This window comes from Aplidium turbinatum, chromosome 14 (assembly GCF_918807975.1).
Source record: "Aplidium turbinatum chromosome 14, kaAplTurb1.1, whole genome shotgun sequence".
Lineage (NCBI taxonomy): Eukaryota > Metazoa > Chordata > Ascidiacea > Aplousobranchia > Polyclinidae > Aplidium > Aplidium turbinatum.
The window spans coordinates 16,035,031-16,285,490 of NC_137485.1; the positions used below are offsets into that span (position 1 = coordinate 16,035,031).

The 250,460-nt window shown below is 37.4% G+C and overlaps 8 protein-coding genes across 13 annotated transcripts; 2 read left to right on the top strand and 6 right to left on the bottom strand.

The window, feature by feature from the left end:
• Nucleotides 1-350: 350 nt before the first annotated feature.
• LOC145782813 (mitochondrial glutamate carrier 1-like) lies at nucleotides 351-28,955 on the bottom strand. 4 transcript variants are annotated; one of them, XM_082594578.1, is made up of 9 exons: nucleotides 28,837-28,955; nucleotides 21,060-21,188; nucleotides 18,241-18,296; nucleotides 11,373-11,521; nucleotides 6,461-6,533; nucleotides 5,429-5,525; nucleotides 4,679-4,833; nucleotides 3,459-3,528; nucleotides 351-2,207 (listed from the first exon to the last, which is right to left on the bottom strand). In XM_082594578.1, the coding sequence occupies exons 1-9, from the start codon at nucleotides 28,929-28,931 to the stop codon at nucleotides 2,054-2,056; spliced, it is 978 nt and encodes a 325-aa protein (XP_082450704.1). In that variant the 5' UTR covers nucleotides 28,932-28,955; the 3' UTR covers nucleotides 351-2,053. The 4 variants fall into 4 exon arrangements, with proteins under 4 accessions (XP_082450704.1, XP_082450706.1, XP_082450705.1 ...); XM_082594580.1 differs by lacking the exon at nucleotides 28,837-28,955 and adding an exon at nucleotides 21,630-21,767; XM_082594579.1 differs by lacking the exons at nucleotides 21,060-21,188; nucleotides 28,837-28,955 and adding an exon at nucleotides 18,727-20,020.
• Nucleotides 28,956-39,573: 10,618 nt separating this feature from the next.
• LOC145782942 (uncharacterized) lies at nucleotides 39,574-48,473 on the top strand. Its single transcript, XM_082594702.1, has 8 exons — nucleotides 39,574-39,675; nucleotides 40,213-41,702; nucleotides 42,061-42,216; nucleotides 42,513-42,653; nucleotides 43,617-43,760; nucleotides 44,334-44,433; nucleotides 45,502-45,646; nucleotides 46,001-48,473. The coding sequence occupies exons 1-8, from the start codon at nucleotides 39,574-39,576 to the stop codon at nucleotides 46,381-46,383; spliced, it is 2,661 nt and encodes an 886-aa protein (XP_082450828.1). The 3' UTR covers nucleotides 46,384-48,473.
• A 7,760-nt stretch (nucleotides 48,474-56,233) lies between these two features.
• Nucleotides 56,234-62,814, bottom strand: LOC145783147 (kynurenine/alpha-aminoadipate aminotransferase, mitochondrial-like). The gene is made up of 11 exons (XM_082594938.1): nucleotides 62,637-62,814; nucleotides 62,476-62,520; nucleotides 61,047-61,220; nucleotides 60,321-60,528; nucleotides 59,422-59,631; nucleotides 59,175-59,237; nucleotides 58,669-58,737; nucleotides 58,019-58,129; nucleotides 57,804-57,930; nucleotides 57,429-57,637; nucleotides 56,234-56,911 (listed from the first exon to the last, which is right to left on the bottom strand). Exons 1-11 carry the CDS (start codon nucleotides 62,657-62,659, stop codon nucleotides 56,861-56,863), a joined length of 1,290 nt encoding a protein of 429 aa, XP_082451064.1. The 5' UTR covers nucleotides 62,660-62,814; the 3' UTR covers nucleotides 56,234-56,860.
• Nucleotides 62,815-82,076: 19,262 nt separating this feature from the next.
• Nucleotides 82,077-91,843, top strand: LOC145783663 (uncharacterized). Of its 2 annotated transcripts, none has more exons than XM_082595549.1 (7): nucleotides 82,077-82,253; nucleotides 82,707-82,774; nucleotides 84,037-84,118; nucleotides 85,363-85,606; nucleotides 87,489-87,555; nucleotides 90,193-90,308; nucleotides 91,361-91,843. In XM_082595549.1, exons 1-7 carry the CDS (start codon nucleotides 82,128-82,130, stop codon nucleotides 91,516-91,518), a joined length of 861 nt encoding a protein of 286 aa, XP_082451675.1. In that variant the 5' UTR covers nucleotides 82,077-82,127; the 3' UTR covers nucleotides 91,519-91,843. The 2 variants fall into 2 exon arrangements, with proteins under 2 accessions (XP_082451675.1, XP_082451676.1); XM_082595550.1 differs by having other exon boundaries at nucleotides 90,196-90,308.
• An 893-nt stretch (nucleotides 91,844-92,736) lies between these two features.
• On the bottom strand, nucleotides 92,737-105,766 carry LOC145783240 (sodium-coupled monocarboxylate transporter 2-like). The gene is made up of 13 exons (XM_082595053.1): nucleotides 105,633-105,766; nucleotides 104,705-104,808; nucleotides 101,698-101,886; nucleotides 100,745-100,810; nucleotides 100,475-100,594; nucleotides 98,627-98,781; nucleotides 98,044-98,184; nucleotides 97,644-97,862; nucleotides 96,368-96,480; nucleotides 95,936-96,093; nucleotides 95,498-95,706; nucleotides 94,173-94,273; nucleotides 92,737-93,729 (listed from the first exon to the last, which is right to left on the bottom strand). Exons 1-13 carry the CDS (start codon nucleotides 105,688-105,690, stop codon nucleotides 93,536-93,538), a joined length of 1,827 nt encoding a protein of 608 aa, XP_082451179.1. The 5' UTR covers nucleotides 105,691-105,766; the 3' UTR covers nucleotides 92,737-93,535.
• Nucleotides 105,767-111,569: 5,803 nt separating this feature from the next.
• On the bottom strand, nucleotides 111,570-124,462 carry LOC145783211 (sodium-coupled monocarboxylate transporter 2-like). The gene is made up of 14 exons (XM_082595014.1): nucleotides 124,439-124,462; nucleotides 123,575-123,663; nucleotides 121,874-121,977; nucleotides 121,239-121,427; nucleotides 120,459-120,524; nucleotides 120,133-120,252; nucleotides 119,731-119,885; nucleotides 118,538-118,678; nucleotides 117,575-117,793; nucleotides 117,042-117,154; nucleotides 114,946-115,103; nucleotides 113,846-114,045; nucleotides 113,241-113,341; nucleotides 111,570-112,472 (listed from the first exon to the last, which is right to left on the bottom strand). The coding sequence occupies exons 2-14, from the start codon at nucleotides 123,627-123,629 to the stop codon at nucleotides 112,276-112,278; spliced, it is 1,818 nt and encodes a 605-aa protein (XP_082451140.1). The 5' UTR covers nucleotides 123,630-123,663; nucleotides 124,439-124,462; the 3' UTR covers nucleotides 111,570-112,275.
• A 1,990-nt stretch (nucleotides 124,463-126,452) lies between these two features.
• On the bottom strand, nucleotides 126,453-198,476 carry LOC145782717 (diacylglycerol kinase zeta-like). The gene is made up of 35 exons (XM_082594471.1): nucleotides 198,304-198,476; nucleotides 195,968-196,214; nucleotides 190,914-190,958; nucleotides 188,442-188,561; nucleotides 175,596-175,689; nucleotides 157,714-157,825; nucleotides 157,307-157,390; nucleotides 155,745-155,819; nucleotides 154,464-154,520; nucleotides 153,977-154,045; nucleotides 147,684-147,722; nucleotides 146,733-146,870; nucleotides 145,731-145,919; nucleotides 144,799-144,881; nucleotides 143,079-143,253; nucleotides 142,487-142,618; nucleotides 142,124-142,247; nucleotides 141,692-141,810; nucleotides 140,320-140,502; nucleotides 139,748-139,854; nucleotides 139,138-139,224; nucleotides 138,482-138,582; nucleotides 137,618-137,697; nucleotides 136,943-136,994; nucleotides 136,278-136,408; nucleotides 135,910-135,995; nucleotides 135,252-135,282; nucleotides 134,807-135,025; nucleotides 134,437-134,603; nucleotides 132,780-132,863; nucleotides 132,387-132,456; nucleotides 131,952-132,202; nucleotides 131,567-131,733; nucleotides 130,718-130,857; nucleotides 126,453-130,385 (listed from the first exon to the last, which is right to left on the bottom strand). The coding sequence occupies exons 2-35, from the start codon at nucleotides 196,191-196,193 to the stop codon at nucleotides 130,284-130,286; spliced, it is 3,939 nt and encodes a 1,312-aa protein (XP_082450597.1). The 5' UTR covers nucleotides 196,194-196,214; nucleotides 198,304-198,476; the 3' UTR covers nucleotides 126,453-130,283.
• An 8,147-nt stretch (nucleotides 198,477-206,623) lies between these two features.
• On the bottom strand, nucleotides 206,624-217,829 carry LOC145783231 (uncharacterized). Of its 2 annotated transcripts, XM_082595039.1 has the most exons (11): nucleotides 217,697-217,829; nucleotides 215,640-215,731; nucleotides 214,930-214,974; nucleotides 213,441-213,916; nucleotides 213,137-213,242; nucleotides 212,665-212,770; nucleotides 211,303-211,471; nucleotides 209,801-209,919; nucleotides 208,761-208,822; nucleotides 208,163-208,238; nucleotides 206,624-207,763 (listed from the first exon to the last, which is right to left on the bottom strand). In XM_082595039.1, the coding sequence occupies exons 2-11, from the start codon at nucleotides 215,693-215,695 to the stop codon at nucleotides 207,752-207,754; spliced, it is 1,227 nt and encodes a 408-aa protein (XP_082451165.1). In that variant the 5' UTR covers nucleotides 215,696-215,731; nucleotides 217,697-217,829; the 3' UTR covers nucleotides 206,624-207,751. The 2 variants fall into 2 exon arrangements, with proteins under 2 accessions (XP_082451165.1, XP_082451166.1); XM_082595040.1 differs by lacking the exon at nucleotides 214,930-214,974.
• Nucleotides 217,830-250,460: the final 32,631 nt, after the last annotated feature.

A 250,460-nucleotide genomic window follows, 5' to 3' on the forward strand; every position in this document is an offset into this window, starting at 1 on the left:
AAACATTCTTGTCTGATGCAAATAAATAACAAACGATATTTTAAACTTTTTGCAAGTGTGGCACTGAGGAATTGACCGCATGATCAATGACTGTAGTGCATCTTGCGAACCAGATGGTTGCGTATCGTGTCACAGATGAAGACCTGCCAAGTGCCCACTCTTTGCCTTCACAGTTCTAAAACACCCTTGAACTCTCAAAAAAGCAAAAACAACTAAGTAGGCCCACCCGTTTGCATTAAAACCTCAGTAGCTGATCGAGCAATAGCCTTCATAAACGTTTAAAACAATAAGAAACCGATTTTTCAAACCTAACAGTGCCGGTGCCATAGGCTACTAAAAATACACACATGTCCAGAAAAGCCAGTTTATTCGCAGAAAAACAAAAGCGCCACCTTTGAGCAACAACTAAAACCTAGCAAAGGGACAGATTAAAAGATCGACAAATAAACAAGATTGCACAATCTAAGTCTAAAACGTTAAATTATTCGAATGAAGTTTTGAAACCAAATTTTGTTTGACAGCAAACGATGTTAGTACCAAAAAAAAAACAAAGAATGCAAAGCACTATAGAATTTTGACACCGAATAGCACACTAAATTCGTTTCTTTAATTATTATGAACTCTGTAAAAAGCGTTGAAACGATTGAAGACAAAGACGTAGATACACTGTGCGTTGTCAACAATCATGCTTGAATGGAAGCTATTTCCAAGATGCTGCAAATCCCAACAAGAAAACCTCGATGCGGTATATTGCGGCTACCATACTTACAGAGCATACAGTCGTCGCAACAGATTTATCCAGTTGATAGCGTTTAGCACACGCATGAATTGAAGTAGCAATATCGACATTTGCGAAAGAAAACCGCAAAATATAATTTTAGCACAGTAATTTGTTGCCTTGTAGGCTTCATGGTTGACTACTTGTGTATAACGAAGCGAAAAAATACTAAAATATACGTGAGAAAAAGGAAATAACAAGTGAAGAATTTATTTTGAAATATAGGTTGAAACTTAAAATATTGGTAAGTTGCGCTTTTTAGATAAATAAACCAATTTTACGACACAACAACTGACAAGTAGGTTACTGGTAACTCAAATTTGAATAATAAAAAAAAACATATAAATCTTGATGTAATTGCGTATTGCCAAAAAAATAAATTCTTGTGTTTTTATTACTTGATTCGTTTAACAAGCTTTCGGTATTGCGTAAATAAGATAGATAGCATAACTAGTTAAAGTTGTGTTTCAGTAGACCTAACATTAATCCAAATGATTAAATTGGTCCATAGATTACGTTAGCTCAGAATTTATCGCAACACATTTTTTTCTGATGAAAACAGATATGGTGCAATTCTTTTCTGTGTAACAAGCATTTTAAGCAAGCCCATTTATTGTAAACAGCATGCGTTTCCATCTTTTCGCCACTGCCAAGCAACAGCATAAAGCGTGAAAAATGCAAAAGCAGAATTCGCATCGATAACTGTAGCAAGAGAACAGAACATGTAATCATGAAAAAAAATCAGAAAATGACACGGTGGTAATAAATAGCACAGAACCGAATAAAATAGTTTCTAGTATCAGCAACGATTTAATATCTCGCGCGATCATGACAAATTAGCTTTTCGCGAAAGCATTTCCGAATGGGCACCAGCAATCATGCAATATCAAAGCAAATTTGGTTTTTAGATACCCAAGAACAATGACAACAGAACATACAGTTAAAAACAGGGCTGTGGAGATAGAAACTAGCATAGAACGATTGTGACCGTTAGGTAAAATCGGTCAGTATACAGAAGATACGAAATTAGCTGATGTCACAGATAGATATTTAACGTTCCGCTCAAACTAGCCTTTTAGTTCAACAACAACTAAGTTGTCTGGCATCTGATTACAAAATTACGCTTGACCTTGAGATGTAACATTGGACCAAACAATGCTGAATGAGTAGCTTATAGCTGCTTCTGCTCAGGTGAAGCAAAATTTTGAAGTAGTGAATAGTGGGAGCAAGTTTACATCAGTCTCACAGCCCTGTGTCAAAGTGAAGCATTTTTTTTCAAACGGGGCGTATTCGTGGTATTCCCAAAACCGTTTCTCCGAGGCCCAAGTAAAACACAGTTTGGGCGATACCAAACAAAGGGCCTATTGCACAAGCCCTCGGCACAGCTCCACGCATGAAGGATTTTACACCCTCATCTTTGTAAATACGCCTGAAAAACAAAAAAAAGATATGCGTTTTAAGAATACAAAATAAAACAGAAAAGATTTCATCTGCTTGGTAGATTTTGTGCTATTTTTGAATGTTATACTTTGAAAGCTTTGTTTTAATTTTTATAATATCTTTCCATGTTATCGGAGGATGCATCTCGTTGACTGCAGCCCAAACAAATATTACTCAGTATTTTTTCACAACCACTCAACGTCGGTAAAAAAAACTTGCTTGCTGGCGTGGAAATAAATGTTACTTGAAGTGCGAGATGAGCAGTTTCATTAAACTTTTTAAAATACAAAAGTTTAATCAAAATGGTATAGATCCTTTATCCGACTACCTTAGAAGCACATGGTCCTCTTTTACAAAATATATCATAGCCTACTAGATTTCAGTGATTTGAGCATGAAAATGAGTTGCTTTCATTGCTAATTGCCTGCTGCCATTACCAGCCAGCAGCAGCAAAGAGCACAAGTTATTTGATAACCATAGTAACCTCAAAGAGAGCAACTTTTGAATCGTTACATCCAGGGGTGGACCAAGAACGTAGCCTTAGGGGGGGGGGGGAATTTCAACAAAACACAATGATGTGGAGGTCTACATTAACTCCACCTTGCAAATACACCTTGACTGAAGTTACTTTTTTGTTTTAGGGGGCGCTCGCCCTCCCTGGATCCGCTACTGGTTGCAAAGCGCTGATTTACCGCTTATTTACCTACAAAGCGCTGATTTACATTGTTTCCGGTTCTTACTGAAAACACAGAACTTCCGCAAAAGTTTTAGGAAATATTATCGACTTTAACTTAAGTGTAGTCTCTTTAAACGAGGTCTGGTGAGATGATAATGAAATGCACCTTTGTGTTGGGCACATTTCTAAAGGTACTACTGTATATCTAATAAAAAAATAAAAGAGTCCAAAATGTAGATACTATACTCTACTCATGTTTAGCAAACGTTTCAAAAATTCTACTGTTTTTCAATAGCACTAAAAAAAACAGTTGTGGAAAGGCTTGCTGAACATGAATTTGGTATCTACTGTATATTAAGGGCTTTTTAATTTTTGATCAGATTGACATGCGTTCCAGTCCTTCTAGTACAGCCTTATTTCATAAAATTAAACTGCATATCACACTATGCAACAAAAATACGGATGCACTTCGATTTGATTTAAAAAAAGGCTTTCGTACAGCAAGAAAAAAAAGTTTACGAGATTAGGTTCAGATTGGGTGATTCAATTAGTTGGAGACATTACCGAAAGCAGTCTACTACTCCACTGTAGTTGTGTGTGGTATGGTGGATCGACTGAAGTCTGGTCTTCACAACTGAAACAAAACAAAATATTTACAAAACATAAAAAGGAAGTTATGCATTTAAAATTTTAAAGACCTACACCCAGTCACCCACTTCACAGAATCCAAGCAACTCTGTTGTGCTGTGGTGGCATTATGGTTGCCAGTTGCCACCCTACTGCTGCCGTTAGAAAAAAAAACAAACAATTGGAATGGTAACCTCAAAGACAGTCTATTTCATAGAAAAATCATTTGCTCAAGCCTTCGGTATAGCTTCCACTTGTCTCGGAATGGTATGAAATTTCAAAGCGAATTTTCAGCCATTCCCTGATGAAAAAGCTACAGTATATCACGTTTTTCAGACAAGTACCATCGTTTTATCCTTCAAAATTTAGCTAATGCAATAAACTTTTTTAATGGGTAGAAACCACACAACAAAGTCTAGAACAATAGTCCTGAAACAATAATCTTGATCATTGAAACAGCAGCGTAAAATTTGTACTGTTTCAATTATTTTTGTGAAATCTCTGAAGAACGTGTTAAGGGAATGGTTAAAAACTGTAATAGATCGTTAAGGAAATCCTTTCAACTATTTAATGCACATTGAAATAACAGCTGCTTGGGGTATGTGGCGTACGCTTGATCATGAATATGCGTCGTTAAAGTAGGAGCAAAATGAGCATTCACCAAGCACGACTTCGCAGAAACGGATACCGAATCACAGCAAGCAAAAATGACGCTTTTAAGTCGATCACTCATGGCTCTTTTTTCTTTAGTTAGGTTTAGACATGACAGTTGAGGACTTAAATGAAGGCTTGAAGCAAACCAATCTTGGTTTCCACCTTCAAGCATATAATTGCAAATGCCTTGCAAAGATACCGTCGCGCGCTGAAGATGGCCCAGCCGAAGTTCTTTCTGGTCTTGTTCAGACGTGCTCGCCACTTGGATACACAGTTGCTATTCTTTGATACAACACACGCTGTGTTTTGCCTAGGCGTAACTAATATCGCTATAACAGTCCAAGAAACATACTAAAGTTAAAAAGCTAACTAAACTTTAAACGCCATGCTTCTCACAGTCTAACACATAATAATAATATGAAGATTCAAAAGCTTTCAGACAATTTTTTTTAAGCTGCATTGTGCACGTAGACCTGTTACACCACAGCAGTTGAGGCACTCACCGTCTAAAGGATTTACAATCATAGCGGATGAGCAGCCAGCTACCACGCCGGATGCGAGAGTGTGGAAGAATGGTGAAGATGTAGAATCCTCATCCATTCCAAGTTTGTTTAAATAAGAAAAGAGAGGGAAATAGATCATTGAAAAAGGAATATCTCTGTCAACAAAAGCACTGTTAGTCTCAACCAACTCAAAGCTCGATGGCCATGAAGTGCCATCATGAGATGCACTTGACATGTCACAAAAATGCCGTGCTGTTAATCTTAGTTTGGTGTTGGCTGGCGTTGTAGGAAAGTTGTAAAAAGCAAAATTTTGTAGTTGCCAATAGGAAAGATCAAGGTTTTGAGTTTAAATGAACGTCGGTGAAAAAAGTAACACAGTCAACAATCCTTCTTCTCCACTTTAACATAAAAGTAGTCACAGAAATGGTATCAAGTAAATACACATGAACAGTGAACACATACACAATACACATAAACGACCATGTGCATCCCCTTTGTTCCTTATAAAGTTTCTGGTGCTACTAGTACTATAGCGTGAGGTAAAGGGGTTTATACCACATGTCGCCTGACGGCCTGTCCATATAAAACAAACTAAACAAAGGGTCAAGGTAAGTTTAACATGCTAAGTCATAAAAGAATGGGGGGTGGAAAATCCAGCGGTAGACCTTACTGTATAGTTGTGTATCAATTATTCTCTTATCATAACGACAGCACGGCTGCTGATAAAACAAACTTGAATTGAGCATTCACCTCAATAGAGTGGCACCGGCACCTTTATATAAACCAAATATCCCTCGAGTTCTCAAGACGTATCGTACCGGTGATTTGTGGGGAGTGATAGATTTGCCTGGAATGCAATTGTACATTCGATATACAAAACTAAATCTCATTGTTTTTCATAAGCTAAAATAATTCACAAAAACTGTTTCTAGAAACAATGTTGTAACTGGAACGATGTTTCAAAGGTCAAATTGGTACTACAGAAAGAAGCCATTAAGTTTTAATGAAGAACCGTGCGTAAATCCAGATTTACGTAGCAATACGTCAACAAGTTAAATAAAGTAACCACAATAGTAGACATCGTGGACAAAAATCAATATATCTGATCAATACATCGTCAACGCGTCACAAACGACAAGGCTTTAAATTTATATCAAAATTTGTTTTTTCACATTCACAAATATTTAAAGTTCTGATAAGGACTGCAATTAAATTTTCATCAGCTTTCTTCAATCAGTCTGCTTATCACTTGTTTTGATTTTATCACGATTTTAAATTTCATAGACATCAACAGGTTTGCTATTTATATGTCTGCAAACGTTGAATCGTAGGAAAAAAGACCCATTTGTTAACTGGAATTGGACTCATCCAAATAGAGGACAAGCAATGCTATTCTCTTCAGTCACAATCTCATAATTAAAATTCATGGACTCAAGGCAATTGAACAGAAGAAAATTTATGAAAGTTTATGTCACTCATCACTAATATGTACGCCATTAAGATAAGTGCTTTTGGATTGGCACGTGATAAACACGAGATAATCCGGGATCAAATCTTTCGTTGCTGTCTGCGTGATTGCAGACACAAATATCCCAGTTGGCAAAATCCGTCCTTTTTACATTGACTCAACGTCTGGAGACATTAAATTTTTGCAAAAGGACGGATTTTGATGGCTGTGAAGGTGAACGTGATAAAAACATGTTGTTATCGAGCGGAACATTGAAAACCTTTTTAAAAACACATTTGATGAATTGCAATATATCAACATGTGCACATTGCTACCTGACAAAGCGTTGATACGGCCAGCGTCTTGACCATAAATTTTGAGCATTTCCATGGGAGCGGTGACAATGACCTGGAAAAGAATACAGTTCTCAGGTACATGTTTTTACAGAAACAAGGTGTTGAATGAATCCTTTAGCTATGAATGATAAATATAAGCCATCGTTGTCATGAGTCAAGTTGTGGCACTGTGAAAAACTGGGCGTTTATGGTATTGGCTTGGTAATCTTTCATTTGGGCAATAGCAATCTCTGCGATAAGAAAATAATCTTAAACTGATAAGAGATTGTGTCCTGTCACGTGAAACAAGCATATGCCTCTAGTCAAATTAAACACGCAAAAATCGATTAAAAAGTGACATACCATGAAACAGCGTTTTGTACAATACTTAGGCCATTGCTCATGCAATTTCTTACTGTCTCCAATGTGCAACCGAATGCACAAAAATACAGAAATTGGACAAATGTCGGGGGATCACTTGTCACTGTCACTTATAGTCTTTGATTCTTGTCAGCAGACGAATATTTGTCAATTTCGGTTATTCTCAAGCGCATACAGCACGAAGTCGCGTGTTTTAAAATATAAATTGTGAAGCGTTGCTTCCAATTTGGACTCGTCCGCTACACCAGGAGAGTCTTTTCTGATTTACAAAATGAGTTACATTTTCGGCATTGGTGAAGCAAAGTTGGCCAGTTTCTTTCTCTGGGCCGCCTTTCCTTTAGCACCTACGCCCGGGTCCACGTCTTTTAGATGCTGATAATTAGGTGCCGGTCAAGTAGGTGCGCCCACTGTGGCGTCAGGATATTTAGATGCGGCGCCCGGTCACTAGTACTTAGGTGCTATCTCCCAGTAAAGTCTATTTCGTTAAGTGCTTGATGGTAATACTGCAGATTATATCAGCTTGGCAGGTAGGGCAATGCTTTTCACACAAATGTTATATTGAGCAGAAAAATATATAGTTTTGTTTATGCGCGTATCCGGCATTTATTTGTTGTTAGTCCAGGTTTGGGTCGGCGAAAGCTTTATCAACAAATTTGATGTTCCGAACATGACTGAATTCACTTTTAGTTAAGTCAAATAATAACTAAGTAGTAGTAAAAGAAGTAATCCCAAATAGAAGTAATTATTAAAGATAATAGACTGCACAAAGCTGCGCCTTTAAACTGGCAACTTCTACTCCAGTCTCCAGCAGTACATGTCCTGTGGAAATCAGGTAGCCTACTGCTCTAATTGCCCCACCTACCGAGCTGATATAAATCTGCATATTTTATTGGGAATAGCACCTAAATGACCTGGCGCCACAGTGCTTCTCATCTAGATATTCTGACGCCACAGTGTGCGCACCTATTTGACCGACACCTATAAGACGTGCTTCCCCTACGCCCATCCAATTTGTTACACTTTAGGCAGAGGTGAATAAAATTTTTAACAACCAGCTAAGCTGGGAGAAAAAATATTGTATAATTGGAATACGAACGCTCAAGACTATCTAAAGAAGGTTTAGGAACGCCGCATCCGCTTCACCATTCCCACAGTGTACAAAAAAATGTAATAAAAATAGTCTGACTGAACAAAAAGTAAATAAATACAATCAAGTTTGGTTTTATTTAGAAAGCTCGTACAATGCATAGATCCTTATAAAATTTGTGATCTGGAAATCTCCAGTCAGCGAGAAGTCAGAACGGGGATTAAGAGACGTCAGAGTATATTAGGCTAGTCTAGTACATTAAAGTATATTAGTTTATTAGGCTACTCATTAAAACAGTGACTACTGGTAACAGCTAAATTGAGTAGAAATTAAAATCGTGTCGTTTGAAGACATTAGATCAGCAATCAGGACATAGTAATGTGACATTACTATGTCCTGATTGCTGAGCATGTCTTCCTGACGGAGTCCCATGGGACTTATATCACCGTCACAGCTGTTCGTGTTCAAACTAGGGGTTGGCAAACTGCAGCACATGCATTCATGCAACCTGCAATAAGAGACTCCACGCAGCAAATCATGTTACTTTTCAAATAAGGAATTTTCGCGTGGAATTTCTGTTGTTGATGTAATTTGAATAAACTTAACATATCAAATTAATTACAAAGTTTGTCAAGAATAACTTTTATTTTTAGTATTAAAACCATAGCCTATATTTTGGTGCCCGTATTGCAATATATCATATGTATATATATTGTATACGGTATCATGACGGTATATATTTTAAGTACCGGTATTCTGAATCTGGATTGATAGTTTAGCACGCTATGCTGCCTGGTAATACAGTATGTCATTTTCTGAATAGGACATTTACACTAAAAGGTGTGTCTGTCCCTTGTGTAGCCAGACAAATAAACATATTATTATTATAAATATATATATAATATATTTATAATATATAATATATTATAAACATATTATTATAAGCATATTAGCGAAACAAGGTAAATGCATTAAGTTCATTATGGTAGCTTGAGTTGGAAACGATTGGAAACTTAAAAACAGTGATATCTTTCGTCTCGAAACTGTTTGGAAGTCTCTAGGGGCTCTTCAGGAATAATATAAAGTCTTTGAAACTAAAGTCTTTAGAAGTGACGCATAACTTCATATACATTGGAGAAGTACGTCATATTACGAGTGTGGGGTGAAGAACAAAGAGAATGAAGTCAAAAAACAAAATCCAAGTATACAGTGTGATGGCCTAAAAAACATTAAAAAAATGGATGCAGGAATGAAATAGTTACTCTGGGATTGCGCGCCGTACGATCTCATAATGAAACAATTCTATTTTCCACAGTGAAGTACTTGTTGAGTGGCACACTGGCACAGTAATGCTTCACAGCTGGGTTTTTTTTTTTCAGTCATTGACCGATTTTTTAGCAAAATGTCCGAAAAAAATATAGTCAATTCGGTCAAAATGTCCGAAAACAATAACGTTTCTCAGCGAAACTTAATGTTGTAGCTAGTCAGGAAGTGCAAATTTTGGTTTGTATCAGCTACTTGAAAGGAAATATTTTCATCAGAAAAAATGACCGAAATAAATAAAAAATAACCGAATTTTTTCTAGTCATTTCGGACAAATGACCGAAAAGTCTCAGCGAAAAAAAACAGCTTCACAGTTTAAACTACAGTAGTTATAAATGCATCAGTAATGTAAAGGTTTCTGAGATGGTTTCTATCAGAAAAACAACCTCGAAATAACTCAAAACGAAGAACATATTGGCTTTGATTGGTTCCAAACATTTTTCGATAAGTTTTGGCACTGCAACGTTTCCAAACAACATTTAAACGCCGTAAGTACGATTTCTGGCCACTGTTCGAACACTAGTAAATAGAAATCAAAACAAAGCTTCCAAACATTATCAAACATCGTTTGTGGTTCAACAAAGACGCCTTACAATACAAAGGCTTTTTGATACTACACTACTACACAAGACAAACAAAATGTCCAATGCCATACGAGTATTTTTGAAAATAATGAAAATATATTTTACTCAGATCAAGAAAGAATTATTACGGTATTTATCCTATGAGAAGAATCGTTTGTTGACATTGTACATTCTCAACACGGCGGATCGATAAAATCTATAAATATGATCATACGGTAGAAAAAAAAAAAAAAAACGATGAAGAAATATATTAAAAATCTGGATCATGCAAAATCGCTAATTTGTATACAAATGAACCACTAGACTACTTGGCGTTTTTTCCTTGTTGACAAGGTTTGGGTTATTTATTGTTAGGTGTTTTCTTATTATTCTAGTTGATGAGATTATACAATATTTTGTTAAATCTGGTTGATTTCCTCGGCTTCGTATACATATGGTGCAAGACAAACTCTCTACAGAAGCTCTATATTATGATACGTCATTGGCAAAGGGCGGGTGTTTTACTGGTCAATAAATGAAATTTTGTACAGACAACTGGCACAACAAATTGGGCTTGACCCGGCTTGACCTTAATCAATAAATTCCGTTGGTAAGCCTACACAGCCATGGTGGACCACTAGACCAACTACAAGTGCTCTTGAACTTATTTACAGCACCTCCGAATATGCTTCCCATGCTTGGTGCAGCAGCGTGCCGTACACACTTGCAAAATTGGTACTGCCCTTCGTAAGAATCATCATGAGAATAATCACCGGTTGCCTGCTTCCAACTCCCTCTGACTTTCTGCCGGTGCTGTCAGGCATTGCCCCAGCTAGACTCCGTAGGAAAAAATATGTACATAGGCTGGTTTTACAAGCTATGTCAAGAGATGACCACTTCCTCAACCAGATGGTTCTAAACGCACACCTCGAAAAGCCCCAGCGCTTGAAATCTGGACGCCTTTTTCACACCATGCTGCAGCTATCTGCAACTCCAACTTCCACATTTCCGAAGTTTGGAATAGTAAATGGAAAGAAGTCGGGAGACCAGTTCAATTCACGGTCCTTCCCAATATCGTTCCACCAGGAGCAAAAATAACTGGGAAGGAATGAGTGAAGCAATCGCTTGCGAATCGGAGTGGGGCGTTTCAATAGCAACATGTTTTTAATGGGGCCTCGCCGACTTATCATCTTGTGTATGTGGCTCACATTTTTGAGACCGCATACCACATTCTCTACCAATGTCCTGAAACTGACTCAAGGATAGACAATATAGACATGTAGATCTAACAATGCTCATTGAACACACAATTCATTGGCTGCTGCGCCTGGATATAACAACGCGACCTGCGGCGGCCTCAAACACAAGAAGATGACCAACTATTTCTAACTTTTACGTATAAATTGAAGGTGCTACCATAACGATGCCTTGAGGCAATGACGTAAAAAAAAACTGTGATGCCATAAGAACAAAGACTCTTTTAGTTAAACTCCATGGTTTGGGTTGTAGGAAAAGATTACTCGAGTATATGTACTAAGAAACAAATTGAAAAACATACTTGACATAAGCCTGCTCCAGAAGCAGCTAGCAATTCATTTTTCATGGTAATGTGTTTTCCGTCGGTGCTTAAGTGACGGCGAAGGATATCATTGACAGTTAGCTTGATGGACTTTTCGGGAATAATACCGACAAGATTTGGAAGACATCCTAAAATAAATAGTCTTGTCAAGTGAGAGCATTCTATTGCGAGTCTACACATTTTCTAGCAGGGTATCAGATTAACCACAACTAGAGCTCGACCGATATATCGGTCAGCCGATATATATCGGCCGATATCAGGTGTAGCCGATATATTGTATCGGCTATTTTTCGCCGATAAACATCGCCCAGCAAAAGCAAACTCAAAACCAGCCATACATGCCTTTAGTAGAAGAAACACAAGTTGCTCACACGTGCTTGCATAGCACGAACAATATTGTTGCGAGAATATGATTTCCCGCCCTTAGCTTCCATTCCAGCAGTAAAACTTTCGAGTTTTACGTTGCTTCAACGATTGATGACATTGAATCAGTGTAACAAAGGTGAATTTTTCGCTAAGAATCGATGGGAGTACCGGTGTACTTCTACACTAACCGCGCGCAACTTATTTCAAGTCTTACGTCACAATGTCTAGCTTTGATCTCCGAGTGATATTGATAAGGCAAGATTCGTTACAAAATTAGATCATACGAGTACAGTAGGCTATCACAGCAAGATGCAGCAAAATTTGTCAAGTTTTGGTATTACAGTAAGAAAGAAAAGGCCCAGGGAAAATTAACTTTCGCTCACATGACATGCAAAAATAAACCCAAAGAAAAAATCGTAGTGAAACTTGGCACAGAAGAAAATGGTAGCGTCATTGTAGAAGTTGCAAGAATAAACCCCAAAAAAAAGCCTAGTGAAACTTTGCACAGAAGAAAATAGTAGCGTCATTGTAGAAGTTTTCCGACCTGTGCCCAGAGCATTGTGACGCAAGAAGCCACACGACCTCGTTCGGTGGAAGTTAATCAGATATGCGGCGTATTGCAGCTACACGGCGCTTTGACTCTCCAAGCGCACCTCGTTGGTCTGATAAAAGCCTTCGCTGAAATTTTAAAAAGCCTAACAAACCGTAGCCATAGCTCTTAAATGGCGAAGAATTCAGACCGGACACGTTTGTCCGCCGTCAGCAAAAACGAATTTCGAGGCCTGGGTTGTTTCTTTTTTTTTTTTTGTGATTAGTGTTAAGAATGATTTTTCCATTACAGCAACTAATGCATAAACTTTCTTGGATTGGTTTGTTGCTTAATAACTTTGTTGGTAACAAACTTTTCGTAGCTGATATATATCGGTATCGGCCTAAAAATTTCATAAATATCGGTATCGGCCTGAAAAAGTGATATCGGTCGAGCTCTAACCACAACATATCCATGAGCAGTCATTGAAGAAATACAAATCGGCTGCCGAGAAACAAATCGATAAAATTTAATTTTTTTCTAAAATTAATTATTTCCATATTTCAATGTATTGTACTTGTGCCCTTCAACAAAGCTCCACATCGCTTTATCCTAACAAGCCTAAGTCATTAAATGGCCTCCTAAAGAACTGCCCAAGTAGGCCATTTTTGGTCGCCGGCTTCCACAAGCCAACATTTTTCTAATCCGTTGCTATTTCAGTTTTTTCCACTTGCATTCGTACATGAAACTTTTTTCTCTCAGCCGCATTCGCAACCTATTTTTCACAAACAAGGCAAAGTTTCTAAAACGCCGACGAGAAATGCAGTAGTAGCCTACTGCTGGGTCTGCTACTATTCGGCTAGTCCGATTGGGCTGATCCGATTCGGCTAGTCCGATTCGGCTATTACCCTTTTCGGCTACAGCCCGATTCGGCTAGTCCGATTTGGCTGATCCGATTCGGCTAGTTCCCTATTGGGCTACAGTCTTTAGCGGTTAGTTCCTTATTCGGCATTTTTTTTGAAAATCCAACGATAATCCTTCTGTAATCCAACATCGTTTCTTTTGCATTCCGACAAAGAAAAACAAATTGAAATGAAATTTAGCGAAAAATGTTTGAACTATTAAATTTAACTGTTTGCTCACATAAAATGGACAACGACGTCTTCTGTTTATTTAGAGAATGTTGTAATATCGCTTCTTTTATAGTTGAAATCATCGAAGCTTTAGATGAGTGGGGTTTAGACCTAACCATTGAGATCTTAAAACTAAAAAACGAATTAAATTTATTTTTGAACTATCAATGTTTGCTCAGATAAAATTTACGTGTATCATGCATCGCCGTCTGCATGCAAACTTAGAATATATTAGAATCCTCAACTATTACAAAATTCTAAATCCAACGACGCCTTCTGTTTATTTGCAGTAGAGAATTTTGTATTTTATTTCACAATAGTTGATCTCGAAGCTTTAGATGAGTGGAGTCAAGACCTAACCACTGAGATCATAAATCATATTTATGACACCGGTTACATCCCTAGTGATATGGTACGTTCCATATTCATAACTTTACCAAAAAAAAACGGAGCAACAGAATGGTCACTCCACAGAACAATTAGCCTTGTGAATTACGTAACAAACAGCTCACTCCGAATCATGTTGATGAGATTGAGACCAAAACTACAATCGGAAATTTCAACAGCACAGTTTTTATTTGTTTCAGACAAAGGGACCACAAAAGGAATTTTTGCATTAAAAATGATAACAGAGAAATGTATGTCCGGTTCTTCTGTTTATTTAGAGGATTTTGTATTTTAATTCGACAATATGGTATCTTTTGCATTCTTGCATTTTATCTAGTGTTTACCTTTGAGTGCTTTCCCAGACGGCAAAATCCGTCATTTTTACATTCATTCAACGTCTGTGAATCAATGTAAAAATGACGAGTTTTGATGTCTGGGTTCGTTCAAAGTATGTGTTTTACATGAAAATAACAGTTTTCATGATTACCAATAGGGGTTAATGAGATGAAGTCTCAGCCAAAACGTGTCAACGAAAAAAAGACAGTTGCCAAATAGCGTTTGCCGTAAAAGATGAAGTTAAAACCTAAGTGGCAGTTTAGAGTAAACCTGGGTTTCGGCGTTACATGACCTGAAATTCCTTTGGTTAGTTCCTTCGTTAGACTCTCAGTTGATGTTACTTGATCATGGCAGAGGAATCGATTAGTACGCAGCGCAAAGGTAAGGTTTTTCTACATGATGGCTACATGTTTCAACTAGCTCAATATAGTCCAGACGGGCTTAAGAAATACTGGCGTTGTTCCCGACGTGATGAGAAATGCAAGGCTCGCATCCACACTTGTGTGGCAACAAATCAGGTAATACTGTGTGTTATGATGACTATATTTTGATCATTTGAGAAAATGTGCCAAGAAATGTCAAGTACTTGAATTGTAATAATCGCAACCATTGTTCACCTGCATTGACGTTGGACCTGGGAATGCACCACGGACTGGCCTACCCTAATAATTACAACTGCTTTGATAGTGACGTTGTGCTATTACTTATTACTAGGGCCATTTTTTTTACCTAAAAAATTGAAAAATATGACTTTATTTTTTGAAATATATGATAATATATGACTTTGTTTTAAAGCATCAAATTTATGCTAATCTCTAATTAATAACTCGTATGTAAGTTTTTACATGTATTTTGAACAATAACACACTCAAACAACTAACAAAACACTTCTGTTTCGCTTGAAAATCATTACAAAAATGCAAATGTCTAATGCATTCACTGGCGCCGACTTACGGGGTGGCCAGCCACGCCACCCCATAACCTCTATGGCATGATGGCAGCCACCCCGTTTAGGTTACATTACTTATTGCAAATAAATGTAATTTGAACGGACGTTTAAATCTTTTTTTGATCATTGGTTTTCGCTTCAAGTCAACGTAAAGCAAGAGGTGAACCAATACAGTATTGCGAAGAAAATGATTGTTTTTGTCACAAGCATGATACTCGCGGAACATCAAGCAAGCTACGTGAAGATTATGCAACACGTGGCTACGAGTTTTTTCCTTGTTGTTGTTGCGATCGTTTTATTTGTTACTTTTCATAAGTCATTGTTACAATTGTTAGGTTTACAATGGGATTTATTGATCAATAAAATACGATCTTTCCATTGCCTCCCTCAAAAATCTTTTTTGAAAAATTTTAAACTGCTCATAATATCGCTATAAATTATGCCAGCTATAAAATACTTGGAAATAAAATTATCTCGATGATTTATAGCTCCACCTCCTAAATGAATATCTATTTTCAAATTTTATTAAAAAAAATGCAATTTTCGAAACTTTTTGAGTTTTTATTTAAAAAGTGCACCTAGTAAAGTAGCAGTTTTAACGTTCTGCAAATTTACACGTTTACATGATTCTATTCGAGGAAAGCTACACCCCCTGCCAATTTCCAATAATGAAAGCAACCTTTTTCAATTAGTCAAGATTTTGCATTTTGAATTATTTTCCGATTTCGATTGGAGTGTACTGTCATCTACTTCTTGCTTTAATTTCTACTTTGTTATCTACTTCATGCAGTAATAATGTAATATTGCGTGTCAATGCGTGACAAATTGTGAGGCGGGAATTTATTGGTCTTACATAGGAGTTGCTTGTTACATCATAGAAAAAATTACGAAAAGTTGTCCTGTAAAAGTTTGAGGAGGGAATTTCTTGGTCTGACATAAGTTAGGAGTTGCTTGTTACATCATAGAAAAATTTACAAAAAGTCGTCCAGTAAAAGTTTTCCCCGACATTCCAGTTTTATTCAGCTTAAAGATGCCACCGAAAAAGCGTTCAACTGTCGCAACTGTTTGATCTATTTGCAAGCAATGAAACAAGATCATTAATGCTTCCAAACGTGGTCTGCATTGTGAAAATATACTTATCGTTGCCTTCCACCACCTGCGAGGCGGAGCGATCGTTTAGTAGTGCACTCAGGCGCATAAAAACCTACTTGTGATCTACCATGACGCAACAGCGATAGAACCACATTCTAATTTTAAATGTTTATCAAGCTGAAGCTTAACTGTTACAACTTGACCAGTTGATTAACAGTTGGATTGACAGAGCTGCCGTTCGCAAAAATACTTTTGCCAAATGTTAAATGTCGGAGCGACAACGTAACAATAAAATTCACGACATACTTCCTGTAGTTTGTTGTAAAGTTGTTTTGTAAATAATCGAGCTACAAATCAGGTGTGAAAAGACAATTGCATCTACGAAACACGCTTAGTAAAAAACAAAAACATGCAGTTTGAAAGTTTTTAGGTTGCCATATTGTGCTATCCGCCACCCCGTGCAAAATTAAAAGTCGGCGCCTATGCCGGTGTCATAAATATGATTTATGATCTCAGTGGTTAGGTCTAAACCCCACTCATCTAAAGCTTCGAGATCAAAATACAAAATTCTCTACTGTAAATAAACAGAAGGCGTCGTTGGATTTAGAATTTTGTAATAGTTGAGGATTCTAATATATTCTAAGTTTGCATGCAGACGGCGACGCATGATACATGTCAATTTCATCTGAGCAAACATTAATAGTTCAAAAATAAATTTAATTCGCTTTTTAGTTTTAAGATCTCAATGGTTAGGTCAAAACCCCACTCATCTAAAGCTTCGATAATTTCAACTATAAAAGAAATTTAATAATTCAAACATTTTTCGCTAAATTTGTCGGAATGCAAAAGAAACGATGTTGGATTTTGTTGGATTACAGAAGGATTATCGTTAGATTTTCAAAAAATTGCCGAATAGGGAACTAACCGCTAAAGACTGTAGCCCAATAGGGAACTAGCCGAATCGGATCAGCCAAATCGGACTAGCCGAATCGGGCTGTAGCCGAAAAGGGTAATAGCCGAATCGGACTAGCCGAATCGGATCAGCCCAATCGGACTAGCCGAAACGGGCCATTCCGCCTACTGCTGATAAAAGTTTTGTAAAAAGTCTGAGCGTCGACTTATACAAACCCGAAGGCTAGCTCTACATCTTCTTAGAAGCAGTGTATTAAAGTACAACCGCAAATATGGTTCACCGCCTTGTTTGTGTTGTTCTTGCCTGAGTGAACCCAAAAACATGATATCAACTAACGGATTTAAAAAAATATATATATATTGTGATGGACTTTTTATTTTGGCAGCCGGGCGCAAGAATTTGGCCGTCGGGAAGAAGCTCTGGTAGGCCATGCTTAGTCGCCGGAGAAATAAGGGAGCTTAGAGACCTGTGTCAATGTGCAAATTTGTAACAAAATGAAGTAATACGCAGGCTGACAGTCAAGTGATCATATGAATAAGTTAAAGCTGCAGCCTGTATGACTTGACTCCTCAGACTTGTACTGATAGCTCGGTAGAACTTCAAATGTTAATAATAAAATAAACAAAAAACAATCTTCGCAGCAGCCACCAAGCATGTCTTTGTAAGACACAGCCGCATCCTTCCAACAACTATCAAACCAGCAACTTCTGGAATGTTGGTGAGGGAGTTTAAAGATTTAGCCGTCAAACACACAAGCTACGATGATGATAAAGGTCACTGAGAAATTTTTTTTGTTCAAGAACATTATTTAGTGGGCAAAGTAGTGGTAGTCCAGTTTTAATCCGATGATGTCCCCGTTACCGAGGGTGGCCGGATTCACCTCCAAGTGCCGCAATCGCCTTCACACCCTGCCTCCACATCGATCTGATCTCACCAAGAAAAAATGTAAAACCTGACTGACTTGTTGGCAGGGTATTTACTCTTTAAGTTTAAACACTTGACAGCTGATGAAATGAAAAGTGACTCATGTTTCGATCAATGATCATAGGTCCCTTATAACAAACATAATATAATTAACAACAAAGAAAACAATCTAGTTTAGCTCAAGACTCATGAGCCATCAACATCGTTTAAGTAATTACCTCGGTAGAGACCACGAAAGCCTTCCATTCTGAATACTTTCACCAAGCAATCGAGTCTATAAAAACAAAGCATATTACAGATGTACGACATGTTGGCAGAATACACGTTAAATAAATATATACGCACAACAAATAAAACAGAAATGAAAAACAACATTAACTCATATTTACGCAAATTTCTTCACTTAAAACTGAAATCATAATGCACAAATTTTAATTAGCCTACATAACTTAAGAGTAATTTTTCAAATGAAAAATCTAATTAAATATTAACTCAATTTTACAACCCGCAATTTTAAAATTAAATTTATTAAAGACTTGAGTAAACCAAGTATTGAGCGGTGTTGAGATTTTGCTATGCGTACCGTTGACTAAAAACACATTCTATGTTGAAAAACGCATCTGACTGCACTCGATGTATAGAACAAGGCAAGGTATCGTGTTTATGACACAACAGTACATCAATCACAATAACAAAAGAAATACAATTGTGTCCGGCGAGGAACGAACCAGTTGCATAATTCTGAACCTGACTGGTTCAAACCACATGGCGTCTTCAACGATTCTTCTGCAAAAGTAAATCGTGAGTAGAACTCTAAGCCTACTGCTAACGGCAACAGTGAAAAGACTGATTGATTTTCATACTTTAAATAGCACAGTTTCAAAAGGTTAAGCATTATTTTTTAAAGTTCAGTTGAAACACAATGATTTTCTGCTTTTACATGCTCGAATTTACAAATGGAATATTGCTAACTAACAGCTTTCTACAAGTTATCACTGTTGCAATCCAACATTCCATTATTTTTAAAAATGAAAGGAACTGATAATCAAATATAAACAGTGAACTGCAGCAATAAAGAATAGATAAGAAAAAGAATAGACATATATACATACTGTATAATTAATTTCAACCAAATTTTGAATACAATAGCAATCATTTCAATGCAAAGGTAATGCCAACAAATGTGTTTTCGCTAGAATTTCGAGCATGTAAAAGTAGTTATTGATCGAGATAACAAACAGTATACAATGATTGAAAAACAAACGTGTTATAGAAATGTATGCTCAAATGATATTATTAAGTTGACCACCATTATCTAATGTTTATCTTGCAAACAAGCGAATACAGCGTTGATGATCAAACTTGTTCCATTCGATATAAACATGCAGATGTACAAATGAACATAATGCACCTGGGGTTGCTTCAATTTAATTGATACCTAATCTAACTATCATGATTATCAAACCAAGCAAATTATAATTATTTGACATTGTGCATCAGTTTAAAATACAGAATCAACCATGAGCTATGGGGGCCGACCTAAATCCTTGTCCCATGAAGCCATCTCATATCATCAACATTCTTATCAATCATAATGACATGGAGATCCTCCATGGGACAATAAAAGTCAAGTCGAGGACTGAATGTTGGCAGTCAAAGTGAACTCAATGACCAACGTTTATTTATAGCCTATATATATAATATAAAAGTAAAAAATCTTATAACATTATATAAAAAGTTAAACAAAATGTACTATCGCATTTACTTCACAGTTTATATATATATTTTTTTTAACTGTCATATCAACTTTAATTGTTGAAACTTTCAAAGTTGTTACACAAATACACAGTTTCAGTCATTCCCTCAACAAGAAACTGTCAAATAACAGCAGGCATGCAATTAAATGAACATGAGTCATAGTTGATTTTATAAATGCTGGTCTTGTTTAATCTTAACAAAGCACAACCAACAAGCATTGACACTTATATATATCTGATAAGTGAAATGCGCAAAAAATGAACTCAACAGTTGCAACACAGCAAATGTCTCCTTCTCCTTGTTTGAAAATCTCAGCTACAGCCCTGCTATGGTACCAGTATCATAACTAAATACATTCTTACAGATTTCTTAGCTTTGAAGCCTAGGTAATGACCTAAATTGATGTTATGCGATGAGCAATTACCTTATAATTGATTTTTAAACCATGCAATATTATATACTGTTATTATGAAAAATAAGATTAGTTCGAGTTGATGCCATGCAAAAAACAGATGAAGAAATGAAAGATGCCATTGGGGTAAATAAAACCATAAGTAAAACTAATTTTTTAATGCTAAAAGATACATTTTTGGCTGCAAACACTGTTGAAACAGCATCTTGAGAATTGAGATAATAGGTTAAGCAAAAATTTTCATTAAAATATTTTTAATTTTAATAAGCTGCCTTGAAATGCTAATAAGTAATTATTATTCAAAGAACATGTTGTATATTGCATTGCACAAGTCAACTCAGAAACCTTTTTCTATTTCAAACCTAACTCTCCCAAATCGTCATCAATACAGCCCAGGTGAAGAATTATGGAGTTTTGATGCAGTGCATTGCAATAAATCCATGCTTTCTATGCACATACTGTATTATAGTTTGTTGCTAAAAATACAGTACAACCTTAACCTTAATTTGGTATTCCTTTGCTTAACCAAAACAATACAAATAAAAATTTTAGCTTTCTGGATTTTGTTTAACAACTCTTTTATGCAGCTGAATCGGCAACTATTCGAAATTGCCCACACTGTAAATGATGCAGTGAAAGTTAATAAGTCTCCACTAATCATTGCTTAACAACAAATGCAATACTGAACAAAACAGGTATGAACAATGTAACAATAATCTTATGACAACAACATTAACCTTAGAAACAACCTCAAGCAAATAGTAACCAACTTTAAAAAATTCGCATTACTTTATATGAGTTAACAGATGCATCAAACGTTATTAATATGCCCTTCTACACATTGCAAGCCAATTAGTGGAAACTTACACTGAATTATACATTCGCTTCCCATCCACCAATGGTTGATTCTGAAGTCTTGTTTTGGTAAGATCCAATGGAAATGTGACAGAAACACCAGCCAGTCCAGCGAAACCTCCATTTATTACAGCAGCTTGTCTGAAAAATACTTAATAATTAAAAAAAGGAAAGCAATCAAATAACGTTAACAAAACGTCAAACAGATTAGGCTATTATCAACAATCAATGTATATAAACATTTTCACAGCAACAAAACTGAGCTTATTTGATGACTGAAAAATTACAACTAATCACAATAAAAACTCAATTAGAAATTATGTCATAGATACAGTATATTGTATATATGATATATAAAATATTAATCACACTTAAAATCAGAAATTTGAGCAACCAACAACTTTACAAGATTATTATATATAAAAAGAGTGTCTATTGTTACCACAAAATACCAACTCAAACACATGGTTTTGCCATAATAGAGTTCTTGCATGTTCGATAATTGTGGATTCAGAACTATGCACATTTCATGGTAACTACAGTAATTGCCAAAAAATATAATAAACAAAAATGTGTATTAACTGTCGCAAGTGATCAAATGTAGTGTTAAGTTCCAATGCCATATGCTTTTAGATGTTAAGAAGATTGTATTGACGTCAGGTTTTATTTAAATAATATTCAGGCAAAACACAATGTAACTCTATGTTTAACCAATAAATCTGAAATCATAGATAAAAAGATGCAAATCATTTAATTGCACAACATAGGCCTATCAAGTTCCGGAATGGCCCGTTTCGGCGAGTCCGATCCCTTAATGGGGGATTTTTTCAATTTTTTTTTGAATTATTGGGTACCGTAGCCTAATTATCATTGCCGTTTTAGGGTTAGGGGTTTGGGTTAGGGGTTAGAGGTTAGGAACTCACCGAATCGGATTCACCGAATAGTAGCAGACCCATCAAGTTCAAGCCAATATCTGTTATAGAATAAAATAATACTAGAAGTAAACTATGCAAGCCTTATTGATATTGCTGACAGCTCAACAATTAAATAGGCAAGTGGTTTATTTGTGTGGAGTGCTTTTAGCATTATAATCTGTACCCTATCATTTCTTTTAAAAAAATGCAAAGCGCATATTAGTTCAGCGAATTGCAGTGTTTGCGGGTCCCACGAATTACCCATAAGCCCCATAAGTACCCATAAGTACCCATAAGCACCCATAAGTCGCGTCGAATTACCCATACGCCCCATAAGTCGCGTCGAATTACCCATAAGCCCCATAAGTCGCATCGAATTACCCATAAGCCCCATAAGTAGCGTCGAATTACCCATAAGCCCCATAAGTTGCGTCGAATTACCCATAAGCCCCATAAGTCGCGTCGAATTACCCATAAGCCCCGTAAGTCGTGTCGAATTACCCATAAGCCCCATAAGTCGCGTCGAATTACCCATAGGCACCATAAGTAGCATTGAATTACATAGAAGTAACGTCGAATTACCCATAAGCCTGTATAGTGTAGAGTGTAGTCTATAGCCGTCTAGAAGCCTAGTAGTCGGCTGCATAGCCGAGTGGTGAGGAGCACGGGCTGGACGTTCCAAAATATAGTTCGACACCGCTCAAGAGCAGGACACTTGAAGGCATGCCTAAAGGTGGACACAAAGATTGGCTTCGTTGCCTTCCCGTCCGCTTATGTGTAATCTGCAGTTTGCTGCAGCAGATGGAGTGTTTTGTCTGATAAAACACCTTAACATTGGAAAATTTTCCCTATGAACCAGGTGACTGCAGCATAGCAATCGTTCTCGCACTCAGCTAGAGACTTAATTCTTGCTTTGAACTTGATAATAAAGAAAAAAAAGAATAATGGCAAGGGTGGGAATCAAACCCGTGTCACCAAATTCAATAACCTTTGCCTTAACCACTCAGCCACGCAAGAGCTCGTGAAATCTTCGCTTAATTTGTTTATATGGGTAATGTTTCGAGAACGCTCACAATATTATCAGTTTAGTTTGTTTTTATTTCTGACCATCACAACGAAAAAACAATACACGACAAACTTAGCACAGATCTATAAAAGGTAGAAGCGACAAAACGCGGACGTTATAACGTGCACAATACCAAAGCCTGCAGATTACATATACGCTGACATGAGGCGTAAGTAATTCCACGTTGCTTATGGGTAATTCGACGCGACTTATGGGTAGGGTTGCCAGATGTTCACTATTTTAGTGAACAAATCACTATTTTAAGAAAATGTTCACTGCAAACTATTTTGCTAATAGTGATAGTGAACATGTTCACTATTTTGACAATTAATTTTTGTCTACAATTCTGTCAATATATTTTAGCCAATAGCCATGGATTAACCAGTGACTATACACTTCTGCTGCTTAGAAAGTAAAAGCACATGAGTCTGGTGCTTTGAGGAAAAACCCCTAATATGCTACCCCAGTGTAATTTCGCCAAAGCCAGGCTTGGCCAGCACAAAGTCCAACAGTGGAGTGTACACTGTACAGCCTAGGTAGCTGACAAACTGAAAGCCACTAGCCTGAGCAACTAACAGCCTAGAAGTTTGGCCATTTAACTGTTTGTTTATAGAGTGTGTAGGCCAGCTACTCAATCATGTGTGATGTGGCTAATAAGTTAAGAATTAAGATCATCGCTGGAAAAGTGGACTAACTTCTTTCAGAAAGAAACTGTACCTAAATTGTTAAAATTTGTCCAGTATACAATGTCTATCCCTGTATTTAATGCCAATGTTGAGAGAATTTTCAGTGTTATGGGTAACATATGGACAGATGAGCGCAGTGGCGTAGCCAAGGGGGAGTGTTTTGGGGGTTACTACCCCCCCCCCCTTTGTCACGCGTGTGACATATTGAGAATGATGCTTTCAGTCTCTATGCCTCAAAACAAAGTTTGCCTAATTTTAAACGAAACTGCATTAAAAGAGCGAGTTTTGCCAATACCAAACATTTAAATATCTCAGCTGGGAATTAGCAACAAGAAAACATAGAGACATAGCTCTATTACCGAAAAATGCCCAAGAAATAATGATCATATCCTTTTGCTATGCCACCAGACAGCACCATTTTACAGGAATATTTATACCCACATTTTGGTTGAAAATGCTCTCAGAATGCACCAAATTCAAAGTCATTTTTCAAAATTTTCTGGGGGAGGCCCCCCAGACCCCCCGCCACTGGGTGTCGCCTTTGGCGAAGACGCCGTCGGGCCTCGCCCGCCGGCCGTCAACCCCTCCCCCTTTCACAATTCCTGGCTACGCCACTGCTTTGAGAACATTGAGGATGCGGTCACGCGCTTTCAAAATGTTCACTATTTTGAGGAAAAATATCTGGCAACCCTACTTATGGGGTATTTGGGTAATTCGACGCAACTTATGGAGCTTATGGGTAATTCGATTCGCGTCGAATTACCCATAAGTCGCGTCGAATTACCCATAAGCAACGTAGAATTACTTACGCTTTCATGTCAGCGTATATGTAATCTGCAAGTCGCTGTTGCGACTTGCGATCGTGTCACTTGTTTGTTTGTTTGTCTTAAACTGATTGTCCTGCTTTGGTATCATGCACGTTATAACGTCCGCGTTTTGTCGCTTCTACCTTTTATAGACCTATGAACCAGGTGACTGCAGCATAGCAATCGTTCTCGCACTCAGCTAGAGACTTAATTCTTGCTTTGAACTTGATAATTAAAGAAAAAAAGAATAATGGCAAGGGTGGGAATCAAACCCGTGTCACCAAATTCAATAGCCTTTGCCTTGACCACTCAGCCACGCAAGAGCTCGTGAAATCTTCGCTTAATTTGGTTTATATGGGTAATGTTTCGAGAACGTTCACAATATTATCAGTTTAGTTTGTTTTTATTTCTGACCATCACAACGAAAAAACAATATACGACAAACTTAGCAGAAGTCTATAAAAGGTAGAAGCGATAAAACGCGGACGTTATAACGTGCATGATACCAAAGCAGGACAATCAGTTTAAGTGACACGATCGCAAGTCGCAAAAGCGACTTGCAGATTGCATATACGCTGACATGAAGGCGTAAGTAATTCCACGTTGCTTATGGGTAATTCGACGCGACTTATGGGTAATTCGACGCGAGTCGAATTACCCATAAGCCCCATAAGTCGCGTCGAATTACCCATAAGCCCCGTAAGTCGCGTCGAATTACCCAAATGCCCCATAAGTCGCGTCGAATTACCCATAAGCAACGTGGAATTACTTACGCCTCATGTCAGCGTATATGTAATCTGCAGGCTTTGGTATTGTGCACGTTATAACGTCCGCGTTTTGTCGCTTCTACCTTTTATAGATCTGTGCTAAGTTTGTCGTGTATTGTTTTTTCGTTGTGATGGTCAGAAATAAAAACAAACTAAACTGATAATATTGTGAGCGTTCTCGAAACATTACCCATATAAACAAATTAAGCGAAGATTTCACGAGCTCTTGCGTGGCTGAGTGGTTAAGGCAAAGGTTATTGAATTTGGTGACACGGGTTTGATTCCCACCCTTGCCATTATTCTTTTTTTTTCTTTAATTATCAAGTTTAAAGCAAGAATTAAGTCTTTGGCTGAGTGCGAGAACGATTGCCATGCTGCAGTCACCTGGTTCATAGGGAAAATTGTCCAATGTTAAGGTGTTTTATCGGACAAAACACTCCATCTGCTGCAGCAAACTGCAGATTACACATAAGCGGACGGGAAGGCAACGAAGCCAATCTTTGTGTCCACCTTTAGGCATGCCTTCAAGTGTCCTGCTCTTGAGCGGTGTAGAACTATATTTTGGAACGCCCAGCCCGTGCTCCTCACCACTCGGCTATGCAACCGACTACTAGGCTTCTAGACGGCTATAGACTACACTCTACACCAGTGGTTCCCAACCGGGGTGCCGCGGCACCCTGGGGTGCCAATTATAATGCTCAAGGGTGCCGCGAGATATTGCAATACTGCGGCCCATTCTTTATTTTAACTTTAACCAGTTAAGTGCGGAATTTATTTATTTATTTTAACTCTAATCCAGGGTAAGCCTTTGTTTTCTCGCCTAGGAAAAACAGGGTAAAAATGATTTTGACTCGTTGCTGCTCTTTCCATAAAAACATTTGAAACGCATCATTATTGCCAGGTTTCATGATATTATTTTGCGTTTCACGGCGCACAAAGTCAAATTGCAGCGATGGATTATTGAATTGTGTGACCCAGCACGACTATAAAATTGCACGATTGTTTGCGAATCATTATAATAGATATAACCAATATAACCATTATGTATCTATTTCATTTCTGTATTAATTTTGAATTATGCAATTCAATGTTATTAAGTTGTTATCGATTGTCTGTCTATGGTTTTTAAAAAGTACCTCTCTACCAAAGCTATATTATAAAATTGGAAACTTTTGTTGGATAAAAATTCAAAATGAATTGAATATCCTTGCGTTGGAAAGAAAGCTATTATGCTTTTGCTGCAGTTTTCCACGTCATACCTATGTGAGAGTGGATTTTCCGTATAAACGAACAAAAAACTAAAAAACGAGAACCACTGCTTATAGTCGAGGAAGAAATGCGGGTGGCTTTATCGAATAGTGCCCACAAATATGAAGGGACTTTCTGCAAGAAGTCAAGCCCAAACTTCACACTGACTTTTGAATAAATACATTTATTTACGCTCGCTATACTGTAGAACTGATTCTGTGTTATTTTATACAGATATTTGAAATACAGAAACCTCATAAAATTGATCCAGTTTTGCCAGGGTGCCGCAAACTATTTATCTCTTTGATAGGGTGCCGCAAGGTCAAAAAGGTTGGGAACCACTGCTCTACACTATACAGGCTTATGGGTAATTCGACGTTACTTCTAGGTAATTCAATGCTACTTATGGTGCCTATGGGTAATTCGACGCGACTTATGGGGCTTATGGGGCGTATGGGTAATTCGACGCGACTTATGGGTACTTATGGGTAATTCGACGCGACTTATGGGTACTTATGGTGCTTATGGGTAATTCGTGGGACCGGTGTTTGCAAAGCGGTATTGAGCAACCACTTGAGATTTAATCAAAATAAATTGATAAACTGCAATTAATTTATATTCACAAAGTTCACACAAGATGTAACTAAGCAACTCTAATAATGACTGCTTACAGTGCCCAGTACTTGAAAATAAAAGACTATACTCAATAGCACCATACATACACTGTATATATATAGCTGTTTGATACAAAATATATATCTATGATGCTTTTATGTACTTGTGCAAAATAGTGCATAATCACAATGATGATATTTGCTTTCAAGTTAACATAATAACTGTCACTTTTCAGTGTTCACACTGTCTAGCAATTAAAAAAATTAAGCAGTGTCTACAAGTAAACACATTCACTCCTTCATTTTCTATTTAAAACTAAATTTTTCAAAATCTGTTAAAAAGCACAGCCTAGTTTATCTCATCTTTTTCTTTCTTACAGTTGAGGCCATCATAGATCATGTTGTTTGATCTAGGCACAGTAGCTAGTGGATTGTGTGGTCATTGAGTGTTGTTATGTCCATTGTCCACATATCCATTATGTGACCAGTATAATTTACAATGGATAATGGGATGTGCAGTCTGCAAGTCTGAGCCACATACACAAGATAGTGAGGCTCTAGTCCAGTGGTTCCTAACCTGGGGGTCGCGACCCCCAAGTGGGTCGTAGAGCATTTTATAGGGGGTCACAAAGCTGTTGCTTATGCAACAACAAAAGTGAATGTAAGTAGGACGAGGTACCGGTCCGCTAGTAGTATGTGCCAGGATACGTTTATAACTTTATATGACGCTTCATTGCGCCCGAAATGAAAATTTTCCGTTTTGGTTAGTCTGCCAGACTCATAGTCTGTTTGCATGCGATGACCATAATGAGATTCGTGGCAGTCTGGATGTCATGTCAGTAGTTTCAACAGAAATGAAACCGAAATGAAGCGGATGCGAGTGATGTAAACACACCGCAATGAGATCGTAGCAACGAGATTAGCCCCAGTGCTAATAGTTTGTGGTCTGTTTAAGTATTTATTTGTAGTGTAGGAGGAAGAGAGAACTTGAACATTACATCAGTGCAATAGCTTTGTGTTTTTGAAATCATAATTATAGATATTTTCAACTGGGACTGGAATGCTGGTTGTTTAATTTAAGTGAGCAATTAGCAATTGCAAACCAGCAATACAAAGTCACTCAATACAAATTTTGGATTTTGATTGTAATCTGATAAAAAACGCATTTCATTTTCACATGCTTTTTCTTGAAGGGGCGGCAAATTCTGAATCCACCCCGGGCGGCACATTCCTGAGCTACGCCACTGCTGGACCTGTCTAGCATGCAACCTCGAATTTCACGGTTAGCTGCAGACCTACAAGGTCAACCATCGCATTGATTTGTCAATAAATGCAAGAAAAACATTTTTAGTGCTGCCTTTTGTTGTATTATTTGTTAATAGTATACTTGCATTTAGGAAAGAATGTAAGTGGGGGTCGCGGTATCTACAAAAATTTTTAAAGGGGGTTACCAAGACAAAAAGGTTGGGAACCACTGCTCTAGTCTATTGGAACATGTTTGCTTCTTTTATGAGGTTTATACACTAGTTAGACAGTTATAATCACGCACAACAATACAAAAAAAATTTTCCACTGATAAATACCTTAAATACTCAATGATTCATCAAAAAAACTTTGCATAAATCAATTCATACCGTAAACTATAACTAAACTTTCACTGAGCTAGCCCATCAGCTTTACTTTCCTACCTAAGTTGCCATTCTGTTTTTGAACTCGACTCCTCACTCATCTCCTTCATAACTGCTTCATCCACACAAATCACTGCTTCATTTACACAAATCATTGATATGCATTTACATGGACTATACTTTCTAAATACACAAATTCTAAATAAATTGCATTAACACCAACAACAGCCATAAAACGTTAACTGTATAGCTGACTTGTGAGAGCCCTGGTATGATACTCAAAAAAAGAATCTGATCTATGCCACTTTGGATGGTGATAGCAACAGTATAACACTCAAAACTGTGCTGGTTTAACAGCACCCAAGAGTATGCTGCTGCATCTTCAGCACAACACTCAATAATGACAAGTAGTCAGGGCACAGTAGATTGACTTCTCGTTAACTAAAGCTGAATCTTCAAACTACTAAGCATAAGTTATTGCATATGAGATCTATTCTCTGGCACCTGTGATACTGCAACTACAAGAGTTTTCAACAAAGCTTGCTGTCAAGCATGAAGTGTTTTGTTGAATTAATGTTTTGTCTAAATCTTCATCAGTTCCATGGTAGCTGATTGATTCTTAAAATAATTTGAGAATTTTTAACAGAATATTAGACTAAATTGGACTGTAGGAAGTGAGAAGACAGTGCAGGCTATCAGTACCTTTGGATAAAGAGAATAATTGACAAAAAGTGGAGCGCACTGCGATTACAAAACAAAACACCAATGGCTACAGAGATGCAACAATCGTGAATTCTCATTCCTTTATCCTGCAGAGTTGCCAGATTCAAGTTTGTAAAAACGCCAAACGTATCTTTAAAAACCATAGACAAACAATCGATGACAACTTAATAACATTGAATTGCATAATTCAAAATTAATACAGAAATGAAATAGATACATAATTTCAAACGTTTTCGGTTTCCCTCTTCAGGAAAATATTTTAATTCATCTAAACAAAACAAAATTATTCGTGAAATGTTAATAATAAATGACTGAAATTCAATAAAACTGCACTGACCTGCGTACAAGCAACAACTGACGAACAAACACAAAAAGTGGTAGCAATCTGTCATAATTATGCGGGAGTGTGGTCATGAGACAAAATAGTGAGCGGACAACATAACATAAAATAAACGTAAGCTAATACAAATTCAACAAAAAAGATGTCCCTTTAGCAAATAATTGTTGGTTGAGTCTGGGGTTGTGCTGCTTTATTTGGAGTGCCTCATGAATTTTAGTTTCAAACTCTGATTGACAGTTGCGAATTGCCTTGAATGAATCTAATGTAAATTTGATATTGGAACAAATATTGCAGTCATAAATGTGGTCTTTGATTGCACTGTGTTTATTGATGTCTGTTAAATTTAGGTGTTCCGTTGCTCTTGTTACCAAGTGTTTTGTGGACATACCTATGTATGTCATGTTCGTGTCGCACGAACAAGTGAATTTGTAGACAATGCTGGAACGAAGAGACTGCGGAACGGGAGATTTCAGCAAAAAATATCTACTGATTTTAAAGGTTTTGTACAGCGGAACAATGTCGATATCAAATTTACACTTAAAGAGTTTAGATAGTTTTTTAGCGTATACGAGAGATTCCTTTCCTAGGAAAGGTATGGATATAGAGTTCTGAAAATTTATGACGTCAGTATTCGGTGAAGATACTGAATTGAAACGTTGTAAAACCTTATCAAAAAACTGCCCGGGATAATCAGGAAAAATGACAAATCCATTTTAAGAATCTGTCAACAACAAAAATTGTCTTCATCAGATAATATTGTTAGAAGCTTTTTTTTTCTATAAAATAACACAAAAGGAATGGTTTACTTGGCATCAGCACCATCCTGAGCAGGGCCGGATTTAGGTGATGGGGGGGCCGGGCACTTTTAAATCGGAGGGCCAAATGCAAAAAAAATTTCGCGCCTGCGGTGCGGCATTAATCCAGCACTGCACAGCATTTTGCAGAAACTTCAAAGGCTGAAAGAAAAAAACAACACAAAATCACATTTTTCCACGTAGGGGGGCCCTTTAAAAGTCGGGAGGCCCGGGGCACCTGCATTTTGAAGAGTTAATTTAAAAAAAGCATAATTTGAAGAATTTGGCCAATCTGGCAACTTTGCGACTGAGGAATATAGATTACCGGTATATAAAAGAAACGTAAATCGCGCAAGCCTTGCGCTGCTATTTTTCCTTTCTCTTTTACTTGTTTCTCCTTATAGCAAAAACGAGAGCAAAGGCATGCGATACGAATTTTTGCTTCCGTAAGCTTCCAAATTTTTTAAAACTAAAACCGAGCTGAAATCATACGGGGAGTCGGGGACATGAGTTAGAAACTGTTCTAATTCGTATTCAGGAAAATAAAATACGAAATCGTTTGACTGAAAAATATCATCTTCTCTTTTTTCAATTTTGACTGGGGAAGCAATGCTTCCCTTGCTTCCATTGAAGATAGCCCCTGTTTCATACATCAATAGCTCAATTGGTTAGCGCATAACTTTTGGAACGAAGAAGCTTCAAGATCAAGCGGATCTGGCTCGACTCTCGGGGTGTGCGCTTGAGCAACGCACGTTAAGCAGAGTTGCATTCCTGGGGGGGCTCGGGGGGCTCAGCCCCCGAAAAACGAAAAGGCTTGATGTAGGGGGGCTCGTTCAAGCTTCCATTTTTCAGCTTTTCTGGCTGAACAACAACTTCTCGCCTGAACAAGTAACACTTTAACAGCTTTCTCACAACAGAACTGCAAAAAAACACGAACATAAGTTGATAGCAATCGCCAATTATCACTTTTGTCAGAAACTCTCCAGACTGGGAATATCAACTTCGTAGTAGCTAATCGTCATGTCAAATGGACTGTTAATTCTCTACTTCAAATAAAAAAAAGCTATTCAAGAAGGAAAGTATTCGTTTAATGAAGTTGTTAACTTGAGTCCCGGAAGTACAAAAAACTACTCCTTTAAAGGCACAACATTGGACCAGTTCAAAGCTCGACGTAGAGACTAGCCTACCCTTCTTTTGATCGTAATCAGTTCATTCAAGCTTTGGTTGAGAACATTGGAAGCAGGATGGTGGACACCAACAATGAAAATTCTGTGAAGAGCTTGGAAATTATTGTACCAGAGTTATGGCCTGCTGCAGTCGAAGTTCCATGGCAAGAAGGGGAGCAGAGATTACGAAAAATAGAGGAGAGATTTCATGTCATCACTCCTATTTCCGATTTTCGATTGTATGTTGACAATCCTTGTCATATACCAGATACGATAAAGTTGCTCAAGAACGTAGTACTAAACATGATTGCTATAAGTTCTGCTGAAGCCGAACGTGGATTTTCACAAATGAACTTGGTCATCACACAGCTACGATCACGGCTGACCATATCACTTGTTTCAGCATTGTTGTTCATCAGCATCAATGGACCACCTCCTCATTTATGGAATGGCACTGCGGCAACTCAGAAGTGGTTGCAGACTCATCGGTCGGCTGTGGATGTTCAATTTAAGCATTCTAAGCTGCCCACATTGAATGAGCTCAGATCTCCGCAAAAACTGTTTGCTGGCTAAAATCAAGGACTGTCGTGGTGCTTTAAACTTAGCCCATAAAACCAAAGACCTGGCAGACAGGCAATTTGTTTTGTGTAATCTCGTTTGCACCAACTTGGAATATGCTTTTGCTGTGATTGGAGTTTTTTAAACTGTTTGTTAATAACTAAATGAGATTTTAGTGTAACTGTCACATTGGCAGCTTATTGGTTCTTATATAGCAAATCTGCAACCACAAGCGCTCATTTCAAGAATTGCATTTCCTTACTTTCCTATTGCAGTCAATGTTTTTGCAAGTGTGCTTAGGATTGGCTCATACAAATACGGTAAGTTTACAATTGAGTTAAGAGATTGGAATTAGCTCATGTAAATCGAGTTTCAAGTGTAAGCCTACGCAGTAAAAAAAAAGCAAAGGAGGTTGCAGTGTAGCAACCAAGCCTAATTTCAAACTTATAATTTTATATCGAATTCAACCACGCTTTCACGTTTTGTTGCTTCTACCTTTTTCTGTACTTCAAGCTATGTTTTAGCATGGGTTGTTTTTCGACATGATGTTCAGAAGTAAAAATATACTGAAAAGTGTTTCCTTTTAAAAAAAGTAAACATTGTTGGCTAACCTACACCGATTACTTATGCATACTTTGTCTATAACAACACAGCTAAGTGTTAGAGCCCCCCCAAAAGAATTTTTAGGAATGCACCCCTGACGTTAAGGACTGCTCTCCATTCAGCGGCATCTAATGTAGGCTATGGAATAGTTCCCCAGGCAACAAGACTTCAACAATCGGAAACTTCACTCTGTCAATCTCGGTGACCGAGCCTGCGTCAGTGATTTAAAGCCTCTACAAGTAGGCTATGTGCAGTGTTGGGCGCGATAACTCATTTTTCAGTTAAGCGATAACGATAATCGATAAACGAAAAATGCCTAAAGCGATAACGATAAACGATAAATTCAAAAAAAGTTAAGCGATAATGATAAACGATAAAATTATCGCCGATAATGTCCGATAACGATTTTTTTTTTTCTTGATTAGCGCTGCCCCATCCCATGCAGCACGAACTGTTTTCATCAACATGACGAAAAATCGAACATAATATACTGTAAAGGGACAAAAATTTTTGTAAGTTATGCATGAATAGAATCGCAACAGCGGCAGTGGGTATCGAATCTTCAAACTCTTGACCTAGAATCAAACCACTGAGGTAACCGCCATGCTTATAATTATACCTTGAAATACCAGTTGGATGCTTTTATCAATTGAGTTACACTGCCGCTTACGTGCAGTAGGCAAAATAATTAAATCAAATAAAAATACCATAAAAAATTCCAAACTTTATATTTTGTTTGTTGCTTAAAGGGTTGTTTACAGCAAAGTCAGCAATAATTGAAAAAATTCCAAAAAACGCAAATTGCTTGAAAATTTATCTGTAATCTTAAGCGTTATTGGTAGTAAAAATGTGCATACTTTGAAATCCATCAACAAGCTTGTCAAATTAGACGTGTTTGTTTTAGAACAATAACATAATCATCGTAATTTACTGATAATTTCTGAAATTTTTTTTGTTTTCTTTGTGAACATTATCATTACAGCAATGGCAAAACGCTGAGTTGTTGAGATAAGAGTTACAATATAGGCAATGTATTAGTGGGAATAAAAATATTTGATTGAGGTATGCTATGTTGCATAGGTAAATGAGAAAGGTTATAGGCTACTGTATTTAGTGTAATTTTACCACGCAACTCGATCCGCCTATTGTCATGCAAAAACTACTACAAGATGCACAAAATGTGATGTCTGTCTGCATGTCAAATGCTTCAAGCAATATCATATTCCGCAATGACTTGTTTCAGTGATGTTGTGTTACTTTAAATTGTTGCATGCATTTCATTGCATTGCAATTTGCAACTCTAAAAATTATTGTGTTGTCAGGGCCGTCGCTGCAGGGGGGCGTGCCCCCTTCTCTGACCACGACCATATGCACACGCACTTCAGGCACTGAAGAAGAACTGGTTTCAATTTTAGTTTCATTAACTAGGTGGCAAGTAAAAATATTACTTTTCATGGTCTGTCACCTTGTGTGTTGATCCGAAATAAAATTTATCGGCGATTATCGGCGATAATCAAATATTGCCTTTGGCGATAACGATAAATGAAAAAATAATTGAGCGATAACGATAAGCGATAAAAATTTATCGCCGATAATTATCGCCGGTAAATTTTCGCCGATAATGCCCATATCACTGAGTATGTGAAACTGCCAGGATTAAGCTCTGCAAGAAGCTTTCCCAGTCCGAGGATAAAGATTCAATCAATCAATAAGTTTTGATTCCGAGTTTTGATGTGAGTGTTTTTTTATATTATTATGTAAAATCAAGTTTCATATATATTTTTAGTTGATACAAACAGTAGGCCTATGTGGTAACATTTATTTTAGGTCTATTGTTTGTTTAAGGTCTAATGTTTGTTTATATTTGAATTAATATAAAGGCTGTCTAACCACAGTCTCAGAGACTGTGGTCTAACCACAGTCTCTATATTAATATAGAGACTGTGGTCTAACTGCTCGATGAAAGTTCTATCTATCTAGTTATCAGAAGGTCTTCATATGATATTGTAGGTCTCTAACACAAATTGAATTGATACATTACAGAATAGTGAAATTGCAGAACAGGAAAACATTATTACGAATTATTACATTTTTAACTAAACAATCAATTTAATGTTTTCTGAGAGCTGAACTAGTCCAACTGAGCTCTCGCCTAATGCGAACAAATCATTTTATTTTCTGTTCCCTTTTTTTCTATTTACTTCGGGAGCAGTTTACATGGAAAATTACAGAAACACTAGCAAATAAATTTAAGTTAAACTAGTTCACTATAGTAAAAGAAAGGGAAACTATTATATGAAAAAATAATGGATCGCTACAAGTAGGCCTAATTTATTTTGTTAATGCAGTTGTGGTAATGTGATCATCCTACTGATGTATCCTATAGCCTAAATAAAATGACCAACCCATTAGTCATAGATATCCCTGGGGCCCGGCAACACAAACAAACCACCGCTTTTCTTTGGATTCAGTTCATTTTTCTCATAAATGTCCCCATTTAAGGCCCAAGGATCTCATTAGTACCACTACCACGTCCAAAGTGTCCTTTCAACGGCCCTGAGTGAGCTAACAGGGCGGACAGAGACCATCCATAAATATTGGAAAAAAAAGCTCAAAATCAGGAAAATATCTTTTTTTACACAGAGGTCATTTTTACTTGATGCTTGATGGTAAAATTCTGTTTTGAAAAAGTGCACGGCTGCAGTGAGAAAATTTATTTTGTAGCGTCTGGCAACACTGGTTTAATTTTCCTTGTTTTTTCCACTTTTGTTATACTTGTTGACTGTTGAGTGAGGTTACAATAGAGTGTTTCACCTAAAGGAGGGTCATCAGAGGTCCTTATTCAAATAGATTCTGAATAAGGACCTTCTGATGATCCTCCTTTAGGTGAAACAGGCTGTCAAGGGTTTAGATCAGTGGTTCCCAACCTTTTTTGGTGTCGGGGCCGAATTTCAAACTTCAGAGTACGTATGGAGCCGCATAAAAACACTCAAGTAATTAACGTGTGCTTTAGCGGATAGCCTATGTGTGCTTTAAGCGTGCTTTGTGCTAATTGGTATTGGTTGCAAATTATTGGCCTTGTCTTTGTGTTGATTTGCCTGTTTTGGGCTTGTTTCTTAGATTCACTTGTTTTCAAAAAAACAACCTGACATCACTGTGTAAGATGTAAAATGAAAATTTCACTGACAACGCAACCTCTACGACACAACGACAATACAGTTTGTAAACAATTTTGACTTCGCAAACAATTTTGACAAGTCATGAAATAATCGCCCTAGTTATTATAATATAAATAGATTTTTTTATATTTTTTTGTGGGATTTTCAGGGGTCAACGAGAGCCGCAAGAAGGCTAGCTTGGAGCCGCATGCGGCTCTAAGAGCCGCGGTTGGGAATCACTGGTTTAGATAGTAATAACTAGGGCCATTTTTATATGACCTTAAAAAATCAATAATATGACTTTATTTTTTGGAAAATATGACTTTATATGACTTTATGTGAAAATCGTTTATTTTTACATACGATCAACGTCACTCACGGAACTAAAGAGTAAAATATACGCAACATAACAGTAATACACATTCATTTTTATTTTAAACCACTGACATTGTAAAATGTTAGAGCCTTACGAAGTTACGATTTGGACGTAAAAACGACTTTAGTAAGGAAAATGAGCGCTCCACAGACGCTGATGTGGGTTGACACTTCTGCAGTTTTGCATAAAGCGCTGGTGAAATGTCTTCTCATTGTAGCTCCATAATTTGTTTCACATCATTTTTGTCCAATCGCTTGTTAATGTAATTTTTGAGCTCAAGCGGATCTTTTCCGAAATCAAGGGCATTTAGATCAGCATGGGCCTCTTTGATGGTGTACGTACAACTTTCCATTTTGAGTATTAAGCTGACCTCAATGTGTGACCTCATAAAATATAGGTCTGTGACTGTAAGTGTTATGTAGGCTAATCCTACAGTTTGCCTTCCTTCAATCAGAAATTGCCTTACTTTTTTAGTGCTTAATTGCTTCACCGCTTAAATTGGTATTTTTTATTTAAAGTATACAACGGTATGACTTTATAACTCAAAAATATGACTATATAACTTAAAAAGCTGATTTATGACCTAACCAGGAAAATATGACTTTATAACTTTCTTAATATACCTCATAGGAATGGGGTTTTTGCGTTAAAATTGATTTCACGACTTACTGATGCATAGAAAAAAATATGACTTTAATGACTTTAAATGGCCCTAGTAATAACTACATACACTGGCGCCGACTTACGGGGTTATGGGGTGGCGTGGCCACCCCGTAACCGCTGTGGCGGGGTGGCAGCCACCCCGTTTAGGTCACATTACTTACTACAAATAAATGTAATTTGAACGGACGTTTAAATCTTTTTTTGATCATTGGTTTTCGCTTCAAGTCAACGTAAAGCAAGAGGTGAACCAATACAGGATTGCGAAGAAAATAATTGTTTTTGTCACAAGCATGATACTCGCGTAACATCAAGCAAGCTACGCGAAGATTACGCAACACGTGGCTACGAGTTTTTTCCTTGTAGTTGCGATCGTTTTATTTGTTACTTGTCATAAGTCATTGTTACATTTGTTAGGTTTACAATGGGATTTATTAATCAATAAAATACCATCTTTCCATTGCCTCCCTCAAAAATCTTTGTTGAAAATTTTTAAACTGCTCGTAATATCGCTATAAATTATGACAGCTATAAAATACTTGGAAATAAAATTATCTCGATGATTGATAGCTCCACCCTCTAAATGAATATCTATTTTCAAATTTCATTAAAAAAATACAATTTTGGAAACTTTTTGAGTTTTATTTAAAAAGTGCACTTAGTAAAGTAGCAGTTTTAACGTTCTGCAAATTTACATGTTTACATGATTCTATTCGAGGAAAGCTACACCTCTGCCTATTCCCAATAATAAAAGCAACTTTTTTCAATTACTCAAGATTTTGCATTTTGAATTATTTTCCGATTTCAATTGGAGTGTACTGTCATCTACTCCATGCTTTAATTTCTACTTTGTTATCTACTTCATGCAGTAATATTGCGTGTCAATGCGTGACAAACTGTGAGGCGGAATTTATTGGTCTGACATAGGAGTTGCTTGTTACATCATAGAAAAAAATACGAAAAGTCGTCCTGTAAAAGTCTGAGGCGGGAATTTCTTGGTCTGACATAGGAGTTGCTTGTTACATCATAGAAAAAATTACGAAAAGTCGTCCAGTAAAAGTTTTTCACCAACATTCCAGTTTTATTCAGCTTAAAGATGCCACCGAAAAAGCGCTCAAAATTGCAGCCCTCCATTGAGTCATTTTTTGTTGCGTCTAGTCCGGATTCAGCCAGCATGAAAGTGACCAAACGCCTGAACGAAACGAAAGTGTACCACTGCCAAAAGGCGTTAGCACGATCAGGGAGGTGGAAGAACCGAGCACGAGCAGGATAATCGCTGTTGAAGGGAGAAGCTATCAAAAATCGTGGGAGAGCGAATTCCCGTGGCTAGAACACGATAGATGCAAAGATAGAGCATTCTGTCCGATTTGCAAACGGGCAATTTCGCACAACAAAATAAATGTGGCGTCGTTAACTCCATTAATTCAGAACTCTGTAAAAGTTTGGACAGAAACCGGGTATGGTAACTGGAAGAAAGGAAAACAAGGTATCAAAAAACATAGGGATAGTGGTATTCACAAGTGGTATTCAAAAATACTTTTGCCAAATGTTAAGTGTCAGAGCAGCAACGGAACAATAAAATTCACGACATACCTCCTGTGCTTTGTTTTAAAGTTGCTTTGTAAATTATCGAGCCACAAATCAGGTGTGAAAAGACAATTGCATCTACGAAACACGCTTAGTAAAAATCAAACAAAAACATGCAGTTTGAAAGTTTTTAGGTTGCCATGTTGTGCTATCCACCACCCCGTGCAAAAATAAAAGTTGGCGCCTATGACTACATATATGCTATAAATATAACTGACCTCCAGTGTTTTCCATAAAGTAACAAGAAACGCTAAGTAATTAGTTAATTGAAGTAAAAGATAAGCTTCATGTTCAAGTGACGCAAAGACCATAGCCCCAGAGGCTGTAGTTACCATATATGACAGGGGTGGCCAACATATCGATGGCAATTGACTGGTCGATCGCCAAGTCTCGACTGGTCAATTGCGTTGGATTTTGTGTTGACTTGACAAAATTCTTAAAAGGTTGTTTTACAATTGATATTTCTGTGAGAACAATCGTCAATCAACCCAGACAATTTACGTGGTTGGATAAATTTAATCTGGGATTTATTAGGTATAAAAACAGAATACCTCTCTTACTCATATATAATATGGAACCATATTATGGTTTAACCAGTACGAACAATTGAACATCCAAGTTTAAAGTTGATTGCAGTCTAATCCTAGTCTAGTCTTATTTATACTACTAAATTAACTTCTTGTTTGTATGAGCTTCTGGAATGTATCCCTTTACTTCCAAACTATCACAGTGTTTCCAGACCATCTGAAAGCTACTAGACAGCAGCCAATCTTTGATTTCATCATCTAAGATGTGCATACCGGTACCTTCCACTCCATCAGTTGGCTTGAAGATGGTACAACCCTTGATGATGTGGTCTATTCCTCAGCATTTACAAGAAGAGGAAGAGACCATTGGTGCAGAATTGAGCAGAAAAGTCCAGCGCTCATGCGAAGTTGTTCAAGGCACATCCACGATTCCACGCCTATCTTTATTCCCTAATAAAAAAATTATTTGTGACTTCATCACCGACTGGTAATTAAGAAATTTTCTAGTTGATTGCAATCGATGAGAAATTGGCCACCCCTGACATGATAATAAGGGTCACTGTGTATTTTCGCATGTGATGGTTATGAATTGATATATATAGTTTATGTGATAATTATTCTCTCAGTGAAATAATAAAAAAATATTTGTTTATGGACAGGTTTTTGTAATCTTGAAGCAATATTTGCACACTTGGTAATTTGTTGTTAATGTTATATCATCTGTGAAAGGACTCTTTGCCTTTTCTACCACCTAGGAAAAGGAGACAAGGAATCTTATGTTTGATTTAGAGTGCTGCATGGTTTAGTGCTGGGGAACTATGGTTTCTATGAATTATATCATCTGTAAGACAAACACAATTGCTCGGAATATTTAAGCTCTTCCTGATTATGTATTTGTTTTTTTCTTTTGCTTGATGCAGTCATCTCCTTTCATGGTCTTGTAGGTGAATGTCATCATGTTGGCTTCTGTTTCGAAGATATTGCATCAGACTCTCTTCATATTTACCATTGCCTCAATCAGTGGAAAAACAGAATTTGTGTGCCTGAACACTTGTAAATGTAGGCCTTTTAGAGGCAATGCAAATGATATTAGATGTACTTTACAAACAAGGCTTATAGATGCTTTTAAGTCCTCAAAGACACAACAGGAGTGTTACAAAATTGTGGAAATAGATCGCATATATTTTTCAGCTTCAAGTATCACTACGCATTGCTACAGCCATTCTTTCAGTCGGCAAGTTCTTCAAAAGTTTACAAATTTGACACACTTATCAATTATTGAATCAAACTTGACAACTATTCCGTTGAACCTGAATGTTTCTGTTGAAAATTTAAGATATTACAACATATCTAGAAACAAAATTGCTGAAGTTTATTTTCCTGTCTATGCTGATGTTTTAGAATTAAAAGTGTTAGATTTGTCAAGAAATATCATTTCTGAAATATTCTTTGAACAACATAGTGTTCCACAGCTCACACATCTTTATCTTCAAAAAAATCAAATTGCAAATTTAGCTGAAATAGGTGATGTTGGTACACTTCAGTTATTGGACATTTCTTTTAATCCTTTATCTTTAAAACAGTCAAGCATTTATTTGCTGACTAACTTAAGTACATTGATTTTACGCTCAATTCCATCACTTTCCAAACAAGCAGCTGAGCTTTGTCCGAGAGTCTCTTTATGCAAAGTTTTGCCATCAAATCTAAAAATTTTAGATTTGAGCTATAACTCTTTGTTAGATGTCCCATCGTGCAATGGACTTTTAGCTGGTTTGCAGAAGTTACAGCGACTGGATTTAAGCAACAATGCAATTGCAAGTATTAATGATGAAACATTTCAATCATATTGCTTTCTTGAATTAAAGTATCTGTCTTTAAAAAGTAACCGTTTGGTACAGATTTCTGAAAACTTTTTGAAGCCTTTGCATTTTTTACAAACACTCAGTTTAAGCAACAACAACCTTCAGCATGTGTCACTAAAGATTGTGAGCCGATTTTATGCTACAAGTTTTGTTGCTGATGAAGATCAGAGTGGTCTAACGTTTGATAATAATCCTTGGTCTTGTGATTGTTTGCAAACAGAGCTGTTAAAATGGTTAGTTCGCAACAATATTTCAAATTCTATTTCTTGCAAAAAACCCCAATCTCTCATTGGTAAGATGTTGAACAGTCTCAGCGACAATCAGCTTTTGTGCACCAAGCCATCAATTTCATCATCTTACAATGTGTCAGTTCAAGAATATGATGATGCCGAACTTAAGTGTCAAACTAGTGGCATTCCAAAACGCTTAATCACTTGGTATTCTCCTGAAGGTGAATTGATTTCAATCAACTCTATTGTGGATGCAAAGCAAAGAGACTTGTATGAATTATCACTATATGGAGAGTTTCTAACCGTAAAAAGTGTGCGACTGCATAAAACTGGAACTTTCAGGTATATATATATAATTTAGCTAAACTACAATACGTGCAAAGTCAGGACCTTCATCTGGAAATGTAAAGTATATATATAAGTGACAAATGCTTTTTTTGTAATGTATCATATGTGCTACAACATGGCAACTTCACATCAGATAATGGTATGGCAAAAGTATTCTGTTTTACAGGATAATTTATCAACTCAATCATATGACTTTAAAAAAGTTACATAAATATGAATTAATGTTTGTATCTTATTTTAAGTTAACATATGAAAATATTAACCAAGTTTTTGATAAAAAAATCTTATTCCAGTGTTTGTTAACCTTGTAATTATATAATTCTGTATCAAACAATTTCTTAAAATCACATAGATGCGTGGCAGAAGATCCTGTTGGGAGCTACAATGTAACAGAATCGATTGTTACCCTGAGAGTTGTTCTGAGCCATACAAGTACAATTGCGTACATAGTGATTGCTTGTGTTGCATTCCTGGTTGCAATTGTACTAAACTCAGTGAACATGTGCATGTAAGATATTGTATCTTTTTAACTGTTTACATCATCCTGTGGTGGTTTACTGCAAAGTATATATTGAATTCTTTTTACCTATAAAAGCTTATTGAAGCATCAAAAAAACAATTCAGTTGATTTGAAATGGATCGTATTTTTAAAATGTTGATTTTTGTATCACTGACAGCTGTGAACTATATTTTCCTTTTAACTTTTATAAATCTATGCATGGTGCTGTCTTTCTAACATATATACAATACATATCGTTTTTGAATAAGTACTTTTAATAAATATCCTTTCAACCTATTTATTAGGTATATCTATGAACACATTAAAGCAAAGAGACAGTATCAGAAAGCCTTGCAGGAACAAGACAAAGCAGAGAAACAAAATCCTCCCATTCGTTCTCGATCAAGAAGCTTAGACGAATCTATGGCTTCTCTCAATGCTGACAGGTTAAATGTTATTATTATTATAATTCATTATTTTATGTCATTATAATTCAATGCTGACAGGTTAATAGTCCGCCCTGATAGCTCAACTGGTTAGCGCATAACTTTTGGAACAAAGAAGCTTCAAGATCAAGCACTGGCCGCTGATTCGACTCTCAGGGTGTGCGCTTGAGCAACGCACATTACGGACTGCTCTCCATTCAGCGGCATCTAATGGATGGAATAAATCCCCGGCAACAAAACTTCAACAATCGGAAAACTTCACTCTGTCAATCTCGGTGACCAGGCCTGCGTCAGTGATTCAAAGCCTCTACCTACAAGTATGCGAAACTGCCAGGATTAAGCTCTATAAGACGGAATGGCCCGTTTCAGTGAGTCCGATTCGGTGAGTCCGATCCCTTAACGGGGGATTTTTTCAATTTTTTTTTTTAATTATTGGGTACCGTAGCCTAATTATCATTGCCGTTTTAGGGGTTTGGGGTTAGAGGTTACGAACTCACCGAATCGAACTCACCGAATAGTAGCAGACCCCTACAAGAAGCTTTCCCAGTCCGAGGATAAAGGTTCAATCAATCAACTATTCATTAATAAATACTTGCTCTGTCAATTTGTCCATCGTCCATGGCCTTGTTGTGACCATGAGTTCAATATTTATATGAAATTTAGCATCATGCATTCAAAAGCAATGGTTTGGTTTTCTAATTTGTACTGTGGTTCAAACTTAAACGAATTTCACTGCAATTGTATTAAAAGTCACATGATTACTGTACAATAACAGTAATATCACTAATTTATTATTTTTACATGTTTTTGAGAACCTTCTGGTGATCCCAATAAGGGTGAAACAGCCTGTGAAGCTTTTAATGAATAGCAACTGTATTTGACTGATTATTGGTAAATGGTAACAGTAGTAGATAATGTGGTGTCTTGTGCTACTTTGCAATACACTCCGACTGTGTATTTCAGGCATTATGGGAAATATGATTTCACGTGTCAACAAATGTTTCTGGATACCGTCATTAAAGGAGCCCATTCTGTCAAAAAGACTTTTTATGATGCCAGGCATTCCGAATTCTCCGCAAATATGTGGGAATATGCTGCTAATTTAAGGTAACGGGCATTCTCTTTTAATATCATTATAACAATATCTGAGGATTAATTCATGGCCTCTACAATCAAAATTGGTTGAAGGTGGTGATAATAAAGCTCTATCAAATATAGTAAATTGTTTGTTGGATTGTGTGTGCCACAAATAATGATTAACTTTTGTTTTATAGATGTCTGTTAGGCATTGCTGTTATCCAACAACCAGTTTACTACACTAAACTGCGATGCCCATGTGTTTGTTTTACCAGTTAGCAGTTAGACTAAAAAGACCTTTGTACTTTTCGTTTGCAAAACATGTTCGAGCTCAGAACTGCAAATTTCATTGTTATTCAAGACCGTCTGGCACGAATAAGCAAGTAAAACCCGGTGCTGGGATATTTGCTTTCCTGTTCAGTAAACTTAATGGAAACCTCATTTAAATAAATAGCTTGACTTACTTGTTTTTCCGGCCTTCAAGTATAACGAAAGCTAACCAGTAGCAATGTGATTTATGTTGATCTAATGTTTTATTAAAAAAATAACTTGGCGTTTTAATAATTTCTCACCAAACAAAATGTATTGCTTCTGTATTTTTAGAGGTCGTTTACACATTGAAATGCCGAGCCAACTTCCCACAATTTCGATGCCAAGTATTTCCATGCCTACAATATCGATGCCGAGCATACCAACAATGCAAGTAAGAAAGCATTTTTGAAAACTTTGCAACGGCTGAAGCAATAGTTGTACCGTTTATGCATACCTATCAGCTGCTATGTTTTCCGTCCTCATTTGTTGGATCGCTTGTCCTAACCCTGACCACAAAATTCGTCATTTTTACATGGATTCAACGTCTGCAAACGTTGAATCGATGTAAAAAATAATGGATTTTTGCTGCCTGGGAAGTTTATGTTTGTTTCATTATAACATTTCAATGTTTCATTTTCATCATAGTGTTGAATATAAGAATGCAGTTGTTTAGGTATTTTGCTGTTGAGCCATCTCTTAATCAGAGAGTCGTCGTAGGTGTGTGTGTAATGTGTATCTATTTGCGCATGAGTGTGAGTCTATGGACCCCAGATAGCGTGTGCAATTGTGCATGTTGATTGACGAGTAATTGTTACATCAGGTGTTCGATATTTCTTTTTTTGGCTTACTGGATGTTTATGTGAGTTTTAAATATAACAGTCTTTTGCTCCTTAGTGATGCTGTGCTTGTTATGTTTTGGGAAAAAGGCCAATATGCGTGACTCTTAATCACAACGACCTATATGCAAATCTTTAGGTCTTCATGGTCGTAACAATTTAGAGTGCTGTTGTTTTATTGTGACTCTATGCTGTTGTTGGGGATGTTGTTGCAATTAGTTGAGGCCCGGATGTAAAGGGTAGTTGTATTAGAATTGACACAAATGGATACGTCATTTATGTTTACCTAGTCAATGACTGTGTTTTCGTGTATGGTGTGCACGTTGATGCTAGATCTGGCTTTTTTGGCGTTCCCTAATTTTTCTTTTTGAGCGGCCTCATATCACCTTTTACTTTGAAATAGAACCCTGAATGACAGACCGGCACAAAACTAGCCACTCAAGTGATTAAAATCGCAATATTGGACGATTGAAACCTCGCAACCTCTTTATGGTTTTCGTGAATCATTGTGTGTAAACAATCATGCTGTTTAGTGTTTACCTGTGGGCAGCTGTAAAACTCTAAGTTTTCAGCTTCAAATCGCCTTCTTTCTACTTCGCTTGACCTCACAAACAATCTTTCAGGACATCAACACTAACATTGAGCGACTTGGGACGAGCGTCATGACCAGAAGTCACAACCTGGCTACTTCTGTTGGTTCTGTTTTTACTTTGAAGCGTTGGGTGCAGCAAAGTCACAACTCAAGTGATGGAGAAAGTAGAGACTCAGGTGCAGTATGCAATCATAAGATAGTTGTGACTCTGTGACTAGTTGTTGTCAACAACAGTTGAAAGTTTTACTTTGATCACACTATCTTATCCGGAAGCTGCGTATTATTTATAGTCACTTGTATCGAATGTTGGTTTGCATCTTATCATCTACTTCACTTTCTTATACAGCAGTGAGCAGTCCCTGTAAGCTACTTTACCTACATTTTCCTCATCAAAACCATAGTTTTGGGGAAATGGTGACAATCAAACGGTTCCATACTTGCATTTAAAAATTGCATAGCATTTACGTTTGCTTTCTTGTAAGGAACGATTTTACACATCATATAATTTATAATGCAATGTTGTTTTGCAGACGATAATCTCAATGGTGGGGTGACCCGTGTTAAAGCCGACGTCCACAAAACCGATGCTGAAAGTACAGAGACAGACAGCGCGAACAGCGGCAGTGCTGAGTTTAACGATCTCTTCACTAACCGGAGAGATCATGACGAAACCCGTGAACCCCGTTGCTCAAAATCGCTGCCAGACTACAGGCTCAACATGTCTGGCCTGGTTGACGCGGTTCGATTTTCAAAAAAGTTTCCCAAACGTGAATCAAAGGTCAAGTCCAATCAACGTGATATTCCGACAGAGGCCAAACCTGTTTGCCAAGTAATTGTCACCGAAAGCCCGAGTCTGAACACGATTAGTGGAACTGTGGACAAATCGTGGCATTCGTATGAGACTTCCGTCTGACACGATTTGCACGGCAAACCAAAATGAGTGCTTAGCATAAAAACAATTACAGCTTTGAAAGGTGCAAGATCGAGGGGCACAGCCTAACTCGATAAAAATTCAGGCCTTTGACACTATAACTTTTGTCTATAGTTGCTAGCATCATTACACTTCGTTCCCCCACGAGAGAAAAATAGTTCTACTTCACTGACAACTTTGCATGTTTATTTTGATTTAATGTTGTTTCAGATGAATGGACATTTTGAGCAACGTCCAAAAAATATTTTGCGTAGTTCTACCAGTATTTTCACAATTTTAAACTAAGCAATTACACTGAAAACATCACTACCTCCTCAATGCGACGCAAAATCGCCTGCGGGTTGTTCAGTGAAGGAAACCACGCTAGGTTTCTTGATCAAAACAAACTTTTGGAAACATCGTGTTGTAACAGGAACAACTTAACGTCCGTTTTTTATTCTTTTTGAACTTTTTTTTGCAGTCCTAATCTTTTCATGTCTATTTTCTTGGCAATACTGAACTTTCATTGTTTCTCTGCTTAATTGCTTGAAAGGCCGCCCAGAGTCAAGTAGTTTTCAAAATTTAGTTTGTGCGACCCATCAGGAAAGCTTTACCAAACATGCATCGCATCAGCAAATCAATACAGACACAAGTTATAGACTGTATTGAATGGTGCCGGTACTAATTTTGTTTAGCTACTCTGATAAGATTAGACCGATTTCTTTTCTGTAATTGAATTTCATACGACGCCTTTGAAAAAGTAAGAGCGACGCACAGTTTTGAAAATCGCCGACCTCTGCTATCACCAAATTGGTGTAAAGTGTGATACGGTATCGACTTGAAATTTGGTCTGCAAATCATGATTCTAAATGAACGTTTTCCCAAGAACTTTTTTGTATTCACTTTCAAACATAACCGATTTGATGACCATTGAAAGTGAATACGAAAAGTTGTTGAGAAATGTTTGCATATTTGATGACATTTAGCATTTTCATCGCTCTGCACCTACTATTCTACTAATCAATTCCGCCATGCATTTTGGGGATGCTCATTGTTCAATATGGCATTCCTAAAATGTCGTCTCTGGCCGCTGTTGTGTTAGGCTGCAGTATCATTTTGCTTGTTTTGGGAATTACGTTCCCAAAACAGTTATCCATCCATTATAAGATCGATATTTACGATCTCACCGTAAGCTGTTGTGCGAAGAGGATCATTCGCGAACACGAGGGATAGACATTACAAGATTTATATTATTTTTCGACTAAACCGATCAAAGCAACACTTAGGCTGAGTTAGCGAGAGACGTCATATGATAGTTGAACAGCCCTCTGGCAAAGTTTGTTGGTCTGTGTGGATGGTGGAGCAACAACGTAAATGGTGAGGATTTATTTTGCGTTTATAAATTGACTTTTTGTGTTCAATACACTTCCAAGACTTATTATTTCACTGAAAGTATTTAATTTTTGCGGCCGTTGCGCGATCTGAAGTAGGTGTGATGAAAATTGACAACTTTACATCAGAAGTTGCACTTGTCTGATAGAACAGAACATACTGTAGTGTCCGGTATTAAATTGATCCTCAAACTCTACAAATAACTCAATAGCAAACCAAGACATTGCATGGGTGGTGCAGCATTATCAATGCAATCTTTTTCAAGGATTAAAGGATTTAGTTTCTAAGTAAACGATCCTTAATGCAAGCGTGACGCGTATTTTGATGTGATGTGGAACGATTGCAGCGTGTATTTGTGCAACGATTCAATGAGAGTGTCTATGAAAGTATACAGAGTTTATACAATTAAGTTGATAGTTTTATTTTGCTGATGTAGACAGAGCTTGTGGATGTTTAATCAATTTCTCTTCGTGATACAATATCCAGCTCATATTTTATATGGCAGATGTGTCAACTTTCTTGAAATAATATTTTAAGTTGTCATGCTGCAAACGATGAAGAACATTCTATGACTTTATATTTTGTCAAACGTTGTGAAAATCATTGTCCTGCTTTTCTCTGTAGACAAATAATCTCCAGCTTTGAATGTGTGCAATATTAACACGATCACGTTTTTATGTGGATAAACGAGTTTGCTTGTATCTTTTCCTGTGGTTGAACAATTAACAGCCAGCCGAATCCAAACCAGCCAAAGTTGGCGCTGGGTACGTTTAGTTCAGCTATGTCCAACCCCCGGGTCGCATGTGGCCTAGTATTTAGGCTTGTGCCGCTTTGTTAGTGATGCAGCCTTTGTAGTGTTAAATTTCATGTTAACTAAAAAAAATTCAACACTTTTTTTAACATTAAAACCTTCCCAAAGCAAATTTGGCAAACTGTTGACGCGATACAAAATAACATCTTCAGAAAGTGGAATCTTGAACACGGTGATATTCTATATTTTTCGGAGATTTGCTTATATTGACAACAAAGCACACAGTCGATGAAAATACAAATTTGAAGAGTTGTAATTGTGAAACCAAATCAGGCCACTTCATGTAAACGTACAGGTAGCTCACGAAATTGTTGGCGCATGGGGGATTTCTGTACAAGCTTGTAGGGAAGGGGTTCGTTCCAAGCACATACAGGTTCGTTCCAAACACATACAGGTTCGTTCCAAGCACATACAAAGTCCTTGAATGAGGAGGTATCACAACTGTCTTGCATCATAGCAGGTGAAGAAATCATAAATATGGCATCATGTGATCTTTGAACATCTCCAAATGTGAATTCTCATGTTTAAGTTGCAACCATGTCAACTGTTTTATTGAGTAGGAAATAGAACATTGGATATTGATAGTTTATGCATCAGAAAGTGCAATAAGTTTGAAATAGAATGGACAGAGGTACCATAATACTTGAATATGAGTTCAGGAAGACAAAAAAAACTATACTGTCACTTGCAACCAGAGTCGGATCAATTACATAGTTTCAGGTTCAATTATTACAATTACACAATCAACATTTTTAAATGACATTGTTCTGAACTTTCAAAATTACATTTATTTCAAAATGTAATTAAGTACGTACACATTTCAATTACTGTACCTAAATTAAATGTTTCAATATTTATGTTCAATCGTTCATCAATGATTTTTTATACAGTTTAACTATATGAGAAAGAATTGCAGTTGATAAAGATTGAATCGCAAAAATTGTCTAAACCCAGTGAGTTCCTTATTGTGATATAAAAGTTGCCAGCTATTAAAAAAAATCTTTTTGTTGGAGCTGCTGTTGCAGTTAGCCCTAAATCGAATTGTAATTTGTACCAAAAATTTTTTGAATTACATTACACAACAAAAAGTTTAATTTATATACAAGGAAATGTTTAATCAATCACATTCGGTTACAACTGTACTAACAACTCTGCTTGTCATCACCTATTTTTTCACAAAACACCACCAAAAATACGCTATCAGTAACATAAATTGAGTGACCTAAAGGTAGAGTGGCCCAAGTCAACTTGGACCGAAAATGAGATTTTGCTTCCATAGAAACAACAGAAGATGCGAAATTTTTTTGGGAAAATTGGGAACTTCTATCGTTAGAAAAAAATATGACCCAAGTAAACTTGGTTCATCACTGAAAAAAATTACAAATCCAACAGCGGCCCAAGTCTACTTGGTTTGTATTTTTTATCAAAATTAACCAATAGTATAGTGGACCACGTTTACTTGGTTTGCAATACGTGAGGAAAATTACAAAAGCAATAACAGCTCAACATCTGTAATAGCAGCATACTCTTCCACAACTTAGCAAATTGAGTTGGCAAGGTAATAATGACACTTGTCGGAAATCTAGCGTTGCAGTACTGTTCCGCAATAAGTCAATGGGGATTTATCTCTGCATTGTTGTGTCATAGTGCATACGAACGAGCAAGTGTGTTCGCGACGCTGAAATTCCACGTGCAATTGCAAAGAACAAACGCTAGGATTAGGAATACTAAGGGTCCTTGCGCATCAAGATTATGCTGTTATATTAAAGGCATACTGTAGACAGTGTCTGCTAATTAGAACCTAAGCATAGTTGTACTGCATATGGAAGGGAAAGCTCTCAACTACTGAGTGTTATTAAAGACCACAAACTTAGCCCAGAACCAAGGTAGGCTACTTGGCTTGCTAAGTATTTTTGGTTTTCAGATGCACTGAGGTTCGCTGATGGGGCCTAATTGGCTGAAACAGCCGTCCGCACCGTGTGCTGAGCAGTTGTAGAGCGGCATAGCTGTCTATCATTTAAGTGTATCTTTGCTTACTTTCAGAACTATCGTAGCTTGGAGCTTTGTTCAAAAGACTAGCTAGTTTCACCAAGCTTATTCTCAAGTTATGGCAAGTTTGCCTGGCAACCGAGTTTCAGTGCCAGATGCTAATAAGTCGTGCATTTAATGTTAAAATCAATAAGTGCTACAATTGGCTTTATTTTCAAGGTAAGCGATTCTGACCTCGCAAGGAAGCATCTATTAGCGCACCGTTGTGGTTTCCCATTTCATGTATCGGAATCGCCTTAAATACGTTAAATTCGTCATGTTTGCCGTCATACTGTGGGGTGTAGCTTGTATTCACATTATTCAGTTTTACTTTACTCGTTTATGGTGAGAGGAAGGATTGGAGGAGGCTGTTATACAGCTCCTCCGAACAACGGAAGGACAGTTCCAAAGCGAGGTTCGAAGTAAACTTAAAAGCTGTAAAGACGATTATACTTTAATAAGACATTTGGTATCGTAACCATTTACCAGAAAGGCAGAAGCCTACCCTATAGACTACGTAAAATTTGCTGCTTATCGTTGGCACGCCATCTTCTACAGCAATTTTTCATACCTGTACTTTGACAGTGGAGCCAATAAATTGAGTTTTGGTGTTTTAATCAAGATATTTTATCGTTTTAGATAATACTGTAGCCTACATGTAAGATGCCTAAGCTAAAGAAATTGTTACTGCCTATGCTGCATGCTGCAGACAATTTAACTGATAGCGAGAATGAGAACTGCGAGACTGCCGAGACATCTGTTCCTGAAACGAAGCTGGCATTGAAGCGAAGCAGTTTGGTAAATGTTTTTGACGGAAGAAGGCAGACTCACTACAAAGCTCGCATATTAAAAGTGCGTAATAATGTAGTGAAAGTTCACTACATACAGTATAACAAAAGGTACGACGAGTGGGTCAGCATTAATTGCGTTAAGCAATTTGACGATTACCAAACAGCTATTACATCACAAAAAAAGAAAGCAGGATATGATGAGGCATCGCAAAGTGATCAAGACTATTCACCAGAAGACAATACTGAAAATGTTAGTGACGCAGAATCGACCTTTTCTTTATCTGATACAGCCCAAAGTAAAAGTATCAGCAACGTGATTTCTGCGAACGATGTAGGAGTGTCTGCAATTACCACGGCAGTGCAACTGCCTGGTATCATCAATGTGCCAAATACTACTAATATCGAGGGTCAGGTAATACAACCGTCCAATATCAATGCGTCTCCTAGTGGTTTGGTTTGGTTTGGTTTTGAATCTTTATCCTCGGACTGACAAAGCCTTGATAGGTTATTCCTGGTACTTGTTCGCATACTTGTAGAGGCTCTTGACGCAGGGCCGGTTACCGAGATTGGCAGAGTGAAGTTTTCCGATTGTTGAAGTCTTGTTGCCGAGAAATTATTCCATTCACTAGGTGCCGCTGAATGGCGAGCAGTCCTGAAATGCGTTGCTCAAACGCACACCCCGAGAGTCGAACCAGCGCCGTGTGATCTTGAGCCCGGCGCGTAACCACTGAGCTATCGGGGCGGACCGACAGGCGACGGAACAACCTGGCACATCATCTAATGTTGCAGGAATTATATACAACGTTCATGATGAATCCGGAAATTGCTTAGGTAATTGCATATGCTAATAATAGGCTATGTAACATTAAGTTTGCACCTACAGTAACATCCATAGCTTTTCGGTATTTTACATTTGCCATCTCTTATGTTGAATTCATGCCAAATTTATTTCTTCTGTATCGTGTTAACTATTGTCACAGGGCCTGTTGAGTGTTTAACTAGCCTACTTTTTTAAAACCGTCGGCTTTAAAGCTAAACTGATCTAAGAATATTATGCCAGGCATAACCTACAGCACGACGAGTTTTCTTATTCGTTCAGGTCAAGCTCACATTACTTCTCAAGCCTTTTGTCATGGATCCGAAGTTCAAAGTGATGAAGTGCGCATTTTAATTACGAGTCTATGTGCAAGTTCTACTGAACTTCCAGATGAGTTCTTGCCAGGAGCTTACTTACGTTGGAAGCGTTCACTACTGAAAGGTTTAGCAGAAAGCCTGTTAGATAATTCTAGATCAATATTAACATAGCCTACGTTCTATATTGGAGTTGTCATTGTATTGACGCCAGATGTGCGGAATAATAGACAATCAACAAGCGTATGTTTAAACGATCAAGAGTTTAATTTCTTAATTTTATTTCCTGACTTGTGTCAGTGCAAAAAATGTATTGTGCAGGTACCAAGAGAAAAGAATTTAGCGCTAGCTCCGATTCTGAAACATTTGATGCTAAAAGGAAGCGAAGGAGAAATGCTGGTCTAAGTTATAACACAAGAACGGATCATAGTATAAAGGCTATGCCAGAAAAGACCTTTATTGGTAAGGAAGCACATAGTGCCAAAGAGTAACATTATCATTATAATGAAAGCGTTAAAAAGTTGATTAATTGGCTCTTTGTTTCAACAGATTTTGAGTGCCAGTGTCGATACAAGAAATGTCGAGAGGTAACCACAGAGCAGCGAAGAGAGTTATTTGATGAGTTTTGGAGTCTTGGAGATTATGATGCTCAAAATTACAACCTACTCCAACACATCAAGGTTGTGCAGAAAAAAACTGAAAAAGTAAGAGTAGAAAATGATAATTCAAAAAGCAAACCAAAGAATGTTACAAGGCAGTACTTCTTGAAAGACAAACTAGTATGTAAGGAGGTATTTCAGAAGACGTTTTGTGTAAATTCTGGTCGCATCACAAGATTGTTAAAAAAGAAAACAGAAAATGTAATGACACCCACAGATGGTCGGGGACGGCATGGACAGCAACATACAGTTAGCCTCGAATTGCAACAAAGCTTGAAGGATTTTGTTGATCGCATCCCAAAGTATAGGTCGCACTATTGTGATTCTGCTGATTCTCGATTTTTGGCTCCCGGATTAAACAAAATTGATGTATACGATCTTTGGGCTAAGCACTGCAAGGGTAAAAATTTAACCTCCGTTCCAACTTACGAATGGTTTTTGCAGTTCTGGAAGAACTTCAAATTAAAAATTCACAAACCTTCCACTGATTGCTGCTCCACGTGTGATGAGTTTAGCAACAGCAATGAAACAGAAAAATTGGAAGCTCATCACAAAGAAGCTAGGAAAGCCAGGGAGGTGTTCAATTTGGACTCGGCAAAACCCCACACTATAACTTTTGATATGCAGAAGACCCAGCCGCTGCCTCACTTGCAAACAAGTAAGGTATTTTACCTGCGACAGTTGTGGCTGTACAACTTGGGAATACACCATACTCAATCAAAGCAAGGCAACATGTACCTTTGGACAGAAGGAACAGCGAAACGTGGAAGCAACGAAGTAGGAAATTGCTTAAAACACTTCATCTTCAACAACTGCTCGGATTGGGAAGAAATAATACTATGGTCAGATAGTTGCGGTGGCCAGAACCGCAACATCAATATCGTGTCATTGCTCATCTCTCTGGTAAATGATGACCAGCTTAACTTAAACAAAATAACTCACAGGTTTATGTGGAGTGGACACTCCTATTTGCCAAATGATGCTGACTTTAGCCACATCGAAAAGAAAAAAAAAGGTTCCATTAGTATCACAAGTGCCGATGATTATGTGCAGCTGATTCAAACTGCAAGAAAGACTAAGAAATTCAAAGTTCAACAAATGAAGAAAGATGATTTTTTTGATATTTCAAAATTATCAGGAAATTTCTCGAAGAAAACGTGCGACGCTGACGGTGATTCCATTAAATTTATTCAAATCCACGAGATGGTATATCAAAAAGGCTTCATCGGTTACTACTTCAAACATTCGTTTAATGATGAGCTCTCACGAAAGGTGGAAATGCAAAAAAACGTGCGATCGCCTCTCCGTTGGAAATTGCATTCACTTCCGCTGCTGTATCCTACAGGTGTACCAATAAGTCTCAACAAATACAAGGATCTACAGGAATTGCTGAAATATATTCCACCAGCAGACCATGAATTTTACAAAATTTTGAGGCATGAGGGCTCAACTTCAGATGTTGACTTTCTGGATGATGTGATAGACCAGGATAGTGTTTAAACAATGCCAGGAAAGGTTGGATTATTATATATACTACTTTGTATCACTGGTAAATACTGAATGCTGCATTGGGCTTAGAAAGGGTAGTTGTGGGTATGTTATGAATCGCCTGAACAAACTCCATCCCAGTAAAATCGAAGCAAAAATATAATTTCTGTGGCTCGCGGCTGGGCCTCAAATAACCGTGGGGGGTGAGAAATAGGTTTTTTTAGACAAGCTTGTGGCATTTATGATGTGTTCAATTTTGCATCCATACAATACGAATGAATATACTGTGGACCTACACCGACATGGAATTTAAAGGCCTCTGAAGTTTATCGTACTCCACTTGGTAGGGATTATAAACATGTGTTCTGTCTTCATGACTTGCAGCATAGCGTACAAATCACTACTGACTAGCCAAGCGCTTGCAGTTACTCACTTACCTTTGAGCAGAAACATTTCTTTATTGTAGCGTGTGAAGTTCTTTTCATTTTTATGTTCTGCCGTACATTTTCATAGGTATGTCGTGCAGTGGCGGAAAAAAAGGGGAAGAGTGGTTGTTACTTCAAAGTTTAGCAACGTGAACAACATTGTGGCCTTTCTTACCCCTTTCCCTTATCCGCTCCTTGCACCATAGCATTAAGTGTCACTGCCAGAAAAAGCTTTCCATACTTTTGCCAAGTCAGTCTATTAATTAGATCATGTACTCAAATTCAGCAGTTGACGCACAGCTAACATCGACGATTTTTCTTTTATGTGCTATGTTGTGATTTTATTTTGCTGATGTGCTAAGAAAACTTTTGCACAATGAGTATCTGGAACAAGTATTTGTGATTCGAGAATGTAACTAGAGACTTATCTATAGTGAAAGTTTTCCAATTTAGCGCAGGATTCGTGTTGAACTTTGAACAAGTTAAGGCAGTGCATGTCGTAGCATACATAACGCAATATGATTGACAAAATATCATCATTAGTCAACATGCATAACATAAAATGTTATGAGTGTATAAATTCCATAACATTAACAAAATAAAACTTCTCATCTCTCTGTTGGTGTATACGCGATTGCAATGAAAGTTATAGCATTTTGTTTATGGTCTGTGGTTGCTAATCATTGAGTTTTGATGATGTCATGAGTTGGATCAGAATGCTGAAGTTTGAATTTGAAGTAAAAACGTTTTACGGAAATTTTTGGTACCGGTTGCTTTAACAAACGATTCATTATATTAGGCGTAAGTCAAATTTATCCTTCCTCAATCCAAAAATATGCGTTGCAATTATCCACTGGATAAAATTTTACTAAAACATGCATTCATTTTTTTTTTATTCGATTTTTTTTTAGATGGGCCAGTTTACTGTTGGGAAATTATGAATTTTTGCAAAACCAAGTAAACTTGGGTCACTTTTTTCGCTAAAAAAGCAAACAGTAGAGTGACCCAAGTATAAAAAAAGCTAATAAAAAAAAAACGTGACGTCATATGACCACACAATTTTCCGAAAAAATTTTTGTAGTCATATGAATTATTCCCTGTACTTCACTAGATAGATTCAACTTCACCTTCATACTAAAAAAAGTGCCTAACTTTGAAGTCGATTTACTCAAAATGAAGATTTTCGACTTGGGCCACTCTACCTTTAGGTCACTCAATTGATCTTATACAACGAAATAATGACCTAATCAAATAACCTTGATGTCTGAAGTGACATTAATAGTTTTCACTGTATTCCAAATAAAGTACATATGAAATGGGGAAGCGATATATAAAATTATATTATACTTCTGAGAACTATTTTGAATTTTTGTCATTATACCACTATGTAAAAACACACAAAAACGGTGGATGAATAAATTGCATAGATGTCTTTACTACTTCAATATCGTAAAATACAATATCTCCGATGGAAGATGACTCCAGACCCGACGTGTGATTGCGGCCTAGACAATCAGACGATGAAGCACATCCTCACCAACTGCCCCCTTAGCCCTTCATGTGATGACAACGACCTCAAACACATCACAAACAATGCTCTTACCTGGCTCCGACACTGGCGTGACAAGCTATGAATGAATCGTAAAACACAGTCTATTAACACAAGAAAATACATGACAAGTAGGCGACAACGCACAAGTATCCAATGGTTGTCTAACATTTCAATTGCTTTCGGATGACAAAGCTTCAGTGCGATTAACCCGTTTTCAATTCGTCTTCAATGAGATCAGCGAGCCGTTTGAATGCCTGTGGGTGGATGAGAAATGAGAGGGGGCAATGTTGCACATTTAAAAAAGAGTGACAAAACATTAAAGTAACGTATTTTACACGTTTAAGAAACCCACGTGGAAGCCAACTGTGCAAATGACAGAAACTTTGGCTTTACGGCGATAAACAGCTGCCTTGGACAACCTCGTCAGCATACCAACGTCTTCGACTGCCACTAATTAGAATCGATTGTATTCTCACATTTGCAACCAACCATGACAACGATGCAAAAAGGAGGGTTTCACTTTGCCATAACCACAACGCTAAGCAGTGAAATCGTAAGTAAGAAGAGTGAATTCTTGCAGAATCGATTGTCGAATCCGTTACTGACTAAAAGTTTCGCTGAAAAGCTGCACCAATAACGATTAGGGAAACGCAAATGCTCACTTTTCCAAGGAGTGCTCTACCTTGTGGTAAAAGCTAGGTATAGAAAGTCATTCACTCGGTGACACAACTTTAAGTCAGGTCTTTTGCTGAAAACTAGAAGACACCTTACCTGGTCCATATCTTCTTCCTTGGCAAAGGAATAGGCTGCTCTACAAAACGGCGACTTTTTCCCTTCTTCAACTTCAAACACTGAACCAGGCAGCAGAAGAACCTTCTTTTTCAAAGCTCTTTGTTCAATGAGTGATTGCGTGTCTTCGATCCCTTTCAATTTCAACCAAACAAACATCCCACCTTGTGGCACATTCCACTCTGCCAAACCTAAGCGCAGTGTGGTAGTTTAAGATAAAATCTAGAGCTTATTGTACTGGGACATGCCCTGCCTTGTGTCGATAGTGTAGGTTTCCTTTCTGTTTTTAAAGTTTTGCTGAACCACTGATTAAATTCGATTGTACCAAACATAATAATGAGACGAAACCTGTTTTACCTTTTAGTCGTTTATCGAGGCATCTTATAATAGCATCTCTTTGATTTCGATAAAAATTCTGGACGTTTTTTAGATGTTTCTCAAATCCATCTAAGCCCCACTCGTCCAGCAACGATGCGACCATAGTCTGGTAACAGAAAAGAGATGCTTAGTAAAACAAATCAAAGATGCACGTTTTGCTTTTTTCATCACCATGACAACACACAAAGCATCACCTGGCCAAATGTACTGGAATGAACCACAGTGGTTTCCTGGTGCAAAATAAGCCGCTTGATGAAGGGTTGCGCTCCACTAATCCAGCCAAGACGTAACCCGGAAGACATGACCTAAGACATTGGAGGGCATGAGACTGCAGCCATTCACAATGCGCTTGTGCACGCAACTGTATGCCTTTGAAATACAGTCACTCACAATATTATCGTTTTTTTTTATTTTTTTTTTATTTTTTACAATTTTGGTAAAGAGGTGACTTTCTTCAACCATAAACAGATGAAACCAAGCAACCACACGGCATTTAACATCATACAGTATATTAAACTGAACATAAACTATAAACTACGAAGGTTTTCGGCCATACACATGTCAGCCCTTTTCAAGTAACGAAAAAATAACTGATTTTTACATCTACATTGAAATAAATAACTGATCTACACAATACATTGTAAACGAATTCTTATTTTTTGTTTACATAAGAAAAACTGCTGTCCAAGTCGATAGCGTATCCTGGTTGCCAGTACCCAGACAGCAGATCGGTCGCTTTTTACATTGATTTGCTGTGTAGGTAATTAACCGAACGATAAGGAGTAGCAAGCACTATTGAGAATATGAAGAACATCACACCATATCAAAATCAAACCACACATACTTTTGACATGGAATCGCTCCTTAGAACCCTTCCATCTTCATCAATGGATTGGTAACTAGGCACCAGATCCTAAACAAACAAAAAAACTAAACAAACACTGTTACAGTCATAAATCTGGAGATGCAGCCTGATTTGTCACATTTTGTTTTGACTTTCGTAGACAGCTGCTAACAAGTTTTCAAACTCATAGGATCGAATCCACCAACAACGAATCTTTTAATCGGTCGATTATAGCTAATTGTCTGATTAGTTAAAAGAGGATCAGGTTGCAAATAATTCAATTGTGAATCAGTAATCAGCGGATTAACGTTGGTGGCAATTTATCAAAGGAAAAATGTATGTACGATCATGGTTACCTACATAGCATATTCTATTGTTAGGGCAACTGTAGCTACTTGACGTCCAATCTTACCAACAAAACCTTTAAAATGGTTGAAGCAGAGTTTAAGTTATGGGTAACTACTCAAAATTTGTTTTGCAAACGAATGTTCGAAAGAAATACTCACACCAAACTGTAAATAGAAATACGGATCGTCTTCAACAATTAAGATGTCATACTTTCTTGCGATCTGTAACACATTCACATATATAATCCCAGCATTTAAATTAATGAATACCGTATATAGACAATAGACTTCTGTTGATCTGCGCTATATTTTCCATATGTAATTCAACTGACAGACGAAGTTCCCTAAAAATAACAGCTAAGCTGTTGTGAGATGTTAATTGCTAGCTTATACCATCAGAACTCACTTCATAGATGCGCTGCTTTCTTTCCAGAAGGGCTGTGACTCCAGTTGGATTACCGCAACTGGGCACAGTGTAAAGAACTTTCGGGATGTCAGATTCTGGGTCAAGTGCATGCTCAGGTCGCCATTGTTGCATAACATTAAGAAAAGATTCAGGTTTCAATCCATGCTCATCCATTTCCACAGGAAGAAGATTATATCCATACGGTCTCAACTGTAAAGCAAAATTACAAACTTAATATTTTACAACTGAGGTTGGTGCAATGCATCATGGTATACATGTAATTAGCTACAGGTACTGATTGTCAGATAGAGGAATGCAGAATGCTGCAATTATAGAGGAATGCTGCAATTGGTATGAATGTATAAAAATATTTAACTGCAGACAGGACGCCACTGTTTCATCCTGAAGGTCTCCTCAGTGCAGTAAATTGTATGCTAACACAGGAATGCCTTATTACTATATAAGTAATGCAACATGGTGATTTTTTATTTGTGGTACGCAAGGAACCACACTTGGGTACTTTGACCCATCTTGCCAAAGAAATCAAATGGCTGAAGCGGTGAGCTATGAGCAATGCAACAAACAGATTTATGTGTACAACTGTACCGTATCAGGTTGAACAGTAAATATGTGAAAAGATTTAGCAAAAAAGTGCCGGGTACTTTAACTCCACACCACCCATGCCAACATAAGATTTATTGATGTCATCTCGGAATATTACTGAAAAAGTTGTGCTTTGAAGATGAGAGTGTATCACAGCAGGAGTGTAAACGAGAAAACACTGGGAGGCTTGTAGAGACTATAGTACAACAAATAGAGTTTAAATCTAATCCCTCCATTTAAAAGTGGCACATAATATTAACCTACAACAGTGTAGAAAAGTGTTCTTATTAACTGACCATAGCAAGTGTACCAGCATAGCAAGGATTCTCCATCAAAATATTGTCTCCTGGAGCAGCAACCATTGCAAAAATTTTACTTAATCCATCTTGACTACCGCTTGTAATAACAGCACTAAATTCATCGTTATTTGCGTCTTGTGACATTAGTGGAGGATTATGGTATTTTTTTTGCAATTTATACACCCATTTTAGAAGATCTTTGATTCTAGAAAGAGCAAATGCATATGTAATTTATTGTGCAAAAAACTTGAAAAGACTTTCAAATAAGTTGAGTAGCCTAACTAAGTTTTTTGCACAAAAAATACATTTGGTGGACAAGAACTTGTGTAACATTTAAGTTTGTAACACAATTTAAATTATCAAAAGCAAAGCAAAATAACTGTGGATGATCTGGTTTAAAATGGATAGTGTAAGCATTGTACCCTCATTTACAATCAGCAGTGGGTGAAATTACAAGTCTTGCACTGGATAAATTAGTACATAGCTTTATGATGATGCTAACAAGTCTGTTAAAAGTCAAACAGTTTAAGTTAAACAATTATATAAATGCTATATGCATAGTTTGATGTACATAATTCAAGGGAAACAACAATATAGCTCTACCTCTTGATGGTGGTCCATTGACATATATACTGTATAAAATCATTAATTAGTTAATCATATAATAAACAAAAATAAAATGTGTAAATAAAAACTTTATAATATAAGTTGTAAGTACTGTACCCAACAGATGCTGAATACTGTAGAGCAGATTTCATTTCATTTCCTGCAACAGAAATCTTTGTGCCATCATGAGTAGTAAATTCAGCTGACTTGAAAGGAAACATTGCTGGATTAGGCCAGCCGGCAGCTAAGGACAAAATATCTGGATTGCTCAAAGCAATTGCAGTGCATTTTCTAAACAGAGTGATGGTGCTAATTTCATTTCTGTTAATGCCTCAAAACAATTACGTAAGAGTACTGTATTATATATTATGATCCAGTATGCAGGTTTTTCTATAACCTGTGCCTTTTTCGCACAACCGCATCAAATGACATACAAATTGTTTGACATTTTTTACTAAGTTAAATTAGATTAAAAAATACTTTACAAAAATCTAGTAAATGGCTAAGATATATTCAAAAAAAATAGTGATACAATATTGGCATACATTGCAGGCCTTAAAACTCGTGTTTTTTTACGGCAGCCTTCGTGGCCTACCGAGAGCTCCTTCTCGGCGACCAAATCTGTGTGCTTGGAGGCCAAAATACAAATAACAGTAGCACAAGTAAATAGAATTAAACTTGCAACAATGCTAAAATGATCACTTAGCGTTGGGGAAGTATGGGCGATGTTCTGCTATAGAATCGTTGTACCACGCAATAGCTGCTTTATCAGGATTTTATCTGGTACTGGGGGACCATCTAATGACACTAAATTGTTTCAACTGTTCAACTGCATACCGCCTTTCATAAAACCAGACCATTTATACCGTTATGATGTCACCATTGAGGGTGTGAACTGCAAAGTAACTAACTCACAGCGGAAACATTTCTCAACTATGAAAGACACGTGTTTTCCCCTCGGATGTCAACTAACCTAGTTCTCCTTTTTAACAACAATTCAATGTCTGACAACATTAAAACGACATTATTGCCAGCCGATGTAAATTAGCACTTCGGGTTAACACTTTGTTAAAATAAACGTCGGGAATTACAAACAAGACTTACAGCGCTGGTGATCGCAGCTGGATATTTTCCATACAATAGCAAATGTTCCCGCACAATACAACAGTGGTGATTATGTCGCGCTGACCTAATTCTGTGTCACTCTTTAATACGGTACTAGATATTTTCGACAGTTAATCCACGACTATTCAGTTGCGAAATTAAATAATTAGCTAGAAGAAACTGGTGGCCAAACTTGGCCGACTGAGGAGGTAGCACCGGCGGTCATTCAAGCACTACTTAGCGGCCATGGCCGCCGGCTGCTTTAAGGCTTGCATTGATCATAACTTAAGTAATAATAAAAATATTATTAACTATATATATATTTAGAAGTAGAATAGGTATAAAATTCACATATTTTCCAAGTCAAACTGTATTTGCAACATGTAATCCATGCAACAGTTATAGTAGCCTATTGAGTATTTCCTTGAAAAAAACCTTGCACCTGATAGGTGAATCCTTTCGTGCAGCACTGATGTGAGATATAAATCTATAAATACAATATAAAAAGTTAATGATGCATCCAACATTGAAGTTAACACTACAGAAACACATTAACTTCTACTAACACTTTTGTATGGACACAAAATCATTTTTTCAACCAACCTGTTGTAGTTCATTCTTTTCATTGTTCCTTTGGTAGGTTTATTGCTTAAGAAAAACAAGTGTTTGGACTCATGAGACAGGAATAACAGCTCATGTAATCAATAAATTTTATTTAATCAGCTGGTTTAGTACTGGAACTAGTTAGGAAGTACCATCAGCAAGGCCTAAAGTAAGAAACGTATTCCATTACATCCCAAAAGTGATCCACAAAAAGGTCAGATTTGGGCAGCAAGACCTGCCAATGCATACAATAAGCTACCGGTACAGTACATAATTAGTTCAATCTCTTCAGAGGATAAGTTATTCTCTTTCCTGTAAAATGGGAATTAATATGCTAATGCAGTATAAGAAGATGGTAGAATACAATAAGACAATCTTTCTTTAATGCTTCTAATTTGATTAATTTAGCGTCTTTTATTTTGAACTATATTATACAGAGTATTTATATAGGTGATGAGCTTAATTTCCATGCCACTTAATTATCTTTTATTGTGGGTATACAGAACTAGCAACCATTAAAAATAAAATGAGCTGAAGCTGCTAAATGAGAGTAAGTACTGTAGTACCGTAGGCTACCAAATTACAATTTTTTTTTTAATCAACCGGGCTTACGCTAGTGCTAACATATAAATTTTATTTTTTAATAATTTGTAAGCGTTTGCTGCAAAAAATACTCCAACAAAAAAACAAGAATTTAATGAAGTCTCCTTGAAAAACAGCATACAAGCCAAAATGACAAAGTAGGCAATACCCGACACTGCGGGTGTCATTGACTACCTTGTACACCCCGATAGCTCAGTTGGTTAGCGCCTGACTTTGTAAACGAAGAAGCTTTAAGATCAAGCAGCGCTGGTTTGACTCTTGAGCAATGTCATTCTAAGAACTGCTCTCCATTCAGCGGCACCTAATGGATGGAATAATTTCCTGGCAACAATACTTCAACAATAGAAAAACTTCACTCTGTCAATTTAGATAACCGACCATGTGTCAAATGCCTCTACGAGTGTGCAAAACTACCAGGAATAACCTATCAAGGCTTTGTCAGTCTGAAGATAAAGACTCAAAAATTTACACAATGGTTACAGAAAGTGGAGAAAAGGTTGTTTTAAACAGTGTGAGTGAGGAAATCGACCTCAGCATGATATTTGATAACAACCAAAGAAGCAATTCAACGAAGAGCTACAAAACTTGTACATGGATTTCCAGAGTTAACCTATCCAGAAAGGCTGCAAAAACTTGGTCTGCCCACCATTGAAGCCTTGTATGACGTGGATGTCAAGAACTTATTCTCACTGGACCCGAAAAATACTACTACAAGAGGACAGAGCCTTAAGTTGGAAAAGCCAAGGCCCAAGTCCAGATAATTTGGTAATTTTTTTACTTGCCGCGTAATTAATAGGCAGTGGCTATTTGACCGGCTCCGGTCTTTGAATCTGAAACACTATTTGACCGGTCATGACGTCACTTCATAAGCACTTTTTTCTTTTTCTCTTTCAAAGCAAAAGACGATAAGCTAAGGCGCTTATTGTCTTTTGTTTTGAAAGCTTTAAATTATTAAAAAATACCTTAAGCTTTAAATTCAACACGTTTTTTTCAACTGAATCCGTGGCGCATACGTAACGTCTCGGGGTGCCATTCTAGAGGGAATGAGTTCGATTCTATTCGGAAGCGTTTTTTTTTTTTAACTAAATTTTTAAAAGTGGAAAGTTGTCTTGAAGGGTTGGTTGAGATGATGATTTGAAACTTGACTGATTGTTGTGCGACAATGAGACTGGATATAATTTTTAACTTCGGACTTCAGCGAAACGTAATCTTACAGCCTATTAGAAGGTGTGATTTTTCAGAGAATTTGTGCTAAGAAATGAAAGGAATTTGTTAAAAATAAAAACTAGAAAAAACTTTTTTAATTCGTTTTGAAGCTTTTTTATTCACTTGTTGATTCATTCATATCAGTTTGTATCCTTTTGTAGTTAAAAAAAAAGAAAAAAAAAAGAACGCTTCCGGATAGTATCGAACTCATTCCCTCTAAAATGGCAGCCCGAGACGTTACGTGGGCGCCACGGACTCAGTTGAAGTAAACGTGTTGAATTTAAAACTTAACGCGCTTATCGTCTTTTGCTTTGAAAGAAAAAAGTGCTTATGTAGTGACGTCATGACCGGTCAAATAGTGTTTCAGATTCAAAGACCGGAGCCGGTCAAATAGCCACTGCCTAATTAATAAATGGAACCATGTCCATCTCCCTGAGTGCGTGATTGCTTCACCGAGAGAAAATTCATTTAAAGCTTTGTTAGATAAATTTTTCCAAAACCGAGAGATTGTGTACATCCACAATGTTTTTAATTTTCATGTTGAGTTTAAATGAGTTGTAATATGTGTGCATGTATCAAACATAGCCTACCGTATGTTATTGTTAGCTGTCGGCCTCAAACCGATCGGTAGACTAGAGTGATAAAGGTTTCCGTTTGCCGATGACTGCTACAGTCAACATCAACAAATCAAGTCAACCAAATTTGTTTGATGTGCAGTCTAACCATAGAAAGAGCTCAACACCTGCTCTCCTGGGCCACATTGAAACGAGCTTTTGCCTGAGGATGGGTTTCTTTTATGTCCGGTTTTCTTTCTCCATCCTATTATTATTATTATGACTGCTCATCCACATCAATATTGGAACTGGCAAATTCAATCCACAACACTTTTCATTAGCTTACTACATGTGTGCTTCTCTCTGTTTTTGTTTTATTTTTTGCCATTTGTTTTTTTGGGTTTTGTGGTCGTGCTAACTACTGATATATAGCCTTTCTCCATATTGTTGATTAACATATTGTTGATTGGATGGTCTAAATGGCTAGCGTGGAAGCTACACCGTTATGGTTAGCGAATCGCAACTGCTCGCTGTACTAGTGAGTGCTCAGCCTTGTGCTGATAGCCGGGAAGAACGCCCCTTTCTTCACAATGTCCTCTGCCCTGGCGCCTGTGGTTTTGTTGGCTCTTTTCTTTCCACAAAGATAAGAGTTAAACTGACTGGTAAAGCGGTGGTCGAATAAATTTGTGGCTAGAATACGGTGCGATACTGATGAGCCCAGCCTCATGGGCAAAACACGTGTCTATCGCTGTCAATTCTTGCTACAAATCGGCTGCCGAGAAACATTTCTCCATCCTATTATTATTATTATGACTGCTCATCCACATCAATATTGGAACTGGCAAATTCAATCCACAACACTTTTCATTAGGCTGTCATTCATTACTACATGTGTGCTTCTCTCTGTTTTTGTTTTATTTTTTGCTATTTGTTTTTTTTTGGGTTTTGTGGCCATGCTAACTACTGATATATATCCTACTACATAATTTTTCATTCAGGCACGTTTTAAACCTTTCAAGGTTTTGCCACCTTTTCCCGTTCGTTAACGTGCTGGTAGGTTTATATCGATTTTTGTAGTTAGTATCTTTTTCGTCCCGGACGCGTTAATGACGAAAAATAAAATGATTGATACATAATTTTTCATTCAGGCACGTTTTAAACCTTTCAAGGTTTTGCCACCTTTTCCCGTTCGTTAACGTGCTGGTAGGTTTATATTGATTTTTGTAGTTAGTATCTTTTTCGTCCCGGACGCGTTAATGACAAAAAATAAAATGATTGATTGATTGACTGTTTGTTTTGATTTTAGATTTCGCAGTGCTGCCAGATTGTAATTATTTGCGTAAAGAAAAAATAACTTGTATGTGTTACAATGAGCAAGGGTTGTGTCATTCCCAAACCAGAGTTACCAGTTCGGCAGTTTTCGTGCCAAATTTGAGAAATCTGATTTTTTTGCCTGTTTGGCAGTGAAACTGTTGGCAAATTAGGCTAATGTAGGCTAACGCTAAAAAGAAATAACATGTGTAAGTAGGCTATGCGCAGATTACACAGAATAACATAAAATTGTGGCTTTACACGTGTATTCCAAACTGGTTGTTTTTAAAGTGCCTCTGACAGGTAAATAAATTCGCTAAATTTACCTAAGATACCAAAAAGATGACACTAACAAACTTCCCTGACCAGCAAATCGTAAAAAATATCAACAGGCTACTAAGTTACACGCTTGCAAACTTTCGTTGACATCGGCGAATCTGGCACTCATTCATTTGCGAAAATAAAAATGGCAACACCGCTGTGACGTCACAGTAAGCTGGACGGATCATTCATTCTCTGTGATGACTTGGTAAAGTATGGTACGGCTACTGCAAAACGTGAATGTGTAGGGCTCTGTTGGTCTAAAGCATGTGCAAATTAAGAATTACCGAAATGAAAAAGTGAACTTATTATTACTATCAGGTTTCGATCAAATAGGTTGAGTTTACTTTTATCAAACAGCAACTCAATTCAATTGAAATTGCAGTTTTATAGGGCTACAATTTTCATACTTTTTTATTTGTCTTAATCTGGCTACAGCCATTTGCAGTGTAACAACAGTATCTCTTAAACAGTATATACCTTTAATTTATGGTTGAGGCAATGCCTACGAATTGCTGTTTATGTGACATTGTCAGTGACAAAGACCGTGTGCTTTCTTTTCCACTTTCCCACAAAACAAGGAAGGTTACTGAGAAGAAAATGGTCAAAGTTTTCTTCAAGTGTTCGAAAGTGGGATGGGCCATACAAAACTAGTCGTATATGTTCACTTCACTGAAGATGATTTTGTTAACACCACTCAAGTCAAAATGCCTACAGGCATGTGTTGGAGTGTATACTACAAGGTGATGCTCTCGGAAGCAACAATCGGATTGTGATGCCGTCATGCATTGTTTGGCGAATCCGAAACAATTTTCCAGATTCAGATGGCCGTTACAGAGGATTTCAATGGCCAACTGAAAGCACATTATGAGAGAGAGAGAGAACTTTTATTTATTTTTGAATAGTGATGATGAATTAAATATGAATGATGATTCGTACGATTTCTTCATTTTTCACTTCAAGTATATTTTAGGCAGTGACGTTCGGTGGCTTAAACCGTTGGGAAAGCAACTTGTAAATATGCTGCAGCAAGGTAGTAGGCCTAGGCACGAAGGGCGTAACCGTCGGGCGAAGCCCGAAGGCGTGTTGCCGAAGGCAACACCTCCAGCGGGGGGTCTGGGGGGCCTCCCCCAGAAATTTTTGAAAAACACTTCCAATTTGGTGCGCTCTGAGAGCATTTTCAAAACAAATCAAACATAAAAATCTGTCAAATTGTGCTTCGCCTATGTCGTGATCATACATCCATTTAATGTTTAGAAGTCATGAACAATCTTAATTTTAAGATTGCAGGACCAAAATCCAGTGTTAAACATGGAATAATAGTTGTCTAAATATTTAATTCGTCATGAATGTTCATTCATTCTCAGATATTCAGTTAGGCCTACACTACAAAAACTAACACTTAGGCCTAAACATTACAACCGCAAGCAATTTGTACAAAAAGCTGGATAAGTTTGCCTCCTGAGTATAGAAGCTTAACAAACTAAATATTGCAGCCGCACCTGAACGTTCATTGGCGAAGTAACGTTATATCAACGCTGTAAAAAGGGCAAAGGCATGACTATGAAAGTTAGTAGGCTAAAGTACAGTACATGGCGAGGAGACATCAAAAAACAGCAACAATTATTTCGGCATTATGATGCTTGTGCTGTGTACCGTGACGAGCACCATTCTGACGAGTTAGTCTAGCCGCTCTAGCGAATGTATGCATTGACGTCACTGGGAAAGCAAGACTCACCTGGTCTCACCATAACACATCTGATTGGCTAAGCAGCTGGTGACGTTTTGCAAAACGAGTGATGATTGGATAAAACGAAGGCGTTTTTTGACATTTTTGAATCTGGGTAAGCAAGTTTGATAGTTGCTTACCTAGAGCCTCAGTGATTGTTTCTGACAGAAGCGTTTGCGTTAATTGGCATTTATAGGCAAGACATGCGGTTTGGTGAGGATTTAGACTACTCACAAGCGTTACGAGTAATTCTAGTCACGAATACAGTAATTTTCAAGTTAAAATAGACATGATAAAAATAATAAGAAGTTAAACCTAGAATTCAATCATTATAACCTACTTTGCATAGTTTTCTCTCAGGTAAGCACTGCTTTCCTTGCTTTCCCTCACCGATCGTCACTGATTTTAGGTTTTGTAGGAACGTATCCAGTACAGTTTTATTAAACTGCAAAAAACAATAAATCTTCGAAAAAAGCAACCGCTTGTACCAACTCCGACCAAGCTGTGATCCACCAATTACATCTAGGAAGCGTTGGTTTCATCCGTTGCTAACGACGTCCACTTAGGATGACGTAATACCACCAAAGTCGTCCCAGAGCAGTGAAATATGGAGTTTCGCCTGTGATGGCGCTGCGGAGCAGTCGTTTGATTAAATTACGCCCTAACCAATCGAGCTACGAGGTTAAGATTAAAAAAGTTCGCTAAGTATAATTCTTCGCTAGGAAATGCTTTAAAAAGTTACTATACTTGGATCCAACCTGTCAGGGGCACTTTAAGATATTTTTATTGACACGTGATTTTGATTTCAGACTCACAAATTTTCAATTTAATACTTTCAATATTTAACTTGCAAGCAAGCGAATGGCCTTTGTTTCAACTGGGACCTAGTCCAAACAAAGTCCATTGGCGATCTTATCACGGGTAATGGATGCAGGCTTGGTAGAGTTGGAAGCCTTCAGCTTGGTTTCACACATTGGCGCCGGATCTATGATGATCGTCTTCCACTGAACTGCGATGACATATAGGGTTCCGCTAGCAAGATCCGTGTCTGGGTTGGCCTATCTAGGAAACTTCACATGGAGAAACCCTTAGAAAACGTGGGGTAAACATCGGGCACCGCAATTTTCATCTGGCCATCTTGCCAGGGCTGGCGGTCGTGGCGGATCACCCACTTAACGGTCGACCAAAAGAAAAGAGAGATTTATCATCCAAAGCTAAATCCAACCAAAGCTCGGACACGAACTGAAGCCCACGACGACCTAACTTGAATGATTAATGCGATGGTTGCGCCTGCGTGGTAGGCTATAGGCTACTGTCCAGTGTCCACAAGTTTTTGAAGCCGAGGCGTGACTTTACGTTTAAGCATAACTGCATGTCATGCTCCACCTCCAATCAATTATGATGTTTCGCTTTTAATGTAGGCTAGTCATTGCGCTGAATCTTGTTACACAACGCCATGTGTTTGAAAACGAAATGAGTAGCCTACTAGTAATTGCGAGTAACAAAATTAAAAATAGTCGGCAGGCCTAGGCCTACTAGGCGGGTCAATATAAGGTTTGACCCCAAAAAAATTTATACAAAAGGTTTTTTTGTTCCAAGTGTATGATTAGGTTGTAGGCTACTATACCCCAGAAAAAAGTCTACAAAAATCTGACCCCGGGAAAGTGGTCAATTTACATAATTTGAAAATGGTGACCCCTCAAATTTTTCAATGTACACAAAAATTTTTTTAGTTCAATTAACACACTATAAATGTATTAAACACATATAAACATGGTATCTATGCACCAAATGAGCATATCAGAAACCGTCTGTGATGTCATTATGATCTCATGGAAGACATAGGCGTCGATTTTTTAACATTTAAGAAAAAATCTGAGGGGGCAAGATGATAAAAAGTGTGAAATATGTACCCAAATTTGAACAGTTCCATAAAATTACACTGTCAAAGCTACAAAAAAGAACAGAAAAGCAGGGTGGCTGCCCCCCAAACAATTTCTACTGGGGGGCACGCCCCCTGCCTCCCGGGAATCGACGCCTATGATGGAAGAGTATATGCACTAAACGTCAAAGAATGTCAGAGATGAAGTACCATTTTTCAAGTTATGATTGTTACATACTAGTAGTCGTCACAATTATCATCGGTACTGTCTGTGTCGTCTTGATCCAATGGAAGGACATTGTTTGGGTTTTCACAGGACACAAGTTGGCATTGTCCACAAGCAGAAGTACACGGAAATCCGTACCTCCTACATGTACATCGCCGTGTTGTGCAAGCGATCGTGCAATTACAATGCACAATCTTTAACAGATTGTCCGGTGCAGGGTTTTTCAGAGTCATTACTGGTGCGAATTGTTTGTCCTCAATCTTCCAACCCCAGCCAGTAGGGTCCAAATTGCTTTCTAGTCCTATCCATATCATTATTTGATAGTAAGCACGCAGGAAATGGAATATTGTAGAAGATGCAGTTGGTGGGAGTCGGGCTGGCGCAACGAAGGATGACACTGAAACTACTTTCTTTTTCAACGCAGAATGTCGCAAAGATGCCAGCGAATCGCTTTGCTTTCCAGCATAGCCTACAGTAGAACCATTGACTGTTTGCCATACTCTTCAATTGCATCCCCCCTCTGGCCAGGTTTTGTAAATGCAAGTGCCAAGGATTCTAGCTCATTGTCGCCTTTGGTGGCTTTCTGAAAGAGTGTTCTCTTTCCTATTCCGAAGATTCGTGAGGTGGTATCGCATCCTGTAAATGCATGGATGAAGAGTAACTGAGAACATAGCTGTTGTCCGAGACATTCCTTTAGGATATTAATATTGTACACCCTCTGATCTTTTGACCTTTTGTCCGAACGAAAATACATTGTCTTCTTCCGACTGTCCATATGATAGAGGAGAAGGATCAAGAGATCTGTGTCTTTTCCAACCAGGGTTGTAGTGTGGTATTCAGAAGCTGCAATAGCTGCCTGAACAATATCATAGTCGGCATCTCCTTTAGCGTTTATAACTGTGGGGCCTTTCTCTTGCAGTTTGTTGCTTATCATATTGATCAGCCCTTGCTTATTGCAGCCCTGTGACAGAAATTCATCCTTGTTTCCAGTGAAGACTGTTGCTGGAGTGAAGCTCACTTTAGGATGATTTTTCTGCTGACGGCGTTGGTGGGTGCAGTCCTTCACTGATGGTTGATCACGATAACCGTCGAAAACCACTGTCGCCATCTCGTAATTGCGTAGGGTAAAGTCGACATAGCCATCCGCAATGGCACCGTATGTGCTTCCCTGCGTCCATTGTACGCGATGCATGAGGAAACCACCATCAAGGACATACTTCTCGGTCTGTGGTACTTCGTTGGTAACAGCCTCATCAGATAGGCTGCTTGCGTACTCATCGATTGCTTTAGCAAGCTTTGTTTTCTCTGGCTTCCTCATAATGTTGCTTGTCTCAAACAGGGCAGGTGGGAATGGACTCAGTTCGTATTCTAGAACCTCCTCTAGAGAAAAGTCACCTGCATTCGATATGACCAAAAGTCTCTGAAAAAGTAGGGCGGGATCAATGGATCTATCTTGGGAAACTTTGATGCAACATGAATCACGTAAAGTTTTCACTTTGTCCTTCCGTTTACTTGCATATGTAAAAACTGGCTGACCCTCCATTTTTTCTAAGATTTTCCTTCCGACTGTTCGATAGTCATCAACATTTACGCCATCTTTCGCAATCACTCCAGTGATGATGTTCCTCAGCGTTGGATACGCACAAAATGGACTGAATGATTGGAGTTTTTCTTTGATTTTTGCGAGGTCGGCCTGATCTCTCTTCATCCTTGCCCCACTCATTTCCTTATGCTGTGCACTCGTTGTAAATGCATGCTTGTTGAAGTCCTCCATCGCATGATTGTAGGCTACTCTGAACAAGCTGGTGAGGATAACACCCACAAGGCTCGCTGCTCCTCGCTCATTCCACTACCCCTTGTCAAGACACCGGTTGTCTTTAGCGATCTCATCAATGTCTGTTCAATTGCATGGTCCGAACCAAGGCCAGCCCAGACTTTGTCGGTTCGCCTGATGACATGTAATCCATCCTGAAATTTCTTGAAGACAGCAGGGTCCTTCATTTTGAGGTTTTGCATGTTTTGCAAGTACAAGTATGCTGATTTTAAGTAGTTGTGGTGCCCTGCAGCAGCAAATATTTGTAAGCACTCGGCAACAGCACTAAGATGTCTATCCCAGGAACCAATTCTATCTGCCATCAGCAGCATTCGTGTACATTTGACCATGTTCATGTAAGAAATCCAAAGCTTACTTGTCCTGGATTTACCAGACAAGCCAAGTTTCTTCTTGTCAAGTGCTTGCTGAAGTTTAGCATTTGTCTCCGAAGTAGCTACTGTTTCCAATGTGGTCTTTCCTTCTATCAACAAGGTGTACATGTCCTCACACGACTTTACTGAACCAGCTAACTCGGGATCACTATCCATCATTTCAGAGACCAGCATCCCATTCAAGCATTTTTCTATCAAGAGGTGGTCCCGCAAAGCTCTCTGCACAGCTTTGCCACCCATCATATGCTTTACTGCATTGTCCCCATAAACAGTTTCGAGAATGTCCATCAGACCTGACCCTTGTGGACAATGCCAACTTGTGTCCTGTGAAAACCCAAACAATGTCCTTCTATTGGATCAAGACGACACAGACAGTACCGATGATAATTGTGACGACTACTAGTATGTAACAATCATAACTTGAAAAATGGTACTTCATCTCTGACATTCTCTGACGTTTAGTGCATATACTCTTCCATCATAGGCGTCGATTCCCGGGAGGCAGGGGGCGTGCCCCCCAGTAGAAATTGTTTGGGGTGCAGCCACCCTGCTTTTCTGTTCTTTTTTGTAGCTTTGACAGTGTAATTTTATGGAAGTGTTCAAATTTGGGTACATATGTCACACTTTTTATCATCTTGCCCCCTCAGATTTTTTCTTAAATGTTAAAAAATCGACGCCTATGTCTTCCATGACATCATAGTGACATCACAGACGGTTTCTGATATGTTCATTTGGTGCATAGATACCATGTTTATATGTGTTTAATACATTTACAGTGTGTTAATTGAACTAAAAAAAATTTGTGTACATTGAAAAATTTGAGGGGTCATCATTTTCAAATTATGTAAATTGACCACTTTCCCGGGGTCAGATTTTTGTAGACTTTTTTTCTGGGGTATATTACAACCTAATCATACACTTGGAACAAAAAAACCTTTTGTATAAATTTTTTTGGGGTTGCCCCCATATTTTTCATATATTGACCCGCCTATACGGTAGCCTACGTATGAGTTCATTCACGTCCAAAAGTATATATTTGCTGAGACCTTTGGATTTGGTTTGGTTTTGAATCTTTATCCTCGGACTGACAAAGCCTTGATAGGTTATTCCTGGTAGTTTTGCATAGGCCTACTTTGTAGAGGCTTTTGACGCAGGGCCGGTTACCGAGATTGACAAAGTGAAGTTTTCTGATTGTTAAAGTTTTGTTTCCGGGGAATTATTCCATTCACTAGGTGCCGCTAAATGGAGAGCAGTCCTGAAATGCGTTGCTCAAGCGCACACTCCCGAGAGCGCATATACCTCCAACGGGCGGACGTGCAGTTGTAGGCTACAAGAGATCGTTATCGAGACTACCAAATCGTTTGTGTCTGTAACAGGATGGCGAGTCGTGAAGTGTTTCTGGCAAATTACAACTCAGCATTGCTTTGAGGTGCATGAAAAGCAACAGTGCATAAAAGCTTCACAGGATTTGTAGAAATAGATTTCGTTTTAGCAAAATCAATTTCATTAAGTATTTTAGCCCATTTCTTTACGATAAGAGTGGATTTCCAAAAACTTGTCAGGCATGGGCACAGGGTTAGCCTATAGGCAGTGCCGGTCTTAGGGTATTTCGGGCCCTGTGCAGAATATGCTTTGCGAGCCCCAATGACAATGATCCAGTTCAGTAGCGTACCGGTAGCTAGGTATTTTGAAAGGGGAGGGGGTTTTTGATGGCCGATGGGCGAAGCCTGACGGCGTGTTCACCGAAGGTGGAGGGTCTGGGGGGCCCTCCCAGAAATATTTGAAAAATTACTTTAAATTTGGTGCTTTCTGAGAGCATGTTCAGCAAAAATTTGGTTATGAATATTACTGTAAAATGGTACTGTCCGGTGGCATAGCAAAAGGATAAGATTATGTTTTCTTTGGCACTTGGTGAAATGTTGTGGGTGGCCTAAAAGCATGTAAGCTTTTAAAGGTGGCTCGACGCGACAATCTCAGCATTTGTCTCACCCTGAAGCTGCAACTGACTTCAAGGATACCACTACTTGCTTGTGAATCGAATTGAATGTTTTTCCATTGGAAATGACAAAAATTACTGCATTTTCTGAGTAAATTGCGGGCCCTGTGCGATCGCACGGTTTGCTCACTCCAAAGACCGGCACTTTGGCTATAGGTTATGGTAGCCAACATCAATAATGGCAGGTCACTGGAGTAGTGAACAAACACGCATTCGCAATCTATGTCATCGTGGCGTTACCAGCAGCAACTGTTGAGGCTAAAAGGCGTTTTTAGTGCAGGATAAGAAACGAGTCAAGACACGCTAAGCGATGCCTTGTAATGTCCTCTCAGACTAGTAGGTTATGTGCTTCATTGCCATCGTAAAAGATCAGTGAGAAGATAAATCGAGTTGTCAAGCAATTGGCCTTCTTGGCGGAAGCGACGAATGGACTTTTAATTGTGGTGGTATTTGCTGATAATGTTGCAAATATTTATTCTGTTTTAGCTATAAAAAAGATTTGGAAAAGTGAATTTTATATTGATAAAGCTAGCTACTTATCTCTTAAATGATAAATTAGTTTGCCAATTCAGCATTTTTCGTTGAAACAGGCAAAATATTTAGTCAAAAATTTTGGCCCCCTTATAATTTTGGACTAGCTACGCCACTGCTTTGGGTTTTTTCACTTTAAACGATTTAAAAGAAAAGGGGCTTGCTGCATCAGCTCTCACTTCTGTAAATTCGCCGCGGAGGGGCAGTTTTGGTAAACCTTTGACAGCAATAGTTTGATTGACTGGCAATGCCGTTAGCTCAATTAAAGCATAGACTGAACATCTCTGTGAAAGTTTAAGTATCGAATGCAATTCATCATGGCACTTTAAACAAAAACTACCTCACTCCTAACAATCAACATTTATCATGAAAGATTGACATTGACCATCGTACAACATGTTTTTGATGATATCTCAATTTCCAGAAAATATGACTTCTTCTTCTTCTTGCGTTTGAGGCGCCGCAGCTCACGTTGTTACATCCAGGCGCAGCAGCCAATGGAATTTGTGTTCATCGAGCGTTGTGAGGTCCACATATCTGTCCTTGGGTCGATATACAGGGCAATGGTAGATAATGTGGTGTGCAGTCTGAGAATCTGAGCCACATGCACAAGATGGTGAGTCAGCGAGGCCCCATTGGAACATATTGCTGTTGAAATGGCTCACCCCAGTCCGCAGGCGATTGAGCTTCACCCATTTCTTCCGAGGTAGTTTTGCTCCGTATGGAGTAAAAAAATGAGACTCATGTTGCCAACCTCCTCGTGGTGAATCCTGGTAATTCAAATTTATGTAGCGAATGGCAACAATCAGAGACCGAAACTCACAGGGCACCCGGGGTGGCAAAAAGATAAACCCTCGGCCCCGGTGTCCAACGAGAAATAATATGACTGAAGTAGTTTTACCACTCAGGACTTCAATTGCATCACTCTTGAAATACAAAAACTAAAAACAGGGGAAAAATGACGTAACGTGTGTCTTAAAAAAATAAAACCTGGTTTGAATGAAAAATGTTTCAAGATAGCTCCAAAAAACTTGGCGTTGTGGACTTTCCTTCTGAGTGCAAGACCAACGCATTCCAAGGATTGCTCCTTATTCAGCGGCACGCAGTGGTAGGTAGGTAGCGTTGACAGGAAAAAGATGATGAAATCGCCACGTATTGTTTAGATATTGTGTCTTTGTTTAGAAGTGTCTTGATTTGGGGCCTGAGGATATCTGGCCCAAATTAACCTCTCAACTGTCCTGTCTTAGTGTCCAGTGGAGAAAATAATACACAAAAGGCACACAGAAATAACAACACTTCAACAGTTGGAACCTTCACTTAGTCCTGATTCTGTCTGAGGCCCTAGAAAGTCTGCCAGGGCACGCCTCTCAAGAAAACAAACAGCTTGGCAAAGACCTTGTTTGTTTTTTGTTTGTTTGTTTGTTTGTTTATCTTTATCCTGCATTGCGGGAAAGCGGACTTGAGCGCTATGCATCGGTGTACGCCTTCCGACGTACACCTGACCTACGCTGCAGCCGACGGCAATGTCTGTTTCCGGTTGTCTACTCTACTTATGACTTAAATTTGGTACTAGGCTACCCATTACTCGAAATCGATCACTGGGTAGAGGCAATTAGCGTAAAGTTTCTTGCCCAGAGAAACAACAGCAAGTGCGGGTGGCTGGAGTCGAACATGCAGGCTCTCGACTGCGAGCCCAACGCGCTAACCACTCGGCCACGGCTGCCGACCTTCGTATTTTTCTTTCTTGATGATGAATTCGATAGATTGGAGTTGTTGTGTTTTAGGCAGTGTTTTTTTTAAGGTGTTTTGGGGGACCGAAACGGTCCCCCAAATTTCTCCAGCGGTTTCCCAAAATTTGGACTTGCAACTACAGTAGAAAAGTAATGGTTGTTTCTCGCTATGTCTTGTCGACAATACGAATATAGCCTACGATCAATAGTTCACGTCCGGAAAAAAAGAATAAGTGGAGGTACAGCTAACAGCTGAATCAAAGGGTTATTCACAAATGAAGTGCACCTTCGATACTCGTCAATGTTTATTGCTGATTTATGGCGCATAATGATCAGTTTTTACGTGTGGAAACATAACAAGCAGAAGCCAACAAGCACACTTTGTTTGATTGTGCAGCAAACTTGTTTGGCGGCCGTGTTGGGCAGGCTGTTTGGTCGCTGTCACAATCATTTAAGCTGTGCCTTGTCGAATAATTAATTTTATGTTGCGTTGATTGTATGTAGTTATGGCTATTTTTTGTTATTTAAATGAAAAACTTGCGGTCACCCAAACCAAACCTTTTGTTCATTTGTTCCTTGTATTGTTCTTACAATGGAATGGATCAATTTTATTGATAACTTATTGAATGAGCAATGAGCATTGCACTTATTTCGGCATATTGCTTTATTTATGGTTTTAGTTTTCGAGAAGAACATAAAAAGCTTTTTGCATGTCAAATTTGCTGGTCGCCGTCTTCGTGTGAGCCTCTGGGTCCGAGGGTCTATCCTTTTACCACCCCAGATTCACGATGTTCCCGGACTACACTGGAAGACTACTAGAGAGCAGCCAGTCTTTGGTTTCATCATCCATGACACGCAGACCTTCCACTTCGTTAGGTGGCTGAACATTTTCTGGTGAAAACATATGTGCCTCATACAACCGTTAAAGCTAATTGGTTGATTGAATCTTTATCCTCGGACTGGGAAAGCTTCTTGCAAAGCTTAATCCTGGCAGTTTCGCATACTTGTAGAGTAGGCTGGCGCAAAATCTCGAAAAAAAAATTTTTTTCTTTTAAACTTTTCGTCAGTTTGGAATATTGTTTCTTTTGGTAAATGTATCTCCTACACCAAATTTCACAAAAAAATATTAACGTTTGACCCTGGTTCACCTGGTTTGAATTTTTTCAAAATATCGAATTTTTGCTTATCCCCGAAACTGCTCACCAGCTATCTTCTAATGCACTCTAGCATCTTAATGGACACAATAAGAGGCAGTAACACAAACTTGTAGCAAGCAAAGTGGTTTAATTAGCAACTCCATGAACACTGACACCTGTATTACTCTCAAAATATCGAATTCTACCACATTTCAGACATGATTTTCTTTGTGCACCCTTCACCGTAGTAATATATACTGCTTTCAGTTTCTTGAATCATTTGACGATGTTTATCGATTTTCACAAGCCAACAAAACTTTTTTTTATATAAAGGCAGTCATTTTAAGGTCATTTTAAGGTATTTCGAGGCCCCTTATTCTGAAAATGCACTAAGTTTTCTCGAATTGGCTCTAGTTTTTGAGTTACAGCAAAAATATTTTTTTCGTGATTTTGAGGCCCTATAGATTTAACGTCGTGTGGTTTATTACATAGACAAAACTGGAAGTAATCCCAGGCACATTTCTGAGTTGTATAAGTGCTATTTGGAACCAATCACGTTGATTACAACCCAAACAAACAGCTATTTAACGTTTACTGGCCTAGTAACAATCAAAATATGATGTGAAGTAAGCCTGAGGATACAAGATGTAGAATATATTACTTTCGTTTTGCATTAATATATTTGTTGACTTCAACAGTATCAGACTTACTAAGTATAAGCTACTAAGTACAAACAAAATGCATACATTGTTTTGCTAACAAACTAGACAAATAAGCAAAACAACGCTATCGATAAACAAACGCAACTCTTTATTATGATTGGCCTACTGACCAACACCCGTCAAGGTATGAAGGCCATTTATATAATTACAGAATACAAAGTTATGTTATTCAGTAAAGTAGCTGCTTAGAATTTTATCCTTGCTGCGGAAGAACGTAATCTTGGCCTTGGAGTCAAGAATGCCATGTTGATCGAGATGAGGAGCCAAGATTCCAGCTACCACTTTTGATAACTAAATCTTTAACTACTACAGTAGGTGGTAGAAATGGTTTTGAGAAAAAAACTTGACCTTGCTCCAAAACACTACTGAAGGTATTGAGGTTACTCTCAGTCATGCCCGTTTTCCTATTGTTTCAAGCAAATCACCACTTGAAACTAGAGAGGGCAAACAAAAAACAGTAATAGCAGCGTCCATGCAATGACTGCCTTGCACACTCCATGTAAACATAATGTTCCAACTTCTTTCGAACATCCTCACCGTGCAGAAGTATCAATTTTCATGGTGATGCCACGGCTTTCTTCTGAACTTCTTAGCCTTGAGCCCAGAAACGGGTTTGCGTGCAATGTTTGCATACTTTATAGGAGGAACCCAGGACTTATCTTGATCCCCCAGCTTCATGTCAAAGTAATAATAATGCTTGTTTTTATATAGCGCTGTATCTATCGCAGAATGCGTTGCTCCTCTGCGTTGCCTCATGCAGCAAAATATATCTGGGTTGTTTGTACAGCATCCTACTTGTCAAAGGCATATTTTATTAGCCTATATGCCATTTATTTAGCCTATAGACCAGAAAAAACTTCTTGCAGCAAAGACTTGGCCTTAGCAAAGGCTTTAGAATAAAATTTCATTTGTACAGTATCCATTTCAGTAGGCCTACCTATTCAATATAAAGCTGCATTCATAAACACATGACTTTCGGGATATTTTTCTTGTGATGTAGGCCTACTGATTCACAACTGTTTTCATTGAATATTTATGTCTCCCTTACGTCAAACACAGTTCATTTCAACCTTTGCTTGCGTTTTGACCTTTCCTGCAATATGAACCAATTGAACTAGACAAGTGGAACTATGACATCATAATGGTAAACAGGGCTGAAAATAAGTGATTTGCTAATTGACAGCTTTTGAGAAACAATTTCAAAAATATTTTCATTGTCGAATATCTCGAAAACTAGAGCCAATTCGAAAAAACTAAGTGCATTTTCGGAATCAGGTGCCCTGAAATACTCTATAATGACTCTCATCTTTTGTGCCAAATTTTTTTTGTTGGTCTGTGTTATAAATTCACTGATTGCGAAAAGGCTGTAAAATCAACTAAAATGACACTAAAAGCATGCACTATTAGTGACTCTCAGACTTGGAGTAGGGTGAAGATGTTCCATGTGGAAGTTAACAGAGGAAGTGACGTAAAAATCACGTGGTCAAATTTTGAGAAATCCCCTCTTCAGATATTGCTAAACCACTTCGAAATTTACTAATTTTTCAGAAAAATTCAGAATTTCTCCTTGGGTGAACCAGGGTCAAAGGTCAAAACCCAACAAAATTTTTTGGTTTACAAATATCAGTGAGCAAAATGGAACATTATTCCAAACTGACAAAAAATTTAAAAAACATCAAGGAAAATGAGCCACCCTATTGTAGAGGCTTTGAATCACTGACGCAAGCCCGGTCATCGTAGATCGACAGAGTGAAATTTCCGATTGTTGAAGTCTTGTTGCAGGGAATTTATTCCATCCATTAGATGCCGCTGAATGGAGAGCAATCTTTAACATGCGTTGCTCAAGCGCACACCCCGAGAGTCGAACCAGCGCCGTTTGATCTTGAAGCTTCTTCGTTCCAGAAGTCCGGCGCTAACCAACTGAGTTATTGGGACGGAATGTTATTAATGAAATGTTATTGAGCAAGCAAAGCAAAAGAAAAATTTAACAACAACGGAAAAAAATTGCATTTTATTTTTAGCTTCTTAAGGGCCTGTGAAGAAGTGTAGGATGAGTTACTGAAACATTTAATTTTTTTATGCAACCAGGAAAACAGTAGCAGCTAATTTGCAAACCTGACCCCGGTCTAAATAACACCAAAACAAAAGCATCGCAACCATTTTCATCGAGTAGGCTACCACAGCTTTCCTGTTTTGACTGTTTATAATCAATCATATCTTAAAACTTAATTTTTATTTTATTTACAGACTTACTACTGTTTTTTGCTCAGGAACTTTTAAGTGGCAAGATACAGTATCTCAACTTAAGCTCATGGAAGAATGACGCCGGGGTAAGATGACGTAATGTAAATAACACTCTTTGAATGTCGACTCGTCATTTCCGACTTCGTTTGTTGTTGGGTTTGCATCCTGTTTAATGTGTAATGTATAGGGTGCTAGTAGAAAAACTCAGCTTTCGGTTATAGTCTATGGATAGTGAGCGAGTTACAATTTTCAAAAAGTATAATAATCTTTCGCTATCTCCGCTTTCAGCAGATTGCGCATCAACATGGGTTACTTGATAGGGTTTCATGTGATTTTATGGCAAAAGATATGATGAAAAAGTATGCCTGGTTATATTTGTTTCAACTTAACAAACAAACTACGTGAAACATCAGGTTACAACAAGCTTACTTAAATGATTTGGTTTAGATTTTCAGATTTAAATGGTCTTCTTTTATAAACAAACAATTTCAAGAAAAACAAAAACTTTTTATGGCAACTCAAAGTTGCCAGAAATGTTGCATTTGTGTGAAATACTTTATATTTGGGCTACCTTTTTCTAGACTTCTGCTATGTTTGACATATATTGTTTTTTCGTTGTGATGGTCAGAAATAAAAACAAAGTTAACTGAACGGAACTAAAAGATAATTTTTAATATATAGTTGCCCACTCATCCCTATCCCGTAGCGACATCTTGAAAAGAAAATATATTTTTTTATAAAGAAATTGATGCAAGGGGCAATGCGAAGTTTTTAGTAAGATTTAGTCATAAACAAAGTAGGCCTATAAGCACCAATCCTGCCTCAGTTTCACATAAACACCTGAAACTGGACTAAATGACAAATATGAGGAAAACCGACAAAACGTTATTGTAGCCTAGCTGAGATAAAGCTTACAAGTTTTTTTCTTCGGCTTATTATGGGCAAAGCATTAACTGACGTTATTATACGTTTTTTGTGCTACGTGGTGGTTTATTTTGGAGAATTTGTTTGTTTAATTTGCAATCATCAAAGTAGAAGGTAAGGTGGGATTAAGTTGAGTGTATTCTATGGCGAGTACTTGTAAATTATTGCAGCATGGATGAAAATGAGTACGAAATTCCAATATCCTTCCAAGCTGGAAACAAATTCAGTTGTCATTCATCCGAAGAGGACTTTGTTGACGTGAAAGATCTTCCGGCATTGCCACAATGGACATCAGAGGTAGTTTAAGTAATTTTACGTACAATTGTTCGTCTTTTTGGTATGTTTTAGCATTGAACACAAAATGAAATCATTTTCTAAAGGAGCATTTCACCTTTAGTCTATCTGTTGCATCCCCGCTAGGCCTACACTCTGCCATCTTCAATTCCCTGCAACGACTGTTTTTGTGTCTCGTGAAGAATAAACTTTTAAAAAACAAGAAATTAAGTTTTGTATAATGCAGTAAATGCTGAAATAAATTCGTTTAACCCTACAGCTTTTTTTAAAATGTGCTATTCTTTTTTTTCTTCGTGTGTCACACGCGTGGCATACCTCCAGCTCTTCCTTTATCGTTAAACTCGATTAAATCCTGTGCAGAGCATCTTGCTTTTAGGACAAGACATTCGAAGAGATTGTTACTGAAAACTAAACACAAACAGAAGCTCTTTTAACACAAGACTTTATGTTATGCAGAGCCATTTGTTTGTGGAATCTTTTTCCAACAAAAGCAATTCTGCGAGGATCACGCTTTCACAATCCAGGTTATTTTATTTCCAAAATTTCACATTCACTAACAGCTCAATGTTGGACCATGGCCACCTGGAGATGCGGCCTGATTTGTCACATTTTGCAGATTTTGATTACAGCTACTGCTAGTGCTTGACTGACATTTTTTAAGATGTTTTTTACTTTTTGCGGTTTCCTGATGACATAAAATTTTTTTGTTGCCTTGCAAAAGCAGTAGCAAATGAGAAAAAGTAAGTTGAAAAACGCAAAATCAGACTGTTATTGAAAATTAACAGTCTGACTAAAATCTCCGAAATCAAATTTTCTTTGTTTTTCAACATGTGAGGATGTTAAAACCTATTGTGTCATCTGGGGAAAAGAATACAGAAAGCGTAAAACTCTAATTTTTAGAAAAATTTACGTTCGCCCAAAGTTAGAAAAACCTGGAAATTTCTGCAAAATGTGACAAATCAGGCCGTATCTTTAGGTGGCCATGGTTGGACAAAACAAGCTGCAGTTTAAAAATCTTTTTCTATTCCTTGGATTGTCTGAGTCTGCTAGCTCATCGCTCATTCCTTAAGCTTGCTGTGACAACTCAATGATAAACAAATATTTCCACCACGATAATGAACATTAAAGATATCTTTAAAAAAAACTTTGGTGGAGTGCTATTTGGACGACAAGTTGTTTTTGTCATAAAAAACTTTAGTAATGTAAATAGGCTATAAGCTATATTTCAACAAAATTCTGCCAAAATATAAAAGTTTGAGCCATTTTTCTTGATAGCTGCCTTCTGAGATGGCTGATTGAACAAAAAGTTTTGAAGTTTCAAAGTCAAAGCTTACGGTTGTAGGATTAAGTTCCGACCTGGTTTGGTTGAAATTAACCAATATCTCGACTAGAAAAACTAGCCTCTAGAAAAATGGATTTCAAAATCACGCGGCGCTGGTTCGACTCTCGGGGTGTGCGCTTGAGCAACGCATTTCAGGACTGCTCTCCATTCAGCGGCACCTAGTGAATAGAAAAATTCCCCCGCAACAGCACTTCAACAATCGAAAAACTTCCCTCTGTCAATCTCGGTAACCAGTTTTGCGTCAAGAGCCTCTAGACTACAAGTAGCCTATGCGAAACTACCAGGAATACCCTATGAAGACTTTGTCAGTCCGAGGATAAAGACCCAAAACCAACCAACGTTGAAACTAACATTTTTTGAATGTGATAGCCTATAGTTGCTATTTACTTGACATTTCAAATTTTTGGCTAATTGATACTGTATAGTAAAAAAAATTCTCTGTAGAGTTGAAAACAGCGAAAAAGAATCTTTAAATCTGCAAGGATCTCATTTACGTAGATGTACTTCATCAGCATCGTACTTATCGGTAAGACATTTCATTGTTGTTCCCTAAACCACAGGTATAGGGGTGTGCGCTTGAGCAATACATTCTAAGGACTGCTCTCCATTCAGCGGAAACAACACTTCAACAATAGGCTAATTGGTGACGGTATACTCTGTCAATCTCGGTAACCGGCGCTGCGTCAAAAGCCTCTAGAACAGTGGTTCCCAACCTGGGGTTCGCGGACCCCTTGGGGGTCCGTGAGAAAGCATTTGGGGTTCCTTGATTACCTTGATGATTTTTGGAAAAAAAAACGAAAAGCGATCTTTTTACTTTCATTTCTCTTTTTAAATGCAAATATGTCAAGCTCAAGCCCGCGAGAATAAACTGTACCGCCACAGTACCGGTATGTATTAAAATAAATCTATGCTGCTGCCTACAATGTGTACATTGACCTTAAACTCTATCTACCACAACGCACGTCGAGTAGGCTAGGCTACATTCTCATGATTTCAGATCAAAAGAGTTATTACGCATTGAATTTCATTCAAAAGCTGTGGAAGAATTATGGTGCTCACAACTGCAAACCTACCCATTCTTGGCAAAGCAAGCAATTATTGTTTTGTTTCCATTCATAACCACTTACCTTTGCGAGGCAGGATTCTAAACTCTTGTTACAATAAAAATTAAACATCGAAATCGCCTGGACGTTGAAGATGACATGCGTGTTGCATTGTCAAAAACTCAACCACAGTTCAGTCGTGCAGTTCATGAAAGGCAACAACAGCCCTCTCACTAAATTTGATTACGTTGAAAAAGTTTCGGCATGGCACTTTGGGTCACCTTAATATTCAAATACTGCTGACATTTCTTGAACAATTCATTCATTTTCTTATTTGAGCAACTATTTAACATGATATTTGCCGCAGGAGTCATAGCGGCAATGCAATATGACACAGTATAGTAGTTGAGTAGCATAATTATTACAATAGTCAGTAGTATGACAATTGAGTTTCAGGCAAAATTTAGGTGGGGGTCCGCAGAATTAATAATTTGTCTAAAGGGGTCCGTGACAACCAAAAGATTGGGAACCACTGCTCTACAAGTATGCAAAACTACCAGGAATAACCAATCATGGCTTTGTCAGTCCGAGGAAAAAGATTCAAAACTAAACCAAACCTATTTAAACTTTGTTTCCAGGATAATATTATTCCAGGCAATGAAGAACACATTAAGTTATAGTCTAAAAAGCTTTGAAATAAAAATTCTCAAAACTTCTTATCTTTCAGAATAAAATTATGCGATATCCATTATACAAAGAAGAACGACCTGTAGTAAATCCGAGATCTAACCAAAGCGACTTCCGCCGTTACCTGCTCCCAGTTTATAGTAAAGACAGGCTTGGTTCAACGTCATGTAAACCAATACATGAAAGCTCTTCCTCAGCTTACGTTGTTTCCCTTGAAAGTAAGGACACAGGAACAAGCACTTTTGGAGCAAGAGAGCCAACGAAACCAAGCTGCAAATCTTTAGGTGAGCATACGAATTTTTTATTCTATTTGAATAAAAAAGATTTGTCCTGACCAAGCCACACTTGTGTTGCGAAAGCTCTACCTACATGGCACGTGAATTTATCCATTTAATGTGATAAATTTCTGTAGGTATGTTAGTAGGTTACATACTTAAAAATTTTACCAGAACAAGCTATAGGCCTACTGTAAAAAATTTTCCATTTTAAGAATTAATGTATTTATTGATGTTTAAACAATAAATACTATCAACACAACAAATACCATCTTATAACAATTACTATTGTAAATATTTGAATATAATCCAATAATAAATATAAGCATAATATAATAGAAATATAGCCTATATCTCGTAGGCTACAAATATCTAAAATCAAATACACATATCTTATTTGTGAAAGAACTTTCTGATGATCCCAATTAGGGTGAAACAAATTGCAAAAGATTCTTTAGGTGACTGCCAACTATATTTAATATATTTTGTGATATTTATTGCATTTCAAATGCAATGATTTTATTCCAAAACATACAGTTTTTCTGACTAAACAAAGATACAATTTTGGTAAAGAGGTGACTTCTTCAACCATAAACAGATGAAACTAAGCAACCACACGGCATTTAACATAATATATTAAACTGAACATAAACTATCTACGAACGTTTTCGGCCATACACATGTTAGCCAATCAGTTATTTATTTATATGATCAGTTATTTATTTTAAATGTAGATCAGTTATTTATTTCAATGTAGATGTAAAATCAGTTATTGTTTCGTTACTTGAAAAGGGCTAACATGTGTATGGCCAAAAACGTTCGTAGATAGTTTAGGTTCAGTTTAATATATTATGTTAAATGCCGTGTGGTTGCTTGGTTTCATCTGTTTATGGTTAAACAAAGATAGTTCAAAATGCAAAAAATCAAATTTATAATTCAAGCAACGTTTTTTGAAACTTCCTTTAAAATACATGACGTTTCAATGCGCCCGAAGAGAAAATTTTCCGTTTCGGTTCGTTTGCCAAACTCGCAGTCTGTTTACATGCGATGACCGAAATGAGATTTGTGACGGTCTGGATGTCATGTTGGTAGTTTCAACAGAAGTGAAACCGAAATGAAGCGGTTGCGGGTGACGTAAACACACCGCAATGAAATCCTAGCAACGAAATTAGCCCTAGTAGTTTGTGGTCTGTTTGAGTATTTATTTGTAGGGTAGTAGGAGGAGAGAACTTGAGCATTACATCAGTGCAATAGCTTTGTGTTTTTGAAATCATAATGTTAGATATTTTCAACTGGGACTCAGGGGCGCCGAAAGCGGGGGTGGGGGCAAGAGGGGCGGTTGCTCCCCTGCCCTCAATTTTTCTGTGGATGGGAGGCAGAGGGGCAATGGTGTCTTTTAAGGTCATGTAAGCTACTGCACATTTTGCAATGTAACAATTCCTGCTATTCGTTTTTAGCCTAATTAAATGAGCTGATAGATGATCTGAGCATTATCGCAGCATGTTATCTTAACTTTAAAAAAATAGGCTTTTCGACAACAAAAGTGCCCTTTTTTTATAATCTTGCCCTCCCCAGTCAAAAATCGTTTCGGCACCCCTGCTGGGACTGGAATGCTGGTTGTTTAAGTGAGCAATTAGCAATTGCGCACCAGCAATACAACCAATTCTAAGTCAGTGGTATGTTGTATTTGCTAACATGTAGCTTAATACTGAAAAGTTTGGGTGTTCATCAGTACAATTATCGTTTCTAGCACTAGTTGCAACGTTCATCTGATGAAATTGAAAGTAAAAGCAACAATAAACAGGATGGTTTATTGCTTCACTGACGTTTCGCGCACCATGAAAATGCGCATCCTTACACCTCCAACAAACTAAAAAACATGTCACTTTAGGTAAACGTGAGAACTTACGAAAAAATCAAAGCAGTACGAATGGAAAAAAAGAAATTTTATCCCTAAAGTAAGTCTTGACCCTGTAGCCTACATTTTATGACAAGCAGTGATTTTAGGTAATTTTAAAGATGGCAACAGTTCAAGCATTTACACTTTTGGTCAGATACAGGGTTCTAGGACATTTGCCCCCGGACAATTCCATCAAAAAGTGCAGTAAATTTTTTTTTCTTAATTAACGCCACCGGTAGCGGTTTGGTTCTTATTTGCGACTGAAAGATATATAAACATTGCCACTAGAAATGTAAATTATGAGCGATTTCTCTTAAAAAGTCAAGTAGCTTACATTGCGATTTTCATAGTCTTCTACAATGGTTGCAATGTGGGCTGAACAGACTTGATAGCGTTTTTGGGCAGTGGTGCAGGAAATCCTGTAACCATTTAGTTAATTGCTACCGTTGCTAAAGCCTGCTCGCTCTTTAATGCGTCAATAAACTTCCAAACGTTTGGATGACGTGCAGTAATGTTAGCTTGAAGGTGGGTATGCCATGCTTCCAACGAATGGTTTGTGCGTGGAAGATCTTCCACTACACGATCATTCATGCTCCACATGCTGATCGGAAAACGGGTGATCTTCTGTTGATGTGTAGCCTTCTTCCGATGAAGACATCTTCACAGTAGTTTACGATCGAGTCAGCTTCTGTTGGCATAGTATCCTGAAGTGTTTCAAACACACTAACTACGTCATTTGGTCGAATGAAAGCCTGAGCAGGAAGCATACGAATTTTCCGAGCAAAGTCAGCATCTGCCCATAGCCGTACGAGACCAAACCATTTTGGGGGGGCAGAACGTAAATTTGCCCAAATCTGCACGCTTTTATAGAAATTGCCCAAATATAATGTATGCGGTGCATGATAACAGTGGAAAATTAACATAACAAGATCACCAGCTAGCTAGAATTTCTTACCAAAGTAATCAAGATAGAACAACTGAATTCATCTTTGAATATACCTTGCTTGTGCATTGCTCGATGCTTCTGCACTTTGGCATGGTAGGTAGGAGTTACATTTAGGAGTATTATATATTTCAGCAGTAGCATTTTAAATGTTGGTGAAATTAACATGACACAGTTGCATAATCTAAATATTTATTTTTTATCTTGGAGCGCAACTGCATCATTTTAATTTGGGTAGTTTTATAAAAGTAACCAAACAAAGCTAAGCAACACCACAACATTAACATTACATTTAACAGTACAGTATAACATTGTTTTGATGTTGTGGTGTTGCTTAGCTATGTCCGTTAATAGTTGAAAAAGTAGGCTACTGTAACCTCTCCACACGAATTGTTTTATAAAAGTACGGTACTCACCAGATTTATATAAATTCATATTTTGTAGTTGCCCAAATCAAGATGATGCATTTATGGATATTATGAAAAAAATTAAAGACTTTGTAGATTTTGATGCCGAGGCAACTGCATCATGCCAATGTGGGCAGTTTTATAAATACAGTAGACTATGATCAGATAATTTCATATTTTTTTGTTGCTCAAATGTAAACGATATGGGAAAAATTAATGAACTTGTTCATTTTGAGGAAACTGCCTCACGCTAATTTGGGCAGTTGCATAAACAGACTAATCACTAATCAGTTTCATCAGATAATGTCATGTTTTCAGCTGCTCAAATCGACACGATGCATTTGTGAAAATTAATAAAATTAGCTATGTAGCAAATTTTGTGTTTTGATTTGGGCAGTTTCACAAAAGTATTACAGACATATTTTGGTGGCTGCCCAAATTGGCATGATGCAGTTGGTTAAATGCATTTCGTACTACAGTTTGATCAACATACAATACATCAATACGGGTGTGCCAAATGAAAATTTTGCGGCACATTTCTTGTGCAAATAAGAGGCTGTACTTAGTTTGATAGGTAAAAGATATTAACTTGTAGTTTTTCTTAATTCATGCAATTTTGAAGCTTTTCATATAGCAATTTTTGCCCTAATAATTGCAAGATTTTTCCCGAATCCGTGACGTTTTGATACAACAGGGGGGCAGCTGCCCCCCTGGCTCGTACGGCTATGTCTGCCTGATATTGGTCTTGTTATCCTTCCGCCTGCCTTTCCTTTGTTCGGTGTAAACCGTGTAACGAGTAACGATGTTGCCACCAAACGTCTTCGCGCTATGAATAAACTTCACCAAGTCATGCTTAAATTTTATTATTCTCTTGGTATTCACTATCCGGGGGCAGTTGTCCGGAGGGCAATTGTCCTACGGGGGCAATTGTCCGAGGACAATTGTCCGGGGGCAATTTTCCAGGGGCAATTTCCGAGGGGCAATTTCCTGGGGGCAGTTGTCCGAATACCTAGAGGCAGATCTAGCAAGTGGTTTAAGGGGGGGAGATTTAAACAAAACATAATGATGTGTAAGTCTACATTAATCCGACGTTGCAAAAACACCGTAAATACAGCTATTTTTCTGTGTTTTAAGGGAGTGAGAGTGACCCCTAGATCCACCACTTCTTTGAGTGATAGGCTACAATGAAACGATTTCGGAAATGAAAATGTATTTAAACTTTCAGTGAAATGTTTTTAGTAGCCTACATTTCTCAGTAAAACTGCAATTAAGACGTCCAATTCCACAACACTTAGGCTATAGGCTACGTCAATAGGAATTTAAACTAATAAGTCTTTGCTTTCAGAAGTAACCAACCAATTTCTAAATCTCTCACACCAACTCGACCCAATCTCAGAGACTCAGCTATTGATTTGGTATCGGATGATGATAGTGAAGCATATACAGCAATAAGTTTGGCAGGTTAGAGACTACAGTGAACTAAGTTACATATGGGCTACCCTAACTGCTGATTATACAGCGCAATATAGCCTACACAAATTTAAACCATTCATGTAACCGAAATACTACAATATGTGTTTCGATCATTTTGCCATATTCTTGCCCAAGGTATCCTGAACAAAGTGTGGTGGGTGAAAATTTGGTTAACTTTAACTGTGAACACAAATAAATGAATAACAATAGGCTTCATACAATAATACACCGTATTTTAAATACTGAGGCCTCTTTATCCATTGGAGATGTGCATTACAGGTGAAAGGATACTTAAAAAAAAACAATATTTACGTATATTTATTCGTAGTGCAGTAGATAGGTCGTCGGACCACTCAGGCCCGGATTTAAGGGCGGGGCAGAGGGTGCAGGAGCCCGGGCCCCCTTTTGAAGGGCCCCCGACGTGGATAAAATGCGATTTTGTGAGCTATTTTTTTTCTTTCAGCTTTTGAAGTTTCTGCAAAATGCTGTGCAGTGCAGAGCTGGATTAGTGCTACTGTAGACGTAGAGGTGGTTTTTCGCGCCGTAGGCGTAAAAAAATGTTTTGCACGGAGGCCCCCAATCTAAAAGTGCCCCGGGCCCCCATCAGCTAAATCCGGCCATGGGACCACTCGGCATGCTACAACTCAGCAAGTGCTTTAACTCAGCAAGTACATTTCAGCTAATTGTCAAGTCAGCAAATAAGATTTACGTGCTCACGCCGGACTTGCTCCGTCATCGCTTGTCAAATGCATTTTGCTGACTTCTGACATTCCAAGTTTCGGCTTGTTCAGTTTCATCATTCACCAATTTCAGCCGCTTGCTGAAATGTTGCTAGCTCAGTTGTCACTTGCTCAGTAGTCGCTTGCTCAGTTTACAACTGCTGACTTGTAGGAGATTCCATCAGTAGATATGTCACATATGTGGCTAATATGTTCGAAAAACTACAATCAGGAACAATACGTAAGTCTTACGTATTCTTAATAAGCTGTGCTAAACCGAACTAATGTGGAGCCTACCCACTTTTTATTGACATTTTGCAGGAACTTTAACTGGAAGAAACTCTGTAAATGCAACAAAAGCAATGTCTGCAGTGACCACAAAAAGCCGAAAGTTTTATATTGTTATCGCTATACTTTGTGCTATAATTCTTCTTTTGGGTGGTCTTGGTATCGGTTTAGCTTTGGCTTTGTTCAAATGAAATTTCAAGTGTTGGCTCTTAGACTTAGACAAAAACATATTGGCAATCGTACAATCAACCTAAAAGGGTTTGAAGTTGAAAAACATCTCTGCTAACGCCATGCCGAAACATACGTGATAACATAACTGTTCTGAAATGAAAGTGATATATAGAGTACATTGCAATGATATAAATAGAACCATTGTTGTAAATAGGCGCTAACTTTTTTACAAAAGTGTTATCGATTACCATGTGTACCAGTCTTTTCTCAATGAACTTGTTCCACATGAAATAAAATTACCTTTTCAAAAAGGATGACTCACGCTATTGCCAGAGCCTGTTTGATCTCTTTCAATACACGTGTTGATTGTTGAATACAGAGTTGGATTGTGAACACTGTTGATGGGAAACAGAAGGGTTGCAATAGAATATTTCCAACCCTCTCTGTGCAGTGTTGCAAACAATTGTGACGTAGGTTACGTAGGCTCAAGCTAGTTTTTTCATGACGAGTATCGTGCCCGGAGGAGAGGAATGAAAAAAGCATTACAAATAAAAGGATGTGATTAATTTAAACTCCTCTGACTTTTGTAGCATCCACAAAGTTGAGGTATTTAAAAAATAAGTTAGGCAACAAGAGAAATCTACCACGTTGCTTTCTTCCGGCTATAAAGTGGTTGAAAAACCACCCGTTGTTTTATAGTAGGTGTAGTTGGTTACTATACTGAGATAGAAAAACAGAAACACGGCCACTTTTCAGACGGAAGGTAGACGAAATTTTCAAAAAATGACCATAATAACGCAAAAAGCTTCAATGAAAACGAAAGCTAGCATTTCACAATGCAACAGCCAACAGGTAGGCCTAATGCTCATCCGCTGCTTGCAGTTTACAATTTCGTAGGCTACACTCCCAAATATTACAATTGGCAAATTAACTCTCAATAAAAAGTTTTCCTTTGACCAATTCCAGCTCATTATAGCCTACGCTGTGATGTTTTATTACCACATTTTTATAACTACTCGTGTAATTCCTAACAACAATAACTGTTTTCAGTCATTGTATAAAAAATTGTCATCAAAATGTCTATATGCAAACTAATCCTAGTTGTATTGTATGGTTTCCACGTCATGACACTAACATACGTCTACACTACTTCACGTTAGAAGCGATTCATTTGGTTCCTTGCCAAAGAATTGAGCTCCATGTTTTCTTTGCATTTTGTTTTACACATTTCAGTTTAGTTTGATTTATTTTTAATTGTGACCATCAAAGTGAAACACAATACTTGTCATAACCTAGCAGGGGTTAAGAACGTAGAAACGGAATAAGCTCAAGATCGAAATGGCACAATAAGTAGAAAGGATTTGGCACGGTTGCAACACTTAAGAAATTTAAAAATAAAGAAAATGTTTTGATATTATTTTCAAAAAATGATGATTTATCAAGAAAATAACAATAAGGCATTCAATTCCAATAAGTGTTAAACATAATCGTTAAACAACACTGAAAACATTTCATGCAAATATGGGCTTGCATCCCATCAAACCCATTTTTAAAACGTTATTTGTTCTGAATGTCAAAACAATCTATAACTTTGTCACAAACCTGATCAGAACTTCTAAAAAGAAACGATTGTCGAAACATTCATTGCATGTTTCTTATTTACACAAATCAAAACAATTTTAAGCAGTGAGAAACAACGTTATCAGCAATGTTAATTTGACATAAAAAACACAAATGTCGTTTTGAGCAAAACTCTGGTCACCTAGTGTGATACCTTAAAGTTAAATTTCTATTTTGTAAAATGTTTTGCCGGTAATTTATTACACCCACTAGGTGGCGACAAACACCAAACTGTCATTCCACTGTCCAATTGAGGTGCTCCACTTCACCTATGGAGAGTTTAAAGTTTGATCTTACCGCTTGTAAATGAATTGAAGGCCAGATGTCCCCATTGAAAGAATAATATTAGGGAAAGACAACGTTTTTGACATTCATGAGAAGACAATTTCATACTTTGCTCAAATGTTTGTTTAAATTTCAAATGTCTGCATTTTTTGTCAGAGGAAACTTGGTGTTTTCTTCTTCGCTATCCAGTATTTCCAATTCTTTGTCAAATTCTTCCATTTCTAGTACTCCAAATCTAAAGAACTTTCGAACACTTTCAGGTAGTCGCTTATTATCAACGATTGGAACAAAGTATGTAGGATTTAAATTACGTGGTTTGCTTGCACCTACAATAAAAACAAAGGCACTGATAAAGTGCCATATAGTAGATATCCGTTTACTGCTTATCAAGGGAAAATGTGCTGACTTAATTAACTAAGAACTATATGAAGTCATCCACAAAGCATACAAGTTGTGAAAATCGATGAAATCAGCAAGGTAAGACTATTTTGTCATACTCAGGCATGCCGCCCGATGGTTGAAGATTTTAATTAGGTGAAAGGGAATGCAAGCATGCCAATTTTCGTGTCTACGTTCTGATATGCCACTGAGTGTCTTGCCAAAAACACAGCGGGGTGCTTTTAAGCTGTGTTGAGCTGGCTCCTTTTTGATCGTCGTACCAAGACTATAGCCTACAGATATCAAGCCGTAAAACTTTTAATAAACATTAATTATTACATGTCAGCTGCGAATGTGACAAGTAGGCTTATCCTTACGTTACTTCACTGACCTGTAAGAAATGAGGCGATTAATCCAACACTCAAAGTGGTTGCAAAAGATACCAAGCTAATGTAAAAGTAGGACAAGGAGTATACAGCAGGATAGATTTTTCTGCAAAAGTTGATAAAATATGATTTATCTATTTAAGCCAATAACGTTTGCTGCTATAATGTTAGAGTTTTGAAATGCAAAATATAACGAAAACCGCTAACCTAGCTCATCAGTTTTTATGCTTAGGCTGCACTGCCTTGAGTAAAAAGAGATTGTTTCAGAAAGGCATCAAAATAGTTTCGTTTTTCAAACCATATGTCAGCAAAATTTGGTTACAAAATATGTGAAAGTGCAATTACGGTAGGTCTAGTCCTCCTTCTTTCTGCAGCTTGTCGTTGGGTCATAGCTTATTGGACATCTACTCAGTACAAAGTGTTCCTGCTGAGTCTCAAATTGCATTTATTGGTAAACTAGATAAATAACGTCCTTCTGGCGTATTCTTTATCTTCTTCTTCGTATAGATTCACCATCTTCGTCACTGCAAGGGTCGAGAGGCTCTTCTTTTTACCACCTTTGAGCAGCAGCGGCAACTCGGTCTAGATCTAGATGTTTGGGCAGGTGTCGAGCAGTCACTGAATTGATTCGTCATCCAAGCAGACCGCGCACATCATTTGGCGAATGGTAAATGGCGCAGTTGCAGATGGTGTGATCTGCGGTTTGTTCCTCTTTGCCACACTCACAGATCGCTTGCTACACTTAATTACAAGCCGTTACAAATTTCAAAAATACAATCTAATTTTGAGTTTCTCTTATTGTGCAGTGTTATAAAACAACTTGTAGGCTACTTGATACTATATATAAATAGCTCATGGAAGTCTTTAATTGTTTTCAAAGCACCCCAAGGCTCCGTAAAACCTCTTTTAGAAATTGCTGCTCCACTGTGATATATTCTATATATCATTGTAATATATTCAATCTGATGCTGCTCCACAATTCGAAAATGACCCATCATACGCGAAAATGAAGTTTCCGCCATCAGAGTCCATCCCCCCAGGAGCAAGCGCCCCCGGGGTAAAGTGGAAAACCTTGAATCGACTACGAACCGGTGTTGGGCGTACTAAATCTGCAATGATAAAGTGGGGCTGCAACACAGGCCCAGTTACATGTATCTGTGGCACCAAGCCCCAAACAGCGGACCATCTTTTTGTGTGCCTTCCTGTCAATATACAACTCCGTCGCAAAAGAATGTGTCGATCTGTGGTGTATCAACCAAATTTAAAAGACTCGATAAAAGAACAATTGTGATATATTGATGTAAATGGCGTAAATCGTATTCTTGCTTACTCTGTTTCCGTAATTTCCGTAAAATCAAGTGGTGCTTTGGAAAGTTGTGGTTGAATGGTAAAGTTACCATAGCCCACTTCATGAACAGTGCAATTATCGATCGAAGTTGGAAGTTGCCGCACTGAATCGGGTGAGGTTCCGTACACATAGCCACCGAGAGAAAGCCACAAAGACACACCGGTACCAACAACTTGGCCAATAGCAGCCCCCTACAAAACAATCGTATACACAATGTGATATCTAAAAAGTTTTGATAAACGTCTAATGTTAGAGTGAGAACATTAAGTCTCACTGATGTGTTTTCATCAAGGTTTGAGGAACCACTTTTCTGTATAACTGTCTAAACCTTCAAGAAAAGTTTTAAAACAAGTTTGCCATATGTGTAGCCTATTTAATTAAGTTGGAAGAATATTTAAGTAGCCTACTCCGATTACGAACTTTGGAATTTGTCCATGGAAAAGAAGTTCCCATTGCAAACACAGTAAAAATTGGAATTCCACAAGTGTTTCTAAAAATAACGACCATCTTTATAACTGTTCCTCCAAGAACCGAAGCAAGGTAGGCGAGGCCAGTCACTAAGACTCCAAGTATGGCAACTGCAAAATAGCTCATTCATTTAACTTTGTCTTGTTGATAGGCATCGTTACGAACTACATGCTAAACAAATAAAAAATATGTAGATGTGTTTCAAAAAAATGAAAACTTTTTGTAACATCGCTTCTAAAAGTAAGTATTTAGGCCACTTACTATTAACTTACTTTCATCATCAAGTTATTTGCGTTCAACAGATGATTGCCGAATCTTCAAGAAATAAATAAAAGGTTTACTCAGTTTTATGTGACCAACCAAACGAAAAACATTAAAACTCACCAGTGGCTTTACTAATGCGAATTTTTGTAGTGCTGGTCAAGTTAGGATAAGCTAGTCGAATAAAATCTTGTAAAATCATTGCAGCTGATGAATTGATTCCAGAAGAAACAGTACTAAAAGATAAACAAGCCATTGACCAATATTGACACACAGGTTTTATTCAAAAAGATTAACTGAAGTAAACCGACAAATTCAATGAGGTTTAATCAATGTTTTTCAAGAAGGTTAAAAAAATCGCCAAGATTAATTGTTATTGACAGATGAAATAAACAACAACTTAATTGGATTATTAAACTAACAAAGTAAAATGACATATTGAACTCGAACGTTGTCAGAAAAACTCTCTGCCCTCATCAGGTAATATCCTAATACATATCAACTAAAAATAATAACTTTGAATAATCATAACAATAAATGACCAAGAAGTAATTACTTCATTCATGCTGCTGCTTTTGCATAAAAAAAGGTATGAGCATTTAGATACTTGGTTCTTCAACAAACAAACAAAATACAGTATAAACCACATCTTAGAATGCCTAGGCCTATAGCCTACGTATCTTTTTTAGACTTAGCCTACCCACCTAAGGTGAGCATCTTTAAAGCACGGCGGCGAGAAAAAATATGAAGAGATAAAGATAACGCATTGCTGATAAAATGACATCATTTTTATCATCTTCAGTCATGAAAAAGTTTGCAAGAAAAGAGCAGTTTGATAATGTCAGGAGTTCGCCACTTTTTTTTAACATAAACACGGCACAAATGCGGTAGCAAAAGATCGATCAAGTTTGCTTCATAATGGTATCCAACGGTGTCGCCTACGCAACGAAGGGAAGGTAAGATTTATCGAAATTTTTCAACTTTGTTTTGTTTTTCATTATCGCTTTTTAATTGGTTTATTGTCTATTTGCCCTTGTAGGTATATTTATAGACTCGTCTTTAAACCGATATTGGAATGACACAATTGTGACCAAAACTTAAAGATCCAGGTTTGTAGCTAATGCATTGGAAAATGTTTCAAAACACAGCAAGTTTTGAGACAGGAAAGAATCATATAAAAGCATGAATCACGTAGAGGTTTTTGGCCATGGTTTTTAATAAATATCTGATGAGACATTTGGATTTTTCGACTGTTGCTGAATAAAACCAAGTAAAATCGTTTGTTTAACATGTAACTGTTTAAGAAAGACGAACAAAATTACATTATTTTCTACTTTTGTATTGTACGGTAGTAAAAAAAAACTCTTTTTACTTTATGTAAAATTGTAATTTCTTTTACCTCAGTGTGCCGCTGTATGCAGCCGCCACATAGAAGCCAGCTAATCCAGGCATATCCTGAAATAACTTCACAACAAAATAAGGCATGATTTGGTCTGATTTGCTTATTTCACCAGTTTTTAGAGGATCACATCCTTCAAAATAAGTGTATGCCACGCATCCTCCCAAAATACAGAAAGTTGCTAATGTTATTTTCAACACGATAGCAATACACGCAGCTCTGAAAAGTAAATTATGTTGGGGTCAAGTTTTTGTTTTGTTTTATGTTAGGGCTAACAAAAGTCACATAGTATACAGAAAGCAAACGTAAGTGCAATTGCGAAAGAAAAACATCTTCAGATTATAAACTGCTACAATCGTGAAAAATTAACTCATGTTCATCACAGAAATGCTCAACTTACATTCGTGCATTCTTCACACTGCTGCATGACACATATCTTTGATAGATGGATTGGTTAATGCACACAAGAGTAAACTGGCTACAAGAGAATCCTACAATTATTGTCCAAAATGTGTTCTTCAAGGTAGGATCAGGGTTAAAACTGGAAAAGAGATGATAAGTTAGTCGGTTGTTTTTGCTCGAAGAATTACATAGCTAGCAGTAATGCAATGGCGTAAGCTCTATTAAAATTCTAACAGGCTATGAAGCTACGTTTACTGCAATATAATAAATGGACCTAAATCATTAGGGTTTTTTTTACTAGAACAAATGGACTATATGCGGTAGCATATCAAGAAATGGGTGTCGGCTGTATTGGCGAGTGGTGAGAGTTCTGGAATGGCGTTGGAAAGGGCGCTGGTTCGACACCGCTCAAGAACATGCGGCTGTGTCTTTGGCAAGACACTCAAAGGCATCCCTGAAGGTGGTCACGAAGATTTGCGTCCTTGTCTTCCCGTCCACTTATTCTAAATCTTCAATCATCTGACGTAAGCCTGGATACAACAAAAAGAAATGGGTTTTTGAGGTATAAATTTTTTACTCACTCAAACATATTCAACCTATCTCCTCTGTCCAGAGCTCCCCAAACGTTGCCGAATCCACCAACAACCTGGACTCCCTTAATCATAGCCGCCAGAGCTCCAGTCAGCATAATCACAGATTGTAACGCATCCGTCCACACAACAGCCTTCATACCACCCTAAATACAAATAAACATCTTCGCTTTTTTGAAAACCTTATGTCTTGCGACGCACAAAAACCATCAAAATAAAATCTACAGTAAAATATCTTTGAATATACATTAAAACTTCAGTAAACTAATTTTCGATGAACTAAACCAGTATTATCAACCTTTTTTTCTTGACGCAGCCCTTTTGGTGCCCCCGAAGCTGTAGCGGATCCCTAAAGTGACATTTTTGAATATGGCGTCACCAAACGGAAACAAATAAATAATGTTTCATAAGTTTTGAAGCGACATCTTCAAAAGAATTTGCTGAACTTGCGACACATTAATAACGATTGACGACATGCATGTTGGCACACAGCATCAAAAATCAGTAGGCTTAATTTATATCCTGATTTACAGTAATGTTTTTCAATAAGTTTTTCAAAAATTACTGGAATGTATGCGAACTTTAGCCTACAAAGAATTTTTCCCTTTTTTCATTTGTAATCAATATAATTTGTTGTAATCACAGTCATGTCATGTTTTTCGAAGGTGAAGAATCCGAAAATGAACTCCGTTTTCGCGTATCAAATCTGTTTTTGTTTTGTTTTTTCACTGCAGCTATTGCACTTTAACCTTTTTAGGACCATTGGCACACATATGTACCACAGGCTGTTCAAAATAAAATACTTTAAAATTTTTTAGCCTTTATTTAATCCGAAAATGACAAACATTTTGCTCTCAGATGATGGGATACGCTGCCTCAAGAGCCCTAAACATTTCTTGTCTATTTGTTGGCCAAAATCGTTTTTTTTTTTGACCCGTTAAGCCATGATTATGACAGTGGAACTTTATATTCAACAGAAAACTCTTTCATCTAATTGCCTTCTGATAGCTCACGAGTGCAAATCAACTTCTGAATGTTTAGCATGATCTTTAGAAGTGTGGAAATTAAGGGGCAGCACGTATCGCCACTAGTGATGAAAAGGCATCTTGCTTATTTCAGGCAACCTATACACATATTTTGAAAGTTTTCAATGAGTTTTCGGTTTAACAGAAAAAATCTAACGACCTGATATAAACCTCAGGTCCTTTTCAGTTAGAGTAGACTCATTGAGACACTCCAGTCATCTCCAGTTGCGAGGAAAATTTGATGCGATGTAAGATTTGAGTTCAAGAAACAAAACATTAACAAATAACTCTCGTCGAAGTTGAGAATTTGGAAGTGGCAAATAACCTTGCGTACCTTGATGAAAATACGCGAGCTTTTACATTGCTGTCTACAACCACAGTACAGCAGCTACACGACTGCGCCGTGCACGGTCTATTTCAAGTTTGTTCCTCCTTCGCCTGATTGCAGTCAGCAAAAAGTCCAAGTAAGCTACCCATGCATACCGAAAGCAATGAAGCAGAGTGTAGGTAATCAAGCACAGCACGAAACTATGACCTCGTGAAGATTGTTGACTAGCAAATGTTATTCGATTGTTTTGTCACTGCTTTTGGCGATCAAACTTAACAATTAGGCTACAAGTCCTTTGGCCTATCCTTAGGTTTCTTTTGCTAGCTTTGTTTGAGGATATCAACTTTCTTTGAAAATATTTTGGAATAAAATCTTAGTGTAAGAATAATTATAAAAAATTTTGAAATTTCCTAAGTTTTAAGATGATGTCACGAAAGAAAACAAGTTTTGAAAATGCTTTCTTAGTTTTTTAAAATATGTACCCACCACAACCGTATAAAAAGTGCATATTCCACCAGTCAGAGCGATCGTCCATGACAACTTCAAAGGAGTGACAGCGTTCAATGCAAGGGATGGCAGATAAATTGTAAACCCCATGTACAGTGACTGCAAACGTAAGATTGAAAACGTTACTCATTTTTATAAACTACTAGGCACTTAGTTAATGGTAGATCATTTACTCTATCTCCATTTTTAAAATAATTATCAATTTTTCAAAATTGCACATTTTCAGTGATATATTTCGAAAAGACGTACCTGATTAAAAATTTCGATTCCGGAAGAGAGGCGTCGCAGATTTCGATGGAAACGAAATTCAAGAAACTGAAAATATTTGAATTTTTAAAATTCCACTTTATTCCACGTTGAAAAATTTTGTTGACATTTATAAGCTTTTCCAGATCTTTAGATTTTTTTTATGTGAAGTCATTTAGGCTAGAAGGCTATAGGCCTATCCGTTTTTTTTTTGCTTTTCAACAGCTTACCATCATTCTCGAGTCACAAAGCCCTACTTTAAATAATAATACTTTTCCAAATATGAACAAAACTTGACACTGAAACATCACCATTAAGACATGAATAGACTTGCTTGTAGGCTACCAGGAGCGTAGATCTAGCTGCCCATTAAATATCGTGGACAAATCCGAGGAAATTACATTCAGCAAACAAAGAATTTGTTATCCTCTTAACGATAGAATTTGCTAGACCATCCACAAAAATTGCAATCTCTCAGTAGGTCCACAACAAGCAAGATTGCTAAGTTTCGGAACCTACAACTTATCTCGTGGCCTATTCTTTGTTCTCACACTTCTCAACAATGTCAAAAAGTTGTGGTTATCAAACCATAAAAAGGGTACGGTATGCAGTTCAGTAAGGCTATAGCTGTTAATTGTTTGTTTATTGTTGTTACATTTTCATAATGCGTTGCACAGTAGTGACACTTTTTTTCTTTATTGAGTATAGTTTTTATTAGCACCTGCAGGGGGATAATAAAACAACAAGGCTACACCACTGGCATGCGTAGTACAAACTAATATTGCAAACTAGTTAGTTACTGCGTAGTTCTCAGTATGCAAATTTTTATCAAAAGCTATCAAAAGATTTGGTTTGAATTTCAAATCCTCAAATGAAACTATCTACAGTAGGCTATCTAGGTCCTAGGCTACCGTACACATGCTCAACAATAATAGACTGGTTTAAAATCATTTTACCTGATAAAGCGTTTTAGCCTGCAACCTATGCATGAAAGGAATGTAATAAAGACACGCCAAAACGGTTGGAAACACTGTGGTAAACGCATACCACATGCACACCATGCCGTAAATGTAAGCGTTGGCTGGAAAAGACATGACAGTTATGGCCGAGATGAACGTGACCGCCATTGATAGGCCAAGAGGAATCTGTAAAAAAAAATTGATTCATTGTGAAGCTTTTGTTCCCACTGTAATTATTCATTTCAAGCACATAGCGTAAGAACCAAGAGAGCACAGGTTTTTAAGTTGAAACACCATGCAATCAAGCGCTAGCCTACTAGACTCAGGTGGGCAACTGCTTAAAACAAACGTAAAACCTCTCGTTTAAAATGAAAAATCAAAATGATGCTTATTTATTTTTATTTTACATCAGACTCAAAATCGTACAATCCGTATTAAGAAATAGAAGCAAAGCCGAAATTGAAACAAAACTATGACTCACTCAACTCTGAAGACATGAGTCGTAGCCTATGCATCAAATACAAAAATCAGTAGTAACAGTCCGTTCGCATAAGTTCATAAATCTTAGGGAAGCAACCAAGAAGGGGTTTGCGGGGCGATCGATCACCCCTCAAAATTTTCTCTTCTCCCCCAAAAAATATGTTTTAATACTATTAGAACGTCTTAATATCCTTGTTATTCATGTTGAATGACGTTTATACCCTCAGCAGTTGCTTTTAAGCACAGCCCAGCTAGAAAGCTACGTATATTACACGTTGATTTTTGGTTGATTTTAGGTAGTATGGTATCTTAGGTAGAATTCAGGTGTTATTAAGGAGTTTGTGTACACCAACAAAAATTCACTGTTTAAAAAACATTTTTTTAGAGACATATGTTAGCTATCATTTAGTATGACTAGTGTGTAAATATGATTCTAGAAGTTTTATCAGGGATTATTTTGTGAATATAACTCTTGCAAAAATAACACGTGTTTTCCACGTATATTACACGTGTTCAAAATCCTATGATTATTTGACTAATTTTTAAGGTAGATAAGGTAAAATCACATCCAGAAGAGGGCATACAAAAGAGAAAAAATGTTTACCCCAGCAGAAGGATGTTTTACCGGAATTTTTTGTATGTTGATTATATGTTGTTTCCACGTGTATTGCACGTTTCCATCTGTTGAAAAGTAACACGTGTTTTCCACGTATATTAAACGTGTTGAAGTTCTTTCGTTCATTTGAGCAATTTTTAATCTGTGTTAGGTAAAACTACCTCCCAAGGACGGTATAAACAGAAAGAATTCTCCACTCAAGTGGATTGGTGTCAACCACGCTCCTCCGCATTTTTTAGGATATAAGTTAGATTATGTGTTTTTGTAGGTGTCTTTACACGTTTTTATTACGTTATGTAAAAAAGAAACTTCATGACATTTTTTAGTCGCAAATTAATGTGATCTTTTAACTATAGTTCTTAGTGTAAATTTAAGTGGTCTCGCTTACTGATATTAAACAATTACTTACTAAGGTTTGGTACGGTAGCCACTTTAACAAGTCGAAATTCTGCCACTAAAAATGACTAGAATGAAACCGCCAACCAACCATAAGCTCCGGTTTAAGTGACGTAAAAATGGCGAAAAGAAGATGATAGAAAGCAAATTAATTGATGGTTTTTTTGTCAGCTGGTTGGCTTAGGGGTTAAGGTTAGGGCTAGAAAGTAGTCATTTCATTGACGCGGGTTCGATTCCCACCACTGCTATTTCTCTTTTTCTTCTCTAATTCCAAATAAAGTTCAAAACAAGCATTAACTCTCCGAATGAGTGCTAGAAGGGTCACAATTGGAGTGTAGCCTCTTATAACAATATGTGTTATACAAATGTGTTAAATAAATACAAATGTGTTAAATTGTTGATTTCAGATACGGTACGCGGAAATTAGGTAGAATGTGGGTGTAAAAACACGTAAAATCCACCACCAAATATACGTGTAATACACGTGAAATAGTGTCGACACTTATACGTGTATTATACGTGAAAATTAACCTATAATACACGACCCAAGGAACGTAGAATCTACGTGTCAGATACAAGGAAATTAGGTGTAATGCGGGTGTAAAACACGTAAAATCCACCACCAAATATACGTGTAATACACGTGAAATAGTGTGGACACTTATACGTGTATTATACGTGAAAATTAACGTATAATACACGACCCAAGGAACGTAGAATCTACGTGTCAGATACGAGGAAATTAGGTGTAATGCGGGTGTAAAACACGTAAAATCCACCACCAAATATACGTGTAATACACGTGAAATAGTGTCGACACATATGCGTGTATTATACGTGAAAATTAACGTATAATACACGACCCAAGGAACATAGAATCTACGTGTCAGATACGAGGAAATTAGGTGTAATGCGGGTGTAAAACACGTAAAATCCACCACCAAATATACGTGGAAAACACGTGTATTAGTGTTGTCAGATACGAGGAAATTAGGTGTAATGCGGGCGTAAAACACGTAAAATCCACCACCAAATATACGTGTAATACACGTGAAATAGTGTCGACACATATGCGTGTATTATACGTGAAAATTAACGTATAATACACGACCCAAGGTACGTAGAATCTACGTGTAATACACGTGAAATTTCTAGCTGGGAGGGAGTTGATGACTGAATGAGTTGTAATATAAGTACATGCACCAAACATATGTGTTTTATTGAAGGCCGGTCGGCAAAATAATGCCTGCCTTAAATGCAAAAACGGTTGCCGACCCCCGGTATAAATACTGATGCTTAAACAAGTAAGAGAAATCAAAATTCTTCTGCAAAGTTGTTTCTGTTTGAATATTTTTGTATACGATGATGCGTCATAAAAAAAGGCAATAATGCACAATACAATATAGGCTAACTTTCTTTTGGAGTATCAATGGATGCTGCTTTTAAGTTACGTCAAGATACCATCAGTTGAGTGGCTCAATTACAGATTTATATTACTTTTTAACAGCCTACCGGAGACATTTTCTTTCCTCCATAGTAATAATTCTTCAAGGTGTTTTTATTTCTGTCTTTATATGCATAGTACACCCCCACCAGAGCGCATACAATCAAGGAAACTGAAAAAAATCAAAATACCAATTAGCCTAACGTATCGAATTAATAACGCAAACGATTCTTTCTGTTTTTTTTTGTGGCTAACAATGATGCATTTGAATAATGTCGCATATGTTACACTGATTTTTCTTTTTTTTTTATTAACCATCTTTTTTTAGACATTTTTTGGTTAGAAAATGAATTTCATGAAGTTGAACGAACTTTGCGAAACCTTATTAACGTTTTGAATACACACATGGGCTGCAATGAAATGCAAAACTCAGCCCTGAAAGCAAACTTTTGAGGTGGCATTGGTGGTAGGTTACAGTGATAGTTTATCAGCTTGTTTATTTTAATTTCAATATAACAAACTAACATGTCATATTTTTAAGATTGCTCGTCCATAGTGTATGTTGTAATATGGTTCTTCACTTTTAAGAATAAAAATAACAGTCATATCTGTTACAAAATTGCAATTGCAATAATTTAATACAAGGTCCTTGGATAATCGCTATTCGATCAACTGTTGGTGATGAGAAGATAAGGTTCTCATTGTAAGCTACTGAGTCTTCGGCACTAAGGAGAGTAGGGTGCCAGTTCCTATCTCTCGGTAGCAGTTCCTTTAGCAATTATGCTGACCCGATTTATTACACACTAGGTAAAGGTGAGCGGTGTTTTTAACAACCAGCTTAAGCCGGAAGTCGAACCAGGTTTGCCTGATTGGAAGGCTAACGCCTTATCCACTGCCTCATCCCATTTCCTTGTATATAAGCTACTGCATTCCAGAACTTGATTATTTTAAGTGCATTCATGTCAACTGTCAATTGATTATATTATTTAAACTTACGTGCAAAGACAGCAATGTCTGCAGCTCCAAAGTACGTTTTTAAATTTGATTCCTCCATCCTTAATCCACTTCTGGGTACAGGACAATTTACTATGATGTAAAACTACAGTAGTAAACTTTCTTTTGATAGATCACAAGCTGTGCTGATTAGGGGAAGGTCATCATGTTTGTGCAGTTGTGCAATGCAACATTTTTGCACATTTACACGTGATTGATCATGTGCATCGACTTGGTCCTCACGTAAGTTCCTACAAATAGAAAATCGCCATCATGGATTGTTGTAACCTTTGTCCGGCTCCATAACATTACACCACTAACAACCGGTATGGGAGCAATAGTACCCATATGCATTTTTTATTGAAATTCCCAAGTTAGTTATACTTTTTGTACGGTGTGCCATATTTTTTGGTCCGAACGTTTAAATACTGTGCTCTACGGAAGTATCACACGCAACCCAGAGTTTAAGAAAAATGATCAACGGAGAAAGTTTCTACAAGATCTTGCAAAAAAGTTACGTATGTCTTCAGTGGAAGCTAGCTCTACCAACCAGTTGGTGGTGAGAAAACGTTTTCTTCGAACTGCAGTGAAAATGGTTCTAGGACGGCACACTGCGACACCACCAGCAACTAACCCCAAAGAACCCCATGGAAGTCGTGGAGCTACACCGATTGTAGGCAGCTACTATGTCCTCAGAAACCAGAAACGAAAACGACGTAAGACAAAAAAGCTGCGTGGCCTGCGTTCGACCTGTTTGCGACGAACACTCATAGTAACAAAAACAAAGTGAATAACTTGTGAAACGAATTAAAACCACTTCGGTTAAGTTTTCTTTCGTATTTCTGTATCAAACAAATCATTTCTGTAATCTGTTTCACTCAACATTCTAGAAATTGTCTTTGGGTAGTGTATTCTGGAGTCATTTCGATACAAAATACGTAAGAGTACAATTGTATCCTTGCCGCCTCTTAAGGGTGTAAACACAACTCTATCCTCAATCCCGCCAACGTGTAAAGATTTTTTGCCGAAATTTAATCCGCATAATCACACAAAAATGTAAAGATGTCAGGAGATTTCAAGTCTTTCAAGTTTCTAGAAAAAGGACTGTCTTTTAATTTAACATTAGAAAAGTTACAATTGTACCCATGCACTCGGACGAAGGTAGACACTTTTGTGTCTACCTTCGACATCTCACCAGTTTAAAAACTTTGCTTAATTGTCATTTGCTATAATTTATGAGATACACTGATATTTTCCAATGAATATAAAATGTATTATCATCGATTTTGGAAACTATTGCATGTGGTATTGCAATTTGGGCAGAATGATAAGTTTCGATTCAACATTTCCAAAAAGTAAGTGTGAAAGAGCACAATTGGCGAACAGAGGCGTGCAGAGGGCAGCTTATTCACCAGCATGTAGGCTGCATTTCTTCACGAATAGGATTCAAAACCATGCTGGGTACTTTTAACTTTATGAGTTTTTTTTTTTTGCTTTTTTAACTATATCCTACTAATGCAGTTATCAATAAAATCATTTGGGCAAAAATCTCTCGTTATTTGGACAAACCTACTTTTACCATGAGTTTTCAACATTTTACCAGTTTTGGAACTTTATCAGGTGTTGCATTTTGAACTACATTAACATTTTTCTTAGAATGTAAAATGTAGCATCATCAATTTTGGAAACGTTTGTATTTGGTCTTGCAATTTGGTCTGTAAGCTTCGAGTCAGTAGACTATCTGTAAAATTAAATGTAACAGAATGCAATAGGCCTTGTAAGCAGATTAAGCTTATTTCAGATATTCATTAGGATACTAGCCTACATTTTTTCATTAGTAGGCCTACAATTTTGAAAGCCTGCTGGGTACTGGTAACCTTATGAGGTTTCTGCTTTAGCATCGGAAACCTGTTTATGTTTCTTGATTTTATGTCCATGACCATGTCCATATCCTACTAATGTAGTTATTTGTAAAAATATCTGGCCAAAATGTCCAGTTATTAGCATAACGAAGGTACAGAAAGAACATTGACTATGATTTCATTGTAATATTGTAAAGTAGTTTTGTTCAATGCTGCAAGTTTGATGCAAGAAAGATTCAATTTGATGATTTTTTTGTTTGTTTTTGTTTTATTATCTTTATCCTGCATTACCAAAGACAGGCAAGACACAACAATAACACAGGGTTGAGCATTACAACAGTATATTACATATTTACAAATAGTTCAACATTCAAACGTTTTCGACTTAACTTAAGTCCTCATCAGGAATCTGTAAATAATTATAAACTACAATAAATTTCACTTCTTGACAGTGACTACCGTAACTAACTGACTAACTAAAAGCATCGAGAAACACGCACGAAAAGCACTGGAGTGGAAAACATACAGACAGACGAAAAATTACAATAAGAAGGCAACTGCATAAATGTTTGTAACTTAGTCATGCAGTTGCCTTCTTATTGTAATTTTTCGTCTGTCTGTATGTTTTCCACTCCAGTGCTTTTCGTGCGTGTTTCTCGATGCTTTTAGTTAGTCAGTTAGTTACGGTAGTCACTGTCAAGAAGTGAAATTTATTGTAGTTTATAATTATTTACAGATTCCTGATGAGGACTTAAGTTAAGTCGAAAACGTTTGAATGTTGAACTATTTGTAAATATGTAATATACTGTTGTAATGCTCAACCCTGTGTTATTGTTGTGTCTTGCCTGTCTTTGGTATAAAAAAGCAAACTCTCTCCCGAAACTATATTATCCTGCATTGCAGGATAATTGCAATCTGCATTGCAAAGTGCATTGCAGGATAAGCGGACTTGAGCGCTTTCCTGCAATGCTGCAGCCGACTGCAATGTCTGTTTCCGGTTGTCTACTCTACTTATGACTTAAATTTGGTACTACCCATTACTCGAAATCGATCACTGGGTAGAGGCAATTATCGTAAGGTTTCTTGTCCAGAGAAACAGCAGCAAGTGCAGGTGGCTGGAGTCGAACATGCAGGCTCTCGACTGCGAACCCAACGCGCTAACCACTCGGCCACTGCTGCCGACTTTATTTACGGTAATTGGAATACAGACAAGTCTATGAATATACATTAAAGTTATGTCAGCCTTGTTTATCTAAGTTGAATATTTTGTTGCCTGTGTTTTCGTACAAGTTGATGACTATTGAGTTATTAGACCAGAGACTGGAACCCATGGCTCGAGAGCCACATATGGTTTCTCGTCACGGCATCTAGCTCACTGCAAGTATTATCATAACTTTTCATTAAAAGTTATTGTCATGCTGAAAATACGCTAAAAAAGCACCAAATTAAATAATTTTTTTTTAAATGTTTCCGGAGAGGTCCCCCAAACTCTCCGTTTTACTTCTCATTTTCAGTAAACGCATGGCCCCACTACTACAACTCATCACCTTCCACTATTACATGATTATGTGGTTCTTGTGGAAAAATTTCCAAAAATGTAACCTTCATGTAGGGACAGTAGAATACCGGGACGACTCACTTTACTGATTTTTCTTGCGAAATGGACAGCTGGAAGGTCACTAAGAAGTTCAAAAATTAGCAGAACTGCACAACGTTTCCTTTGCTTTTAGGTAAATTTATTCTCATCAAATGAATTGCTATGTTTGGTTAAAATTTTAGGTGCTAGAAAATCTGTAAAATGTTAATGCAGCAGTCTGAGGCTAACTACCGTTACCGCTGTTGAGTGAAATCTACCCATGCATTATCACGACTTGAATACTATTAATAAAAATGATATCCCATATTTCCAACATTTATTTTGGCGATACACACTTTGTACAAACATGGACAGGTCATATAAACTGCACCTGGGTATGCGACTTACGGCAGTAGACCTCCAGTTGTAGTTGCATCAAATTTTGTCATAACATTATGACCCTCCAGTTGTCCACCTTACTTTTGAGTGAGCAATCCCCTACTTCTACCATCCCTACCTTCATGGCTCTCTTACCTAAAAAGGTTCCCTACTCCTGTATTAGACTATATACACAACCTTTAAGATTGTAAGTAACGTTGCGTTTTTGAAAGCATATTTGCAAAGACCAGATTTGAGCAAATTTTGTTTGCCCCTTAAAATGTTTTCTTCTCCTACGGCTATACTGTCAGCTACCGTACCCTCAAAATTTTGATCTCAAAAATTAGCTAAAAATGTGAAAATCCATCAACCAAACGCAATAAAATTGCTGAGTCAAGAAACTCCAGGTCATACATAAATCTCGAAATCTCGGGCAAATACTCGTAACTCCTAAGAAATCTCGGACAATACTCGCAACTCCTAAGAAATCTCGGGCAATACTCGCAACTCTTAAGTAAAATTATCACAGTTCTGCTCAGAAACTGGCATGCAAACTGCTATGCTAATCAGTGTGTGTGCGCTTATGTAACCTATTTGTTGAGCTGCACGCTGCTTTTTTTGTTGATTCAACGTCTGCGGATGTAAAAAAAAACGGTTGATTTGCTGTAGGTTGTTTTATTTACTGTCACACTACAACAGCAAAAGTCTTTTAGCGACAGGGATCGTTTAATTTTATATCAGGTTTACGATGTTATCACATTAAACTATTATCAGACTTATTCTCACTGTGTTATGCAAGACGAAAAACAATCGGTACCGTTTTTAAAGTCTTCTGTTTGACCAGAACTGAAATCGATCTCAGATCTACCAGAGCCATAGCCGTACGAGCCAGGGGGACAGCCACTTCCCCTTGTCAAAAAGTGTCGCCAATTTGGGCAAAAATGTACAAATTTTGTATTTGGGCAAAGTATGCTAAATAAAAAGCCGTAAACTGTCTTAAAAAGTTAGACTTAGAAGCATTTATAGGGTGTGAATCGGCAGTGATCCAGCGTTTAATTCCTTTCAGTTCAAGATCAATTAAACTTTGAAGACTTAACCGGCTTAAACACCAGAATTACCGGGATGTTTTACACCCTACAATTACCACTATAGGACACCTTCAGTGATGCAGCGTTTTTCTGTCTAACTGCTTGTGTTTTAACTATTATTATGCATTCTAAATGAAAGCAGATTCCCAAGAAACAAATTTGCATGCAACTTGTATTGTTGAAAACCTATTTCGAACAAAAAAGCATAAGAAATAAGCACTTTTTGGGACACGGTTTAGCCATCTTAGACTAGCCTACAGATGTAAAAAAAGCATAATTGAGTACACGTATGACCAGCCATATGTATAATGTATCACAGTATCATTTGCAACACCCGCTGAATTTCACAAAAACAACTTTTGAATCATTTTGCGAACACTTTCCACAGGTAGGATTCTGACACTTGGAACACGTAAACTTTGTTGCATTGTTACAGCCTCTTCTATAGCATTTCCTGCGTTTTCTTGACCCAGGTGTCATGATAATAGTTGTGTTGTTTTGTAGTTGGTCGTACAAACATTCAATGAGCTCGAGTATCAAGTCTCTTCGTGATATACGGTTACCAGTCGACTTCATAAAAAAGGCACATGCGTTGATTGCGGCTATATCGAGGATGTTACCCCATACAGCTAATGGCCACCTCCTGGAAACTGATCGCGTACTGTACTATGCAAACAAGCCATTTGCTCAAAAACGTCGACCCCGACTTTGTTCTCATTGTAGAAACCGATCACACATGGCCTTTTGGCAGCCGTGATGGTCACATCTGGCGTAGAATGCATGGTGGATAATAGACAGACTGTTTTTAGCTTTTGGTTGGTACTTTACATAGGTACTAAAGTGTGTGAAATGTATACGTAAAAACCAGTGATGTACGCGCATACAAAAAATATTGACGCCGTCAGCGTAAACGCAAACGTTTGAAAAACCATACGCCGTATGCGTCAACGTAACTGGTAAAAAAGTTGACGGCGTCAGCGCATACACTAGCGTAAACTATTTTTGTTTGCTCGGTACCAAATATTCACATGATATAAACCACTTGAAACAAACAAGTTTTATTTTGAATTTCCACGAAGATACACAAGCATCTGAAAGTGTTCATCTGACATTTTGCTGTGCTTTGGTTCCAATATGTCTTTGCCCATTGAAAACATTTTTTCAACTGCAGTGCTGGAAGGTATTGGCGTGTTGTAGCGAAAAAAAATACATTAAAAAGTATACGTTGGCGCTATACGCTAAAAAACCGCGAAAACTTTACGGCGTAGCCTCAAATTATCCAAAAAAATGTGGCCGCAAGCGTTAGCGTAAACAAAAAGTCTACGCCGCAAGTATGCGAAATTTTTTCCATTTTCAGAAACAATTTCGTGTGGCTCTACAGTTATCTGCTGCTCCGTTGTCAATGGCGGATCAACAACAAACGCACTGCAAAAATTGCAATTTGTTTAGACATATCAAGGCAAATATATAAAAATCTAGATCGTCAATAATCCATACTCCCCAACTGATCATCATTCATTTTGAGTCAGAAAGTCAGCATTTTTTTTTTGTACAAGCTATCTTCAGAAACAGTTTTTGTAGATCTGCTGCTGCTCTCCGGTGTAGCCAATTTTGACACACTTAAAATTTCAAACAAAAATTGGCACGTAAGCGAATGTAAGTTGAACACCACAGAACTAAGCTATGCAATAGCAAAACGATTAAACAAGAACTAGAAATCATCGTCAGTTCATCAATTTAGTTCAATTATCATCAGGATTGTTGTTTTGGTGAAAGATTTCTTGTTTATCTTCCATATCTTCGAGATGAAGTTTGTTTGCAGATTTTTTAAATTCAGCAACTCCAAACCGAAAAAAAGATCGAATCTTATTAGGAAGCATTTTGTTGTCGACCATCGGAAGGAAGTACGAAGGGTCAAATTCATGAGGATTGTTTGGACCTGTCGTGAAAAATTGTTAATGCTATGTTAGGAACCTTAAAGCATCTTTTTATTCTATCGAACATGTCATACCAAAACGTATAAAGCATACTATAGATCTCTTTATGTATTGTTTTGAGCATCACTTGTAAACATATCGACTACCCTTTCCTTCCCAGTGTTGCCGTTCGGCAACACTAAATAAAATAAACAAACAAACAAACAAAATTTTCATTTTTTTTTTTCTTGAAGTCATTACTACCCCCATGAGAGTTTTAGGAAAATTTTCCCGCCCAAAATAATAATTCGAGAAGGAAAGGGTTGTGTTTAGGGCCGTTAGGATATTTTGGGCCAGGTCCCAATAAGATGTTTTGGCCCCAAATCAAGACATTTACAAGAAAAACGCACTGCATCCAAAGAATACCTCGTGGTTTCTTTATGTTTCTGAGCCTTTTGAAAAGGTTCCGGGCATTTAAATTATCTTGGGTTCAAATTCAAAAGTACTTTCTGGACCCCTGTCAACGCTACTGGACGTCTTACTGCTGTTACAAGAATAATAGTGGACGAAGCAAAAAAGAAAACTACCGAGAGCAAGTCGAAGCGGAAACTAACCTCCACTGCAATGAATTCTCTCGGAATGACATTGGAAGAAAATTACTCAAGTCGTGGCGTACGCAAAGAAAATATTTCATTGGGGAGAAAAGGGTTGAAAAAATATGGTAGGGGAGTTTTACCCCTTCCCCACGCCTTTGCATATGCCACTGTTCGAGTATACCGTATTTTATTTACCTGTCAAAAAAGACACCAACAATCCAAGAGTAATAGTTGTAAAGATGCCAATGCAACTATAATACAAATAGGATACTGAGTACAAAACTGGATAGGTTTGTCTGAAAACAAAATCATGTTACTAATATTATAATATATGAGTAAGCTAGACTAGTTTGTATTTTTAAAAGTGCTAGCTTTTTTTTAAAAGGGTAAAAATTGAAACAGACGAATAGAAACACTATTTATGTCACAATACAGAGTTTTGAGAAAAAAGTAAACAAACTTTGCAAAATTGTATAAAAACATGTATCGAGCAATATCTCAGCGGGTGATGTAATAAAATGGGAATATCGGTTGATTTATTGAGGCAGTTTTGATAGGGAGGTACCATGACCATTGAATTTTACAGAATTAGCATTAACTCAGAATGTGAGCATATGACTTCGTAGTTCGTAGCGTAATACTATGTTTTGCAATCAAATCTGTAATAATGCCACTGAAAACGATAAAACGTACATTGTTCATTCGGTTGATGGTGGAAAATAGCCTTGAAATGTGCGATTGTAGGCTACAGTTTAGGCTACTTTAAGCCTGGACAAAACAAATCTATCTGAAACTCTTACTCTGCTTCTGTGGTAACAAACGTAGAACTAAAGAGTTCAGGTCTTGCCGTGAAATTGTTGATTTGATTTTCTTGCTTAGTGCAGTTTAATGTAGACGTGGCAAGCATTCTCTTCGTCTCTGGAGAAATTCCATATATGTAGTTACCAAGGGCAAGCCAAAAGGCAACGATTGTTCCTACAACTTGGCCAACAAATGCTCCCTATTAATAAAAAAAAAACTCTTAAAATTTTATATAAAAAAACATCAAGTTTGTTTTGCACAGCATCATACAGGATAAAAATTTATATCAACAAACCAATTATGATCTTAAACAATAAGAAGCATTTTTGAGTTAAAAAATAAGCAAAACTCGACTGATACAAAATTTGTCAAACGTTTCAGGGGTCAAGGCACCCCAACGCCTTGCTATAACTTTTGCTTCTTCTAGCCTTAGTGAATGTATTGTCCATTAGAACATTCCTTCTTAGAACTTTTGCTTCGTCAGAACTGTGCTACCTCCAGTCCTCCACTGCTCAACTTTTTTGCACCCGCTTCTGGTAATCGTCTGGAAGATTGTTTTTGCTTGACAATCTTTGATGACTTTTTAAATGAATCGTTACAAAGAATCACTTGTTAAGTCAATTTTAGGTGCTTCTGTTCTTTGTGACACCAACATTCAGACAGTGACACCAACATTCAGACAATGAAGTCTCAGAACTGTTGAAAAGAACAAAAGTTTGAAAAACACTTTTGCATTCTTTGCTCAGTTTTCTTTAGAATTTTGTCAAACAATATTTGAACAGTGATCAACAAAAAAATTCACAAGACCGTGTAGCCTACCTACTTTAAACACGTGTTATTATTTCAATTTGCTCTAAGTGAGCTTTTTGTTCAGTATGCCCAAACACCAAGTCAACCAAAACCAGGGATGAATCAAGCAAGTAGCTTTAGGTAGGAGAAGGGCAATCTCAACAAAAAACAATGATTTGTAGGTTTGCATTAATCCGACCTTGTAAATAAGTTACTAAATAAAGTGATTTTTCTGTGTTTTAGGGAGGCGACCGCTCTTCCTTGGATCTACCACTGAGTGAAAATAACAAGATGCCTTAACAATACACACTTTAGCATTAGACCAGGGAAAGAACATTCCTAATGTGAAAACTCCCATTATAGGTCCACCGCAGGATCCCCTAATGATGAATACCATCTTCACTACAGTTGCTCCCAGGGCCGACGCCAGGTATGCTACCGCTGTAACCGTTAGACCAAGACCAAAAACTGAAAACATCAACATTTAAAAGCAACATTAATGTTTTTAATTAAATCTGCTAAAGCTTTAATGGTTAAGTTATATAATTCCATATGTTCAGAACGAATTCTTCACTATAGATATCAGCAATTTAGCTTCAATTTAGGGGTCGCGACTGTGCCGAAATCCTTGTAGCCTACACTCTATAGTCTATACAGTATATAATAAAATTACTATCCTTCAGGCAAAACAAGCCTTACAAAGTGTAACCACGGCGATAATACTTCACGCTGACAGAACATTGTTAGCATTTTAATCTGTTTTCTTTGAAGTCAATCAAAAGTACCACCCGTTACATCAATCTTGGATTAGTTTGAGAAAAGTGGTCAAGTAGTCTTGTTTTCTTCAACTGAAGATATTATCGTTGCATATTCTACAGTTGAACTAGATTATGTTATTGCTATGTATGTAGGCAATGTAATTATTTCTATTTGAATCTATTATCATTCTATTTGAATAAGGACCTTCTGATGACCCCCCTTTTAGGGTGAAACAGGCTGTAGCCTACAGGTTTTTAGCAGTGACGATCGGTGAGGGAAAGCAAGGAAAGCAGTGCTTACCTGAGCGAAAACTATGCAAAATATAATGACTGAATTCTAGGTTTAACTTCTTATTATTTTTATCACGTCTATTTTAACTTGAAAATTACTGTGTTCGTGACTAGAATTACTCGTAACGCTTGTGAGTAGTCTAAGTCCTCACCAAACCGCATGTCTTGCCTATAAATGCCAATTAACGCAAACGCCCCTGTCAGAAACAACCACTGAGGCTTCAGGGAAATCAACTTTCAAAGTTGCTTTCTCCACGTTCAAAAACGTCAAAAAACACCTTCGTTTTATTCAATCATCACTCGTTTTGCAAAACGTCACCAGCTGCTTAGCCAATCAGATGTGTTATGGTTAGAGTTGCTTTCCCAGTGACGTCAATGCGTACAATCGCTAGACCATCTCGTCATACGCACAGAATGGTCTCACGTCACGGTACACAGCACAGCATCATAAAGGCGAAAAGATTGTTGCTGTTTTTTGATGTCTCCTCGCCATGTACTTTAACCTACTAGCTTTCATAGTCATGCCTTTGCCCTTTTTACAGCGTTGATATAACGTTACTTCGCCAATGAACGTTCAGGTGCGGGTGCAATATTTACTTCGTTAAGCTTCTATACGCAGGAGGCAAACTTATCCAGCTTTTTGTACAAATTGCTTGCGGTTGTAATGTTTAAGCCTAAGTGTTAGTTTTTGTAGTGTAGGCCTAACTGAATATCTGAGAATGAACATTCATGACGAATTAAATATTTAGACAACTATTATTCCATGTCTAACACTGGATTTTGGTCCTGCAACGTTAAAATTAAGATTGTTCATGGCTTCTAAACATTAAATGGATGTATGATCACGACATAGGCGAAGCACAATTTGACAGATTTTTATTTTTGATTTGTTTTGGAAATGCTCTCAGAGCGCACCAAATTGGAAGTGTTTTTCAGAAATTTCTGGGGGAGGCCCCCCAGACCCCCCGCTGGAAGTGTTGCCTTCGGCAACACGCCTTTGGGCTTCGCCCGACGGTTACGCCCTTCGTGCCTACTACTTTGCTGCAGCATATTTCCAAGTTGCTTTCCCAACGGTTTAAGCCACCGAACGTCACTGATTTTTAGTGAATAATAACTATATTTGATGTATGTATGCAATATGCATGTATGTTATGTGTGTGTGTGTGTGTATGCGTGTGTGTATGCGTGTATGGGTGTATGCGTGTATGTATGTATGCGTGTGTGTGTGTATGTGTAATTGTGTATGCAGCTATGCATGCATGCTACGTTTTGTATTGTCTATGGATTGTATATTATTGCTACCAACTATTATTATTAATTTTGTGTCCAAAATACCTAATACAGGATTACCTTTTACCTAAAAATTTACTGAGAGTGAACTTTTGGCTTGGCTTCATTTGTTTTCGTAAGGGAACAATGAAATCCTGCAGTAGCATAGCTGCTAAGGAGTTTATCCCAGACGAAACAGTGCTAGAAAAGTTGAAGAATTGTTTTGTGAAGGTTAGCAGTTGGAATTTCTGTAACTTGGAAGACCAAAGCTTATTATTATTATTATCCCAGACAGTACAAATCGTCGTTTCTAGTTTAAACAAATAAATTGAGCAAAAACAATCACTTTTTTTCTTGGTTTTAAAAATCTATTTGGAGCAGTTGTAATTAGGCCTAAAATTAATTCTCGCTCGTAAGGTCTTATGCTCTTTCATCTACACATTCTTATCTGCTGCTTTTAATTTTTTTTAGGATTGAACTTTTGCAAAAAAAAGTGGGCAAAAATAGGTTTTTAACAGTCTAGTTAAACTTTAGTCTTGCCTACTAAAGCAACTAGTATTAAGTGATGACCTAACATTGCCGTAAGATGTATAAAATACAGTAGGCTATTCTAGATCTTACCTGAGAGTTCCGCTGTACACAGCTGCCACATAAAACCCGGCTAAACCGGGTAGATCAAAAAAAAGCTTCAGAACAAAGTATGGCATTATTTGATCCGTTTTAGAGATCTCACCAGTCTTCAAAGGATCACACCCTTCAAAATAAGTATAAGCCACGCATCCACCCAAAACACAGATAGTAGCAATGATCATTTTGGGAAAAAGAGCAACGATGCATGCTCTAAAAAAAAATATGGTTTTATCATTAAGCTTTCAATAAAGTTTCGGGTGGAATGATTGATTTTGAGAATAACTTCGGAGTGAGAAAGCTTTCCATTTTTTAAAAATTTATATCAGGTTTACTACGTCATCGCATTATTACCCAACTTATTCTCACTGCGTTGCGTAATGCAAGAAAGAACACAATCAGTACAGTTTTTTTAGAGAAGAGGCTACCGCTTTTAAACAAATAAAACAAACAAGCAATCAGACAGAAGTGGAAAGAAAGGTTGTAGGAAGAAGTTCAAAGGACGATTTAACAACTAAAATGGCGTTTTTGCGCAGTTTGCTGTAAATTCTGCTGTCAAATTAATCAGTTTCTCGATTGAGTTTGCAATTGGACCGACAAATAGCTTTCTGCAATGCATTTTTGGTTGCAAATTTTTAAAAGAATAATGCCATTCGTTAGCTTTTTCATTGAAAAAGTTAAAATTTTCAGACAAAGTGTCAAATTTCTCAGTTAGCCTATACAAGTAGCCTACCTATGTAAAAAGTAAAGCATTTACAGTTTTTGAAAAATTCGGAAATTGAAAGTATTATTATTTTTTGTTATCCCCAATATGTTGAAACACTGGTCGCTGTTAACAAAAAGTATTTGCAATAAAGTGGTTTTAAAATAAGCATCACAGACAGCAAAATCAGTCATTTTTACATTGATTCAGCGTCTGCAGACGTTGCAATCGGCTCATAAACTTTAAGCACTCACATTCTTGCTTTTTTCACTGAATCACACGACAGAAACCTTTGGTAGATGGATTGGTTGACGCAGAGAAGCGTGGCCTGTGAACATCCCATCCCAACAAGGAGTGTCCAAACCGTTGTTTTTAACCTTGGATTTGGATCAAAACTGAAAATAGAAATTCAATTCAATTCTCATTCAGTTTTTAGCATTATTTGAAACGTTGGTTATCGTTGGTTTTCTATTCTTTTAATGACCTTTACAGAAACAAACCAAGTAAAATTGAATAAAGAAATTCAATTTAAAACAGGCATACATGACTTTCTCTCTCGAAACATGGGGTTTCTGGTAGAGAGCCTTGTTCAAACAAAATGCTGCTTGGTCTGTGTTTTCACCGCTTATAATCAACAGTTAGTCAATACATCACTAGAAATATTTTCTTAACGTTTGGATGAAGCTCACAGTGATCAATTACAATGAACAGACTGTACCATGTCATTATGCAACATAACAAATCTGTTTTGCAGCGTAACTGCAAAGTTAGAAAGCCTGAAATTTTAGGTGAAACGGTGTTCCTTTTGGTGAATCATATTCCGTACAGGCAAGGTGTTTTGAAAAAGAATTATTTTGTTGTGGATCAATGGCTATGCTATGTTGTTTGTTGGCTGAAACTTTTGCTTCATTTCTCTCTCAAAAATATGAAGCTAAATAACACTGACTTCATAGTAGGATACTTAGTTTTGGTTTCGTGCGTTTGCTTGAGGTGAATATACAGTAGTCTGATCCAAAGGTTGACAACCACTGGACTGCACCAGGTCACACAGAGAGAAGTACATAACCCGGTTGACTTTTTGGACAGAGTTGTATTAAATTTACAAACAACAACGTTTGCTGCTTTACTTTTGTTTTTAATTATTATCTATCACAATTTGAAGAACAGTCCGAGAAGTACATAACCCGGTTGACTTTTTGGACAAAGTTGTATTAAATGTACATACAATAACGTTTGCTGCTTTACTTTTGTCTTTAATTATTATCTATCACAATTTGAAGAACAGTCCGTGAAAAGTCAACTTGCTTAACCCGTTGGTAGTGCAGAAAAGGTTGCAAACTCTAATCTAACCAAAGCCGAGAAACTTTATGCGCATATAGATTTCATGCAATGAGATATAATTTGTGTGTCTTAATCAGAACTTCTTTACGATGCTATGGCTGCTTACTCCCACATATTCAATCGTCCGCCTTTTTCAAGAGCGTCCCATACGGGTCCAAATCCTCCCACAAGAAGAGCTCCTCTGATTAAAGTGGCCACTACTCCGGTAAGCATTATTACGGATTGCAGTGTATCTGTCCACACAACAGCTTTCATGCCACCCTAAATCATCCAATACCTTTTAACACCAGAATACCAGCAATAAATGATCAAAAATTGTTTTTATTACTGATACGATTTTAGTAATTGATGTGTAGGCTACCTTTTCTCTTGTCACCATTGCAACTTAAAGCATATAAAAGGCCTGTTGCTTATTATTATCGATCATGAGCAACGGCAGCATGTAGAATTATAATTGATGAAAAAATAATTGATAAAGACTACAACACATAACAGAATATCTTATTACCACTACTGTGTAGAAAGTACATATTCCACCAGTCAGAGCAATCGTCCATGACAGCTTGAGAGGAGTGACAGCATTCAATGCGAGGGATGGCAGATAGATTGTGAAACCCATGTATAGAGTCTAAAAATTTAGTATGATAACAACATACAAAAAAAACAAGTTTTTTTTTTTGTAGCTTATCATAAAATCAAGTTCAAGCCGAAACGCAACCGGAAAGCACTGAAGCAGAATCAGTAAGACAGATGAGGATTACAAAGGCCGGAATGTAAACAGGAAATAGCGTAGAGCTAAAAGTAAATCTCACTTCCACACCAAAAACTTCTTACTTGGTTAAATAACTCTATTCCTGAAGACAAGAGTCGAAGCCTTCGATGAAATCGTAGTTCTAGAAACTGAAATAAAAATTAAATATAAGATGGTCTAGTGATAAGCTGATCAACGAAACAAAGAGTGCTTTATAAAATTCACAAAGCGTTAAACTTGAAGCTGGTCAGTGATTGGATCTTGTTTGAACATTCCACATTTTCCAAAAGAGGTTTTCATCATAAGTCACCTTTTAGGTCGAGGATATTTGTTGAGTTATGGTTTGAAATGAACCCTGGCCATGACATCTAACATTTAATCTTCACATTTTACCATTTAGAATGGTGAGTTGTGATCCTTTTAAATCAGGGCATTGTAAAGAAACGCGATTCCATTCTTCTTTTTGTATCCCACCTACCAGCAAGCCCCCCCCCCCCCCCCCCCACAAATTAACCGATAGTATATTCACATTAGGCCATACAAAGTTTAGCTACTTTAACACTGACTAAGCAGCTTTTTCGTGAACGCAGCTTCACGGCCTGGTAGCTTAAAAAATTAAACATATCAGTATATTGACAGAAAACAACTGGGTGAATTCATCAGCCATCAATTTAAAAAAAAAAACGAAGTTTTTAGAAATATGGTTCACTCTGCTGAAAATGGACTACATTGGCGCATTCTAAATTAGTCCAAGGCGTAGTTCCAATAAGTATGATAAAATAATCCGACTGAACAATATGGGCAGGAAGCTGATTGGTGTCATTCTTGGCATCCTGCGCGAACAGTAGAATTTAGCCATTTACCTGGTAAATAGTATGGAACTGATGCCTGTGTGCAAACGGGATGTAGTAGATGCAAGCGAACATGGTTGGTACGATTGTGGTAAACCCGTACCACATAACAATCAGCCCGTAGATGTAAGTGTCTCCAGGATACGCCATCACTGTGATGGCCGATATGAAAGTGACACCCATAGATAAACCAAGAGGAACCTATTACAAAAAGCGTGTTAATATTTTATAAAGTTACGAAAAACCGACTAACAATTAAGAGATTTTTAGTTTATGGAATGAGAACATGTTTATTTCCTGATTGAGAAATCGTTGTTTTATGTTGTGTGTTTCTGTCAACAATTGAGCTAAATATTAATTTGACTGAGTTTTGTTCTTCATCATTTTGTTTCTCTTGTTTCAACCACACAGAAATACATCAACTTTTCATCGCTTTCTTGAATATGATAAGCTTCTAAGTTGCACAATGCAAACCTAATTGCTAAAAAAACAGTTGTTACACTGTGACAAGAAATAAAGCATAATCCTACGTTATTGTTACATGTACGGTCTGTAGATATTTATGCAGGTAGAATACAGGTCATACGAGTATATTCTTAAATAGCCTACTTTACAATGAAAAACAAACTTGGGTAAATCTTATTTACAGGTGCCATTGTCTTTCCTCCATAGTAATAATTCTTTAAAGTCTTCTTTTTCCTATCGCTGTAAGCGTAGTATACTCCAACTAAAGTTGCTAGCACCAAAGTAGCTGAAAAGCAGTATTTTTAATTTCATAATAGGCTACTGTATAAAGCGTTGGATGCAGACAAAGCAAAGCCAAAGGGCTTCATCATTTCCCGTTCATTGACGTCAATTCGTTGATGCTAAAACGCAGCCATGGTCATTGGTAGCTGGTAGAATGGTTTACTCAAGATTTTGATATTCAAAATTAGGCCAAGTTATCTTTTGGTTACTTCTACTTAAACTGAATAGTTTAATCTCTGCATGGAACTGCAACTTTTTGCTTTCATAACTGAGAAAATTAATAAAAAAATCTTTCCCCGTCTCCTTCAGACCAAAATATTTTGGGACAACATTATAAAATAGAAAGATATGTTTCTAGCTATGAGCACAAAAGCTAAGCGGAACATTCACTACTACATCGAGGTGGTTTACTTATAGTCCCCCCCTTAGTGATACGGTTCATTTCACGACACACCCTTGAAGCGTTTGCCAGATTTCAGTGCTGGAGAATGGAGGAGAGTGACGCATTTCGAGCAACAGTTTTAGCACTTGTCAAATGCTGGACTCTTTGCACAGCATCGATATCTTGGCGTTTACTGGCGCAACATCGACACTGCCATGATCTATTAACCTCTTTTTGTCATCTTAGCACACGTAGGTTACAATGAGGTCAAACGGATCAAGCTTTGTCAAGATTGATAATTTCTGCTCACTTTGCCCAATTCCACCATTAACGTATCTCTTAAGACTTAAGTAGCCTAAAACTAAATTGTCTTGGAACCAATGCTGATCACACTAAACATTAAAATAAATACAACACAACCTTTACTTTCCCAAGTATCTGGATATCATTCAACATATATATTTGTAAAAAAATAATGTATTTAAGCAAACTGTTGAAAATTGAATGAGGCTGTTCACCAGGCATTAAATTAAATGATATGAGATGTTCTACTGGTGCAAATTAAGCTAAACTATCACAAGATGTACCGTATACAGTGACAATCTGATTTTATTCCGACGTTTCGTCAATCAGACACGACTGACTTCTTCAGAGGGCTAGACTAGGTAGTGACTACCTGTCTAGCATGGCAAAATGTCCTGTGTTTTGCCATGCTAGACAGGTAGTCACTACCTGGTCTATCCCCCCTGAAGAAGTCAGTCGTGTCTGATTGACGAAACGTCGGAATAAAAGCAGATTGTCACTGTATACATCTTGTGATAGTTTAACTTAATTTGCACCAGTAGAACATCTCATATCATTTAAACAAACTGTGTTGAACTGATTAGCCTTATGCAACCTACAGTTTCTGCGCAACCTTGACCACTGGTACCGTGGAGCTTTCAAATAGAGGCTACATTTACTGCTAATAAATCCAAAACAAGATGACCATATTTAAATGGACATTTTCTTTAAAAATAAAGAAAAGTTTTCATTTAATTTCTAAGTTTTAAATACTCGAAAACACTACCGTGATGAAGACTTAGGTGCTAAGCCACGTAAGCTTAAAAAGGCTAGCCTAAATCTTGTTTATTCATTTGTAATAAGTAATACGTAGGTTCATCAGAAAACGTATTTTACATAACTCTTGACAAGCATAAAAGTAATCAAAGTAACTTACCCGCAAACATTATAATATCTGCAGCTCCAAAATAAGTTTGTGCTTTAAGCGTCATTGTTCTGTTTATCAAAATCCGGGACTCACCGAAACTAAGCAAAAAATCTTTTTTATTGCTAAAATACAGATATTAAAGTAGCATATCTTATAAAAAACAAGCTTCAAAATGGTTTTCAAAAATACTTTGCTCTCACCAAGGATGAATTGCAGGTGGATGTTGGAGCAACAGCAAGGAACTGACATGAAGAAAATAGATGCATATTAAATGGGTTCGAAGTTGTGATGACTGACGTAACCTAACTTAGGCTAGAATCAACCAAAATGTTTTCGTTTTCATTAAGATTGACTAGATACACTTGTTTGAACACGGCGTTGCTGGAAAATATTTGTATTGTTGTAGACTACTATTACATTGATAAAGTGCCCACAAGATAAGTCGTCCATAAAAGCTCAGTTACATTAGAAAGATTTTATCAATTTAACTGATGAGTCCTGTAGCAAGGCGGATTAAGCATCATCTGAATTCCACACATAAACATAACGTAGACTACAAATAAATTTGTGTATTCCAATATGATCAGGGTCCAATCCTGGTTATTCTTGAGAGTGGTACAGACGAGCATCTGCATTTTAAACATCACAGCTTTCTGTATTTTGAAGTGCTGGTTGGGGCGTCACATGGATAAACGCCCAGAATCACATAGCTGCTCAATTTGTCAATAGCACGGGACAAACTGGAATAAATTCCTTAACGCAACACAAACAAGCCTCATTGTGCTAAAATAATGTGTCAATCTTGTTCATGAACAGGAACACAGTCGACATCATCATATACTCTTTTACTTTTATTAAAATGGAGTAAGTTACCTCAAGGATCTGTCTTTATGTTTCGATGCTGATTTCCTCCAGGTCAAATGACCTCTGTATAGTCGCTTCTATTAACGGAAATTTAGCAAAAGAAGATAATGTGGTCAACTTTTGTAAACAATCGCAGCCAGCAAATATGAGGCGTTTGTTACTTCTTTTAACTTTGGGAGACGTTTAAATAATGTAAGAAAGACAACTTTTTAACTAGGTTTGAGTTAAAGTTAATAGATGTAAGATCGATTGTAGTAAATGAAGAATTTTTGATTGACATCAACTGAGCTAGGGGAGTCAACTTAATTGAAATAAAATGCTGGGTTGCTGAAGACAGATTGCTTTGCTTGAAATAATTTGCAAATCTTTCTGAAACCATGCTGCATCTTACGTGCTCAAGAAAAGTTTACAACACGAAGCTTTACAGCCTATATTTCTTCACTTTTTTATTGAGTAAAACATCTCCCAGTTTTTACCAGCCATATCTGAACATAAAATAGGTTCGCATGAGATCTCGTGTTCATTTCATTCCAAGCTACTGTAAGACTATCATTGGTGAAGTTTGCTTCAACCAAATGAAAAATTGATATTTAGAGTGGAAAGGAGAATGCGGGAAGCATCGTTGGTAGCGTGCGGAAGAAATGAGGTGAAAAAGGCACGTTTAGGAAATAAAATCGTTACATAGGGGGAAATGTTCAACGATAAATTGTAGACAAGAAAGACCTACAAAAGATTGGGAGACTGCATATGAATATCTGCACTGGCGATCTCACATTGCGTGGTTAAAGCCAGAAGAAAATTAAGCAACTTTACTTTGTAGCGGTTTGATCACGCCTCAGCGAAAGCTATCCAACATTGTTCTGCAATATAACTCCGCCAAATTGAAAAGCAGTGTGGTCCAACTGTGGTCCTGGACTACTACTGAAAGATCTGTAAGTTCTGTATTCAAGTCAGTACACTACTCAATGGCAAGCCAAATCAACATTAGGGGAGACCCGGTATAAAAGTAACACTTTTGTCTTAAATGTTATAATTTTTCTGTGCACCTTTTATAAAATTTCACAGCAACTGCTCATAGCTTAGTGCTACGAACTGAGACCTTTAGCTTTTTGACTCTGTTAGCATGTCGGCTATGCTTTCGCTCTAAAAATTGCTACAGCCATCTCCTATGCCGGGTCTGGTCGTAACAACTAACAACACAAAGGGATGGTTGTAAGAACACATATTCAAAAATAGTAAATTGCCAATTTGAAAGAAAGTAAGATGTCATTGGAAAGTAAAATGTCACTTAGCCTCACAAGAAAACGATGGCATGTCTATGGTTTTGTCAGGCTTGAAAACACTTAGGCGCTCTAAAAAGTACCATATTTAGGATACCGGTACGTGAAATAGTCTCAAAGCTCGCCAACACAATCGCAATTTGGGCAAACGAATATCAGTCTGCCTTCTATGCATGCTTGATGAGCTCACAATTCACACATAGAGCATTTCATCCACTCTTCACCAGGTTTTAAGTTTCGGTATGCGGATGTTTATCCTCTTTTAACGTATCATACCCGATATCTTCAGCTTCTTTTCTTGCCGACATTACATGGTAACTGAAGTTATTGCCCCATGGCATTGCAATAGGTATTATGATAGCGCTTTCTGGCTAGTGGCTCTATGTGTGAGCTTCTGTCCAGTCAAGCCTAGTTCATATTCCCAATAGCAATTTTCAGTCTATTTTGTGTTCTCAATATTTCGTTTCCTTTCATATAGCCCCATTTCTTGTTAAGTTGTTTGATAATTTTGCTACAAATATTACGGGATGAGTTGCTGTAAGTAAAAGAATGCTGTGACCTATGAAAAGATGGCGAACGCTGCTAATCGTCTTCATTTGAGTTTCTGCGGCCGAGGGTCTGTTTCTGTGAAAGCATTCACACAGACATTTGCATTCAGCGTGTCTAGCTTGGCAGATAAATAAATTAAATATGTTGCACGGTTGCAAATGTTGGCAAACGTAAAAATAATGCAAACAATTTTATTAGTTTGTTTTTCTTTTGTTTATATTTCGAGTTCAAAAGACTAAAACTTTGGAGTTAACAGGGCTGAAATGCAACATAAATAAATAAAAATATAACGTAAATCTCACGAAAAACAAACCCTGATAGCCTATGAGGAAATGATATTATATATAATGGTCCTTTTCACATAGTTTCAACTTCAAATAATAAAAAAAAACAATGTTGTTAATTGACAATAACGGCATAAAAAATAACCGCACAAAAATACCAGAAAATCGCATCAACCCATAATAATTATTGCAGAGTTGTGATGTCAGAAGTGAAGTAAATATCTTCAAAACAGTACAGCTTAAAAGCAACAAACCCAAGAAATATGGATGCATTAACTAAATAAAACATGCTCTTTGGTTGTAATGCTAACGAAAAAACAACGACAACCTACATCAAGAGCGTACAACGTTGAGATGATTTCCGATGCTTTCACTAAAATGCTCAAAAACTGAGAAATCACGTTTGTCCTCATGATGTACAGTAAATTAGATAGTTCTCAATGTCTCATGCAATATTTCCACGTTTTCTGAGGTCTTTTTGTTTACAAATTTTTCGAGATTATAGGACAAATAATATTGGTATCGGGATTGGAAACAGAGGGGTTAAAATTCTGCGGTTTCCGGGAGCAACTTTCCAATAGGTACCATTAAAAAATCCCCTTTGAACTTTGTTTGGTAATTACAGAAAAAAAAGAGCAATAGTAGTGGTGGTAATAAAATCCATGTCAATCAAATGACTACCATCGCCCTAACCCTCTGCGCCAAGTTAGCAGAAGGGGATTTTTTTAATGGTACCTTTTGGAAAGTTGCTTCCCGGGATACCGACCTAGCAAAGGAGTTAATGTCAACAAAAGAAGATCCTTTGTTACAAATCACGTTTGGTCGCATCTCAGTGCCACCACTCATCCCAGCTGACAAATCAGTCCGTTTTTAGATTGATTCGACCTCCGCAGAAACTGAAGATAAAAGAGGTCTGATTTACCGGCTGGAATATTCAAGGAGGTATATGGCAAGAGTTGAGATCAAGGACAGTCAGAAAATTTTGAAAAATTACTTTGAATTTGGTGCATTCTGAGAGTATTTTCAAGTTTCAACAAAAATATGAGTATAAATATTCCTGTAAAATGGTGCTGTCTGATTGCATAGCAAAAGAATAAGATCATGTTTTCTTGAGCATTTTTTGGTAATAGAGCTAAGTCTCTACGTTTTCTTGTTGCTAATTCCTGGCTGAGATATTTGAATGTTTGATATTGGCAAAACTCGCTCTTTTAATGCAGTTTCGTTTAAAATTAGGCAAACTTTGTTTTAGAGACATAAAGCATCATTCTCAATATCGTGACGTCACACACGTGCCAAAGGAGGGGGGTTGTAACCCCCAAAACCCCCCTTGGCTACGCCACTGTCAAGGACATTTTGTTGGATAACGCTATTCAGGGCACTGGTTTGAATGAAGAGATAATTCCTTGGATTTAGGCTGGAGAAAAAAAATGAGAATATTTCAAACAAATCAGTCATGGTTACAGCAGAAACAATGTTAACTTGGAAAGTAATTGATATCATTTGACGTCAGTGTTCGACAACGCGTTTTAAAAGCAAAACAGTTGTAACAGTTCAAAAGCAGACTTCATGAACAAATTAAACAAGTAGCCTTTCCACTAAACGTCGTATAACAGTACTTTCTTTACACAGATTATTATCATTGGCATGACAAGATTATGTAGAACACCCAGAAACAACATAGAAAAAACATACAATTTGAGATGGTGAAGTGTTGTGTAAAGGAAACAAGAACCCAGTGAGCGGGAAAATATTGCCAAACGTCATCAATGGTGCAAACGAAATAAACGTGTCATGACTTTGAACTGATTGTGAAAAGGGTGAAAGCTTAGTATCATTATTATTGTATTATTGGAAACGTGCCTTTAAACTTTTTAATTTTTGTAAGAACTTCCCCTTTGAGTTTGTACCTTGTGTTTCGCATTTGCCTCATGCGTTTTCCATGACCTCATGATTGGCCATTGTTAAATACGCTTTCCTGACAGCGTTGTGGCATTCCAACTCGAGTTCCAATAATAAGTTTAATCGTTTTAGTACCGCAGCTATATGGGCGTTTATGTTGAAGTCTGAGTACATGTTGAAATTCAAATAAAGTTATCTGTTTGCGTATGACAGTTCGTCAGAGATAGTTAGGAGACAAGGATTTTCTGCAACAGTACAGACGTGTTTTCTTTCATATGAACATATTACCATTACTGCATATTAATTAATTATATTAATTACTACAAAACGGCAACTTGGTTATTTGTTAAATGGTTCCACAGTCAGTTGTGGCTGATTATTTCAAAAAAACAACACGAAATCGACTCAGAGCGAGTGACAGCCATACTAAATATGCCATGGTAAAGTGGGGCTGCAAGACAAGCATAACTGTGGCAAAAAGACCAAAAGAACGGATCATCTGCTTGTGTGCCCCCAGCTAACCACCTAGAGAAGCAAGCGGTACTCTTCACTGTACAACTCAGTTGCAGAAAAATGCGTCAATTTGTGGACTACCCATCAAATTTAGAAGACTGGAAGGAGGAACCAGACAGAAAATCAATCGTTTTTTACATTGATTCGAGGTTTGTAGACATCTACGTGCTTTCATCTACGTCTACAATCGTTTAATCAATGTAAAAAACGATTGATTTTTTGTCTAAGAACAAATTTGTAACTGTTGCAGCTGACCTCTGACCTCTACCTTGATGCATCTAAACGGTAAAGTATGTGGTGGCCATTTAATGGAAACTACAATAAAGTTAAAGATTGAAAATAAAACGAATCAAGCAAAAATGACGATAATAAAACATTATCCGACGATACACTTTGGTTTTACCCAAAAAAAAATTAAAAAATATATCAGACTTGCTGCAATTTCATGTCAAACGGCAACTCTAGGGCAATGGGATACTTATGGTATTGAGCTTTTTGCGTAGATTTTACATCTCAAAACGTAGAAAAAATGATTGAAGTGAAGAATGCGTCGTTGCACTGGACAGGCAATCTAGTAACAGCAAAAACGTTTAAAAAACATAAAACTACAGCAAAAATAACAAAGCAATCTTGACCACAAATGATGAAATGGAAAAGAAATTGACGTTTCGATAAAAATCATGAGGATATGCTGATAAGTTTTAGTCTTTTTTTGAGTCAATGACAAAAAAGCGCAATGGCAAGTTCTGACAGCGTCAGGCAGAAATAACGTAAATCGAGAATTTATTTACTTTGGTAGCCAAATGCGGTTCGGACCCCATCTAGCGCAAAAAATAAATAAAATCAGTGTCCACTTCAAGTGCTAAGGAGAATGAAAACCTGTCAATGCTTTAGAGTTTAGACTGACTACCAAGAAACAAAGGACAGTGTCTTCCTGACAGCAAAATCCTTCATTCAACGTTTGCAGACGTTAAATCAACGCAAAAATAACGCATTTTGTTGTCGGGGCAATAATACTTCACATGCTATTTCTGCACTCAACAACTACGTCATAGAGATACAATTTCTACTGTACTTGACGTGTAATCAACCTGATAAGAAAAGATTGAACTCAATAAAATCTCATTCGACAAAAATAATATACAAACATCAACAGATAACTTTACACACGTGACCCCCCCAAACGTGTTGATCAAACTACTCCCTCGTCTGCACAATGCGCATACAACAGCAACAATACGTTGAGCAAGTTTTGCCAAGATGACGTCATTTGCACCTTTGTTTTATGTCGGAGAGAAGCAAAAAAATACTTGAAATTTTCGCACCATGCTATAACTCTGTTTCACATGAACTCTTCATTTTCGAACTTGATAAAAATGCAACGAGTTCTTCGTCCTCGGCCTCTCTTGCGCTGTCAGTGGCCATCATTCCCTGGTGGATAGAAAGATCAGATTTGAAAGTTAAGCCTGGAGGCTGGATTAACACCAAATGTGAGGAGGTATTTAGAAAAACTTTACATCTTTACACAACGGATATCCCACTTGTGGATACTAGAATGAGACCTTCGGAAAGCTTCAGCTACTTGGAGACCACAAGCTGGTACTTGATTACAAAAGATCCTCTCTATCAGCTCACCATTAGTTTTTCAATCACATCCACCTTCGGTTAAAACAATCTTGCTATTGTAGCACACTTTCTTTTTCTGCATTACCGTCGTTGATCAACCGTAAGTGTAAATGTAGTACACCGTAATTAAAAATCACCTTAAAATCCAGAATATCCAACGAGGCACCAGCTGTGACTAGCTTTTTGCAGATATCTGTTCGAGCAAACCACGCTGCCTTGTGCAGTGCTGTCTGGCCGCGGGATTTGCAGGTTAGGTCAAGAAGCTTCTTCGAGTTTGCTGAAATAATATAGATTTCGTCAAAGTCACCATCTCGTTTTACTACGAAGTGAAACTGTCAACTGATTAAAATACGAAAACGCAGTAAGCAATGTCACATGATAAAAAAAAGCTACTCAACACATAACATCGCTGTCATTCTAGGACTAAAAATTCGGGTCAGGAGAAAGCAGGGAAGCTAACCTTAGTGTCCATCTTTTGGCATGGCGTTAACTGTGCTGCCAAAGCAACCCTGAGCTCACAGTGGGCGCAAAGCTCACGTCCTTCTCAGCGCACGTCAGTCAGTCTTCACAACTGCGCTACGTAGCCGATCGCATATTCTCAGATTTTTAAGCTAATCGTTAAAAAATGTATGAAGGATGAGAAGTGAATCGTAATTAGCAGTGCGCAACTTCGACTTGTAACTTTAAAATACAAACAACAATGATTTGTATATTCAGGTTCCGTGTAAAGTTTCAATGTGCATCTCACATCAATTGTCCGCTCAGCACATCATCAATCACCATCCTCCAAATTCGGTTTTGTTTCGACAATGCCTTACTAAGACACCTAAAGATGCTTTGAGGTGGACACTAAGATTGGCTTCCTTGTTTTTCCTTCCATGGTCAAAAACACATAACCATCCTTTGTAAAATTTAATATCTTATACAACGCTTTGTTTTCTAAACTAACTCAACAAGTTATAATCTTATAGTATTGCACAGCTCACCTTGCCCTAGCAAATAGTCCACGATGTCACTGTGAGAAAATCGGACGGCGTGATGCAATGCTGTATACCCCTCGTCATCGTACGCGCATAGGTGCGCGCCTTGCTTTACGGATGACGTCATTTTGACAAAGTCGCCACGCTTTGATGCATTTAAGAAAATCTTATCGCTGCAATATAAAGGATTTTAGAACTTGCGCTGCTTTTTCGCGAACAGAAACCAACTTGCTCGCACTCTTTACCACAACTCGACAAAAACAATAACATTTGCCAACCCACAAGGAAGTGAAAGTTGTATTTATTCCAAAGCGAGGAAAATCTACAACTGCAAAAGTATTTTTTTAATTGAATTAACTTAAAAAACGCAAATAGCATGATATCTTCGTACCATGGACAAACGTCAGTTTTATTTTCCATTTGTTGAAAATCGGGGATTTTTTCATCGGAGACATCGGCAGATGATTTCCTGCTTGCACCCGTAGATAAATTCGATTTTTCAGTCCACGATGCGTCTTCCATTTTATGATGTAATTTTTTGTTATCTTTGGTCGATATTCCGTTATATTCATCCGCTTCTACGGAACTATTTTCGTATCGCAAGCTTGTCTTCCCTTCATCTTCAGAGCATTTTTTAACGTTCTGCAACAGAGAATGATGATGCTGGTCCAGTAAACAACATTCCAACAACGTTACCTGACAAGAATGCGATCAACCGAGACAGCAAAATCTGTCAATTTTACATTGATTCAACGTCTTGACGTTGACGTTCTGACGTTGAATCAATGTAAAAATCACGGATTTTGTTGTTTGGAAAGAGACTTACGTTATTGGAATTGTTCTTGTTCGTGGGCAAGCCCAATAGCTGACTCGGAGAGAACGTGAATTTGGCTGTTCTGAAAATTGGACGAAGAATTTGGTAAATACCACGAACAACATTGAAATTACGTAAATACAGAATGAGACCGTTCACCAGGCAATTCAATTATAAATTCTGAATCCAAGAAATTAATTTATAATTGAAAATACGTAAACTATTTCCGAAACTTGCTGCTGAACAGTAAATGAATTTGTTCTGTTTGCTCCACAATTCAATGGATAACGAGAAGACCTGAATTTCAATGTCACGGTGTAGATTTCCTTTGTCACATTTAGTCTGTTGGATTCATAAACCAGCAGCGCAAAAACTTGTTGGTCAACACAAGCAATAAGGTTTTACTTTTTCGGGTTGCAGTCGCTGCTGCTTCGCCTGTGGGTTTTCTTCTTATTCTTTTTCCCGTTAGATGGAGCGAAAGTCAACTGGCTGCAAAAAGTTTGAGAAGTTGGGAGATTTAATTTTCAAAATATTGGTATGTTGACACCGTCTGCTTTGCAAAGCGCTGCATATCCACGATAGTTACAGCGCTATATAAAAACATGCATTATTACTACAGTACTATGACATGGGTGCGGTGGAACGGCGAAGCGGATAAGGCGTTGGCTTTCCAATTATGCATATCTGATTCGACTCCCGGCTTCAGCTGGTTGTTGAAAACACCGCTCACCTCTATCCAGGGTGTAATAAATCGTAGCCGGTCGTTTGGTCGACAAGACATTTGGTCGACAGGATATTTGGGTTAGGTTAGGGTTATGTAACCCTGGGTTAGGGTTAGAGTTAGGGATAGGTTAGGGTTAGTTAACCCTAACCCTAAAATGAATCGTTCTGTCGACGAAATGTCCTTTCGACCAAACGTCCTGTCGATCACATGTCCTGTCGACCAAATGTCTGTCGACCAAACGTCCTGTCGACCAAACGTCCTGTCGACCAAACGACTGTCGACCAAATGACCGGGTACCTAATAAATTGGGTGGTTGTAGTTGCTAAAAGAAAGACGGCCGAGAAAGAAACTGGCCACACAGCTCTCGTTAGTGCTGAAGGCTTAGTACAATGAGAACCTTATCTTCTCATTCCTAAAAGCTCAATAACTGAATAATACTAACAACTGAACTTCTTTAATAACTGATTAAGGTAAAGGTGCCATACTCAGTGAGTATGGGACCTTTACTATGACATGGAGTCGCGGCTTCTTTTAGCAGAGCGTTATCCAGCGCAATGTCATTATATAGTTAGCGATGAGCAGTGGCACTACTAATACAGTGAGTATTTTACTCGGACAAGACGAACAACAATATTATGAAGGTTATTACAAAATTATAAAAGATTATCTATAATGTCTTTCGTACTGCTAATTTGCATTCATCAAATGCTGGCATTTGCACAACAATCTAACCTCTTAGTGTAATTTATTAAGTTAAGAATCGATTTCGCTATAGTAATAGCATCTTCAGCTAGCACATGTAAAAAAAGAAGAAAATTTGAAAAATACGTAAAACGAACAAATAAAGCAAACTCCGATGTTATCAACACGCATAAAAATTATATTTTAAATAGATGGTTACATAATATTAAAATCAAAACCTGCAAGCCTAAATTTCGTATATCTGCTTTCTGCTTTCGTATAAAAGATTTGTTTTGTTTTAAACTCTAAAAAACAGAAGTAGAGAGAGAGAGAGAGAGAGAGTGATTACAGGGCTTAGCAACGTATGTAAACGTACTAAGTATAATGAAGAGAAGTTCTTTTTAGTAAAGAGAAGAGGTGTTTACTTCTTCTTTCGTATGAGACAGGATTGTTCAGAATTCGGGGCAGGCGATGGAGCCATGTATAGCTTCGAACGTTTAGTGTTGCTATGGCATGCATTCCATTTGGCGCCTTGTAAATGATGTTTACGTGGCAGATGCTTTATCGAAATGTTTTCCTTGTACACATGGTAAAAGTCCTTTTTCAAGTTTTGACTCGGATACAGAAATTCATGCTCTTACATAATCACAGCATTACCTCGTGAAATCAGTTGATAGCATCTGTTCAGGATCGGCATCCGGAGTTGACCGAGATGTTTTCAATAAAGGAGGCCGTCGGAAGAGTGAAGGAGAGTAACGTTGATCTTCGAAGGATATGCCATTAGATGCTTCAGCAAGAGAGGATTCAGCTTCACGCGGATCACTCTGAAATCATGAAAAACAGGTTTGAACTAGTTTGACTGATCAACTTACAAGGAATAATTTACATATAAAACCATTTTCGTAGTGACAATTAGGTCTTTACTTGAATTTTTGGCTAATATCGTCAGTGTGTTTTTCAGGTTTATGGCAGCTGAAACCTGTAAAACTGACACCGACAAACTGAAAGCTGTATAGTTTATACTAACTAGGCCGACCAAAGCATCTGTGTGCGACTCCTCTGTGATTTGTTGCTCAACGGTTGCTATGGCAACACCGTCACTGCCTGACAACGTCATGGACTCGGCACCGATCTCTTGAGCAACGACTTCAGGCTCTTCGAAGACGACATCCAGGGATGTGGATTCGGAACGACCTTTGTCGTTCATTCCTCTGAAGAGGAAGTCTTCCTCCGTGTCACCTGACTTCTAACAAAACATTTTTATTTATTTTTTAAGGTGTTCAGACATCAGGCGTTCAAGTCTAGTGTACGTTTGCAGCACTGACGAGTCCTTAAGGTTGAAACAGTGACGTCATGTCTGCAGTTATAAAAAAACAAACATTTATTTATCAAGCCGATGTGGTTAAGAGTAAAAAAGCCTAAAAAAAAAACAGAGGAAAGTATAACAAATGTTTTCCATGTAACTCACTCACCTGTGTCATCTCATTGAAACTTGTAAGAGGACTGCAAAACAAAACATTTCGATTAATTTTGGAACAAACCACGGTAAAAAATAACAGTTGTTTTATTTGCTGATTTGTAGCAGTCGACTAAACAGTTGAATCTCTTAACTGATTTTCGCAATTTTTCAGTTAACAAGTGATACTTTCCTAGCGACGTGGACCATGGGAAGAAAGTTTTCGTTACAATGTTGCGGTGTCTTGCTGGAGATTCGAGTGCATCTATCTATCGCTTATCGACAAATAAAAGTAACACAATGAAAAGAGTTGATCTTTCTGGCGTCAGCACTACCTGAATTAGTAGTGCGATACTGATGAACCCAGCCTCATGGGCGAAACACGTGTCTATCACTGAGTTCTTGCTCCATTAGTATGCCGAGAAACAATGAAAAGGATCATCTCAGACGATCAAGTTTATCATTGAAAAATATTCAGTTTTTAAACGTAAGTCAAGAAATTTACGATCAAAACCGACCATAAATCACTTGAAAATCGGCCGCTATTTAGATAGTTTAAACGTTGAATCAACGTAAAAATGGGACGATAGGACGAATGATTTTCTGATGGCGTTTCAAAGCACATTACAAGTTCATCCCAAGGAAACTGTGGCAACGTTTTGATTGACACCTACCTGGTCACAACACCGGAGTCACTTTGCACACGATTCCTATACAACGCCTGCTTCTCTGCTAACTGGGACCGCGGTCTTTCTTGTAGCTGTGAGGATACAAAACATAACACAAGAGTAGTATTGCTATTAGATCAACTGACACTGGTTCGAATCTATAGTGCGGCGGTTTTTCATTGAAAAGGAGCTTTTTTTAAATTATCTTTATTCACTTTAGCGGAAGCTTAAATGTTGCAAAATACAAAGCAGCGCAATTGCGAAAATTTTTAGAGCAAAAATTTAGCTTTACGGCTTGCCATGTAACAAGTTGTTCACATCGTCAAATATTCAATGTAAATGCGATATGATAAACTCTAACTTAAGATACATACGTTTCCTTGCGGAGTGTTGGGGCGAGGATGGTTGAGAATGTAGACCTCTCTATCACTGCTGATGACGTCAGAAACCGTGAGGAGGTCCTCGCGACGACTGTCAATCTTATAGAACTTATCCGAACTGCTAGCTGAAAAAGAAAAAAGGAATTTTGAAGTGCACATTGATCAAGAGACAACCGAGTGGATACGGCACTTGGCTTCCAGTCAAAAGACCCCAGTTCGATACCAGAAAAGGTTGAACATTTGCAAAAGATTTCCATTTCTCCCGCAAGATACGCATATCTTCCGCTCCGTTTAGGTGAAAGAGGATGCGGTCATTCATGACGTATATGATGTCCGGTCTGTATTTAGCGCGCCATTCACAAGTAGATGAAGCTGCCACTCCATATTGGTACCTGGGAGAAGGGCAGGCTACAAGGCCGTTTTAATAAAATTAAGACACATCCCTGTCTTAGTTTGGAAAGGCGGATGAGGAGGGTGCTGACGTCATAGACAAAAGAACGGAGCCAGATTTTAATTTGTCTTCATTCTGCCTTCAGTTTATGGTCTGCCCAGTTAGTCTGCCGGTTTTACTGGGTAGACGTGAAGCAGATGGCGCAATGAGTGTCTTGGTTTCAAACAACGGAAATAAAACCGATGAATGGAAGAAAGAGGTGACTTACAATCGAGAAATATCCACTTTTCTGACACAGGGTCGGGAGGTCTCTCTTCGTCCTGAATTCAAGAAGTCGGATATGAACGTAGTTTTTTCGTTGCGTTTGTTGTAAATCGAATGTATTAAATGTGTAAAAACAATCAAGTTTTCATAATTTCAGGTGTTTATAACTTAGTTAGACAATGAAGGCATTACAGTAACACTTGTTTCACAAAACGTTTTTGCGTTCAAAATTACGTTAAAACGATATGGCACGACTTTGCGAAAGCCTTCCACGCTCAACGAAGGCGAAATACGAGTAACAATTGGTTCAAGGCCACCACAAGAAGTTAGAATGACAGCTGCGACAATAGTGCATTCAAGGGATGGTTAATCAGGCGTTCCTAAGACTAACGTTCGAAGGCCATTTGCTTTCCATGCTTAAAAACACTACCAAAAGCAAGTTTAAACACTCACTGATGTATGATATTTTGCCTCACTACTGTATGTCTGCTTCAAATGAAGATGGCAACACTATTTAAAGTTTTTTGTGTGCTGGTGATCAACTGCAAAAACACACTAAGGATTTCCACAAAAACTTAGTTAACGAACAATACTTAGAAGTATTTTCTGCTACTTTGCACAAACACAAAAGGTCGTGCTAACAGCGGACAAAACTAATTGATCAACAATCGATACTTACGTTCATCATTAGGAGGAGGCAGGAACGAACAGTATCCAAGGTTGAGTGCCTCATCACCACAGTTACTAGAAGAGGGGTGGCTAAAAAGTATTTTCATTTTAAATTTAATGTTTTTTTTTGCTGAAATAATCATATTTATGGGAAAAACACATTAAGGGCCAAAAAGACACCATAAAAATAAGCCCCTGTTTCGAAGGTATTTTATTTCCGAATTTGAAGCTTGGTGAATTCATTCGCAATACATTTCATGGACAAAAATTAGCCGCAGCATCAGATGTGGAATATTATCACTGGTGTATCATTCAGACATCCGGTCAACAAATGAACTAACAAATTAACAACTTGGACACCCTGGGAAACGAACGCAAACAAGGAAAGTCAAACATGAGATGAAGAGACGAGATTGACAAAGAATGTGGAACAACAAACTGGTATACAAAAATACACCATGAACTGGACTGGCAAGAAAAGGAGAAAGCCTTCGCTCAGTAGTGGGCTACTATGCGTTGAAAATGGTGATGGTTATCGTTCAAGAAATCAATCTTCGTATTTGATATAAACCTATCAGAACCAGGATGCCGTGAAAGAAGAAGAAACCTAAGCTGGAGCCAAATTGAAAGAAACCTAAAAATTTTGCATTTCAAATTGTGATTGATTTCAATGCCGCCAAAGTCCCAACAATGGAGGTTTTTTTTAGGCCCCAACAATCGATGTAAGTGACAAACATCGATTGTTGGGGCCTAAAAAAAAAACTCCAGCTAGCGAAATCCGTCCTTCTTACATTGATCCAACGTCTAAAAACGTTAAATTACTGTAAAAAGAACAGATTTTTCTAACCGAATTGTGCCTGGTACCGGTACTCACACAAAGTACAAAGCGGATCTTTCTTGTTGTTGTAATCGACAAACTGTTGAATCTGGATGACGTTGACTCGGATCTTGATGGGATCATAAGAAAGCTGAGGCCTGAAAAGTTTCGATCAATATTTCAATTCTTTACGTTGTTTTAACATCACAAACGCTTGTGTTTGTGGCCTTGTCCAATTTTCGTTGCCATCCAAGAGATCGCGCGGCAAGGACGAGGTATGGAGAGACGAACAGCTGTTTGCCACTGGTCGTTCTTCACAGAGGCGGTTCTTGATGTTCGCTTTAGATCAGGAGTGTGCAAACCGTGACCCACGGGCCGACACCTTATTACTAACAGAAACGTCGAGGAAACTTTGTACACTGTGAGTTACATACTGGTCACCATACAATTAATGTAAAACGCAACTGTAGCCCCCGGTCCCATCCGGTTACGTGTATTTGACCAGCATGTCTTTGTTTTACATTACTTATCTTTTAATATTTGATATAGGATCATAAAAGGTTAAAAAATAGTGACCCATTGCAGCTTTATTACGTTGCAAATCAAATATTTTACCTGAACATGGCAGGACACGCTCGATCAAAGTCATGTCCAGATAACATGACAACATCGCAATCACGTTTGTTTTTATGCTTGCCAATGCAATAACTTACTCAGTGAAGACAGAGCCTCTTCGCTTCCCTTTGTATAACATGTTGGCTTGGTTGAAGAATTCCACTTTAATGGTTGATGGGTTTAACCTTAAAAAAAAACGAGTTGCGTGTTTTCAAATGTAATTATTTATTTATGTTAAAGCAAAAATGTCGCTTTAAATCTAAAAAAAGGAACAAAAATGTGACCTTTGTAAAACAAATCTGCAAGAAGCATCATCTTCTTCAGTGGACAAAATGTTATTGCATGAGGCTGTTACATCAACAGAAAAACAATATTGCATAAATGGTAACAAATTCTGCGATGTTTTTACAACATTATCTTTGGCTATGACAGTGTGTTAATGAGCACAATCCCACACAACAAAATCCGTCATTGATAGACGTTGACTCAATGTAAAAATGACGGATTTTGCTGTCTGGGATACATACCAAACAAACAAAACAATCCGAGCACATTAGTTCAATTTATGCGACGCTGAACACCTTCCATAAAACAGAAAAACACAAAAAAATCAATTTAGTAAAACAAATAGTTTCTGAAGTTATTTTTTGCATTGATTCAAGGTCTGCTTCACAAGCTTTATAAGTCAAACAGCTGAAAATAACTCACAAACACGGCTCTCCGTCCACTTGCACAGGATAGGGCTTATTGATCCTCACGTATGCTTCCTTGCACTGGCATATCCTTTCTCCGTGCCCGCCGACAAGCGCCATGCCCTGCAAGAAATGATTACCACCGATGATCATTAGTTGTCATGACGAAGCGCAAACGCCATTGTGACGTCACTGGAGTCATAGCAACGCAAATTTCAGCAAACGATCTAGTTTCGTAAGAAAACAATACAAAACCAAACTTCAATTGGATTTCAAATATAAGCGATATTTAATGCTTCATGGTGACAGTTTAGTGTTGAGGACTTGTTGGAGCCATATTCATATCTGTATTTTGGACTTTGTTCTTATTATTCAAATTGTCCATGCGTTCCATTCATTTCACTTATAAACGTCTAATGTTATTTTGCTGAAATATTGATGGAGTGCGAAAAGAAAAGCCGGTTTAGCGCCAGACGGAAGAATAAACCTAAAAAAATATGGTCGCACTTGACGCTGCTGGTGAAACCAAACAGCAAAACAAAGGAATTTTCCCAACGCACACATGCTGAATAATTCATGGCACCTTACCAGCTGATGTATTCCAAAAGCCAGCACCTCTATCACTTTGTCGTCGTGGGATTGAGGTTTGAACTCACTTCCTGCCGGGTTACCCCAAGGAACACAACCCGAGCTGTAGCGGGGTATGTTGAGAAAGAGAATACAAACTGGCTTCGCTTCCCGGATCTTCCAAGTGTAGTCCACACCATCGCACTGCGTTGAAAAGCCAATTTAGAACTTCTATTTTAACGTCTTATTACGTTGAATCAATGGAAAGTTGAACAGAAAAAATGTAAAAAATAAACTTCAGAAACCCTAAAAAGAGGGCCAAGCAAACCAATTTAATGACGCAAAATCCATGTAAACCAGCAGAATTTCAATAAAAAGTATATCTCAGGCAGCAAATCAGATGTGTTTTACATTGGTTCAACGTCTGCAAACGTTAAAAATGGAAATTCAGACGTTAAATCAAAATAGAAAACGACTGAATTGCTGTCAGGGATAAAACTTGCTCAACAGTTGCTACCAGTAGATCATATGGAATAAGGAATGTTTTCTCAAGACAGGCATTGTGCTTCCTACTTTTTCCCTGTATACGTACGTACAGAAATTTTATATCCATATAGCAATTGAGGCTAAGTTTACATCTCTTCTATGGCAAGACACCTTGGGTGGTATCCAGAAAATTTAAAATGTAACTTTTTGTGGCAACATTTTCGCGCAAAAATTTCATAAAATAGAAAGTTTAAGACCACGCAACATTACAGAAACAGTCTGGTAGGGATAAGTTTGTTTCAGAAACATCAGGTTGAACGGAAGTGGCTAATTGTCCAGCAATTTCGTGTAGGTTTAGCAAAATTTTAGCATGCTTGAGAAACTGTTGTTGTCAGCTGAAGATACTGTAGTTATACATACCACTGATATTGCTTAGAAACATTTGGCATCGTTTATGAATAAGCAACGACACCAAACTACTGTGGTTTGAAATAAAATGATTTTGAAATGACGTGAAATGGTTGTGATTGTACAATATACATACACGCAACTTCTAACCACAAATTTTCATGAAAAAGAAGCAATTTTTAGCTTTCTCGCTGCAACAAAAAGTTGCTCTAGTTATTTGTGCATGTTACATGGTAGATACTTGCAAAAACTTGTCAAAAACAACCAAAATGACAACGTATTCAAATATGTTTGATTGAAAAAAAGCCCAAAATGCAGAATTAATTCAACGGTTTATAAAACGTTTTAAACAAATGTTCTCGAGATGTTTACTAAACGATTACCAACGAAACTTTACTGTTTAATAAACGCAAGATTAATTGTGCATCTTGGACTCTCTTTTCATGAAGATTGGCTAAATGTTCCAAACATATCAAAGTTGATTCTTTCAATCACTCACGTAGAGCGAGGTATGCCTGTATAGGTTCTTTGTTTCCCTCATCACATACTCCAACACTCCAGCCTTCGCATAGAACATCTTGTTGCCAATTCTGCTAGTGAATTTTTCAGGTCTTGCCTCTGCATGACGAAATATACACGTCAGGTGTTTTTGGTAAAAGTCCAATTAAGGAGTCATAATTATTACATTTAAAAAAAGGCTTATTAATCTTCATCATGTAAGACCTTTTTTTACTATTTGTTGTAGGTGAATGTACACAGCACTGTGGCAAATTAAACCAATGCTGCCAAAAATATATTCTGCTTCAATGCTTTCTATCGTAAAAATCAAAATGAAAGTTTGTATTTTGACTCTATTTAAACTACACAATAACTTCACTTTAATGTCGAATCACTTTCACGTATCTTTGTTTTAAAGAAAAACTCGACTAACCTCTACGGTTGTGGAAGCTCAAAGACACCTGGGCATCGGATCCGATGCTGAAGTAATTGTTGACAATGTTGAGAGGCAAATCGTCAACCGCTTCCCCATGGTTGGATTGGTTATTGTGAGAACTCTAATTATGAAGAAGAAGTTGGAATACAAAAACTTGCAAGAATCGTTTACACTATTTCCCAATCAAAAGATTTTTCTATTTCATCAAATATTGAACGACATAAAAACGCTATGAATTTTCTTTTTTTATAATCATACAAAAAGCAAAGATGTTACTAAAACTACTAAGTATAAGCGTCCTTAAAAATGTGACAAACAGCGGCATACAAATGCTTGAAAACACAATTCCTCCAAGCCCACCTCGTCTTCTACCGTGTTCTTTGGAGTTGGTTTTCCTTTCAGCACCACCAGCTTCCACCGGTCAAGCTTCACCATCCGAGCCTCTCCCACTCCCTGAACGATTTTTGTGATGGAATCTGACTCAGAGTAACCCTGATGATGCAGAATGAAAGAAAAATAAATCTATTGGACGAAAATCCACATAGTCACGTATTAGAAGTCGGCTGCATAGCCGAGTGGTGAGAGCTCTGGAACGGCAATCAAAAGGGCGCCGGTTCGACACCGCTCAAGAGCATGCGGCTGTGTCTCTGGCAGGACACTTAAAGGCATGCCTGAAGGTGGACACGAAGATTGGCTTCCTTGCCTTCCCGTCCACTTAATCCAAATCTTCAACCATCAGGTGTAAGCCTGGATACGACGACGACGTATTAGAGACTTTTGTGGTCAATGTAACAATTGTAACATACAAATACGTAATAAAATTTGCATTTTTTAAATATTTTTTTAGCAAGATTTTATTTGAAACTCATGTGACAAAACTTTGAGAAATTATTCATCAAAAATTCCCATTGTGAAAAGTTGCTTTCTCCATATTTTCCGGATTACTACTTACTGCTCCAAAATTTAGGGTCCTTGACAGATCGTTGCCTGTACCCAGGGGGAGGATACCAACCGGGGGAGCATTGGGAAGATTCAACTTGTCCAAGACAGAAAGAATCCAACCAACAGTGCCATCTCCCCCGCACGCTAGAATGCGGAGATTTGGAACTTTACGATACAGTTCCAACCTAAATGAAGAAAAAGTGTCACAGGAATTCATGGTCGTTTGAAAATGATTCGCCAACAATTAGCAAATGAAACATGGGTGGGTAATGTCTGAGAGCCACAACAAGGGACAACCAAGCAAATTTTATATCAAGAACAAAGATTTTTAAATTTCAAGATCATAAGCTGTCAAGAGAGTTTACATTAAAATCAAAAGACCCATTCTAGATTCCCAACACAACACCAAATGAATTATGTATCCTTCCAAAGTATGTGAAAAGTACCGTAAACAAACAGGAAAACTGAATAAGTATTCTAAGCGATTTTTCTTTTGAATGTATAAACAACGTGATAGCTTATTTTAAGCAAAAATTTGATCTACAAAGCTTCGACCAAAACACCTGCTTCAATTATTGACGAGGCTTTGGAAATGCACAATAGACAGAAATATGTGCAGTATTTTACACAGAAATAAGTAAAAGGTCGACTCGCTTGACCAAACCACCTAGGAATCCTGCCAGTATAATCATTTGGTTGTGGTCTATTATTGTCTCTTTGCAGGACATCTTTCATTCACAGCTCGTTTACAAAATTTCCACAATTTAGAAGGATTTCTCCAATAAAAATATGAATGCCCATCAGTCAGGAAATCCATTGTTTTTTATATTAATTCAACGCCTGTAGACGTTGAATCAACGTAAAAAAACGACTGATTTTTACTGGCTAAAGAAAGTATTAAAATGAAAACAATAAATCTAACACTGACTGGTGACAGATAACTGGGTCTAGGGATTTACTGCAAAATAGGCTTTGGTTCCAACCCAGGGCTAGTAAGCATTCTTCCACTAGCTCTATGCCCAAGCATAAAGTAGCTCAATAGGAATGTTTGCTAGAACTTTCAGTGCAAGTCGCCGTATCAAACATGCATTTTTGTATAATCAGTCAACATTCAACCGACCTTAACTAGCAATTCAAACCCAGCTAACAAAATCCGTCCTTGCAACTTTTGCAAACTCTGAATTATTATAAATATAACGGATTTTTGTAGCTGTAAGACGGCAAAACATTTTACTTTGTAACGCAAGCGGCTGCCAACCCCTACCAAGCAAAACAAGTCCTTCCTAAACGCAAAAACAAGACTTTAGTTGGCTGAACAGACGACTTTGCGGATGCAGGTAAAATGCAAAATCGTAATTTCTTACAAAGAGAGTGAAAACTAGCAGATGGCTTACATCAAAGGGACTTGTACAGGTCACCATTACTTTGCTATACTTAGAAATCGTTTTTATTTGTATTTAGTTTTAAATTAACTGGTGAAGATCCAGAATTTTACTTCCATAAAATTCTATCTGAATAAATGCGATAGAAATAAATGCGATAGAAAGAGACTTTTAGGTCGAAAATGATTTTGAAACTTGATGAGTTAAAATTGCAACTGACAAGACTAACACACTTCACAAAAAAAACAAAAACAATATGATATAAAAAAAACCTCGCAGCAACTATGCAAAATTCTGAGTACATCGTAGAAGCAAAACTGTTTTATTTTCCAATCACAATCAACTTACCGTTCTTGGGGGCCACCTTTGGATAAGTCACAGACCTGCCGAGGATTCAGATACCACTGAAATTGCTGAAGGAGTTTAGAACCCTGGTAAAAAAATATTGAGTGGTTTAATCCATGTAAGGTCTACACTCTACAGCAATGTTTTCAGCCTGAGAAAGTTGCATCTTTTCCCATCGTTTTAACGTCTGGCGGCGTTGTAACAATGTAAAAAGAGGTAAAAAAATTTGTTGCCTGTGTTAGAATCGAGATAGTGGATGACTAATAAAATTATGCTTTCAAAACAATATGACATCATACTTTTTTAGTTGTTCTGAATACAAAAAACGTACCTTCAACAAAGAGATAAAGTAGCAACTAGCTATTAGCGCACATCTGAGCACTTAATAATACATCAAGCATCTCGCTGATCATATGACTTTAGCATCGACGCTAGCTGAAAAATTTCCAATCGTGCTGTAGGTGTGGACAAACTGAAGGATATGTATTATTTGGTTTAACACCACGATCACCTATTTGACTGGTATGTTATTGACAGACAGCAAATCCGTCATTTTACATAGATTCAACGTCTGCAGACATTGAATCAATGTAAAAATGACAGCTTTTGATGTCTTGGATTGTAGCTTAAACGTAACAGGGTGACAGAGGTCAGCAAAAGTTGAGTTATGATCTCAAGATGGTTGGAAGTTAAAAATAGTTTAAAAATATAGTCGTTTCGGTACTACGACAGGCTATGGCATCTTCAATACGAAACGCATTTTATGTCTTGAAGCAGCCCAGCACCAGTATCCCACATAGCAAAGCAACCATTTTTTACATTGATTCAACGCCTGCAGACGTTGAATCAATGTAAAAAATGGTTGCTTTGCTGTATGAGATGACGTCATACGCACAAATAAAGAAATCAATTAAACAAAGAGAAAGTCTTTGTACCTGTTTACCCCCGCTTTTGGGGTTTATAAAAACCAGGGTGGGAGTTACGAAGGAGGTTTGTTGACTCAGGGGGCGAATTATGAAAGTTTTTGGCCTTTGGCTTTCTTTGGCGGATTTCCTTCGCCAAGTACCGCCAGCGATTTTTTTCTTTTTTGATCTTCCCTTTAACGATTTTGATCGCTGAGAGGACTGTAAATTAGAAAATACACAAGTAAACTTTCTGTCACTTATTAGGTTTACTGTAGTTACAAACACAGACCTTGCTGCAGTTGGAAATGAGCAAAATCAAAATACTTTGCGGTTCTACAGTGCACGTTCCATGTGAAAATAGCTTCGGCGGTATCAACCCGGAAGATATTAAAACTGAACCGCAAGAAGATTCGAAAAAACAAAAGAAATCTCGAGTGATCAATTTTTTAATCGATTCCAATCCGTTCGTAATTGCAATCAAGTGGACCGAAACATTTGAATAATTCTAACAACGTAAAATTGCTTTCAAATCGATAATAAAATAGAAAGCACGAGTTTTAAAACGTGACGATGGCGGCAGGAGTTAAATCCACTACTTGAAAATAAACTCAGACGTTGGGCAGGGCTGTTCAATTATATGGAAGTTTTCACCAAAACAATTTGTACCTGATTCCCGCATATCTGTATACAAGTCACATTGTCTGTAAAACTTTTGATTCACGCGGAAAATTTTACTTCGGGCTTACCACATCAACCTCAGTTAAAGTTTCCAGAAGAGGCTGGGTTCAATTTAAAGATAGAAGGATTGATATCCAATGTATTTCCAAACATTTAATGTTACAGGTATTTTGGAGCGTAATTTGATAGCAGGTAAATTTTCGACTTTCGTTATAAAGATAAGATCCGCTTCGGAGTTCACTTGAAAGTGCTGTAACCTCAATTTTCGTTAAACTAGGGCCATAAAAATAAGACACTCGTCCGTAAATTATGTTTTATTCAGCTTTCAAGAAAAATTAAATTTTGAAAACTTGCTTTTATTATCCAGGTCGGGGGAACAATGGATTTTCCGAGACTTCCCAAACTACACGGTTCGCTGATCTTCTGCATTTGGAAGCAGCTCACTTTGTTGTGGTAGGCTTCCTTGCACCACGAGCAACTGATGGCAATGATCTGAAAGGACAAATGTTAAGCAACGCTGCTGGTTTAGTACAAAGCACAACTGGCGTTTATTTTGAATAAAGCTATATTGCCGGCTGCGTAGCCGAGTGGTGAGAACGTCTGGGCGACGTTCGAAAGGACGTGGGTTCGACACCGCTCCAGAACACGCGTCTGTGTCTCGGCAAAAACACTTAATGGCAAGCCAAACTAAGGGGAGCAGCTAACTCGAAGACTATTATGTCACTTCGCTGCTTTCTGTCGTCCGTTGTATCGCATCTGTGATCGCAGTATTATGGTATCGCAATGGGCGCAAATAAAGCATTATTATCATTATCACTATAAATTTGTAAAGGGAAAACCTATAAACAGGTGGTTTCATCAAAGTTGAGGAAAAGAAGAAAACAATGGAAGTATATTATGTAAAAACATGAATTGAAAATGTCAGTGAAATAAAGAACTAGAACTGCAAGATCAAGTGATGACCTATCTTCCCAGACATCAAAATCTGTCATTCCTGCTGCTGAAAAACGACTGATTTTTCTGTCTGTAGCATACAATGACGAATATCATAAGCCCAATATCATCTTAAGCTAACCCAATGAATATTTGCTAGAAGAAAATTTAAATACCTCTTAGTACTTACGAAAGAAGCTATTTTCGCAATACAGATTTTGAACAAAGGTTTAAATCTTCAAAAATCTTGTTCATAATTGGTCTCGCACAAATATACCTCTAGTTCAAACAAACAATTGCCGGCGTTATCCAACTGCCTAAAAACAATCTTCACTACCAAACTTTACAAACAAAGTTTATTTATTTCCTCACCTTTGTTGGTTCTCGGAAGCCAAATCTTTTCTCAAACGACTGCAAAAATAAATAAGCATTAGAAGTAAATGTTGTAAAAATAAGAATCACTGCAGTTTTGAAATATTGCTGAAAAGAAAATTGATATGTATTTATTTGTTTTGTTTGATTATGTGAATCATGCTTTTAATTATATCAGCAAGCCGTAGTATTGCAGCAGCAGAAGCAAAATCACGGACAAAGGACGGCACATGAAAAGGTATGGTTGAAAACTTGATGTGGTTTGTTTTTGGGAGTTTATTTTTCCAGACGAAACCTTCTCTGTGTTTGTAGCACCCCTAGAGCTAGGATACAACATCACGCAATACTTGATATGACGCTCTACGCTTGGAAACGTTTATATGCCCTGGCTCAACTTAAACAATTCTCGCCACAGTTTGGGATAGATTTAAACCACGCAGCAGCAAAACATGCTATTTTTTATGTTTGGCGACGTTGCAGACACGTATACAGGTGTTGCGAGCTGGAAACCTGTATCACATGACCAGTGACATTTTTGAAAAAATAATGCTCTGTTGAAGACAAAAATAAGAAAAATGTCATGAATTTATTTTCAAGTCAATCAAAAATTCACACCATAAACATGGATGAAATAGGCGCCGACGCAACACAATTTGCATAATTCTATTGTAAATAAAGAATCAACAAACGCCCGAGGGCGTGGGTAATTGATACAGATTGACGCGTCAGATAGCTTTGCTGTTTAAGGTTAGTGAAGGCGAGTCGGGCTAATGGCGACCTATATACACACAACACAGGCCTTGCCAATATACGAACCCATAATAATGAGTGGGGGCCGATGTGATTTTGGTTTTGGACTCTTGGTCGAAAGAACTTCATATATTTTTGCAATGGTTCTGGTAGTTATAAGAAACCAAATTTCCAAAGTGTAATCACTGAACGTCAACTTACTGCAAAGTTCCTGATTTTAAATGAAAATAAAATAACGAACTTTTGCCCTACTACTAGTGTTGCCAGATGCACTTGAGCTTTTCAGCACAAGTGTTGAAATTTAGTTGAATACTTGCATGGTAAAAGCAGCACAAAAGCAGTCAAAAATCACATACAACACACACAAACAGCATAATTTTCAATAAAAATTCGAACTAACAACTCATAATAGCGATTTTGACTGCTATCAAGCGTAGCAGATCGGCCTCCAGTTAAATTTGAAGATCGCGTGTTAGCATGGCTTGTGTATATAGCAATAGATCGCTATGGTCTAAACCAGGGGTCACCAACCTTTTTTGCATGCGGCCACTTTGGCACTAAGAAGAGCTGTGGCGGGCCGCACTAATAAAATGTTACGTATAGGTTGACTCTGATGCTAGAAAAGAACGCATTTCGTACCCAGTATCAAGCGTTACATGTTGTTTATATTTATGTTAGAATACCGTAGCAACAAAATTAATCAAACAACGCTACTGCCAGGCCAAGCTCCTTTTACAACACTTTTGACTTTTTTTTAACAGTGCCTAATAAACGAGGCCACTTGCTTTGTGCATTTATAGCGAGGCGAGCGGTTTCATCAGAATATTCATCGCCAAGCTAACTTAACTTTAACGTGCATTCATAGACCTGCATGTGTCCCAATTAAATAAACGATCAAATTGAAACACTCTTGTGTGACACAAAAATATATATCAAGCCTAGCTGGATTCAATAACAATTTAAACTGACTTCAGCAATAACCGGGTAACAATTGATGAATATCCTTGTTGTCAGATTATTTGAAAATCTCCAGCCTAACTTTTCAATATTAAAATAGTCCAAAGACTCAGTACGGTATTTGCATTGAAAAAAATCTAGAATGACAACCTATTTACTTATCAAACCAGTAACATTACTTGATCCATGCTATTTCAAACACTATAGCCTAAAAAGAATTTGACAGTTTATGATGCTATGTTTATGATGCTACATCAAATTTGCACCTTTGAAATAAATTACTTTTAATATCACAAATATTGATATCATATTACAATGAAATCATACTCAATGTTCTTACAGAACATCATTAGAATGATAGCCTATTCTGATATTCTTACTTCATAATGAAGCAGCTACTCAAATCGCAAGCACTGAAGAAAAGCGACTCCCAGGTAGTAGCCTAACTTCAAACTTAATCCTTGCCACAAAATATTACAGACCTAATTACCAACAGCACTATTTACATTGCCTGATGCATCAACTGCATGAATTGAATGACAGAACATAAACAACATGAGTTTTTATATTTGATTATTGTTGCTCTAATACTGTATCATAGATAGTAAATAGCTGAGCATATCAACCCCAAGACTAGCAAAGACAAAAAGCAGTTTAAACAAAAAACTTCTTTACATATAGAAAACAGTTAAACCGTAGCCCACAAATTACATGAAACTACATGCTGGAAAATTTACAAATTATTTTCATTTAATATACTTTTTCACTTTGTGCAGACCTATGCGGTGGTATGCAGACCAAAAAGATAAACGAGCTTGTAGGCAAAAAGTCAGCACCAACATCGAAGTGTATCAGAGCGGCAAATGGAGACATCCTTCATGACCCAAAAGATGTAACTCAGAGATGGGAGGAATATATACAGGACCTCTTTTGGGATGCGAGCAGAAGCAAGCTTACTGAAGATGCATCTCGAGATGTGACAGGTCCACCGATCTTGAAAGCCGAAGTTATGTGGGCTCTGCATCAAATGAAAACAGGAAAAGCAGCTGGGCCTGATGAAATCTGTGTGGAAATGCTTAAAGCTCTAGACGAAGAAGGAATAGACATCATATGGAAGCTCTTAGATAGAATATATGAAAGTGGTGTGATTCCTGAGGACATGTTGAAATCAGTATTCATTGCACTACCCAAAGTTCCAGGAACACTTGATTGCGAAAAACATCGCACTATTAGTCTGATCTCACACACTGTGAAATTGCTGCTAAAGATCATCCTACAACGCTTAAGAAGGCAATTGCTTCCAGAAATAGGGGGCAATCAATTTGGCTTCATGAAAGACAGGGGAACAACCAACGCAATCTTCACGATGAGAATGCTTGGTGAAAGAGCAATCGAAGTCCAGCAAGACCTATATCTAGCATTTGTAGATTTTAAAAAAGCCTTCGATAAAGTTCGTCACGAACAGCTTTTTGAGATGCTGAACAACATTAACGTTGATCACAAGGACCTGCGCATAATTAAGAATGTGTATTACCAACAACAAGCTGCAGTTCGGCTACCGGAAGGTCTGTCTAGATATTTTGAAATTCAACGTGGGGTCAGACAAGGCTGTGTGATGTCACCAGATCTGTTTAACTTGTATAGTGAAATGATTCTCAGAGAAATAGAAGGTATTGATGAGGGAGTTTTAGTGAACGGCATCTCATTAAACAATATTCGCTATGCTGATGACACTGTGCTCATAGCGACATCCCCGGATGGTTTACAAACACTAATTAACAAAACTTCAGACATCAGTGCAAAATATGGAATTGAAATTAATGACAAAAAAACAAAATGCATGACTATCTCCAAACAAAGTCCTGAACCCCACTTTGTACTTCACCAGGGAGGCAACACAATTGAACAAGTGTCTTCTTTCAACTATCTTGGTTCTCTCTTAACAGCGGACGCACGATGTAAGAAGGAGATACGAAGAAGAATAGGCCTAGCTAAAGACGCTTTTAATAGACTACGACCTATTCTATTGGATCGCAAGCTTTCTATTCTTCTGAAGGTGCGACTTCTCAAAGTGTTAGTGTGGTCTGTTCTCCAGTATGGTTGTGAAACATGGACCTTCAACACAGAAACTAGGCGTAACATTGAAGCAGCTGAAATGTGGTTTTACAGAAGAATGCTCAGGATTTCATATACGGATCACATCACAAATGCAGAAGTTTTGAACCAAGTACATCAAGATAAGGAACTATTGAACAACATAACTCAAAGGCAACTCAAATTTCTCGGTCACATTATCAGAAAGGAAGATTTCGAAAATCTCTGTCTTAGCGGCCGCCTTCTCGGGAAACGTGCTCGTGGCAGACAAAGAACAACATTTATATCCAATTTCAATACATCAATCAGCCAACCAAGAACACTTTGGGACACTGCGCGACAAAGGGAACACTGGAGAAATTTACGAACTGAGCATCTAGTTCATCAAAGGCCGCATCGGCTATGATACTGTTGACATGACATGCGGTGGTTAGTGGCCGGGATCAAAGCACACAAAAGTGGTGTATATGTGGCCACACAACTGTTGATTAAAGTTTATAACAAATGCTTAACTTGTTTGGCCATATCTAAAAATGATAAGCTATCTTTGTAGTATTTAAGTTAAGTTTTGTGAGCACAGCATAACTCATGATAAGATTAATTTATCCAATGACTAGATAATTTTGCTCAAACATTTTACAAACAACTACATTAGTAGAATATAGGGAAAAAACAAAACCTCTTAAGGCTACGAGAATTCAGTAGGGTTTCAAAACTCTACCAATGAAGAAATGTAAGCTAGTGTGTATATATCCTAATGAATATCTGTAATAAGCTTACCTCAGCTCGCCAAATGCATTATTTTACATTTACTTTCTTCAGATAGTGAATCGAAAGTTACATTCTACCCAAATTTCTATACCATACACAAAAGTTTTCAAAATTGTCGATGCTACATTTACATTCAAAGAAAAATGTTAATGTATTTCATACAAAATGCAACACTATAAAGTTACTAAACTGGTAAAATATTGAAAACTCATGGCAAGAATTAACGAAGTGGCTATTTTTACATACTTGTTGCCATGGTTGCTTGTGAAAGGTGTTGCCAGAGTTAGGATTAACTTTTCTCAAATTAGGGCAGAATTTCTAATCTGGCAACACTATTACGGCTATATTCATACTATTATAGTGTAAATATAACCACAGCCAAGAATTAATTTATTGAAATAACTAGATATTTTTGCCCAAATGATTTTTGCAAACAACTACATCACAGTAGTAGGAAATTGAGGAAAAAAACTCTCATAAAGTTACCAGTACCCAGCAAGCTTTTAAATCTTATATATATATATATCTAATGCAGCCTATGCTTTAGTGAAAATCAGTGATAAGCGTACATTTGTTTGCCAACTGTGCTCTTTTACAGTTACTTTTTGCAGTTTTGGAATCGAAACTTATCATTTAAATGCCCAGATTGCAATTGTTTCCAAAATCGATGATAATGCATTTTACATTCATTGAAAAATATCAATGCATCTCATAAATTATAATAATTGTATAAAGTCTATAAACTGGTGACACTTCGAAACATAATGGTAAGGTTGATTTTCCCAAATAACTTGACATTTTTGCCCAAATTCGCGACGTTTTTTTTTCAGCGGGGGAGCGACCGCCCCCCCATCTCCTACGGCTATGGAGAAGAATGATATAATGGTTTACTCCAGCATACTAAAAAGCGTCTTTTCTGGCTTTATTTGCCGCAACTTTCTAATACAAGGTTCTTTTTTTCAAAAGACATGTAACTTTAACAACAATGTCAGTCCGTTTGTCGTTCGGCATGTTTTTTCTTTTGACCTCCAAACCTTGTTAGAAAAAAATCACTGTCCACAAATAAGAACGATAATGTTTTAACAAGGACATTCGTGGTTCAGGAGCAGGACTGCTAAAACTATAATTTGGTTGGATAACAATGAAAGCTCCAGCCCCCACGAATAAGATACCATTTCCGCAAGTACAGGGAAACTACAAGAAGGTTCGTCCAGGAAAGAGGTTGCTTTCTAGCAGAAAGAAGTTTTCTAAAAGAAAACAAAACCCAGGACGGATGCAAACGCATTGTATCAAGATTGAACTCAAAAAATACAAGATATTTTCTTCCAGTTTCCGCCCCCCCCCCCCCCGCCCTCTTAAGATTCTGGGTCTTTAAAATCATCCCTGCCGGGTCCAAAAGACCCCTTGCCCCTTGTCAAATGGCAATGCAACTGACTAAAGGTCGTGGGAGAAGGTAGACTAAGAACATGGTCTGTTACAATGCTTCAAACTTCACTAGAATACAAAGTCCAAAACGTAAGGAGATTATCACAATGAACTAGTGTCATGTAATTCACCACAACAATACGTTGTATTTCATATACTGGTGGTGAAATTATGAAACTTTCTTACAAATGCAACCATGAATATTCAAGCCACCAATACACCGCACATCTTGTGGTTTAACGTTTTGTGACGCTTAATCGACGCAAATATTCAAATTTCTTTAACTTCTCTTTTACCTTTCCACAACAGCGGCACTTTCCTTCCATTTTCCTTCGATGTACCCAGTGATGGTGAACAATAAGGTTCTGGCAATCGATAAATATGCGCGTAAGTAAATAGCACACGTATGGAGGACACATCTGCACACACAAACCGAGGCCAAAAATAGCTTTATTTTATGTTAATACGTCACCAAATGACTGGTAATCTCGCCATTATCTGATTAGAAAATTAAAGATTAAAGCGCTTCTTTCAATGATTATTTTAGTGTTATTTGTCAATTTATTTAATGTCTAAGTACATAGAATAGATTCACAATTCCAAATTTTTATCAACATTGGATATAAATTATGATGATTTCAATAAATTCTAGCCCTGAAAAAGAAAAAAGTTTATTTGGTTTATGAGACTTTTTCTGAACCATAAGTTAAGTCCACGCCTTGTGGGGTCTTAAATTTTTATTTAAATTAAACTCGACCAAAGACCGAAAACAAACAACCAAACCTCTCTCATGCTCCGTGATGTTGACTCTCGGAAAGTGACTTTGCATTGGAAGCCTATCTACAAAATGCAAGAACCATATGAACATTGAACAACACACGACCAACAGACAATCATATATAAGCTTGGTACGAAGATACGCCAGAAAATTCAAGCAATGACGAGGCATTTATCCGACCATGACTCAACATGGTTTCAAGAAAACAAAACACGCGAAGGTTTTCAGCTATACTGTATTTGGTTCAATTTGCTTATTGTTGTTCGGCAAAGCAACTTCTTCACAAAATGGTATTTGATCCTGCTTCAACAGTAAACAAACAGAAATGTGCAGTTTTCTATGTTATCGTTTCAGTGCACAAGTCTGCATATTAGAATTCAACGGTGTTTTGTTGATAATAAAAACGTGAATACAAAACGTTTGAAAACCACGCAATAGACTCGTAAAGTTTTAAGGTGATCAAAACACAACTAAAGGTCAAACCAACTCCGACGTTATGACGTCAGCAGATTTAAAAAGTTTCTGTTGATTTTCGACTTTTTGCTTTCAGAGTAACACGTTTATCGTCAAATTAACGTTTTATACCATAATCGCAACGTTTTCTGCAAAAAAAATTATCGTAATGCCAGCGGCCAAGTCTAATTTAAGAAGCAGGTATGTTGCTGCACGTCAGAAGAATACAGCACAGACTGTCAATCAAGCCACTCTCAGTTTCCCGTTGAGGACAGCCACCTTATGATTAACTTATTTTTGGACTTGCTCAGCTGCAAAATCGATGCTAGCACAAAGTAGGAAGCAAATGGCCTGTCAAATATAACAAAGAAAAACCAATTTAAAAATCAGGCTTCCGAAAATCTAATAATTCCTAATCAAACACAATATCGCACAGCTGCCAGTTAAATGTGTGGATTGAGAAGAAAAATTTGAATACAACAAAATTTTTGAAAGGTAGCATAGGCAAAAGCGGCTGGCCAGTGAAAATTAAGTCCAATCCTAATTTTTAGCTGATTGCTGAGTTAGCTTTCAACTGCATGATCTTGGTTCGACGACACCCATAAATGGTTGTTAAATTAAACCTCGAGTTTAGGTGGGGCTTCGGTAGCCTACTGAATTTTAAAAAATCCACTTGTGTTTTATTTCTTCTTTACTATTTTTATTTACTTGCGTTACTTCTGACTGTGTCAAATCTGGCGTGTGACAAACACAGCAGTACATTGGAGACAGGTTCAAAACAAAATTTAATTTCCAAACCAATGTCAACACAAAAAACAATCATCCTTTTTAACCTTCACCAGTTGCGGATAGCAAGCATCGTGCACCACGATGTGACAGCCGTTGCATTTCTTCCGCGGTCCAGATTTCTGCAACAAAGTGAAACACAAAATAAATTCTACTCATCCGAGTAAATATATTGCACAACACAGGACTTTGTATTGTTGATAGTTCAGTGCTCAAGTCCTACCAGATATAAATAACTTCTTTTTTCCAGTAGTGTCAGAGAAAGTAAATCAAAACAGGATAGGTAGAATAAGAGCTACATCTAAAAATATATTCCAGGTGACTTGTTTGCAAAGATCGTTATAAAGGTTGAGTAGCGGTGGTACGGTGTAACTATAGAGATCTATATACATGAACCTTGACAACGTGCAAACTGGAGGCCTGACTGAAGGTGGATGTACTTACGATTTTGAATTCTAAGCTAAACTTACTTTATACCTCTTTAAAGTGAAAGTTTTGACTGAGAATTAAAATTGCCAAAGTGTGATCACTAAATCTCAAATCACTGCAAAACTTTTTGATTGTTACGTTAAAAAATGACAAATCTTTCCCAATTACCAGTGTTGCCAGACGATTTTTTGGATTTCCAGCACAAGTGCCAAAATCTAGTCCGTTATATGAATGGTAACAATAACACAAAAGTAACTCAAAATCACACAAAATATACAAAAGGACTATATTTATTAATTAATACTCAAACTTTTAACTTATACTAGCAATTTTGGCTACTAACAGATCGGCCTTCAGTCAAATTTTAAGCTGCACGTTGTCATGGCCTGTGCATAAAAGTCACCATGGGTGTAACAAAGCCAGAATATCAGTCATTTTTTGCAATAATTCAACGTTGATTGATGTGATGGCTGGGGCAAAAGTAATGCTTACTCAAAAATTACAAATTATCTAATTTAATGCATGTGTGAGTAAACTCGTTTGCTCCAGATGAACACCTAATATTAAGAAATATGCCAATGTGTAAACTGTCCCCTACACCAACCACGGCTCACCATCGCACCTCAGGGTGAGTCAGACTTGTGTGTCAACATTTCTACCTACATGACGCCTTTCCGCTTCAAACAAGAGAGTGAATTTCAAGCGAACTTTTATCTGGAGCTTTTTTGTGAAAGATACGCAAGAATGTAATGACGTGTTATGAAAGCTAAAGCAAAAATGAAACGTAGAATGATGCTGTTAAATAGAAATGACCGAATACACGATCACATTGGAACGTCATGAATATGACAATGGCATATCGTGTCGGAAAACAACTGCGTAAAGCAAAACATCAAAACCAAGATATGTAAAATAAGATTATAAATTATGGAATTAGGAACAAGGCAAGACAAAGAATTTTATCATTACAGGCAGATGGGGTTACTTGTAGAAATTGTTGTTGAATCTATTTATTGTTAAACATCAGTTTCTTTTAAAACGAAACCTTTTTTATGACAAATTGTCTTTAACTTGGAAAGTTAACGTGTGTGATTGGACATCTTCTTGATACAGGGTTTCCCAACTCAAAACTTTAAAAATAATTGCTAACAGATGGCGCCAACAATAACGGCTCATTTACCAAACAATGTTGTTCTCCAACGTAGCACAAGTCGCCCGACGCATTGCTAGGGGACCAAATGTGTTGGTTGCAAACTGCCGATTCCTGCAGCGTGTAAAAACAATGGATTGAAAGCTACTGTGCAAAGAGTAATCTAAAAAAAAACGCAGAAAGTAATTCTACATGTCTACTTTGAATAGCAGAACAACAACGACCCAGCTAGCACTTTCGCTGACTTAGAAAGTGGCAACATCATAAAAAAAAAGTTCCTTTGCAAAAGATAAGTTCAGACGACGCAAAAACAAGAAGGTTGTCAGTGTTTAAATTCACTGTAAAAACGTTTCTTCGGCGTCTACTGTAGAGTGTCAAAACAATGTACAGTGTTTTTTTAGGCAAAAAAAACAAACTTAAAATGAAGCTTCACATACCGACCAGTCAATTTCGGTTAAATACTCAATGGCTTTTCGTTGCACGATGGGTGATGCTCCTCCGCCAACATCCAGTTCATTCATGTTGTAACCCGCTTTTTGGATCGCTTTTCTGCAACCAAAAATAGCCAATGACAAGAATTGAAAAAGTGGTTCACGAGATAGTCAGTTATTTCAAGATTTTGAATCGATATTTAATTGACCAGGAAATGCTCAAGTCTGTAAAGATAGTTGATATACAACTCGTTGATCTCGAAACAATCCAAACAAGTGGTTTCTAAACTAGATCAGAACCCGTAAGAGTCCACGAAGCAGTTTCAAGTAGTCCGTGAAAACATCTGCAAGACCATTTCGCTGGTTACCTTGTGCGTTTAAGGGGTGAAGCTGTTAGCATTAAAGGGTAAAACTGCAGGCATTAAAGAGTGAAACTGTAGGCATTAAGGGGTGAAACTGTGGTCTATGTCATTTTAACGTCTATTGACTTGATGACAAAAAATTGTTAATAAAATTGCAAGGGATCCGTTGTAAATTTTTCAAAGTTTTAAAACCACTGCTTTAAAGCAGAAAATATACCTTAAAAAATTAACTGATAAAGTACTACCAAAGTAGGAGGGGTGCAAGATTCTGGTGGTATCATTACAAAATTATATGAGGGATAAAAATGCAATTGAAACGCGTAGTTTTAACATACTCCAAGCTTTTTCGGATACGTATTTGCTGAACTGTGAGCTTCTTTTCGTCTTTTGGTTGTCGATGATAGTTTCCTAGAATAGACCAATCACTAGCCTTGTGACGAAGAAACCCTTTCATGTTGTGTGTATAGCAGCACCAGCTGTCCTTAGTTGAGCTGTTAGACGATATTGACTTCAGACGGGGAGAAATAGACGAGGAAGTGCTGAGGCTTCGGTACGTTGAAGGAAAAGTGACCGCACTTCGGCGCCTCTCAAGCCGGGCGACCGCCAAATCTGATTCCGATATCACCGGATTGCTCCGGCTTCGTTTATAGACAACCGGCACAGTATCGCCAGACACGGTCTGTTTGAAAGTGACTGATGACCTCCGTTGTTGCTGTTGTCTCTCGTTGACGCGGTCAATGTATGAAGATAAAACTTCAGTGGTGTCCCTTCGCCGAAGGGAGCTCTTGCGCGTGATACTGTCTTTTGACATCTCTGAAAAATGTTCTTTACTCTTCGGTGATGACAGATGCAATCAACAATAAAAAGCAGTGGATTGAAACAAAGACACTACAGTATATTTTCAAGCAAATACAAACATTTGTGAAAAGCGGAGTCACCAAAAAATGATCAACCTGACAAGAGTTTAACAAAACAAAATTCACCATGAAGTTGAACTACAAAAAATACTGCAAGTTTTAGGAGCAACTGCACGGATTACTAAACAAATGTTCCTTGAGTCCTCTACAAGTCAGCAGTTGTGAACTGAGCAAGCGACAACTGAGCAAGTGACAACTCAGGTAGCAACATTTGAGCAAGTGGCTGAAGTTGGGAAGTGATGAAACTGAGCAAGTAACAATTGAGCAAGCCGAAACTTGGCATGTTACAAGTCAGCAAAATAAGTTTGACAAGCGATGCCCAAGCAAGTCCGGCGTGAGCACACAAATCTCATTTGCCGACTTGGCAGTAGCTGAAATGTACTTGCTGAGTTGAAGCGCTTACTGAGTTGTCGCATGCCGAGTGGTCCGACGACCATGTTCCTTCTCTGCTTATGCAATAGGCCAACACGCGCACTGAAAGTTAACGTCAATATTCAATTGCTTGCAACCTAGCCAAGTCAAATGAACCTAACTTCCTAGCTAATACATCGTTCTAACGTTGCCAGACGATGAATGATGTAAAAAAGGGCAAATTCTGCTACATGGTATGCACATTTCTACACACAGCTACGGTGATATTCCGTTTAGCCTGCCTGTAAGTATAATCCTTCTCAAGACCTTCAAAAATACATAGTCATGCCAATGTACTGTAGTTAGCGCTGAGCTCAGTGGCGCCATTGAACACAATTTCAAACTAGCAACCCAGTCTTTTTTAGCACAGACTCAACGTCTGCAGACGTTGCATCAACGCGAAAAAGAACTGGTTTGCTGGTTGGATTATTCAACCCAATTAGTTTATTGTCAATCCTTCTTCATTAACTCATTCTTATAATTCTTTCTTAACTATCGAAAGCTAGGAAACACTGTGTTGAGTAGCCCTGGGTTGAATAACTTTGGGTTGAGTAACTTTGGGTTGAGTAACTTTGGGTTGAGTAACTTTGGGTTGAGTAACTTTGGGTTGAGTAACTTTGAGTTGAGTAACTTTGAGTTGAGTCACTTTGGGTTGAATAACTTTGGGTTAAATAACTTTTGGTTGAGTAACTTTGGGTTGAACAATTTTGGGTTGAGTAGCTTTGGGAACTTGAGTAACTTTGGGTTGAATAATTTTGGGTTGAGTAACTTTGGGTTGAATAATTTTGGGTTGAGTAACTTTGGGTTAAATAACTCTTAGTCTCAAGGTTCAAAGTTACAGAAAGACAACGAATCAACTCAACACATCAGAATAGGTAAGCCTGCTTGAACCTTGCCCTTGGGGTAGGAGTCTGGGAAAGTTACGAGCTAACGACTTATGCTGCGACTCCAATGACTTCAACTAAAAAATAAGGAAAATAATCAAAAGACAAAGTTTGCTGCCAAACTTCACATTGCACACTAGACCGGTTATACATTTTAAGAAAAACGATAAACAAACCTATCTTCCGGGCAGTAAACAGTCAACACTGTCTAAATTAGAAAACGGGAAATCGTAAAGAAGCCTTGAATAAGGTGTGTTTTCTCATATAACGCTGTAGCCATTGCAGATACGCAGTTACGCACTGTTCACAGAGCTTAACAAAAAAAATAGAGTATTGAAAATTTAAGTAGGCTACAGCCAAGTTGACGCACCAGAGCAGGTCACATTATCACCCTGAAAAGCAGGGTTGAGAAAAACCCGGGTTTTTTTAAAAAAGCCCAACCCGCCCGGGTTTTTTTAAAAAAACCCGGGTTTTTTTGGGTTTTATTGGGTTTTTTAAAAAAGATGCAAAAAAGGTAGATTCATGCTTATTTCACCTCAAAACTACTTTTTACGAATGAAGTGCCTTTCACTCACAGTACATGCTTGCATAACTCAATAAAATAATGCACTAGGGCCTGTAGTTGCTTGAATGTTGCATCATCTATTAATTTCAAGATCAAGTTGGATGTTGCATCATCCACTGATTTCTATACCAAGTTGATGCTACTGTGGTAGAAATCACATTATTGCATCATTTGCTTTAGATTTGAAGGCAAGGAGCGTTTATGCCATCATATTTAATATTTATTTTTATTTATTATTATTTTTATCATATTTATTTTTTATCATTTATATATATATATATATATTATATATAGTGATGGATGAGCAATTGAGCGATTACGTGGCCTATGGCCACTTAGGCAAATGCTCTGAAACAGCCATGCGTTAGAATCCAGAACTGTAATTGGTAAATAGCCTCCTAAAGTGCATTTCACATCATATACAGACTACAGTAGAGTAGTACTTTCACCAGTTTAACTATAAGGCCTTTTTGCATAAATGAGTTTTAGTGTAGTGTACACAAAGTGACATTACTTGATGTTTGTGTACTGTACTGTACAGTGTACAATATCCACTGCGTTTTCAGTTTATTCTTGGAAATTTACTTCACAATCACATCTAGGGGTGTTCAATGTCGATTTGATTTCAATTAAGGTGATATTCGAAATTCATTTTCGTATCAGGCATATTCGAAATTATAGCTGTCCTTTCGGCTGAACGCGGTTGAAAGTAACGCGAGTGGCGTGAAATCTGTCTTGTCGCATTTTGCAAGCAAAAAAAGACTTCGACGCATGCGCATCGCCGATCACGTGACTATCACACGCTCTCGCGGGTCCAACGGCCAGTCCTGCACATGTGCATTGAGAAAAGTCGTGCGCAATGTCGTTGTCTTCCACGCGCGTGCAGCCAACGGGAGGTGTCAGTTCTTCCGATTCCGATAGCCCCGACGTTGAGCCAACACAGGCGATGAGCGAAGACGTCAGACCACTCTGACGGAACTCTTCTCCATGGGCAGGGTCCAGATGGAAGACTCCAACAACAGTGATGATGATGAAATCAGCTCAATCTCAAACGAGATTTCCTATTTTATGAAGCAGAAGCTTGCTTTTAGGCAAGCTGATCCGCTTTCCTGTTGGAAAGCAAACGAAGGCGAGCTACCGCTGCTGAAAAAGCTAGCCGAGAAGGTGTTTGTGACCCCAGCGACCTCGGCTCCAGCGGAGCAACGTTTTCAAAAGCTGGCCTGACCGTCACGAAGCTGAGATCCCGACTGACGGGTGACCATGTCGATCAGCTTGTGTTCTTAAACACCAATATGGGCCTGGAGCTGTAGACGTTATTTTGTATTCTTTTTTCGCAAATTTTCATGGCGTTTTTTCGTGTTTTCTAGCGAATTTTCATAGCGTTTCTTTTAATAAAATCATATTTTGCAGCGTGGTGAATAGTTGTGATATTCGAAATCGAAATTCGGAAATCGAAAATAAATTGAATTTCGAATTCCGAATATTCAAATAATCGAAATTGAACACCCCTAAATTCACATCCTTAAGTCCTAATGTAAAGTTTGTTTTAAGTGCCTTGTAGTGTTTTTGTTCATTTTTTTAATTTTCTAATAAAAACTGGACAAATATGATGCTCTGGGTTTTTTTATGGGTTTTTTTGGGTTTTTTTAAGTGGGTTTTATCAAAAAAACCCACCCGGGTTTTTTTGGGTCGGGTAAAATACCAACAACCCTGCTGAAAAGTACAAACCCTGATTCAGCTGAACGCAGCTGAACACACACACACAAGTTTGAGCAGATGACTTCCTATACATTTCCCACCAAGTGTCAAAATATTAAATATCGTATGGAATTTTCTGATGTTTACTTGAAAAACAATGACAATATGACGACAAAGGTTCACACACCATCCAAAACCATGTGATTTTTGTGTGTGAGATGGAATAACATGTTCTAATAGTCCGCCAGTCTAACTCCAGTTGCAAATACTGCATACCAATTGAATGCACATCAGATCTCCCAAAAAGTTTCAAGCAGAGCCGTTGTTTAAATAACAATTTAGGCCCTGTACTAATAAGATCTTCGGGTCTCACATCAAGGCACTTCTAAGAACAACGCACTATATCCAAAGAATACGAGGTGATTTCTTCAGATTCCCGGGCCCCTTGAAAAGGTTACAGGCCGCTAAAATTGACCCGGGTCCGGGTCCAAAACCACTCCCTGAACCTCTCTGTTAACGCTGCTGGTATCAAGTGTAGAGTTTAGTTGTGGTTGGTTGGTTTTGAATCTTTATCCTCGGACTGACAAAGCCTTGATTGGTTATTCCTGGTAGTTTCGCATACTTGTAGAGGCAATGGACTTACCCTTGCTACAATTCCTTGCTACTTTTCCTTGCTGCCACATACCATTCATCATCTTAAAACGCTTTTCGAAAATTGCAAATTGAAAAGGAAGTAAACATGACGTTTTTTTGTTTGGACAGTATCAAGGTCCAAGAACGTTAAGGTTTTGACGAGGGACATTACATTATGGGACGCGCAACTCCGCTTAGAAGGGTCAATTGTCAATTTGATATTTTTTTACGTCTTGCTACAAGCTTGCTTTCAACAAAAAACCTTCAATTACTTAAAAACTAACTTCACTAGCCTTAAAGCAGAGAAAAGTGAACGATAAAATACAAATCGGAAACGACCGCAAAGGTTGATAACGAATTAAGAATTTTCACACTAGAAATAACCTTAGCTTAGAGCCGTAGACTGAGATACATTTTAAGTTTCAAAACATCCTTTGGAAATATTTTGTATCAACAAACTAACAAGCTTGTATTATAAAAGCAAGAAAAGTTTTGCTTCAACTTGTTTGCGTTGCTTTGTCAACAAACTTGTCACTCAATGAGTGTTGAGATAAATTAATAATTAATTGTTTGACTTTCAAAAAAGTTTTAAAAGTAAACACTAATTTACAGAAATTCCTAAACTGAGGTGGCTTTTGCTTATGAGGTACAGTAACGTTATTCCATCCAGGCGCTACAGTCATTGGACTGTGTTGCTATGAAGAGCTGTGAGATCAGCATTTCCATCTCGAGATCGATAGACAAAGCCGAGATGACTGATTTGTTGTGTGATCTGGGGGTCTGGTCCAAATACACAATTACACATGCTAGCGATTCGGCAAGGCCCTATTGAAACAGATTGCTGCTAAAACGGTCTACCTTCGTGAGAAGACAGTTAAGCTTTGTCACGTCTTTTCTGTAAAAAGCTTTCAGAAGGAGCCGAAAAAAATCGTCCATGTTTTCAGCTATATCTAACTACGTTTTCGTCACTTAACAATGAACTCGTGCAATGCAACACCAATGTGAACCACAAGCACAAATGACGACTTTGAAACAATGCCGCTAACCGATTTCTTAGCAAAATCCGTCATTTTTGCATGAATTCAACGTGTGCAGACGTTAAATCAATGTAAAAATGACTGATTTTGCTGTCTGGGGCGTGTTCCCGCTCTCCCTTACTCGTACATGTGAAATTGACTTTTCTAAACTCGCTAACAAAAAGGACACAATCTGAGATTTTTAAAGGTGCACTGCAACGAAAATACATAGCTTTTGTATTTGTAGATCTTTCTGAAATAAAACGTTTTTCAACAATTTTTTTATTTTTTGTGTTACCATTAATTAAAAAACCTAAAAAAAACTTTTTTGAATTGAATGATTCTGATTGGTCAAAATTTTTGATGACGTCATTGGCTGGCAAAGCGGCATCCAAGGTCTATTGTTTTGCGTACAAACACAAGGAACAAATCGCGTAGGCTACCGAAACAGCAAACAATTTTGTGCTAAGGGAGTTTTTACACCCTTAAAATGGTGGCTACTTGTATGGCTCCCGGTTGTACTAACCAGGAAATCGTCAAATCTTTCATCGTTTACCTCTGAATAATGACGACAAGCTGAAGAAATGGATCTCAGCAATGAAACTCAAAAACCCACCTGTAAACAAGCACTGCCGTGTGTGCAGCAATCATTTTCTGGCCAGCGATTATTAACGCGATCTACAGGCAGAGCTACAAGGCACCAAGTCCAAACGCCTGCTCATCCCTGAAGCTGTTTCTTCTGTCTTTGATTTTTCAAGATATGTGAAAGCCACTGTCAATACAGTAGCCTACCCACAAAACTCGATCGACCTAGGTACAGATCTGTGAGTACGATCGGGCGTTTGGATCGAATAGCAAAGCGAGAAAACAACAAAACTTTGAAACAGGTCAGTAAGACAATAAAACATTGGCAGGGTAGGCAAAGGCATATTAGGCAACTCTGAATACATAGGCTACTTTTAGTTGATATAAACCACTTGGTTCAAGCAAATTATTTTCCTGCATTTTTTTCAATGCAAATTTTCCATCCAACTGCTGTCTGAACTGGTGTTGTCAGAGCACGAATCAAAATGATGTTCTTCGCTGTCAAGTCGCCGTCTTTTTGATTCAAAGAGAAATCCTTGTCTTGTTTCAGACATCTTGTTTATGCTCAATATGCAATGACCTATGCGACGTTTCTAAGGCAAATGCATGAAGCTGTTTACTTGGTTGCCAGCCGATGACGTCACAAGACACATAGCGCTATCAGGTGGCCGATTTTCATTTGGTTATATCTCCCAAACAAAAAGGCATATCAAACAAAATTTTCGAAAAATATAATATTTAAACACTAAAGAATCACCAAAAAAATTTTAATTTTTCATTTCAGGTCCCCTTTAAGTGTGAAACTGGTCTGAGTTGTGTATTATCTGCCACAAGCCTCGAATTTAACTTTTCGTTTAAAAAAAAAAACAGCTTAATCCTCAATTATCTTGATTTTGCAATTAAGTGAGACGTTGATTTTATACAGTCAAATGGGACGAGTCTAGAAAAGTTTAAAAACCCTGCTATACTAGATCTGCATTATTTCAGTTCAAAAATAAACAATCAATATTCTCACAACCTTGACAGCAGACAACGTATTCTTTTTAGTTCTCACCCAGACAGCAAAATCTCATCAAGTTCAACCAGTTCTCATCAATCTCAACCAGTTCTCACCAATCTCAACCAGTTCTCACCAAGACGTTTAATCAAAGTAAAAATGACGGATTTTGCTATGTGGGCAGCTTATTGCTATTGAAGTTTTTTTCTGCTCAAGTTATCTTCTTATCTTGATCATAGGTCTACATCAAAGTTGGATTAATTACAGTTTTCAGTTCAATTACGTTACAATTACACTATCAACATTTTTAATTACTGTACAATTACATTGTTCTGAAATTTTCAAATTGCAATTTACTTCCAAATGAAATTACATATACGTTTCGACTACAAAAATTAAACGTTTTATAATTTACGTTCATCGATGATATTTGAGAGTTTGATTTTATTAAAAACAAGTAGAATTGTATTTGATAACGATTAAGTTGCAATGTACAGCAGAAGTCCTTTTTGAACCGCAACTAGCAGCTCAACAAAAGTACTGATATCATGCGTGCAACTTGCCAGATGTAATTGTAATTTGAACCATTTTTTGGGGGGATTACGATTACACAACAAAAATTGTCAATTACAATTATAATTACAATAACGTGAAAATGTGTAATTAATTAGATCCAACTCCGGTTTACTTTTCACTATTTATATCTTTATTAGCCCCAATACCATCAACCACTACTACTACTAATAAAGCTGACAGAATATCTTTGCTCAGCTAATAAACTAGCAAAGAAACTTTTCCCTCACGTTACTTAGAATATCTTTGATTCTAAAATCTTGAATACGTATCATAACCTTGTAACAGTTGTGATGGCTCAACCTTTTTTCGACAGTTTTGCATTCCTAATTATACTCAGAAGTAGAATATGATACTATGACCGGAAATGACACAAAATGCAAGTTTAGAATTTATTCAGCATTGGAAAATAACAGAATTTCTCAACCTGCCATCTACTGCCCTGCTATCTTGCAAATCTCTACTTACAGTACTACCAAATCTTATAATAGAGGCGAGCCACAAATACAAAACGATAACCTAACTCAACGATTTCGATAAGGTTCACTGCTGCAGGCTATCTCGCAACACATTGCGCCCGTTTGCTTCACATTAACGACTCACGTCAATGTAAGAAAGGCATAGCCCCCAACCTTTAATAGCGTCTTTTAACAAAGAGAATTACTGCAACAAGGGATGCGTGGTGGTTCTCTTAACGTTTGACGTTGAAACAAGCTAAGACACAGATTGTTTGCCCATGTAGATTGCTGAGAATTGGTCTGTTCTACTTTCTCAAAAAACCGTGAGAAATATCTCCTTGATTTCATCATTCATTCCTCAAACTATGCGTAAAACCTTGAAATAAAGCTATCAATGTACGTGCACTGCACAAAGCATTAAAAACTTCAACTCTCACTGCTTTCACTAGCCTTTGCCTACCCACAATGGCACTGACCTTGTTAACTGGCTTGAAGTCAGGGTGGCATCTACTGATCTCACCTCAGACTTAACTTGGTTAGTTAAAAACATAGCAATGAAAACATATGTTAATGTTGAAGCAATGATGCTACAATAGTATGCATCTTTGTAGTAGCATCTTTGTAGCATCTTAGTAGTAGCATCTTTGTAGTAACTTTAATAGTAGCATCTTTGTAGCAATGATGCTACAAAGATGCTACAATAATGTTAACGGCTTCTGTCGTGTCACTAACTCAAGAAGTGGCCATACCGCCCCGACCTTCCAGCAGTTGTACTATAGTTGACATCCGGTCAACCAAGCAGCAAAGTTAAAACGTGACATCTGTATATTAAACTGCTTACGGCTCCGGATACACCTACACAGAGGAACAAGCAATGTTAAAGCACATTACCTTTTATTAATAACAGTGAATGACAAACCTTCCGTATTGAAGCTAATTATTTTCATCGTAGAGCCGAAGGTCTATCCTTTTACTACCCTAGATTTCTTTTCAGTCTTTGTGCTCTCTCCAGCAATATCTGGAGCGTGGTGGCTGCATTGTCCTAAAAGCTGACGTTTCAATAAAAATGACAGCCACTTTCAAAACATGCGCCAGCTAGTTTCATAGCAAAACCTGGTAGCATTCACCAAACGCCTTTTAAATACGGCCTTTCACTTCTGCTTGCAAAAACTTTAGAAAAACTTAATAAAGGATAACCTGCAGGCAGGCGAAGGCTTCATCTCTGCCATCGTGACATTACATCAATGATAAATCAAAACCCCTTCACTTCCGCTGTATCATCGCAGCGCAGTTTCTGCAAACTAAATAGTGCTTAAAGGTTAAACGCCTGAAAAGCCATTGAACCTGACACGTTTTTCTTCGACCAAACTCGCTTCTAAAGAGTTAAATATTATTCTGCATACATTTTTACGTTGAATCGATGTAAAAAAGACAAAGGATAAAAAGTGTTTCACAAGCAGTTCGGTATACGCAAAACGTGTACTGCACTGACGGTTTTTGAAGCAATCTTTTGAGCATGCTCAAGAGAGAAACGTCTCAGAAATACTTTTGCCACTTTTTTGCTCCTTGTTTATTTTACGTCAGTTCTAGTGGCGTGTGCGATAAATAACACTGCGTGCGTCACGAATACACGACTTTCTATCGACCGCATCAATAACTGCAATTGCAGCAAAAACATTCAATGAATCGTAAGAGAATAAGTACGGTTTGTTGTAGAGTGTGGGCTAAGAAAGATAAGAAAAACTCAAACTCTTGTGTTAACTGTCTAAAAGGTAATTGTGTGTTTGGGTAATTGTGTACTTTCAAAGCCTAGGCATGCCCGATCGATGTGTGGTAAAAAAAATTGAATAAGGCAGCTTGGTATAGAAGGCTATCGATTTGAATTGGTTGCATGAGGTGACAAAAAAGAGACTGCCGCAATAAGTGTACTACAAGAAGAACATGTTGTGATTGTCATGCACAAAAGCACAGTGGGGTTGTTTTGGACTTGATTGCAGCTAGAATCAAGATAAATTACAGCAAACAATAATTATGCGTGATTGGAAGTGGTTATAAGCCAAAAAAGGCCACGCAGGTAAACAAACTTGTATGTGAGAATGATATCACAGAATGAAGTGCCACGACCTTTCACTATATTATGAAGGCGTCAATATAATTAATCAAAGAGCGTAAAAATGACTTGTGATTAAAGAAATGAAACCTATGCATATCAATTGATCAAACCGACTTGTGGCATTACTATAACATGTCCCCTTTTTTTATACGAGAAACAATTGATTTAATTTTGAAAGGTGTTTAACCCAGACAGCAAAATCCGTCATTTTTACATTGCAGATGTTGAGTCAACGTAAAAGTTACAAATTTCGCGGTCCAGGAATAATTTATCACAAACACTACGTGCCGTTCTCTGTCAATTGTCGCTATTCTTTACTGTAATATTTTTACATCAATAAGCTATCTACACTGGTTTGTTAAGGTCAGCATTTCATCGACTCCAATGACAGTCACTCAAGCTGTTCTCAGGTAATTGAAGCGAAACTAAGCACTTCGAAAAATGTGCGATTGGTCAGAGGGATGACAAGGCTTAGATACAAAGTGAAAATTTGTCAAATGGCTATTGCAGTCTACCCTGATAATACCTTTGTCAGCAAAAGTTGCCTCACTACCTCGTTTCAACGTCCAGTGACTGACACTTCTATGTGGGACATAGTGGCAAATAATGTGACTCAACCTATGGTAGCACTAACAGTCATGATACACCCGGTGAATGCTCACGTTGCAATTCTGCTACAACGCAAGTCGTTCTTCTGCGTAAGACATTAACATCACTGAGTAAACGCACCAAATCTAGTCCCAGGTTGCAAAAATTGTTCTGTTTATGCTGTCAGGCGAAAATAGCAACCTTTGCTAGCTGAGATCAAAAAGTCAGATTTCCATACTAACTAATATCCTTTTTTACATTGATTCAACATCTGCAGACGTTCCATCACTCAGTGCAAATATATAACAGATTTGCTGGCTGGCTACCAGCGGGAAAAATTGTCTTAAAGCACAGTGGAAATTTTTGAGATGGCAATTCAACACTAAAACCATCATGAAGCGAAGCTCACTCATCAGAAGTTGCCATTTTTGCATCGTATCATTGCGGCCAGCTCTAGAAAATGGTGACTTCTGCTGACGTGGACAACTGAACATATGTTCTCAACATCAGAGTTAGATGAATGACAGATGGCAAGAAAATTAAACTTGTGTATGCTGCTCTTGCGGTGAAACATTTCCAAAAAGCTCTTACCAGTACCAGGCCGCTATTGTAGTCTATTACACTTTTATATTGTCGCAATGAAATAGCATGGGTAGGTAGCCTACTTCAACCAGAGTTTGGGCATTTAAACTAGACAGATGCGATAGAAATATACCATAACTTAAAAATAAATTATTTAACCCATATTAGAGCCCACTACGATAATATTATATGTCAATACTGCTTTATTCGTTCCCACTTTTGCAATCATAGATAGTTTAGCTTGTTTTACAAATTTTTCATGGTGCAAGAATATTAAATCTTATTTCGTGTGGATGTTGTCAAAAAGTGAAAGTGTTGATTGCCTGTTGGGCATTGGGGTTGTGTTCTTTTATTTGAAGCCTGTGCCTTGTGAATTTTTGTTCAGCTGGAGTGACATCTTTCCTGCTGAAGTTTTATTAGACTAAACTATGGTAATTTCTTGCTTTATAGTCATTTGATTGGATTTCTTTATATTGCTACCGCTCGCTATCCTGCAATCTCCTCTTGTGACTACAATCCAGTTAGTCTACTGTAGTACAGCGTTTATCAACTTTTTTGAGTCACGGAACACTTTATGCATTAAAATAATCTTACGGAATACTAAATGAAGTTCTATAATAAACACAACAACAATTCATTCACTTTTATATTTTTCCAGTGCAATATTTGGGCCTGTTTGGATGATCACAAAGTTGATATTCAGGCAGGATTAGTAAATAGACAAACGCAAAGCTCTTGTGATCTTCGACCGGTGTTCCATGAAACACTTGTCAAACTAATTTAATTTCATGCGGAACTCCTGACAATCTTTCATGAAACATACCTCATAATACATAATAATGTGTGTGTGTAACAGATTCTTTTTGAATGTGACCTTCTGATGATCCTCCTTTTAGGGTGAAACAGGCTGTCAAAGGTTTAGAGACTAATAACTATATTTCATTAATTCGCTCTGCTTGGCTTTTTTCTTGGCATTGAGCACTTTTTGTAGTATTAATAGTATTTATTGTTTAATAATGTGTGTGTGTGCGTGTGTGCGTGTTATGGCGCTGCATCTATCGCAGATAGCCTATGTCAGGGGTGTCCAACCTTTTTGGCCAAAGGGCCACATGTAGTTTACGAATGGTTGCGCGGGCCACTTGAGTATTTACTGCTAATTTGTAATCTTAAAAATGACTGTCTGATAATTTCTAATTAAAACCCTCACACCCAAATTCTAATCTTAGAAATGTGTTTGTACATTTTATGGGTTATATAAGAGTGAAGTTGGTTTTAAAGTGGTTTAAAGGTTTTTAGTTGAAAGCAAGCCAGCAGCACAGCGTAAAAAATGTCAAATTAGCAATTGACCCATCTGATGTTGCCGGAACAGCGGAGTTGCGCGTCCCGTAATGTATTGTCCGGCTGTCCCTAGGTTCATCCACGAAAATCTTGCTCGCACAAGTAAGTGCTGCTGCATAATGATGTCACGAAAACTGCCAATCTATGAATCCTCTGATCTTTTTCTTAAGAAACAATTTTTTTTGTAAAATTCTAGCAATAGAAAGTTTTGAACTTCTATCGCTAAAAGCAAGAAATATTGCTGATTGACTGACTCTTGAAGCACCAGTACAGTACTATTGTGTGGAAAAGGGTGGACGTAAAAATGTAGAAAATGTGATGCGTAACAATGTGCATTGTGACACAATAAAATTAACTTGAACAGTTGCGCACCCCATGCACTAGGGATTATAGAGTAATAGAGAAAGAAAGCAAACAATAAATGCCAATTTATCGGAATGTAAGTTCGCCATAAATTACGTTGGCGATTAAGTTGATTATATATGTCATTTCGAAAAATATCACGCGGGCCACATGTGGCCCGCGGGCCACGGGTTGGACGCCCCTGGCCTATGTGTTGCTCCAAGCGCTTTACAAAGCAGAATGTGTCACTGCAGCCATATAGAGACGCAGTCGAGCTGTCGAGTACACTATTGCTCTGAGGTCATGATTTTGTAAAGTGCTAAGAAGGAATAAGATTTGGTACCATTTTTAAAAAGTCTTTGGTATGACCCGACAGGGCATTGAAGTCATGACCATTGGCCGTCGATTCAGAAGCGGATACACGAGAATGTTAGCAGCTTTGTTAGTCTATCTGTTTTTTCAGTGAGTGTACTCAGTTCTTACAAATTGTAGTTTGTATTTTCAAGACATTTAACAGTTGATTTGTTTTTTGTTTAGATGTATTAAGTTGTTTCCTGATGAGGGCAGAGAGCTTTGCCGAAAACGTTCGGGTTTAATATATTATGTTACTTTGTTAGTTTATTGTACTGTTTTTACAATAATCTCATACAATCAAATTAAGTGATTGTCCACCATTTGTCTAGTTCTGTACCTAATAAAAGACTTTACATTTTTAAAAATCTAACAACAAGAAAACAGAATAAAGAGTCAAAAACGAAAAAAACGAATCAAGTTTAATTAGTAAATGATATCTGATGAAAAGTTTGCTACTTTCAAACCCTTAAATACAATCGGAAATTGGAACAAACTTCGCAAAAAGACATCTTCCCTAACCGAAATAAAATATACTGTACAAAGTATTGCAAATGCAACGTAGTAATTAAAACAATTGTGAACGTGAGCCTACACTAATTAATATGGAACTTGAGTACACAGACTCATGATACCGCTGTAAATGTTACTTTGCAGATGTGACTGAGTTGCAAATCAATTATTATAGCCAGTGGAGGCTCGTGGTCTCAAAACATGGGGGGGCTGCATCAACCAGTAGGCTAACCTAATATAAATAATTATAAACAATCAATCAATCAATCATTTTATTTTTCGTCATTAACGCGTCCGGGACGAAAAAGATACTAACTGCAAAAATCGATATAAACCTACCAGCACGTTAGCGAACGGGAAAAGGTGGCAAAACCTTGAAAGGTTTAAAACGTGCCTGAATGAAAAATTATGTAGTAGGCTATATATCAGTAGTTAGCACGGCCACAAAACCAAAAAAAAACAAATAGCAAAAAATAAAACAAAAATAGAGAGAAGCAACCTGTACCGGACTGAGTTATAAATGCACTGAGTTAGGGTTAGTAACACAGTAACATGTTCTTTTAATTGGCTGTCGCTTAATGTTTTTATCATTTAAAGTAAACTTTTGATAATGGCTTGAATTTGGTCAAGTTTAGGTGGTCACCAGATGGAGCTAGTACTATTTTGGGACTTGGTATTAACTTAGTTGGTTAGATCTATGCTTGTGCTTTCCAACGATAGCAAATTTGTTGAAATTGAACAACAAATGAATAAATGGGAGACAATTTCCTTCAGGTGTTTTTCAGTGCATTTCCACCCCGTACTTCCTCCTTTATAGTAGTCCATTCCAACCTGTGTGATGTTTCATAACGTCATCATCCCAAAAGGACGAATTGTGAAGAGCACCAATAATTACAGTAATTGGCTTTACTTCACATCAAAACTAGTCTGTCTCAGTGACTTCTCAAAACACAGATCAAGTAAAGTAACCTACGATCCCTTCATCTAATCACCGATAGCTTCCACACGCTTACCCTAAAGATTTACGAGAACCAAAGTTGGAATCTCTGACCAGGGTCTGTTCTATTTGCAGTCCCTATAGCGCTTGTTCAGTGACGCTAGAAAACTTTTTTCTGAAAAACCTACGTCATAAAAAAAAGAACAAGCAACACCGGACCTGCAGAATTCGCAGACCCAGAGTTGCCAATTAATTTTTGTAACACAGATTTTTTTTTATTACAAAAAAAAATTAATATTAAGAGTTTTTTTAATTCTTCAAGCGAAATAATTAAAAAAAACATGGCAAAACTATCTATTCTATATGTAATATAATTCACATATGCACAAAAATGTTGGGGGGGCTGCAGTCCCGCAGTCCTTTATGACGAGCCGCCACTGATTATAGCTGTCTTACGGTCAAACAACGTCATTTACAGTTAATTACACTTCGATTCAATGAAGTGGCAATACTTTCTGACAAAAACTATCCTCAAAATTTTTTTCAGCCTCTTCTTAACTGCTTCCAGCGGTTACGTAAGTTTTACGATAAGTCACATTCACAGTAGCGCTTTTCAAACAGACAGAAGATAAATGTCAATTATCTTCATCATTTAACAAAGCAAGGTTCTTTGCCTGATTGGTGAGTGTGATCACTCACGTGCGACAAGCAATTCTTGGTTGCCCCCTAGCGACAAACTTAAAAGTGCATTTTGATCGCTAGGTAGAAAATGCAGTGCGTTGAACAAATTCTTCATGCGAAGAGATAGCGACAACTAGCACAGTGATAAAGTGCAGGTTGAAAACCTTTCCGGTTTCACTTTTGTGAAAATTTGCAACATTTACGAGAGAGAATGAACGTGAAGCCAATCTACGTCATCACAACACTGAGAAGCCGCAAAATAGCAAACGAGTTGCCGATGTTGGTTCACGGCTGCTCTGATAACCACAACACACTCAGGCTACAATCCAACGCAGGTACAGCTTCGGCTTTATGAAAGCAACATGTCACTGTTGCTGACAGGCTTGAATTTCATAAGAGCTACCGGTTACAACAAAGTGCAATTTGCGATAGTAAATGAACATGTCTATTCAACTATCAACACCCAAAGTTTTCAGTGTTCAACTTACACAACTGTCAACATGTGCATTGAACTAGTCATTTTTTTTCTGTACGTGTTTACAATCAATTTTAAGTTTCCGGCAATATCACAAAAATTCTGAAGAAAAACTAATTTGCATGACAGAGCCACCAGTCTGTGAAAGAAACAATGCTGTATTTCAAGACAACGGTGTTTGGCGAACTAGTGGATGATACAACTGATTTAGAATAAAGGCAGAAAACGTGCAACAAATTCAAACGTTCTGCTTTCTTTCATATACATCTCATATTATCTCTATATGGTTGTGTATAGTTGTCTCATATATCCCAATCAACAGTGGCGTGTTGTTTGCAGTTATGTAATGCTGTTGATTCGCCAATTGAGCATTCTGCTAGCAGACATCTTGCTGTTGCATTGCGCATAGCTCACCACCGCTTCGGCAGATTGAGCACTTTGGCAAGATGGGTGAAAGCACAGTATCTAAATGTGGTTCCTTGCATAGCGCAAATGGAAAAATCACCACCAACCGATTCTGATTCATAACTTACTGGTGGAGGTGAATTAATACTTAGTATTAAACAGTTGACAATTCCGTACAAAATATCCGGTCATCAGTGGCGTACTATGATCATGTTTTTGAGCGTTCACTTTTCTAAGTTCAGTTCAAACACATAATTTGCCCAAATATCATGTCAAAATAAAATGATTTAATGTGTGAAAAGTTATTGTTCAAATCAAGTATATATGTGTTTGAAGCTTGCTGCCAAAAAGCAAACAAAAAGTAGTAACCACTGCTAGTCATCATTCTGAACACTGAAAACATATATAGTTGGCTATACCTCTCACAAGATGGACAATTTCATTGATGACGTGTTATGACGTACCTGTACGACACGCGGTGAGCAGAAGATCGTCTTCTTCCGTTCTCGACAGCCGAGGGAATGTACTCGGCAGGAAACTTGTCGGAATCATCAATATCTGTGAAAGAAGTTCATAGTACCTTCAAGTAACCAGACACTATTCCAAGCTTGCAAATATCTGATCATTGCTTGCAACAAAGGTTTGACCATTGGACCTAATTATGGAAAATGCTTATCGAAATTTCATAATTTGGAAAATTATGAACTATTATCCGCGGGGTGCAAATATTTTAATTTAAATCCAATACAGCAACCATAATGAAAAATATCCTATCCAAGTTTGGTGGTCGCAAAACGTTCAGTTTGATTAAGACCGACCCAACGTATATATTGAATCTAGTGAGAAAAGTTGACACAAAGTCGCTCAAATTGTGTTATGAGATTTTGAAATTTTTGAACGGATTGAACAGACAAACATAGGTCTACTTTTGAGCAAGCGAGGCATAGCACTTCTGCAGGAGACCAGAAGCACATCTGATCCAACTTTCATTTAGCTGCTTTACTCTAAGCAGGTATTTTTGTATCTTACATCTCTAAAAAAGTGTAGTTTTTCCACCTTTCCTTTTAAGAAAATTAATCTCATTTTGTCCGAACAACTAACAGGTTCAGCTTTGAGCTTACCATGGCAGAAGCCGTAATAAGGAATCAAATGTTTTTTTTGTTACATAGTCATTTACTTAGCTAACCACTATTTTCCTGAACATTCATCACCAATCTTTTTTTCCTTTTCAAATGCAGCTTGCACATTTTATTATGAACTATCCCTTCACTCACATGAAGTGTAAAAGTAGCCGCTAAGTCAGGGGTGTGCAACGTGCGGCCCGCGGGCCAAATGCGGCACGCGAAGAAAAATGTGCCTATTTTGAATTGTGTGCGGCCCGCGAAACGTGTTTATAATTTAGTTTAGTCTGGTACGTGTGAACAATTCATTGTGGAGTGGATTATTGTAAATTTCGCACCTTCTGTTAACCATTTTAGAAGTCTCCCACCGGCCACCGCTAATTCATTGTATTTAATTATTTGGAACGTAAAAATGTATGGTCACATAAAAGGCATTATGAACAAAGAACGACTTTGGAAAGCTCACGTACAGACAGGAAATCTTTTCCACTTTCCAACTTTAAGAGACTATGGAATGCATCCGGAGAAGAAAACTGAATTTGCTGACCAACTTGAAAAATTGTTGTATGAATTTTTGGCTCGTTTCAAGGACTTCAAATCTCATGAACATTTGTTTGGTATATTTGCTTCGCCATTCAACACAGACATTAACAAAGCACCAGAAGTAATAACTTGAACTGATTGATCTTCAAGAGAAAACGGATTTGAAAGCAAAGTATTTAAAAATGAATCTTGGCGATTTTTACCGAAAACATTTCAACTAAGATAACTTTCCACATTTGAAAAATCCATGGCTTCAAAAATGGCACTGTTTGGCTCAACATATTTGTGCGAACATTTTTTTCTAAAACGGGCGTCATGAAATGTTCCTATTGATCGGTTCTGACAGATGAACACTTGGAAAATGGACTTCGAATTGCGATCACTTCCATTAAAGTAAATTTGGAAAAAGCCGTCGGGAAAAGAAGCCAGCAGCAAACTTCTCACTGAGCTCGTTTAAAGACGGTGTGACAATAAATTTGAATAGCAGTTTTCTTCAGAAATTTATGCGTCCTAACTTATTATTTCTGGAAGGAGATAACCCCTAATATAAAAATAATATGAATAACAAAAACACTACTCTTTTGTTTGTTTGTTTATCTTTATCCTGCATTGCGGGAAAGCGGACTTGAGCGCTATGCATCGGTGTACGCCTTCCGACATACACCTGAGTCTGACCCACGCTGCAGCCGACAGCAATGTCTGTTTCCGGTTGTCTACTTTACTTATGACTTAAATTTGGTACTACCCATTACTCGAAATCGATCACTAGGTAGAGGCAATTATCGTAAAGTTTCTTGCCCAGAGAAACAACAGCAAGTGCGAGTGGCTGGAGTCGCACATGCAGGCTCTCCACTGCGAGCCCAACGCGCTAACCACTCGGCCACGGCTGCCGACAACTGCAACTAATAGAAATCATATGTTAAATAAACGTGCGGCCCGCGGTTTCACCCAGTTATTCATATCTGGCCCTCCTGTAATAAAGGTTGCACACCCCTGCGCTAAGTCATTACTAAGTCAAATGGTTGAACTCGTCGAAAAAGTGAAGTGAGTTAATTAATAATGTTATGTTGAGTAATATGCAAAAAGCCATTTAAACATTAGATGGTTGTAGCGTTAGAATCTGGATGTTTAGTTTTTGTTATGTATTTTGGTTTATTTGCATTGAAGCGATGTACTTTGTTTTCGTTTCCCTCAGGTCTTTTCTTTTACTTTGTATTCATCCGCATGCTTTTGTTAATCAGCGCTTCTCGTTTTGAATTCAAGCATATTTTGGTGACACGCCCTTTTCAGAGTACAGTTTCTTTCTTGCGAATTAAAACTCAAGTAGAAAATCTTAATATGACTCTGGTTGAATGAGGTAAAAACACAACAGAGGTTTGATCATTGGACTTAATTCAGGAAAATGCTTATCGAAATTTCATACTTTGACCTATGTTTGTCTTTAGATGGCCTACGTATAGTCACAAAACTAAATGGCGGGCACATGAAATGACCTTTGGGCCGCAGATTCTCTACCCCTCGTCTAAACAGCAAATTTTATGATGTTCAGTTGCTGACTGTGGCTGATGTACCCACGATTGAAAGCTAAAATTTAACTTAAAACTACATTAATTCAACGAAGACAAGATGGCAAGTTTGTTTGAACCTGAACTGAGCTTTAAAAAGATATTATTAATATATTTTAAAATATGAATTTTTAATTAATAAACTTGAACCATGTTACATCGTAACTAAATTGTTCGTACCAAAACTTTCATAAATTCATGGGTTATGTTTTTTGACAAGTTGTTTTGAAAACAATACATTCAGCTGATTACTCGCTTATTATCATGCAATTCAAGTGGTTTACTGGGTAAAAAAGACACTTTTGTTACTTGAAATTCAACTCAATTTTTCAACAAAATAATCGTTAGTTAAGTTGTTTGTTAGTTGGTACAGTTAAAGTTAAGTTGGTACAGCATCACCGAAAATCTCTATTCTAATAATGAAGTAATTTGAAGTTTAAAAATTCTTGAGGCGTTTCATTTACCTTTCCCAAAAGTTTGTTTTTAAGATTTAGGTTTTTAGTTGTAGAAGTTTTTCAGAAATGACTTCATTAGGTTAAGACGCCTGGTATTGATTGAAAAATCGATGCGTTTAACAATAAAGTGATTGCTGGCTTCCTTCCTCGAGCATTCAATGCAAGAGCCAATCTGCTTATACAAAAATTCCAACTTTTGTATTAAAGAAAAGTTTATTAAATTCGTAAAGGTCTTTGACAGCTACACAGATAAGAAAATGCCCTGAATTTCTCGAAAAGGACAAAAATGCAATTGATGTTCTGTTAGCTCCAACAATGTACAAATTTTTATTTTATTTCAAGTCATGGGCTTTTTGTTTTGACGCAAAAGCATGTTTTATTTGAAGTAAAAATTTCAAAGTTCTTTCATTGTTGCAAGACGTAAAGTGCTATCCATTGCCTCAGAAGCCGCAGCGCGTGAAAATAAGAAGTTATTTTAAAGGCGATTGATTTTTTTTGAAGAAAATATGGTTTATTAAATATTCTGATATTGTTTTTTGCTAAATAATTTATTTTTTTCTGTCATTAGCAAGGGAATCGTTGCATTTCGATAAAGCTCAACTGTCGGTTCATTCGCTTGTCAAAAGATTTGTTTAATTGAGACGGTACGGAACGTGATAAGATTTTATTGTTTTTTTTTTTTAGTTTAACTTCAATTTCAAAACACCTTTGATCTAAACCTAATCTATCAAAGTAACTCAAAAATCAAGATAAATTCAGTCATGAATCAAGGTCATTATTATGTTTCGTGGTAAGAATTAGATACAAGGCGGCATTGTTCGGTCATGAGCCATTTTTACAGCGTTTTTATAATTTAATTTTATCCCATTCTGTGATGTTTAATGTTCAAATCATTCTTGGTCAGCTTTTGGATCTTTTTTCGTTTATTTTCCCTTCGATTAAATGTTCTTTGTGCAAAAAATCCATCACAAGAAAGCACATGACTGCAGTATAAAAATAAGATATATGATAGAAAATACGCTCGGATGAGCCCAGAATTATTAAGCTGAAGAGGCCACATTTGTAATGGATGCAGCGATGTAGAAAAACCAGCATCATTATTAGTAATGGTAGGCTTTGATAGCCTATATAGGCTTGATAGCCTATACCAGGGCTTTCCAAACTTTTTCGCTAGCGACCCCTTTCTCCTAAAATTTTCCGCGACCCTTTAGGGTTAAAAGGATAAACAATGCGAAATATACGTTTGTGATATTTATTGAAAGGCTTAATTTAAACGAAAACTAAAAACAAGCTATCCGTACTCAAAGCCTACTACTTTACTAGGCCTTGTAGCCTGCTGGAAACAAAACCAAAAAGTAAAAACATGTATTCAGTGTGATGGGTGCGACTGCTTTCTGCTACAAAGCAAGTCTAGCCGTCGCTCGATGTTTGTCAATGCTGGTCTCAAGGCGGTTTCAATGTTACTTACGCTGGAACGGTATTTTATCAACGTTGAAAACACTGACACGCACATATACGTGGAGACAAACGGTATGAGTGCGGTTACTGCTAAGTCATATAATGTGAATATTCCGCTCCAACGTTAGGCTAAGCCAAAAAATGTGAAACGTTTTTTCCGGGGATGCTTTTTTCCAAAAAATTCAAGCCACAACTTAGAGTCAAAAGATAGATCTGTAAATTTTTCCTGAGATGTAAAAAAGAGGTGCTCGGTACTTTGTTTTTGCATTGCAAATCGGTTTGGATCCAATCTAAATTGTTATTGTCCAATTCTAGAAGAAAATACTTTTCAAACTCTTTCAACAGTCTTGACAAGTGTCGATAACCAGAGGCTTAACAACGTTTGATTCCACGCCATTATTAGCCAAAAACTTCTCAGGAAATGAGAATATTTCATATAAATCATTTTCAATTTTTGTTTCTAGATGTTTAATTTTTTTATGAACGCTCCAAGTTTAGATTTTAATGTAAAAACATAGATGTTTTCTCCTTGGAAGGACAAATTAAATTCGTTCCCCCTTTTCAAGCAAGCCTGACAAATAGCATAGTTTGAAAGTAAGCCTTTACAAAAACGTCTTTACAAAAACGGCGGACAAAGTCTAAACTTTTTTCCGTTGGAAAAGTCACGACTTAATTTTTTAACAGTAATAACTTTTTAAAACATTGGCTTCAGTTTTGAAATCCACATTTACAATGCTGCAAAGAGGGTTTTAAACTCCTATTTCATATTTCACTATATAAATTTACAAAATACGGGTAGCCTATTCAGTGCACAATTTTTAATAAAGTTAAGAACTTTCACAGCATCATGCACATAAGTGTTAATATGCAGTGCTTTGCGTAAAATGTGTATATTTTCTGCGACCCCTGAAGTTCGTTACGCGACCCACTTTGGGAAGCCCTGGCCTATACAAGTAACAAGTATAGCATCAAGAAGCAAATTTTATCTTTTTTCACAAAGCAAAACGATATTAGTTGGTCCATGGTTAATTTTAAAAAATAAGATTTTTGTATGATGTAGCCTACTAGCTCATTTCGTAATTAAACACAGATATGAATTATAGAGATGTGGGGACTATGTCGTTAAAGACCCGATCGAACAAAAATGGAAGACGTCATACTCGAGTTTCACCCTTGGGATCATCAGTGGTGCATATCCATGTGTCTTCAGCTAGAATCGAACTTCCAACTTGATGGACAATTACCACCAAGTTGGAAGTTCGATTCTAGCTGAAGACACATGGATATGCACCACTGATGATCCCAAGGGTGAAACTCGAGTATGACGTCTTCCATTTTTGTTCGATCGTGGCCTTAATGACTTTACAAATCCCTTCATCCCTTGAAAAATACGGTAAAAAAATTTAACGCTAATGTTTAGAAGTAGTGTGGCTGTCAAAAAGATAATGATCTTTGTTACGTTCAAGTAGGGATAGGTGTGTCATTAATATTTCATTGATCGTTGTTTGATTAATTATTCAAATTTTATAAACCAAGTAGCTTCATAAAGACTCCAGTTCTCCAATTAACTCTGTGCAAGAATGTTCCTGTTGGCAAGACCTTGCAAATCCGCAAAAAAGCTGAAAATCACATCGTCCATGTCCTCATTAAGGACATTCAAGCATGTTTCATTCTGAATTAGTTTTGAATAGTTTATCTTTAAAACATGGAGACCTGTATCGCAATGGTTCAAAAGAAACAAAGCAATGTATTTTCAAGACCCTTGCGTTTGGTGCCAGGAGTTCTTTATTTAAAAAATAATCCGTAACAACTAGATTGAAACATTCCTTCTCTTGAGAACCGGCCGTGGTTGGACAAAAATATGACGACGAGTAATAAATTGAACTGTGTTTTTCAATACAGAGATAAAAAAAAACTTACCTTACATAACAATTTAGCCTGTTTTTTCATTTATTTCTTGGTAACATTATAAAAACTAGGAATTTTTATCTATACGCTTCGCAATTTAAATCAGCCTTATCATGTATTGATTTTAGTGATGACATATAAAAAAAAACATCATTTTTTTACTAAAATATCTCGCCATTTATGTTTATCTGATTTATTTCCTAATGGTCATGACATTATGACAAATTTTCAATTCAAAAATCAAATCTGTGCCTAACTATTATCCTGTAGCACCCTCTGTGCAACAAAAAACTTTGGAAAGTACATGAGTTTGCAAGAGTAGAATGGATATTTGTAAAGAAAATAAAACAAAACAAAAAAACTTTTTATAGATCCTTTATAGCCCAATGTTGCAAATTTGTAACAAGTTATACAGCTAAATATTCTGTGTTTGTTGTTGAATGTTGTTGAATGTCACGATTTCTTTCTATCTCTTACCAGGAAAAAGACTTGGAAAGATTCAATGACGTAGTTTAATGGGTCAACCGAAAAGCAGTCAATTAAATGTCGAATAATTCTACTAGCGAAATGATAATCTGACTTCTTGAAGAACTTTAACGAACGGCTTCTCAAATAACTCTAATTTCTGCATCAACTACCAATCCACAACTCATAGCACAACTCTCATAATCAACTCATAACAATCACCATAATAATCAGAATAATCAGAATACAAACTACACCACTATTTATAGTTGGTTGTTCAGTCCAGTAACATCGAGAAGGTTACGTAACGTCACATTGTTCTGTCAAGTTGCAATAAATGTCAACAAGCAGAAGCTTATAGAAGTCTAAAGAATGTCACGTTCGCAAGAAGATTCTTACATAATAACGATTTCGCAATCGGACATTTACTGATAAACAACCTTATGACGTCATGACAAACGACGCTCAGAACTCATGAAAAACAACAGAACCTTCTAGATTTGCATGCTTACAGATGATTCTAGAAATACGTTACATAATACAAATTTCTCAATCAGAGGTTACTTCAGGTCATAACCGATAATAACACAACGCACCAGAATTCCATAATGAAAATAGCACATTCGTTGAAGATACAAAGCAAGCCATCGCGAGGCATTTGCACCTTGATTGTGACATACGCCCCCCCTTAGAATATTGTTGCAAACAATATAACAACACAATCAATACAAAACACACCATAAAACAATTCATTACTCAATAATCAGTTCTCATAAGTCTATCGTTGCATGATCTACCAACGATAGCTTTTCTCAAAACAATAGTCACGTTTTCTGCGAAAGTCTCCAACGTCCTCAACATCTTCAGTGCATCGGCGAGCGAGATGACCCATCTTCCTACATCGGAAACATCTCCTCTCCGGACAGTCCTTGGCGAGATGACCTTCTTTATGACAATTATAGCAAGCCTTTTCATCAGAAGGGCAGCTCCTGGCTATGTGTCCAATCTCCCCACATCGGTAGCAGTGGTTGTCACGGCAACGTCTATTTTCCGAATGTCCGCCGTCAGCAACGCACTCCCTGGCGAAGTGTCCGCGTCTACCGCATCTATAGCAAACTCCAAATGGTCGTCGCCTGCCTCTTCTCCTCGGTTCTTCGCGCTCGTAATATCCGTCATCGTGAGATCGTTGCTGATTATCTGCAGAACAATCTTGAGCAAAGTGACCATTCTTGCCACAAGAATAACAAGTAACTTCAGAATCTCTCTCAAAAACATTTCCGATTATCAGATCAACTAAAGAGTTTTGTAAACATAACGCTTTCACAGTCCCACTACAATACGGAGTTTCGATAGATATCATCGCTAACGGTCCTTGGATTGAAGTGGTATCTATTTTTGTCACATGGCCAGTTTTTCCCGTTAATTGACTGTCTTTAACCAAATCTCTCCTCACCATTATACCAGTAGAACCAGAATCACGTAAAACTTTTACCTTTTTGTCTCCAACTTTTCCATCCACTACTGGCAGGTGATCTTCAGGTATTATTTTTCCGCAAACATCTTCATCCGGATTCTCCTCGTCAAGCGTGGGTTCAGGAATCATTAACGCACAACCACCTCGATAAACGTCCGTGTCTTTATCTTTTCCAGACTGATTGGATAAGGAAAACGACTTGTCCTTGCATTCCTTCGCTTCTTGTCCTTGCCTATTGCAACGATTGCACCACTTCCTCGATTCCTGATGATTTCTGTTAGTCTTCCTCCGGCAGTTAACAGATTTATGACCTAAGCCATTACAATTAAAACAACGTACTTCTCTTGGAACAGCACCTCCTTTAAAATTATTTGTTTGCTCTTCGTCATTATCGCATGACAACGTTTCTTCAGTCGACAACTTCTCATCATGAGCAACTAAATACTGTTCTGCCACACTGGCTATTTCTTCTAGATTCTTTGGACTTCTCTCCATTAAATAAACAGACAGATCTTTTGAACATGAATCTGTGAATTGTTCCTTAACTATAAGGTTTGCCAATCCGTCCAATGATTGATCGGCCCCCGAAAGCTCAAACCACTTTAACAAAAGGTTTCTTAAACGTTCAATAAATTGACCTGGGCTTTCGTGTTTTTCAGGCTTTGCCTCACGGAATCTTTGACGGTATCCATGCTCGGTAAAATTGTATCGCTTTAACAGAGCTAACTTCAATCTGTCGTAGTTCATGGCTTCTTCTTGCGAAAGTCTTGAATATACATCAAGAGCTTGTCCCGATAATAACATGCTTAGCTGGGTAGCCCACGTCGACTTCTCCAATTTGGCTATTGTAGCATATCTTTCAAATCTTAACAGATAACTATCCAACTCATCTTTTTCTTCAACAAATGATGGCAAATCTGGACGTCTAACTTGCGCCACAATAACATCTCGAGCATTATCATTAGTAGAATTAGATCGCTCACCAATGTCCAGCTTTTGTCTTTCTAATTCAAGTTTTAACTTTTCCAATTCATATTGCGCTCTTCTTTCTTCAGCTTCTGCTTCGCGTTGCGCCCGATTCTCTTCGGCTTCTGCTTCGCGCTGCGCCCGCTTCTCTTCTGCTTCAGCTTCACGCTGCGCCCGCTTCTCTTCTGCTTCAGCTTCAAGTTGTGCTCGCTTTTCTTCAGCTTCAAGTTCTGCTTTCCTTATTTCACGAGCAGCTCTTCTATCTTCTCTTTCGTCAGCTTCTCGCTGAGCTTTTTGGTCCATTATCTTGTGATACTCTTCCATCACAAACTGAGACTTTTCATTACCAGTCAGCCCCATTCGTTCAGCCATGCTCCCTAAGTCTTCAATCATCTCATGTTTGACAGTATCCGCCATCTTGACATTAATTTATTATTCTTTCAATAAATCTTCGGTATTCTTCGGTTTTTCGGTTAAATTTTTTCGGTTATCCCGGACGAGCCCCCAGAATGTCACGATTTCTTTCTATCTCTTACCAGGAAAAAGACTTGGAAAGATTCAATGACGTAGTTTAATGGGTCAACCGAAAAGCAGTCAATTAAATGTCGAATAATTCTACTAGCGAAATGATAATCTGACTTCTTGAAGAACTTTAACGAACGGCTTCTCAAATAACTCTAATTTCTGCATCAACTACCAATCCACAACTCATAGCACAACTCTCATAATCAACTCATAACAATCACCATAATAATCAGAATAATCAGAATACAAACTACACCACTATTTATAGTTGGTTGTTCAGTCCAGTAACATCGAGAAGGTTACGTAACGTCACATTGTTCTGTCAAGTTGCAATAAATGTCAACAAGCAGAAGCTTATAGAAGTCTAAAGAATGTCACGTTCGCAAGAAGATTCTTACATAATAACGATTTCGCAATCGGACATTTACTGATAAACAACCTTATGACGTCATGACAAACGACGCTCAGAACTCATGAAAAACAACAGAACCTTCTAGATTTGCATGCTTACAGATGATTCTAGAAATACGTTACATAATACAAATTTCTCAATCAGAGGTTACTTCAGGTCATAACCGATAATAACACAACGCACCAGAATTCCATAATGAAAATAGCACATTCGTTGAAGATACAAAGCAAGCCATCGCGAGGCATTTGCAGCTTGATTGTGACATTTATCACACCTTTAAAAAAAATTCTGAATTTTTTTTTTGGGGGGAGGGAGGGGATAATCTGGACATGTTTTAGAAATCATTGAATGGCAGAGTATTGCCCACCGTTGACCAACCTGATTTGTCATAATTACTAAGTTTTCATAAAAAAAATTAAAACATTAATTTGTCTTTAAGGGGCTTTTTGTGACTTCGTCGCCAAAGAGCTCTATGAACAATGGCGTGGGTAATTGTTCTATTGGTCACAGTTCTGTTTTCGTGTCAGCTCTGAAGTTAATCCAGCTATCACAATTACGTGGTTTGATCCCTCCCGTAACCTACTAAGCTACGATCTCCCATAAGAACTTTCGCACATGCCACCTGATCGTTGTTTGATTAATTATTCAAATTTTATAAACCAAGTAGCTTCATAAAGACTCCAGTTCTCCAATTAACTCTGTGCAAGAATTTTCCTGTTAGCAAGACCTTGCAAATCCGCAAAAAAGCTGAAAATCACATCGTCCATGTCCTCATTAAGGACATTCTCATTAAGGACATTCTCATTAAGGACCTCATCTTCGTTCCATCCCATCAGCCACATGTTGGAGCGTGGAAGCAGTTATTAAGCACTTTCGGTTTCACTTCCCTGTATTTAGCCAGTATCTTCTGCAAAAGTAGTTTTATTGGACTATGAAGGGATTGTAGATAACAGATTAATCTGACGGAAAAAATATTACTCAAGTTATAGCGATATCAAAAAAACAAATAAACGTTTTCGGCGCAGCGCTGAGCCCTTATCAGAAACATAACTAAATTCATCTGAAGTAAAAAATAGTATTAGTAACACTCAGTGAATATGAAAAGCCAACTGTCACTGTCAGTTTTAGTGACCACAAGTCACTCGGCCACCCCCAGTAATCGGCCACCCCCACTAGTGGGGAACAAATCGACGATGGATTATGATGATGATGAAGTAAGAAAAGTTGAAAAGCATAGGTGTAAAAACAGGATACCAAACGATAAAAGTTTTAAAAACACATCAAGCTATCAGGTGAAATACTTTTAACCCAGGAGTACAGTATGCAATGATTTTAACCTTCCAATGCGCATGTCACCGCAAATACTGATAGTACAGGGGTTATCGTTGAGTAAATATAATTACGTATGCTGTGTTAGTGCATTGATTTGTTGCTATTTAAATAAGATGTTGAAGGCAAAGCACTAACTGAAATAGTTTATACAACTGACTGAACCTAGATGATTTATTTACAAAAGTCATGGCTCTTTGAAAAAAATATGACTCTCCCAAGATACCACACACCCAAGATACCACACAGCAAGACTACTTGAAGGGAGACATTAGGTTTTTCTTCCATCCATGCTATGCATTGAACTGTGTCAGCGATATGTACTATAATTGTGAGAAACATTTATGTGGTATGACGTAATAAGCATTTATGATGTAATAAAAGCTCGTTTGTGGATGAAGAGCGGTTTAAAAAACAACAGCTTTTGCATCAGTGTTTCCACGTGGAGAATTCTGTCTCCTGTCTTTGGAAAAACCACAAGCTCAATTGCGACAAAAATTGTGATTGAAAAAATTTTAAAGTTCCGGAAACAAAGGACGAAGGCAGAAGCCTGTCACCCTGTCGTTTGAGAGGGCAAAACTTTTTTTCTTTAAGAGATTACCTCACAAATTGGAAAAACACAATGACACGCCCCACGATAAAAAAAAAAGCGTTAGCAATTGGAAAATTTTCGAAACGGTTGTGTGGAAATTCATTTGATGGGGGCCTGGAGATACTGTTCTACTGTACATCTCTCTACTTCGCAAACAACCAGTAATGAGTAAACAACCAGTAGTGCCACATTTTAAACTGATTGTCCTGCTTTAGTATCATGCAAGTTATAACGTCCGCGTTTCGTTGCTTCTACCTTTTTCTAGACCTCTGCTATGTTTGGCACATTTTTTTTCGTTGCGATGGTCAGAAAAAAAAAATGAACTGAACTGAATGAGAAAACAAACAGTCAAGTGCATTGTACGCCTTACCATCAAATTTTCTTGCGCTTTTAAACAGACATTCAAAAGAATCCATTTCCAATTAGTGAGGTAGCAGCAAATAAACAGTAAAATCAAAATAAGACAGTAGCTGTTGAGATTAGTAAGTTAAACCTACCGTTGCTTTCATAGCAAGTTCTTGTTGGGGAAATAATTTTAGCTTCTTCCATGCTGGAAAGCAAATTTTCCACGCTTGGTTTCTTGGATGTTGGCGACAGCACGTTTTCTGGAATTCTACCTGAAATAAGATCGAAAATGTTAACAGGAGTAATCCAGCAAATAGTTGTTATAAATAATTCCTCGCCATAAACAAACACATTAAAAAAAATCCATACGAACATGACGTAAATACACGTCATGTCAATTCTATTTATGATCGTAGTTAAAAATATAAAGATGGACCTCATAAATCTAATTACAAGCAACTCGTATTTCCGACGTTTTAAAACGTTGTATCGACACCAAAGAATACATATATAGCCTTGATAGGGGATTCATGCCATAGCCTTGATATGAGATTCAGGGATACTTTTGGACCAGCCCTGAGATAATTTTAGGGGCACCGAACCTTTCCAGGAGGTAAAAAGATAAAGAAAGCACCACATATTCTTTAGAGTCCTATTGTTTTTTTTGAAAGTGTCTTGTTTGGGGGGGGGCCGGTCTTCCCATTGAAACCGGGCCCAAATTAATCTTTCAACGCTTTTGGCAAAATCCACAGTAATTTTAAGACGTAAGCTACCAAGAAAATAAAACACACACATTATCACTATGCCATTCGCGTTTTCTATGATTAGGCTAACTTGAACATACGACTATAGCAAGTCCCACACAGCATGCATGTAGTTACCATTCACTAAAAACCTTAATAAGTTGAGGGTTATGCAACTCAAGTTGGGGGTTACGCGGCAGCCGCTGATAATATTAGCCTTTTAATATTTCTGAGGTTCTTTTTTTGCAGACTGCATTAAGGTTATCATATTCTACACCTTTTTAAGTATTACCGATTTATCATTTTTGCATGTGTTTCAGGACCTTCTGATGATCTCAATAAGGGTGAAACAGCCAGTTAAGGTTTTTAGTGAATAGTAATTGCATTTGATGTAATTCGCTCTGCTTGGATTTTTTTGCTTTGATTGTATAATACCCGACCCTTTTTTGACGTAGTGTCGCAGTTAGGCAGCTGCCATTAGAACCTAAAGTTAGGCAGCTGCCAATAGAACCTAAATAACCGAAACTGAACGATGTAAATAATAATGCTAGCTCAGCCATAAAACTGGATTGTTATTTCAGTCTGAATCATGGTTTTTCTCCATTGTCAAATTTCCTTGAAGAGATTGCAATGCCAGCGAACAATATCGATTCTATCCTGTAGCCCAGAAAAGATGATATTGTGTTGCTTGTGAAACGAGGAAGCAAAAATAGCTTCAGATTAAACAGCTCACGCAGCAGCTGCAAATTATATTAAACTCCATAACAAGCATTGTGTAGAAGAGCTTATTTGATATTGAATCCGTATCTATCGAATGTCTCGGCACATTTCAAATGTCAACAAATACAAAGCAAATGTTTGATGTCATTTTCTTATGACGCAACGTTAAATAAACGTCACATTGGGACAAAGCCATAGCACAAATCGTATGAAGCTTGAAACAAAACTCTGCGATTGTTGTTCTACAACTACAAATAGAATATTTAAATTAAATCTAATGTGAAACTCAATTGCAATATAGACGAGATGTAATTTTAGTGTTTGAAACGTCACAAAAACAGTGACCCTTGCCGTTGCGACAGCTAGAATGCGCCTACGAACTTGTTTCGATAGTCAAAGATTCATGTACATTTCGTTTTATCATTAAAATCTTTGACGAAGCTGTGGAAACAGTTCTCGTGGTTGAGCACTACAACTCTATTAAGATTCAAAGTCATGGTGAAAACACAAGTCACATGAAATTGAAATGATAGGTGAGACTGATATCTTCTGGAGTGGACGTTAAATTATCAGTTACACCCTTAAACTTTGCTACGCATTTGCGCTCGCTGTTCGTATGTTTAACCACCCTGCACAGTACATAAAAAGGCACTAACCCTTGTACTGATCACAAAGAAGTTCTGATCGACAGATGTCACACCATACTAAAGTTCACAACAGCAAACAAACAAAAAAACCACACATGCCAAGTGTCCGCAAACGAGTTTAAAAGACAGATATTGACAACAAATTAATGGAACTAAATAACATTACTCAAACAATACAAAACCTAAGGTGCAATGGTGCATGCATATTAAATTCAAACGTTTTAGGTAAAACTCTATGCCATCATTCGCAAAATAACCGAATACTGTGCAGTAAAACAAAAATAACTGTAAGTATTATATCAAACGACTATGAGAGATGTTACAATTTGCAGCACTGACAATGGGAGTACAAACAAGTGAAGCAAGTATAGAAACGGACACGAAAGCTGTTAGAACCTTTCTGTTGCAAAGTATTTACCAGAATGTAGTCACACGATAAATGTAAAACCATGTCACAAAACAAGAGTTTAAAACAGTGCATAGAAGATAAGTTCCCACCATGGTTCCCACCCACCTTTGAACTTCTTCGCTTTCGTTACGCCCTTCTTCTTCACTTCAGCTGAAACAACATGAAATAGAATTTATATCTTTATTCAAGGTTAGGTTAGGCATAACTAATAAAGTAACCATTCCCTTGAACATGTAATGAAGGGGTCTGCTACTATTCGGTGAGTCCGATTCGATGAGTTCCTAACCTCTAACCCCTAACCTTAAAACGGCAATGATAATTAATTAGGCTATGGTACCCGATAATTTAAAAAAAAAAAAATTAAAAAAATCACCGAATAGGGATCGGACTCACCGAAACGGGCCATTTTGGTAATGGAGAATCTGAACTCAGCTTATGTTTTGGCACAATGTTAAGTTACTTGTTTCAAAACGAGGGTGAAAATAATTCGTTTCAAACAGTTAGATAAAACACAAGTTTACAACCTTTTGCCCATGTGTACCTCTTGCCGAATACCTAAAGATTAAATTTACCCCATCCAATTATTTTTTGTCAAAGTTCCTGGTAAAACAAATTTACCTGATGACAAATGCAATTCACTCTCAAAAGGTAAATTCATTTCTAGATGAAAACTTTCTAGATGAAAAAAATCAAACAAAACCACCTTTGATCTCATGCACATGCTATGCAGAGCAAAATTTTATATTGCACACAGGACAATTTGAAATAATTTCTCGTTTACGCAATATGGCGCTTGTCGTAATTATTGCTATTGTATTTGTATTAAAATTAAGCAACAATGATATGTCAGGACAGAGGCTACTGTCAATGTATAACAATCCGACTTACTTCAACACAACTTCACAAACGTAGGCTGCATCATTTACACGCCAAAATACGTTTTAGTACACAGTGTACGACTGTACGTAGACGTACTGGATGGTTGCATAGAAGGACACATAGCAGTAGCACTCAACACAGGTGCAAGTAGCTCAGTATGAAAATATATTGCAATGTTATCATTGTCTTCGACCGACCGCAGTGGTGGAAATGAGGCGCTTTGCCAGCAGCAACTTTACTCAACCCGACCGACCGCAGTGATGGAAATGAGGCGCTTTACCAGCAGCAACTTCACTCAAGTTTCAACCAATTCACTAGAGTCGATGCAGGTATGCGGTTTCTGATGCATTTAACTCAGCCAAAAGTCCAACCAAGATTGCAAGTTGCGTGTGCGATAACGAAACTATAAAACTATACAGGATCTATTTTATCTCTCAATTTCTTTATTTACAGGGGTAGGTTAGTTTAATTGTTGACTTTATGTAGTTGAGTGAAGAATTGTTCTCGAAAAACTGCATTTTTTCCAGACTTTGGGGGTAACTTCTAAACTGCTTAAAATTTGCCAATGACTTAAGACAGATTATCCCTTTCGGTGATATCAAATAGTTTGATCTATTCTTATTATGAATCTATTCTTCTATGAAATAATTTTTTTAATTTTTGAGAGCGTGACCAAATACCATCCGTCGGTCTTATTCTGTCATAACTTGTGTTTTGAATACGAAACGATTTGATTTAGAAAGCAAGTATTTTGAGACTTCCAGAGTTTTCCGAACGCAATTCCACCATCTTGAAATAGACGCTTAAATACGCTGAAACTATGTTCAACCAGCTAACTTAAACAAACCAGTTTTAAAACTGTAAAGCAATGCGCTAGTAAAAGTACCGTATCAAAATACCCGAAAGGCCGGAAGTAATGCTTTTTATGAAAAGGATTATCCATTTTGTATCTTGTACACTTAAAGGCAACTAACAAAAAACTGTAAAGCCAATCAACTAAAGCTTAGCAACAAACCAAGGACATGTGACAGCCACGAAAAGGAAATTCGGTTAGTTAAGCCTTCACCAGAACTGTTCGTCGTTAAACCATCTCTGGTTTTAAACTATGCCTAAAACATGAAAAAAATTGCGGGCGATCTAAAGTTTGGCTTAAGTGAAAAAGTAACAACTGAAAGCCAATAAAAAGTTTGAAAACTAAATAGAAAGTGGCAGTTTCAGTCCAGTAAACTTATGACCCCTCCCCAAGCATTTAAAAAAGCACTATTTTAACATTTGGTAATTGTCGCTGATTAATCGTAAGCTCAGAAAATATCAGTGCTTCGTTCACATTTGCCAACTGTTGATTGCGATGTTAGATAAACTACCTGTGGAAGCAACAGACATGCCTTTGAGACACAAGTCAGTTGTTTGTCAAAGAAATGGGGGGTGAACAAAAACAACCACAAAGCAAGTAACTTAATTGACAATCTGGCAGCGAATGGTCTTTCACTAATATACGATCATATACATAACACACAGCTGCATTGCCGAGTGGTGAGGGCCCTAAAACGACGTTCGAAAGGGCGCCGGTTCGACACTGCTCAAGAGCATGCGACTGTGTCTTTGGCAAGACACTTAAAGGCATGCCTGAAGGTGGTCACGAAGATTGGCTTCCTTGCCTTCCCGTCCACTTCATCTAAATCTTCAATCACCGGGCGTAAACCTGGATACGACAAACAATATGCCTAACACACCTAAAACACTTTCTTTCCGAAAGCGTACGCATTGTCTTAACAGGAGACGATTAAGATTTTAAACCTATATAATATTTGGTTTAATTTGATGCAAACAATTGCCCCCTCGAAATATATTGAACAAAATTTCACCCTCTTGTTACAGCATCATTTGACAAACTTTTATTATTGATTTAGGCTGAAAGTACCCTCAAAATGCGCAATTTTAATTTTTTTTTTAACTTTTGGGGGAAATCCCCCAACCCCCCGGTTGGTGGTCCACCTTCTTGCCAAGCTCACTCCCATGTGCGAAAATCTTAATTCCCCCCCCCCCAGAACTTTTGTGCTGGTTACGCCTCTGGTTGGGAGTGGTCCGATGATCAAGCGACTTACGCAGTTAATTGTCCGCTGTTTAAGGTAGGCTACTTTAACATCAAAATAAATATATGTTTCCTTCTAAACTAAATTGACACTTCGCAGTTTTGAGCTTACGATTGCAAAATTCAAATTACAAACCCTTCGCGGCACAGCAGACAGTCTGGGAACTTCTACTTTACACAGGGTACTTTAACAACATACGTCGTTAAATAAAGAACAATGTATATTCGTCATAATTATATTTTATAGCCTAAGGGAACATTAAAACTGTTTGTATCAAAAAACAGCAGTGATAGAATTATTATGCGCGTATGAAGCCTTTGAATATCCTACAAGTCAGCAGTTGTGAACTAAGCTAATGGTAGTTGACCAAGGGACAACTGAGCTAGCAACATTTCAGCAAGTGGCAGAAGTTGGTAAATAATCAAACTGGGAAAGTAACAACTGGGCAACCCGAAACTTGGCATGTCACAAGTCAGCAAGTTCAGTTTACCAAGCAACAACCAAGCAAGTCCCAAGCTGGGTGAAAATCTCATTTTCTGGCTTGGACAATAGCTGAAACGTAATTGCTGAGTTGAAGCACTTGCTGAGTTGTCGCATGCCGACTGCCGAGTAGTCTGCGACCGAAGCCTGCATCACGCATTTATACGCTGTACTTCACATAGTCGTGCGTTGAATCAAAGAGTTCGATCACTATATCACGATAACAGAATGCTTTAGTAGCCACAGCTCAATAATTAGTCGTGTTATACCTTTTGTTGAGTCAAACCAGGTTTCAATCACAAACATGGTACGCAGTTGTTACAGCACTGAGGAAATATAAACGCAAAAAACGGCAAAAATATCAATTTTTATTGAACGACTGCTTCTGCTGCACTATGGACAAAAGAGACACTCGAGAATAAAAAATCATTTCAAGACTAAATATGACGTGATTGTTACTGATGCATAGAAGCAGTTGACACCGTCGTAACATCAATTGCTGAATCTTTCAATGTCTCACAACTCACAAGGATTGGCGGTACAAAACTTAAACAAAATATAATGAAGTGAAAAAGTCGGTGAGTAATATAAAATTTGGGAAAAGGAAACGAAGTTGTATGTAATCATGTTGTTTTGAATTTAAAACAATCGTCTCCTTTTTAAACAAGTGATAAAAAAAATGTTGGTTTTGTACAGTGCATTTGCTGTACAATGCAGCATCTGTGCCAAAATAAAGAAAAATAAAACAGAACAATTTCTCTAACACAGCTCTCCAAGTGCTTATATAACAAATTATAACCGTGTTTTATACCAAGTAAAATGGCGTTAGACAATAAATCGCAAGTAAAAATTATGAACTTAATAATTTATCAAAGCTAATGCCACTACAGAAATAAATTTATCAGTAGATTTTAATCTTGTCAACAAAACATATTGTATGACGGTAAAATCTTAACGTGAAATTGACCCTATTCTAAAAGACTTTATTAGTGATGTTAGCTCTAGTTAGCCAACTTCATCATAAAAGTAGTTTCCCACTATTTAACAAGACAGTGTTAAATAAAGCAATGGCCTATAGCAAAGTAGTTGCCAAAATTTTTGAGTACGGTACAACCCAAAACTGAGTTTGGTGAACATCTTTTGACCCAAGACAGGCAATTTCAGCCACTTACTATTTTTTTCAATCTATGGCTGCTATGGAAAAGACACAACAGTTGTAGGGTCAGTTTACTATGGAACATTAGAACAACTACATTCCGGCTTGTAGTAACGCTTAAAAATTCACAAAAATGCTTAAAAAATTCATTTTTAATTGCTATCAATAACATCTGTAATGTGTTAGCTTTTAGTAAATTTAATCAGTTCTTGACAACCAGTTTAAAGTGGTTTATTGGCTTTTTGCCCCACTGACTTATTTACTGAATACGGTATTCAGATCCAAAATAGTTTCAAAATTAAGTAATTTCCACTTTGGATCTTATGAATAACGCTACTGAGATGTATTAAATGAAGTGGCTTAATGGCGGGCAAAACCGCTTTTAATGCAATCAATAAATAATTCAGTTGGATAAGATGAAGCCATGCATATTACACAAATGCAATAGTCCAGTCTATGATGGAAATAAAAAACTTCAATAGAAAAAAATTGATAAATTTTTACAGTCACATATTAGCAACTCTGCTATTGTATAAAGGGAAAGATTTTACCTGATGCCTCAATATCACTGGTGGAATGCCGATGAAGTTTTAATTTATGTTTTCCATTGTTGTTTTTGTTTCTGCTTGGGATGCCTGAGCCATTTTGCTGAAAAACAGCCGCATTCCATGTAGGAGATTCCACAAGAGAATCTTGGGAAGATCTTCCATCAAATTTCACCTTTTCATGGTTCACTCCATGATCTCTTTGCAACTGATGTTTCTTTTTGCGCAGCATAAGTATTGAAGAGTTACTGCTCTGTAATACGAACATTGGAGATATGATTATAAAGTTTTGAATAATTTTTATTCGATATGCGAAAAAAAAATGTATAGTAAACTACAGATGAGTCCAGCCAATCACACATCACTAGTTTGCAAAACCTGTTTATTTAACCGAAAAGTGCAAAATGAGGCCAAGCCTTTGCACATTGCATTGGTAGGTGATATGCACATTAGCAAAGTTTGTTAGCATGCTTTCCTAAAAATTTCTACCTACTTTTAAACTAATAAACCTGTTAATATATAAAAAGTGCGTAATGTGTTTCTGTTTTAACCAAACTATGTCATCATCTGTATTTTTTAATTAATAATTGACAACGATTTCAGATTTACATGTTAGGGGGCAGCTGACTTTGGTAATCTTTTAGTTTTTCATTGCCATCGTTGTTGTGCAAAATATTTGTGTTTATTTTATGTTTTGGATAATTTTGCTTCTTTGCTAACAAAACAAATAAACTGGAACTGAACTTTACATTTTTGAGCAAATAAAACAGGTTATACAAGTATCTGGTAAGCTACACAAACAACCACTTTCATCTGTAATTCACAACGAAGCTGTTTTCATTACCAAATGATTTCGACATTATTTTTTTAAATAAACAGATTCTTACTTTAAGTGACCATGAACACATAGATTCACATCTGCAATCACATAAAGTCTTCAAAGTTGGCCTAACATAAATTCATAAGACAACCAATTAGTAATAAAGAAATGTTGAGCAGACTGGCAATAAATTATAATATAGAGTGAAAGAAGAGCTCAAAGACTTTTGCACTTTCATTCCTGACTTTGGCTCCCAAATTATCATTGGTAAGCGTCGATCAATGAAGTCATGTATGCACCTTCGCTTTTTCACACTTTCTTGTATCATGCAACTAAACTATCCTCATATCAATATAGGATTATTTCACAACCGAACTATGTATGAATGGGGAGCTGACACCACTGTGATCTGTGATTGTAGTATTGAGGAACGAATCATAGACTATAATTCAACTGTATATACAATACATCATGCTCCAAACACAGTATGAGGCCTGCGTTAACTGAGTGAGAAAAGAACATAATAACTGCTTGATACATTTAGTTTATCATAAACACTGCCCCAACGCCAACAGTGATGCACAGTTTTTTTTAATAACCAATAGTTTTAAAAAAAGGTCTTTAAAAATATTGATTCCATCCTCAAATTTAAACATAATGAAAAGGGGGTTTTATACGCAGGCAAACATTGAAAACAAATGTATAAACTGGTTGGAAAGAGAACATTTAGCGTCAGCAATAAGCCAGCTATTCGTATAATAAAACCAACTTAAGCTTCAAAAAAATTGACCATATCATAGACAAAAATTGTCTTGTACACTGTACTCAATAATTAAAACTCATCAGATTGGAGAATCTTACATAAACCCAAAGCTTTACACTGGAATGGGTAGGCTATCATCACCAATGACTTTCAGTTGCCAGCACTATGATTAATGCTATGCACAGATAATGTCTTCCTAGTAGCTAATAATAAGGTCAATTTAAAAGAGTGTTTCTTGATCTTTTTTGGGTGATGAATAGGGCCCGCAAAAATACCAGCTCCCATGTTTTTCATTTTGCGGATTTCATCCTTTGTTCATAATTTTAAGTGAGTAAGATAGATTTATAAGAGGAAAAACAAACAGGGTATTTAAAATACTGTGCCTCAGTGCCTAACTGCAGAAAATTGCACAAAACACTTTTAAACCTCCCGTTATTGTTTTTAAAATTCTGAAGTTGAAGACAGAGCTAATGTTTTAGATAGTGTTTCTTGAGTTTGGCATGCAAAAAAATGCAATAATTACTGTACCTTCCTGTCCACTTAATTTGAATTATTAAAAATCAGACATAATTGTGAATATAACAAAAACAAAACAAATCTCTTAAACATTACCGTAGTTATAATAGGCCATATTCACTCTATTAGTGCTATGCTCACAATATTTACAAGACAAAGGCTGAACCTGATGAGCCACAAATTATTCTATTTTACAGTAAGTTACTCTGTTGTTATATGTGACTACCACAGCAAAATAATTACCTATGGACTAAGGTAAAATGCTGCAGAAAAGGGTATCCGCCAGTGATGAGTTTCAAAACTGCTTTAACTTTGCAGTGTTCCGCCTGTAAACCAATGTCTACTCATGGCTCATGCAGCGATATCGTTCTATTCTATCTAAGCTAACAGCCTGCGCTGCCTTCCTTCCTGTCTGCTTGCCCACACATGCGATTTGTTTACGTTTTATGCGCAACTGCACACGAGCACAACTTGCAACTTATTCAAGCGCAGCAGGAAGTTTGACCAATCATGACTGACATATTTCACTTTTTGGTTAGGGACAAATCACAAATATGTTTTACAGATGCTTGAAATGTGGAAAATGAATGGGTAAGTAACTTGTTTGCACACACAATGATTAAAACTTTCACAGTTAATAGTTTATACACTAAGTAATCAAGCTAATTTGTGCATTTCATCAATTGACTCATAGGCGCAGGGGAAGTTAGTTTCTGGAAGTGCGGAAAATTCTTACCCAAGTATATTTGAATGCGCCCAAATTGATTAAATGAATATCAAATCTTTAATAACTGTGACTTTATGACTAAATGCGCCAAAATAGTTTTTGCGACAAAGTATAGACCACTTAAATAAAAATTGTAAAATTTCATAAACTAAATTTGAAGACTACATTTTCAGCTGAGCATTTTGATACCGTAAGTTGTGCGTTTAATGCATCACTTTCAAAGTCAATATTGGTACATATCGATCAAGATATATTTTTCATAAAATTTGCAAGCATCTGGATATTTTCAAATGTTGAAAATAAGTTGAAAAGTTATTTCAAACCTTATAAACTAAACTTGCAAACTATACTTTCAGCTACGTTCAATCATAGATGACTTAGCCTACGGTAGGCTACTTATATAAGTCATCTATTGTTCAATCATGAAATTCTTGAACCATACCGTACTGAAAGTTCTTGCCCAAGTTTTTATCACATTTACCAAAATTTTCGACTAATTGAAAAGTTTGGGAGTTCGGTTGTAGCCTCTGCGCCCCCGGCTCCTACACTTAGGCTATAAGACTACAAAGCAAAGCAAACGATTTTGCTCATCTGGAAAAATATACGTAAAAATTGGAGATTTCTACTCACTATTTGATGGAGCAAAATTTCTCAACATGTGTCAATGAATCACCAAGCAAACATTTAATATTCAACTCTACCAGATGGTGGACGCTGAAGGGTCGATGGACCTTTAGTGAGAATCCTAATTCTTGCACAGGAGGGCAGGGCCTCCGAGAGAAAGTTTTACTAGGAGTACGAAGAGTCATTCCGGGCTCCCCTCTCACTTCGGACCCTCTTTGTCTTGGGCAAAACCGGGGATCAAAACACGTGATGTATGCTTAGGCATAGCCTATTGCACACCATACAGCATTTTACTGCAGAATTGGACATCTGTGCGCAATAATAGTATCAGGCTGCAATAAAACTATTATTTTGTGTTTGTGTTGTGCATATCATGTGATTTGTCCCTCGCCAATTTGTGTATCTTGCATTGAATTCTTGTGTCAGTTGTTGATGATGTTGTTGAGAGGTGTCGCTTGTACAGCTTTAATGTAAAATTTTCAATTTTTTTTTTTCTTAGATGTAGCCACTAATTATTCCTGATGAGGACACTATCTGGTGTCGAAAACGTTGGATTTAGTAGTTTTTTTCTTTTTTTGTGTGTTTAATAGAAAATGTTAAATCCGTTAACGTTGCTGAGTGTTATGCGTACGATATCTGGTAGGCTACAACAAGTCAAGCTCTTTTCCAAGGCTCAAACATAACTTCTTGTTAAAACATAGCCTAATCAAATTAATCATCTGACCAATAAACTTTCTTCATTAACTTTTGCATTCACCACATGCCTAGCATAGGTGAACGAAGTCACTTTTTTTACTCCGGCTGCGCTCCTGCTTCGACAGTAGGCTATTCACTCCGGCTCCTGCTCCGAAATTCACTTTGAAGTGAAATAAGCGTGAAACTACAGTTTTTAAATAGTTTTTAAAAAACAAAAAAAGCCCAAAAATACCCGGTCTTTTGCCCAGGGTATGGGATGAATTGGATTGGAAGACGTTTTTTTCATCTTCCATCCTGAGATTTTCTTCCATTCCATCTTAGAAATCTTCCATTCCATCTCAGAAATCTCTTCCGTCTTCACACTTTGTGATCTCGCGTTGAATATGCCACAAATAAACCTAAAAACCATAGGCTAAATTTAAGCTAAAAATTTAACAGCAGTATTTTCCCAAGGATTACGCACCGTTTAAATTATTGTTTGAACGTACCGTTCGAATTATTTCAGCAAGCAACGTAATATTTTGCATGTCTTGACTCTTGATAAAGCTAGGCCTACCATATTTTCATCGCCTAAAAAGAGGACACGTTTCGCCAGAAAGTAGGATTTTTCGCTTGAAAAATCTTTTACATGTTTTTAGATCATTAGCCTACAGTAGGCTATAGGCCTACGCAGCAAACGTTACCAAAAAAATAAGAAAACAGAATGACTGAACGTTTAACTTATGTTTCTCATTTCTAGTGCTTCCTTAAGACAACAAATATTTTATATTTTTAAAAGTCAGCAAAAAGTGAAAAAAATACCTAATTTTTAGACAGTTTCAGTCAGACAGCAATGATCGCAAAAATGTGACAAATCAGGCACGATCTCCAGGTCAAGCCTTAACTTTTTTCAACAAGGAATGGTCAGCCTTAACGAAGTTGTTAAATTACTTGCCAGAAACAGTAGGCTGCACTGTGTAGAAGCCTCGAACCACTGATACAGACGGTAGCCACTTTAACAAGTCGAAATTCTGCCACTGAAATTGACTAGAATGAAACCGCCAACCAATCATAAGCTACGGTTTAAGTGACGTAAAAAATGGCGAAAAGAAGATGATAGAAAGCAAATTAAGTGATGGATTTTTTGTCAGCTGGTTGGCTTAGGGGTTAGGGTTAGAAATAGTCATTTCATTGACGCGTGTTCGATTCTCACCACTGCTATTGCTCTTTTTCTTCTGTAATTACCAAATAAAGTTCAAAACAAGCATTAACTCTCTGGATGAGTGCTAGAAGGGTCACAATTGGACGGTAGCCTCTTATAACACGTTCTGATTGGTTGGCGGTTTCATCCTAGTCAATTTCAGTGGCAGAATTTCGACTTGTTAAAGTGCCTACCGATACAGACCCAGTCACTGAGGTTGACAGCGTTAAGTTTCGGCTTGTAGAAATGGAGGGGTCCGTGTATTCGTTCACTCATGAGCTGCTCCTGAACGAACAGCCTTGGAGTGTGGAGTGGAGCACTTTTAGACATTCGTTTCGATTTGTTTCAAGTAACAAACGAGCTAAACTCTGTTGGTAATCAACAACGTCTACAAGCGTTGTATCAATATAAAACGTATGTAGGTAAAAGAATAATTTTTTTGTGAAAGTGTGAACATGGCTTTTAAAATGTCATTTAATATTTTACAATAAACCAGGCAATGAACGACTTAGGGTGTTTCAAAATTTCACCACTTTTAAATTTCAAAACGAGTACCTTTTTTTCTGATGGAGTTTTGGCCGCTGATTACGAATCTGGCATTATTTTTTCATTATGACGTCATCTTGAGGGTGCCCCACGCGATTTTTCGCGTTTTTTCAATATCTCGAAAACTACTTGGGCTAGACGTATGGAATTTATATCAAATGATGCAGAATATACGATTTCCTATCTCTACTTAAGAGTGTTTAAAGTCGTATCTGCTTCAGAAAAAAAGTTATTTGAGAAAAACACTTTTTTATTGTTTTTACATATATTATATTCCATATCTATAATCTTCGAGCTATATGACAATACATTGTGACGTCAATTCGGTAATTGGTAATAACAATGGTAATTGTTTGTAAATCAACAATGATAATTGTTTGCTGACAATACGGGTCTTAAGGGATAAAAACAATTTCCAATTTGAATTTAGTTGGTCCGTTTTAAATGCAGTATAAGCAGGGATATGGCATGGTTGAGATCTGTTGAGGTTAAGTTTCTGATAGTCTCGAAAAAGTTACTTGGAAATACATTACCAACGTGTAGAGAAGTTATAGAGCACTATCATTATATTCAGCAGCTTTTAATGGATACAGACACTAAATTTTTGAAGAAAACTCCAGGATTCAATGATATCAAAGATGTAGTTGTGAATGACATAGTTCAACTGTGGAGAAGAGCCAGCTTGCCTGCTATCGAGTTGAGAAGTATCCATACAAAACTGAAGCAACTTATTCACAAGTTTGCTGTGGCAAGAAAACGTGCCAAGAAATTGAAACTTATTTCAATCAGCGATGGCTGGCTCGACCAGCTCTTTGATATAACCAAGTGCCGGTGTGAAATACCAGATATATTTCAAACGTATAAAGGTAAGCTGATTTGTAGTTGCAGTTTTGACCACAGAGTTCCAGAAAAATAAATTATGTTTCTGAAAGATCAAAGGTCCGATAGAAGAATGATTTTATCTTCATCCAAAGATGCACTGTTTAATATACACAAGCTGCAGAGTGTAATCAAGCTCAAGCGACGCACCACGGCGGAAGATGATATTGAGAACCCCACATCCAGTAAATTAAGAGCTACAATAAACGGAGGCCTATCCAATTCTAAAGTTTTATTCAATTTGTTGAGACCGCGCCAGTTCGATTTAAATATAAATTCTAATGAGAGCAACGATGATGTTTTGGAAGCAGAGACGAGTGATAATGTTAGGGACACGTCAACCTATTTCGACCTGGATTACCAACCTGCTCTCAAGCATCTTGCAGGAGGAAAAGCTTACCTTAAAAAACGTTCATTTTCGATCAGTGCCAGTGACTGTGTTAAAGCAGACCGTCGTTTAGTGTCGAACTGTCGATTCGCCAACAATCCGATCTGCAGCGATCAACTGTTGGAGAAAAAAATATTTCTGCTTCGCCAACAACTGTACTTCGAAAGCGCGAGCAGTGTCGACTTGAAGCTTTAAATCAATGTGAGAAAGAGCTGAAACATGCTAAAGCAATTCAATTATGCTATGATGGAAAAATCATAAACAAAATGGACAGGTACATCTTTTTGGGACAATTTGTGGATACAGGAGTCAAGTGTGAAAAAGTTTTAGCTGTGAAAACTTTTTTGGAAGGAATTTCGGTAACTTCTCAGACCATTTTTAACTGTGTTACCGAGCAAATTTGTGAGGATACTTTGAGTAAAGTATATTCAGTTATGTCAGATACTACTGCATTAAACACAGGGAAAAAATCTGGTATAAATAAGCGCCTCGCCGATTTTTTCATGGAACGGCATGGTCGAGGCATCCACACATTGGAATGCTTATTTCATGTTAATGAAATATATTTCACTCGTGTCATCTCAAAAATCGAAGGGCAAAAGAAGGGACCTGGAGCAATGCAAGATGGAGCACTGATGAATCACTTTAGTGAAATCAAGAAGCCTGATTTGAGTCACATTGTTGACAGAGTTAAACTTAGCGTTCCTATCACAGGATTAGCTGCTCTGCATTTGAGAAAGAAAGCAGAATGGTTCTCTAGTCAGATAGAAAATGGCAGTAACGACCAGTCGTTTAGGAACGATCACGTGTGTTTACTTGCTTTGGCTTGTTGCCTTGTAATGGATGTTCCAGAAAACATGAGAAATCTTTTGGTTTACAAGCAAGAGCCGACATGCCATGCCCGATGGATTACAACAGCAAGCGGATATCTTCGTCTGTTGATTTTCAACGTCTGTAAACTGGATGATAACCAAAAAGAAAAACTTACTAGATTGGTATCTTACATAGTTTCAGTGTATCTACCTTCGTTTTTGCTTATTCACCTGATGCCTTCCGCTGCTGAAGGCCCGGGTATCATGATTGTGCAACGAAGTTTTTTACTTGCGTACAGAGACCTCGATTCAGAACTTGCAGATGTCGCTTTGAAGTACTTTTACGACCATGCTCTGCAATGGTTGACACCAATAAACATCTCATTAAGCGTTTTCTCTGAAGTACCACCTTATTCCGTTGAAGCTGTAAAAACAGTAGCGTTTCCGCAGTCAGTAGATGCCAGAAGTTTACTGCGAGATCGCAAAGCCGGACTTCGAAACTTTTTTACTGCAAAGAGCAAAACTGCTCCTTGTATGATGTGTTGCGATGTTCCGGAGACATTTTGGAAAAAAATTGAGAACAACAACAGAGCGACGGAAAGGATGATTGGGAAATTAAAAGGTGTCGTTAACAACAGGATTATCGATAACCCATCACAAGCAGGAAAGACAGATGCTCGCTTCCGTGCGTTTCTTTGTAATTAGCAGACGACCATCATGAACGTTGAAAATAATTTTAGTGTTATGTTAGTTTATAGTTTGTTGTTTTGGTTAAGATACAGCTGAGTGGGATATACTGTATGCTCTTTTATTCCTGATTATTCTACTCGCGATTGTTTATCTCAGTGGAATTTTCTTAGCATGTGATTTTTCCTGGCCAATCTATCTAGGCTCTTTAGTTGCTAATATTTTTTTATAATATTGCGGTGTATTTTACTTAATATGGTATTGTATAATATTGACTTAGAACGACTACAGGTTATAAAATCAAATTTAAAAGTAGAAACGCTTTTCAAATTTGAACCCATCCTGCAACAGCTCAACAGCAACCCATCCATCCTGTCATACAGCTCGAAGATTATAGATATGGATATAAAAACAATAAAAAAGTGTTTTTTCCAAATTGCTTTTTTTCTGAAGCAGATACGACTTTAAACTCTCTTTAAGTAGAGATAGGAAATCGTATATTCTGCATCATTTGATACAAATTCCATACGTCTAGCAAAAGTAGTTTTCGAGATATTGAAAAAACGCGAAAAAACGTGAAAAATCGCGTGGGGCCCCCTCAAGATGACGTCATAATGAAAAAATAATGCCAGATTCGTAATCAGCGGCCGAAACTCCATCAGAAAAAAAGGTACTCGTTTTGAAATTTAAAAGTGGTGAAATTTTGAAACACCTTAATGAACGTTCAACAACAGTTCCATAAAATGCACCAATTTCTTGTAGAATTTATAAATCAACATGTTACATTGGTATAAGTTACAAAATGTTTAGAAAACAAATAGCCTACAAGCCGTCGTTAAAACGTCATCAAGCAATATAACCCCATTGAAAATATAAGCATGAAAACCCAAACTGTCAAAAAAGAGGACATTTGAGCATTTTTTAGTGTTCTCGGAGGACAATTTATTTTTCTTGAAAAAAGAGGACAAATCCTCTTAAAAGAGGACATATGGTAGCCCTAGATGAAGCGTTAGAAAGTTAATGATGGAATTGGGATGGAAGATTGTCTTCCATCCCATGATCAAGATCTTCCATCCCAAAATCTGTCTTCCATTCCATCCCCTGACTATGCCCTCCCCCCCTCCCCGCGGACAAGTGAATAATCAAATTTTATGATTTAATTTAAGGTGCTTAATTTTACCAAAACATTTTTGCACATAAAGCATACAATTACCACATTGGGCCCCTAATTTGCGCGCAATTAATTTAATTACCTTTTCGAGCCCTTTTTCTACATTACGGTCCCCCCCCCCCTAGGTCTAAAGAATAACAACTTTTATGCTTGAATTTAGTCGTATAGGATGGTTTTAACCAAACAATTTTGTGCGTAAACTATAAAATCACAATTTTGGGCCCCCACCAATCACAGTCTTGGGCACTCAAGGGTACGCCGTACCCCCCTCTCATAGGCCTTGCAGGAGGGAGGCTGCAGCCTAAACTACACATTACAAGTGAAATTCGCTGGCAAAACTAAAATCATTTCTACTTGATATTTTTAACAATGAATTTGCGACAGTCAGTCTCTGTTTGTTCAAATGCAGCATAGGCTATCGGTAGACAACATAAAAAAAAACAACAAAAAAACACCAACACAATGAGCACAACATTTTCTAGTGCCTTTCATCTCAAAATGAAACTTCAAACATCCGTCCGAAGTGTCTTCACCTTCCCTACCAAAGCTACTTTACCAGAAAGCAAATTTAGTGTCGCTACTCTAACGAGCGGACTGCTGGAAATAAATTCCTCAGAGAGGAACTCCTTTCCAAATTAGTTGGAAACCACGAAAAGACTTGGGGCGGTTTCGTTAACATTGTTTGGTACAATAAAACTTTCCTATTAGGCTAGTCTTGTAAGAGGACTAGCCTAAAAAGCTTATAGCGCCGTGCCGCCGTCTAGGATTTTCAAACTCAAAAGAGCCATCAGCATAAGCCAACCCTTGCCTGCCTCTATTGAAACTTTTTTTCTACAATTTAAACTCTTAATACTCAAAATCAACGAAATTTATTTTCTACACAAACAAACGAAAAGCAGCAGACAGCAGCAACAATGTGCCAGCTGCATCACAAACACGATGAAAGACTCTTTGCCAGTACGCAAACAGAAACAAGGATTCAAACATAAAAGTTGAAACAAACGAATCAAAACCCAACCGAGCAATCTAAAAATCATTAAATTTTACATCACTTTCAGTGCAGTAGACATATCAGTGTGATGTGTAAAAACAAACATTGATCGATTGCCAACATCGAGCAAAACGTTGGCACTGAATTAGTCGTGACTCTTTACTGTCATCATAGGGGATAGACTTGTTTTTTTTGCAAGACACATGAGTGAAAAATATGCTTATGGTGAGTTGGATGATCAAGAAAACCAACACTGTAGTACCAAAGGGAAAAGATTTGTCGCCGTGTTGCAAAAAGTTTATTTCGTATCAGGAAAAATAAAAAGTTTGAATGTGTTCAACCAGACATTTGATTAACCACGTCTGAGCAGACTCCGGTAAAAATTGTAAATTGGGGTAAGCTTCTTTTAAAAAAGCTAATATTGTCTCACTGACGAAACGTAGAAAAACAAACGCAAAGGAATACAATATCTATTGAAAGCGGACATTGCCAGCGAGCAAAATCCGTTCGTTATGCATTGATACCACGTCAATGTAGCTGGATTTTTCCATATCAGTTGTCCCAGACACCAAAATCTCTCATGTTTAAATTGAATTTTCTGCAGGCGTTGAATCAAAGTAAAATTAACAGATTTTGCTGTCTGGAAAAGGGCCGAATGTCATCGCTCAGACTCAGTGCCAACAAAATCGAAAAAAAAACAGATTCCTTTTAGCTAATGAGAATATGTTAAACATACTTCACAGTCACAAAAAAACAATTATTTCGTTTAAGTGTTCAAAAATTGCGAACAAAGTTTATTAGAAAATTTAGATTTTTTTTCTAAAACAAAACCGCAACAAAAGACATTAATTTCACAATTCAACAATTTCAACGAGTTACAATATTATGCTATGCTAAAATTTATTCTAAAAGAAATTAAACTATAAAGATTTTTCAAAACAATTCTTTCCAAAAAGACAGATCTTCTATCAAACCAAGCTGATCTCCACATCAATCACATACCTGAAAATGAAAAAGCAAACAATCAGTTTATTAAAAAACGACAGACGATGAAACAGACAAAAGATTGTTGTTTATAAAGTTGAGTTTAACCTTTGACATTTTGACTTGTTTGCCTTTGACATGAACAGAATAGAAGAAGGCCTACCTGGGATGGTAAGCTGCAGCATAACACTGAAGTAAAAACACAACACACAGAGATTAATTAATCAACTCACGCATTTTGCACGGTCGAGTGTAGAAAGGTATTATCGGTATTCTTAACATTAATTGACAATTGTTAAGATTTACAACCCTTCAGCGGTAAAACGGACTACACAGGACTGTAGAAATTATAGATAAGAAGCAGGCTGATTGCTCACACTCATTTTCAGCAAAAAGCTTCGGTCAGAAATAACCCACTTTGTGTTTTCTGCATCGCTTCCGAGGAGTTCCAAAAAACAAGAGCCTTGCTGGGTCCTTGTGGTTTTGATTCAAGCTGGAAATGAAATTCAATAAAGTAAATTTAATTCTCGTCTATCCAAGGTCAAGCAAGCTCACAACAGACGCATTGAAAGCTTGATTCGATGGCATCGACAACAGAGGTAACTTGAAACTGTGAATTTCGGTGACCAACTTACATCAATCGTTAAAAGGTTTTAGTGTACAGATATTTACAACTGCAAAAATCAATTTTCAAAGAGCAAAGAGTTCTTTTCATTTAGGTAGCCATGGGTGGAACAATTCCCAGTCAGCCACATTTCATTCTGTCAATCCCGTCCCGGTGATCGGTCCTGCGTCAGTGGTTCACAGCCTCTACATCTACAAGCGAAACTGACAAGAATAAGCTTCCAAAGAGGCTTTCTTAATTCGGGCAGTGACAAAAAAAAATTAAGGTAAATAAATACGGTGAAGGGAACTTGCTCCTCTCCTTCCCAAAACATGTTGAGGGGATCTCAGGGGTATGTGCGATGCACTTGATGGCAAAAGACGATATAATACTATGTAAGGAAACACTTACGTATGTCTGTAAGCCAGGCATTTCAACCATGTTCCTTTCTTAGAAACTTGGTAAGAATTCCCCTGAAACAAAACAGAAAGCTGAATCAGGAAAAATGAATAACCCAGCAAGCACATTCCAAATAAGCGGAAAACTGCTGGAGGAAAACTCGCCTTTTATTGATGCAAATTCAATCGTCGCCAGAGGCGTAATCAGTTTCAGCAGCCATTGGTTGCAGCAATTAAGGCTAGTGCAAAAATTAACGTAAAATTTGCAAAAAAAAAACTGATACTATACAAGTAACCTTTGCATTGCAAGAACGACTCGAGGCTGGATGATACTGAAAATTTATCAAAGTGTTAAACCTTATCCTGTAGAACAGTGGTCCCCTACCTTTTTAAACAGCGACATTAATTTTTTAAATCATGATCTTGGCGTTCACGTGCGACCCCATTTTGTTTTCCGGTATAGAGAAAAATATTGCAAGTTTAAGTACACATAAATTGGACTAAAACCACACCAATAGGGTGAGTTATGGCGACTCCACAAAAAGTTTCGGCAACCCCACATGGGGTCGTGACTCGTGCCAACAGGTTGGAAACCAAAGCTCTGAAATTTTAAAAGTCAAAAAAATGTCCCACTCCATAATTGTGTGTGGGATGGCGTAGTGGATAAAGCGTTGGCCTGTCAATTATGTAAACCTGGTTCGATTCCCGGTTAAGCTGGTTGTTGAAAACACCGCTCACCTCTATCTAGGGTGTAATAAATTAGGTCGGCATAACACATGCGGCCGAGAGAAAGAAAACTGGCCACGCTACTCATCTTAGTGCCAAAGGCTTAGTACAATGAGAGAACATTATCTTCTCATACCCGACGTTTATCGCTGGGCGTTTCTTTTCAAATAGCGCCCAGCGATAAACGATAATGATCTACAAAAATTAAAACGGCAAATGGATTTTTTCAGGGGGGAGGAGGTATAAGATATCTAAACCTCAGAGAAAAAAAAAACATGTCAAATTTTGTACCGTGAGGCACGAGGGTTTAAAAGTAACCCAACTTACCTTTTCGCGGTGATTTTGCGTGCATGATTGAGACGAAGTTCCTACAGGGCAGGTAAACTCTACGAGAGAATTTCGAATAACATTGATGGCTCGTTCATCCATGCAGTCGTGTGTGTTAGCTGAAGCATAAAGTGGGTAAATGTTGTGATATGATAACGTTAAATTGACGTCTGGTTAATATATAATGCTAAAGTTAACCAAGTTTTTATAGGTCTGCTATGACACAAAACACGTTTGCTACAAATCATCACTGGCAGTCAGCCTCTTTTCACTTGGAGTTACGCCATCAGTTTGAAAATAAACGGCTTTATGTTTATTCAATGCCTTTTAACTGAGTTTATCAAAAACGTTTTTGAAAATCAAAATACCCAAAATGTATGAATATTGCAAATTTTTCACAACGAACTCGTGTGACATTTTTGACATTGTTTCTTTTGGTCGATTAAAGCATGAGAATGCAACGAAACGAAGACATTTTTGCATAAACTAAACTTCCCAAAAGTGAACGAACATATTACATAACCCTAAAGTACCAAGCTTTCTGTAATAATCGGACCAAGAACCCGACACAGAAATGCAGAGCTTTCAGATCCGCGTCTGCAAAGTACAAATGCCGCAGTCACGGTCCTAGCAAAGTACTAAAATAGCTTTGAAAAGATCTTTCAATCCAATTAAATATAGCTCGTTATATTGCCTATGAATCATCGTAACATTGTAGTAGCAGTACGAAACCACGTGGGTAGAGCTAACAATGCAAGCGAAAACAAAGCCTCGATTTGTGAAGGGTATTTTCAGACAACAGCATGACGAAATTGTTTCGATATGCGTGGCATGTGTGGTATGAAATGCCATCCACGGACAGCAAATTAGTCGTGTTTTACACTGATTCAACGTCTGCAGACATTGTGCATTTTTCAATCCCTTACGATTATTTTTATCTGTTGCATAATGAAAAAGTTGTTTTCTGTTTGCTTCGCAGAGTGTTTGATTGAGAATGTAGGCCTATAGGCAATTTTTTAACAATAAAAACTTGGCATTACGCTGTGACCGATGGACTCGCGATGTGATTACCATGGCAACTGATTATAATGATTGTGGGTTCGAGATGTGTCCTGCCACTTAGCGCCGAGTCGATGTTTTGTCAATGATGCCATGATCATGTAACTACGGAGGACTTCTTTGACCTCTAAAAAAGAGGCTATTTTAAGTGGAATCAGAGTCGCGCAGATCGACTATGAGTGGTTTTGCGTCGGAGATAAAGTTAAGAGTGAAAGTGCCCACGGTTGTTTATGTAACACAATAACGACAAAACTGTAGCCTAAAAACATCTTCTGGTGGTATAAAATTATGCCATCAACCACACACTACTATATTGAAATTAAATTCATTAATTTAAAAAGAAAAAACATCCCCAGCCAGCAAATCAATCAAGTACACATTTAAAAACTGAAATCACTTTTGAAGTTAAGTCTGATGTGTTGACCAGGTCAATCCAAACCTACCTAAAGCCTTCATCTTGTCTTTAATTTTCCTTCTTTTAACCAAATATTTTCTTTCGTTGTGACTGTTCGGTTTCGCTTTCGGTAAGTTAACGTCATTGAAATGTGACGACACATGACGTTGATATCCTTCTTGTGACGCAAAGCTAGCCTCGCACCCTCCCACAATGCACTGCAATGCATGAATTTTTAACACTGAATCAATGTAAAATCTATAAAAATGTAAACGCGTTTGAGCTGATTAACATGAAAAAAAAAAAATATATATATATATATATTGAAGTCTTTAATGGAATATGACAAAGGAAAGCCAAAGAAGCTGTTAGTGCAAGACGACACAGATGCATTTAAGCACAAGTTGATAAATATTTCTTATGATTCGTTGCTATCTCAAACGCTGCAGAGTGCAGACCGCAGTAAAATAAAGCACGAATTGGAGTGAAATTAGCAAATTCAATTTTACACTTTTTTATGATACTCCATAAAAGTAGATACTCGTAGTCGTAAATACTCCATAAAGAGACAAGGGTTTGTCATGCAATCGATAGTATTGGTGCCTGTTAAACAAACGTTTGCAAGCATGTGGAATTTTGTGGAGACAGTTAAAAAAAATTTTAACATTGTTTCAACCTCTAGACGTTGAAGCGATGTTTTTTTACGAGCTTCAGCATAAGAGACTTCTCGCAAAAAAGCGCCGCATTGAATGCAAGATCTCAATAGAATGAACAGATGAGCAAGTCGAACGAACTTTTCAAGTCACATTTGACTGTTGGACAATATCACTTCATTGGTGTCATAACAAACTTAGTTGGAGTGACTCTGGGAAACTGTTCTGCAGAGGTTCCCGGGGGGATTCAATGGCGATAGGCTTCAGAAATTCTGTAGACAGCAGCGTGTATGGCTTTTTCTATAAGCTTAATCAAGCACAACTAAAACTTCTCAACGAATTTAAGTCTTGGTAACCCAATTTCCATTCAACTTGTGCCTTGCTGCGTTCTTCAGCAAAAGACTTCGCTTGCAAACCACCGGTATGGTTGTAACTTAATCATGTAAGCCCGACTTGAGTCCATGATGCAAGGTTTCTGCATGTTAGGTGACCATGGCACACAAACGAAAGAGGCACTTTACAATCTTTCAGTCGCTGAAAACAAGCAAATTTTCAAAGTAGGAGCGAAAATAACTTCACTTGCCGTCGATAAAGAACGAGTCTAGAGATAAAAAGTGTAACACTCCATGCTGTTTTTATTTTTGTCGCACTCTGCATCCAGTTGGATCATAAGTGAATACAAAGGAAGATTTTTCAACGAAAAGTTTAGTGGCAAAGTTATATTCTGGAAATAAAAGCACAACAGTTTGACTACCAACCTTAAATCTTTTGTCGCCCGTGTGTATTGTGACGTGCTGCCGGAGCCAGGCGATGCCACGCGAAGGTCTGTCGTACACTTTGCAACCCGACCAACAACAGCAGAACCTAGAACACCAACCAATGTCATTGTGATTAAAAACTTTGCAAAACAGCGTCTAGCACAAGCTCAGAAATCAATTCGAAAAATTTAAGTAATTGAACTGTTTATGATTGCTCAGTGCCAGATGAACGTAGAAATACCAATTGTAATTGGTTACCAAAACAGCAAAAAACTAACCGCTGGTTAATACAGTTCATGGGAAAAGTAGTGTACGCTTACATTAACACTCCACTGTAGTTGGCTAGTACAGTGAACGAACAATGAGCGAGATAATAGGATATGGATCCTTGGCTGCAAGGAAAATTCTATTAAATTCAGAAAAAAAATTGTGACAACAGAATAACATTGCGAGCGTGAAATTTATTAGTAACCTGTCTTTAATAATGTCTACGTGTGCACTGGTCAGATGCTTGTGCAAATCTCGGCTGTTTTCATAACTACAACCACAGTTTTCCCATCTGCACAGTACTTGCCGCCCTGAAATCAGAAGAGAGCAAAAACCAGCAAGGTAAGCTTTTTATTGAAACAAGCTTTCTTTAAAGATGTAAGAGTGACACACATGAATCAACCTTAGTTAAGATATTCAATGCTAAGTTACATTCAAATTCTAGTACAACTTGGTTCTTTATTTATTAAAAAAAAGAAACAAAACTGAAATTAAGGAAATTCACTGACTTTTTCTGATAGGAGGAGTCTTTGCTTTAGGAGGCTTAAGACAAAGAGGACTCGCTTTGAGAGATCCAGGATCAAAAAATAACGAGGATGATTTCATGAGCTCTTCAAAAGTATCCGATTTTGATGTTTCATCAAAATCTCCTGGTCCTGTGCTTCCGGACGGCGTCGTGGACTCAAATCCAGAATCCGGACTGTTAGCACTCATGTCGTCATCACTAATGGAGGAGGGGAGTCGAAGATGCAGATCAGATTTGTGTCCACGAGAAGAGTAGGAATGAATTGAGGAGCCAACAGCGTTGCATATGTCAGTGGAGGAGTCTTCGCAATCGGACAGGCACAAGCGATGAGAAGACACACTGCTGCTGGTCAAAGGAGTTGCCATGGAAACGAAGGAAGAGGAGGACACGTCAAGATTCGCATAGGTGGAAGTTGAGGTAGAGCGTATTAGTGACGTCATTTTTCGAGCTTTGCAGAAACTGTAAAAAATGAACGAATCATTCTGAATGTAAAATGTAGAGCCTAAAGTGCAGAAACTGCTTCTTCAACAGTCATTTAGGTCTAAATCGGAAACGCAGCAATGACAAAACCGAAAATATTGGAATACTGACTTATGATGCAACCAGATTTTATTCATTGCAACTGGGTCCTCAGATAAATTTCGATTTGAATGTCCTCAGTTTACAATAATGTCAGCACAATTATTTAATACAGCTGGTTGACAGGCACAAATTTTTACTCGCATGTATCTCACCTGCAGCGCTTAGTCCCTTTTTACAATGTTTTAACGCCAGCAAGATGTAACGTAAAAAGTAAACGAAATGTGTGAATCGAATTTCCACAGGCACCGCGAATCCGCGATCCTGTAACCTACTACTCCTAGACAGTAAATCAGTCATCTTTTTACATAGTTTCAACGTTTGCAAACTTTGAATCAACGTAAAAAACGATTTGCTGTCTGCTTTGATTGACCGCAAGGATTCCGTTCAAGTGATTGTAGGGTGTGACTAAAAAATTGGTGTAAAAATTTGCCATCATTTGGTTGTGAGCTAAAAAAAACCGCTTAGTCACAAAATGATCCAAGTTTTCTTATTGTTAAAGTCGTGCTTTCTCAATATGAAATGACTTCAATGACGCCACGCGGCCACATATGCATATACGTTGGTTATATGGTCGATTGTTAGTGACAGAGCCTGCACGAAGAGACTGCAAGACGGACGGACCGCCATGGAACCGCGGTTCATATCCAACTGAAAACATGCGGCTGTGTTTAAATGACCCATTAGTCTGCAAACGTTGTTGCTGTCAAGGGAGATGCTCTGTGCCTTTTTTGCCAAATAGTTCAAATCCTCAATTGCCAACAATAAATTTGAACCCAACAAATACACGATAAAACGTACATCTGTATTGCAACCTGCGTCACGACAAAATGCTTTAATGCAACATTACGATTAGCAGAGTGATTTAAACAAAATACAAGTTGCACACAAACCTGTAATCCGATTTGACGCCATGCGTGCAGTCGGAATTCCTTCGCCTAACAAATATACAACACGTGTGCTTATACCACGATCGAACGACGGAAAAGCTTTCAAGACAGCAAAATTCGTCAGTTTTGCAGTGATTCGACGTCTGTAGACGTTGATTCAACGTTAAAACGACGGATTTTGTTGTCCGGATTAGTACTTCCCGCATTTGTGAATTCAGAAGCAAAAAGTTGAATTAATCCATTGGAATACTTTTGCTATTTTTATCTTGACCCAGCAGACAGACGTCAAGTTGGTAAAAATTTACATCAAGTGAACGAAAAGGTAAAGAAGTTAACCTTCGTGTACAACTCACATACTCGGCGATTAACTGCTTTACCAAATGCTTTCGAATGAAGACAAACTGATAGCATTTTGAAAGCTTCGTTTGTGTTTCCACCATTGCAGCCAATGATAAAAATGTAAAAAATGACGACCAATCAATGAAGATATTTAAAATTTGTTGAAAAGCTAGGCTTGAGATGGATTTTGCTACCGTAGAAGCTAAAACTGAATTTATCGTGAGAATTAATGTGACGAAAACTGTGCTATTTTCTGTATTTAATGCACTGCACAACTACAAACCACATCACTAGTAAATACTTTGCTAAACAAGCCAAGAGATCACATTGCTTTGACAAGTTTATACGACCATGCAGTGAGAATATTTGTCTACCTGGTTTGGCAATGCGGGGTTCTGGGCGCCACATTTTTCTGGATGGTGTCCTCCATTATCGCAAGTGATGAGAAAAATGATCAAAGAAGAAGCTGAAATGAAGGGGAATTTCAAGTCGGTAAAGTGATTGAAATAATATCGCATTTTTGATGCGCTTGTGACTGAAAACTAACATAGCAAATATTAAAATGACGTAATTGCTATAGGACTTCACATTTGGACTACAAAGAATAAAGAAAATTTTTGTTGAAAAAACGTTAATTACTGTTACGAAAAAATGACAATTTACAAACTGTAAGGTTTCAGTAATTTATGACGTTGCTTGAACATGTCAAGGCGTCAAATTAGTGCAAAGATTTTGAAATTGATGCCCATGAATGTTGACATTCCAATGACATTTCTTGAATGTTGACACATTCTTAGAAGGGGTAGAGTATATTTGCATACCTACACGTTGCATTCAAAAGCCAGTGGATTTATATCAGTGTGGTGTATGGTATTACAATTCAGACAATTCAATTCTAAATGTATGGTATTACAATCAGAAAAACATTTTAAAAACCATTCCTCCACAATCTCTCAACAATTATTGAACTAAAACAAATACATAACGTATCAAACCCTTATGCGCAAGTTTTTCTTTCTAACATTTTATACGCAAAATTTTATGTTTGAGGTTAATCAGTTTCTATCATAAACCGTTTGCTCAATTTTACAGCGCTCAGAGAGATTTCAATGTTTTTTCAGCTGAAAGTGCATCATGATTATTTTTATATATTTGTTTTAAGTGGTGACAATAAATGAAAGGAAGGAGGGTTTTCGAAACAAAATCTCATACTCAATATTTTTTCGTGATTGAGAAACCATTTATCTTCGAACGAAGAAATATTTGAAGCTTAAACGTGGCTTGTACTTAAGGTACTTGGTACATATAGTTTGTAGAGGCTTTGAACTGCTGATGCAGGCCCGCCCTGCCATCGAAGCTAAGAGCTTATTTCATTTGCAAAGTGTTGATTCTCGATGAAATTCCAGGGAATGAAGAGTGGTCTTCAAAGTGCGTAATGCTGAGCCACACAGAGAAAACCTTCCTCGTCCGATATCATTTCTTCCTATACAAAGCTATGGGTTTCCCAGCCAATAAATCAACGTTTTTTTACAGTGAAAAAATATAACCAAGTAAATTATTATAAAATCAGCACAAAGTTAGTTGTTGGATATTTCTTGCTCTGAAACGGGGAGGGAATGTTAAAGCTGAATGTATGTGATTAAATAATATGTGAACAGCATTTACCAAAAACATGTACTAACGCGTACCAGCTAATCATCTCGTTGTTTTACCACTGCGCTTCAAAACGACAAAAGTTACATCACAAAAAATGTGCCCATTGTTCCCCATTTCTTTAGACTTTCTTGGCAAAGAGAACAACCTTGTGATTTACTTAATCTCAAAAAAGCGGGTCGGATTTTTCCCAACAACTGTCAATCTGTGAACAGTTTCCTTGCATAGTTCAATATTTCTTGTACTAAAGTAGCAAAGCATTAAGAAGAGCCAAGCGAATCGATTTTGTGAAAATGAACACCAGCGGCGCAAGTTCACATTGTTGACAGGCGTCTGCAGGTGCTGACTCAAACTGTAAATTGTCAAAACTATTCGGAAAATGTGGAATACTTGGAAAAACTTACACTCCCACATACCGCCCCAAAAGAGCAGGAAAAAAATTGAATAACCAATTCTTGATCAATGTTAGCAAAGTTAAAACATTCGCCTATAATAATCTCTGAAACTTTAGTTGAAAGTCTGGTGAAGAAGCAAGGAGCTCTAGAGCAAGTTTTGTAAAATTTAAAGGCAAAAACAACATAAATGCACATATTGAAAAATTTAAAACAGGTTGCATGAAATTATTAAAAAAAATATTTTTTCAGATATTGCTTTTAGTGAAGAAACGACACAAAATAAAACAACTCACACCACAAAGGATGTTAAATACAGTATCCTGGTAATTGACATAAACATACTCAGTCTTCTCAGTTCACTCAGCAGCATTGGAGATACGTACCTTCAAGAATAATGCCTCAAAACACGTTGCACTGGGAGAGTAAGCAAGGCTGGAAGGAAACTCGTCATACTGCCATTGTTGAATTGCAAAGAAAAAACAAAAATTATCTTTAATTTCAAGAAAACCTAAATCTGAAAAAGAAACTCAAGTATAAAGCTTACAATCATAGAATTTAGGAGAGCAATAAAAACAGTGATTTTTCGATGATCTCAAACCTGCAATTGTCATTTTGTCATAATACCATATGACAATTATGCGATTTAATCAACACAATTTACCAAATGAAGCGTTTCGCTAACTGCGCGATAGATTGGGTCGGAAATGACCTTTCAGAGAAGAAAAATCATTGATCAGAAAGTCATCAAGACACTTGAGACAAGTAAAAGTCACAATAATCTTTAAGTCACAATAACAGTTGCTCACAGAAACGTGCTATGACAAAGGGTGCTCTGCTTTTGCTTTCACCACGTAAGCGATGCTTATCGCTAATATCCGAATCCAGTTCCTGCTAATGGTTTAACGATATGAAATAGTTTGTTTGCATTATGATCTTTAGCTTTTTCACGAGAAGATACGGAAGCGGCACTCACAGTAATTTGTGCGATGTGCGGTTCGTTACCTACTGTTCTGGTATTTAGATAACGACTGAGATTTAGAATGTTTATGCAAAGAATACCTTCATTAACACGTCGAATTAATGTAAAATGGAAGAATTTTACTAGCTGGGTAAGGACGAAGGGCAACACGAAAAGAAAACAGAGACAAAGAAATGTTGGACGAAAGTGACAAAAGACATCTACGCGGCTGCAGGGTGAAACACTTTCCTCAGAGCAAAATCATTGTGACTCGTGATTGTCAGAAGATGCTTGATATCATTAAGAGCTTGTCCCATCCATGTTTTAACGCACTAGAAATCTAAAGTGTGCGAAATCATCTCTCAAGTAAATCACGTAACGAGGTGATGATATCTTGACTTTGTGTTGGTAAACAAAAAAGGAAATGAAGACTCAAAGTATGGACGTTTTTGGGAGAACAAGCGCATAAAGATAAACATGAGTTTAGTTTCCACATTTCGGGCCCTTTATTTTTTGATCAAATTAACCAAACGTTCCATTTTAGATCTCAGCATAAAAATATTTATCGTATGTAGAACTTATGAAGACGACATGGACATTCTAGAAAGAGAAATCTGCGTAAAATCGAAACTACAAAACGAAACCAAAAGAACGTAGCCATGCCAGCAGTCACAAGGGAAAAGTGCAGATTAATGAACACAATTCCATTAATCGACATCACTATGATGCAATTGATTTAAAAATGCTTACTGTTAAAACGTAACAGAAAATGCGCTGCATGAGAAAGAGTAAAATGGAAATAAAAGACACTTGGCGTTGAGCAATCATTATTTTCAAATCTATGCGACTATTTTTCGGCGGTGTGCACTGTTCGTCAAGATGCAATGCCTGCTCAACGAAGGTGTAGGCCTGGATATGATTCTCAGCTTCGAAATATCGATAACTTTCAGTGCAGAATATGATGCATGTTAAATGTGCATCTGTCTAAAACATCCTTTTGGTTCATTTGTTTCGTTTTATCACGCTTGATCATTTTTATACCGTTTTTAAATGTCAATGAAAAAACGAAAAATTGTTGGCATTGTTCAAGCTCCTTCGCAAGTTCAACTGCCTGTTACTTGGGCACAGAGTTGCTTGTCAGTTTTTGGTTAATGATTGTGCTAGCTCTTTGTGTCATCATTTGTTAGCATTTCTGCCATAGGGAAACTACTTTTCCTTCAACACGTGAGGAAAGACAACGCTTTCCCTTCTAATTTTGTTCGGTGCTAAGACAAGTTCGGACGGCGTTTGCGCTAAATGAAAAGATCTCCGTCTAGTGGATTCTGATTCGAAATGCCAGCAATGTTGTTAACAAATGATGGTGGTATCAAACTGCAATGTAGTTCCTAGAAAAGTATAAAAAAAAAATTATATTGCAAGCTCCGTAGTACAAGAACTAGCCATCCACAAGTCGTAAGGCAATGAAGACGATCCTTCCGTCTTTAAATTAAAATGTTCGTTTGAATAAGGTTCCGCATGCAACGTCATACGGAATCGATGCCAACCAGAAAACCAGACCATTTTTACATGTCCTGATTTACACGATTAACTTATTAAATCAATGGAAAAAAGAACCAATTTTGTTGGCTTGGATAGATGACAAGCAGTATTCAGCTGTCTGCGGTTGGAGCTCTAAGCAAATTTGTCTTACTTCAAATAACGTTTACACTAAATATAGATATGAAATGTTGCAAAAAGTACCACACGAATGCCATTCGCTATTTGTAAGGCAGCTCAAATTAAAGTTAATGTTTAAATAAAACTCACAACATTGCTGAAAAAGTGGCCAAGAAAATGCAAAATTACTTCCTTGATTATCCAGCACGATGCAAAAAAAGTTAAAAGTGTGTTATCATTATCATTCTCTTGATTCGAAAACATGAAAACAAATTTGTCATTGCTTGTTGAACTTTACCAAACAAAAACTTCAAAAACTTTGAATTTATGATTTGTCAAAAATTATTGCGATAGAAGATTCATGCAAAAAAATGGGAATAACCAACTGAAAATTTGACTTGAAAAAAAAAGTAAAATTAAAAGTCATTCCGGTGTGAAGCTATATCTTTGTGTTTGAAGCGATTCAATGTCTCGTGATGTCAAAATAACTCTTACGTTATCAGCAACCAAAGTACCCAAGTGTTTAACAAATTGTGCAGAACTACCCAAACCTGTTTTGTGTCGAAAGAAAGAGTATGCCAATTAACTGCAGTTGATTTAATTCGAAAAATCGTACACTACCTAATGCAATAAAGAACAACCGAATGAAACCAAGCTAATTCAACATTTGGCACAGCCCAAGAAAAATAAAAGCAGTTTACATTTACAACGAATGAATGAATGGACCAAGAGTTTAGTTTCTTGCGTTTTTAACTTTATATGTGTTTGACAGATTGGTTTTTGCGTAACCAGCTTACACCGCGAGAGCTGCCTGCCTATAGCCAACGCAGCTGTAGTTTTCACATCGTTTCAACATCAACAGATGTTTAAACATAAAAGTTTTATTCATGGATATGATCGTTTCATCAGGAAACCAGTGAGCCTTCCTTGTGACTAACTCGGGCCGTGAAAAACGTGTTTTCATCTTATGAATACCGCAAAAGTGTATATGAATCGTGAAAAGCAATCATGATCATAACTGGCTAAAATCATTCGAGCGATAAGCTAGCTACTCAGATTTAAACTAAAGAATTATTTAAACTGTATGTGTACACTCAAAGCTCCCGAACCATATTGCGTCACTTGCATGGGTTATCAATATGGCTTTTGACAACAATGGCGCAATATGTCAAAACTTAAAGTACAGTAAAATAAAGCTATCGAGGATTGGATGTCATATCTCCAAGAAAAGAAACAAAACTCTAACACAAACCCAATTTGATTTGAAGCAGCAAGTAAACATAATATAAAACAACTTTACAACGGTGAAGATATTCTAATCCCACAACGGAGAACGCCTCTTTAAAAGCTTGTTCCTTGTCGTTTCAATAGTAGTTTGAAAGAGTTTTCAGTATTCTGAAGTCAAGTAATAACCCAACACAAGCAGAAAATTGATAATTATGTAAAATGTCAGAGTACAGACTAAACAAAACTATTGTGTTTTTACAACTAACAGTGCACACTGCACAACCACCAACAACAAAATGCAATTAGAAAAAATACGCGATTTCTGCATTAAAAGTACTTTTGCATTTTTCGTGATAACTCATTAAAATACTTCGACTCGCCTTTCGGATTAAAAATCGATTACCAGTTGAAGTGGATGCCATGGTATGGCGCTTGATATAAATATAACAATAAATGATCTGGACAGGAGAGACAATTCCTCAACAAAATCCGTTCGTTTTACGTTGATTTATGTTTCATTCAACGTCTGCAGACTTTAAATCAATATAAAAAGACGGATTTTGTTAGTTGAGATACATGGTTTAATAATGAGATAAATGAACTTGACGCTGAAAGAACTCGCAACGCCTGATATGGTGATCAGCCAAATCAGCAACCCAGTCCTTTTTTACATTGGTTCAATGTTTGCAAACATTCTATCAATGTAAAAAAAAAAAAGATTTACTAGTTGGGTACTAACAGTGGGATGAAGACATGGTCAGTCTCAATCCACTTAATGCTTTCCAACATCCAACAAGCGGTAATATTACGTAGGCTGAAACGTAGCAGTCGTTGCGAAACTGTGGAAAAAAAATCAAGCTCTTTAGCAAAGTTTTGCAGTGTGACTGTGAATTGATTTAGCCACCATCCGTCTGTACCAAATCGCTAGAATCTGCACGGTAGTCTAATCTTCTATTCTTACTTATATCATAAGCGATTTCGCTAGAGTTATAGGCTAAATTTGGCCTACACTAATCTACACATACACACTTTCCACACAAGTACCGCATTACTTTGTGTGAAGCATGCAGAATCTTGCTTCAAATTTGCATAGTTTTTATGCAAAGTCCATAAAAACTTGTGGATCTTTGATCAAACGTTGAATAAATGTAAAAATAACGAATTTTTGCTGTCTGGGTATGTTTCAGAAAAAGTAAAATAATAGTAAGCGGAATCGTGAATATTGTTTTGACGAATGCGGTGATGTGGTAACTGTGAATTAAAACAAGAACCTGGCATGCAAGGAAACATAGTTATTATATTAAATTGCTACTTTATAACAAGTTATGACGTGGAAAAACACAAAACACTTTTATATTAAATAAATCTCACTGAAACTCGCCTATCTCTGTTTTACCCTGACTTCGTAGTTACTACAGTTGCAACGCCGACATAATGAAGTTGCTGAATTCATTTGCAAGATGCAAACGATGAGCATGCAATGCAATCACCATGCTGCACTCCCATGGTTGCTGTTATGTTCAGGAAGCCGGTACTTAAAACTGTCAAGAATGGCAGAGCTAGGCTGCAACACTATCCTTTCCTTTCTGCTTGCATCATTGTTGACATCAATTTCACCTCTAAAGATGTTGAATGAATGCAATAATACCCAAATTGCCAGTTTGAAAGATTTTTGCAAAGCGGCAAAACCAAATGCAACTAGAGTTTACAAAATCGTCACACCTATAAAACTGTAGTCATAAAATTTTAACCTTGATACAACAATAAGAGACGTCACAGCACCAAAACAAAACAGTGTATTTTGTCAAAAATGTAAAATCTAAAAGATTCTCAACGTTTGACGTTTCGACGACCATCACAAAGAGCAAACTTCAAAGATAGAATTACTAGTTTCAGTGCAGAGTTTAATTCTGAGTAATATTAAGTCTTTCGAAACCGAGTCGGTTTAATAATGGAAGCAACCCACCCAACATACAACCACTTTTTTATGGTCGTTCAACGTTTGTAGACGGAAAATCTGCTTTTTGGCTAAAAACAGTACATATGGCCAATGCGGGGGATTGGGGGTGAATTGAATACAGCGCACAGCTTTTAATCATACGGGTTTGTTCAACTAAAGCTATCCCTAAAAAAACGCATTTCTACTTTATTATATTAAATTTTGTGTGCATGGTCAATGGTCATTGGTCAGTCCATAATAATCCGAAGCCAGTATTAATGATGGCGATATCGACACCCATCTTAATCGACACTCTCAATGTATAACCCACTGAAAGACGAAATCCCGACAGCAAAATCTGTCATTTTATCATTGATTCAACGTCTGCAGAATGTAAACATGACGGATTTTGCTGTCTAGAAACCTACGGTCGGACACGAAGAGAAGCCTACGACTCAGAGCAATAGCTGAGGCTGAGTATATACGCTGTCTTTTACAATAGAATATTAAAACCTGCACTGCAATCCAATTTTAGCCGACTTAGGCTCAGTATAAATAGTTTAGTATCAAAAGTTACAGAAATTGCGTTCGTAAATCGCAACTCATTTCAGAAGCAGTTGTTAAACGTAAAATACGCCATATCACAATCTAAGTTGAATTGAACATGTTAATCGCAATGAATAAAATTAACAGATGAAACTTGGCATTTGCAAAACGATCATCACACTCTTTCGTGGCAAAACCTGTTTCTATGTCTTCGGAAATCGCAAAGTCTAACTGCGTCTTTTTCCTCACTGGGCAAAATTAAACACCTTAAATTTCTACCTGCATGCCATAATTCACTGCTTTTCATAAACGAAATATCAAAACACAAATTCGACATGAATGCATTACACAAAGTTTGTGGCAAAACGTCGTTGCAAAGTCTACGAAATCAGTACAACAGGAACACATACGCGAAAGTCCGCTTGGAAAATGTCGGCAGCAAAACTGGAACAAAGAAAGTAGCGTGCAGTCAATCGTTAACAGGAAGAGGTAACGTATCGCACACGCAAAGGCGTGTCTGTCAACTCACCAAAAAAACAATGAATTCATGCTCATAAGATAATGAAAAAAAATCTGAAAAATTAAGAAACAATGATCTCAGACCATTAATCATTGTAACTTTTCCTCATACACTAAAATTCAAATCTTTAAAATAATTTTTTGAGAGTGCGGGATATTACCTTACACTACGCAAAAAGACATGCGTTGTCGTGTGCGTTCTTGCGTAAGAGAAACCGGCTGGTTCCTTGCGAATCAATTTGGTGAACTTGCTGCATGAAACCGAAAACAAAGAAATAAAATAAATTTTTAGACACTTTTTGTTGGACTTTACCCAAAGCATATTTACGATATGTCTATGAAGTGTTGTGAACATAAGCATGACACAAAAATTCTTTTAGTAATTTGCATGCTTTAAATATTGAAAGAGAAAATATATCTAAACAGAAAATTACAAACGTACGTTTTTAATTTGAAAAAGTTTGTTTTCTTTGAATTACTAAACAAGGTTTCTTTTCACCTTTTAGTTGCAATAAAATGATCCAAAGAGCTATTCAAATATCATATCACAGACAGCAAAATTTATCATTTTTACGTTGATTCAACGTCTGCACACGTTGAATCAATGTAAAAATGTTAAATTTTGCTGTCTGAAATGGCGTCCTCAGAAGGAAGATTGTCAGAACCGTCAAGTTTCGATATTTAAGTTGACGAAAACTTTACGTGCAGAGTCATACGATATTTGCGCTTAGGGTGAACTGTGTAAAAAATGGAGGAAATAATTTTTTTCCCCAGAAATCCAGCCCACGTAAAGTATAGGCTGCAACATTGAAAAAGACATATCACATCACACAAACAAAACTGCCGACATTGAGCAATGAGCCATAGGCTTGAACTTGTTAAAACACTTGCAATTTACATGCGTTGCTTTCTAACATAGACGATACATTCCATCACACATTGGCAGAAAGAAAAGTGTGTCTATGTTATATTAGCGGCTACTATTTGCCTGCGTGGGTTGAACGAGTTGAAGGTAACGTTAGACAAAGCAATAGGACTAGTTTGGTCAGGAAGTCTAAACAAGGCTAATTTCTATGCTAATAATATAGTCTACCAAACTGCTTGTTGAAATTAAGCAATAATACTCAGGTTTTTAAAGGGATGATAGCAATATATATGATCAACATCAAGTGTATCATTTAATTAACATCTGAAGTATGCGAGACGTGATTTACAGAAAAGTGGGTTTAGATTATATATACTTCTTGTTTTTTTTTCAGAAAAACCGCCTGTGATTAAATAAAAGGCGGAATAGAAAATAAAGCACACCATGACCACACCATTACAAAACAACGTAAAAACAAATATGCACTCTTTTTTCAAATCTAACGACGCAAAAGTTTTTATAGTTAAAACATAACATAACATTGTATAATAAGCAATATGCACCACAAACAGCAAATATAACCAGACTGCATTGAAATAAAAAGCGCTGTCAAAGCGGTTTTTAAATTAGCATTCATAACTAACATTTAAATAAAGTGAGTAGTATGCACAGTAATCGTGGATCAGCTGTTCAACATAACTAATGGCAGTGTTCCAGCCAGAAAGTAACTTTTTTTTACTTTGATTTACGCATGCAAACGTCGAAACAATGTAAAAAGGACAAAATAGCAGGTTGGGGTGTGTTTGAAAACGTCAACCAACCTGCAATAAACATGCCAGAAAGACGATTCTTTTATTGTAATTAAGCTCCTCAATCACAACCCAGCCATTAAAAGTTGTCTATTTTGCATAGAAGTGAAGTAAATTCAACATAGTTTGTTTAGTTTAAAACGACATATGTGTAGTGTGGGCACAATTATTTAAATCAAAATTATAGTTACTGCATTTTTCAGGGAAGCGTGATTGCTATGAACAGTCAGTGCAGTTGCACAGTCAACCAACCAAGAAATATTTGCCATAGGCTATTTACTTCGCATCGACGTCTAGTAATGTTGGTAGCTGGGGAAGATGAAGACGTGACCTTCCCTACAAGTAACTTCGAACATAGCAAACAAGCACCAGAAGTGAAACCAATGTCTTCACCACGTCACACGACAAACGTGCCTACCCTAGCGCCAAGCCAGCCCTTTTCAGGACTTGCTCTAACGGTGATCTCGGCTAACATCAAAGGATTTTCTTCAGCAAAATCAACCATCATTGCTGAGCTCTGCAAAGACACCAATGCGATGTTCCCTGCCTATAGGAAGCTCACCGAAGTGCTACACACCACAGGCCAAGAATACCTGAAATGGACCTTGTCAACGAAATCCCTCATGAAAAACATGCCAGTGCCATCTACGTAAAATTCGGATCACGCGTTAACTCAATCTCGTCTGATGCTAGCAATAACACCGAAAGATGTGATATTACACTAAACCAGGCCACCATTACACTGTATCTGCCAATCAAATTGCTCATCAACTTCTTTTAAATAGCAAAAGCAACAAGAGCAAAAAAGCAGTCTAAACCACGGCAAAAGAGAACTCAAAATAAACGCAACCCTAGTCTAACATCTCCTTTCTCGATTAATGAACTGAAGGCGTAAATCTGCTGGATGAGATGGCATCCGAACAAAACAAATTAAACAGTTCGGTCCAATCACTATCGGATGGCTGCTAAAACTTTACAATAACTGCCTCAGCTCAAACCAAATTCCTAAGCTATGGAGAAAAGCCAAAATTATTGCCTTGTTGAAACCAGGAAAAAACCCAACTGACCCTAAAAGCTTTCGCCCTATATCTTTGCTGTGTCATTGGTTCAAGTTGTTTGGAAGGCTGATTTTAAACCGATTGCAACCTCTCACAGAAAACCAGCTCAATAATGAACAAGTAGGTTTCAGACCTGGTAAATCCTGCACAAGACAACTCCTGAATCTGACTCAGCACATAGAAAATGAGTTTGAAGAGGTTCCGTCACTGGAGCTGTCTTATGTAGATCTTTCTGCAGCCTATGAAACTGTCATCCATCGTCTTCTAATTTCAAAGATCCTCAATATCACTGAGAATTTTCGATTCATAAGCTGATATAATCGTTGCTTAGCAATCGCCGCTTCTAAGTTTATTTTGGTAACAAAAATAGTAGATTGAGATAGCAGAAAAATGGTCAGCCACAGGGGAGTGTTTTAGGTCCCATCTTGTACAACGTTTATACTAACCACCAATCAATCCATCCTCATACAAGAAGCTTCCTATACGCTGACGATCTGTGTATAACAACGCAACACAAACACTTCTCTTCAACGGAGAGAGCACTCAGCAATGCTCTGGACGGGCTGACAACATACTACACTGAGAACCACCTGCGGCGTGCCAACCCCAATAAAACCCCGGAATGGCCCGTTTCGGTGAGTCCGATTCGGTGGGTTCCCTATTCGGTGAGAGCCTTTTTCGGTGAGAGCCCTATTCGGTGATTTTTTTTTTAATTATTGGGTACCGTAGCCTAATTATCATTGCCGTTATAGGGTTAGAAGTTAAGGGGGTAAGGGTTAGGGGGTTAGGGTTAGTGGTTAGGGGTTAGAGGTTAAAGTTAGGGGTTAAGAGTAGGGGTTAAGGGTTAGGGTCTTATTTCAACGTTTAGCGACGTTAAAACGATGTAAAAGCGGCAATGATAATTAGGCTACGGTACCCGATAATTTTCAAAAAAAAATTCAAAAAAATCACCGAATAGGGCTCTCACCGAAAAAGGCTCTCACCGACAAGGCTCTCACCGAATCGGACTCACCGAATAGTAGCAGACCCATAAAACCCAAGCTTGTGCATTCCACCTTAGATCCCGGGATGCATCACGCCAACTAAACATTTCCTGCAATGGAACCAAACTGACACACTGTAGCCTACCAATCCACATACCTCGGTGTAAACTAGATAGGTCCCTCACATACAAGTCCCATACCGAAAAAGTAAGAGCTAAGATGGCTTCTCGAAATAAGATCTTACAGAAACTAGGAAACTCTGATTGGGGTGCCCTTCCGGATACAATGCGGTCAACTGTTTAGGCCTTATGCTATTCGGCTGCAGAATATGCCTGCCCAGTTTGGGAACGCTCTGCACATGCCAAAAAATCGATCCTATATTGAACTAAAGCTGCCGTTTGATTACAGGCTGTTTCAAACCAACCAACATCACGTCGCTACACATTCTGTCTGGAATTGCTCCTCCCAACATCAGAAGAAGCGTGACCAGCAGAAAGGAAAGATTTTGTCAGGACACGGATTTGAGATTTTTATATTGTACTGTTAAATTTCGTATGTATATTGTTTTTTATGTTGTAATATATATTTGCGTTCAACTCTGGCACCGTTCTATGTCAAACAGACTATGACACCACACGGGTGTGGCAGACTTGATGACCAGTTCGGTCCTTCTGCCACTCCCATCATCATCAGAAAACAACTTAGTTCACACTGTAATCTTGTATTGTTTTCTTTCTCACATGTGCCGATAATGCGAAATAATAGAACTTGAGACACCCACTACATGGGCAAACTCTATAACACACAGGCGATTGAAGTTAAAACAAATTTTCCTTGCTTCAGTTGTCCCACTGGGTCAAGATGAGGTCTCCGCCAAGCCAATGTGCGAGTCCAACTGTGGAAGGAGGAGCTGGCAGCCGGGCTGACACCGGCCAATATGGAGTTTTCTCCAACAGAAAGCCTTCCTCCCGGAAAGTGTGAACTCTGGAAGTATTGGCGATGCCTCAACCGCTTAAGAACTGGTATTGGAAGAAGAAAGACGTTGATACGACACTGGGGATATTCTTTGGGAAGCACAAATTGTAAATGCGGACAGGAGCAAACGATGCAACATCTCCTCGAATGCCCTGTCCTAAAGGCAAGATGCTCTGCACAGGATTTGGCCGAGTTCAACCATAGAGCAAAAGCTTGCGTGATGCTTTGGGCTACGGCCGTGTGACACACGATGAAAAACAATGTTGGTAGCTGAGAAAGCGTCATTTTTGATGAAAAATTAACCAAAAAACTAAGCAATATGTTTACGACTCGATCTTAACTTTGCCAATCAAACGGTTAAACAATTTCATGTCATTGCAGAAAGATTAAAAAATTTTAGATACTACTTTTTTACATAACAAAACTAGGTAGCCTCGGGCCATACTAATTCTTCAACAATGTCTTTCCATGCCATGTCTGCAAAAGAGAACAAAGGCTGATTGAACTTCAATCAAAATAATACAAAAATGGCATTTTAGATTGCTGTCATGGCTAGCAAAGTTTGTCCTACTCTACAGATTTGAATTAATAAAAAAAATCAATTTTTTTCGTTAGTATATTCATTACAAAATGATTTTTGCTCAAAACACTAAAGTAACAAGCGAATGAAGAAGTTGCATTCCTTAGCAAATGGAAAGTTAGCGATGTTAAAATCAACTTTTATTAGATGAAACGATGTGGGAATGTAATGCCTCCACACAGTTCTAACCGCAAAATAAAGACGTAAATTTTCCACTAGAAATATTTTATTGAAAGTAATGAAATGAAACAGTGCAGAAAAATAAGAAAAAAATGATTTCCATAAACCTTGGTGACAGGGATACGATAATACTTATAAAACTACTAATATTTAACACTACAGGTACATTGCTTCATCAATTTGCTTCCTTAAAAAGTGGTACTGAATCTTGATCCTGCTTGGCACTCAACACTAAAATGCATTCAGAGTAATAATTTACTTGACTGCGCCTCTATACTGCTGCACTGACACTGTCTGCTTTGTAAAGCGCTGAGAGCAACACATATTTGTGATGGATACAGCGCTACATAAAAACACGCATTATTATTAACTAGTTTTTATCTTTACCATTTGAACAGTTTAGTTTAATCAGAGTGCCAGGTTTTTTTTTTTTTTGTCGTATCCAGGGTTACGCTCGGTGGTTGAAGATTTAAAGTGGAAAAAACTAACTGGAAAAGGTGATCTGGTACTATGACACTTCCTCAAAAGGGCGATCTACCTAACACAGAAAGCAATCACTAAGAAAACAATGTTTTACAAAACAATGTCAAATCATGTTTTGAGGTTCAGACTTTAGAAAAAAAGCGAGGCTTTTGATTTGTTTTCTTAGTTGAAGATTTAGGTTAAGTTGACGGGAAGGTAAGAAAGTCAATCTTCGCACCTTCAGGCATACTTTTAAGTGTCCTGCCACAGACACAGCAGCATGCTCATTGAGCGGTGTCGAACCGGTGCCCTTTCGAGTGCCGTTCCAAGGGTCTCACTACTCGCAAGCATCAGTATAATATTTCTTAGCACAGTAGCAACGTGAATAAAATTAATTGTATTTGTAAATAAATGGACGAGTGTTTGTCCGTCAGTGTTTGTTTTCATCACAGAGCACGACAAACAATATTTAAAGGCATAACTATGGAACCTTTAACTTGTCTAATAATTCAGTGTAGTTTCTTCGCAAAAAAACACGATCTATTGCATTGCAATCGTCAATCAAACACCTTGACCTAAGTGTACTGAGAATTGCTACAACTTCGTATAATGAATCGATGATTCCTATAAAAAAAAAAACTTTCTAGACCACAATAGCAACTACTTCTAAAACCTGTTAAAATTGATTTATGAGGCAAATTTAGTGCCCTCGAGAGCAAGGCAAAGCCCGTCGTGTTTACATCGATTCAACGTCTGCTTATGATTTTGTTTTCTGGAGCTGTGGGTAATCACGAGTAATTTAAAACACCTTTTCGTCTGTGCTCTAAAGGAATTTAAGCAGGCGCCATGTTGTCAAAATCAAGCGCTCAAGATATTAGTCATTCTGAAGATATGTTACGAAGCAAAAAGCAACTTACATAACTTGTACTGTTAAGACTTAATTTTGGAATTAGATAAGCATTTCAACGCACTAACTAGCTGTCTTGTGATGCAAAGTTCACTATGCTGAAGCTGAAGGCCTAATGAACGGAATTCGTTTCATAACAGAAGAAAACGTGCTACAATTGCCAAGAAAAACGCTGCATTGAGAAAAATTTGCACATTAGCATTCACGATGGAAGATTAATTAATAACTCAACAGCGCCGCATCTAAAGAAAAAATACCCTTCTAGATGCGGCATAAATAGATTGAAAACAAAAAAATTATAGTGCAAAGTATAATATCACCATTCACCAACCTTTTAAAACAATTTATAGTGTGGTAAGGTTTGTTGCTTTTTAAAAAGTGTGTAAAGTAGGCTACAAGAGCTTTGTACAATGAGCAGTACAAGCTACAAGTAGTAAAAGAAATCAAATTACTAATCACAAATCAACATACATGCAGCATTGCAGCCAATTGTAAAGCAGCAAACTAACAAACAACACGAGAAAAACAAAGAAACAACTTCCTTAATGACATTTAGCTTAAAATTTGCGTGAACTCTGTCAACGTTTTAAACCCGAAGAACAACAACTTTATTTTCTCAGCTGGTACAATTGTAAATCACCAAACGGCTTCTGGATAAAATAGACGGTGCCTATTCGTGACGTAAAACCAGGTTTTAAATATTTTATTTCCACCAAGCAGAATAAAGTTTAACGAGCAAAAAAGACAAGATGCGTGAAAGTTTTTGGTGAACCAAAAACGTGAAATACTGACCTCACCAAGCACCTGATCAAACCAGTGCTTGTAAGGATTTCGACGCAAAACAATGTTGTCAAAACCGCAAACAGTCGGACCACTCGGCATGCGAGAACTCAGCAAGCACATTTCAGCTACTGCCCAAATCAGCAAATGAAGTTTTCATTTATTATCGGACTTGCTTGGTCATCGCTTGCTAAACTTTTTTGCTGACTTGTTACATGCCAAGTAGGCTATCAGCTTGGTCAGTTTTTACTTGCTTAGGTTCATCATTTAATTATTTCAGCCACTTGCTAAAATGTTGCTAGCTCAATTGCCACTTGCTCAACTGCTATGTGCTGAGTTCAAAACTGCTGAGTTGTAGGAGACCCAATAATCGGACTCAACTGGCGAGAAGTGAGAAAGATATTTCATGACGTCAATATCTTCTTGAAATTTGTCGCTTCACGTCTGTTGGTTTAACTCTGGTCTGGAAAATAAGCACAATGCATACCTGATTTTCAATACCTCAGTACAATGAAGAATATCAGGGTGGTATAATAGTAATCGCCGTATTTTTCATAGCCGATACTGCCTTTGTAAACTACATGCTGCCAGAGCTGGTACATTTTTCCAATGTTCGGTATGTCGCGAGCGTCCAAAACTGTGTTGGCTAGCTAATTGATTTATTCTGGAAAAAAAGGGTTAAGTTTGGTTATCTATCAAAAACGTTTTCCTGCGAACAAACTTGGTACAAAGAAAGCTTCATAAAAGCTCACTGTTATAACTAGGGCAACCAAAAGTCAAAATTTTTCTGCGTTGTTCAAAGATTATAAAACGTCCATAAACTAAATTTCAGGCTGACACGAAGAGAGGTTTCAAATTTATTAAGTCAAAAAAAAGTCAAATTTTATGGTTAGGTTAAAAAAATTTTCAAGGTAGTTTTTCTTCTCTCTATTGATATTTTATTAAAGCTACACAGATTTTGATTTATTGTTGCAATTTCTGTTGCTATTCTGACGTAATGATCCATTTGTTGCAATTTCTGAGGTAATAATCTTGTTTCGCCCACTACTGACCATTGCATATTAAGTAGACTAGGCGTGGAAGGAAGGTAACGTGGTCTTTGTTCTTGGTTAGATAAATGCTCACAAACCATTATACATATATTATAGTATTGAGTTTTAGCTTCCTGATGTTCTCAAATTTGTCTTTAACTAGCCTATGATTATGCCTACTAGGTTAAACAATCAAATTCTTCTAAAGTTCGTAATACACTGCTTGATTACGCTTCTGAGTTTACCTCAACACGCAAAGGTGAATGACAAAAGACCGGAACTTCAAAGGCAATAACGTGAAACATTACTTGACGTTCAAGTATAATGCTGCACAACCCTCTCAGTAATTTCGGGATATTTAAAGACACTCCATATTTATCTTTTGCAGTTTTTCGAGTTACTTTCACTACCTGTGGTGTCGTTGAGTCTTCCACATTTTTCTTTTATCTTATTAGAAAAAGGAGATATCCTTACGTAACGGTTTGATTTTTGATATGCTTTGTATTTCGCATTTGGGTTGCAAACGCAGAAAGTTATTGGTCAAAATTTGTAAATTATAAAGTCAAAATTTCAAGTGTTTAGGTCAAAAAATTGGTTGCCCTAGTTATAATGCTTCATTGATTTTATATACCAAAGATCTTGATTTCTACAGATATAATAATAATAACAAAATTTATATAGCGCCACATCCACAGTCAAACTATGCTCCTAGGTGCTGTACATGACAATGGTGATAATTAATACGGTACTTTCAGTCATAATGTTCATTGAAATAGAACGTTTTCAAGCAAGCTTTGAATTCATTTAAATTTTCAGCTTCCTTTACACAAATAGGCAAACATTTCCAGCAACTGGCAGCAACAACTGGAAAGGTCCAATTTCCATATTGTGTCTTACATGCGCTAATGCGCTTAGATATCATGCAAAAGACTTGTTCTGAAAAAAGTGACCAAAATGTGTAGCAGAAAGCAATACTAAGTTACAAAATAACTCATTAGCAAGCAGAGCATAACTAGCAAATGTACAGAATTGGCCAACTCAAAATACATCAAAGTTTGGTTTGCCGCTGGTGGAAGAGAAGTCCTTAGAATGTGTTGCTCAAGCACACACCCCCGAGAGTCGAAACATCGTCGCTTGATCTTGAAAATTTTTCGTTCACAAAGTCAAGCGCTAACCAACTGAGCTATTGGGGCGGACGATGACTGAACTATCAGAGCGTACAGTTTTGCATCAAATCTGTATATATCTAGTGAACCAATTTCAACAATATTTGCACTCCTTGGCAGAAGTCTGAAGTTTTGAAGATGGGGATAGAAAGCTAAAATTTTAAAGGGATACTAAAGGAAAAACCTGACTTGGCGATTTTCCACGTTCTTTCTGTTTAACATGCTACCATAAAACGATTTTCAATAAAATTTTACCCCATTGCGGTCTGACCACCATTGCGCGCGTGCTTTTGTCAGAGCTTTCAAAACAAGGTTGGGCTTGAGCAGCGAAGCGTGCGACTGTACAGTCTACGTCACTAGAGACTAGCAATCAGCTGATCTCGCAATAATTGTTACTATGGGCGATTCGACTGTTGGCTATGTATGTATGTATGTCCAATTGTACATCAAAACATCAGACAGTTTTCTCAAAACATCAGATGTGGTAACGTGGCTTTCGTTATTGCTGTCTTTTGTGACGTATTCTCGAGCAGTGTTTGCACTTTTGGCTATTTTGAAAAAAATGAAAATAAATGAAACATTGGACTTTGGGCCTTGCCAGCGCCATTGAAAACAATTTCTTTTCGGTAATTTTTCTTGAAATGTATTTTTGAATGTTCAGTTTACGCATTTTAATGCTTAATTCCCGTTTGAAATTTTCATTTAGTAGGCCTTTAAAGAAATTTTTCAACTACTTTATTTGCTGAAATGAGCTTTTGAACTTTACAAAATTATTCTAACTTTCTCTACAGACTGAACACTGTAGAATAATTTACTACTTACTGAAACAAGTTTTCAAGTGGCCAAATAGCCAGTGAAAAAAAGCGAAGCAGCAACTCTTATTCTCTCAGTGTATGACGTTAAATTCAATCAATGATAACTGTGACATTGTATAAATCTTTGGCATGACCAAACAAAACTATCAAATCCACATAAAAGTGCTGATCTCACAAGAAAACATCTAGTTAAGGTAAAAAACAACTTATTATAATAAAAAATTAAAATACTGATTCACTCTACAATTCAGCCAATGAAAAATGTACCATAAAAGGTAATCAAAAACTACAAAAACCAAAATTCTTGAACAAGAAGGAATATAGAACAAGAATAATTTCATCTTCATTATACTGTATGTCTTATAATATTCAACAATGAACCAAAATTATTTTTCATGATCTTCAGTATTACATGATGTTATAACCAGTAAATAATGACTTCAACTATGACCGCTGCAACTGACAGTACAAACTTCTCTCCTACAGGTGAAAGTACAGTAGCCATGAGCAATAATGAGCATGTTATCCTGTGCCAAGTAGTACATAAAGCAGCAGCCTATATAAGTTCATCGTACTGCAAAAACCTGAAAGAGGCATTAGAACAGCATGAAAAAGCATTTAGGAACAAACGCACAGTAGCATTTCAATAAAAAATTATTTGAATTCTTGCAGTAAAAAACATGCATTCTATTTTACTCCCATCTAAAATTTTCCGTTGAAAATGAGAGGAAGAATTTATACTAGTTGTGTGAGATCTGCAATGCTGTACGGAAGTGAGACATGGTGCTTACGGGAAAACGAATTGGCGATTTTAAGAAGAACTGAGAGAGCGATGGTGAGAGCAATGTGTGGTGTAAAGCTGATGGACAAAAGGAATACCGAAGAACTTATGAGCTTGCTTGGGTTGAATGAGAGTGTTGATAAGTTGGCAAAAGCGAATGGAGTGAGGTGGTATGGGCATGTTTTGAGAAGGGATGAAGATAATGTTTTGAGAAGAGCGCTGGAGTTGCGAGTGGAGGGTCGGAGAAAACAAGGAAGACCAAAGAAAACATGGAAAAAGCAAGTTGAGGAAGAAAGCAGCAAGGTGGGCTTGACAAGAGAGGACGCGTTAGACAGATCGATGTGGAGGCAGGGTGTGAAGACGATTGCGGCACTTGGAGGTGAATCCGGCCACCCTCGGTAACGGGGACATCACCGGATAAAAACTGGACTACTACTACTAAAATACCATATTACAAAATTCAATATCAAATAAACAAAATTCCAATTCAACATAATAAGTTTTGAGGTTACATTGTCCAGGAATACTCAATTAGTGTAATTTAAGGATACCTTAGTGATTAATTAATGGGGAATTACACACCCACACTAATATATTAACGGAAAAAATCCAGTCAATTGCAAAACAAATCACCAATTTTTGTTTTTTATGAATTTGTCTCATTATTATTATTATCATCCTTATAAAGTTTTGCAATATCTCAATAGCAATGTAGTTGAATGAGTTTCGCTTTTAGCAGCATGATCGTTGCTTACTTCACAGTGTAGATTCAAACGATGTAGGCTATAACAGATCGTTTGACTCAATAGCAATACTTCACTGTGGATTCAACATCTTTGATTAATGATTAGCCTACTAAAAGACTGCATTTGGACAAAAAATAGCATCCAACAGAGTGACAAAGTCAAAGTGCATGCTAGTGAAATGACGATGATTTGGGTGTGAGAAATAAGCATACAACAAAATTAGCTATAGAGGCAATAGCTATTATATTTTTTTAATTTTTAGGCAAGCAGCAAAAAGCACTACCATCAAGTGAGCTGCTTTAAAGTTAAAAAAAACTTTAAAAAAAATTGCTTTTAAACTGTGACAAACTGAAGTTGCATGAAACTTTGAAAGCACACACTACAAATGTGCCATACACATTGGCACATAAAGCGGCATGTTATAAGGGAATCAAAAACATTTTTTGATGCTGAAAAGTTGACAAAAAAAGCAACTTTATGCTTAACCCACTTGAATCTCAGAAGCTACAGCAATTATATACGATAACCATAGCAGCTGAATAAATTTTATTATGCATAATTAAAAAAGCACAAATCTTCATTCAGAAAATGCAAAATAAAATAGTAGCTTAATGACTTTAATTAGAGCTCATTGTGACAACATGAAGTACAATTTGAACTGAAGCATAAAAGACAGCTGGGACCAGCAAAGAAGCACTAACATTGAATATACCGCTTGAAATTTGTATCAAGTTTCCCAAAAACATGCTTTCAAGCTGTGTCAATCTGAGGTTCTGTGGAATCTCACATGCAGATAGTACGGTAATGGCCAAGTAAGGTGACCAAAGCCAGTTTTCTTCACTGTTTGCTATAAAAGTAAGCTAGGCCTATTGTAGCTACAAAAATCAATTTTATAAGCTTATTGCGTTTGTCTTAATTAAAATTTTGAAACTTGTTCAGAAAATAAATGCAGAAAGCATCTTAAAAAGCATCTCCCTGAATTGGTTGTTGTTTTGCACTGGCTTCTTTTTTCATAAATATCAAAATAATACACTGGTACTTTACAATATATAATGAAATGAGAGAGGAAGGAAGCGAAACCCTTAAGGGGTCACAAGCAAAATAATGTTGCGCTTCATTACAGAATTGCATGTTGTTATACAATCCTCAAGCTACATTACAGCCAACAAGGGTGGTCTAAAACCTTTTTTTATAAGGTTTAACTATTTGAAATCAAAGAACAAACAAACATCACTTTTGCATTTAAATAAAAACATTTTTAGTAGGCCTTATTGTCTACCAGGTATCATACTTGGTAGACCTACTTGTAATCAATCAATCAATTTTATTTTTTGCTGCTGGCGCAAATATGTACAGAACGACAAAGTAAATATACGAATTTGACACCAACAAAAGGGAAAGATGGCAAAACCCAAAAGTTTAAAATATACACCGATAAAACAGTACTAGATAAAAGGTGCGGTAGGCTAGGTACGGTATTACTGCTGATGAACTGATTTAACATTTGGAAGAGGCTACGTTAGCCTATTTATTCTATTAGATTGTGTATGAATAAGGATCTTCTGATGATCTCCCTTTTAGGGTGAAACAGGCAGTAGAGGTTTTAGAAAGTAATAACTATGTTTGATGTCATTTGCTCTGCATTGAGCACCTTTTGCAGTATTACCGTATAGTATTTTTTATTTTTATTCTGAACTGATACTTGTTGGAGAATCGCTGGCCTGCTGCCTCGTAGTCAGGAGATCCCCTATCCTTGATGGAACTCAATAAATGTGTTACCGTATAGTATTTAGTGTAGTCCCTATCACTCTCTGATGCTCATGCTATGTGCACACGTTCAGTCGGGCATGACGTTTGACCTCAATATGCGCTCAGGCGTGCTGTAGGCCTATACGTCAGGTAGGCACTTTAACATAGGACAGTTTTCCGTGCGAACCAGCTACCACCATTGCGCCGCGGCGCATTGGTTAAGAAAGGTAGGACAATTTTCCTTATGAACTCAATTGATTACAGTCATTAAGATTCTTCTTGCACTGACTTCAGTTGCAGAAGAAAAAAGAACATTAGCAGAGGGTGGGAATCGAACCCACGCAATCGAAATGACTATTCCCTTGCCCTAACCTTAACCAATTAGGCCACGCTGCTTGTGGCGATACATTCACTTAATTTTCTTTGTATCAAAAATCTTTCGAGTAGATCGGTCACTGCAGAATATCACGTGCTGAGTGAGTCGCATGACTGAAATCAGCTGATTCGCAAGGAAAACTGTCCTATGTCAAAGCAACGAGATATAACACAATGAGTTGAAACTCACTCTTCTCTTAGTGTTTCTCTTTTATCTCTCTCGTTTCTCTACGTGGTTCGTTTCATGGTTCACTGCTTGCACATGGAAGCTTGTTTTCGTTTGTAAATTAACTTGTTGGAATACTCAAATCAACATCAAACATGAACAATAAACATAGAAGAATTTATATCAACAACAAAACATTCTTTTAAACTCATCCGGTTCAGTGTTCCCTCTGAGGCGAGAGAAATGCAAAATTGTTTGGGCATTTTCACACTGCTCAATATAAAGTGAGAAGCTATACAATGCTGGGCATGTTTAGGTTAAAAATTTAGGGCATTTTCTCAGCCACCATTTTGTAGAGGGGATCCTGATGCGGTTCTAGTTTAAAAATACCTTAGTGCCAGTCTGGTTGTTTTTGGGACAGCTTCTTTGCCTGTGGTAAATGCTTCAGCAGATTTTGTGGTAATGTGCGTGAATATGTTATCATTGGGCTGAGCATTTTGACATCCAATGCATACCTTGTATGCTTCTATTGCACTTAATAACTGAGAAATAGTAGCCTACAGTTTCTGGCACTTAGTGCAGAAGTGGCAGTGAGGGGGACAGCCCACCCAAAAAATGTAACACCTATTTTCAAATTTTCATTTACAGTAACGGTGTACTTCGTTTGGTCACAGGGTGCTTCCTTGTAAATAAAAATAATGTATTTCTCATCATCATCGGCGACAAACTGCCATGGTTGCCGCAAGTGTTGGTTTGCTTGTTTCATTAAGTCTTTCAAATTTGTTGCATAAGTTCTTTCTAAGAGAAGCCGTTTCTTAGGTGAAGGTCTGACTTTGGCTACAGCTTTAGGAATTGACTTCTGTGGCAGCTTTAAAGTTGGCAGGGCACCAATCACTAGCTATTTACGACTTCCCTCTGAAAGAACATAACATAGAGTGAATGCATTCGCTTACAAGTTCTAATGTAAAATGTAGAGACTGGTCTTTACCGACCGACAATTGAATATTTGACCAACATTTCAAAAACTTATATTAATAGGTTGAAAATAGCCTAACATGTGGATAGCACCTTACCCATGGTACAAAATTATGTTTCTAATTAGCCAAGCACCTTAGGCGGTGAGATAGCTCAGTGGTAGAGCTCAACGCACATAAAATCAAAGGAACATCCCATCTAAAACTCTTGTGATGTCCGTTTAATCTACTGCGCAAGTGTCTGTAGTGAAGCGTGACGGCCGACACGTAAAACGGAGCAAAAAGAGGAGTTTCAACTCATTGTGTTATATCTCGTTGGTCAAAGTGCCTACCTACACTGCTCCACATCAATTCCGTTTCTTTTTGCGAAACGTCAATTCGCGCATGCATAATAAACATATGAAGGCGGCAGCAATAAAACAAAACAAATTGCAAAACTCAAACTCTCAAATTACACATTAGGTGTTGCAACCGTGCCATATTTTAAACTGATTGTCCTGCTTTGGTATCATGCACGTTATAACGTCCGCGTTTTGTCGCCTCTGCCTTTTTCTAGAACTCTGTTGCGTTTGGCATAGCCTACAGATACAGGCCATTGTTTTTCGTTGTGGTGGTGAGAAATAAAAACAAACTGAATTAAACATTGATAAAACTATTTTTTTAAACAACATTACTATAGGCTACTTTTTACAGCCACCTAACTAACTTGTTGCAGCAAAGATGTAGTGCACCGAAACAAAGATCACGTGCAATTTCGTTCGGCAAACGTGGTCACATCTCCTTGTGACAAACGAAAACTTAGCCAGAGAAAGTCTCAAATTCCAGCAAATTAAAAAAAACTCTAACTTTTTTGTAAAGACATAAAAAACTGAGCAGTAGGCTACTCAAATTAAAATTTTACTTCAAAAAAGCAGTAACGTAAACAGGGCCGGGTTTAGCAGATGGGGGGCCCGGGGCACTATTAGATCGGGGGCCTCCGTGCAAAAAACTTTACAAGGTAACCTGAAAGTCACACACACCGCTAATGCCTTTAGGCAAACTCAGTCACCATCTTGTGCCTAAAAATTGACCTTAAAATAAAAAAGAGACATTTTGCAGAAACTTCAAAGGCTGAGAGAAAACACTAACACAAAATCACATTTCTCCACGTCGGGAGGCTCTTCAAAAAGGGGGGCCGGCAACTACACCCTCTACCCTCCCCTAAATCTGGGCCTGAACGTAAAGCAGTAAACAATGCATATTCGCTGCTTCCTGTCTGTTGTGGAATCTATATTGTTATGGTGCTATTTTATTGGTGTTATTTATAATTGTAGCCTACCGTACTATTCTCGCAACAGACGAAATAAAAGTTTTTCAGAAACTAGAAATCTCTGACAAATTAACAATTCAGTCATTTTCCAATTAAAATTCAGTTAAAAAAAAAGTGCTTCCGGCATGAACTGATCCCTTATTAGTAATAGCCTACCAACCAAGAAACAGTGCACGAGCCACCAATTCAGCTGAAAAAAACTCTTGAATTTAAAAGTTATAGGCATATAGGCATTTTTTTATTATTGTTCTTTTCACGTTCTACATTTCAAGAGAAAGTGAAAGCAGAATACGCCATGCGCCTCAAAGGCTATAGGTCTACAGCATGCACAATATATGGTAAGAATAACCACTGCGTTTACATTTATTAATCATTGTGGAGAACTGTTGATATGAAGTGATTGCCTTATAGACAAAGCTATCTGACGGTAGGCTATCTTACCCTCTTTTATTCACGCTAAACTAAAATAGCCTACAATATTGAATAGCGATTTTTTACCAGGGTTGAGGAATACCATAGCCAGCGTGGCTTTGAGGGTAAGGGCTAGTCGGCTAGGCTAAGGCATTGCCTATACATTTCGATGATGTGGGTTTGATTCTAACCCCTGACCTGTCACAACTCTTTTTTCTTCTGTAGCCTAGTTACCAAACTAAGTTTAAAGCACGGATCAACTCTCTGGCTGAGTGCTATAGATGGGTCACAATTTGACGGTAGTCACATAGGCTAAACATGTTCTGATAGGATGAAGGTGTCATTGGGTCTTACTGAGAATTGACATGTTAAAGTGGCTACCGCAGAAATTCACAACAGTAGGCCTACTGTTGCCAAATGTCAGCCGTCCCAAAGCGACCGAGAATGTTTTCTCCTCCAAGTCAAGTCAATTTATTTTGTTTCAATAGTGCCACATGTAAACAAACAAGCAGAGTAGCCTACATGAAAAGTAAAAACAATGTATTATAAGTTAGCCTATAGGCAGGCCCGGATTTAGGGGGGGCAGAGGGGCAGTTGCTCCGGGCCCCCCGACTTTTGAAGGGCCCCCCTAAGTGGAAAAAATGTGATTTTGTGTTTATTTTTTTCCTTTTGGCCTTTCAAGTTTCTGCAAAATGCTGTGCAGTACTGGACTGATGCTACTGAAGACGTAGAGATGGTTTTTCGCGCCGCAGGCGCGAAAAATTTTTTTGCACGGGGACCCCCCGATCTAAAAGTGCCCCGGGCCGCCCCCATTAGCTAAATCCGGCCCTGCCTATAGGCCTAGCTGTTGGTTAGATTATGGCGTAATTAGGATGATAGTGACAGACCATATAAGCAGCCATCTAGTCAGCCACTGGCCCGAAATTAAAGTGAATCATAATATAGCTTCTTACTAGAGTTGAGCATGGAGTGGAGCCGGTGTGGAGTTGAGCCGAGTTTGCCGGATTTTCAGAAAGTGGAGTGGATTCGGAATTTTATTTTCTACAAAAGCGCCGCACGATTTTAAGTCTGGGTTTGATTGATTGTGGGAATCTTTATCCTCGGACTGCGAAAGCTTCTTGGACAACTTTGGGAGTTTATCATATTCGTACTTGGAAAGAGCTTTGAATCACGACAGTGTAGGCTAATTTGTAAACGACTTTGACTTTGGAAATGATTCTGACACATGTTTAATTACCTGACGTGTGGGCCTAAATCTTGATAAAATTTTGAACGTTTTTGATAAATCTGAAAATAATTGGTCCATTACGCAGGGTGCGTTTCTTCTTCCTCTGCACCAAACTGGGCCTACCACTGGCTTTTCTCTGCCTAAACAGGTTTAGGCGTGTCCCAGCCATCTTTAAATGAATATTAGATTTTTCTGCAAGTTAAATCATATAACCGTAAGCTAGCGTAGATGGGCCTTTTTTTGGGTGTGTAACGCTGAAAAACATAGCGAAACCACAGGTAGTATTATTAGGGACAATGGAATACCAGTATGAATAGTGGACTACTTCTATCATCCCTAAGTATTATTGATACTATTACTAAGTTAGAGCCTACGAGTTACGACTAACTTATATTCTGACTAGCAAGTGAAGTGCGAGATCTGCGTGTCTGATGAAACAAAAAGACTAGCTGCTTTCTTGTAGCATTGCAGTGTAGACTATTCATAGGTTAAAATGAAAACCATCGACTAGGCTAATAAGTTTCATAGACTAACCGACAGATGTTTTGAAATTTGCGATACGAAAGAAGAACATTACAGTAGACTGCATTTTTTTTTAAGTGTGTCACCACATGCAATCCTCAGGTGGACTCAAGAATCCGAATCGTGAACAACACTGATCTAAAACCATTAAAAACTACCCAAAATGTAACATGTTGTAGCATTTAAAAAAAAATAGACCTAACCATAACAAAAAAACAAAACAAAAGCTAAGCAAACTTCATTTCATTTTTTTTTAAAGATTCTTATTCATTTTAAAAGACTATTGTCTAAAGATTTACGTTTTCAGTGTGGGAGACGAAAATTTTTTTATGGCTCACACTGCGAAGTCTGAAGCGGAAAGCGTAAAACCTACAAGGTCCGAAAACGTGACTAATTTTTCTTTCTTAGCAGACAAGTGATGTTTTGCTAATATTTAAAAAATGTTTTGTTTGAAGAGCGAGAGCCCCCTGACCTGTTGGCATCAGTTTCAAGGTATCCTTCTCAGGGCCTTGCGTAAGATTTCTCTCACTAATTTATTTAATCGTGTAAATTTTTGTTGTGAAAACCAGGGATATCTAAAGAAGGGGATACGAAGGCTTTTATTACGTCTGACAATAGAAGGGCTTTTGTTTATCGTAAATAATCTGTGTTTATCGTAAAATGACAATTGGCACCGATAGTAGTTTAATAAATTTTGTTATGATAACTTGCATTGCGCTATTAGCATCAGGCCTGGATATTCACAGCATGCTCATGGTTGCTTGTTAATTCAACTACCCATATACTTGCTTTACATCTAGCCTACTGCGAAGGCTTTGTTCAAAAAAACAGCTTACTGGTAACTTTTCAACTGTCTTTGTAAGCAAGTATTCTTTGAATATGCTCTACGTAACATTTGCTAACTGTCTCCTGTAGCTCACTGTACCAGCTGCACTACAAAACTCTCTACGATTTTAAACAGAACCACATGTTTAAAGCACTACAAACTACCGCCCTGGTAGTGTCACGAGAATAAGGCAATCGCTGCGAGCCTTCATATCCCCTTCTCTAGATATCCCTGGTGAAAACATACATGTAAAAAAAAGCTGAGCAAGTGCCCACTAGCGGTTTGCAATGAGACTTTCTTAGGTCAAAAAGCTGAAAGCAAGAAAATTATTGTCACTTTTCAGTTCTCACTTGTCGGTGATGCTATGCTGATGTCGGTCAGACGGAGAAGTGTGGTCTATTCTCGGTGTGTCCCGATTCCAAACTCGTCAGAACAGCATTGCCACAAAGACAGTTATCGAAGTCAGGAAAATTGAACTGGTACTCTGCAGGTTGAACTTTTAATGATTCATGTAATTGTGAAAATAGGCACTGCTATTGGATGGATGAACACAATCCGAAACTGTTTTGAGATTGGAAGGATTGATTTTCTGGTTATCTGTGTTAAGCAAGCATGCAGAAGACTATTCTTTTGTCCAATTTGTCTAGCTTACCTGCAAGTCAATTAATGTGTTTTAATTGCGCCATGTAACAGAGTATATATAACAATGTGTTTCATAACAAAAGGTACACTCAGGATAATTGCAAAAGACTATAAGCGAGTCAGCCACCACCTCAAAACAAATTTAATTACACACAGGTATGCAGAGCAGTAGCATTGACAGGGGAAATGAGTGAGTGCTTTTGAACTGGGCCTGAGATAATTTTAGGGATGGGGAACTTTTCTAGAGGCTCAAAAAATCACCACAGTAGGCCATAGACAGGGTTGGCAGCTGGTGGTTTTTGGGCTCTTTTCGAACATGTTATTTTCATAGCCTAAGCATTGATGTTGCATTTTCATTTGTAAAAAAGCTGTTGAAATCTGTTTTCAGTATTGAGTGCTGAGAGTTAATAGCCTACTCATCTCTACAAATACTGTTTTGTATACGATATCCGACTGTCAGACATCAGTAGTCAATATCTTAGACCACTGTTGGGTGAGTTCATTGATCAGTAGTTCTTCGAAGCCGAGCTGTAGATGACAAATAAAACCCAACTTTTGCTGGCTACCATAATGCTTGATATAAAGTTTACATATATTTTTGAAATGTCAATGATATTTTATAAACAACATGTTTTTCCAAGCGATTTTGTCATTTGAAGCAGGGCTGTAGAGTCGGAGTCGCAGCGATTTTCGCATGTCCAGAGTCGGAGTCGTTAAAAAAAGGCCGACTCCAGCTTGATACAACACAATGAACAATAAAATTTTAGTTGGCAATATTTTTTCAAAATATTGTTTCTTATTCTCTGTAGTGTGCTCTAAAACTTCTCCAGAAAATAGAAGTGTTTGTTGTCAGTTTGTATTGAGTGTAGTAAAAGTTAGTGGTGCGATACTGATGAGCCCAGCCTCATCATGGGCAAAACACAAGCCTATTACTTTTAATTCTTGCTACACCTGACTTGACTGTCGAAAAGCATATGTTTTTGGAAGCCTTGATGGCTAGCGTGGAAGCTATACCTGTATGGTTAGTGAAACGCAATGCTTGCTGTTCTATGGTAATTAGTCACTAGTTAGCCTTGTGCTGACAGTCATTCTACACAAAAATCTAGACGTTGCATAAAATTGTAGGAATAAAGTAGAATTCATGCCAAGTAGTCTGATTGTTTGTGTTTGTGACAAATAAATAAACTGACTGACTGGTGAGATGTACTCTTCGGTAAGATGTCTCTGAGACAGGTCGGCCATGGTCACTTTGGTCAGTTTTCTCTCGTGTAGCTATTTATTTGGTTTGAATACAATTTTCTTTTGTTTCAATAATCAAAAAATTTCATTATTATTACTTTAAAATGAAGTACATGCAAGTCTCAGGCTGTTGAAAGTATCATAAAACCAAAGTTGCCAAACATGGCACTCAGGTTTTTCAAAGATTTACCAATTATTTAGGCTTGTGAGTGTTCAAAATAAATATCCCTTAAAGTGTTCCCTCTAAGGTGCACAGTTGCATAGTAATACTGGGTCATTTGCGCAGTGAAATTTTATGCCCACTTGCAACGTTATAAATTTAAAATTAAAAAAAACTTACTAGCCACTTTGAAAACGCAGCTTTAAAATCATAATGCGCACAAAAACAATTTTACGCAGTGTAAAATTTTCTTAGAGAGACTACTGCCTATATGTTTTTGAAACAAAAAATTATCTTCCTAATTTTCTATGGAGTTTGCTTCTTAGTAAAATATTTTATGTTGAACTATCTTTCGTAGAATAAAATTTGTAACCAAAATGAAAAACAGTGTTTCAAGCAAGCAACCTTATAATTAACTACCATACTAAATAAACCTTTGTGGTGAGCTGATGAAGCTATCTGTGTTAGAAACAGTTTATTTAATACCAGGCCTTAAAACTCGTGTTTTTTTTCGGCAGCCATCGTGGCCTACCGAGAGCTCCTTCTCGGCGGCCAAATCTGCGTGCTTAGAGGCCAAAATACAAATAGCTATCGCACAAGTAAATAGAATTAAACTTGCAACAATGCCAAAATGATCACTTAGTGTTGTTGTAGTCTGGGTGACGTCCTGCTATAGAATCGTTGTACCACGCAATATCTGCTTTATCGGGATTGTAACCCGTATTGCGAGACCATCTTACGACACTAAATTGTTTCAACTGCTTGCTGTTCAGTAAATTGTTTCAACTGCATACCGCCTTTCATCAAACCTGGCCATTTATACCGTTATGATGTCACCATTGAGGGTGTGAAGTCACTAACCCACAGTGGGAACATTTCTCAATTCTGAAGAGACGTGTTTTCCCCTCGGATGTCAACTAACCTACCCAGACAACAAAATCCGTTATTTCATGGCTACCTAAAGGCTACCATCTCCAGGTGGCTACCATCTCCAGGTGGCCATGGTCACTTTTACATTGATTCTACGTTTGTAGTTGTTAACCCTTTGCTTTTCAACGTTTTTTTGGAAGTTAACTGCTCAAGGGGGGGCCGTTTTTGGATCAAATTCAATCAGCTGTTACGTGTTATCCGCTGATGCTTCTTCAACAGAAGTTGCACTGGTGTGAAAGCAAATCATTTGTCTATAAGTTTGAAAAGTCATTATTTTAAAATTTTATATGTTAAACTTGATATTTCAATTTTTGCAAAGGTACCCAAAAACGACAATTTTGATTTAACTTGCCGCTATTTAATTACCGTGCTAATCCGATTTCATGCAAACTTCTAAATAACAAAGAGCTCGATCGAACGCACGAAGTGTGTGTGCGGTGTGCCGAATCATTGCATTGATTAGAATTTACGACTTGCGACCAAATCTTATTGTAAGCTACTCACTGATTCTAAAATAGTTACAATCAGAGTAACATTGTTACACGAATTTGAAAAAAAATCAAAACTGCGTTTGTTGTCTTACATTTTTATCCTAAACTAATGCATTCCGAAACTCATGGCTAGCTTCTAGTTTTATGGAACCAAATTTTTCATAAGTAACAGCTTAGCCTGCTTGAATAGCTGTTTACATCTTCGTTTGTGTATTTTAGGTCTACAATTGAGTTTGTAGTATGAATATTTTTAGTAGAGAGAAGACAATTGAACATGTTGTTGAAATTATCTGAAATTTCTAAGTTCAAATTAGGTGCTTTTGAAATTGTGGATTTGTGTCAAGTCGCATCACAAATATCATGCAGGCCACATCATAAGTCATTTCGCTTACGGGTGTTTATAAACATGACTCATAAATTACATCAACAAAAAATACAGCATTTACATCAACAAAGCTAAGTTCGAAGCTCACTTTTTATTGAAGATTGTGTCAATCAATTTGAAAATACATTTTTAGTCCGCCAGCGTCGAAATAATGCAACAGCGAATTGAGGAACATGCGTAAACAAAGGAAATGTGAAATTACCCACAGTCAGCAAATCTACATAAATTTAACGTTTACAAATGTTGAATCAATGTAAAAGGACTGGATTGCTGACTGGGTCCTTATTGTTTGAAGCACTAAAAATACGCGTAAAAGCGACAACATCAGCAAGGCAGTGATTATGTTTCTGGCCAAAAAAAAAAAAATAACTTTTGACTTCAAAGATAAAAATGATTATAATGAAGCTTCAAAGTTTGTCGTAAAAAATTTTACAGAGATACAATAAACATAATCATTTTGTGCCAGATTGTGAGAAAATTTCCTAGATTCTTTCCAACCATTTGCAGGATTGCAAATTATTTTCCATAACTTTATATTACTAAAAAATGGCTTCTTTGTTGAAACGACCGGCTACAATTCTATAAAAAATTCTTAGGCCTACTACATTGAAGTAATGAAATTTTTTTTGTGATTTTGCTGATGACGTTTTACAATATCCGAGAAGTAAAAAATAATAATGATGAATTATTTTACAAAACCGTGGTTTGCAAGTGCTTCACAAAAAATTGTTGGGGGAAAATTTACTATTAGACGTAAAACGTTTGTAAAAGAAAATTGTCGATTTACGTATTTATAATGTTTATTGCGCTGTTATCGAATTATAAACTGCCTGTAGGCTATTGTCTACCTTTGTAGTTGCCGGCCAGCTTAGAGCAGCATGCAAACTAAGCGTTTATGGTATTTGCATCGTGTTATGATTCTCGAAAATTTCCCACAAGGTCTTTATTTTTATCGTGATATTTTCTGCCTCTTCTGTCCTAAACTTGAAGTTATTGTGCAGCACAATCCACATCGGTTTTTAGACTCAGTCTTCATTGAAAATCTTTTGTGTGGTGCATCATTTCAAGTAGTGTCTTCCCCTAAACTGTTACACAAATTGCCCAGAACCAGGTTGATTATTATGTATCTTACAGCAGTTGAGAGCCCGTTTATTGTATGTGTGGAATTATTACTGTAGATGTCTGACTAAATTCATGCCAAAGTCGAGCAAATTCTGCTTTCGGGATCCTTGCCGTTATTTACGGTATTTTTTGTTGATAAGTTTAGGCAGCATTTTTCCAAGATAAATGAAGACATCGGTATTGTTCGTCACTTAGATTTAGTTTTCTCAGCATTGTTTATTCATTCTTTGATCCACTAGTTTCTCCCACTTTTGGTATAATTGGATCGTTTATAAATGGCGGGTCTTCACAATAGCCGGCCTCTTATATATTGGCGCAACGTATTCAGATGTTGAATCAATGATGAAAAAAGCTGATTTGTTGTTTGTCTTATGTGACGCCTAACTTTATGCCTCGTCTACAGTACAAAATATTTTGTAATGTACGTTGTGTACATTGTACATTTTGTTTGTAGGCCTACATTACAAAATATTTTGTAATGTAGATGAGGCATTATCATCTTTATTTTGCGCTTTTTGGAACAAAACACAGTGCACTGTGAAACAAAAATACAGGACATAACAACAAGTAGGCGACATAAAGCATTGAAGGGACGCCATCGAGTTAGCTGATATGTGTAAATGGAGCCTATCTCATACTTTTGAGTGTATCTCACAATTACTGTTTGCAAAAACGCCATTTCTCCGGCTTCTCCCAAAAGCATTTGCAGTGATACATTTCCTCAATTGCAAGTTTTGTCAATGAGAGCATTTCCATAGAACGTTTATTTCGAAACCAGGTTTTCGTGTCTTTATCCAAGAGAAGATTTCTTATTGTAACGTTTTTTATTCGTCAATGAATATTATCTGCTTGAAACAACTGTTTTGAATAGTTTGTGGCCTCCATAGCCTACTATTTTGATCGTGGATTGCTATTCTTCTTTGTAGAGCTGATAACGCAAAAAACGTTTGCTATTATTGTTTCTAATTAACAGCTTTGCGATCACTGGCTTTTCTTTGTAGCATAAGAAATAACGCGCTTTGTATTATTGAGGTCAAACCAAACAAAAGAAAGCAAGAGGATGCTTCTCTCTGCTCGCGCATATCCATGCACGAAGCAATTATGAGCTTATGGCTTGTCATCGCAATGTAATCCATTTCACGCTTTGCTGGAAGTGAGCTAGAAATAGCAAAAATTCACCAAAATCTTGAATTTACAAGAAAACTACACAACTTTTAGCATCAAATTTAATATCATCAGATCCGCCTGGCAATTTTAGGAAAAGTCAAGAAAAACCAAGTGCATGGCGTTACTGTGCTTCAAATAATTAAAGGAAATATGAGGGGGGGGCCAAATCTGGCCTCCCTTTGAGGAGCAAAGTGTTAAATCAGGGTAAAAATGACGAATTTTGTTGTCTGGGTAGTTCTCCTTTTTAACAATGATTCAATGTCCGACAACATTGAATCCACATAAACAGGACAATATTACCAGCCATGTAAAGTAGCACTTCGGATTAACACTTTGTTAAAGTAACAAGACTTCATCTATTAACAAGACTTTATACAAAAAAAAAAACTATTGATTTGTTTTTTTTATACAAACAGGACTCAATTTTTTATTTGTTGTCTAGGTTTAGTGGCTGTGCAAATTAAAAAC

Excerpts from the sequence above, each read along its gene's own strand:
- LOC145782942 (XM_082594702.1), top strand. The coding sequence starts at position 39,574 with ATGGTACAACCCTTGATGATGTGGTCTATTCCTCAGCATTTACAAGAA. Across the intron at positions 42,217-42,512 it reads AACTCAGTGAACATGTGCAT|GTATATCTATGAACACATTA; the intron begins GTAAGATATTGT and ends CCTATTTATTAG. Across the intron at positions 42,654-43,616 it reads GCTTCTCTCAATGCTGACAG|GCATTATGGGAAATATGATT; the intron begins GTTAAATGTTAT and ends TGTGTATTTCAG.
- LOC145783147 (XM_082594938.1), bottom strand. The coding sequence starts at position 62,659 with ATGAAAAGAATGAACTACAACAG. Across the intron at positions 59,632-60,320 it reads ATGCTGGTACACTTGCTATG|TTGAGACCGTATGGATATAA; the intron begins GTCAGTTAATAA and ends TTTGCTTTACAG. Across the intron at positions 57,931-58,018 it reads ATTCCAGTACATTTGGCCAG|ACTATGGTCGCATCGTTGCT; the intron begins GTGATGCTTTGT and ends TTCTGTTACCAG.
- LOC145783240 (XM_082595053.1), bottom strand. The coding sequence starts at position 105,690 with ATGGAGGAATCAAATTTAAAAACGTACTTTGGAGCTGCAGACATTGCT. Across the intron at positions 97,863-98,043 it reads AGTGTGAAGAATGCACGAAT|AGCTGCGTGTATTGCTATCG; the intron begins GTAAGTTGAGCA and ends TTTACTTTTCAG. Across the intron at positions 96,481-97,643 it reads GCATACAGCGGCACACTGAG|TACTGTTTCTTCTGGAATCA; the intron begins GTAAAAGAAATT and ends TTTATCTTTTAG.
- LOC145782813 (XM_082594578.1), bottom strand. The coding sequence starts at position 28,931 with ATGATTTGTGTAAATGAAGCAGTGATTTGTGTGGATGAAGCAGTTATG. Across the intron at positions 4,834-5,428 it reads GCCGGTGCCACTCTATTGAG|AGATATTCCTTTTTCAATGA; the intron begins GTGAATGCTCAA and ends TTTTGTTGACAG. Across the intron at positions 3,529-4,678 it reads GATTGTAAATCCTTTAGACG|TTGTGAAGACCAGACTTCAG; the intron begins GTGAGTGCCTCA and ends GTTTTGTTTCAG.
- LOC145783663 (XM_082595549.1), top strand. The coding sequence starts at position 82,128 with ATGGATGAAAATGAGTACGAAATTCCAATATCCTTCCAAGCTGGAAAC. Across the intron at positions 85,607-87,488 it reads ACCAAGCTGCAAATCTTTAG|GTAAACGTGAGAACTTACGA; the intron begins GTGAGCATACGA and ends ATGTCACTTTAG. Across the intron at positions 87,556-90,192 it reads AAAGAAATTTTATCCCTAAA|AAGTAACCAACCAATTTCTA; the intron begins GTAAGTCTTGAC and ends CTTTGCTTTCAG.
- LOC145783211 (XM_082595014.1), bottom strand. The coding sequence starts at position 123,629 with ATGACGCTTAAAGCACAAACTTATTTTGGAGCTGCAGATATTATAATG. Across the intron at positions 121,978-123,574 it reads AGATATTATAATGTTTGCGG|CTACTTTGGTGCTAGCAACT; the intron begins GTAAGTTACTTT and ends ACTGCTTTTCAG. Across the intron at positions 115,104-117,041 it reads CACTCTCAGTAAATTTTTAG|TTTTTGGTCTTGGTCTAACG; the intron begins GTAAAAGGTAAT and ends TGATGTTTTCAG.
- LOC145782717 (XM_082594471.1), bottom strand. The coding sequence starts at position 196,193 with ATGCTGCGCAAAAAGAAACATCAGTTGCAAAGAGATCATGGAGTGAAC. Across the intron at positions 154,521-155,744 it reads GCTATCCGCAACTGGTGAAG|ATAGGCTTCCAATGCAAAGT; the intron begins GTTAAAAAGGAT and ends TGCATTTTGTAG. Across the intron at positions 131,734-131,951 it reads AAAACTGACGTTTGTCCATG|CGATAAGATTTTCTTAAATG; the intron begins GTACGAAGATAT and ends TTTATATTGCAG.
- LOC145783231 (XM_082595039.1), bottom strand. The coding sequence starts at position 215,695 with ATGGAGGACACCATCCAGAAAAATGTGGCGCCCAGAACCCCGCATTGC. Across the intron at positions 212,771-213,136 it reads GTAGACATTATTAAAGACAG|GTTCTGCTGTTGTTGGTCGG; the intron begins GTTACTAATAAA and ends TTGGTGTTCTAG. Across the intron at positions 211,472-212,664 it reads CGGGCGACAAAAGATTTAAG|TGCATTGTGGGAGGGTGCGA; the intron begins GTTGGTAGTCAA and ends CATGCATTGCAG.